Raw genomic sequence first — 288,358 nt, 5'->3', positions numbered from 1 at the left:
TGTTTGTGGTGCAGTGTCGTTTAAGGGCCCGGAGATCACGGGCATCCAGTATGGTTTTACGGCCTTGACCCTTACGCGCAGAGATTGTTCCAGATTCTCTGAATCTTCGGATGATGTTATGCACAGTTGATGATGATAGATGCAAAGTCTTTGCAATTTTTCACTGGGTAACACCTTTCTGATATTGCTCCACTATCTTTCTGCGCAACATTGTGGGAATTGGTGATCCTCTACCCATCTTGGCTTCTGAGAGACACTGCCACTCTGAGAAGCTCTTTTTATACCCAATCATGTTGCCAATTGACCTAATTAGTGTTAATTGGTCTTCCAGCTCTTCGTTATGCTCAAATTTAATTTTTCCAGCCTCTTATTGCTATTTGTCCCAACTTTTTGGGGATTTGTTGACACCGTGAAAATGTGAATCAATTTTTTCCTTTAAAGGGATTCTGTCACCTCCCCTCAGCCAAAAAACTATTTAAAAGCAGCCATGCAGCACAGCTTACCAGGATTAAGCTGTGCTCTTTTATCTTGAAATCCGTCCAGCAGTTAGTGCAAAAAACGACTTTGATCGATATGTAAATGTGTCCTGAAGGTGCCCAGAGGGGCGTTTTTTTCTTCCTAGTGAGCCCAGTACCGCCCCTCTTTCAGTGCCCAGCCCGCCTTCCTTGTACTTTCTAACCGCCGCCCCCAGCCTGCCACAGCCTCTCCTCCCCCTCCCTCACGCCGAACGAAGTCTCGCACAGGCGCAGTACCCACTGAGGGCTGCGCCTGTGCGATCATCAGGAGACTGAGGGCGGCAGCTTCATCTTCGTCACTGGGCATGCGCCGAGCCCAGTGACGTCCGATGTTAGCTCTTTCCCTCAGTCAGCCTGGTAGGAAGCGCAGAGGATTGCCGATCGGCTGCTGCACCCTGCGCTTTCTCCAGTCTGCCTGCCACAGTGAAGACGGCCAGCGATTTCTTTCCCCACCCTCCCTTCAGGAAAGAAATAAGTATTTGTTGGGGCGAATTAGGTATTATTATATTAAGTAAAGGCAGGCAGACTGGAGAATGCGCAGGGTGCAGCAGCCGATCAGCAATCCTCTGCGCTTCCTACCAGGCTGACTGAGGGAAAGAGCTAATATCGGACGTCACTGGGCTCGGCGCATGCCCAGTGACGAAGATGAAGCTGCCGCCCTCAGTCTCCTGATGATCGCACAGGCGCAGCCCTCAGTGGGTACTGCGCCTGTGCGAGACTTCGTTCGGCGTGAGGGAGGGGGAGGAGAGGCAGGAGAGGCTGTGGCAGGCTGGGGGCGGCGGTTAGAAAATACAAGGAAGGCGGGCTGGGCACTGAAAGAGGGGCGGTACTGGGCTCACTAAGAAGAAAAAAACGCCCCTCTGGGCACCTTCAGGACACATTTACATATCGATCAAAGTCGTTTTTTGCAGTAACTGCTGGACGGATTTCAAGATAAAAGAGCACAGCTTAATCCAGGTAAGCTGTGCTGCATGGCTGCTTTTAAATCGTTTTTTGGCTGAGGGGAGGTGACAGAATCCCTTTAAAATGATACATTTACTCGGATTAAATGTTTGATCTGTCATCTACGTTCTATTACAAATAAAATATTGACATTTGCCATCTCCACATCATTGCATTCAGTTTTTATTTCCAATTTGTTTAGTGTCCCAACTTTTTGGAAATCCGGTTTGTAATACAAGACAATTTCATTCTAACAAAGCTAGAGTGGATCCAGAGATCTCCCCAATCCTTGCTCCTCTATTAGATTCTCACCCTATGACTGTCACAGCAATGCAATTATTGACTCAGACCGACAATACAATTACAAAAGTTTTCAGATCCACGTTCATGGGACAGCCCCTTTAAATTAACATGGGAATTCTTAGGTAAAGAATAGCTGCAATATAATCGGACAGTGCCAAGTTAGAGAAACAGTAGGTGTAGAACAATCACTATTCTGTCACTCAAAGCTGAATTTATAAACTAGGCCCACCTTACAATGTACAATATGACATTCTGTGGGAGCTCTATAATAATATATAATAATTTAATCTACATGGCACATACATTTATACAAATACTAAACCTGTGCTTCAAGGGAAGATTACCTCTCAATTTGCCTTCAGATAGATCATTCCACAATTCATATGAAATCCAACAGACTAATCCTATGTATGCATCCTCATGAATTCGGCGAGATACAGAGGGTCTGTATTACAGAGCCATAATAATATTCCTGTGCTTGAGGCCTTTGTAAAATGGACCACTGTTGTGTGATAGGAGAACCTACACTACACTATTAAATAAAGAAGGAAATTAAGCAGGCACACTCTATTTGGGTTCTAATAAATATTTATTTTGCATTAATAATCAAATGTTGGGTAATTTAGTGTTTAGGTATATGTGGTTATAAGAGTACTGTATGGGTAATATCACTCTGTGGTGAGTATGGGTGATATTACTCATACAGTACTCTTATAACCACATATACCTAAACACTAAATTACCCAACATCTGATTATTAATGCAAAATAAATATTTATTAGAACCCAAATAGAGTGTGCCTGCTTAATTTCCTTCTTTCTATGATTACATGCCCCTGACTGGGTGAGTCAGTTCAAGCAGCCTGCACCTCTAGCATTTACCCAAGTAGTAGAGCTGTCTATTCTATTCTAACTATTAAATAAAGGTTTATGCGATTGGGTAAAGTTAGCAAAGCTAAGGCATGCGATTTTTGCATGGTGAATTCTTAACAAGTTCTGTAAAGGTAATTATTACATAATATACATTACAGACCAAAAGTTTGGACACACCTTCTCATTCAAAGAGTTTTCTTTATTTTCATGACTATGAAAATTGTAGATTCACACTGAAGGCATCAAAACTATGAATTAACACATGTGGAATTATATACATAACAAAAAAGTGTGAAACAACTGAAACTATGTCATATTCTAGGTTCTTCAAAGTAGCCACCTTTTGCTTTGATTACTGCTTTGCACACTCTTGGCATTCTCTTGATGAGCTTCAAGAGGTAGTCACCTGAAATGGTTTTCACTTCACAGGTGTGCCCTGTCAGGTTTAATAAGTGGGATTTCTTGCCTTATAAATGGGGTTGGGACCATCAGTTGCGTTGTGGAGAAGTCAGGTGGATACACAGCTGATAGTCCTACTGAATAGACTGTTAGAATTTGTATTATGGCAAGATAAAAGCAGCTAAGTAAAGAAAAACTAGTGGCCATCATTACTTTAAGAAATGAAGGTCAGTCAGTCTGGAAAATTGGGAAAACTTTGAAAGTTTCCCCAAGTGCAGTCACAAAAACCATCAAGCACTACAAAGAAACTGGCTCACATGCGGACCGCCCCAGGAAAGGAAGACCAAGAGTCACCTCTGCTGCGGAGGATAAGTTCATCCGAGTCACCAGCCTCAGAAATCGCAGGTTAACAGCAGCTCAGATTAGAGACCAGGTCAATGCCACACAGAGTTCTAGCAGCAGACACATCTCTAGAACAACTGTCAAGAGGAGACTGTGTGAATCAGGCCTTCATGGTAGAATATCTGCTAGGAAACCACTGCTAAGGACAGGCAACAAGCAGAAGAGACTTGTTTGGGCTAAAGAGCACAAGGAATGGAAATCTGTGCTTTGGTCTGATGAGTCCAAATTTGAGATCTTTGGTTCCAACCACCATGTCTTTGTGCGACGCAGAAAAGGTGAACGGATGGACTCTACATGCCTGGTTCCCACCGTGAAGCATGGAGGAGGAGGTGTGATGGTGTGGGGGTGCTTTGCTGGTGACACTATTGGGGATTTATTCAAAATTGAAGGCATACTGAACCAGCATCGCTACCACAGCATCTTGCAGCGGCATGCTATTCCATCCGGTTTGCGTTTAGTTGGACCATCATTTAATTTTCAACAGGACAATGACCCTAAACACACCTCCAGGCTGTGTAAGGGCTATTTGACCATGAAGGAGAGTGATGGGGTGCTGCGCCAGATGACCTGGTGTCCACAGTCACTGGACCTGAACCCAATCGAGATGGTTTAGGGTGAGCTGGACTGCAGAGTGAAGGCAAAAGGGCCAACAAGTGCTAAGCATCTCTGGGAACTCCTTCAAGACTGTTGGAAGACCATTTCAGGTGACTACCTCTTGAAGCTCATCAAGAGAATGCCAAGAGTGTGCAAAGCAGTAATCAAAGCAAAAGGTGGCTACTTTGAAGAACCTAGAATATGACACCCGGCATTATGAACTTTTTTGAATTTAGAAAGGGAACCCACTGGCTATATATATATATATCTACAGAGGGGGCAAAAAATTCTAATATATACAGAGTGAAAGGGGGCAAAATAAAATATATACAGAGTGAGAGGGGGCAATCATTCAACTACAGAGCTGGCAAAATAAAATATATACAGCATTGAAGAGGCAAAATTCAAACCTATAATGGGGGAGGGGGGCAATCTAAAGTTTGCCCTGGGGCCCATAGAATTCTAGTTACACCACTGCTTCCTACGTCATACATAAGGCTCCAATGCAGGACGTAAACTAAAGCAACTGAAATCAAAATAGATTTGCCCCATGGTGCATTGGTGGGTTAATACCTTTGGAATAAGGCTGTTTTGATAAATGGTGGTATTTGGGGAAAGTCATATAACAGCAATTTCTGTAGGATGGGATATTAGTGGCACAAACCCTTTCACCATTCTACAGTTCTAAGAATTGCTTACAAATGAGTGGGTCTTCTAGACTAGGGATGCGCAACCTGTGGCCCTCCAGCTGTTGTAGGTTTGTAACAGCTGGAGGACTGCAGGTTGAGCATCCCTGGTCTAGGCAGTTACTTATCTTCCCAGGCATGAAACTTTAAAGGGGTTATCCGGGGCTTTAACTAAATTCTATCTTCCAGACAATGGTGGAAATAAGATCGTTTCACCACTACTTGCCATTCCGTTGTGACCGCAATTCTATAATATGAGCTGTGCTCCATGACTGCTGATGTCCCCACTGGATGTGCTCCTGTGTCTTTCTGTTCAGCCACATGTACATTCTGTAAGGAAGCACATCAGGGCGAGACATTAGCTGAAGAGCTTGCAGCCTGTTAGGCAGTCACATGAGTATAGCCCATAAGTAGTGGTGAAACGATCTTCCTTCCACAGGTCGTCTGAAAACTAGAGTTTAGTCACAGCCCTGGAAAAAACCCTTTAAGTATATGGTCAGATCGTTTAACCCGTTACCTACATGTGCTGTACTTTTACATCATAATGGCATCAAGGAAGTATAACTCACTTTACACTCTCCCATTATTTAACCCCTCATGTTACAGTCAACACTGGTCGGGGCTTCTTGGCAGTTAGTTCTCTGACCTCTGATTGGAACCCTCTGATTGGAACCTGATAAATCTGCCTTAAAGGGGTTATCCGAAACAAAAAAATGCCACCCATATGCACGTGCCCCCTCACACTGAATCTACTTACCTGGCTCCCCTAGATTCAGTGTGAGGGGCCTGGGCATATGGGGGCCATTTTTTTGTCTCGGATAACCCTTTAAGGGTTTCTGTATGTAATATAGACAGTCATCATTTCTGTAGTGTGAAAACAAATTAAATGTGTATAGTTCTTGGAAAATGACATATAAAAATGTGTGGATGTGTTTCCTACATGTGTTTCCTTGCCACATTGCAACCAATAAGGCACACTGTGGTTTTCAAAACTGCTGTGTGACTGACCTCTGGGTCCTGGAAAACCTTGTTTAAATCAATCTATTTCACCTGTAAGTTCTGCATAGGCAATCACTATGTTGATTGACCGTAGTTGCAGTAAAAATGAATGCATTTTATGCAATGTGTTTTAAAAATCGGCACACAAGCAACATGTAAACCTGGCCTTAGCATCTTTCATTGAAGACCGACAGCTGCAGTGGGCAGGACTGAATACAAGTCACTTTACTGCTTTGGACCACGTCTGTATCTCAATAGAACTCAAAATCAATTAAAAAGTGCTACAAAAAGTCTAGGTGTAGCCACAGCCATGTACACTGTATTGCCTAGATCACATGACAATTACAGAATTGTATACTGCAATGGGATATGACATGTACTGTTAAAACAATGGATTACAGGATTTTACATACCTGCCTGTCATTATCTGTTTGACCATGGATAAACTGTAAATTATTTCATCTTGCAGATTGGAGAACAATAGTGACTCCTGCGTGAGTAACACAGATCTGAGCCCTCAACTTGACAGGTAGGTCATATCCTATTAATCTGGAAATTTGCATGCCGAAACATGTTCCTAAAGTGGAAGCTCGAACATATATTAGTATTACTGACCTTGTCTTAGGCTACTTTCACACCTGCGTTAGGTGCGGATCCGTCATATTGTGTCAGTGAAAACGGATCCGTCCCTATTGACTTACATTGTGTGTCAGGACAGATCCGTTTGGCTTAGTTTCGGCAGACTGACACCAAAACGCTGCAGACAGCATTTTGGTGTCCACCTCCTGAGCCGAATGGAGGCTGAACGGAGGCAAACTGATGCAGTCTGAGCGGATCCTTATCCATTCAGAATGCATTGGGGCTGAACTGATCCGTTTTGGGCCGCTTGTGAGAGCCCATGACGGATCTCACAAGCGGACCCAGAAACGCCAGTGTGAAAGTAGCCTTAGATGTGTCAGTAGAGGTCAAGTAGTTAAGGGGCGTCTGAAAATAATCTCCTCTTCAAATCAAGTCATCCTGGATTCAGCTTCTTAAATCCACCAAAGAACTGCCAAGTGAAAGACTCCATTAGATGAAGGGGTTGTTATTATGAGACAACCCTCCTTTAAAGGGCATCTGTCAGCATATTTGTACGTATGAAACTGGCTGACCCGTTACATGTGCACTTGGCAGCTGAAGGCGTCTGTGTTGGTCCCATGTTCATACGTGCCCACATTGTTGAGAAAAACAATGTTTTAATATATGCAAATGAGCCTCTAGGAGCAATGGGGGCGTTGCCGTTACACCTAGAAGCTCTGCGGTCTCTGCAACTGCTGTACCCTCTCCACTTTGATTGACAGGTCAAACGTGATCAAGCCTGCCTGGCTCTGTCTATCAAAGTGCGGGCGTTGCAGCAGTTGCACAGAGTGTGGAACCTGTAGGTGTAATGACAACGCCTCCATTGCTCCTAGTGGCTTATTTGCATATATTAAACATAATTTCTCTCAGCAATGCGGGCACATATGAACATGGGACCAACACAGATGCCTTCAGCTGCCAAGTGCACATGTAACAGGTCAGCCATATTCATAGGTACAAATCTGCTGACAGATGCACTTTAAGATGAGTGATACTCCATGTTGATTTTCCAGGAATCAGTAGGGGAAATAATCTTTAAAGACAATACATATTCAGTGTTGATAATTGTATTCTTCTTGCTCTGAGAGTTGTAAGTGGCTGTAATCACTTGATAGGCAGGTATGTCGGGATCTATACAGGTCCATTATGGTTAGCTTTGTTGAGGTTCCTGTTTACGGCTTTACAGATTAATAAATATGAATTAATCAGCTACTAATTAATCATCTGAAAATATAATTAAAGCCTGTGAGCAATGAACACACACAGTTTCTTATGCTGTATGGTTTATGAATCTCATATCTAAGTACAGATGGTTCGTCTAATATGTGATAGATATTTACCGTCTGTGGTGTCTTTCTCTAGATATTACCTTGTGTCAAGGAGGCTGGTAAGAGAGACTAGTACCATGTAGTGTAGATTCTCAAGGTAGCTATGTGCACTGAATGGCGGAATACAATGACACATATTATGTGTGAACTATATTGTCTCTTAGACACATATACTGATGACTTCCTGTAAAGCGTAATGAACTCTGTGAATCCGTAAAATGTACATTTATTAAAATTTTGCTCTATTCAATGTTCAGAATTAGATATGTTAGCTATATCTGTAACCATCCAAACCTCAGTTCTGAAGGAATTTTTTTTACAAGAAAGTGCAGATATATTTATCAGATAGCTTCAAGGAAACAGGTAGGAGTTGGGACTATGCAGTATTTGCAATAAAATAAATAAAAAAAATTGTGGTCAAGTTCTTCTACTTTTCCTTTATGTTCGCTGTATACAATATATTGATTTATCCGAGGCTAAGTTCACTTCAAAGCTAATGGTTTCCTTTTTTCTCTTCCGTTAAAAATCGGAAAAACATAAAAAATAAAAAAAACGTCACCATTGATTTGTGTGGTGTGATATTAGCATCAGTTAGGCTCCGTTTGACTCCGTTCCATCATGTTTCTATGATTTTTTTTAAAGTACTGTCTGCAGGACAATAGAAACATGGTGGAAAGGAGCTTTACATTTTTCTACATTGAAGTCTATGAATGACAGAAACAGAAGGTGTTCCTTTTTGCATCCGTTATTCAGTCCGTTTAATAGATCCGAACAATGGAAAAGGCAACGCAGATGTGAACTTAGCCTTAAACCCACCCACAAATGACAAGATGAAAACTTTCAGGATGCTTCTGCGTTTCGGCCCCGCCACTAACACCTGACCCTCACCGCTGGCTGCTTACTTTTGCACGAAATTACGTGTTCTCCATACTGATGACATTGACAGCATATCATCTCATGTGTCATCCCTAGTCCCATTATCACTGTGGACCACGTTGTCAAGTGATGTGTCATCATGTGTATGGATGGCAATTTTTATTTTTTTTCCCCTTTTTTATTGAACAATAATAATTCCATACAAAATAAAACATCAAGAATATAATAACCATTTTCTTAGACCCCTCTAATTCCCATCTAATAACAACAAGGACAGGTGCACTCTATGATCTTCCTAAACCCTTAAACTGATGTTAAAATTGAGAGATTAGCAAACAAGTCCTATCAGGAGAACATGTCTGAGCCCGAGCACCGCACCAAGGTTTCTCAAGTAGCTCGTTATGCACATATATAAAGGGTAGCAAATCCTGCACTTGTGACCGATTGCTAATGGCAATCCCCAGCAAAAATGCATGCACTGGAGGATGTCTGCAGCGGACCACAAGTACCACAATAAACATCCTACACAAGGTAGCAATTATGTGGATGTGAGAACCAGTATAACAATCTAATAACAACAAGGACAGGTGCACTCTACAATCTTCCTAAGTCCTCAAACTGATGTTAAAATTGAGAGATTAGCAAACATGTCCTATCAGGAGGACATATCTGAGCCTGCGCGCCGCGCTAAGGTTTCTCATGTAGCTCGGGTCCTAACACTCACCTACCTGAGCCATAAGGGCAATTCCAGGGGCCAGTGGGCAAATTACAGGGGTGTGAGGATCGACTCACAGACAACTCACCAGTTAACTCCAGCATCTACCATGCTTCCCTCTAATTCCCAACCAAAATCTCACCCGTGCAATCAGAAGCCTTGCAAAACCATTATTTTAACCAAACGAATCCGTTTGCACTTATGGCACCCGACCTTGTAGAGATCACTCAGAATCCAAGACTCTACTGTGAATGGGATCACCACTTTCAATTTTTTGCTAGTATAATTATATATTGCCCCCCAGTATTCTTTTAGTTCTGTACAGGTCCAAAACATATGTAAATAATCGGCTTCAGGTAAATCACACTGTGGACAATTAGAAGTGTTTCTCAAACCCTGTTTATTAAGCCATGAAGGTATAACATAAATTCTATGTAAGATATTAAATTGAACCAATATATGATTAAAATTATGAGAAACGAATCCCACATTCACCAGTATATTATCCCAATCATACAATTGAATCATTGGGCAGTCCCTTCTCCAGGCCTTTTGCCTAGGAGAATGTCCAATAGTAAATCGTGCTTTAAGTAAATATTTATAACAATGAGAAATCTTAACCCTCTGTGCTGGCTTTACTATTAAATCGTGCAAAAACTTGGAGGTATCTATATGAAAAAGGGATTTTTCTTTTATACTAGAAAGTGCTGAGCATAACTGAAAATACCGAAACCAAGATATATTAGATATATTTTCTTTTTGTGCTAACTCCAAAATAGAAAAATATGCCCATTCCCGACAACCTGTGCAAGATAACAAATATTATTCTTTTGCCAATACTGATCCCCAACTAATTCATCTAAGGTCTTTAAATAATAGTTATGCCAAAAGGGCGTACAGCAAAGGGATCCCTTAATTCCCAACCTATCTCTAATGGTATTCCAGGACATAGTAAGTAACTTCACAGTAGCTCTACACTCACCTAAAGAATTATTAGGAACACCTGTTCTATTTCTCATTAATGCGATTATCTAGTCAACTAATCACACGGCAGTTGCTTCAATGCATGTAGGGTTGTGGTCCTGGTCAAGACAATCTCCTGAACTCCAAACTGAATGTCAAAATGGGAAAGAAAGGTGATTTAAGCAATTTTGAGCGTGGCATGGTTGTTGGTGCCAGACGGGCCGGTCTGAGTATTTCACAATCTGCTCAGTTACTGGGATTTTCACGCACAACCATTTCTAGGGGTTACAAAGAATGGTGTGAAAAGGGAAAAACATCCAGTATGCGGCAGTCCTGTGGGCAAAAATGCCTTGTTGATGCTAGAGGTCAGAGGAGAATGGGCCGACTGATTCAAGCTGATAAAAGAGCATTGTTGACTGAAATAACCACTCGTTACAACCGAGGTATGCAGCAAAGCATTTGTGAAGCCACAACACGCACAACCTTGAGGCGGATGGGCTACAACAGCAGAAGACCCCACCGGGTACCACTCATCTCCACTACAAATAGGAAAAAGAGGCTACAATTTGCACAAGCTCACCAAAATTGGACTGTTGAAGACTGGAAAAATGTTGCCTGGTCTGATGAGTCTCGATTTCTGTTGAGACATTCAAATGGTAGAGTCCGAATTTGGCGTAAACAGAATGAGAACATGTATCCATCATGCCTTGTTACCACTGTGCAGGCTGGTGGTGGTGGTGTAATGGTGTGGGGGATGTTTTCTGGGCACACTTTAGGCCCCTTAGTGCCAATTGGACATCGTTTAAATGCCACAGGCTACCTGAGCAGTTCTGAAGGCAAAAGGGGGTCCAACACCGTATTAGTATGGTGTTCCTAATAATTCTTTAGGTGAGTGTATATTCCTGTTGGGGGTTGATTAATTGGCCATATTCCAATAAGGCAAAGATATTATCATGTGAAGAATTCTTCACCAGAGTTCTACAAAGGGGGCTCTTCTCCCATTCATAATATTGCCATAGCTGTGATGCTATAAAATAGCCCTTGAAGCAAGGAAGATTTAATCCTCCCTGTTCCATCAGCCTAGAAAAATCCAGTTTACGCCTTACTCGCTTTCTCCCTCAAAGTAGATCATTAATAATTCTCTCAGTCAGTTTGAAAAATTTATCTTCAATCCATACTGGGGAGTTCCTGAGATTATACAGTAGTTGGGGCAAAATCACCATCTTCACCAGGGATATTCTATCGGCTCTAGATAACAGGAGACAGGGCCATATCTTTATTTTAGATCTCAATTTAGTTATCAATGGGATCAAATTAAGCTGTAAAAAATCTTCAATATTTTAAGAAATAATAATCCCCAAATATTCAAGTGAATCACAGATCCTCAAATTACTGAACAACTCCTCAGTAAGAGGTTCTAATCTATCTAAGGGCAGGGGAATAGTTTTAGACCAATTAATGTCAAAACCTGAAACTTCACCAAAAAAGTTAACGACTCGAATAACCCTCAAGAGAGTAGTATTAGTATATTGTATGTAAAATAAGACATCGTCGGCATATAAGGAAATGCGATCTTCTGTTCCCAATGTCCTGAACCCTTCAATCCCTCTAACGGCAAGGGGCTCAATATAAATATCAAAATTATAAAGGAGAAAGTGGACATGCTTGGCGAGTACCTCTCTCCAAAAACACCTTGTAAGCATCTTATTAATATTCAACCTCGCCTTGGGGGATTTGTACAAAAGCTTAACCATATTTATGAACTTAAAGGGTTTCTGTCATGAGAAATAACATTATGTAGCTGACTGACTAGCGGTGTGCTAATGTCAGCAGTACATAACAGTGTGCTTTATAACTCCCTGCCTGCCGCCGTTCATTTAAAATAAATACTTTTACAATATGCTAATGAGCCTCTAGGTGCTACTGGGGCATTGCTTCAGCACCTAGAGGCTCGGTCTACCCACCCTTTGGCACGCCCAGGTCCCGTTGATTGACTGTCGAGTTCTCCTTATCGTCACGTAAATCCTGCGCCTGCGCCGTCCCGTTTAGTATTCGGCGCAGGTGCAGTGAGTGAAGGACCAGCTCCTGGTGCCAGCTTCCTTCCTTTGGCGCAGGCCCAGTGAGGAAGCCGGCAGCAGGAGTGGGTCCTTCACTCACTGCACCTGCGCCGAATACTAAACGGGACGGCGCAGGTGCGGGACTTACGTGACGATGAGGAGAACCCGTCAGTCAATCAACGGGACCTGGGAGTGCCAAAGGGTGAGTAGACCGAGCCTCTAGGTGCTGAAGCAATGCCCCAGTAGCACCTAAAGGCTCTTTAGCATATTATACAAGTCTTTATTTTAAGAGAACAGCGGCAGGCAGGGAGTTATAAAGCATACTATTATGTACTGCTGAAATTAGCACATCGCTAATGTTAGTCAGCTACATAACGTTATTTCTGATGACAGAAACCCTTTAATACCAAATCCCATCTTCTCTAATACCCTCCAGAGGAATCTCCACTCCAAACGCCTTAGAGGCATCCAAGGACAGGATGGAGCAAGAGACCCCCCGGGAGGACTGAATATTGGCAAAAAGGCGGCGCAAATTATAATGAATACCCTTGTTAGGAATAAGCCCATATTGGTCAGGATGTATAATAGATTAAATAACTTTAGACAACCTAGTAGTAAGAATCCTTGAGAAGAGCTTAACATCTGTATTTAGCAAAGAGATTGGCCTATATGAACCCATATCTAGAGGATCTTTGCCTTTTTTTTTGTATTAATACTATTACCGCCTCTGTCATGGCTTCCGGAAGACTACCGTCCTCTATTGCCTCAGTAAATACCTTAAGAAGATGGGGAAGAACAACCTGCCTGTATTTACGATAAAACTTATATGGGAATCCATCAGATCCTGGAGAAGAGTTTCCTGCACAAGCTTTCAAAGCGGCCTCTAGCTCTTGCAAGGAGAAGTCCGCATCAAGGGATTCTCTTTGAGTCCAGATATGAATCAATCACTTTATCTGAAACACTATTTTCTGATTTGTACAGTTCTCAAAAATATTTTACAAATGTCTCTTTAATGGATTCCTGTATCTCTATTTTTGGATCCTGATTGGAGATCACCCAAAGAAAGACTTTGCTGGGCCTTATCCAGAAGAAAGTCGGAAAACGCCTGACTTGTCCTCTGTATAGTTTCCCTAGTTTGTTCTGTATTGTTACTGGAAAACTCATCTATACTAGCTGCGGCAGCTTCTTGCAAATCTCACTCTTTCTTGGCATAGCTTTTTCTTAAGTTAGAGATGTTACTAATAAACACTCCCTCATAAAGGCATTAAATGCATCCCATACTAAATGGGTCCTGTCTGAGTTATAATTGGTATTCCAATAAAATTCTATCTCTTGTTTAATCAATTCATGATTGTCCATTATAAAGATCCAATGAGGATTAAGTCTAAATGGAGGTCTAACACTATATCTATCATCCATCATACATAACTCAATGGAAATCTAGCCTCATATTTCATGCATTTTATATATTTCATATAGTTTTTATTTATCAGAGCTAAATCTATCCTAGACATCGACCTCCCGGATTTACTAACACAGGAATATGCTTGTTTCCCCATCCACAGATCCGGATTCCTGGCAAAAACGGGACAGGGGAGACCCTTGACTTGGGATATAAATATTTGTCTCCATAGAAACCCTATCCTTTTCTGTATCAATAACTCAGTTAAAATCCCCTGTCACAATGACAGGACATTCAGGCCACTGATCCATAAAAGTTAGTAAACAATTATGTACATGAAGACAAAATGGGGGGAGGGATATAAATAAAAGCCAAAATGCATAATTTCCCAAATAAATTTCCACAAAGAAAAACAATTCTCCCCTGCTTGTCGGTGGATGAGGCCCCGCAGGAAAAAATCAATCCCTTTATGGATTAATACTGTTACTCCTCTTGAATAACTAGTAAAAGTGGAATGGTAGGTCTGCGAAGCCCATCCCCCACCGAGTCGAGGAATCTCCCCCTCAGTAAACTGGGTCTCCAGTACATTGACAATCGCTGGAAGATGTCTCCGTACCCGATCCCAAACTGCATGTCTTTTAAGGTTATCACCAAGACCCCGAGAATTCCAGGTTAGAATTCTAACCGACATCAATCAACAGAAAAAAAAAAGCAGACAGTTCCTACCTCTTCCTTCCACACCTGGGAGACACATTGCAACCCACCCCCCATACTACATACCCCCCCTCCCCCAACCCACCAACTCTTGATCCGCCACCATCTTAGGACAGATCTCTCAACTAAGACCACCTCTCCTCATCCCCCCCACACACACACACAACACAGTGAAAAAAAGTGAATAAAAAACAGGATCAGATGTTATTCTGATCAAGCCAAGAGGTATAAAAAAAAATAAGTCGAAATATAAAAAATTATCCGCAGTTTATCCGGATAGACAAGTGAGTATTTAATGTTTTTTTTCAAAAAGTTGGTTTACCTCCTGGAACCCGATGGGCCTTTTCCACAAAAAATAATGGAGAAAAATGCTCCCTTCCAAACCTCTCCAAAATTGAGTTCCGTATCCTATCTGCAGGATTGTCTCCTTCCATGTAGGCCCACAATTTTGACATTACATCGCCGAAACCTGTCTTCCAGATCGACCGTATTTTTTTTAAAGATGTTACCTTCCGATCTCAACATGGTGATTTCCGTTTTAAACACTTTAACTTCGTTCTCCAGGAGTTCCACAGTTTATTCTATGGTAGTTACTCTGTCCCGTATTTTAGAGACGTCATCTCAAAACCACTTTGATCTGGATTACCCCAAGTTTTTTTTATCGCACCCAATATTTCATTCAATAGTGAGGATTTGTCTTTAGACAGGACATTTACATGATCTCTCTCCACCCCCACCTCCTGGATGTAATGATCCAGTACTACTTCCATTCTAGATCTGGCTTTTTTTTTCTACATCCAAATCATACGACCCTTTTTGTCCTGCTCTTGTAGCTACAATCTTTGGGGACTTTAAGAATTGTTAAATTTTGGCCGATTCCACCAATTTCTGGCCTGCTTTGGCAGATGTATACTTAGCCGAACGCCTATTTTGCTTTCGATTCATTCAAATACTTTGATGTAAATGCCATTTCTGTACAGCATTAAAATGTATTGGCTGCATGGAGCCAAAGTTCGTTTCGCCTAAAGTCTCACAAGATTTCGGTTACCGTAATTCCTACTGTATTTATATATGCGTATTGAAAATAAATTTAAAATTGAAACTAGGCTTTAGTACAGAGGTACCAGCCAGCACCAAAGCCCAGTTTCGATTGCTATATTTTTTTTCCGTTCAGATACTTTGAATTCTGATAGAATTTTACCAAGCAATAGAGACAATAACTGCTCTTAGAGCACAATCAAATAAGAGGCCAAAATCCCTCTTATAGACCCTCCCAAGCCATTATATATGTGCACCATAGTCCAAAAGTAATAAATGTTCCAACCGCTTGAGGCAATAGTCCCTGCGGGTGACCCATACCTGGAAAAAAGAGAACTACACAGCTAGACTAATACAATAGTGCTAATCCATAGTACATAATACATTACAAATACACCAAATACAGAATAGTCAATGGAACATCCACCATCCCATCTCTAGCTCAGATTGCTATTTAAATTGTTTTCAATACGCAGATTTGAATACAGTAGGAATTAACCAAAGTCTTGGCTCCACAGAGACAATACATTTTAATGCTTTACGGAAACGGCATTAAAATGGAAGTATTTTAACAAATTGACTTCAGATCTATGATCCGAAGGTCGGTTCGCTCAAGCCTAGTTATGGGCATACCAAATATGTATTCATTTTTCACTGTTTTGTGATTTATATTGAATAAAGTTGGGTTTACATTGTGTTCTTATTACAACTTTTAGAATTATAAAAATGGGTCATTCAACTATTTTTCAATGATGACCAATCCTCTGGACAGGTCATCAGTATCTGATGGGTGGGCGTCTGACACCTGGGACCAACACTCCTGTGAGCCTCACAGCCTTCTCATTGCTTACCCTAGGATAGTGACGTCACGACCATAGGTTACGTGGCCTAGGCACAGCTCAGCTGGCTTTGAGCCGTAATTCTAAGGGTGGTCATACACGTTAAAAATTGGTGGATGGCTAGACAGCAGTTGAGCAAACAAATATCTAGTGAATGTTTTGAACATTTTGCAGACATGGTTGTACACATTTTAGTCCATATTGGCCGTTATATTGACCATATATGTTCAGTGAACCCGAGGGGATAGCATAAAGATCTTTCAGTGAAACCGGGGGAATAGGCAAAAGATCTTTCTTTCAAAGGAACATCGTTCTGCCATAAAAGATATTTCATCTGTCAGATGAAAATATTAACACTTCTTTTAATATAATAATGGTCTGTCATCGGTCAGTTAAAACGATTGTACGTTATTCGATATCAACCGACGAACAATTATTTTGTTTGAAATCATCTGTTTTGATCAACTTTGTACTTATGTGTTTGGCCACCTTTAGGCTTTGCTACAATTGAATTTATTCTAGGCAGTCATTTGTAAAATATACAGCTTGCTAATACCTTTACCTACCTTGATACATTGTTATACACCGTCAAGGCTGTAGGATTGCGGGCTTTAGTGTAGGAGCTACAGAAGCTTGCCTGGATACCACTGTAGCAGGAAATATTGCAGGTATGTTAAAATTGGTGGTGGTGGGGTTGAAGCACAAACTACTGTATATTATGGAGTTGTCAAATGTTTAATTGTATATCAGTGACTGAACATTATATAAAACTGCAAACCTATTTAAAACCTATATACTCAGTAAAACAGGTAAAATGAGCAATAGATATCACTGACCTGTAATATGTACTCCATGACTGGAACATATTAGCAGCACAGATTTGTTATGGTCCTGTTTGTTCACTCAAAAAGGCCATAGAAACTGCTTGTGTGTATATATATATATATATATATATATATATATATATATATCATGTGGTTTTTAGGGCATTTTAGTAGGGTATTTTCTCAACAACTTTATGAATCAAGTTTAAAACATTTTCCCCTGTATAACCATGTTAAAGGGAACCAGTCATCAGCTTTATGCAGACCTCACTGAGGGCAGCATAAAATAGTGACAGAAATGCTGATCTCAGCGGTGTGTCACTCATGAGCTAAAAGTAAGTGGTTACTGAGAACCAGCATCATAATCATTGCAGCCCAGGCCTTGAGAAGAGTCAAATCTACCTGAGAAGAGTCCTGGTTATTCATATCTCCTGCTCTCTCACCCATCTGCTGATGGTTGGCAGTTCTCTCCTAGAGAGAAAGGGAGAAAACTAGGTAGAAGCCTGTCAGTCATCAGCAGGTGGCAGGAGAGCAGGGATTCATGAGTAACCAGGACTCTTCTCAGGTGGCCGGGACTCTTTTCCAGGCCCTGTCTGCAATGATCGTGATGTTGGTTCTTGGCAACCACTTACTTTTAACTTATAAATGACAGACCTCTGAAATCAACTCAATTAGTATGGGCAGCATAAAGTTGATGACAGGTTCCCTTTAATTTTGATGACAGGTTCCCCTGTCATTTTCATTGCTACTCTTCCTGTACCTGTCGACACAAGGAAATGGCTGCTTAGCCTATCAGTGAGGTAGGTCACCCCTGTCATTGGTTGTGGTCATTTTCTGTGTTATGACATGGAGCAGGAAGTAGAGACCAGTGGTGGACCGGGAAGGGTCAGAATGATAAGGTACTTAAGTAAGACCTTACCCACTAAATGTTGAGGGGCCCCAATAACCATAATATACCAGTGTAAATGATTGGTGAACATTTCACTGTTGGTCTAGAAAGCCTTCTGTCCCGGTACCTATCTAAGGCCTCTTTCTAATGGTCAGTATTTTTCATAGTTTTTATAAGCCAAAATCAGGAGCAGAATCTACAGAGAAAAGCATAATGGGAATTTTTGGCCCCTCTTCTGATTTTGGCTTACAAATACTGATAAATAATACTGAGCAAGCACTGATCATGTGAAAATGGTCTTAATGTGTGGTCAGTACAAAACCTGAGCAAGATCTTGGGTCTGTAGTTTAGTATGCCTTGTGTGCCAATTCTGGTTTAACCCCCAATGGCACATTCAAACATAAAAACCGAGCCCTATGCTCAGCAGCCGGACAGGGTTGAAATGCGCCGCTCATTTGGCTCTCTAGCCTTTTTTTCTTTTTCACATTTTGATGGATCTCTGGAGCCACATTGTAAATGAAACTGAACATTCACTGCTTGCATCAAGCTTTTTGACCAAACTTAGTGACTTAATAGATGCACATTTCCTCGGCTCCTTTAGATGCAGCAAGGTGCAGCTGACTTTTTATGAAATTAACCATAGTACGGTTTGGTAATGTTCTTTTACAGTCGGTAAAGCCACGTGGCAGGGTTTCCTGATGCAGTTTTGGAAACCAAAACCAGGAGTGAACTCAGAATAGTAGTATCCTTTTTCACCTTTTATGATCCTCTCCTGATTTTGGCTTCCAAATCTGCATCAGGAAACCTGTCCATGTGGCCGTACTAAGTCATAAGTGAAGATGACCTTTTATTCCAATATTGTGTTTTTCAAGAGGGATAACAAATCTGTTGTTACACATTTATATCTTCATTGTAACTGGTAAAAAGATGGGAAAAATGTCAGGTCAGGAATGTTATGCTTTATCAAGTCTACTCAAGGTCAGTGTAAAATGATGGACGTGAAGAAGAGATGATGTAAGCGCAGTTCAAAGAGCATTTGTGTAAAAACATGTAAGATGTCATTATCGATGACATTTTGCTGAGGAACATCAATACATGACCTCCATTATGAAATTCCATGTCCCTGATGAAAGGCGATGTCAGAGGTGTTAGACATCTGTATCTACAGGATTGACTACCATGCATGCGTTATACTAAAACGTCCTCCTCACATAGCAGAAATGCTGCAAATTTTCGAACCTCGTTTGGGGGCAGCTGAGGAGGTTTTAACAAATGTCTGCATGCTATGAAAGAACATCTGCCTGTAAACTGACTTTATATCTGCAGAATGCCAGTTCTTTCTTCCTTGTAATGCATAAAGAGACATCCACAAGGAAATCCAAATGCAAAAGTGGAGGTTGCTGTGGATTCACCACAAAATCTGCAATGGACTTTTTCAGTCCCCTAATACTTGTATCTTTTTTATTTTTATTTTTTGCTTAGTTCACATTAAATACTTTCCTTGCAGAGTGTGCAGCAAAGGATACTGTTTTAATGTTGGCTTACATTATTGGGAGAAATTCACTAAGTGCCTAAGTGTTTAATGGTAATTGACTGCAGTGAAGTGTTACTGTGGTAAGTAGAGATTACCAAGCATACTTGATTTTACAGAGTGTCTAAACACTTCAGGCGTTGGCTATGCTATAAGCAACTTTGGTATTGTGTCTGTTTCTGGAGAGGCTAGACTGACAGCATCAAAAGTGGTTTGGAATGATATGTATATCAGATAGTATCACATAATTATGACCACCAGCTAATATCCAGAGTAACCACCGTGTGCAGCACGGACAGAAGCTAGACGGGTGGTAGACTATCACAGGTATCTAGACAGGGGTCGAGTGGAGGGGGAACGCATGGGAACGGCGTTCCTGCACTTTTTTCATGGCAGGAACGCCGTTCCCTTTCAGCCTCAAGCCAGGAGAACACGGCTGAATCAGATTCACAGGGGGAGACGGAGCGCACTGTGCAGGGCAGGTTAAGGGAGGAGGGGCGGCTTCAGTTGAGAGGAAGCTGTCTGTGCGGTGCCGCTGCCTGCGACTCCTCTCATGGCGCCCCGCCCCCTAATGACATCATCTCCTTCACTACGAGATCTTTTAGAATGTCTTTTAGAAAAGTTTGTCCTGGGATTCGAACTCACGACCTCTACACATCAGAGGAAGGCATTTACCCTCACAGCCATGAAAGCCATCTAGGTAAATGCTTAAAAAAAAAAAAATAAGACTTCTACTTATACCTAGTGTACTGATATCTAGTGTACAACCATACACATGACAGCTGCCCACTGTGTATGGATGTAGCAGAGCTGGGTGTGTTGGGGCAGCTGTCATGTGTATGGTTGTACACTAGATATCAGTACACTAGGTATAAGTAGAAGTCTTATTTTTTTTTTTTTAAACAGCTACCTTGACAGCTTTTATGGCTGTGAGGGTAAATGCCTTGCCTCTGATGTGTAGAGGTCATGAGTTCGAATCCCAGGACAAACTTTTCTAAAAGTGTTTTTTTTTTTTTATAAGACTTCTACTGATACCTAGTTTACTGATACCAAGTGTACAACCATACACATGACAGCTGCCCACTGTGTATGGATGTAGCAGGGCTGGGTGTGTTGGGGCAGCTGTCATGTGTATGGTTGTACACTAGGTATCAGTACACTAGGTATAAGTAGAAGTCTTAGTTTTTTTTTTTTTAAGCAACTACCTCAACAGCTTTTATGGCTGTGAGGGTAAATGCCTTGCCTGTAATGTGTAGAGGTCATGAGTTCGAATCCCAGGACAAACTAAAAGTGTTTTTTTTTCTTTTTCTGATACTTCTACTGATACCTTGTGTACTGATACCTAGTGTACAACCATACACATGACAGCTGCCCCAACACACCCAGCTCTGCTACATCCATACACAGTGGGCAAAGTTACCTACAGTAGAAGTCTTATATATATTTTTTTTTTAAGTAGCAAGCTAGACAGCTTTTTTTCCCAGGACTTGACCCCTGTATCTAGAGCTATGACTACAGTGCATCCAACAGCTGCTGGAGGGTAGGTGGTGGAGGATCCATAGAGTGAACACGGAAGACAGTCAGCATGTATGGGTGTATATGATCTGCAAGGATGGACTCCTACTCAAATCGGTTGAGAGTGCCTTCCACATGGATGAGTGGCTCAGAGAATGCCATGAAAACATTACCCAGACTATAACACTGCCACCACCAGCTTGTGTTCATCCAGCAATGGATGCAGGGTGTTTGTTCTCTGATGTTTCTGACAATTTTAGGGATTGCGCCCCAAGTAGGTACAGGTTCCTGACGGGTTTGCCCCTATCGGGCCAGGTGCTCCGTGTTTGCTAGGCAGGGACTACTAGCCCCCTACCCTCACTTAGGCAAGGTCATCGCTTTAGGGCCTGCTAGTTTTTGTCCCCAGAAGACCAGGTTTATCACGGGCACCCGCTGCCCTGATTCTATAGATACCATACCGAAGGACGGGCACCTGGCAGCTATAAACCACAAATTGTATTCCTGGGTCTGGTATGATCATTCCATTTATTATCCAGGAGTCTTTGTCATCCAGTTGTATACGAGATTATTATGTATATTTTATATATATGTATTTTTTTTTTACCTCATTATTTGAGCACTTTTTTAGTATTTTTTTTGCATTTTTTATTCTTAAGTAAAAGTTACGTTTTATTGTAACATCCAGGTCTTCTTGAGATATTCAGGTATTGATTAGTGGGTTAGACTTTTGTTGTGTTCTGCCTCACAAGCCAACACCTATCAATTCAATGAAGCAGAAAATGTGACTCATCGGAGAAGGCAACCATTTTCAGCAAAGGTCCAACTCTGATACTGCTGCGAAAATTGAAGCCTTTTTTGACAGTGCAACTTTGTTAACAAAGGCGCTGCCTGTGACCATTGTCTACTTCGGAGCCCCCTATTGCAGTAAGGTTTACTGAACTGTTGTTTTAGACACACGTCTGGAAGCCCTTGGTTTATTTTGATGGGGAGCTGCTCCACGGTAGGGTGTCAGTCCGCCCTCTCGTACCTTTGTAGCCGACGTTTACGTCTCACATCAATGGCTCGGGGTGCTCCGCAGTTTCCACATTGATCTACTGTGTAGTAACCTAGTTTTGTAAGGTTGAAAAAAGGCATATGCCTGTCTACTTCAGCCTATTATCCTTCAAAGTTGATCCAGAGGAAGGCAAAATAAAACCCTCATGAGGTAGAAGCCAATTTTCCATCTGATTCCAAACCTTCTTTACTCTAGACATAGAGGATGTCCCCTTGTTGCCTTTAGATATGCATATCGAATGAAGATGTTATTTACCAACTATTGCTAAAATGATCTTGAAGTACTGCATGCTGCTTACCATATGTGGTTTCTAGTAGTCTTTTCTACTTATCCTAACAAGGCCACTGGTAAACCCTCTTTCACATGGTGATGTGTGAGATCAGGTCACTGTTAGAACACTTGAGCAGTAAGGCTCATCTCAGATCACAGGATGTGGCACGCTATAGTCAAGAGAGCTGAAAAGAGGAGGAAACTTTACAGGATTCAAGCATTTTCTTACCCCATCTCCGGAGGTCGCATTAATTAGAATTAAAAAGGAAAGGAAAAAGCCACCGGTAATTATTAATGATTCAATGAGACAAACTGTTTATTTTCATGCTGTAAATCATGCTGTATTTCGCATGATATAGAGAATTGTAGTACGGTATTTCTTTTTCTGAATCTTTTGCAGACACAGGAAATCCAAGCCCTCAATACCTGGTTTTGGAACAGGGCTATGAGAAATTGTACCAGTTGCAAGAGCATTAATAAAGTCAGGAGCTGGTATTGTGCACAGTCCGAATTTTACAATTCATTCTAAAAATATATTCACACGTGGCAGGTTTCTTAAAACTGTTTTTTTTTTTTTTTTTGCAGCTGAGGAATCTGCCCCTTAGGCCTCATGCACATGACCATATGTATTTTGCGGTCCGCAAAAAACGGATCAGCAAAAAATACGGATGACGTCCGTGTGCATTCCGTATTTTGCAGAACGGTACAGCTAGCCCCTAATAGAACAGTACTATCCTTGTCCGTAATGCGGAAATGGAAATGGAATGCACACGAAGTACCTATTGAAATGAATGGTTCCGCATACGGTCCACAAAAAAAATTGAATGGACATGGAAAGAAAATACTTAGGAATGGAGCTCTTTCTGCAGCATGTGTTTGTGATTTTTCCTTTCATATTTATGCAGGAAATCTGCCGCCTGTGAACATGTCTTAAAGGTCTTCAGTGACGTTAAGGCTTTGATAACTCACTCTTCACTCCATTGTCAATGTCCAATGTCAATGTATTTTGTAACATTGAGATTTTTATTCATTTTAGTTAAAGGTCTGTCAGCTATTTTCTTACAATAAACTGCTAGAATCACATTACAATTCACATGGATAGTTCACAAATTGTACTTTTCTCAGTGTTTACGGCTGTGATGTAGAAAAAAAAAAAAAGTTTGAAGAGTAATGCAAATGATCTGCAAGTGCCCAGGAGCGATTCCTATTGCTGTATTTGCACCCCCTTCGAAGTTACTGGTCAACAATTCCTCCCCTGGCTTTCTGTAAGTCAGCCAGTGTCCTCCATTCATCACTCTCTGCTCCCGAAATCCCACCTAAGCAGGACGCTGGCTGGCTTTCAGAATGCCAGTGGACGAATTATTGACCAGTAACTCCGCAGGGGGCCTGGGCAATACAGTAATAGGAACCGGCTCTGGGCACTTGCAGATCATTTGCATATTTCTTCAAACTTTTTTTCCCCCCCACATCACAGCCGCAGACAACCTTTAGAAAAGTACAGTTTGTGAGCTGTCTATGTGAATGTAATATGATTCTAGAAGTCTATTGTGAGGAAAATACTGGACAGACTCCCTTTAAAGGGTTTTCCCTAATGTTAAAGGGTTTTCCTCAGGATACAGTATGCCAGAAATGTTCAATAGGTGGGCATATAATCTTTGAGCCCTCCGCATATCGAGAGAACATGGAACCCCCTGACTCCTATTCAGGGCCGGCGCCACCATAGAGGCAAGGGGGGCAATTGCCCCCGGGCCCCCAACTCCTTAGGGGCCCCCAGCGCCGGCCCGGCCGCAACTACCAATTGAATAATTCTATTGTCAATTTGTGTGCCTGTGTCTGGAGAGACGCCGCGCCGCCGCTGCAGTAATGTAATTAATAAATTAAAACTAACTGGGCTGGTCCGGAGTCTGGAGTCAAGTGGAGGGGCCCCCCCGCCGGGCACTGGCGGCCGCTGACTTACCTGACTGTGCCTGCGCTGCAGCTGCTTGTCTCTTTAAGAGATTAGAGACTGGAGCAGCGGCATGCATGGCACAGGCAGGCACGTCTAGCGTCTGGCTGACGTACATTGCCACAGGCTCCCCCCCCCCCCCACCCGCCCTGGATTGAACTTAAGTAGGCATTGAGGCAAGGAACAAGCAGCTATTAAGCAAGCAAGCGCCATTGGCATTTGGCAGCCAGCCACAGCCCAGAGCCCAGTCTGACTCTGCCAGCAGCGCCAGGGAAGGCCCGCCGCCCACAGACAGAAGGCAGCCAGCCCACAGCCAAGTTCCAAACTTCCACTGACTGTCTGGTAGGTTCATAATTTATTGGTTATATTGTTTTGTTGTTAATTAAACTGGGTCGGATCCATGATCCATCCATCCATTCCCAGTGTCTCCCACTCCGGGCCGCCCCAGTGTACTAGCCCGCCCTTAGGGCTGCGGCCCTGGTTCTGTTTGTGTTTGAAGTCAGTTGGACTGGAGAAATGTGCATTGGGGGGGGGGGCAGTTACTGGTACTACCAGTAACTGCCCCCCCCCCCCCAATGCACATTTCTCCAGTCCAACTGTCCAAACAGAACCAGGGCGGGCTAGTATACTGGCACGGGGACGGATGAGATGGTGCCTGGGATGGATCCGACCCAGTTTAATCAACCAACCTACCAGTAACTGGTTGGTTGATTAAACTGGATCTGGATCCATCCCAGGCACCATCTCACCCGTGCCAGTGTACTAGCCCGCCCTCCCTGGTTCTGTTTGGAGTCAGTTGGACTGGAAAATGTGCATTTGAGGGGGGGGTTGCAGTCAGCAAGTGTCATGTGGGGTGGGGGGGGGGGGATGCTTATTGTTTTCCGCCCCAGGGCCCCATTTCACCTAGAACCGGCCCTGCTCCTATTCTGCCATGGAGGGAGATATTTGATGAGTTGGCCTGTAAGAAATGTCATGATGGTAGTTCATTCTACTGCCAGCTTTATCACGAGCTCCCACTGCCCTGATTCCATGGATACCATACTGAAGGACGGGCACCTGGCAGGTATAAACCACAAATTGTATTCCTGGGTCTGGTATGATCATTCCATTTATTATCCAGGAGTCTTTGTTATCCATCTGTATACGAGATTATTATGTATATTTTATATATATATATATATATATATATATATATGTACCGTATAGATATATATATATATATATGTACAAACCGGATTCCCAAAAAGTTGGGACACTAAACAAATTGTGAATAAAAACTGAATGCAATGATGTGGAGATGGCAAATGTCAATATTTTATTTGTAATAGAACGTAGATGACAGATCAAACGTTTAATCCGAGTAAATGTATAATTTTAAAGGAAAAATACGTTGATTCAAATTTTCACGGTGTCAACAAATCCCCAAAAAGTTGGGACAAGTAGCAATAAGAGGCTGGAAAAAGTAAATCTGAGCATAACGAAGAGCTGGAAGACCAATTAACACTAATTAGGTCAATTGGCAACATGATTGGGTATAAAAAGAGCTTCTCAGAGTGGCAGTGTCTCTCAGAAACCAAGATGGGTAGAGGATCACCAATTCCCACAATGTTGCGCAGAAAGATAGTGGAGCAATATCAGAAAGGTGTTACCCAGCGAAAAATTGCAAAGACTTTGCATCTATCATCATCAACTGTGCATAACATCATCCGAAGATTCAGAGAATCTGGAACAATCTCTGTGCGTAAGGGTCAAGGCCGTAAAACCATACTGGATGCCCGTGATCTTCGGGCCCTTAAACGACATTGCACCACAAACAGGAATGCTACTGTAAAGGAAATCACAGAATGGGCTCAGGAATACTTCCAGAAACCATTGTCAGTGAACACAATCCACCGTGCCATCCGCCGTTGCCAGCTGAAACTCTACAGTGCAAAGAAGAAGCCATTTCTAAGCAAGATCCACAAGCTCAGGCATTTTCACTGGGCCAGGGATCATTTAAAATGGAGTGTGGCAAAATGGAAGACTGTTCTGTGGTCAGACGAGTCACGATTCGAAGTTCTTTTTGGAAATCTGGGACGCCATGTCATCCGGACCAAAGAGGACAAGGACAACCCAAGTTGTTATCAACGCTCAGTTCAGAAGCCTGCATCTCTGATGGTATGGGGTTGCATGAGTGCGTGTGGCATGGGCAGCTTGCATGTCTGAAAAGGCACCATCAATGCAGAAAAATATATTCAGGTTCTAGAACAACATATGCTCCCATCCAGACGTCATCTCTTTCAGGGAAGACCCTGCATTTTTCAACAAGATAATGCCAGACCACATTCTGCATCAATCACAACATCATGGCTGCGTAGGAGAAGGATCCAGGTACTGAAATGGCCAGTCTGCAGTCCAGATCTTTCACCTATAGAGAACATTTGGCGCATCATAAAGAGGAAGGTGCAACAAAGAAGGCCCAAGACGATTGAACTGTTAGAGGCCTGTATTAGACAAGAATGGGAGAGCATTCCTATTTCTAAACTTGAGAAACTGGTCTCCTTGGTCCCCAGACGTCTGTTGAGTGTTGTAAGAAGAAGGGGAGATGCCACACAGTGGTGAAAATGGCCTTGTCCCAACTTTTTGGGGATTTGTTGACACCATGAAATTCAGATTCAACATATTTTTCCCTTAAAATGGTACATTTTCTCAGTTTAAAGGGAGTCTGTCACCACATTTGACCATATTAGACAGATCCTATAGCGTTATATGTGCCACCCAGCAGTTAAAAACGGTACCTTTGTTGCATATAACCGAGTCTTCTTTCTGCCAAAAATGAACTTTGAAGATTGTGTAAACGAGCCCTCTCAAGTGCCCAGGGCGGTGTCTCAATCTTTCGAGCCCAAGACCGGACCTCCCTAACGGCTCATAACCCTGCCCTCCTTGTGCCTGTGCCCGCCCGTTTACTCCCCTCCCCTCGCCTTTTCCATTGCGGCTGCGCGGACAAATTCGTAGCCGGCGCATGCGCAATGCGATGCCCGGTCCTGGCAGGGCATCGCAATACCTACTGCGCATGCGCCGGCTACGAATTTGTCCGCGCAGCCGCAATGGAAAAGGCGAGGGGAGGGGAGTAAACGGGCGGGCACAGGCACAAGGAGGGCAGAGTTATGAGCAGTTAGGGAGGTCCGGTCTTGGGCTCGAAAGATTGAGACACCGCCCTGGGCACTTGAGAGGGCTCGTTTACACAATCTTCAAAGTTCATTTTTGGCAGAAAGAAGACTCGGTTATATGCAACAAAGGTACCGTTTTTAACTGCTGGGTGGCACATATAACGCTATAGGATCTGTCTAATATGGTCAAATGTGGTGACAGACTCCCTTTAAACTTTTGTTCCGTGATTTATGTTCTATTCTGAATAAAATATTAGAAGTTGGCACCTCCACATCATCCGGTTTGTATATATATATATATATATATATCTATATATATATATGTAGATCCAGAAAAACGGGCGGCACTCCAAAGAAAAGAACATAAAGGTTCACTTGTTCTTTTCTTTGGAGTGCCGTCCGTTTTTCTGGATCTATACATTGGGGTAAGAAGCCTATTCCCCTGGAGACGTGCACCCTAGCTTTGTTTGGTTTTGTACCAGTGCCGCCATTTTTTCTTGGTATATATATATATATATATATTACCTCATTATTTGAGCACTTTTTTTGTATTTTTTTTTGCATTTTTATTCTTAAGTAAAAGTTATGTTTTATTGTAACGTCCAGGTCTTCTTGAGATATTCAGGTATTGATTAGTGGGTTAGACTTTTGTTGTGTTCTGCCTCACAAGCCAACACCCATCAATTCAATGAAGCAGAAAATGTGACTCATCGGAGAAGGCAACCATTTTCAGCAAAGGCCCAACTCTGATACTGCTGTGAAAATTGAAGCCTTTAAAGGGTTTTCCCTAATTTTAAAGGGTGATATTTGATGAGTTGGCCTGTTAGAAATGTCATGATGGTAGTTCATTCTTCTGGTAATGGTTACCAATACATTTTTAATGTCTGGATGCCTTTTTATACTTCGGCTAGCAATGGACGTGGCTAAAATGGCCAAATCCTTTAATTTAGAATGACTGTCCACTTACTTGCCATGTACGTAGGTAGGTATGTTGTGCTACTCAGTGTTAGGCTCATAGACTTCTCTGCTACATCTTCTTGGTCTGTAGGAGTTCTAAAACATAGACAAACTATACTTGAGTGTACCTCATTTTAAAGGGTACACTCGATAAAATAGCCATAACCTGTCCTCAGAATATGTCATCAATATCAGATCATGGGAGGTCCAGCTCTCGCTTCTGCAACTTCTTCATAGTATACCAAGCACAGCGCTGTACATTGTATAGCACTTGTGTCACAGGTCCAGGAAGAGGATGCCTAAATGCTATGACCCCCTTCCAACAGCTGATCAGTCATTAATATTTAACTTCTGGACACCTCCACAAAGACATTTTGTACCTTTTCCAGCTATTGTTCAGTTACGAGGCACAGGTAGACATGGCTATCCAGGGGAGGATTGGGCATAGAGCCTACAGGGAAATTTTCTGGTGGGCTGATCCCTAGGAGGGCCACCCAAGTCCTCCTCACGGCTGCCAGCCGGGTACATAATGATCTGATTCTCTCCTGCAGACCTAGCCAGCAGCAATGTGGTATTTGGTTCAGGTGGGGCAGTATATTGCTCTGCACTATGGTATTCCTGGCCCCACCAACTTCTGTTGGCCCTGCCTAATTATGTTGCCCTGCCTTCTGTCAGTTTGGACCTACCTACAACATTGGCCACTTTTACACATTTTTCCCAGGGCCACTTTTAGTTTCCAATCCGCCCATGTGGCTATCCTATGTAATATATGCTGAGTATGCTCTTTAACCTGAACGTTCACCCCATGTCTGCTCTTTCTAAATTTGTTTTAAATTACATAGGTTTTATTGGCCTTTCTAGTCCTCTAATAGACATTTGTGGAAAATATACAGTGCAAGTTTTCTTTTATTCTTTTATGGACGTTGAATGCAATCTTACCCCAGCGTTAGCCGAGAACACAATGCTTTATTTTATTACTGTGTTACAAGAAGATGCATTAACTCATGCTCCAGTATGTATTTTTTTAAAGTGCTTTGCATCATTTTAGCTCTGGACTACTGTAATGGAGTAATGTTTGGGTCCTGCATGTTTTGTGCTATGTATAGAATTATCTCTCGTCTGTGGATTATTTTTACAGGCTTTTCTGTGTGTTATGTCTTCTACCACTTAAGCTAAATATAGATGGACTGATGTCTAATTGCTCGAAATACGTTGTAATTGAGTCTGTCAAGTGAAATACATAGTGCACTGGAATATCATTAAGTAGCTCCGAGCTCCCAGCTTGGCTGCTCCTGTTTGCCGTTTCGTTCTTCAAGGTCTGGGTGCTAAGAACTAGAAACATATCCTTACTCCTAAAAAATTGATGATTATTTCTTCATATTATCCCATCTTTATAACCGTATATGTTGTCAGAAAAAAGGAATACGTTGTCCCCCTAAAGACCTGCACCTATCACTACCTTAGACTTCTGGGTGGTCCCTCAGTGGTGATTACTCTCATCCTTATCATACAAAGTAGGGAATAAAAGTCTGCTCTTAGGGGGTTCCACCACTGTAACCCCTATTGATCAGGAGAACGAGGGTCCCTTTTCTCTTCACTTAGCAGATTTTGAAAGAAGTGGTCAAGCATAGAGATGCTCATCTGCCTCTTCAAGCTCCCCCTTATTGTGGGTGGTGCAGTTTAAAGGAAAGGGGAATATGGGACTTCTTTTCTTGTAATCCGATGGAGATCCCAGTCGTGCGACCTCCCCATGAAAAGACACATATGACCTCTTCTTTTGATAGGTGATAAATGTCGATTCTGGGAATACCTCTAATATTCCTTTATGATGTAAACTAATAAAAGCCAAATAGCATTATTGTCCTTGCAAAAGTTAAAGAGGTTGTCTTGGATCTGAATACATTTGTAATTGAATGTAATAAAAAATGTAGTATATCCACTGAGTTATCTAATAAAATGTATCTGTATAGCGCCACCTGCTGTTTGTGCTTTCACTTGTCTCTCTGCTGAGGTGGACATACATGCTCAGTTCCAACCTCTGACTGCCACCAGCCCTATCTGCTATTAGAAGCTGTGACAATTACAGGGAGAAAGCTGCAACAGAAAGGACACTCCCCCTGAGAAGGGACACGCCCTCTGAGTGCCAGCCTGGAACAAATCTAACAGAGCAATTGCAGCAGTGAATGGGTAGAGCTCTGGATCTACAAGTACAAGACTGTGAGTGATGTGGCGTGGGCGCCACATCACTCACCTAGCTTCTGCCCAGAGCCTGCCACCAAACTCCTGTGCCCCATGCTGCAGAGGTTGCTGCTTATAAAATACACCATTTGAAGACATATTTTTGCAGTCCTGCGCTGGGAATCCTGTATGTCGTGTAATCTCACACCTTTAGTAAGAGTACAGCAGAAAATTCTTACTTCCTGACCTGTAATTTTTAAAGAAACGTGCATGAAGTCTATTTAGGAACCAATTCCCATGATATAGTGGTTTTGCCCAATCTTACCCGAGGCATATAAATATTGAGCAGAGAAGTAGGCAGCAGTCTAATTAATGTGCTAGGGAAGCCCTTCCTCAAAATCCATTTTCTAATCTTGGCAAACATAAAATCAGAAACAAAATGAGAAAAAAAATGTGTGTGTGTGTGTATATATATATTTCTTAATTCTTAATTATAAGAAATTGCAAATGGGATGACAGGCTGAAAATCCATTAAACACAGTGGATGTTGCTGTTCCATTAAATTAAGAACGCCCTGGCCGTTGGTTTTGGCAGTGTCACCAAGGCTATTGATGAAACATGCACTTTCATGCCTGAGTGAAGTCACTAGTGATTTTATAGGCATTTCCCACATAAATGTTTGTTCTGCTCACACAGTAGCTGCCCCCGCTGTGTATAGGTGATGGGTGAAGTCAGACAGTTACTGTGTATGCTAAGGGTGTTTTATTCTTTAGTTTTTTTTTTCTAAAATTGCTACAACAGCAACAAGCTGCATTTGTTACGCTAAAGGAATACCAAATATCCAATCATCAAAATGCGCTTTTATTTTCTCACCTTATGAGCAAATTGAAATCTTCAGTTTTTGGTTTCTTCTCCACAATACCAATGGTCCTGACTAAATTGGTCACAGCTATAAGTACATCATATATATTGTTCACTTTCTGTAATCCCGTTTTCTCATGCACACTGCCGTGTCTTTATCTCACGCTGCAAAATGGGGATAGCTTCCATGTCCATTCTAGATTCTTCTCACTCCCAGGAACAGAAAAGGCTCTTCTGATCTACCAATACAGACAAGTATACAGATGTAGCAATCTTCATTCTTGGCATATTAAAGAGGTTGTGTCATTTCATACATGTGTCATTCCAGACATATGGCTAGGAACGGAGCCTGCAAAGTGAGGGTGCGCCGTGCATATGCCACCGCCCTCTATTTCTATAGCACTAGCGAAAATAGCCAAAGTGGATGAGGCAGTGGCTATGCTAGCGACCAATCAGATTATACCCTTCATTTTCCAGAGCTCCTTCGGAAAATGAAAGGATAAATCAGATTGGTTGCAATGGGCAACTAAGGACGTTTTCCTTTGCAGCTGTTTTAATAAATCTCCCCCATAGTGTCCATATGTATTGACCATGTCGTGGATTCAAGCAATACTGATTATTCAGTATTTTGTACAGATGAAGATTAATATTCCCTCCATGTGGGTGGGTCTATCAGTGATTGACAGCTGACTGACACTAATAGGATGGCCCAGATGACTCCTAACATAGAAATAGCAGAGATTTAAATGAATAAAACACAAGTTTTACTGAATCTTTTCCCAGAAAACTATATATCAATCTGCTCCGCTCCTCCTGCTCTATGACATACTGTTCTACATTTTCATGGTCACAGGTTCCCTTTAAACCCTGTGTATAGGTGCCGATAATTGACTGAATGAGTGGTCATTAGAGTGCTCGCCCTGGATCTTTGGCAGCAGTCAGCCAACAAATGAGAAAAGGCATCTATTATGGGGAGCCTAAAAATCATTAGTCCTACAGACTGTAAGGGATCGTCTCTTTTCAGGTGTCACACTCACAAATATCTCGCCAGACAATGGATTTTCATGCCCAAACTGTGCATTTATTTTGGCTTCTCATACAGGATAGTCCAGTTATACATCACTGGGTGTGGTGAGATTCCCGCACCACCGACACTTAAAACACAAAGAAACTCCTGCCCGTCTAGGCATTACCTAAACAAAATACGTCCCTACCTCACTCATAGAGCACAGTTCACACATGAACATCATGTGCGGCTTCCCTCAGCCAACATCAATCCATCAGCTTCCAGGCAGTGGCAATTCCAGTACCTTTTTGGGGAATTGTGGTCCAGTAGTCCTCTCGACTCTGACCTAGTCACCCTCTTTCCGCAGGCTTCACTGCCCCTCCAAACTTCAGGCTATACCCTAGCCTTGTGGCCCCTCAGCCTTGCTAGCTGAGACCACACACCCAGAGCCTCAGCAAGACTCAGCTTCTCAAACACTCTTTCTCTCCCTCCCCAGACTGAAACACTGGGAGGTGCTTTATATCGACCTGATTACAGCAGCCTCACCTGCGATCAACTCAGGTGAAAGGAAAACATTCCCTGGAATGAGGGGGTGGATTGGGAGGTCCCACTGCCAAACCTACCATCTCAATCCAATAAAATCCAGCCCTGAATAAATAAAGAAAATAGCTTCAGCAACTAGGTTTGCTGAAGCCAGCGCCATCTTCCTGGACTTTACTTATCTCACCTAGATGAGATATACACCCCTTCCAGGGCTTCACCCTACACATCACTATTCACATTGCCATAAGACCAATATGCAAACTGTAAGGGGACCGAACAATGTCATTCGTCCCCATACAGTTTGCATCAGACAACCAGTGCAACAGTCAGGAATAAAGGTCCAGCTGGGTGTAACCAGTTGGGGTGTGTCCCTGCACAGTGTGACACTGATAGCCCTCATGGGTAGTGTCAAACTGCGGAGGGACAGATCCCAAGTGGTAACCCAAGATGGAGATTTTCAGACCGCTGGTAATTCATTCATAAACTTCTAGTAGGAATAATAGAAGAATGGCACAGCATAGTGTGATACGAATACATTCGCCAGAATTATTATTACATGTGGAATACATGTAGTTATTAAAACAGACATGTCAGGAGGAATGACAGGTCCTCTTTAAATGAGAACTGGTGGGTTTGTTATTTAGGCGCACATTACGGCAAGGCATTGATCCATGTATAAAGACCCTTAGAGAATGCATTTTAGATGATGGTATTGATATTGGAGAAGTCCCTTTTACACAGGGACAGTGATCAAACTAATTATTTGGAACAGATATTCATTCAAATGCTCAATCCAATAAATTGGGCTGTGAAAATGTATTGCTGACCACTAGAGATGAGCCAATTCCTTAGAAATTCGATTCGGCCGGTTCGTCGAATTGTTGCAAAAAATTCTGTTAGATCTTAATTTATTTGCGGTGAATCGTGTTAAAAAAAATCGCTATTTCCAGGCTGCAGAGAGCCTTTATAGAGGTGTAGAATACTGTGCCTTGTAGTAACAAGCATAGGGAGTCTGCGTCTCTCTTAGGGCTGTTTAACACGAGCGAGTCCATTGCGGGAATCATGCTCCCTGTGTGAGTGTGATCCTCTGCTCTGGACTCGCAGGAGCGCATGGCATTATCATGATTTATAATGCTATGTGTCTCTGCTTGACCTTATATCTACAGAATCATACTGACAGCTTTATGTCACTATGATTCTGTGGAAAAAAGGCCATGCAGAGACACAGCATTATTAATCATGATAATGCTGTGCGCTCCTGCAAGTCCAGAACAGAGGATCACACTCACACAGGGAGCGTGATTCCCGCAATGGACTCGCTCGTGTGAAACAGCCCTTAGAATCACTGCACACTTCACTTATTTGGGCAGTCACGGGGCCAAAACTGACCAAGTATAAACTCAGCCTTACAGGTCGATGTTAGCGTCAAGAAGAAGCACACTACTTTTACACCGTCGACAGCTGATTCCACATAGATGTCTACAGAACCTGTTCTATTAAACGCTTATACAAGTAGTGCCCTCTGACAGAGTGGAGAGGGTGTCAGCAGTAAGTTTATGTTGACATCCCTGATTATTTTGCCCTTCCTCTGATCAGTCAGAACAATAACTCCCAAAAAACTGATCCTGTCTGTGGAGCATCCGCCTTTACTCGGTCAGCATTTGGTCAGTAATCCATCAGTATTGCTATGCCCAAAAAAAAAAAACAGGAGTGGATCCAAAACAGAGATGACCGAGTCAACCATTCAAGAACCGCTGGGTTGCTGGTGAAGACACGACCGCTAGCTGACACTGGGAGCTCAGGCCTCTCGTAGTGACCCCTGCTGCCACGGAACGACCTCTGCCAGCACCAGAAACATTTAGGCCTCTGCCCCTCCCCTGTGCAGGGCCTGGCACTTCTCTGTCTGACATACTGTTAGATCAAATAAAAAATTAATAAAAAGGATATTAAAACACCCCAAAAAAGTCTGTAATTATCTCGCTTCACCACACAACGGCTAATAAGCCCTCTTCCCCAGTAATACACACAAAAAAGGGCTTTAAAACATATAACTGCACCTCTGACCGGGAAATATATTTTTTCTTTTCCCACTAATACACACCACAAAAGGCTTTCGAACATATAACTGCACCTCTGACCGGGAAATATATTTTTTCTTTTTCAACTAATACACGACAAAAAGGGCTTTAGAACATATAACTGCACTGCTGAACTGCAAATATATTTTACTTTTGCCACTAATACACAACAAAAAGGGCTGTAATTTTAGCACTTCACCACACAACGGCTATTAAGCCCTTTTTTCCCACTAATACAAGCCAAATTAATGCTTTAGAACATATAACTGCACCACACAAAGGCAAATAATATGTGGAAATATTTCCTTGTAATAAACCCTGTTAATGCCTGTTTCAAACAGCACTTGCACCCCAATAAGAACGGTTTGCTGGAATTACAGAGTTGTATAATGGCAATTTGGATCCCCAGTCAGTTCAGCAAGGTGTAATCGGATTGTTCCTTTTTACCCAGGTTGTAGCCTCCTCTACTGAACCCTGTTCGACATAAATGCTGTGGAATGATTCCTCCCTATCTGTCACGAGAGGCAGGCGGCGGACTTCTTGTCCCCTGCGCCGCCACCGGTCCCTGATCTCGCGGCAGCCAGGACATTCGCGACGTCCGGCTGCGCTCTCCTGTCTTCGGCGTGTTGGTTGTCATGGTGATGGGGGACACGGTACGTCCGGCAGCACTCCTCCTGCAGGAGCGGCCGGCGTTCCACGTCACCATAGGGACCAGGTGGGGCTGAGCGCCGAGCTAGGCACTCGGCGCTCGGCTACTGTCAGGGAGGAGGGATCATGTGACGCTGGCCACGTCACATGACCCCTTCCCTCCACTATTTAAACAGGCAACCTGCTGGCCACAGGTTGCCTGTGATTTTCGCCTCTTGGGCTGTGTATTATTATTATCTTATCTTATCTGACCTCTGGTATTGACCCTTGATTTGTTTCCTGACACCCCTTCTGCCTGCTCCTTTGACCTTGATGCTACCTCCCGGATTTTGACCTCGGCTCACGCTCGGATTTGTTTCTGCCTCCTCCCTTGTAGTGACGTGACCTCCTGGACTGACCTCGGCTAGTTGACCCGCCTTGCCCTTCCTATTTGTGGGTATCTTGTTTGTCTACCTCCCTGTCTGCTCTGTTACTACTTCTCGTTTGGCTGTTAGCTTCCCTTGCTGTCTCTATGGTCTCTGCTTGGACTTATTGCAGGTCAGGGACCGTCGCTCAGTTGCGCCCTGTCACCTAGGGCGGGTGGTGCAAGTAGGCAGGGACAGGGGTGAGGGTGGCAGCCCAGGGGGTGCACTTCCTCTCTATCTTCCTACCCGTGACACTATCCTTTTCCTACACCTTGAATAATCTTTCCCTGCACTTGTAAATCGTTTTTTTAGCACAATGACGTTTTTCCTAGCATTGTCCCTAGCTCCTGCTGACGTCTCTCCGTGCAGTAAGTTCACTGGTAAACGGCAGAATCTAAGATGGCTGACGCTGTTTTTAGGGCTGTGACATCACAGGGCTGGCTGCTTATTGGCTGCATGCATGGCATTATGGGTGATCCTGCCTTTCCAGAGTTCCTTTCTCTATGTCCTAACACATGCAGCATCCATTTTAGGAAAAAATGTGATTCGTTACCATGAAGCGTGAGGATATTCGGCTTTGGTGCAAATCGAATTTCTCCTGAAATTCTGATCGAATTCCACTTTGTCAGCTTTGATTCGCTCATCTCTACTGACCACCCGTCGTAGAGTAAATGCTTGACCGTTTATGCAGCACAACATATGTGAATAACGATCATTCATCCCCATATATCACCGATCATTGCTGCACGTAAATGCTGTTAGGGAGTAGGCAGCGATTGGGAATGGATGTTTCTATGAAGGTCCATTGTCTTTCCTTGTCTGCTCTATCAACCCGTGTTGAAGGGGTTGTCCACTTTCTGGTTACTGTTGACTGATGTGTTATGATATGGCATAGACTTTGTTGAAATTCCGTTCCATTTTCTGTATTTCATAAGGGATGCCTCCTTATTGGCCAAGTCTTTTGTGCTGTTGACAGGAAGGTCCTCTCCATAAAATGGCTGCTGATGGAGAGTCATGTGACCAGGCAAATCACCTCCACGCAGGGCCAGCGTTAGGAGGGGCAAACTGGACAATTGCCCAGGGCCCCCATCCCAGAAAAGGCCCCCTGCTCACTCCACAGTCACAACGACACAACTGTGCCATTCAGCTGCTGGCCCAGCTGCCAGATACGGAAGAGAACTGGCGTGCCGCAGCTGAGCAGGGCGCAATGATAGGTAGCGAGTGGAGCGGTGACAGAGCACAGAGTACTGCACCAGCTTGCTGAAGTTTTCTGCTGAGCCTCAGCGTACTCTCAGAGGAGCCAGTAGAGGCACTGCAGGACAGGATACCCTCAACCCAGCCATATCCGTCTGGAACTGCACTCCTGGCAGGGCCGGTGCAAGGATATTTGCCAACACAAGCGAAGCTACATTTTGGCGCCCCCCCTCGCAGCTCACCTGGCCCTGGTCCCGTCTGCAGCAGCTGGCTTCTCGTCTGTGTGGTCCTGGTATCTACTCTCTGCCTCAGACAATCGCTGGTTTGAGGACCGTATTTTTTCCCCTCTAAGACGCACCGGACCATAAGATGCACCCAGGTTTTAGAGGAGGATAATAAGAAATAAATATTTTCCATTACACCTCAGGTCAGACCAGCAATCAGACCCCCAATGTTAATCAGACCTGAGCTCACAGCCCCAATCAGACCCCCAATGTTAATCAGACCTCAGATCAGACCCCCATGTCAGACATCAGCCCCCATCCATCAGCCCCCCATGTCAGCCATCATGCCACCATGTAAGCCATCATGCCACCATGTAAACCATCATGCCCCCCATGTAAGCCATCATGCCCCCCATGTTAGCTATTAGCCCCCCATGTCAGCCATTAGCCTCCCATGTCACATTTCTCCCCCTCCATGTCACATTTTTCCGCCCTCCCCCACGGTGCGCCCTAAGGCAGCCGCTTGGTCTGCCTTATGGTAGCACCGGCCCTGACTCCTGGACACACTCACAGCATCACCTACCTGACCAGGCTGGCAGCATCAGGTCAGGAGCAGTTGAGAAACAGAAGTGAAGTAAGAAGAAGTCAAGTACTGAGCAGCAGTAACGAAAGGGAAAGAATGTGCACTGGAGCACTGTGGGGCAGGTGTTTTTAAATAAATCAATATATACAATGGTCTAACTGCCCTAAGAAGAACATATATATATATATATATATATATATATATATATATATATTTGCCATTAAACCCATATGTACTGTAGTTATGCTGGCCATTCAGGCCACCCTGAAAAGACGGACTGTAAAATCCCACCTCCGACTCATTTAAGCCCCACCCCGATCCAGTGAGGCCACGCCTCTCCCCCCACAGCGGATGGGGTAAAATGAACCTCAGGTCAGCTGCAAAGGTGGGAAGGAGGGGACAACTCAGTGCTGCTGTCTGAGTGTAAGGCCTTATGCACACGACTGTATTTTTGCGGGGCCACTGAACGGCACAACGGATGCGGACAGCACACAGAGTGCTGTCCTCATCTTTTGTGGCCCCATTGAAGTGAATGGGTCTGCACCGGCTCGGATGCGGACCACAACAACGGCCGTGTGCATGAGGCCTAAGGGTGGGTTCACATCTGCATTATGGATTCCGTTATGGCTTTCCGTTCTAACATGGTTATAATGGAATACATAAGACGGAAGGACGTATCCGTTCTGCTGCCTTTAAAAGGCATTCCGTCTTAATTAAAGTCTATGGGAATCATAACAGATCCATCTGGTTCCCGTCTCTACATAATTCTAGAAGATCCACCGCCAGATATAGGAGATATTACGTGATATTGCGTGTAAAGCGCCAGCATTATTAAATTACCCCTATAGTTAATCTCTCATAGGCTACAATGGTAAATTATTGCATTCTATGGGACAAATTGCATGATCAAAAACAGAGGTAAAAATAAATGTAAAAAAAATAAGTTTTTAAAAATATAAACAAGAATACAATAAAAAATAAAGATTATTAGTATCACACGCCCCATAATGCCTGAACTATTAATATTTAAAATAATTTATCCTGTACCATGAATGGCATAATGAAAAAATAAAATAAAATGATCGATTTGCTGTTTTTCGGTCCCTTCACCTCCCCAGAAAATGGAATAAAAAGTGATAATGAGAATATAGATTTAGTGGCTGTTACTGTTACTGAGACATGGTTCAATGTGAGTAATGACTGGGATATAACAATACCAGGGTTCTCTCTATATAGGAAAGACAGAGAAGGCAAGAAAGGGGGAGGGGTGGCCCTGTATGTGAAAGATAGCATAAAATCTAATTTAATACAAGTTAGCGAGACCAATTTAAAGTCAGTTTGGGTTGCCTTGCAGCTTAATAATCATAAGGTAACTAGTGTAGGTGTGATATATAGACCACCTAGCCAAGTCAAAGAATTAGATGATCTACTAGTTGAGGAAATAGCTAAAATGACATTGAAAGGGGAAGTTATCATTATGAGAGACTTTAATCTTCCTGATGTAAACTGGAAAAACAAAATAGCTAGTTCTGCCAGGATTACAGATATTCTAAATTCCCTATTGGGATTATCTCTACAGCAAGTAGTTGCGGAGCCAACCCGGAAGGAGGCCATTTTAGATTTAGTATTCACAAATTGGAATTTGGTATCTGATATTACTGTAGGGGGAAGCTTGGGATCTAGTGATCACCAGTCAGTGTGGTTTACTATATGTACAGTGACTGAGTCACACCACACAAAAACAAAAGTTTTAGATTTTAGAAAAACAGACTTTTCTCAAATTAGATTAGTGGTATATGAGTCCCTATGAGATTGGAACAGTTTCAATGGAGTCCAGGAGAAATGGGACTACCTAAAAGTGGCACTATTGAGGGCAACAGATAATTGCATTAGGCTTGTCAGTAAAAGCAAAAAAAAGGAAGAGAACACTGTGTTACTCAGCAGAAGTGGCCAAAATCATTAAAAACTAAAAGATAGCATTTAGTAATTATTTTAAAAAAAACAAGCATGACAGACAAATTTATAAGATTAGGCAGAGAGAGGCCAAACAATTTATAAGAGCTTCTAGAGCACAGGTCAGTGAAAAAAGGCGACAAGACATTCTTCAGATACATAAATCAAAAAAGGAAACTAAAACAAGGAATTAACAAATTAAAAACAAAAGAAGAAAGGTATATGGAAGAAGATAAAGAACTAGCTGACTGCCTCAATGAATACTTCTGTTTAGTTTTTACAAAGGAAAATGAAGGAAAAGGACCTCAGTTAGGAAAGAAGACTAATGAATCTTTTGATGCATGTGTCTTTACAGAGGAAGAGGTTCTAAGTCAGCTGTCTAAAATTAATACAAATAAGTCATAGGGGCCTGATGGGATACACCCAAAGCTATTAAAAGAGCTTAGCGGTGAACTAGCAAAACCATTAACAGATTTATTTAACCAATCACTGGTAACAGGAGTTGTCCCAGAAGATTGGAAATTAGCAAATGTTTTGCCGATTCACAAGGAAGGTAGTACGGAGGAATCGGGCAACTATGGGCCAGTAAGCCTGACATCAATAGTGGGGAAATAATGGAAACCATACTTAAGTAGAGGATTGTGGAACATCTAAAATCCCATGGATTGAAAGATGAAAAACAGCATGGGTTTACTTCAGGGAGATCATGTCAAACTAATCTTATTGACTTTTTTGATTGGGTGACTAAAATAATAGATTGCGGAGTTGCAGTAGACATCGCTTATCTAGACTTTAGTAAGGCTTTTGATACTGTCCCACATAGAAGGCTTATCAATAAATTAGAGTCTTTGGGCTTGGACTCCAACATTGTTGAATGGATTAGGCAGTGGCTGAGGGACAGACAACAGAGGGTTGTAGTCAATGAAGTATATTCAGAACATGGTCTTGTTACCAGTGGGGTACCTCAGGGATCTGTTATGGGACCCATATAGTTTAATATCTTTATCAGCGAAATTGCAGAAGGTCTCGATGGTAAGGTGTGTCTTTTTGACACAAAGATTTGTAACAGGGTTGATGTTCCTGGAGGGATACACCAAATGGAAAAGGATTTAGGAAAACTAGAGGAATGGTCAAAAATCTGGCAACTAAAATTGAATGTTGATAAGTGCAAGATAATGCACCTGGGACGTAAAAACCCAAGAGCAGAATATAAAATCAGTGATACAGTCCTAACCTCAGGATCTGAGGAAAGGGATTTAGGGGTCATTATTTCAGAAGACTTAAAGGTAGGCAGACAATGTCATAGAGCAGCAGGAAATGCTAGCAGAATGCTTGGGTGTATAGGCAGAGGCATTACCAGTAGAAAGAGGGAGGTGCTCGTGCCGCTCTACAGAGCACTAGTGAGACCTCATTTGGAGTATTGTGCTCAGTACTAGAGACCATATCTCCAGAAGGATATTGATACTTTGGAGAGAGTTCAGAGAAGAGCTACTAAACTGGTACATGGATTGCAGGATAAAACTTACCAGGAAAGATTAAAGGACCTTAACATGTATAGCTTGGAAGAAAGACGAGACGGAGGGGATATGATGGAAACTTATAAATACATAAAGGGAATCAACTCGGTAAAAGAGGAGAGAATATTTAAAAGAAGAAAAACTGCTACAAGAGGACATAGTTTTAAATTAGAGGGGCAAAGGTTTAAAAGGAATATCAGGAAGTATTACTTTACTGAGAGAGTAGTGCATGCATGGAATAGCCTTCCTGCAGAAGTGGTAGCTGCAAATACAGTGAAGGAGTTTAAGCATGCATGGGATAGGCCAGTGATGGCGAACCTTTTACAGACCAAGTGCCCAAACGGCAACATAAACCCACTTATTTATTGCAAAGTGCCAACATAGCAATTTACCTTGAATACTACAGTCGAATATAGTATATCTTCCATGTCCTTTATTATTCATCTATAGTAGCCTGCCTACATTCAGTGCGCTGCCTGTGCTGTTCATGGTGCGCCCTGTGCTAAAGACTGACAGGAGAAGTCTAAGGCATATTGGTACAGACGTTTTCCAGGGTGTGGGTGCCCTCCGAGAGGGCTCTGAGTGCCCCCTCTGGCACCCGTGCCTTAGGTTCGCCATCACTGGGATAGGCATAAGGCCATCCTTCATATAAGATAGGGCCAGGGGCTATCCATAGTACTTAGTATATTGGGCAGAGTAGATGGGCCAAATGGTTCTTATCTGCCGACACATTCTATGTTTCTATAAAAAAAGGGATACACACTCTCAAATGGTATTTAAAAAAAAAATACACATCACTGCACAAAAATTGAGTCCTAAGGCCCCTTTCCAATAAACGATACGGATTGTGTCCAGATCTGTTCAGAAAAAAATCTGATTGTTTTGCACGCAAGTACAGTCAGTTTTGTCTGCAATTGCATTCAGTGGTTCAGTTTTTTTCACATGGATGCAATCAGTTGTGATGAGTTTTTTAGGTGCGTGAAAAAAAAACCCTGAAGAATAACAATCTACATCTCCTAGCAACCATCACATATTTTTCGGAATCGACTGAATGTGATGGATAGTGCAATACTTCAGAAGTTGGGGCCCCACTTGTACTTTTTTCCCAGGGCCACATTTGGTCTAAAACCCCCCCCCCCCCTGCCTCCACGTGATGTCTCCTCCATTCAGATACATAGCACCTGCCATCTGCACTTGCACAATTGGGAGTTTAGTGTAGGTGCAGTGTGTTTGAATGGAGGAGACATCACATGGAGGTTATTTGCCTGGTCACACAACCCTCCATCAGCGGCCATTTTATAGACAGGACCTCTATGCGGACAGCACGGAAAGATCTGCCTTAGGGTCCATTCACACATCCGTAAGTGGTTTGCAGATCCGCAAAACACTGACACCGGCTATGTGCACAAGAATAGGACATATTCTATTATTTTGCGGAGCCGTGGACCGGTTGAACGGAAATGCAATGCGGACAGCACACTGTGCTGTCCGCATCTTTCCCGGCCCCATTGAAGTGAATAATTGCGGAACGGTTCCGGACCATTTATACGGACGTCTGAATGGAGCCTTTATGCGGAACGGGTGCGGACCCATTCATTTTCATTGGGGCCAGAAAAGATGCGGACAGCACACTGTGTGCTGTCCGCATCCGCACTTCTATTCCGCGGCCTCGAACTTCCGGTCCGTGGCTCCGCAAAAAAATAGAACAAGTCCTATTCTTGTTCGCAATAGTGGACAAGAATAGGCATTTTCTATTTCTAGTGCCGGCCATGTGCACATGGACAGTGTCAGTGTTTTAGGGATGCGCAAAACACTTACGGACGTGTGAATGGACCCTAACAATGAGTTATACCTTATGAAATATAGCAAACAGCACAGAATATTAACAACGGCTATATTAGTAAGTGCTATCGAGTCTTCTTACATACACATTGGTCAAGGTCACAGTAGCCAGAAAGTGGACACCCCCTTTAAAGAATAAGAAACTGCTTACTGATAAACTAACATAAGCAGACTTGTAATTACCAAAAAACTGGAAAAACCTCAAATCAAGGAACGGCTGTTCTGTCTTCACAACTCATCTATATATAAGGGGGAAATGTAAAAACATATAAAAAAAATGTGGTCACCATGTTTTGACCTGGCTGTGACTAATGATTATTTTATTATTATTATTTTTATTTTCTTGTTTCTCTCCTTCCACGGTTTGCTGTCCGCATCTTTTGCAGCCCTATTGAAATGAATGGGTTCGCAACCGTTCCGCAAAATTGTGGAACGGATGCGGACCCGTACATGTGGCCGTCTGAATGAGCCCTAAATGAAACAAAGCTGGCTAAACATATACAAACAGCAGATATGACACTATAAAAACTGTCATTGTTGCCCACAGCAGCCAATCACAGCACAGCTTTCATTTTTCAAGAGAAACATACGGAATTAAATCTGTGCTGTGATTGGTTGCTATGGGCAATAAACATGGACCCAGAATCTGTGGCGCAATTTGGCGCATCCAGGCTTCTACAGCTTCATCTGACTTGCTTGAAATGAGAGTAGGACTAAGCAAGATGGGGTGGGGCTTCCCAGGAAAGGGGGCGTGGCCCAATATGCAAAATGTGGTGAAATTGTGATATAATTCTAGCATAAAATTCTGCCTCAAAGTAAACTAACCGTCATACCCGCTGCACGGCTAGCAGGCACACCACTCCTCTGCCGGTCCGGGTTGCAAACCAAAATTTTTCTTTTCTCCTGGACAGTTTATACCAAAATCACGGACAGCCAAACATTTTACAGACAAATTGGAAAACCATAATGAATGATAAAGATTATAAGTAATACCAGTTTATAGCTGAGTATAACGATAAGAGCTCATTACCAGCATTTACTGTGAGCTGCCTATTTATTTTCACGGACACAGGAAGAAAGTTCACCTATGTTTACGGACCGTGCAGAAATTTCTGGACAGTTGGCAAGGTAGCTGGGCTTGGCACTCCCTGTGCAAGAGCACTGGCCAATCAGAAGCTACCAATCAGGAGTTCTTCTTTAAAGAGAACCTGTCATCAACTTTATGCAGACCTCACTCGAGTGTCACTCATGAGCTAAAAGTAAGTGGTTGCTGAGAACTAGCATCATAATCATTGCAGACCAGGCCTTGAAGAGTCAGATCTACCTGAGAAGAGTCCTGGTTATTCATATCTCCTGCTCTCACCCGTCTGCTGATGATTGGCAGTTCTCTCCTAGAGAGAAAGGGAGACAACTAGGTAGAAGACTGTCAGCCATCAGCAGGTGGGCAGGAGAGCAGGAAGTCAGGGATAACCAGGACTCTTCTCAGGTGGCCGTGACTCTTTTCCAGGCCCAGTCTGCAATGATTGTGATGTTGGTTCTCAGCAACCACTTACTTTTAACTTATAAATGACAGAACGCTGAAATCAACTCACCTGTCTCTACTTTATGCTGCCGTTAGTATGGGCAGCATAAAGAATGATGACGGGTTCCCTTTAAGCTGTCACTTGATATAAATGTAGCAGAGCAATTAATGTGGAGATCTCTGGATCCATGTGAGGTACAGGTAAATCGATGTCTTCTTTTGTACAAAATACAGATGTATCACTGCACAGTACAGATGTGTCTGTATAACCTGTCAGGCTTGACATTTAGGATTCCAGAAAAACTGCCAGATGGCCCATGTGGGAGCTGTAATGGCCGCCATTCTGCTTACGCCCGGGGAATCCAGCTCTCATTGATCTTCAGAATGGAGAGGTTGTGGCCCCTTAAAATTGGGGCTGAGTTGCAGAACCTCCACAAGCGCAGGGAAAAATCTGAAGGGACCCCTGTAATTTACCAGTGCTGCTACCCCTTTATTCATTCTGCGACTTCCCACTGACTCAGACAGCGTACCTGTGAAGAGGATTTTCAGAAGTGACAGCGCCTGAAATCGAGATAAAGATCCCCTTTGAAAATAATGAGATATTTATCTTTTGCACGCCGGGGTGTATTTGTTTTAGGACTGTCCTCCGTTTCTTTGCTAGATCTGAAAGCATGCATGGGGAGGCCTGGCTGCCGCGTATGGAAATGTGCAGTATAAGGATGTGTAGTGGAGGATGCAGTGGTTTTCCTACAGACTGTTCTACCGTGTAATAGGTCTCCAGTTCTCCTGAGGTTTCCTGGATAAATATTTCCTGCTCTGAAGATTTTTCATTCCTTCTTTTAACCCCCAACATCTGATCATGTGGTATCTAAGCTCTCGCCAAGCTCATCACAAGGATTGGCCACTTTATTATAAAATGTTATGTTTGGTCACATACGGTAGAGGTGTAAATTCACTTATCCCTTACACCAGCTGGTCACTTGAAGGCTCTCCATGGATGGGTTACAACATATCCAGCAGTCTCCGTGTCCATGTACAGTAGCCGAATGTGTCCAGGTCGGGCACAGGTACAGCAGAACCTTCCGTCATCAATTGCCTACATTTCCCATCCACGGCCAGCAGTGGGTCTTCTATAGAACAGCTATGGTAAGGGACAAACTGATTTACCCTGTTATGTCACACAACATAGCAGTTTATGGCACACTCCCTTTAAACCCCTTTAAGTTTGTTTAACCCCCTTGTTTAGTTTCTATGGCTATACGAGGAAAAAACATACAGAAGCTACCTGAAAAAGTTTGTGCACTCATAGAACATTGTAATCATGAGAAGAGAATATCATTTTCTGTAATATATATGCAAAGCAATTTCTTGGCTGAAAATTTTAATCTATTTTCTGCTGGCGTCAGATGTGCTACAATTATTAAGAGGCACACGTCTCTAAAGTGGCGAGCAGGACACTAACACCCCAAAAAGTAAGTCTTCTTTCACATCTGTGTCAAAATTCTCTGGATCTGGCATTGCAGGATGCAACCAGAGCGCCCACTGCCCCATTAAAGGGGTTATCTAAGATTTATAATGCCCCCTCATATGCCCAGGCTTCTCACAGTGGTTGTACTACCTTGCACCCTGGCACCTGCGTCGCTTCTGCTGCCGGCACGGCCACCACTGCTTCTCCCGGTCGTGCAGATTAAAACATCTAGCAACGGGGTGGCAGCCAATAGCAGGCCGCAACGGGAGCGAGCCTTACTAGCATTGCGATTGATGCTAGGGAGGCTCGTTCCCGTCATGGCCTGCTATTGGCTGCCCCCCCTCATATTTGCATTATAGATCTTGGATAACCCCTTTTAAGTATAATGGGGTCCGGCAGAGATCTGGCTGCATTCCGGCAAACACGCAGAGAATCGTCCGGACACATACTGCTGCACGTTGCAGCTTGTGCTCAGTGGATTCCCGGCATTCTGTGCCAGAACAGGCAGCCGGATAGCAGTGCCGCAGATGTGAAAGTAGCTTAAAAAGTTGCACAAATGGGGGGTGCTCCTAACTTTGTGGCTTTTTGATGCCATTTACTGGCATACAGGGTTGATAAGTGATGGCCTATCCCTGTGATGGCTAACCTCTGGCACTCCAGCTGTGGTAAAACTACTGCTCCCAAGATGCACACTTGCTTGACTGTTCTCAGAACTCCATAGAAATGAACGGAGCATGCTGAGAGTTGTAGTTTCACCACAGCTGGAGTTTCGGAGGTTAGACATCACTGGCCTATCCTCAGGATAGGCCATCACTATCTGATCAGTAGGAGCAGACACCCTTCACCCCCGCTGATGAGCAGTAGACAGAGCTGGTTACTGCTGTACTGTTTCTATTCACTTCACTGGGAGCAGGGCAGCATTAACCAACGTCATCCACGGCACAATGGAAGGGTCCAGAGCTGAAACTACTGCAGAGCTGCTGATCGGCGAGGATGTCGGACCCCCGCCCAAGTGATATCGTATTCTGATGATAGACCTTCCCTTGTAAAGGTCCAGTAGATTTCCATTTTGAGAAACCCTAGTTTGTACTTATTTATTGCGCCTATCTAGATGTGGTGAGCAGCCTGTGCTCTACTTTTATTTCAATGTCAATCACTTGATGCTGGCCTTTGTTTCACAGACAACTAAAATACCACCACATGGTATTTGAGTGGAAAGACTAAATTACAAACCACTTTCCAGAGGTATGGGGGCGTTTTACTGCCTTTTAGTGCATTTGTATATCCAGGCTGACACATATAGTGGACATCCCTTACTGCATTTGGCGGTATATTGATTTGCTTCTCTACAAGGAATCTAAGGGGAGATTTATGAAATTGCCTAAAAACAAAAATCAAAGCACAGCTTTCATTCCATATTCTGCTGAAATGCTGTGATTTTGTTTGTTTTTCTTTGAGAGATTGATAAATCTGCCTCAGTCTTACTTTCACAATGAAGCCAGGAATTGTGGCATCTAGCCAACCTATTATATACTGTATTTTCCGGCATATAAGACGACTGGGTGTATAAGATGACCCCCAACTTTTCCAGTTAAAATATAGGGTTTGGGCTATACTCGCCGTATAAGACTACCCCTCCAACGCTATTTACTTTGGTGCAATTTTCGTCTATTGCCTCAGTACAATATTATGCCTTTCCAAGACTCTAGTACACCAGGATACAGTGGCCTTAAATCTGTTGCTGTGATCTGGGTTAGATTAGGATCACTGAAGTGCAAACAAACGCATTTTATTCCGTGTCACTACATTTTTCCGTTTTGGCGATGCTCATTCACCATGTCTGCTATGTGTTTTTTTCGAGTTCTGGCCAATGTGGGGTGCCTCTTTTTAATGCACACTTACCCCTTAGCATACTCTTTAATGCGTTTTCATTTGCTTTCCAGTCCCGAACCATCTTTTCTGTTACTCCATATTGTCTTGCAGCAGCGCAGTTATTATGTTCCATGGCAAAGTTTACAACTTTAAGTCTGAAACTGGATTCATATTTCTTTCTTCTTGATGGGGTCTTGACCGTTAACCATTTGTATACTGTACTGTATGAACCGGTACAGATACTGGTGTTGTACTGTATTCACCACCACATGTATCTGCTCCCCAGATAGACAGTTTTTTCACCACAGATAAGATGTAACCAAACTTCATTAGAGATCAGTCATTCCAACATTAGAATTGGCTGAAGTGCAGATGCTCCTGCTTCCCCCTGCCTTCCCTCAGAATCGCCAATCCAACCCAGTATACAAACAACCAGCCAATCACTGCAAGCGATGTACTGGTATTTTCTGTGCACACTGCATACAAAGCCTCCTTGGATTGGGTGCTCGCCCTGACTCCCCAGCCCTCCCTGTCTTCAGGACGATCTGAGCGGTAGTACGCAATGTGATACTGCCGGCACGAGAAAACCACTGAGAACAGGGAGAGGGGGCTGCTTCAGGAGCAGCTGGCCGGGATTCCGCGAACGGTGGCTCAGCTAGAGGGCGCCTGTCCCTGAAGCTGAAAAAGGACAGCTTCTCCAGTCTGGCTAGGAAGTAAGTTTCAGCACGCCGTATACCGGCATATAAGACGACACCCGACTTTTGAGAAGAATTTCATGTGTTAAAAAGTAATCTTATACGCAGGAAAATACAGTACCTCTGATATCTGATTTTGACAATATGTGCATCATTGTATTATTTTAATATATTAGTAAAGGAGATATGCTTATTTGGGTTATAGTTGCTGCTTTAAAATTGTAAATTGCCATTTGATACTATTTACTATGACCAAGATTCAGTAATATTAGTAAGAGCTTAGCAAAGACTAAAACTGAAAAGCAAAAGAAAGTATATGTTGAAGGGATTTTCCAGGAGTACAGTATTGATGACATATCCTCAGGATAGGTCATTAGTGTGAGATTGTGTAGTGGATGGAGATGGTTACTGCAGGGTTGTTCCCATTCACATCAGTGAGAGCATTGATGCAGTAACCAGCTCCATCCGCTACACCAGGCATGTCCAAACTGCGGCCCTCCAGCTGTTGCAAAACTACAACTCCCAGCATGCCCTAATAGCTGTAAGCTATCCAGGCATGCTGGGAGTTGTAGTTTTGCAACAGCTGGAGGGCCACACTTTGGACATGCCTGCACTACACGTAATAGACAAATCTGTGTAGTTCTGGTGCTAACTGGTGCCAGAGCTGCTGCAAAACAGCTGATTGGGTGGGGTGGGTATGATTGCATATTGATGGCCTCTTAGGCTGGTTTCACACGGGCGTTGCGGTAAAAGATGCGGGTGCGTTGCGGGAATATGCGTGATTTTTATGCGCGAGTGCAAAACATTGTAATGCGTTTTGCACGAGCTTGAGAAAAATCAGCATGTTTGGTACCCAGACCCGAAACCCGGACTTTTTCACAGAAGTTCGGGTTTGGGTTAGGTGTTCTGTAGATTCTATTATTTTCCCTTATAACATGGTTATAAGGGAAAATAATAGCCTTCTTAATACACAATGCATAGTACAAAAGGGCTGGAGGGGTTAAAAAAAAGATAACATTTTTTAACTCACCTTAATCCACCTGATCATGCAGCCCGGCTTCTCTTCTGTCTTCATCTTTGCTGTGCACAGGAATAGGACCTTTGATGATGTCATCACATGGTCCATCACATGATATTTTACCATGGTGATGGATCGTGTGATGGACCATGTGGTGAGCGCAGTGATGTCACCACAGGTCCTTTTCCTGTGCACAGCAAAGATGAAGACAGAACAGAAGCCGGGCTGCGCGATCAAGCCCTCCAGCCCTATTGTACTATGCATTCTATATTAAGAATGCTATTATTTTCCCTTATAACCATGTTATAAGGGAAAATAATGATCGGGTCCCCATCCCGATCGTCTCCTAGCAACCATGCATGAAAATCGCACCGCATCCGCACTTGCTTGCGGATGCTTGCGATTTTCACGCAGCCCCATTCACTTCTATGGGGCTTGTGTTGCGTGAAAAACACACAATATAGAACATGCTGCGATTTTCACGCAACGACACAAGTGATGCGTGAAAATCACAGCTCATGTGCACAGCCCCATAGAAATGAATGTGTCCGGATTCAGTGCGGGTGCAATGCGTTCACCTCACGCATTGCACTCGCGCGGAAATCTCGCCCATGTGAAAGGGGCCTTAAGGTTAAATATAAAAGGACACAAACACCTTTAACTTCATATAAGAATACATTGGCGTATACATGCATGAAACGTTAAGGGGTTGTCCAGGTTCAGGATCTAACCAGATCAAGCTTCAATGAAGAACAGGTAAGCACTTAACTGCCAGATCCAGCGATGTCACTCTGATTCTCTCGGCTTGGCTCTGTTTACTTGGCTGCAGCAGTGATGTCATGTCGATCAATAATCATTGACCTCAGCAGCACACCCAAAGAGGGCAGTGAATAGCTCCAGCAGTTACGTGCTGTCGACATGACATCGCTGCTGCAGCCAGTAAATACAGCCTGGGTGGTAGAATGGAGCGATGGCTCTGCATCTAACAGGTAAGGCTACTTTCACACTAGAGTCTTTTGTGGATCTGTCATGGATCTGCAAAAACGCTTCCATTACAATAATACAACCGCATGCATCCGCCATGAACGGATCCGTCTTGAGCACCAGTAAGACTCAATGGTGGACGGATCTGTTTTCTGTCAGATTGTTTGTCTCCGCTTCGTCAGGTGGACACAAAACGCTGCAGGCAACGTTTTGGTGTCCGCCTGCAGAGCAGAATGGTGACTGAACAGAGGCAAACTGATGCATTCTGAGCGGATTCTTTTCCATTCAGAATGCATTAGGGCAAAACTGATCAGTTTTGGACCGCTTTAGAGAGCCCATGATGGATCTCACAAACGGAAAGCCAAAACGCTAGTGTGAAAGTAGCCTAAGTACATACCTATTCAACATCGCAGCTTATCCTGAAACTGGACAATCCCTTTAAAGATAAAATAGACCCCTGATCCTCCCTCTGGGCCCAATGTCGTCCAGCCAGGAGAATTCTCGCGCAGGCGCACAGCTCAACTCGGCTTACTTCACTCACTGCCTGCGCAAGATTCAACTAGTGACTTAACAACATCGGGGCCAGAGGGAGGAGCAGGGGACAATTCAGTTCAAAGTGCCTAGGCACCGTTAGCGATTAGACTGCCCCTTTCGTCTCCTTTCAGGTAATTTACATATGAATTATAAGTTGCTTTCAGTGGCACGGAATATCAAAAAAAATATAATAAAAGTAATGTTTGGATACTGTGCATGTGAACTGCAGGGCACCAGGAACAGTTTAATTTGTGAATTTGCGGTGACAGACTCCCTTTAGAGCAGAGCCTTTGAGTATGCTGACCAAGTAAATTTATGAAATGATCTTACTAAATGGGTGTACCTGCACTTCTCAGAACTGTTGAACATGCCACAGTGAGGACAGAAAATTGAAAAACAGATTTGTTCAAGGTTGGCAAAGGAGTTAGACAAGGCTGCATACTATCACCTTATTATTCAGCCTCTACTATGAATATATAATCCGAGAAGCAGGGCTGGCGGAAAATAATCAAAAAGTCAAGATTGATGGAAGAGATAACAACTTCAAAATATATATGGAAATACATTTATGTAGGAAAATGGAGAAAACTAACGATAGCCTATAAGCAAAGGTAAATAACTGATGTGAATAAAACAAAGTTTCTGACAAAGTAAAGTCGGCTAACATGGCTAGGTCTCCTTTGTTATTACTAGGGCAGATTTCTTGCAGAAATGTCTTTGAGTGTCCCATTTATTTGATTGTAGTTTGCAGAAATCCATTAGCTTTCCATCAGAATAAAATCAGATCCCTTTATTTTATTGGGGTCGTCACAGACGTTTCTGCAACAAATCTAGTGAATGTGATTATACCTTTCCCAGGGGTGGAACTACTGCTGTAGCAAACATAGCTGCTGCTACGGGACCTTCAATTTCAAGAGGGCCTGGTCAGGCAGTAATTTTACTTTCGGTAGAAGAGACTATAGCCCACTGAAGGGAGGGGTGGGCTGCTTTAACCTACTCTATCTCAGGCTATATAGCAGCTAGAGATATTAACCTAGCCTTGATTTCAAGCTGACAATGTAAGCTTTAAATCAGCATTTACCGGCATCCAGATCACGGTGTAAAATACATCAGACCAAACAGTTACACCACACTCACAAAAACATCAATGAAGTTTACATTTTTACACTCACCCTATCCTTTCCTTTTTCTTAAAATGTGGTATTATTGTACAAAAGTAGTAAAATATAAAAAAAACACTACACTTATTTGATATCACCATCATTGTACCAACTAGAGTATAACCGATTATTTACACCACTTAGGGAAGCAAGAGTCTATTCAAAAGTTTGCTATGAGTCTCAGATTTTTATAGTATGCCCCCTGTCCCTGACCCTTCCCTTAAGAAGGCAGAAATACTATTGGTTGTACCTCCCCATAGTGTGACAACCTTCATGACATGTTACTTATTGTAGTACGAGCTGTAGCATTTAGTTTGTTTTATGGAATTTGTTTAACAAAGCAGTTCCATAGAATTTTTTAACCATGAGAATATTAATTTACAAAATATGTATTTTTCTGTGTAAGACCACATTCACACTTTATCATATCCGTTGGTCTATTCTGTTGGGGGACCATAGCAGCGAAAATAATAGAAGTGCTGGATCTGGCCCATAACTGAAGTGAACAGAGCCTGAACAGACCTCATTGATAGTGGACTTCGATCTGAATTTCAGGGAAAATTTGATTTGCCGCAAAGCTGTATTTCCTCGTGCTTTGTGTTGGTGAATCGATTTTCCCTGAGTGGCAGTAAAAAAACAAAAAATAAAATCATACTTGCCTTTGATCACGACGAGACAGCCGCCTCCATCTGGATTGAAGATCTCCCGTGAAATTGCGTGTGTCACAATGTTAGGGGAGGGGAGGAATACCAGAAGTACAACAGAAGGAAAATGACCAGGAACTAGGCCTCATGGCTAGGGACAGAGAAATGGTGACCACCTACGGAATCCTAGCCCTGACTCCTGTCTGTATGAATAGACCCTGAAGGTAGGAATATTCATACACCGGAAACCTAGGCCCTAAAAACTTTGAAAATCCCTAGGATTGGTGACAGGGTCTGAGACTACTGGTTCCTTCCCAGATGAACGAACCAACGTCTCCCTGAGGCCTAGTAAGAAGCGAGCAAATGGGAGCAACAGAATACCAAGAGAAGTACACTTATCTTATGTAGAAAATGGATGAGCAGGAACTCTGATAAGGACAACATACCAGCTCTTTTAACTCCAGGCAGAGAATATAAACCGCATGGTAAGAAGTGTGAGTCCAAACAAAATAGAGGAGCAGTGATCACCACAAGCTACACCTGAAACAAGAGGTGTGGTCATACCAACAACAACACTGCAAAGTGAAAGCCAAGAGGCTGTCAGATAACTTCACGTGATGCAAGTCTCTCAGATCTTCTAAACCTCTGTCACGGGAGGGATCGTGACAGCGAGGTAACACATGACGTCGCCACGCCATGTGTTACCTCGGGCTGCACAAGATTTTGCGCTAGATCACGGGCTGCACAAGATTTTGCGCTAGATCTTCAATCAAGATAAGAAAAGTGATTTGATTTTATTTGTTTATTTTACACTCTTATTACTGCCAGATGCCGTGATCGGCTATGAATGTGGCATCTGAGAGGTAAGCAAATTTTTTTGCAAAATTCGGCGAAGCAGCTGAACATTAGCTTTATTTACATTTCCCTCAACTATTTTATATAACATGGACCCAAACAATGGTGATCCCTGATTATTTTTTCGGCACTACAAATTTGAGGGCAGTGCTGAAAAGGTCAAATATTAGAGACTTAGTATGGATGTTAGCTTTTGTTCACATGTTGCAGTGATATAATAGTTTTGCTTAAAATTACGCTGTTTTGCATAAATTGCAACAAAAATTCAATTTGACCACAGTGTGTCAATTCGCCCTAAATGTGTATGTTTCTCTACCAAGCACCGTGACCCTTCTTCTGGTGAGACCATCGGGACTTACATGTATATTGGGATGCCAGAAATATCTTTGCAGGTGCCATAGATTTACAATAAAACGGGTGAAGAAAACCCAATGTCCTGGTCAATTTTCCTGTATGTTTGAGTGTTAAAGATGAGGATAATGAAAAATATTCAATAAAAAAAAATGTTAAAAAAAGTCACAAAAAAAATTAAAATTATTTGAAGTAACAACCATAAAAAATAGTATTAGTTTAAAATGTAATCGATATTGATTAGGTCTAATCAAAAGCTTAAAATTATTTTTGTGCTTAAAGGGAATGGTCCAGTACTAAGTTCCATGCAGCTACGTTCACCATACAATGGCGTTCCAACTACAACTGGAGCTATTGCAGAACAGGAGTGCAGGGTGTACTGATCAGATTTTGATGGCTTATTCTGAGAATTAAGGGGTTAACTAGTAATTTCACTAGTAATTAAAAAATATAATTTTTGAATGGATTGGTGAATTTCTTCTCTTGACCTCTTGTTAAAAATTCAGTTTATCATTTCCTAGTTACAGTACATCTGACTATTACCTCTCAGGTCTCAAAGGAGATGACTGCTAACTATGATATGACCCCATTACAGAGATATTCACCACTGTAGAGGAGAAAACATCTGAAATGAGTCTATAATAAGGCACTCCCGGGTTCACTTAGCCTTACACGGGAGCTGTATTATGGCACCAGACAGTCATAAGTTTATTGAGCTATGTAGAATGCAAGCATCTGCATGAACATCTGCAGTATAGAAGAAAGCTAATAGAAGCACTTCATTGCTTTACCATACAGCTAACCCTAAAGCCATAGTAAAGGGGTTGTACAGATGCCTCAGGTGTAAAGTAATAAACTTCCATATCCTACCTTACCTCTCCCTGCCACACCCATTGTGATGTTTCCAGGGTCCTCAGCTGGTCTCTGTACTGCCCGGTCCATCTCAACATGGATATGTGAGGTACTGCAGCCACTTCAATCTCTTGAAATTCGCTTTGGTCCCGATTCAGTGGATTCGACTGTCACATACGTTTCTGTCCCAATAAATCCGTCCAAAATCTAAAGTGCCCCAATTGCCCTGAAGAGTCATGTCGCCCCTTTCAAGCTCTTTAATGCAACGACAGCATTAGTAATGTCACATTAAGTGACAACATACTGTAAATGGCTGTGAGTAAACGGAGGGTAGCAGCCTGTTTAGCCCCTTAGTGACCAGCCTGTTTTGGGCCTTACTGACCAAGCGTTTTTCTTACTTTTTTTCACTATCGCCTTCTAAGAACTATAGATTTTTTATTTTTCCGTCTATATAGCTTTATGAGGGCTTGTTTTTTGCAGGACAAGTTGTAGTTTTAATGGCGCCATTTTGGGGTACACATAACTTTCTGATTAACTCTTATTAACTCTTTCTGGGAGGGAGATTGGAGTTTTTACATTATAAATTTTCCGGCATTCATTTTTCGGCTTAAATAACATAATATCTTTATTCTCTGGATCAGTACGAGTACAGCGATACCAAATGCATATGTTTTTTCTATGTTTTACTACTTTTGTGCAATAAAAACACGTTTTTTAGAAAGAAGAAAATGTTTTTGTATCGCCGCATCCCAAGACCCATACCTTTTTCTTTTTCTTTCTATGGATTTATGTGAGGGCTTGACTTGTAGTTTTCATTGGTATCATTTTGGGGTAAATAACACTCTTTGATCGCTTGTTATAAAAATTTTCCGGTGGCAAGTGGCAACTAAGAATAAATTAGCAATTCTGGCATTTATTTATTCGATTTTTTTTTTTTACGGCGTTTGCCATAGGGGATAATTTGCATGATATTTGTGTAATGCCATTGCCCGAGGCATGTAAGGGGTTAAACACCCTGGATCAGCATTCCTGCCAGTCCAGGCTGCTAGAGCAGGAGCTCGGCACTTAGACCGGCCCACCGTGAAAAGGCATATTGGCGGTCACTAAAGGGTTAAAAACACACTGCACTGTCAGATTTCTTATGCTTTTTAAAATTAAAACCAGTCCAAAAAAAATACCCCTTTTTGAGGGCATGTCCAGTGTTTATACACACTTGGTGTTATCGGAAGAAGCAATGGCTTGTTTTGAACTAAAAAAAAAAAAAATCTCGTTTTTTTAAGAACAAAATGGTCAACTGTACAGAGTCCACTACTATATACCACAGCTGTAATGCAGACCAGTACGTCAGCTTTGATATAATAGTCTGTAATAAATGGAATTTTTTGGAAGAAACTCTGCAGCTGTTTTTTTTCTTTAAACAAATGGTCAGTTGGACAGAGTCCACTACCGTATACGGCAACAGTGACACAGAGAAATATGTCAGGTTACTTACACTAGTCTGTGATCTACTAAATTATTTAAAGAAACTTTGCAATATTTTACAAAACAAAAGGTCATTTGGCCAGAGTCCAGTAGAATATACGGCAGCTGTGAAACCAGAAAAAGAATCAGCATAGGATTCATATTGTAGAAGGCTTCTGTCTGTGATTATGAGTTACGGTATATAATGTGGACTGAGAGAAATGAATAAAAAAAAAATTGTACTTTAGATTTAAATGTTGCTGTAGCAGTGTAGCACTCACTGCTAATGGCTGGCAGCCTGACTGAGGTCACACACTCACTAAACTGACCCTGTCCTGTCCCTAGCTAAAACCCATCTCTCTCTCTGTCAGTTAAGCTAGCTAACTAGCGATTATATTCATTGACGCTAACATTTCCTCGCTACACTACTCAAGTGAGCAGACGATTGTGTGGAGCAGAGATCGCTAGTGCCACCGCTCATCTCCATACAGAATCATCGTTTGCCGGCAGCAGTGTTGTTTTAGACGGCAGGATCTGCTGCCGGCAAATGATGATTAAGGTGTCCGAACCAACGATCCTATTTGTATCCTAATACAGGGAGATGATCTCTAACGGACGTTCCTTCAAGTGCTTGTTAGCGATGATCTGCCCGATAATCGGTTAGCTGAATTCTAAAGATTAGATTTTTTTTTTCCTTTGTCTCTTTAAGACGTTCCTACCATATCAGCCTATCATACTAGAATACACATGGATTCCCTAGTTGGGATCTTATGTAGTGCCTACGACTCATGTCAGTATCAACCCTCCTGATTGGCTGAGGATAACTGCAAGGTATTATGGGCAAGCCTGCTAGCCAAAGTCCCGCCGAGGGCCATGTGATTCTCCTCCGTCCTCATACCTGCCCTGCAGTTCTGTGTTCTGATCTTACTGATTAATTCATCTGAAAATGCAACAGCTGCTGATATACTGGAATCCAAAGTCTTTGGTTGGTTCAGAATTGATTCGTCCGCTCTATGGCCCCATGCACACAACCATATCCGTTTTCTGGATCTACAAAATACAGATGCGGACCCGTTGACTTCAGTGATCCATGGTCCTCATTTTGTGGACAAGTATAAGACATGTCCTATCTTTTTGGGGAATGGACATACAGATGTGGTAGGCACATGGATCATCCGTGTGCTTTTCGCATCCGTATGCCTGTTTATCAAAAGGATAGACTATCTCAGCAAAATGCAGATCACAGACCTATTGAAAACAGTGGGTCTGCTAATAGAAATGTGGGCATTTAGTGGACCAGAAAACGGATATGATAATTTGCATGGGGCCTAACAGTCAGGCATTAGCTGATAGGTCGCAATTTTGCTTTTAGAGGTACCAGGGAATAGAGAGACAGAAAGGGGACCCAGGAAGCATCCGAACAAGTAGATTGGGGATCGGTAAGGTGAATGTGACATCTTCTATTAATTTACAGTGTTCTGAGACATTTAAAACAAGAGACCAAACCACTCCTTTAACCTCTTCATACATTATCACGTACATATACAATGTGCCCGCTTTATACAGCAGGCACCTCTCTGCACTGACGGGTAACGGCGATCTTTCCGAACCCTGTCATTTAACCCCTCAGATGCTGCAAAAGCGATTGCGTCATCTGTGAGGTAAAGCAGAAGGATGTGGCTCTCTCTGCCTTCCGATCGGAGCCCCCGCAGTGGAATTGCGGTGCTCCCGTCGGTTATCATGACAGCTGGGGTCTGCTGAGAAGTTTAAATCCCGATTTTACACATAAAAATACATGAAAACGGATCTCACAAACGGAAAGCCAAAATGCAAGTGTGAAAGTAGCCTTAGAAGAAGTTGAAGAATTTGGTCAATTGTTGCAGTTTTTTTTTTTCTTTTTCTTTTTCTTTCATTTTGTATACTAAGGGTACTTTCACACTTGCGGCAGAGGATTCCGGCAGGCAGTTCCGTCGCCGGAACTGCATGCCGAATCCGGCAATCCGGACGCAAACGGATGCATTTGTGAGACGGATCCTGATGCGGATACGTCTTTTCAGTTGTCATCCGGAAAAACGGTTTTCCGGAACACTTAGTAACGGATCCGGCATTAATACATTTCAATGGAAATTAATGCCGGATCCGGCATTCCGGCAAGTGTTCAGGATTTTTGTCCGGAGAGAAAACTGCAGCATGTTGCGGTATTTTCTTGGGCCAAAAACGTAAGAGGGACTGAACTGATGCATCCTGAACGGATTGCTCTTCGTTCAGAATACATTCGGATAAAACTGATGAGTTCTTTTTCGGTATTGAGCCCCTGTGACGGAACTCAGTGCCGGAAAAGAAAAACGCTAGTGTGAAAGTACTCTAAGTGATAAATCTATCTATTATATTAACTTCTTGTCTTAATCCTCTAACTATACAGCTCAGAGAATTGTGTCCCCAATCCAAAATATCTGCAATAACTGAGAGGATTATAGTTGATTATAATAATCTTGTAATCAGAAGCAGCTGAAATGCGTGCTAGGTGCAGTTTACACATCGTCTGTGAAATTAAAGGATAGATATTGCAATCACTTTTTTGAAGGAGAGCACCATTTGTACCTGATTCCAAATCATCTCTTTAGAAAAGCAGCAGAGTAGATGTTTTTCTCCAGCACCACGGAGGATTCCCATGTAGCTGATACAGGTGAGCCAGAGATATATTGGGACATTACTCAGTCAGCGCATGAAAACACACAATTTGAACACATAAACTGGAACTGAACTTCAGAATCCTCAGCAGACCACAGTGGGAACTTACTGAACATTGCAGACAATAATTTTTTAAAACTACTCCCCAGTAAGCCACATATATTTATGTATATTATATCACAGACAATGTTTTTGAGTAAAAGTGATGCAGAATATGGCTTTATATGCTATTTATGTTTCCTGCAATACAATTCTCTGTATGCTTCAATTAATACTTTTCAGACAATGGCATATGGCAGAATTCTGCAATGACTGGTAATATGATTAAAGGGGTTGTCCGGTTTCAAGAGGAAATTGGACAACTAAGGGGATTGACCTGTAAAGAACAATAGATCTGTAATAAAGAATGGATTATTACTTACTTGACAGATCCCACACTGGTTCTCCCGGTAGGGATATGGTTTCCTGGCTGCAGTGGTGATGTCATGTCGACAACACATGACCACTGCAACCAATGACTGAAGTTTCCAATGCACCCCTGAGGCCAATGATTGACTTCAGCAGTCACGTGTCAACTTGACATCACCACTCCAGCCAGGAAAACAGAGCCCTACTGGAACGGCGGCATGGGATCTGCCAGGTAAGTAATCATCTATTCTTTATGGCAAGTTAGTCCCCAGAATTTCCTCAAAACTGGATAACCTCTTTCGATGCTAAATTTGTGCACCATTTTACATAGTTACATAGTTAATACGGTTGAAAAAATACATAAGTCCATCAAGTTCAACCAAGGGATATGTGGGGACGCGAATCCCAGAAGGAAATTAAACTAAAGATTTCTACACATTTTCATAAACACAGAGGTCGCAATAACGCCTGTATAAGCGTCATAGACGCTTGTTCAGGCCATTTTACTCCCTGGAAAAAAGTCTAAGGCGCAGCGAGCGCTGTGAATGGCAAGGGAAACAACCAATAACAAGGCTCCTTACAGTGAGAAGCTTTGTGATTGGTCAGTTTGAGCGGTCTGCCGGAGCTTATGGCACACCGCTCTGAAGTAAGGAAGGAGGCGCACGCGATCGTCACTGGCGGGGTAAGTGGCCTTGCTGCAGCGCCTTGTTTTATCTTGTTCAGCCTCACATGCTGTATGAGGCTAATCCGGCTATGAACACGTATGTGAGCTACAGCGGTGCTCGTCCGCGGTGTGCGCCCTGTCAGGGACCAGCCCTCCTAGTAGTAACTTTCGGTCCACAGTTCGCACAGGTTACCCATAAGTGACGGCCGGCAGCATGGTGAGTGTTGTGTCACCGACAACGTTTCAGTTTCCCGCCCTTATCTGTAGTGTACAGCTCCTAATGTGCAGGCAGCGTGCGTCATGAGGACAGAGGAGGATAGTACCGCTGTTACCCATAGCAACCGGAGACAGCCTGTTCTGTAACTAGAGGAAGCAGCCACAGTCTGTTCATAAGTCATAGCCCCAGCAGCCACATTACCCCCAGAACAGTGCCAATCTGCCAGACTACATCACTGTCTGCCAAACATGCCTGATGACTCAAACAATGCTTTGTTAGAAATGCAATTTGCAATTTATTTTCTAGTCCTGTTCTTAAAAAACGTGGGGGTGTGGGGAGGGATTTACTAAGTTAATTTTGCTCCTCAGTAGATGCTTTTGAAAAGTGTCTTGGAATAGGGGCACAATTTAGAAAAATAGATATGAAACTCAAATTTATTTAAAAAATATTGGTCTTAGGAAAGCCCACCAAGAAGTGGTGTAAGTAGGAGAAAAGTGTCTTACAAGTCTAGCAAGATGCACCAAATCTATCTCACACCATTAAAGTGTTGGAAATACTAGCAGTCTTTGAAGAATATAATTACAGTATACCGATATATCCTTTTGGAGTTTAGAGATGCCAACTCCTGTCAGGTGAACCTCGGCTCAGTAAGGGTTGAGACCAAAACAGGATAAATCCCAGCCAGAGGATAAAAATTCCAAGACTTTATTGAATCTTCATAAAAGCTTCAAGGTACACGACAGACGATAGAAAACCACATAGATGCCTTTCAGGATATATTTTTATTGTCTTAGCTGAAGCACTTCCAGCCATACACATTTGTTTTTTGTCAGCTGTTCCTACCAATTTTAGTTGTAGGATGCGAAACGACTCGTTTTTGGGGAAATAAAAGATGGACAGGTTGTATTTTAACCTACCTGACCCTTTCGTTCTTTAGGACATAAGCCTCACCTGAGAGGTGTAGTGCTTAGGCATTTCCTACAACAGTCTACGTAAAAAAAAGTCAGCTGGAGTTTGAAAATGTTTAAATTATTAATAAACTTGCCTCATTTTCCAGCACTCTGTGTGCCTGAAATTCAGTCTTCTTTATAAAAGTGTTGAGGGGCACCAAAAGTCGCAAATTGTGCTGTAAATATTCTATGCTCCATAATTTTCTCCTTTTTTCCTAGCAGAAATGGCATAAAATATGTACTCAAATTGACCCTTTGTCCCATCTGCCCTCCTTTGGATTTTGGCATAAAAAAAAAAAACAAGCAAAAAACACCCCTGAATTGTTTGAACACTCTCAGATATCGGCTCCGGTAGGTGAAAATGTGGTGGAAGTATGTCTCAAAATGTGTGCATTTCCAGAGATAAAAGTCCCAGGCGCAAATGACCAGGTCACCAGGATCTGGATTCAAAGTGACTTATTGCAGCGATACAACGCGTTTCAGGGAATCACTCCCCTTCATCAGGTACACAAGGCTGCACACATGTAAAAGACATACGCTACAAACATTTATACTCAAAAGAACCGCCTGTTTGAGGTCAGGGGGTCAAGGGGAGTGACATCTGGAATGATTGATTTCTCCACAATAGTAGAAAATAATGTATGTGTATGGGGCCACTTTATTAGAAAACTACTGGTGATTAGATCATGCAACAGATAAAAACCTTTTTCTAAAAGTACGAAAAACTATTTACAGAAAAGAGCGATGTTTATTGGGATCACGTGATTGGACATCCAACCATGTGAGGGAGGCTGGCAGTTTGTAATGGTCAGTGGGGAACACCAGATCCTGGTGACCTGTGGTTGGTCATTTGCGCTGTGGGACTTTTATCTCTGGGAATACGCACCTTCTTGGGGACTACAGGCCTCTCCGATAAGAAGACACTTTACCTGTGGCTGCAGACCACCACCCTCTGGGCTCTTAAGTTAGGACCCACTTTGATGAGCTTTCATTAGAGTTGTGCCTATCATTAGCACAACCTAACAAGGTGAGCCTTGTATTTTCTTCTTTACTGTTCTGTCTAATGCGGAATTACCCTATGGTGCGCCCATCTGTTTAATTACAGCACGAACCAAGCCTGTCTACCAAATCAAAATGTGTGCAGTCATCTTTTCGCCTGTTCCTCCGTTTTGACTATAACCATTAACCTCAAACACCAATCACATGTGACTTTTATCTAATGTCTTTGCAGAAATGATGTACATCTGAACAATCATCTTCGTGACCTTTATTGCTTTTATCAAGAGCCATTTCATGTAAGAGGTAAGGTCACCATGTGGCAAATAGAAGTGTAGGCACCCTTCTTGCCAGATTCTTGATATATTGGGTTTAGATGGACTGATCAATATTGAATTTATTTTTTTAATTTCAACTTTGAATTAACAACGCAGTAAAGCTATCCCATTTTTTGTGATATGTGGTCTAGGTGTGGGTCAAAGGGCTACGAGCACATAATCTTTTTTATGTCTGTTTATAAGAGGGAATGTGTAGCAACAGATTACAGAACCATTGTTAACCATGACAGACCAGAAAATCCAGCCCTATGAAATCTCAGAATATTAGTGAAATCAAGACATCTTCAGGATAAAGCCATTAAGATAGTTGTAAAGTCCGTTGACTGTTCATGTTTATGGTATGGCCACCATCATTAATATGGAGCAGCTTGAAAAGTTGCTGTGTTTGACTCGGTACATGGAGACATCCAGGTCTTTATTTGGATAATCTTCATGTTTAGTGTGATGTTTATTGCTAAAAAGTTATATATAGACCAGATTACTAAAGCTGCATTTTAATCCAAAACTCTGGGCAGCTTAAAGAATTTAGCATTATGTCTTAATTCCATGGCTCTTACTTGAGCATTACCGTATTTGTTTCTGAATTAAGACATCATTTGCTTTTCCACGTGCCATGTGGCAAAAGCTTTTATAATATGGCTGTTTGATTCATAATTATTCATTGTATTTGGAATGAGGAGGGGGCACAAGAAAGATGGGTTGAGGAGTAGTAGAATGGGAACTAAAGAGCACATGGGGTAATACTCATGTATTAGGAGGCATCTGAGCTTAAAGGAGTTGTAACTCCAATAAAAATAAATAAATATTAATTGTCAGAATGGCCTAAAAAAATAAAGTCATCCTCACAGATCCCCTGTCGCTCCTGATTCTCAGGTCCTGCACCTGTTGCCTATAGACAGAGCAAAAGTCACTGCTCAGCCAGTTAATACCGGCAACATTGGCGCTCCTCAGCCAGTGATTGAGCTGAGTGCTTCCAAGTTGAGAAGTGGCGTACATAGAGAGGTAAGGGCCCCATAGCAAAGATCAAACCAGGCCCCTGACACAGGGCAGAAGGGTTTCTGACTAAACCATTTTCAAAGACCCTTGGGCCATTTTTCCACTGCCTCATTTGCTAAAAGTTGTTCTTTTACAGCAAGGATGTTCAACCTGTGGCCATAACTCCCAGAATGCCTGGACAGCCTACATATATTAGGGTATGCTGGGAGTTGTAGTTTTGCAACAGCTGGAGGGCCGCAGGTTGAGCATCTCTGCTTTAAAGGGTAGACCCCGACCAAGTTTTTACCTCCAGTAGAAGAGGAGATAATCCCAACTAAGACTGGGCCCCCTCTTACCCTGGGTCCGATAGGGAGGGCCATTTACAAAACTTGTATGCCAGTTTTTTTGTCATACAGAAATTGAAAACTTTTATGTTTCTCAGTGCTCTTGCAATATTATTTTTTTTATGGGTGGAGTTTAGTAGAAGGGGGTGGCACCACAATGAGCTGACACATTTGGGGTCCATTCACACATCAGTGGTGTATTGCGGATCCGCAAATTGCTGATCCTCAATTCACCCGGCCGGCACCCCCCATAGAACTGCCTATTCTTGTCTGCGGACAAGAATAGGACATGTTTTTTTTTTTTTTTTTTTGCCGCTGCCCAAAAGTTCAGGGCCAAAGCCCAGAAGTTCGGGGCCGCACTCCGGAAATGCTGATGCGGAGAGCACATAGTGTGCTTGCCGCATCCATTCCTGCCCCATTGAGAATGAATGTGTCCGCACCTGTTCCCGATATTGCGGAACGGATGAGGACCCATTTGTGGACGTGTAAATGGACCCTTACAGTGAGTAATGCCAGACAACTGGCATAAATTATAACTGAAATCTACGGCAGCTCCTAGCTGGCATAGGTTTCAGTTTATGGCGTAGAGACACCAGGTGCGACAAACTAATTAAATGGCCTACCCCTGTTAATAAATTTACCGTATCTTACTCCTTTTTACTAAGACTAATTTTTGCTAAGACTGATGTATGAAACAGTAAATGAGCCCCAGTGTGTCCATATTTTTCAGAGACCTTTCCCTTATGTACACTTTTATCTGCTTTTCCTTGTTAGTTCTTTGTTATATTTTACCTTCACATCATGTATTATACCTAAAGAATTGCAGTATGTAGAAATGTCTAGGCACCCATGTTCTTGCAGGCCTAGGTCTCCAATTAATCTTTACTTGTTGGACTACGAAAAATCACAGTCTTACTCTTCTAAGTTGGGGAGAATTTGAATTGTAAAAGTAGGCGATCTTCTCTGACCTTCCTTTTATTTTCTTATCTAACTTGTATCTCTCAATTCTACCAACCAATTTCTTCTCACTTCAGGAAGCCCCACATATTTACATTTGACTCTGTAAAATTCATTGTCTGCGAGCCGCTATGTTATATATACTGAAATCTCAAAAGGAATATGATGTTCTGCATGTTAAAGATGTTTTCCCTCTCGGGACATTTATGGCATATTGAACGGTAGGGGTTTGCAGATCTTCATTGAATTTTATCGTAGATATGGGAACAGCCAACTGTAAAGCAAACTAACAAATCAAAAGCATGGGCTTGGAGGTTTAATGTTCTAGGTGTCTTTAGTTATACAAGAATAATATATTATTAAATCTAGTTTCCTTTAGACCAGTTGAGTAGTTGTTATAATTACCATATAAAACCCTTAAAGGAATTGTCTCACGTCAGCAAATGGCATTTATCATGTATTAAAAGCTAATTCAAGGCACTTACTAATGTACTGTGATTGTCCATATTGCCTCCTTTGCTGGCTTGATTCATGTTTCCATCACATTATACACTTCTTGTTTCTAGGGTTTATGACCATCCTGCTATCCAGCAGTGGTGGTCGTGCTTGCACACTAGGAAAAGTGCCAGCCTGTGCGCACAGTCCTGGCTGCCAGAGAGGCCAACGCTTTTTCCTATAGTGTGCAGGCACGGCCATCGCTGCTGGATTGTAGGGTGATAGTAAACCCTAGAAATGAGCAGTGTATAATGCGACTGAAAAATTAATCAAGCCAGCAAAGGAAGCAATATGGATAATCACAATTAGTTAGTGCCTTGTAGTAACTTTCTCTACATGATAAATGCCATTTGCTGAAGTGACACAACTCCTTTAAATGGATTGCCCAACCACAATAATGTATCAGGATAGGTGAAAAGTTTCCAATCAGTGCAGATCATTTGACCACCGATCAAAAGAATCCTGAGTCTCCTGAATGGAGTGACGATCACACATGCGTGCTGTCGCTACCTTCAACGCCGTGGGACTGCGGAAGAGAAGAGGAGTACAGAGCTGCACTATCTTAGGGAGTCACATAGATATTAATGGAGCAGCAGCGAGCATATGTGAATCATCACTCTTGTGATCAGTAGGAGACCCAGCGGCCAGACGCCCACTGATCAGATACGTATCCCTATAGCTTGTTATGGTGGAACAAAGTACTTGGAAATTGTGAGTCTTTGAGGTATCGTGGTGCTGGATTTCTAATGGAAAACATCACTAATTACCACAGTTACATTGTCCTTATGGGACATTACCTTGTGTGAGCAGCAGTTGTGGCTGCATAGTGGTTGCCATCGAGCATCAGTTACCTGTGTGCAGGTATCTCAGGACCAATTTTTACTTTAAAGGAGAAAATGACCTTTAAGGAAATAATTCCAAAGCCGTGCTTCTCCAATTCTTAGGCGCCTCTGGAGGCATCTTAAAGCCCCTGGTTCATTTATGTTTCTTTGTTCCTCATACTATGGCTCATGCCTAACTGGCTGACTGCAGCAGAGTAAATCACGGCTTTGCTCTGGAGGTTCCCTGGTGCTGTCTCTCGCTAGTGAAGAGTGGCAGGACAGGCCAGAACAGACAATGCCAATGGAGCAAGTTTTCTCCTGTAACAGGACAGACACTTGAAATGACAGGATATCTGATTGCCAAGGATGTCATTACTTGATTCAGCAGTCCTTCCAACATGACCCGTACAACCTAGTACAAGATGTTCTGCTCCATGATTCCCACTGAAATTACTAAAGCAGGTGTCCAGCTTGAATTAATTGATTAGAAAACTGTTTTTGAAACATTGTTCAATTTAACAGAGGTAATGGCAAATTAAGTGAGAGTAGCTGGAACAGAAGCATCGGCAGTAGGGTCATGGCGAGGTCTGGACAGCCAAATGTTTACTGTAGATTTAGAGAGAACTATATGCACAATTCTGCCTTTCTTGATTTGTCTTGGGTTGTATGGCCAGTATGTTTTTAACAAAAAAGGCATAGAATGCCCTTATAAAATGAAAATTGTATTTCACCCATCCCCTGCCACTTGCATTCCCACACTTCCCAAGATCTCTCCATTCCCTTTTAAAGGAAACCTGTCACCTGGACACCTGGATTTGGGGTATAGAGCTGAACACATGGGATGCTAGATCGCCCCTAGCACATCTGCAATATCCACTCCCCATAGCTCTCTGTGCCTTTATTGTGTAAAAAAAAAACGATTCTATATATATGTAAATGAACCTTAGATGAGTCCTGTCTCCTCCATGCTTGAGAGATGAGTCCAGCGTTCTCTGACTCTGAGCCCAGACACGCACACTGTGAAGGAGCCCAGCACCGCACGCATCCTCCGTATCTCCTCCTTGCTCCCAGACGTTGCAAAGCTAGAGCGCCCTAATCTTGCGAAACAAAAGCACAGAGAGCCATGGGGACTGGATATTGCGGATGTTCTAGCCACCATCTAGCAGCCCATGTCCTCAGCTCTATACCCAAAATCCAGGTGACAGGTTCCCTTTAAAAAGGGCTTTCTCAGCTTCGAGATTTGACCACTCATCCAGTCAGTGACCTCATCGGTAACCCGCTACAGCAACACTGGACCTACTGTACATGGGCAAATGATCCAGCCAGTTATCGGGAATGAACATTGTACAAATGCACATTTCCAGTAATTGTCCCACACAAATGTGAGGCGATCAGACGATGAACAATCAAAACACTCATTCACCTTCGAAAGCAGATGCTCAGCAATGATTTATCTGCAGCACATACCAACAAACAAGGAAACTGTATGGGGGTCGAACAGTCATAGCTAGCATTCACCCACATGATTGCTCATATAAGGCTGGATTTACACGTTCAGGTTTCTTGGTGCATGGTCACATGACCATGTCCATGCATCCTATGTCCATGGGTGGGCCAGTGATAGGGGAGTGTCTATGTCACTAGATGATGGGAGGAGCGATAAACTAACTGGGGATTAGGAGCGATGCTGGAGCGGTGGCAGAGAAAGAAATGCATCATGGGTTTGGTTGGATAGAGCAACAGGAAGTGCTACATACAGGATGGAAACAAACTAAAGTCATTAGTTTACATGGTGGAAACGGGTTAGGAGAGTCAAAGTGAAGAAGAAAAAGCATGGGGAAGATGTACATGAGGTAAGCATTTACATGAGCATATCTGTTAAAAGACATAGTAGTCCTAGAAAACCCTTTCAGGTCCATTTGGAAAACAAAGATTTCCCGATGGACTATTTAAACCCCAAAGAAGAAGGGGGTTAGTTAGCACATCCCAATGCGCAGGTGGTTGGAAACAAATACAGTGCTCTCTGCATTAGTGCAGAGTGCTGTTGTATTGTATTTTTTTCTTCCTATTTAAACCCCAGTCATGCACCGGTCTGACGCGGCCCTGAGCTACAGTTTATCCCTGGTTTACTCCATTGACTGAGGAGCTTGCAGCATGTTGTGCTGGCTTGCATAGATATCTACATTTACAGTGGTTTCATTAGCTAATTACATATCGGCTGTCTTTAACCGATTCTCAGCAGTGCGACATGTAATGGCCTCTGCTGCATCCATACTGCTTAGATTAGAGTGCTGCTAAATATCATGCATAACAGGTGGAGTGCAAATAGAAAGAAGTATTCAGAAGAATGTCTGTATAAACTGACTGATGTTTCTGTGTGTACTATAATGGGAGAAAGAAGGGTATGTCAAAGACGTGGGGCACAGATAAAAGTAAAATTATCCGCAGCCCCAACAATTATCAAACTGCAAGGTACCAGCGTGAGGCAAAGCATGAAAGTGCTTGAGAGGAAATAGCATGCCATCACAATTCCCAATGAATATACATGGGCTGGATCTGAACATTTATTTGCTTCCTGTACAGTTCAAGAGAATTATGCATAGAGGATGAACTATATGTCACTGTGTTATGATGCTTAATGGGGTATGTTAGGCCATTCACTCTGGAGCTCAGATTGGGAATACATTTTTAAGATTCCCCATCGTAGTTGCCTAGATGATCCAGGAGAGACGAGTTTTTGTTAAACACATGGCAGGAAGCTCTTCAGATTCACTATTGTTAGGGTCATCCGTTTTCTTTGTAACCGGCTTAGGCTTTTAAAAAATGCAGACGAAAATCTCATTCTGTAGGTCTGGCATCTATTATACAGTATCGGATCTCTTGTATAGAGCTCCAGTAATGCCATTACTGCCGAACTACAGGTGCGGCCACTTTCACAAGGTCAGTATTTTACATCCGTATTTGTATTCCAGAACCAGGAGTGGACTACAGCGAAAATTATAATGGAACCATTTTTGACTACATAATGCAGTTGAAAAATACTGACCAAATACTGAATGTGTGAAAGTGACTTAAAGCTGGATTTACATGCACATGCCCTGATTTATCATGCCTTAATTCCAGAATTATTGCTTCTAAAAGTTGCAGAATGGGGCTTTTGCAACTTTTTAGACTTGCACAAAAATTGGGTGACTTTTTGTATTTTAACACCACTCGTGGTTAGCCAAATTAATGAGTTTAACTCCATATTTATCACTGAGACTTCTTAAAAAAAGTCACATTCTCACTCCAGTAGAAGGGTGGAGAAGGAAAATTGGAGTAGCTTTTCCAGGCAAAAGTGTCAAGTTTAAGGATGCGACATATGATATTTGATAAAAGTGGCATAAAGCATTCCAACACAGACTCAAGCAAAATAGACTTCAAATATCCCCCCTCATGATAAATTCTGCCCACAGATTTCTGATCAGTTGGACTGATCTTTTACATGCCTTGATGCAGGACCATAACAAGTGCCAGTTAAACAAGTTGATCATAGCTCATTTGACTGGTTAATAACAGCCTGCCGTAAATATATTGTGGGCAGTGTGAGTCACCATAGCCTGTGCCATTGTATATTTATGATGCGGGCATTTTCTGGCACATGATTGGGCCGTTGAATATTGGGTCCCCTGCTGTAAAAGATAGCTGGGGACCCTAGAAAGCAGACGGAAGCGGTTTATGGGTATTAATACTAAATACAAAGAAGCTTGCTTTATTCCTAAAAAAATATTGTCAATTGGCGCATGTGTACGTTCATTTTCACTGCATAACTATCAACAGTCATCTGAACAAATGATCGTACTTGCGATCATTCATTGAAATCCCTCCTCTGATAGATTACGTTATTTGCTGGCAGAACGTCCTCTGCTTACATGGGGTAACCTGCTGGCAGCAATCATTTTTATGCTTACATAAAGAATGCAATCAACGCTCGTTTGTCGGCTGATCGCTGTTTACACTGGGGACAGATGTTTGTGCTCGTTCCTCTGATCTTTGACCAGTGTAAAAGGGCCTTTAATCATCAGGTATAACGTAATTTGATCAAATCTCTGAGAAGAAACTGATTAGCTAAGCATCTTAAAGTGGTTCATCAGTCTAGGAGCTGACAACCTCAATAGTGGTAATCTGTACTCAAGTACAACAAAACAAATTCACCTGTCTGTGGTCCTGCCTTTTGTGCACCACTGTCTTGTTCCTAGCAACTTAGGTCCCCGCCATATCAGAAGTGGCTCGGTCCTGTGACTACTGCAACCAATTACTCGCCTCAGTGGCACATCACAGGTTGCCACCACAGGCCACCGCTTACCACCATTTGAGGTTTTTGGCTCCTATGCTGGACTATAAGATATCACTGCAGGGCATTAATAGTTCCATCAAGGGCCAGTGGTGGCCTCAGTTTGACTCTGCTTCACATATATGCATAGAAGTAGACATTGCCGAACCTGTATGTTAACACATATGGATCAAAGCTTAGTTGGACATCTTCATCCTCTTACTCTTGATGCAGCCACCTTGGGACTGATCAACACTTAAATATAACCCTTTATTTTCAGTACATAAAGCGCTCAAATTTGTATTTGTCTATGTTGCGTTAAGTTTTTATGATGCGTGTATTTTATCTATTTTTATCCACCATCTTCATAGTACACAGTGTAGCACACTTTCTTGTCTGTTGCATTATGTAGTCGGGAGATTTTTACACCTTTAGGCCAGACACCATTACATAATTTATATTACATTGTAATAACAATTCCATGGTATGATGTAAAGGAAAGTATGGTGTTAAACTGATTTGTTTCACTTGGTATAAGTTTCATTGTGTGCTTTTCATAATAAGGGACTCGGGTATAGCAAAATGTGCTTGATGTCACCTGAATGGCATGTCACAAACATTACCTAAAATAATATTCCCGCAATGAGCATAATTAGGGGAGGAATATCAAAGACAAAACCTATAGACTCATGCATTACTACATACAGCATTTATAAAGTTGACTGCCAGTGCTAGCTGGTAGAAATGTACGTCCTTAATGGTACGGCTCTTCCTGTTCTTCTGAATGTTGATAAGCGCAAGATAATGCACCTGGGGCGTAAAATCCCAAGAGCAGAATATAAGGGATTTAGGGGTCATTATTTCAGAAGACTTAAAGGTAGGCAGACAATGTCATAGAGCAGCAGGAAATACTAGCAGAATGCTTGGGTGTATAGGGAGAGGCATTACCAGTAGAAAGAGAGAGGTGCTCATGCCGCTCTACAGAGCACTAGTGAGACCTCACTTGGAGTATTGTGCGCAGTACTGGAGACCATATCTCCAGAAGGATATTGATACTTTGGAGAGAGTTCAGAGAAGGGCTACTAAACTGGTACATGGATTGCAGGATAAAACTTACCAGGAAAGATTAAAGGACCTTAACATGTATAGCTTGGAAGAAAGACGAGACAGAGGGGATGTGATAGAAACTTTTAAATGCATAAAGGGAATCAACAAGGTAAAAGAGGAGAGAATATTTAAAAGAAGAAAAACTGCTACAAGAGGACATCGTTTTAAATTAGAGGGGCAAAGGTTTAAAAGTAATATCAGGAAGTATTACTTTACTGAGAGAGTAGTGGATGCATGGAATAGCCTTCCTGCAGAAGTGGTAGCTGCAAATTCATACTTGTCACTAGGTCTATTATTTTTTTAAGATTTGCTGTTTAGAGATATGCTTTACAGCGGTCACATGGGACATAGACACAATAGGGCACTCATTGACTTGCTTTGTGACTTGTGCAAGGTGCAAGAGTAAATAAGTTGCAACCATCACCTATTGTAATGATGGATCTGGTGTTATCTATACAAAGCTGTTATCTGCCATTGTACTGCTGCCTGTGATGATAATGAGATGTCTGCTGAAAAATGATGTGTACAGAAGAGAAAGTCTGCGCGTATTATTAGGCTTTAAAACCAGTGAGAAAACTGAAGATTTTTTACATTTTTATATACAGTATATACTATCATGGAAAATTGAAATAAATCACTCAAAAATTGTACACATAAAAATGTGAATTAAACAATAGCTAATTTTCTGACTTTTTCTGACCTTTTCATTTACTTTTATAGGCGTATACATAAAAAACCCCTATCCTGGACACGCATAACTACTGCTACTATAGACTGGACACATTTTGTAGAGGAAATCCACACATATACATAGCAAATACTTAAAAATGCCAAATACACTTCTCAACATTGAAATCACAGCATCGATAAACATGTTAATGATATGAAAATGCTGTAAAATAATATGCATTCGTAACATTCAGAAGAACAGGAAGAGAGTACATTTCTACCAGCTAGCACTGGCACATTAGCTTTATAAATGCTTTATGTAGTTAAGCATGTATCTCTTTAGTCAGATGATACAAGATGGAAACAGAATATGCATCCCGATTTATTCAATATGGAGTATGAGCACCACGTGCAGAAGTACACTCACTGCCACCCTGAATGCACTTGGGTATGCACATCATCACCATCCACTGCTGACAGCTACTTTTGCAATTGGCGACCGATGATGTCCCAGATGTGTTTGATGGGAGACAAATCTGGAGATGCTGCAGGCCATAGTAGTAAGTTAGACCTGCATTCCAGCCTCCATTGCTGTCTTGCTTTGCACTATCATAGCCTTTCAGAGAGGTGGTGTGAGGTCAATGGAGCACCTGTAGCTGGACATCTGGCTCATAGCCCAATGTTATGCAAACACCTTCTGATGGTTTGGGTAGACACTGTTTGCTGCCCTTGGCTTGGTATGTGACGTCTGCAATTTCTCTTGCAGTACAGGGTGGACCACTACGTCTTATTCTTCTAATCCGACAATGCAGCTTTTGCTATCACGCCAGTTTCGTCGTTGTTCTCCCTACCACAGCAACACGCAAAATTGAACAGTGCTGACATCTCAGCTTAGATGTGTAGTGATCTCATAGTCATAAACCCAGGTCTCTCAGTTCAAGGATTCTGTTCCTTTCAGTTTGCAGTAAGTGGCAATAATTGGCACGTCGACAAACGAGATGCATTTTTGAGGTTTTTTTGTGACTAAAAAGCTTACCTTTCAATGTGGCATTTATGCCCCTCCCACATGCCACAGATTGGAGCTAGGTGCTTGAAAATTTAATTATTTGCAGATCTTAGCCACACCTGCTACTTCCTCAATTTGCATAACCTAACAGTTTGTCCCTCTTATTGCAGTGTTGCAGTTTAAATGTGTAAATTATATCTTTATCGTGAGCATACCCATCCCCCAATCTGCGCATTGTTTTCATTGACAGACAGTGGACGTTAGAAAATGAAAGCAACAATGTTTTTTTCTTTTTTCTTTTTTACTAATTGTGTGTAGTTGCGTTTTTATGTAAGATCCAGTGTGTATACTCATAAGGTTGAGAATTGCTACAATAAAGTTGGTCTCTGCAAGGCTGTGCAATGAGAGCTTGTATGATGGATTATGAAAAGTATTTTTTAGGTGATTATGTTGGCCATAGTAACCAGTTAGATACTTTGCATCTTCATAATAGCCTTTTTCCTGTTGTTTTTCTAGGGTTTTTTTTTATACTCTGGCTAGATGGTAGCTGAAAGCCAAAAGAGAAATATGAAATACACTACCAACAGTTTGTTTTCTGTGGCATTTTATTTGAAAATTCAGCAGACTGTAGGTGTGTCTTTTTCATGCGTTATCCCATATTTTTCTCTATAGGTCTGGAAAAATGTGTGAAAAGAACTCATGTAGATATGTCTACCTAAAAAAATGTTTCGAAAAATGCATTAAATACTTGGAATGTTACTTGCTAAAAAAGTCAAATTCAAACTGTGTAAACGAAGCCTGTTATTTGGCCAACGGCTCTGTTACTCCATCTCCCTAGGATACTCCTTCCCTCAGCTCTCCCTAGCAGTGAGAATACACTCCATCTCGCATTCCTCTCGCTGTGTGAGGATATGCATGAATACATATCTTGTATTAGTGGACAAGTGTTTGTCCATTAGGTCATGTGTCCGAAACAGCAAAACACCTAGTTGATTGTCCATAAGGCTTCCAGTCATAAATACAAGCAATGCTGAGTGGAATCATATAGCTGTGACTATGTGAAGGTGGGAGTAGCTGGGCTCCACTCCTACTTGAGTTTCAAGAGAAGCTACTGACACAAACTCTGTGCAGTTTTCACTCAAATATCTGGAAATTACCAATTATTTTTGGCCTCCCAAAATTTTTACCCATGGGCCAACCAGCCTAATGACAGGCCTTGTGTATCTAACATTTTAATATTCTATGCATTTAAGGGACACGTCTCCTATATAGATAGCTAATCCATAGTTCATTTACTTCTTCTGTGAGGTGAAGATATTATCTACAAGGTAATCCGCATTAAATAGTAGGTGAAGAATTGAGATGACAATATGACAGCTTTATTGTTCTGTTTAGAGGAATAGATGAAGATGCCTAGAGAAGAGCATTTCATTGATCAATGTAATGTATGATGACGTAATTGAGTCACTACAGGAGGCTTCTCACTAGGAGCAGTGATGGTCTGACTGAAAAGGCTGTCTGTTAATGAGCCAGGACAGAAAGTAGAATACATGGAGCGACTTCAAAATGTTTGTATTCAGAAAGCCATCTACCCATTTTTTTGTTAAAAAGAATACGTGGAATATTCAGATACAAGTAATTAAATGGTTTATCCTATGATTAAATAAACCAGCCATGTACCTCACATGGATCCAGAGATGTTCCCATTAATCGCTCCATTATTTCAGGCTGGCAGCTCAGGGGGCATGTCCTTCTGAAGAAGTGTGTCCTTTCTGATGCAGTTATCTCCTATCACAGATCAGGTGCTTTCGGACGCAGCTCTCTCCCTTTCACAGCTCAGGCGTTGTGTCCTTGCTACTTCAGCTCTCTCCCAGTAACTATCACAACATCTAATGGTATATATAGCTGGTGCCTTGTCAGCGCTGTTGCTGAGGTGGACAGAGAAATAAGGAAAAGAACAAACAGCAGGTGGCGCTATATACCATATGCAATTACAAAAGTATTCCAATCCCAGTGCTGGTTTGAAAAATGTTGCGTATTTTTCATGGAACAACCCCTTTATATGTGATAAAGAAATGTTGATGGAAGTGTCCCTGTAATGACACATAATGAATGGTACAATACAAACTTGGGTCCTTTTCTGAGATTGTCCAGACCCTGTTTCATGCTCATCAACCCGATCATCTAGCCTGGTCCTTCATCCATCTATAGCAGGCTGAAATTGGACCTTGTCAGTTCTGTATAAGAGAAAATGAAACAATTACCTCAACTGTAGCAGTTGTGTGGGAGGTTACATACAGAATAACATGTGCAAATACATTAGTGACAACCTGATAATGCTTCTATAACTTGCCGTTTTGATCTTGCCTGTTTCTAAGCAGCCATATTTTCCCAGAGAACATGCGGAACAGGCTTTGAATATGTTGCAGAGCTGCTTGTTTGGATCCGGCATGCCTTGTTGTCAAGTACAGTGAATGTGTTATATGTCAAGCCTAATTGCTGCTTTCCATTGCTTGCTGAAGGAGCTGATTGCAGTAAAAATTGCCTGGCCATTCGCAATAACAAAACTTTCCTTAAAGGGTAACTGTCAAGTTTTATCAAAAAATCTATTTTAGCATATGTTACTGCTGCAGCAGCATTATGCATAAAGCAATCTTTAGTTTTTTCACATACCACTGTTTCCCTTGAGTTTTTCCCTTAGTTTCGACTGTTTAAACATTTACAATATGAGGACCCTCTCAAACTGGCCCCTTTGTCAGTTCTCTGAGGCCAAAACTGCTTTCCCTCACTTCCCATACACACTTTATGTAGCCAGCTGCTGCCTGCCAGCCAATCAGATTGGATTACTGAGAGACACGCCTCCTCACACTGAAGCCTAATGCAGGCATGCAGTGTGAAGGACCGCCCCTCCGTCTTCTGTTTATATTAAAGACAGACAAGCCCTGATAAACGGTCTTTTAAGGGAGCAGTGGAAAGGGACAGAGGACATTAATGAAAGCTGTTATTATAAGATTACAGATCTTTTGACAATTATTGACAGACTTACTCAGGTATACAGGCCTAGCTCTAATAAACTAGCAAATAAAAAAAAATGTGACAGTTACACTTTAAAATGTTTCCCATACGATTTACCTAGTAACAAATTTGTTATTGCCTCCTGTATTTTCACAAACTTGCAAAGGAGATATGAAGAATTATGAAAAGGTAATTTAGATGCAAAAAATGTAGTCATTACAGGAACCAACCATTAAATGAATCAAGACCATATGTTTGTGTTTGGGAAATTTCATAATAATATACAGTAGCAATATTGAGATATGTAATTGTTCTAGATGTACGTTATATAATGTTTAACCCCTTAGTGCTATTTGACGTGCATACTCGTCATGGAGCACTGCTACTTGGCGCTCCATTACGAGTATACATGTCATGGCATTAAACTGTCACCATGTCTGCAGACATGGTGACAGCGCTGAGACCCCGGCTGTAATGTAATTTACAAAATGACCGAAACATGAAGTAGACATATGGAAAATGTAAAGTAATAACTACACTGAACAAAAATATAAACGCAACACTTTCGGTTTTGCTCCCATTTTGCATGAGCTGAACTCAAAGATCTGAAACATTTTCTACATACACAAAAGACCCATTACTCTCAAATATTGTTCACAAATCTGTGTTAGTGAGCACTTCTCCTTTGCCGAGATAATCCATCCCACCTCACAGGTGTGGCATATCAAGGTGCTCATTACACACCGTGAATATTGCACAGGTGTGCCTTAGGCCTCATGCACACGACAGTATTTTTTCACGCTCCGCAAAAGGGGGTTCCGTTGGTCCGTGATCCGTGACTGTTTTTTCATCCGTGGGTCTTCCTTGATTTTTGGAGGATCCACGGACATGAAAAAAAAAGTCACTTTGGTGTCCGCCTGGCCGTGCGGAGCCAAACGGATCCGTCCTGAATTACATTGCAAGTCAATGGGGACGGATCCGTTTGACGTTGACACAATATGGTGCAATTGCAAACGGATCCGTCCCCATTGACTTTCAATGTAAAGTCAGGAGTCCCTTTTATACCATCGGATCGGACTTTTCTCCAATCCGATGGTATATTTTAACTTGAAGCGTCCCCATCACCATGGGAACTCCTCTATGTTAGAATATACCATCGGATTTGAGTTACATCGTGAAAACTCATATCCGACAGTATATTCTAACACAGAGGCGTTCCCATGGTGATGGGGACGCTTCTAGTTAGAATATACTACAAACTGTGTACATGACTGCCCCTGCTGCCTGGCAGCACCCGATCTCTTACAGGGGGCTGTGATCAGCACAATTAACCCCTCAGGTGCCGCACCTGAAGGGGTTAATTGTGTGTATCATATACCCCTGTAAGAGATCAGGGGCTGCCAGGCAGTAGGGGGCAACCCCCCTCCCTCCCCAGTTTGAATATCATTGGTGGCCAGTGTGCGCCCCCCCCCCCTCCATCTATTGTATTTATATCATTGGTGGCACAGTGTGCGGCCTCCCCCGGCCCCCCCTCCCTCCCTCTATTGTATTTATAACATTGGTGGCACAGTGTGCGGGCCCCACCCCCAGCCCCCCTCCCTCCCTCTATTGTATTTATAACATTGGTGGCACAGTGTGCGGCCCTCCTCCCTCCCTCTATTGTATTTACAACATTGGTGGCCAGTGTGCACCCCCCCAACCCCCCTCCCTCCCTCTTTTGTATTTATAACATTGGTGGCCAGTGTGCGGACCCCCCTAACCCCCTCCCTCTTTTGTATTTATAACATTGGTGGCCAATGTTCGGCCTCCCCCCGGCCCCCCTCCCTCCCTCTATTGTATTTATAACATTCCTGGCCAGTGTGCGGCCCCCCTCCCTCCCTCTATTGTATTTATAACATTGGTGGCACAGTGTGCGGCCTCCCCCCCCCCCCCCCCCGATCATTGGTGGCAGCGGAGTTCAGATCGGAGTCCCAGTTTAATCGCTGGGGCTCCGATCGGTAACCATGGCAACCAGGACGCTACTGCAGTCCTAGTTGCCATGGTTACTTAGCAATATTAGGAGCATCATACTTACCTGCTGGCTGCTGCGCTGTCTGTGACCGGCCGGGAGCTCCTCCTACTGGTAAGTGACAGGTCTGTGCGGCGCATTGCTTAATGATCTGTCACTTACCAGTAGGAGGAGCTCCCGGCCGGTCACAGACAGCGCAGCAGCCAGCAGGTAAGTATGATGCTTCTAATATTGCTAAGTAACCATGGCAACCAGGACTGCAGTAGCGTCCTGGTTGCCATGGTTACCGATCGGAGCCCCAGCGATTAAACTGGGACTCCGATCGGAACTCCGCTGCCACCAATGATAGAGGGGGAGAGGGGAGGCCGCACACTGTGCCACCAATGTTATAAATACAATAGAGGGAGGGAGGGGGGCCGCACACTGTGCCACCAATGTTATAAATATAATAGAGGGAGGGAGGGGGGGCCGGGGGGGCCGCACACTGGCCACCAATGTTATAAATACAATAGAGGGAGGGAGGGGGGGCGGGGGGGGCGGCCGCACACACGAAGTGAAAACTCAGCTCTGAAAAAGCTTTTATGCAGACGGATCTTCGGATCCATCTGTATGAAAGTAACCTACGGCCACGGATCACGGACACGGATGCCAATCTTGTGTGCATCCGTGTTTTTTCACGGACCCATTGACTTGAATGGGTCCGTGAACTGTTGTCCGTCAAAAAAATAGGACAGGTCTTATTTTTTTGACGGACAGGATACACGGATCACGGAGGCGGATGACAAACGGTGCATTTTCCGAGTTTTCAACGGACCCATTGAAAGTCAATGGATCCGCAGAAAATCACGGACAACGGAACAACGGCCACGGCTGCACACAACGGTTGTGTGCATGAGGCCTTAGACTGCCCACAATAAAGGCCACTCTGAAATGTGCACAGTTTTGCCTTACTGGGGGGGGGGGTCAGAAAACCAGTCAGTAGCTGGTGTGGCCACCAGTTGCCTCACGTATTGCAACACATCTCTGTCGCATGAGTTGATCAAGTTGTTGATTGTGGCTTGTGGAATATTGGTGTGTAAAATATTGGCAGGAACTGGAACGCGCTGTCGTATACCCCAATCCAGAACATCCCAAACATGCTCAATGGGTGACATGTCTGGTGAGTATGCTAGCCAAGAACTGGGATATTTTCAGCTTAAAGGATGTGTGTACAGATCCTTGCAATATGGGGCCGTGCATTATCATGCTGCAACATGAGGTGATGGTCGTGGATTAATGGCACAACAATGGGCCTCAGTATCTCGTCAGAGTATCTCTGTGCATTCAAAATGCCATCAATAAAATGCACCTGTGTTCGTTGTCCATAACATACGCCTGCCCATACCATAACCCCACCGCCACCATGGGCCACTCGATCCACAACATTGACGTCAGCAAACTGCTCACCCACCTCGACGCCACACACGCTATCTGCCATCTGCCCTGAACAGTGAAAACCGGGACTCATCCATGAACAGAACGCCCCCTCCAACGTGCCAGACGCCATCGTATGTGAGCATTTGCTCACTCAAGTTGGTTACGACGACGAACTTCAGTCAGGTCCAGACCCCGATGAGGACGACAAGCATGCAGATGAGCTTCCCTGAGACGGTTTCTGACAGTTTGTGCTGAAATTCTTTGGTTATGCAAACCGATTGCTGCTGCAGCTGTCCGGAAGGGGTTAATTCAGTTTTGTGAGTCCACAAAAGCCTTATGTTTTCATCTTTTCTTCTAATTATGTTTGTTTATGAGTCACCTTTAGTATTTTAGGATTTTGATCACTAGATCTAAGCAGACTATCATGATGATTTATTTATTCTGCCTAAGGGTGTTTTTGAGTAAAATTTGATATGGCATTCAAAGCTCCTGCATCCACAATCTTTGGGAAAAATGTTATGTTCATCTTAAGGGTTCTCCAATTTCTCAAATGATGTTTTTTTTTTTTACAGTACCCCAAACACTGCATATTTTGCCTTCATTGCATCTTGACAGGATGTTTACAAGCAGAACTTCCTGCTAACCAAAGCCAGTATGCTTTGCTATATGATGTTGCTTAGGGTTTGCTCCACCTTGCTAAGGCTACATCTGCATTCGGTAAATGCAGTAGTCTGTTGTGGCAGGGGAGCAGATTCTTGGAATCTGCTCCCCTCCCTATTCTCTATAATGAGATGGTTAGGTGCCAGCTTTCTGCAGTAAAGAAAGCTCCATGCAATGGTATTTTTCTTCCAGAAAGCTGTCATTCATGCCGGAAACTAGGGCTGCACGATATATCGCAAAATTAATCGAATAGCGATAATCGGCAAATGCGATATGGCGATTTGGCCGACCCGAAAATGCCGCGATTATAAATGAAGGGGCCCCGCGCACATAACTGGATTTGTGTGTAAAGTAGTGTTAATAGTGTGTGAAACAATCTCTCTCCTATTGATAACAGGTCCAGCCTCTGTACTCACTGTCACGATGAATGCAGAAGCACAGAGTATTTCAGGAGTGTAGTGTGCTGAGCTGTGTTTTATCATGTGTGATACAGTCTGCTCAGCTGTGTATCTAATCCTTGTAGGTGTGATACTGCCTATGAAGATTTTGTATGTATCTATATAGAGTGTGATAGAGATAAGGAGCTCTGCTTTGTGTACATACACTCCTGAGCGGCCACTGCTGAGGTAAGACAGGTGGGGGAGGTGCTGCTGCATTTCAGTCCCTTCATCCCCCCTTTTCACAGCGGAGTGTTTTCTGTCCGGATGTGATGTGGGTAGTTAATAATAATATTTATTTATATAGTGGCACCATATTCCTCAGAGCTTTACAATTTAGAGGGTTCATGTACAAAACAGAAGATATCACAAAGTTACCAGCTAATATACAACTGAAACACTAGGAGTGAGCACCCTGCTCGCAAGAGCTTACGATCCATGAGGAAGTAGGGGTGACACAAAAAATGTGTGAATGTGTCACCTCCAGACTGACTCCTGACCATTTTTCTTAAAGTTATGTATTCATCAGCTGTCACTCGTCATCTCTGCGTTCAGGAAACTGTCAGCATCGTCTATATTGTGCATGTTTCATGCAGCTCTCACCCCATAGAAGTGAATAGGGCTAGCAAGTAAAATGGATGGCATCTGGATACGCATACTCATCTAATCCTACAATCTGTGATACTGTCTGCTGAGCTATGTATCTAATTCTATCATGTGTGATACCGTCTGCTGAGCTGGGTATCTAATTCTACCATGTGTGATACCGTCTGCCGAGCCATGTATCTAATCCTATCCTGTGTCATATAGTCTGCTGAGCTGTGTATCTAATCCTACCGTGTGTGATACCGTCTGCCGAGCCATGTATCTAATCCTATCCTGTGTCATATAGTCTGCTGAGCTGTGTATCTAATCCTACCATGTGTGATACTGTCTTTTGAGCTATGTTTCTAATCTTGTCATGTATGATACTGTCTGCTAAGCTGGGTATCTAATCCATAATGTGCGAAACTGTCTGCTAAGCTGTGTATCTAATAGGGCTGCAGCTAACGATTATTTGAATAATCGATTAGTTGCCGATTAATTTCTACGATTAATCGGGAAAAACGACAAAATTACAAAACAAAGGCCATATTAAAACAAATTGTGGATGGCACTGTTATGGGGGGGATCTGTGGACGACACTATTATGGGGGATCTGTGGACGACACTATTATGGGGAGATCTGTGGATGGCGCTGTTATGGGGGGATCTGTGGATGGCGCTGTTATGGAGAGGGGGATCTGTGGATGGCGTTGTTATGGAGAGGGGGATCTGTGGGTGGCGCTGTTATGGAGAGGGGGATCTGTGGGTGGCGCTGTTATGGAGAGGGGGATCTGTGGGTAGCGCTGTTATGGAGAGGGGGCTCTGTGGGTGGCGCTGTTATGGAGAGGGGGGTTTGTGGGTGGCACTGTTATGGAGAGGGGGATCTGTGGGTGGCACTGTTATGGGGCGGGGGATCTGTGCACTGTTATGGAGAGGGGGACCTGTGGGTGGCACTGTTATGGAGAGGGGGTTCTGTGCACTGTTATGGAGAGGGGGATCTGTGGGTGGCACTGTTATGGAGAAGGGGATCTGTGCACTGTTATGGAGAGGGGGATCTGTGCACTGTTATGGAGAGGGGGATCTGTGCACTGTTATGGAGAGGGGGATCTGTGCACTGTTATGGAGAGGGGGATCTGTGCACTGTTATGGAGAGGGGGATCTGTGCACTGTTATGGGGAAGGGGATATGTGCACTGTTATGGGGAAGGGGATATGTGCACTGTTATGGGGAAAGGGATATGTGCACTGTTATGGGGAGGGGATATGTGCACTGTTATGGGGAGGGGATATGTGCACTGTTATGGGCATAACAGTGCACAGATCCCTTTCCCTATAACAGTGCACAGATCCCCCCTTCCCATAGCAGTGCCATACACAGACCCCCCTCCCCATAGCAGTGCCATAGACCGATCCCCCTCCCCATAACAGCCCCGGCCCTGCTGCTCACAGCAGACTAATCACTCACTGCATCTTTATTTTACCTTACAATGACGCTCCAGTAACAGGCAGAGCGGACGGCAGCGTAACGTCACTTACTCACGTGACGCACCTGCTCCGCCCACTTTATGAATGAAGGAGGCGGAGCAGGCGCGTCACATGAGTAAGTGATGTTACGCTGCCGTCCGCTCTGCCTGTTACTGGAGCGTCATTGTAAGGTAAAATAAAGATGCAGTGACTTAAAGTAAACCGCCCGGCGCCCGCCCGCATAGCAACGAAACAGCGATTATTAGATAACTGGATTCGTCGGCAACGAATCCAGTTATCGATTATTATCGATTACATTGATTAATCATTGCAGCCCTAGTATCTAATTATTATCCTGTGTCATATGGTCCGCTGAGCTGTGTATCTAATCCTACCATGTGTGATACTGTCTTTTGAGCTATGTATCTAATCCTGTCATGTGTGATACTCAGTACTTTTATATGGTTCTCAGAGATCTGGCCATGCTTCTAAACATTCCTCTCCAAGACGGGAGAGAGCGTGAACCCCGTCCCCTGCTAGTGATAGTACAGACAGGGGAGAGGCAGATGTGTTTCTGGATATCTCTGAGGCTGGGGGTAGTAGTCAGATGTTGGGAGGTGTGAAAACAAGCTGAGGCATTCTCTCCTCCTGGATTTTCTTCAACTGTCCGTATCTTCTTTGCCCCTATAAAATGAATTGGTTTGTATGCAATCCAGAACAAATGCAGATCAAACACTGACCAAAAATAGGGTCATGTGAATGCACCCTAACAGTGTCATGTATCCATTCATCCCCCTGAAGTGTCTGTATATATATTTAATGGTTCCAGTGTATAATGCTCCTCCTGATGTTTCCACCAGTAGTGCCAGTATATAATCCTCCTTCGACCTCCCTCCTCATATTGCGTGCATTGCCAATAAATATATATTGCCCATCCTGTATTGCCAATAGAGAATTCCCATCTGCAAAACAGACAAGAATAGGACAGGTTCTATATTCTTGGTGGGGCCAGGGAGCAGACATTCGGATGCAGGCAGCACATGGTGTTGTCCACATCTTTTTTGCCCCCACTGAAATGAATGGGTCCTCAAATAATGTGGATCGGATGCAGACCAAAAATATGGTCATGTGAATGCACTAAGGCTAAATTCACATGGAGTTTTTTGGATGAGAATTTGAAGCATACCTGCCTACAGGATTTTCAGACAAAGTCAGAATTGAATTGGAAAGGAAATAGAAATATAAAGAAGGATTTGTACTACTCCTTGCTGCTGTATCCACTTCTGGCTTTGGCTGAAAATCGGCTTGTTTTGCCCTGGTATGTCAGCATTCAGCGTTACAGCTTCTCATAACTTTCCTGTGATCTAAGTGTCCAGGCCTCATATTTACTGCTTATGTCAACGTTCCAGTTTCCATTCCCTGTGTCTTTATCACCTGTTTGTTTTCTCTTAATTTTTACTCCTTGTGTCTAGCTGTTCTTTGATTAGTCCCTGATTAACCCCTTAAGGACCGGTCTCATTTTCACCTTCAGGACCAGGCCATTTTTTGCTAATCTGAGCAGTTTCACTTTATGTGGTGATAACTTTAAAACGCTTTGACTTATCCAGGCCATTCTGGGATAGTTTTTTCGTCGCATATTGTACTTCATGACACTGGTAAAATGGAGTAAAAAAACAAACATTTCTATTTATTAAAAAATACCAAATTTGCCAAAATTTTTGAAATATTAGCAAATTTCCAAGTTTCAATTTCTCTACTTCTATAATACATAAAAATACCTTCAAAAACAGTTATTACTTTACATTCCCCATATGTCTACTTCATGTTAGGATCATTTTGGGAATAACATTTTATTTTTGGGGGACGTTACAAGGCTTAGAAGTTTAGAAGTAAATCTTGAAATTTCTCAGACATTTTCAAAAAACAACTTTTTAAGGACCAGTTCAGGTTGGAAGTCACTTAGTGAAGCTTACATAATAGAAACCACCCAAAAATGACCCCATTCCAGAAACTACACCCCTCAAGGTATTCAAAACTGATTTTACAAACGTCGTTAACCATTTAGGTGTTCCACAAGAATTCATGGAAAATAAAGATACCATTTCAAAATTTCACTTTTTTGGCAGATTTTTTTTTCCAGTTACAAAGCAAGGGTTAACAGCCAAATAAAACTCAATATTTATGACCCTGATTCTGTAGTTTACAGAAAGACCCCATATGTGGTCGTAAACTGCTGTACGGGCACACTGCAGGGCGTAGAAGGAAAGGAATGCCATACGGTTTTTGGAAGGCAGATTTTGCTAGACTGTTTTTTTTGACACCATGAAGCCCCCCTGATGCACCCCTAGAGTAGAAACTCCATAAAAGTGACCCCATCTAAGAAACTAAACCCCCTCAAGGTATTCAAAACTTATTTTTACAAACACTGTTAACCCTTTAAGTGTTCCACAAGAATTAATGGAAAATAATGATACAATTTCAAAATTTCACTTTTTTGGCAGATTTCCATTTTGATATTTTTTTTTCCAGTTACAAAGCAAGGGTTAATAGCCAAACAAAACTCAATATTTATGGCCCTGATTCTGTAGTTTACAGAAACACCCCATATGTGGTCTTGAACTGCTGTACGGGCACAAGGCAGGGTGCAGAAGGAAAGGAATGCCATACGGTGTTTGGAAGGCAGATTTTTCTGGACTGTTTTTTTTTGACACCATGTCCCATTTGAAGCCCCCCTGATGCACCTCTAGAGTAGAAACTCCCAAAAAGTGACCCCATTTTAGAAACTACGGGATAGGGTGGAAGTTTTGTTGGTACTAGTTTAGGGTACATATGATTTTTGGTTGCTCTATATTACACTTTTTGTGAGGCAAGGTAAGAAGAAATAGCTGTTTTTGCAGGTTTTTTTTGTTATTTGCAACATTCATCTGACAGGTTAGATCATGTGGTATTTTTATAGAGCATGTTATCACGGACGCGGCGATACCTAAAATGTATACATTTTTTTTATTTATGTAAGTTTCACACAATGATTTTATTTTTGAAACAAAAAAAAATCATGTTTTAGTGTCTCCATAGTCTGAGAGACATAGTTTTTGGGCGATTAACAGGTAGGGTCTCATCTTTTGTGGGATAAGATGACGGTTTGATTAGCACTATTTTGGGGTGCATATGACTTTTTGATCGCTTGCTATTACACCTTTTGTGATGTAAGATGACAAAAATTGCATTTTTTACACAGCTTTTATTTTAATTTTTTTACCGTGTTCACCTGAGGGGTCAGGTCATGTGATATTTTTATAGAGCCAGTCGATACGGACACGGCGATACCTAATATGTATACTTTTTTTATTTATGTAAGCTTTACACAATAATATAATTTTTGGAACAAAAAACATCATGTTTTAGTGTCTCCATATTCTGAGAGCCATAGTTTTTTCAGTTTTTGGGTGATTATCTTAGGTGGGTCTCATTTTTTGCGGGATGAGATGACGGTTTCATTGACACTATTTTGGGGTGCATATGACTTTTTGATCGCTTGCTATTACACTTTTTGTGATGTAAGGTGACAAAAAATTGTTTATTTAGCACAGTTTTTAGTTTTTTACCGGGTTTACCTAAGGTCATGTGATATTTTTATAGAGCTGGTCGATACGGACGCGATGATACCAAATATGTATACTTTTTTTATTTTTGTAAGTTTTACACAATAACAGCTTTTTTAAAGGGAACCTGTCACCGGGATTTTGTGTATAGAGCTGAGGACATGGGTTGCTAGATGGCCGCTAGTACGCCTGCAATACCCAGTACCCATAGCTCTGTGTGCTTTTATTGTGTAAAAAAAAACGATTTGATACATATGCAAATTAACCTGAGATGAGTCCTGTCCCTGACTCATCTCACGTACAGGACTCATCTCAGGTTAATTTGCATATGTATCAAATCGTTTTTTTCCCACAATAAAAGCACACAGAGCTATGGGGACTGGGTATTGCGGATGTACTAGCGTCCATCTAGCAACCCATGTCCTCAGCTCTATACACAAAATCCCGGTGACAGGTTCCCTTTAAAACAAAAAAATTATGTTTTAGTGTCTCCATATTCTGAGCCATAGTTTTTTTTTTTGGGGGGGGCGATTGTCTCAGGTAGGTGCTCATTTTTTGTGGGATGAGGTGATGGTTAGATTGCTACTATTTTGGAAGGCCTTTTTGATCGCTTGCTGTTGTACTTTTTGTCATTTAAGGTGACAAAAAAAATTGTTTATTTAGCACAGTTTTTATTTTTTTACAGTGTTCATATGAGGGGTTAGGTCATGTGATATGTTTATAGAGCTGGTCGATACGGACGCGACGATACCTAATATGTCTATATGTCTTTTCCCTATTAGTTTTTTTTTATTACTTTATTTTTGGAAAAGGACGCTTTTTGCTCCTGCCAAAAATCCTGAAGACTTGCTGCAAGGCCGGATCCGGAATGAATGCCCATTGAAAGGCATTGATCCGGATCCGGCCTTAAGCTAAACGTCGTTTCGGCGCATTGCCGGATCCACCGTTTAGCTTTTCTGAATGGTTACCATGGCTGCCGGGACGCTAAAGTCCTGGCAGCCATGGTAAAGTGTAGTGGGGAGCGGGGGAGCAGCATACTTACCGTCCGTGCGGCTCCCGGGGAGCTTCAGAGTGACGTCAGGGCTCCCCACATGGCACGTCATTCTGGAGCGCCCCGGGAGCCGCACGGACTGTAAGTATACCGCTCCCCCGCTCCCCACTACTACTATTATTACGACTTTAATAGCGTCCTGGCTGCCATAGTAACACTGAACGCATTTTGAAGACGGATCCGTCTTCAAATGCTTTCAGTACACTTGCGTTTTTCCGGATCCGGCGTGTAATACCGGCAAGTGGAGTACACGCCGGATCCGGACAATGCAAGTGTGAAAGAGGCCTAAGTGCACAAAATCAAATTATACCAGAATTGTAACTAATGAAATAGTCACTGCAAACAATGTTTCTGCTTCCCACTATTAACCCTATTTTCCTGCACTGCCTAAAATGCCCTAAAACCCCTGCACTCAGCAATGAACTTCTTATCTCTCCTTCCATCTGACCTCCTGCTCAGATCTGTACCTTAACACAAAACCTTCCTCTCTAGAGGGAATTTTAAAAATGAAAGAGACAGGAAAACCTGGGAATTTAAAATGAGCCACTCCCTCAGTTCCACAGCCAACCCTTAGGATAGATACACAGCTCAGCAGACAGTATTACACATGATAGAATTAGATACATAGCTCAGCAGACAGTATCACACAAGATAGGATTAGATACAAAGATCAGCTGACAATATCACACATGATATGATTAGATACACAACCCAGCAGGCAGTATGACACATAACAGGATTAGATACACAGCTAAGCAGACAGTATCACACATGATAGGATTAGATACGCAGTTCAGCAGACAGTGTCACACAGGATAGGATTAGATACATAGCTCAGCAGACAGTATCACACATGATAGGATTAGATGCATGGATCAGCAGGTAGTATCAGACATGATAGGATTAGATACACAGCTCAGCAGACAGTATCACACAATATAGGATTAGATACACAGCTCAGCAAGCAGTATCACACATGATAGGATTAATTACACAGCTCAGCAGACAGTATCACACATGATAGGATAACATGCTCCGATCCGCAGACAGTATCACACATGATAGGATTAGATACCCAGCTCAGCAGACAGTATCACACATGATAGGATTAGATACCCAGCTCAGCAGACAGTATCACACATTATAGGATTAGATACATGGCTCAGCAGACAGTATCACACATGATAGGATAACATGCTCCGATCCGCAGACAGTATCACACATGATAGGATTAGATACCCAGCTCAGCAGACGGTATCACACATGATAGAATTAGATACACAGCTCAGCAGACAGTATCACACATGATAGAATTAGATACACAGCTCAGCAGACACTATACCACATGATAGGATCAGATTCCTGGTCTGAGCAGACAATATCACACATGATAGAATTAGATACACAGCTCAGCAGACAGTATTATACATGATAGGATTCGATACCCAGTTCAGCAGACAGTATCACACATGATATGATTAGATACACAGCTCAGAGGGCAGTATCACACATAATAGGATTAGATACGCAGCTCAGCAGACAGTATCACACATGATAGAATTAGATACACAGCTCAGCAGACAGTATCACACATGATAGAATTAGATACACAGCTCAGCAGACACTATACCACATGATAGGATCAGATTCCTGGTCTGAGCAGACAATATCACACATGATAGAATTAGATACACAGCTCAGCAGACAGTATTATACATGATAGGATTCGATACCCAGTTCAGCAGACAGTATCACACATGATATGATTAGATACACAGCTCAGAGGGCAGTATCACACATAATAGGATTAGATACGCAGCTCAGCAGACATTATCCCACATAATGTTTGGATTTTAGATTTTGTGTTCCTTTATTCTTATGTGTACGACTTTTGCACACTTAAAGGGTTTCTACCACTTCGGTTTCACATATTTAGCTGTCAGACACTAGCGATCCGCTAGTGTCTGCTCTGCCCAACCATCCTAATATAATTGCTTTTGGGGCAGCCGTTTTGCTAAAAAAAAGAACTTTTATTAATATGCTAATGAGCCTCTAGGTGCTATGGGGGCGTCATTAGCACCTAGAGGCTCCGTCTACCTTCAGAAACTGCCGCCGCCCAGCGCGTCCCTCCAGCCCGCCCATCTCCTCCTGAATGCGATCCTCCTTGTGAGCGTATGTATTCTGCGCATGCGCAGTGAATGTCTGACAGCTTCCCTGCTCAGACATCTCCACTGCGCCTGTTCGGAGCACTATGGCGTCATCGCGCAGGCGCAGTGGAGATGTCTGAGCAAGGAAGCGGTCAGACATTCACTGCGCATGCGCAGAATACATATGCTCACAAGGAGGATCGCATTCAGGAGGAGATGGGCGGGCTGGAGGGACGCGCTGGGCGGTGGCAGTTTCTGAAGGTAGACGGAGCCTCTAGGTGCTAATGACGCCCCCATAGCACCTAGAGGCTCATTAGCATATTAATAAAAGTTCTTTTTTTAGCAAAACGGCTGCCCCAAAAGCAATTATATTAGGATGGTTGGGCAGAGCAGACACTAGCGGATCGCTAGTGTCTGACAGCTAAATATGTGAAACCGAAGTGGTAGAAACCCTTTAACATTCTCAATAGATCTCACCAAATTTAGCTGGATCTGCCGATAAATATCTCATATCGGAGGCAAGCTTCTCTGTTCTATCAACAGAAGAAAAAGCAGCTTGAGCAATAAGCTAAATGTGGAGCCCTCACCACCCAGTGGTTGTGATGGGTATTACAGTCATTTAGAGTTTAGTTACAGTCTCGCGATATGTTGTTTTGCTGTCAGAACAAAATTGATACCACTTCCAGTTTGGAGATCAGGTAAGACTGGACGCATCTGTATATGGGGGCCTTTAGTTATGAGACAGGGTTCCATAATTCTCATGATATTCATTTGGCTAGGACTGTATTTACCATGTTTCAAATTATGTACATGTCAAGGGAAGCATATTTTGTGGGGGAATGCAGAAAAAGCACTCGACAGATTCAGCTTGGTTGTCCCCTTGTTTATTATACAGTTATTAGTAAGTGGAGAATGTACTACCAGTTTGCTAGGTGATGATCTATGTTGGGCGTTGCATCAAGGGAAAATATAAATGGAGATCTGGTTATGCATGTTAACATCTCTCATACAGTTCTGTGGGGATTACGGAAACAGCTGCACCTATCAGAAGTAGGAGGACATAGATGGAACCCTTGTGGATGTGCCATAAGTTATTGTGTTGAGAATAGTACTTTAAGCTCAAATAGCAATTCCTTAACGTAGCTGTGGTAACGGAAAAGGTTCATTCATTACAGTTGCTTTGTGTGTAAATTCATTGGTGGCCATTGGCAAGATACAGGCTGCAAAAAAAGGCAACTGGTACTTTATTAATTGAACTCTGTGCAAGGCTTCATGCACACTACCATATTTTTTATTTGTATTTTTTTGCAGATAGCACACTGACCCATTCATTTCCATGGGGCCATGCACACATCTGTGTGTTTTGTGAATCCATGTGGTCGTTTCACAAGTTATTGAACATGTCCTATTCTGGTCCATATTGCGATGACAGAAGTCCTTTCTATTGTTAGGAGTGAGAAAAATATGGAATGCACACGAGAAATATCCAATTTTGCAAATCTGTTGTTTGCGGACCGAAATATGAACACAGCCACATGCATGAAGCCATATTGTGCATATGTATATTTTAATGTCCCTTCAACTAAGGCTTCATGCCCTCGACCGTATGTTCAGTCCGCATTTTTTGTGGATAACATGCAGACCTATTCATTTCAATGGGTCTCAAAAGATCCGACAGCACATCGTGTATTGTCGACATCCATGTGTTCATTCAGCAGCCCCACAAAAAAGATTGAACATGTCCTATTTTTGTCCATTTTGCGGACAATGATAGGACATTTGTACAGTAGTTTGAAACAAAAATGGTGGCATACGCATGGCCCTGTTTTGTGGAGCGAAAAAAGCATACGGTCGTGCAAGAGGCCTAAAGCAGTAAATCTACTAATAACGTATTTTAAGAAATTGAGAAAATTGGCAAAGATGATCTTCCACTTTTAAGAGACTGTTATGATATGGCTTGCTTGCAAATGAGTTAAGTGAATCATTAGGCCAGTCCTTTTCATTGGAAATGCTTATTGTTTGGTGTTGGAAAGAGTTATTATGCAGAGAGGAAGGCTGAACTCAGAGGTGGCTGTCAATGGGATTATAGCTTGCCAGCAGTCTCCAAATGTCCAAAAAATTGTGAAGATGTACCCCTCGAGAAATACACGGCATTAGAATTACAGGAATACAAACAAAGCCATGTGGAATAGAATGAGAAACACTTGTTTATGAAGCTGAAATATTCTGGTCTATTGAGAAATGGGCACTGGGGCTTTCTGGCTTTTGATAGAGTCTGAGGGCAGTTAAGTTGGCAGGAAATTTAGCATTGGGCAATGGTACTGAGGAAACGCACCTTTTTAAGGCCTCTTTCACACTACAGTATGTTGAATTCAGTGTTTTGCGTTCCGTTTTTCACGGATCCGTTGTTCCGTTTTTTGCTTCCGTTGTGGTTCCGTTTCCGTTCCGTTGTTCCGTTCCGTTTTTCCGTATGGCAAATACAGTATACAGTAATTTCATATTAAAAATTGGGCTGGGCATAACATTTTCAATAGATGGTTCCGCAAAAAACGGAACGGATACGGAAGACATACGGATGCATTTCCGTATGTGTTCCATTTTTTTTGCGGACCCATTGACTTGAATGGAGCCACGGACTGTGATTTGCGGCCAAATATAGGACATGTTCTATCTTTTCAACGGAACGGAAAAACGGAAATACGGAAACGGAATGCATACGGAACACATTCCGTTTTTTTGCGGAACCATTGAAATGAATGGTTCCGTATACGGACCGTATACGGAACGCAAAAAACGGACCGTATACGGAACGCAAAATACTGTAGTGTGAAAGAGGCCTAATTCTGACTTTTCCTGTATTGCTTCACTACATAGAGCAAAATGTTATTTGGTTGATGCCGTAAAGAAAATTATTTGGGAACTGTATATGAAAGGTGGAGCTCACATCAGAACAAGACCACTTTAGTAAAATTAAGGTTCTGTTAAAAAGAGCTTGGCGCGGTTTTCTACCAATTACACTACCCACTTATTAAGTTTAAGCCTTAATAAAGGTTTCAAGTAAAGTGAGCTGCATAAGGTTCCCGATTGATGTCTGCAGAAATGTTTTTTTTTTTCCCAGGGAGACTCATCGCGGTTGAATATTTGTGTCAGTGGGTACCGTTTAAGAAATATTAGAATGAAAAATAATGAACCGAGACGGATTTGTTGAAATCAAAAGAAACTTTCTATGTGTCAATGTATTGATGAAATATATAAGTGATTACAATATTAGAGAGAAAGGATACGTTTAATTAGGGAAAACTGTACAAGTGAAAGGAGGCTCCAATTCCATATTGGTCGCCTCTAGTCTGCATACAAGATGAGACGTGGTTGTGTATGGAGCCATACAGGGTCTGTATGGTATCCTGTGCCACATTTGCCCACAGATGTTGCAGCTAGGCTGTGGATCCTGCATATTTGTAGGTTGCTGAAGCAGGTGTCCCAGCTGGTACCATAAATGTTCAATAAATCTGGTGACCGGGCAGGTCAAGGAAGTGCTGCAATCTTCCGGGTAAATTCATACTGTGTCTTGGCGAGCATCATCATGCTGAAAAATACGAGTTGGAAGCCCTGCAATAAGTGGCAATCCATATTGCCACAGGATATCCCGCATGTATCGCTGAGTTCCTGGTAGCCCTCGTATAACTACTAAGAGTGACCAACAGTCGTCTGCGATGGCTCCCCATAACATCACTCCAGCAGATGGGGCAAAGTATCATTCCACAGAAAAGGCATGATTGAAGTTCTCACCACCAGGCCTCCATACCCAAAACTGACTGTTGTGGGATCCCAACCAAAATCTGGATTTTTTGTTAAAGATTATAGTTCTAGTCCGTAGCATTACAGTTTTCTCATTCACAACACCAGTACATACGAAGGTGACGGTGTCTGGCTGTCAATGGCAGGACATGTGATGGACACCATTACACCAAATTTCCTTCTGCTAGGCACCTGGAAAATGGTCTGGGAAGAGACAGAAGGTGACGTCTGTGTCTGGATGGTGGACAACGAAACTTAATGCTGCTCATGTAGTTTCCATATCTATCATTCCAATGGAGACAAACACTTTCTTTAGGGCCATTTACACAGACTAAGAATCGGCCAGATAATCGCTGACAAATGTTCAAAGGAACGCTCATTAGCTATTATCAGTGCCGCTGATTACCCGGTGAGCGAGCTGGCAGCAGATCTTGCCATGTAGACACACACGTGCGATGGCATTAGCGATCACTCCTCCTCATACTGTGTAGGAGATCACTGCATGTAAATACAGAGGTCTCCTCTGCTGACGAGCAGGTGAATTCCGAGAAAGTACGCTTCCTTCCCGACAATCAAATGCAAAATTGTCCCGTCATGAAAATGAATTAAAGATTGTCATAAATCATTCTCTGCCATTTCCATTACTGAAAAGAACAATGGGACAGTTCATTGTCAGAGTACTGTATGTATCATCTGGTGCTCAGACTACATTGTCAAGGGTGAAATAACCAGTGTAAAGTCCTGAAAGTCTAAAGATTTTGAAATACGGCTCTGAGATGTAATTAGGGCTGTAACCCCAGACTAGAACAATATGCAGTGCAATGTATTTGCACAATTATTCAACGTTTTATTTAGATTGAAGGTCAGATTGGCACATCAGGGTACCCGGGGATCTCCCAGTTAGCCCTGGCCTTGACATAGTAACGCATCCAGTTTGACAGTAGATGACACCCCCATTTGCAGCTGACTTTGCAGCCAATCACTTGTCACTAGGGTCAATTTCATATAAGATAATTCATAAATAACCCATAAGACCTACAATGATAACAATTATAAGCAATTAAAAGTGAATGAAACATGTTCTGTATATATAGAGAGGACCCCTCAGGATCATTTTGATATATACTATGATAGAATAGGCCCAATGAACCAATGTCTTCTGAGACAAAGGAAAATTGCAGAATGGTGTTAAGGTAAACAGTAAACTTTAACACTTTGCCCCATAGAGGCAATTAATAAAGCTATACATTTGCAATCAGAAGAAAAAGGAGAGTGTTAAAGGAGTTGTCTAACTTCCACAGAACTGACGGAAATAGCCGAGCTAACGCTATATTTGGCACTCCCATAGAAATTAATGGAGGGTGGCCGCACATGTACAGTGTACTCTTGTTCTCTTTGGGAGCTGTGTTCTAAAGATGTTGGTCCCAGAGGTGGGATCCACACCTATTTGAAATTGGTGGCATATTCTAGCGATCTGTCGCCAGTATTTCAAGTAAGACAACCCCTTTAACGGGACAAGCCTTCCAATAACCTAAAATAAAACTTGATGGTATATGCACACCTTTCTCCAGCACCATTCTCTTCTGGTCTAGTCCTCCTGTGTCTGCTTATTTACAAACACTGAAGTGACGGTATACGGCAGCCAATCACTGTCACAGTCCTCAGCGGTTTAGTGTGTCGGTGACATGCAGGTGTACAGCACATGATTGCTGCAGCCAATCACTGTCCTGCTTACACACAGGGTACTTTCACATGACAGTATGCAATTTGCGGTTCACAAATTGCGGATCCAAAGTACATGCATACTGTCTGCGTGTGTTGACACACGGCCAGCCCTGTGATAGAAATACCTATTCTTGTCCAGAATTGCTGACAAGAACAGGACATGCTTTATTTTTTTGATTGCTGGGTTTAGTCACTAAGGCTGGGATTTTGTCGCCATCTGTGATGCAGCTACGTGTGGCTCAAACTCCCCCAACCAGTGGCTGCACAATTTTGAAGGTAGCACATCAATATTGCTTGCTAAATCATGCAGGCATTGGCCCCCAGGGTTGGCCCCCAGGCAGCAACAGTGTGTAAACAAAACCTTAAACTTGTTCCTTCAAAGAACCTATCAGAAGCTTTCAAGATAAAGGAACTGGAGTAAGTTATCGTTATAGGTGAAGAGCAGTGGTGTACATGACATGCATTAGATGTGCCCGTAAATATATTGGTAAATAGATTTTTACATTAGAATCTAGAAATATGTAGATAGACGCTTAACATAGGGGGAAACCAGAGTATAGACACTTGTGATGTAACATTGTAAACTCAATTTGTCAACTGAATCGTTGTTAGGTTTCCTTTCCTCTGTTACATGGGGTTTCCCGCATTTATCATTGATGGCATATCCCTATGTTATAATTTCATCAATGTGTAACCGGTAGGGGTCCGACCCCAGGAACCTTAACCGATCCCACATTGATGACATGTCCCAGGGATAAGCCATTATTAGTCGTAAATGTTGGAAAACTGCTTTAATATTGATGAGCTTTTTAAATCCATTTTCTGTAGGTATTAAAGGTGTTGCCCGAGATATGAAGAAAAAAAAATATATATATATCACTGTAAATCTAATAAGGAGCAATATATAACTGAGCTAAGCAAGTTTTAGGTGAAAAAAATATATATATTTCCTGATTTCCCTGGTTCTCGTCTGGCCCTTTGTTTACCTACAATAACAACAATCTCTGCCCCTCCTCCTGCTCTGCAAAGGGAGTGAATACAAGAGCTGCCCTGAGTGACATGTCTGCCTGCTAGGATACTCAGCAGCATGTTTTATGTGTAGGACTACAAGTCCAAGCTGTACAATGACACTGCTGAAGTGCTGATACACACAGGATCTTCCCCCTACCTATGCTTGTGCAATGCTCTGCAGAACTCCTCTAGTTTGTCAGCTCCTGTGCCCAGCATTTGTCTCCTCACTGCAGCCTGCAGCTACTCAGTAAAGCCTTCGGCCCTGTTTCTGTGCTGCTGAAGGGGTTAATATTTCCTGAAGTATCCAGTGGGAGGGAGACACAGGGCAGAGAGCAGCAGCTCAGCCAGTGCAGGGGGCGTGGCCAGCACTATGACCTCTCCTACAGACACACATCTGCTCTCTCAGCTTGTGTAGGAAACATCATCAGAGCAGGGAGAGAAGCTGACATCACAGTGGATTCTGAGAAAGGAGCAACTACAGATGAAGTAAGTGCATGGTAAAGCTGTTACATTTGATTAGTCAGAAACATACAAAGAACATAAAAATTACTCTGACAACTCCTTTTAAGTTTGCTTGGCAACTATAAGCGCCTTTCAGTATTGCCTGCACTTTTCTTTATTAAACACTTTTATTCACGTGAAGTGTCTGCAAAGCACTTCCTGTTACTTCCTAGTATGAAATGTTTAAGTAGCAGGTTCTAATTATTAATTATTCACATTATGTTATTCTGAAACCATGGCAGCATCTCTTTACCATATGCTCTCTTAAACTGCTGGCCATTCATGGGTTGGTTAGTATATAAGCTAACATACAGGACATACAAACCTCTCTATCTGATCACTATAATGGTGGCACTTCTCTGATACACACCATTGTAGTGTATTGAAAAATGAAGTGTGACATCCTTCAAAAACTGTGATTGTATGTTTAATGGTGGGGATAACTGGTCAAGAGGACTGTCTGCTTGTCGTAACATTCAGACTATGGCCATACGGTATGTGCTTAGTGATGGATAGGTATGAGACATTGGTGGATATAGACAGTTGAGGCCTTCATGGAACAACAATATATGGGCCCCTTGCTCTCCAATCATAGGGCCTTCTCGCTATCATAAAGCACTCCCTTATGTATCCCTAACAATTCACCAATAATTATGAGCTATGAAATTCACTAGCTCAGTCCCTTACATTCAGTCTAATAAACAGTAAACTGCTGCTTGTTGGTTTTACGGTAGCAGAGGGCTCCTTTAATTTGCTGGGCTGCTGAGCAGCTACAAAGGGTGCACCTATTGTATGTCTGCCCCTGGTTTGGGGTGGTTCTTGGCTGCTTGTTATGACCTACCATCATACACATGTATGTGTAGCTTCTACCTCATATACCTGATGCATATGTGTTGGTGAAATTTGGTGGAATGGCATGAAGGATATCGGACTGGTAGATTCCAGGAGGTCACCTATAGCTGTGTTGTATTTTCACTGTAAATATCCATATGTGATCTGAAGGACATGTGAGTCTATGTCTTAAATGAATGTGTATGTATGTTATTGTGGCATGTACTGTATACAATTTCATTTATACCTCCTGGGATTATTTAGGGTTGGTCGGGATGCCATTGTACCAATAAGCTTTACATTCTTTGTGGCAATCTAATCATATATGAATGAAGGGCGGATATGGGTAGTACTTGTTTTGTTCCCTATAAGCTTCCTGTGTACGTGTCTCCCCTTTGTTACAATTGTACAATAAGCAATCATTTCACTGGCCTCCAAGTCATTGGTATGTTTCGAGTAAACGTAAAGCTTTATTAAGAAAGCAGCTCATGTTTTCCGTGATTTGGCTGGATAGCTTTTGTGCACAATCTTACAAATAGATGTAATTGCAGATACTTTGCAAATTACGTGCAGTTAATGTTTAGATGTAAAAGGAAATACCATCTCAAGGTGAATTGCCGACCATGGCTACCACAGCAATTAGGTGCTCAATGAATTCTTAATTCCACTAAAATACATTGAATACCCTCTTATGTTCTGGAAACCTTCTGCTATTCCATAAGCAGAGTACAGTGGAGCGTTCCCTAATGAGCTTCAGCTTCTTCCTTTGCTGACTAGGGCTTTTCCCATAAAAAAAAATAAAAAATGGCACAGCAGCGCTAAAAAGATCAGACGGACCAAACACTTACCTGATTTCTGCAATCCTCATAAAAAGTAGAAATAATGGATTTGGTGGGAAGGTTGTAAAGAACAAGTCGTTTGGAAGTGGAAAGCCCCTTTAAAGAGGACTTGTCACCTCTTCTAACATATCTGTATTAGTAACTACTTGCATTTTCCATGTAATAATAATAATTCGGGAACATCTATTCCAATGACTCTATGATTTATTATTCCTGTTATAAGTTTTTAATAAATTAATAGAAGTTTGCTATGAAGGTCCAAGTGGATGTTACCAGTTGGGGTGGTGCCCCTGCCCTGCACAGTCTGATATTATCCGATCAGTGCTTCCAGTGTCAGACAGCTAGTCACACACAGCTTGGATCCTCATCGCAAACTGCTAGTAATTCATAACTTCAAGTAGGAATAATAAAGAAATGGCACAACATAGAGTCATAAGAATAGATGCTCCAGAATTGTTATTACATGGGGAGTGGGAGTAGTTGCTAAAACAGACACAAGTCAGGAGAAGCTACAGGTCCTCTGTAACTCATTAAGGGCACAACCGATGCTAGTTAGTATGGTATAGCATGGACTCATAGCTTTCTATGGTCTCTATATTATCTGTATCTGTATAACACATATCTTTAGAATAGTTGAGTGCTTTGAACACATTTTGTTCTTCTCTTATAGAATATGTTAAAAATATGACCTACAATTTCTCAGTTAAAGGGAACCTGTCAAGAGATTTATGTTGCTCGAATCACAGGCATGAAATCCCGACAGGTTCCCTGGTTACTAACATCTATGTTTTACTGTAGAATGTGCGGCATTTCATAGAAAACACAGCTCTGAACCGGTAGAAGAGTCACCGGGGCAATTCAATTCAACGTTTCAGAGTAAAGCTGTTTGTAACCACCTGTCAAGATTTCACGCTGCCCGTCGTTCTGGCAGCAGCAAGCTCCGGACAGGTTCTCTTTGAAGAGGTTACCTACAATTAACTATCACATTTATCTGATAGTTCATGGAAAATAATAATTTATAAATATTCTCCGGTCTTTAGATTTTTTTTTACAAACATTGGTACATTGTTACATATTTTTCTTATTTAAAGGGGTTGTCCGGGATTGAGGACTTTGTTCCATTAGTACAAGACAGACATACATATAACATACATCCATGTCCTACCTTTTCCACATGTTTCTTGCCCAGTTTTCTTATAGCAAATTCTTCGCCGGAAGTGAACTTTTCTTAGACTTGGTGACGTACCGTGTCCCTTGCAGGAGCGCTGAAGCCTCTTCTTCCGGCTGCTCCGGGAGACATCACTGGTACTGATGGGCGGGCTTTAGTGCTGCTCTAGCCAGTAAAACGGCTAGGGCAGCTCTAAAGCCCGCCTATCAGAGCCGGTGACATCACCGAACACACTGAACCTGGACAACCCCTTTAATTGTGGTTGATGGTCCTCTAGTATTTGCCTGTATGCACTTTCAGACTGCACCTTGGAAATTAAAACTGCACTTGTAATGGAAAAAGGTGAATGTAGAATTTGAGTTGTCCCTAACATCCCGCCACTTTACAATTGCATATTATGAAATAAAAAGTTTTCTCCATTTTATAATATATTAATATGTAGTTTTCATTATTATTTGGGGACATCAGAACTTTTAGTTGTGGGAATGTTTTAGCTGTGCTAAAGCTTTTCTTCATAGGGATAAACAGCTGTAAACAGAATCATGATTATGGACCATGAGAATGGCACAGGGCTGTAAGTTCTGACAAGATGCAAAACGCAGCCCAATTGTTCCATTCACTCAGCACAAAGTAACCTCTTTGTTTTTTTAGACTCTAAAGGGGAGATTTAGGGCTCTTTCACACAAGCCTGTCCCATATGGGAATCACGCACTGTGTGAGAGAGAGATCATACGGTCTGGACTACAGAAGTGCACGGCATTACGATTGATTCCGTTACAGAGAGGATATGAATATTTTCATGTGTCTTTTACTGAGAGGCTTCTTTCTGGCCACTCTGCCATAAAACCCAGTTTGGTAAAGTGCTGCAGTGATGGTTAACCTACTGAAGAGTGACCATTGGGTTCTTATTCGCCTCTCTTACTAAGGCCCTTCTACCATGATTTGGTGGCGCATCCAGCTCTATGAAGAGTCCTGGTTGTTCCAAACTTCTTTAATTTAAGAATTATGGAGGCCACTGTGCTCCTAGGAATTAGCAGTGCGGCAGAAATTTTTTATACCCTTCTCCAGATCTGTACCACCACACAATCCCGTCTCTGAGCTCTACAAGCAGTTCTTTCCCCCTCATGGCTTAGTTTTTGCTCTGATATGCATTGTCAGCTCTGAGACCTTATATAGACAGGAATGTGTTTTTCCAAATCATGTCCAATCAACTGAATTTACCACAGATATACTACAATCAAGGTGTAAAAACATCTCAAAGACGATCAAGAGAAATGGGAGGCCCGAGAGCTAAATTACAAGTGTCGTAGTAAAAGGTCTGAATACTTATACTCATGCAACATTTTAGCTTTTATTTTTAATAAATTAGCAAACATTTCTAAAATTCTCTTTTCACTTTATCATTGGGGGAAAATTTCTTTTTTTTTTTTTTTTTTAGCACGAGGGCGCAACATAACAAAATGTGAAAAAAGGCAGAGTCTAAAGACTTTCTAAATGCCAACTATGAGTTGGACAAAATTTGTTCCATAATTTACAGCTATTTCACACTCCACACCCCTCCCGCCAAATCGTACTCTCTTTTCCCATCAAAGTGGCAAGAAAAGCGTAAAACGTTGAAAAGTTGTACAATTTTTCAAACTTGAAAACTGAACAGAGCCATGGATAAAATCCTTTGAGAGTGAAATATGATGGAGAGGTAACTCATATACTTGTTCTGTAAAATCTGTAAAAATCAAGTCATTTAACTTGATACAGTGTTCATTTTCATTCATTTTTTGTATTTGAAAGGAATCTCAGTTTAACATAAAAAATGGACAGATGCCAACAAACAGAATGTTTTCTTAAATGGCTTGCTGTCATCTGTTAAATTTATCAATTTGTTCACCTGAGTTTGGCTAGCCACTAGCTGTCCCTTCCCCAGAGATAGCGCCAGATTTAGGTAATTGTCTCTGCAAATGTTTTTATGTTTTTTGTATTGATCATCTGCACAAAATCAATTTTTACTGCTTGTATTAAGTTCGGTTCTTATCACCAAGTACCACTCTTTCTCTTTTAAGTTAATATTTATTGAGTAGGTTTATTTCAGTAAAAAAAATTGGTAGAAGAAGAATTAAGAAAATACTGTATTACTGCTCCCTTTGGTGTGGGGAGTTATTGGTATAGTGATATATGCTGGCTTGGACAACACGGTGTACCTGGAAGTTGTTATATAATGTGGCACCTACAGATATAATTAGAAGATTGATTACAAATCCCTTCACCAATAGGCGATCAATGGTAGTCTTGATGCTGAGAACCCTCACAATCAACTATACAGCTTCCATGGTGCCCATTGTTTTCAATGGACACCTAGGTCCTCTCTTGATCAGAACTAATATGAACGTGTTTCTTGGCTCTAGATAATAGAGATAAGACCCCTTCTATTAGCTCAATCCAAAAACCTAAAATGAGCACAATGGCAGTCTTTGGTATGTTTATGTGGCTGACGGCTATTACTCCCATCCTCCCCATACACATGAATTATTATTATTTATTTTAAAGCGCCATTAATTCCAAAGCGCTGTACATCCAGTTGGGGTTACAGAAATATATAAATTCAAGAAACTATTAACAGACTGGTACAGAGGGGTAGAGGACCCTGCCAGCAAGTGCTTACAATCTATAAGGGAAGGGGAGAACACATTAGATGAGGGTATAGGCTACTCATGTGGCTGTGTGGTGGCAGCATGCTCATTGCAGGTGGTAGGCTTTCATGAAAAGGTGGGTTTTCAGGTTACTCTTGAACGTTTGGATGTTGGGGGAGAGTCTGATGTGTTGGGGTAGTGAGTTCCAGAGTATGGGAGAGGCACGTGAGAAATCTTGTAGTCGATTGTGTGAAGAACAGATGAGAAGAGAACTGAGGAAGAGGTCCTGAGAGCATTTGAGGTTACGTTTGGGAATGTATTGAGAAAGCAGGTCAGAGATATAAGGAAGGGACACTTTGTGGACGGCCTTATATATAGTTTTAAGTATTTTAAACTGAATTCGCTGGGCAATGGGGAGCCAGTGAAGGGATTGGCTGAAGGGGGGAGGCAGAGGAGAAACAAGGGAAGAGGTGGATTAACCGGACAGCGGAGTTGGGAATAGATTGGAGGGGAGTGATAGTGCTGGATGGGAGGCCACACAGGAGGATGTTGCAGTAGTCCAGACAGGAGCATGCATTAGTATTTTAGTTGACTCAGGGGTGAGGAAGGCGCAAATACAAGAGATGTTCTTAAATTAAGTTGTGCTGACTGAACCGCCCACATTTTTTTCTTTGTAGTATATATTGGAGGCGTGGCGATCTCCATGCAGTCATGCACACCTGACCAGTTAGTCTGCCCTGGAGGCTGGTTTTAAAGTCAGTATAAAACTGAGTCTGCTTATATAGCACCTACCAGTAGCCATTTGGCTCCAGGAGAAGTATATAGTGGGCTCAGCATGCATGTTGGTACTTGCATCCCTGGATCTGATGAAAGCTGTAATGGCACCGGATGGGGTTAAAAGCAAAGTGTGCTTGGCGTGCATGCTGTACCTGCGCTCCCTGGACTTTGTAGTGGCTGTCATGGCCCATAACAGGTAGGAACTAGTGTTAGGGACCACTCATGGAGGCGACCTTGACGTGGTGAGTGGCTTATTACGCTTTGGCCAAAATGTACACCAATGCCTCATTCAACATCCAGCATAGAGGCAGGGCAGAGTGCTGGTTTGCAGAGTGCGATTGCATTTGTGTTTTTGCATTTGTATCTGTATTTCGCCATAGCAATGTGCACGTACATAGGGTTGTGCTGACTGAACCCCCCAGATTTGTGTTATTACCTGTAATGGACAGGTCAGATGGGGGGGCTGAGTGACATGGGGGAAAGACAATGAATTCTGTTTTCTCCATGTTGAGTTTTAGCAAGCGGGAGGAGAAGAAAGAACATATTGCCTCTGGATAGGAGGGAAGCAACATCTGGGCTAGAGAGGTAGATTTGAGTGCCATCAGCATAGAGGTGGTATTGGAAGCCATGGGACTCTATGAGCTGTCCCAAGCCAGATGTATAATATTTAGGAAAGTAGGGGACCCAGGACAGAGCTTTGAGGGATACCAACAGTGGAAAGGGGGGGGGGGGGTGTTATTAGGAGGTAGTGTATTAATGGGAAAAGCTGAAGGTTCTGTTGGTGAAGTACAAGGAGATCCAGGAGAGGACCAGGTCTTTGATGCTGAGTGAAGCGAGGATTTGTAGGAAGAGAGAGTGGTCAACAGTATCAAAGGCAGAGGAAAGGTTAAGGAGGAGGAGCACAGAGTAGTGACATGTACTGTAGCTTTGGCAGCTAGCAGATCGTTGGCAACTTTATGTAGGGCCGTTTTTATTGCAGTGATTGATTGGGTCTGTAGCCAGATTGCATCCGATCAAAAAGTGAATGGGATGAAAGGTGAGAGGACAATTTAAGATGGACATGTTGTTCGAGGAGTTTGGATCCAAATGGTAGGATAGCTGGATAAAGAGTATGGGTCCAGAATGGGTGTGACGGTTGCATGTTTTAAAGAGGAAGGGAGGACGCCAGTGGTTAGCGATAGGTTGAAAAGGTAGGTTAGGGCAGGGATAACCGTAGTGGTGAGGTTAGGGATGAGGTGGGATGGGATTGGGTCAAGGGCACAGGTGGTGAGGTGTGACTCGAAACTAAGTTGGAAAGCTTTTCTACTGTGACAGTGGTAAACTGGATTATGTGGGTAGAGCATTGGAGTGGCTGTGTAGGGGTGTAGTGGGGGGTCTTTAAAGCTTTCACGGATTTTATCAATTTTATCTCTGAAATACATGGCAAGCATACATGTATTTTCAGTGGGGAGAGTAGAATAAACCACTGCAAGACACCTGGTGGGAGCTTATCTCCCTTGGGAACTAAGTGTTGGGAATGTGGAAATTCAACAAATCTAATCCTTTTTTTCACTGATATAGTGAATGTAGGCCGAATATGTAACATACAGTAGTTGGCTGTCCAGTCCTATTAAAACTGGAGGGTTCAGCCAACCTTAGTGTAAAGCATATGGCCTTAAAGGGGTTGTTTCACTTCAGCAAATGGTATTTATCATGTACAGAAAGTTACTTCAAGGCACTAATGTATTGTGATTGTCCAAATTTCTTCCTTTGCTGGCTGGATTCATTTTTCCATCACATTATACACTGCTCATTTCCATGGTTACGTCCACCCTGCAATCCATCAGCGGTGGCCATGTTTGTGCACAATAGGAAAAAGCACCAGCCTATGAGCACTCCCGTGGCCTCGTCCAACTGAGGGGCCTCCACTTTTCCTTTAGTGTGCAAGCACATCAACCACTGCTGGATTGCAGGATGGTCATAATCATGGAAATGAGCCGTGTATAATGAGGCAATATGGACAATCACAATACATTAGTAAGTGGCTCGTATGGCTGGTGTCACACACAGGTTTTCTTTCTTCGCCCTTTTTTTTAAGACAAAACCACCAGCTACAGATATTGCATCACATTTGTGGGTAATAATAAATGCAGCACAAATAGGCATTTTTTGTACAGAATTTTTTCACCCATGAGGTATATTTTTTGGACCAATAGCCCTTATTTCCCCAAATAACAGCATGCTGTGGGTTTGGTGTTTTTTTACCCTCACTGCCTAGTATTTTTTTCCCCATAGACCTCTATTGTTTTTATTTGCATCTTCCAAATAATGCATGTGCATTTTGTTTTACATTTTGTTAACAAGGTGACATTTAGATTTTTTTTTAAAAAGGCCAAAGCTTTTACGCTTTTTCCCCCTGGCATTTTGATTTCTCCCCTTTCTATACGGAAAAAAAAAAACAAAAAAAAACGCCGGAATAAAAAACGTGTTTCTAACAGTCTTTTAGAAGAAAAATGCTACCAAAAAACACCATAAAAATCCATGCAATATGGAAAGAAACACAAGTGCAAATTCCTATGTGTAGGGGCTCTTAACCTCACCCCCTAAAGTAGCAGCCTGTTGCAGAGACCTGAAAGAATGAAGTATAATGTATATTATTTGTCGCAGTAATTGAACATTTTAAATACATTGCTGGGAATTCCTGATGCTACATTAAGTAGTCTCTCCGTGTAGCCGCTCATTATATAGCATTTACAGATGATGAGATTTAAAGGGTTCACACAATTAGCATTCCTAGGACATTTTCATGTGTGGGCACCTTTAGCTCCTTGTTGAATTTAACAAATACCAGCAGAAGTGTGATAATTATTCTACCAGTTTAAATGTAAAATACTGCAAGAAAAAAAAAATGTACATGCTGTATGGCACAAATTATCCTGCCCATTAGAAGGAAGGAACACAAAGCCATAGGCTGGCTATTAGCAGTGGAATATGGTAGATGTGTATGTATATGTATATATATATATATATATATATATGTATACTGTACATATATATATATATATATATATATATATATAAATATATAGAAAAAAGAGAAAATGATGGCGGCGCTGGAAAAAAGCAGTTCGGGTGCTAAGTCCAGGGATGTAGCTGCTTACCCCAAATAGATAGACGAAAAGCGGACAGCACTCCAAGTAAAAGCAATGGTGTTTTATTCACCCATGTGGAAGGCAACGTTTCAGCTCATACAAGAGCCTTTTTCAAGCCTATATATATATATATATATATATATATATATATATATATATACACAGTGGATATAAAAAGTCTACACACCGCTGTTAAAATGTCAGGTTTCTGTGATGTAAAAAATGAGACAAAGATAAATAATTCAGAACTTTTTCCACCTTTAATGTGACCTATAAACTGCATCACTCAATTTAAAAACAAACTGAAATCTTTTAGGTGGGGGAAGAAAACAAAATAAAATAATGTGGTTGCATAAGTGTGCCTCTTAGAACTGGGGATGTAGCTGTGTTCAGAATTAAGCAATCACATTCAAAATCATGTTAAATAGGAGTCAGCATACACCTGCCATCATTTAAAGTGCCTCTGATTAACCCTAAATAAAGTTTAGCTGCTCTAGTTGGTCTTTCCTGAAATTTTCTTAGTCACATCCCATAGCAAAAGCCATGGTCCACAGAGAGCTTCCAAAGCATCAGAGGGATCTCATTGTTAAAAGGTATCAGCCAGGAGAAGGGTACAAAAGAATTTCCAAGGCGTTAGATATACCATGGAACACAGTGAAGACAGTCATCATCAAGTGGAGAAAATATGGCACAAGCAGTGACATTACCAAGAACTGGACGTCTCTCCAAAATTCATGAAAAGATGAGAAGAAAACTGGTCTGGGAGGCTACCAAGAGGCCTACAGCAACATTAAAGGAGCTGCAGGAATATCTGGCAAGTACTGGCTGTGTGGTACATGTGACAACAATCTCCCGTATTCTTCATATGTCTGGGCTATGGGGTAGAGTGGCAAGACGAAAGCCTTTTCTTACGAAGAAAAACATCCAAGCCAGGCTACATTTTGCTAAAACACATCTGAAGTCTCCCAAAAGCATGTGGGAAAAGGTGTTATGGTGCTGATGAAACCAAGGTTGAACTTTTGGCCATAATTCCAAAAGATATGTTTGGCCCAAAAGCAACACTGCACATCACCAAAAGAACTCCATACCCACAGTGAAGCATGGTGGTGGCAGCATCATGCTTTGGGGCTGTTTTTCTTCAGCTGGAACTGGGGCCTTAGTTAAGCTAGGTATTATGAACAGTTCCAAATACCAGTCAATATTGGCACAAAACCTTCAGGCTTCTGCTAGAAAGCTGAACACGAAGAGGAACTTCATCTTTCAGCATGACAACGACCCAAAGCATACATCCAAATCAACATAGGAATGGCTTCACCAGAAGATAAAAGTTTTGGAATGGCCCAGCCAGAGCCCAGACCTGAATCCGATTGAAAATCTGTGGGGTGATCTGAAGAGGGCTGTGCACAGGAGATGCCCTCGCAATCTGACAGATTTGGAGTGTTTTTGCAAAAAGTGGGCAAATCTTGCCAAGTCAAAATGTGCCATGCTGATAGACTCATACCCAAATTATTTTATTTTTATATTTTTTCTTCCCTCTACCTAAAAGATTTCAGTTTGTTTTTCAATGGAGTTGTACAGTTTATAGGTCACATTGCGTCACAGAAACCTGACATTTTAACAGGGGTGTGTAGACTTTTTATATCCATTGTAGATCTATAAAATCAGTGTGCAGTTTGTAAGCAGTGCTTGCCTCCTATCACTGCACTATAAAGTTGTACAGAATGGGAGGATTTATATGATTGTAGGGATATTGGTTTCTGCTTTGACAGATTAGGGTCCATTCACACATCCGCAAAATGTGTCCTCATCCGTTTCAATGGGGCCGGAATGTGCTATCCGCATCCGCACTTCTGTTGTCAGCAATCGCTGACAAGAAAAGGCATTTTCTATGAGAGCGCCGGCGATGTGCGGTCCGCAAAATGCGGTGTCCGTGTAGTGTGCAAGATTTACATTTTTATTTTTTTTCATCTGTTGGCAGGAAGGAGTTTTTACTCCATGTACAAGGTACAGTCTGAGGTCTGGACGAAGGTAAAAAACATCAGAATACAGCGGATAATATGGATTCTAGTCTGCCCATTCTGGCTGCTTCTCAGGTGACTGGCATGCGGGTTGCCATGGCAACAGTCGGGGGGGGGGGGGAGCATGCAGAGGCACAAGCTTTTTAAGTGATTTGTTCATTTGAAGGGGAATACATCTCATACACTGCATATGAGGCAGACCCGTCCTGTCCAGTGTTCTCATACATATTTGCCAGACTGGATCCATGAGGGTAAAAATGGAGATTAAGATTTATCACTGTTATACCTTAGTCTTATTTTAACTGATAATTTATGATTATTTTTTGATTCAGTTTCATTAGTCTACAACAGGGATGTTTGCTGTTGCAAAACTACTACTCCCAGCATGCCATAATAGCTGGAGGGCCGCAGGTTGGGCATGCCTGGTCTAGAGCTTCATAGCACACGTGTCGCTTGCTGCTACCCTTATGGAGTTGCCCTGGAGAGGATGAGGGGGTAGGAATTATAGGTGGGGGGCAATTTATGCATTAAAAATAAGCAAATCTGTGCCTTAAAATGTCTTTGTCAGTTGTACACTGTCACTGCTTCAATTAGAGCAACAGGGGGCCTTTAAATGAATGATTGTCCACTGGCAATGGTGCTGAACTTCAGAGACTGAGGGGGGTTCTGAAAACCTTTCCTGGGGTATCAGCAGAGCTGGTTCCACCACTGGATCTTAGTAAGAGTGACCCAGGTGACACATATGTCATGAGATAAGACTGGAAGTCCATGGACTTAGTCCATAACTGAACGTTTATGCAGAAAGTATTGCTGTGCAGTGGCATCTCCTTCTATGCCTTCTAACAATTTTACTTGCCAGGTGCGTGACAAGCTGAATTTTGTAAAGTTGTGCCCCCAAGGTATTTGTTACTACAGAAGGAGTGATGGAGCCAGTCAGTTTTCACAGTGTCCACCATCTTCTATAGTCTTTGACAAGCAAAAAATAAGCTCTGGTTTGATACAGAGATGAGTTTGGAAGTTGGCAAAACACATCCCTTACTTAAAAAAGTTTTTTCCCCTAACATAAATATAATTAAAGGGAATCTGTCACCATGAAAATGCAATGCAATTTATAGGCAACATGTTATGTTGCCGCAGCAGCAGGAGCTGAGCAGATTGATATGTAGTTTTATGGGAAAAGATTTAGTAAAACTGAATTTAAATCCCTGCTCATTCTGGGCTTTGAAGTCAAGGAGACGGTCCTATCAGTGACTGACAGCTATCTCTGTATACACAGTCATAGAGGGAAGGCTGTCAGTCACTGATAGGACCACCTTGACTTCATAGTCCAAAATGAGCAAGTTTTACTGAATCTTTTCCTACAAATTTACATATCAATCTGATCAGCTCCTCCTGCTCTATAACATTTTCCTGCAGCTCAGACACCAAGTTCAATGTGAGACGCCGCCTTTAAATTGTCAGATCTACATACAATATTGTGCTTAGTCATATAATTGAGTTATGTTAAGGGCACTTCAGATGTTTTTGCCTTACCTTTCACCCATATGGCTGTTTTATTTATTAGACTAATTGGCATTTATTATGTCCACCAGCTGTACTTGCAGTTGGTGCTCAAGCATGCGCAGTACCCTACCCTTTTCCTTGTCCTGTATCATCACTGCTCTGTGCCTACCTATTCTGGACATGCTCAAGACCTGTATTACTTTCTACTCCTTTTCATACGCACCCACCTTGTAGCTGTATTCTCTGTGACTCTCAGAGCATTGGGCAGGGGAACTGTGGGAGATGCGCAACACAGAGCAAAGCATAGCCTGCCTGCTTGGAAGTATTTTTATCTAATAGGGAGGCCAAAATTGTAAAAAGGTATGATTTGGTAATAAAATGGGGTGATTTATATTTATGATTTAAAAATGTGGTGCCAGTAAGGTTTTAGTTGTGTAAGAAATTTAAAGATTTGCTAAGTTTTTTTTTTTTTTTTATTGCAGGCGAACTTGCTAAATTTGCTTAAAGGTTTTGGCAGTCTTATCATAATGTTCCCAAAATTACTGTGAACTGCACTATAAGCCACTTACAAGATGTTGTAGGGGACGTTATAACTTACTGTACGGTTCCCATTTGGATCATGGAACTTAAAGTCGTCCTGAAAAAAGGTGACCTTGTGCTGTAGGCGGGTCCAGTTTGACAGAAGGCGGCCAACACCACAGTGCAGCAAAAAATACTGTACTCAGCAGAACCAAATAACATGGTGCCACTGGTCAGGTGCAAAATTACCAGATGCTCCATTAATTAATTCTGAGAGCATCAGATCACTACGTACCTGGCCAGCATCCATGAGCAGGGCTTGGGCAGTCCCCTGGGCATCAGCCCCTGGGAAGTTTCCTTTTAGGGTCTATGTCCAATCCACTCCTGGACATGGCGAAACCCAACCAACAGTGGCTTCCATAGAATAATACTACACACGACTGCAGAAATTGCGCATGCACAGTGCCATGCATCGTGTTATTCAGTGGCGGTGCTGATGAACAGGTCTGGTTACGTGTCCCTCAATCAGCGGCGATGTTCCAGGTGGGAATGTGAATAGACTGTACTGAAACAAGGGGACAGAACGTACACGAACAATGGACAGATTCCCTTATAATGTCTTATGAGTGGGCAGCTTATAGTGCTGTTTATAAGCAGACCAACCCACTTAGCTCATTATTTTCAAGATGCACGAACAGATGCAGTTAAAGAGATGTAAAGGGATTTTTGTAAAGACCCATTGGGAGTGTGTACATGCTCAATAAGTTTTTTCCATATACAGCATCTTTCCTTTCCACTGGCTATGCTTGAAAAATCATGTGAACCAGTCCCAGCAGCCAGGCTACCACCAAGAAAGACACGATGGTATATGCTAGTAATATGCCAGGACTTGTTGTTATGGAAATACCCCTTTAAATGGCAAATTCAGCTTGCTACATTGGCAAATATGTGCTACTTTGGGTAGTAAAATGTGTGACAGGTAATTTTAATATGAATGAGAGTTTTTTTTGGTCTGTCGTGTATTTCCATATTACATTCATGACTGATTTGTTCCTGGCGTGTCGTTCATATTTTAGGTCAGTACAAAGTGTCTTTTATTAGCATTTTAGTCTACAGTAACCTTTGATGCTCAGCTGCATAATATATACTCACATATAATTCCATGGATAAATGGACACATAACCATCAACCGTTAGACAGCAAGAAGTTTACAAATGTATGTTTTAGGATTTTTTTTGGGGGGGGGGAGGGGGGGGTTTGTTTGTTTTTTTGTTTCTATTTGTTAATTTGGAGCAGAAATACAATAGTAGAAAGCACAGCATTAAGGAAAATATGATATTTCTTGTAAGGTAAATGTTTGTATTAGGCTTCATGGCAGGGGCGTAACTACCATAGCGGCAGAGCATGTGACTGCTATGGGGCCCAGGGCAAGAGGGGGCCCAGTCTTAGTTTGAATTATCTCCTCTTCTACTGGAGGTGAAAACTTGTTCAGGAACAACTTTTAGCAAATGAGGCAGTGGAAAGGGTTTAGGCCGAAACCCTTCTGTCCTGTGGGGGGCCTGGTTTAATCTTTGCTATGGGGCCCTCACTTCTCTATGTACGCCACTGATTCATGCCAATGACTGTGTCTGTATTTCTGTCTGCAAACTATGGATACTGCCCATGTACATTCCATGTTTTTTCACTCCTCTCAATAAAAAATGGCTAACCTTGTCCGCAATGCAGGCAAGAATACAGGGCTGTAGAGTTGGAATCGGAGTCGGAGGCAATTTTGGGTACCTGGGGAGTCGGAGTCAGAGGCACTTTTGGGTACCTGGAGTCGGAGTCGGCAAAAAATTCACCGACTCCGACTCCTTCTAGATTTAAATTGGAATAAAAAAAAAGCAAGTTTAAATGTCCCAATTCACAAAAAGTTATAATTAATTACCGTATTTTTCACCCTATAAGCCAAGAAGTTTGTAAGATGATTGGAATACTTTAACAATACCCACACGTTAGATATGATTACCGTATACTACAGTGTGCGGGGCCAGGTTTAGTAGAATACAGTGACTGCACCGGGCCCCGCTGCCATTATAGAAACAGATTTCGGCCCCCAGCCCCTCCTTCCTCTCAGCCTATTCACCGGACGGTCGTAGCATTCGCCCCATAAGACGCACTGCTATTTTTCCCCCACTTTTGCGAAAAATACGATACTTCTCTACTGTAAGAATAAAGGCCAGTGCATGCAGTGCGTCACGTTACCGCAAAACGAACACGTTAAGTGACCATGAAGAAGCATGCTTTTCACATGCTTCACTATATGGCACGCAACGCACAGTTAAGGAGCGGCAATACTTTCCATTGTGTTGTGTTCCGCTGTTACAGGGAACGCAGCGCCCATGGTTAACCTAGCCTCTCACTGATAACTGATTAAGTAAATATGTTTTTTGCAGGACTAGACACTTGTATAAGTGAAGGGACTGTATAGTCAATAGTTCAAGACTGAAGCTGTAAACCATTTGAAAAACTGCTGTCATTCAGCTAAGGCTATAAAAACGTGTAAACTTAGATTGTTAGCTTAAACTTTAAACATGACTATGGGATTCTGCTGGGAAATCATGTTTTACAATAAATGCCCCTTCCCCTTCTTGGATCCCCGCACTGCCCAATCTTCAGCAGAAGATCAGCACACAAAGGAGAAGGCAGCAGCTTCCTGGCCAGTAGTTCTGTGGTAATGACATTCGCATATTAACTACAAAGGAGTCGGAGAGTCGGAGTCGAAAGTACCAAAAACTGAGGAGTCGGAGTCGGTTTGGAGTCGGACCATTTATCTACCGACTCCACAGCGAATAGACCATGTTTTTAGAATTTGTGGATTGGCCCCATGGATCCGCAAAAAGTGTGGAGGGAAATCAAATGGTCAATGTTGCCAATGAGTATAGCACACGGATGAAAAATAGAGGGCTATGCAGAAAGCCGAAGAGCAAATATCCTGGCAACTTCTATATGGCCTCATGCACACAACTCTGTTTTTGGTCCACACCCGATCCGCATTTTTGTGGATCGAATGTGGACCGATTCATTTCTATGAGGCCACAAAAAATGCTGCAGATTATAGAACGTTTGCAGAGGGGCCCTTTGCAGCCAACATTTGCCTCTGAACCACATATCCTATTTAATCGTATCCTTCATATACAATGATAACAGAATATTGCTTAAAAGTGGACATGCACATGTCCTCTATACACAGAATAACTTCTGCTGGTGGGCCGACAGCATTCCTCCAATAAGGCATGAAAAAAGGGTATTTTATTTCTCATTCATGTAGGTCAGGAAAAAATCTGTGCAGAATCTATGCGAATGTGCTTTGAAAAAATCCTGAAAGTGTGACCATACACTAATTGTCAGTTGTGGCATCCTAATGAGAGCCAGCAATAGTGCTTCATTAGTGCCAACCACGTTGCCTCCATATGAATGCTCTTTTTGACTGTTATCCACATTGCACTTATGACTGCACCAGTCAGTTACAGTGTGTCAGGCACAGTGGCCACCATACAATTGCCAGCCACAGTGCCCCCATACCAGTGTCAGCCATAGTGCCCCCATGAACACGATGACTGTCATTCTAGATATTAATGGGATTTTCCTATCTTGTTTCAACGCTGGCTCCAGATTTTGAAGTAAATGAGAGCAATGCAAATAGTGTAGCACAGGAAGCTATGCCCTTTTCCGTTAATCGGGAGTTATAAAAGCAGCATAGCTTGTTCTGCTATGCTGTTTACACTGGTCTCATTCACTGCAGTGGGAGCTACAGAACCAGCAGAGCACCGGCCCCAAGTCTGGCCACCTGGAAAGGACAAGATGGGACAACCCCTTTAAATATAGGTGCTGCACACTCCCATGCTGCTTTGCTGCTTAGACAAGCAGGCTTTTCATGTGAGCAGCCAGGGGTAGAGATAAGTATCGGAAAGGTGACAGGTTGTGTCTGTCTAAAATCTAAGTATTTGTTACTTCCTATGCCTCCCATGATTACTATGATCATCCTAGAACAGAGAGGATTAAGCTGCCGTCAAGTGATGGCAATCCGTTCATATTAGATGATTATGAATGTCTTTTGCCCAGCCTTGGCTCTTTTAAAGGGGTTATCGTCTGATTAATGTAAAAAATGAAAATTATTCATAATCTAGTACATGGCAACCTCTAACAAAGCCCAAACCAACCTTGTACCTCACATGGATCCAGAGATCTTCCCATTCATTGTTCTCCTAGATTTATTTCAAGCTGGCAGCCCAGGAGGCTTGTCCTTTCCCAGAGGGTGTGTGCTGCAGCTGGTTCCAGTTGAAGGATGGAGCTGAGCATGTGCTTCCATCTCAGTGAGCAGGACAGAGAGATTAGAAAAAGGGCAAACAGCAGGTGGCGTTGTACAGATAGATTTCACTGAATAATTCAGTAGCTATAATACATTTTAATTACATCCAGTTACAAGAGTATTCAGAACCAGGTTTTGGTTTGAAAACTGTAGAATATTATTCGTAGGAATTTTGTATGGCAGTCGATATACACTGTAAAAGCTTGCATCCCCCTCCCAGGGTCTATATTCATTTCAATTGCGTTTACTGCTTGGTGAGAAATTAGCTATAAAATATAGTAAGGCATGCTATTTTTTGTAATGAAAAAAAATAACGTGTATTAATAGGGTACCCTGAGGCACATCTCGCATACACATTAATTGCAGTGACATTGCAGATCACACTGTCCTTCCATGGAGCTCGAGATGGCAGCTCTGTGGGTGGAATGATTTGTCCACCGCTGCACAAAAAGCTAACTTTTCTGTGAGTGTAAATGGTCTGTGTTAACCCGTAGAGGACCCGTGCCGTAAATGTACAGTGCAGATGTCCTTGACTTAAGGACCAGCGCTGTACATGTACGGCGCTGTGATCGGGCTGGTGCAGGAGACGCAACTGCCCGATCCGCGGCAGGTGTCCGGCAGTCACTGATAGCCGGACACCCTCTGCATGCGCCGGCATCGGTGAAATCTCCGATGCTGGCGCATTAACCCTTTATGTGCCACGGTCAGCGCTTACCGCGGCACGTGCAATGTCCATGCAGGGATCAGAGTTTCCATCGGGTCCCCTGCTGCTGTGACCGGGACCCGATGGCAGGGAAGGCAGCCCAATGCCTTCATTAGGCATCGTGGCTACCTTCTGGGAGTGCCTGTGAGATCCAGCCCCCTGGATCTCATAGGCAAGCAGGCTGTAAGTATATTACAGTCTGTAATACACTTACAGCCAATGCATTGTAAAGGGGATCAGACCCCCAAAAGTTGAAGTCCCAGAGTGGGACAAAAAGTAAAGTGTAAAAAAAAGTAAAAAATATAAAGTTTTACAAAAGATGATTTAAAGTTAAAAAAAGCATCCTTTTGCCAAAATAAAGTAAGAAAAAATTGAAAAAAATAGGGAAAAAATAGAAAAGTAGACATATTATGTATCACCGCGTCCGTATCGACCAGCTCTATAAAAATATCACCCTCAGGTGAACACCGTCAAAAAAAAAAAAATTATGTGCTAAAAAGACTATTTTTTATCACCTTACTTTGCTAAAAGTGCAACACCAATCAATCAAAAAGGCGTATGCCCCCCAAAATCATACCAATCTAACCGTCACCCTATCCCGCAAAAAATTATACCCTACCTAGGACAATCGCCCATAAAATAAAACAATATTCAAGAATGCTTTATTATGTCAAACTGAAACAAACTGTATTTGGTAATGTCGCATCTGTAACAATCTGCTCTATTAAAATAGCACATGATCTAACCTGTCAGATGAACGTTGTAAATAAAAAATAAAAACGGGGCCAAAAGTGCTATTTTTTTGTTACATTGCCTCACAAAAAGTGTAATATAGAGCAACAAAAAATCATATGTACTCTAAAATAGTACCAAAAAAACTGTTACCTTATCCTGTAGTTTTCAAAATGGGGTACTTTTTTGGGGAATTTCTACTCTAGGAAGCATCAGGGGGCTTCAAATGGGGCATTGTGTCAAAAAGCCAGTCCAGCAAAATCTGCCTTCCAAAAACCATATGGCGTTCCTTTCCTTCTGCGCCCTGCCTTGTGCCCATACATCAGTTTATGACCACATATGGGGTGTTTTTGTAAACTACAGAATCAGTGCCATAAATATTGAGTTGTGTTTTTCTGTTAACCCTTGCTTTTTTACTGGAAAAAATGGATTACAATGGAAAATCTGCCCAAAAAATGTGAAATTCTGAAATTTCATCTCCATTTTCCACTAATTCTTGTGGACCACCTAAACGATTAACAAAGTTGGTAAAATAAGTTTTAAATACCTTTAGGGGTGTAGTTTTTTGCAGTTTCAACTCTAGGGGTGCATCAGGGGGTCTTCAAATGTGACATGGCAGCTTAAAATTATCCCAGTGAAATCTGCCTCCAAAAACCATATGGTGTTCTTTTCTTTCTGCGTAATGCCGTGTGCCCGTACAGCAGTTTACGACCACATATGGGGTGTTTCTGTAAACGACAGTATCGGGGCAATAAATATTACGTTTTGTTTGGCTGTTAACCCTTGCTTTGTTACTGGAAAAAAAATGTATTAAAATAGAAAATCTGCCAAAAAAGTGAAATAATTAAATTTCATCTCCATTTTCCATTAATTCTTGTGGAACACCTAAATCATTAACAAAGTTTGTAAAATAAGTTCTGAATACCTTGAGGGGTGTAGTTTCTAAAATGGGGTGGTTTCTATTGTGTAAGCCTCACAAAGTGACTTCAGACCTGGACTGGTCCTTAAAAAGTGGGTTTTGGACATTTTCTGCTTCCAAACTTCTAAGCCTTCTAACGTTCCCAAAAAATAAAACGGAATTCACAAAATGATCCAAACATGAAGTAGACATATGGGGAATGTAAAGTAATAACTATTATGGAGGTATTACTATCTATTATAAAAGTAAAGAAATTGGAAATTTTTCAAAATGTTTGGTAAATTTTTATTTTTTTATAAATAAAAATGAAATATTTTGACTCAAATTTACCACTGTCATGAAGTACAATATGTGACGAGAAAACAATCTCAGAATGGCCTGGATAAGTAGAAGCGTTTTAAAGTTATCGCCACATAAAATGACACATGTAAGATTTGCAAAAAATAGCCTGGTCCTTAAGGTGAAAAATGGCAGGGTCCTGAAGGGGTTAAGTAATAATCAGTGCAATTTTTTATTATTAGCTGATCTGAAGCAGGAAAGTAGGAGGGATAATATTAGTTTATGTTATTGATTTGAAAGCCGCCTGTCTTGGCATCTACAGCACTTCTGTCATGACCTCTGCTGGATTCAAGAAGACCTTTTCCGCTCGCTTCCATTTCTCCTAGGTCCCATTTTGCAGCAGTACATACTGTATGTGGAGAGAGTATTTCTACATACACACTAACTATACTGGTCAGACATGTGGAATTCTCCCGCACCCTTCTTTATAATGTAGTATCTTGCTAAGGCCATCTCATCTGGCTCACCATGTAAACCATATATAACAGGATTTCCACAGTGTCTACAGACCAGCATGTCGGTATAAAACTTGCTGTGTTGTATACACAGATAAGTGTGTGTATGATGGTACTCCATCGTGTTCCTTGTGCGACACTCAAGTGGTTGGGTTTCCCTGCTCTCATCCTCTGAGTGCCTCTCACACTAGACACTGGTTGGCTCAAGAGGCATGTAATCCCCAAGAGGCCTCTGGGAAAGTGCTGCCTAATTGCCGCTCTTCACCCCTACTGATCAGGTACTTAACCATTTCTCTACTGGATGAAGGTCCTATATGCAGTCTGATGTATTTACAAATATTCACCTTTTAGTGTATTGGATATCTCTGTATTATCTATGTACATTATATATTACATATACTATACATGACTCCCCCCATGCCATATACCCATCGGCAGTAGATAAGACCCAGCTCTATACAAAAAGAGCAAAGGCAGATTATGGCAATTTTTACTAGGCATTAGAATTTATAGAAGTAATAAAAATTGCTCTGCGCCTCTCAAGTATTCGCTCTGCTGACCGAAATGCCTTTGGTAAACATGTGAATGTATATTAGCGAATCCTACACGTTACAGAAAAAAAAAAAAGAGCAGAGCAACCGTAAAATGAAATTCCATGAATTTTTCTTGCAAGTCTGACAGCAGAATATAGGCTATTTAACTCAGCTTGTATTCTACTTAAGTTACAGCAGCCCCATGCTGATGCTAAAGAGAATGTGAAAATTAGTAATCGTTTAAATTACGTTTTCAGGTTAAACTTAAAAAAAAAAAAAAATATTTAGAGGCTTTTTTTATTTTCCATGTTACCATCTATATATAAAAAAAAATAATGTGTATATAATGGCCTCATAATAGGTAATGATTTCCTGTTCTGCATAGGTAACTTTTCAGTAGCCATCTCACTATCATTACAAGCAGAGGTCGCAATAACGCCTGTACAAGCGTCATAGATGCCTTTTCAGGCCATTTTACTCCCTGGAAAAAGTCTAAGGTGTGCCAATACGCCTTAGACTTTTCCCTGCCATTCATCAGTGCAGTGAGCGCTGTGAACGGCACGGGCAGCGCAGCGATGTGGCTGCTGCCTGAAACAACCAATGACAAAGCTCCTTACAGTAAGGAGCTTAGTGATTGGTCAGTTTGAGCGGGCTGCCGGAGCTTATGGCACACCGCTCTGAAGTAAGGAAGGAGGTGCACGCGATCGCCACTGGCGGGGTAAGTGGCCTTGCTGCAGCGCCTTGTTTTAACTTGTTCAGCCTCACATGCTGTATGAGGCTAGACGGCTATGAACACATATGGATATATAGAGGTGCTCGTCCGCGGTGTGCGCCCTGTCAGGGACCAGCCCTGCTAGTAGTAACTGTTCGGTAACGCCACATTTCGCACAAGTTACCCATAAGTGACGGCCGGCAGCATGGTGAGTGTTGTGTCACCGACAACGTTTCAGTTTCCCGCCCTTATCTGTAGTGTACAGCTCCTAATGTGCAGGCAGCGTGCGTCATGAGGACTGAGGAGGACAGTACCGCTGTTACCCATAGCAACCGGAGACAGCCTGTTCTGTAATTAGAGGAAGCAGCCACAGTCTGTTCATAAGTCATAACCCCATCAGCCACATTACCCCCAGAACAGGACAAACCCTTTAAACCTCATAAAATCACTGCAACAGTGACCTCAGTGGTGCCGACCCCTCAGCGCAACAGTGACCTCAGTGGTACCGACCCCCTCAACGCAACAGTGACCTCAGTGTTACCGACTCCCTCAGCGCAACAGTGACCATGGCTAAATTTAAAATAGTCTAAATTTGCTATTTATGCATGGAAGACAGTTCTAGAGCACTAGTAATGGTTTCCCTGCATAAATAGCAACCCCTTAATGTTATGTTATGTATGATGCCCCTAGTGTCCAGTGTGAAGACTGCAGAAAAAATATAGTGACATTGAAAATAAAATAAAAATCACCAAAAATGTTAAAAATATATATAACTTAAAAAAGTGATTTAAGCAATAGGTAATTTTCTGAGGACACATTCCCTTTAATCAGCCTTTGCCTGGGGGGCCCTGCTTGGTTTATTATCTTAATGTTCTCACTGAGTACAGTATAGGGTACAGGGAACTCGTACTGTAGGTGTACACAGAAGTAAGTGGGGCCTATTACACAAATCAGTCATTAAAAAATTGCCCAGTCCTAGTGTATGTTACACTGTTATAGCCCTATATGCGAGTGCTTGTTCAGTCCCTAATTTACCTTCCCTTAGAGGAGAGAAGGGTAGCACGGCTAGTGGTTAAGTCCCTCTCCTTTCTTTTGCTAATGTCATGGGACTATAGAGAGTTGGAGTCACGTGAAGGTCTGCACTAAAAATAAGGTAGTGTGGTGGCTTAAAAGGGTTATTATCTATCATATCGTACATGGCTATCTCTTTCTACCAAAGCTACAACCAGCCTTGTACCTCACATGGGTCCAGAGATCTCACCATTCTTTGCTCCAATTGTGCTGTTAGATTTATATAAAGCTGGCAGTTAAAAGGAAGTCTCCTTTCAGCTGCAGCTCAGGTTCAGGGTGTGTGTCCTTTCTGCTGCAACATCTTCTCTATCACAGCTCGGGAGTCAGTTGAAGGATGGAAATGAGCATGTGCGTCCCCCTCAGCGAGGTGGACAGAGAAGTAACAAAAAGCAAACAGCAGAATAACTCGGGCTACATTTTAAATCACATGTAAGTACAAAAGTATTCAGATTCAGGTGCTGGTTTAAAAACGGCAGAATATTTTTCATGGGAATAGGCCTTTAACTGAGTTGGTCCCATGTCCTGGACTACATTGCATGTAAGAAACTGCCACATTTAAAAGCATAGGTTATATCACTAGTCTCCTTAGTTTTTTTATTCCTTTATGAACAGAGAATTTTGTGTGGCATGTCTGTTTGTTACTTTCATCTAACATCACCTACAATTTTCTCTCTTTTTGGTTTACATGGAGATAGGGTTTAGTAGTGCTCTCGATCCCATCATGGCTAAGTTGGGCAGACTTCACCTTTCTAAAAACATCACCGTTGTTGAGTAACTTTGCCCTAGGCTTGAGGTGATATGTGACAGCAGGGAATACGTTCTGATGGTAAGAGGATAGCACAGACTGCGTCCCCTGCAGTATGCACATAAGCTAGAACTGCCGCACAGGATTACAGAAAGCGGTGATCTATCCATTTATAATTCCTGCTTAGACGGTAAAATGCCTTGTCAGCTAATTAGTGATAACAGCAGCCTACTGTTTTCCAGCACAGTGAAAAGTGACAGCCCATTGAAAGTGAAGGAGAAGAGCTGTGGAGATAAGTATTGCAGCTCACCTTAGAAACACTCATTCCCCAGAATAGAAAACATCAGACCGACTTTCATGTTTTTTTATTTATACGAAACAGTAAATTATATGCAATTTTGATGCCAGCTAAAGTACGGCACGTGATGGTAGCTGGTCTCATCCTGCGCTAAGATGTCCTTAGATGCAAACCGTATTTGCATAATGGGAAAATCACCTGCCCCATCATCAGGCAACAGCTTACATGGCAGCAGAACAATATTTAAAGTAAATGGTCTGACAAACAATCAGTCCAGGGATTTTATTTCCTGTTGGTTAGGCTTCACAACAACCGGCTGATTATTTCTCTTGTGCTATAATCTTTTATCTCAGTGCGACCATTTCCATGATTTACATTCCAGGATTCCACACAACCTTGTTGGTCATAGATGTAACTTTTTTTTTAGGTTGGATTGCGTAGATTTCCGAATAAGCCTTCGACAAGTAAATGTCTGCCAGGCTTTGTAGACCTCTGCTGGAATGGAGAATTAGGGCTGATTACCATGTGCACAGAGAAATGAGATGTTATACCTAAACTGTCTTATCTCCATTTCATCTATTGAAGAAGCCATTTTTGGCTGATAAGGGAAGTAATATGATGCTTTTAAAGGGATGGCAGGAAGTTCAGAAAAATGCCAGCTCGTCCCATAATCACCACTAACAGAACACGCTAGACCATTCAATACCACCCAGGGTTCCCTTTACACACTTTAGCGTCCCCTAAGTAAATCTTTGAGATGCATACAAGACAGTGGGGGGAGAGTAAGACTAGTTTTCCCAATAGTGCTAAAATCTTCCAGCAGGCTGTTTTAGCAGAGCAAGATCCTGCCGAAGTTCATAGTATCCAGCATAGTCGCTCAGCGCTGAAGAGCCGCAAGGCCTCATTGACTATGATTAGCATTGGTATCAGTACCAGATTTAAGCTGGACAAATACCGCTGCAAGCAGTGTTTTTGCCCGGTTAAATCCCAGCACTTATGCCGGAAACATGCTGAATCCCTACTGGGTCCTATTATAGTCTGTGGGCTCCGGCGGGGAAAGGTAGTATACGACTATGCTAGGTACAATGAACTTCAACAGGCTGTTCCTCTGACAGAACAGTATGCCAGGAGATTTTAGCGCTAGTGTGAAACTAGCCTCAAGCCAGTGTATAACTGAAATTTGTTCAAGTAAAATGACTAAATATCTTACAAATAGCTCACCTATTAATAAATTTGGTGCATACTTAACTGTCCTATAGACAGAAAATGAGAAGGTTTATTCTGTGATGAATGTAAATAATAAAATCATATAACATATAGTACATGCCAATCTCTTTCTAACAAAGCTGGAACCAGCCCTGCACCTATTGCTTCAATGGCTTGGTCAGTTCTTCTTCAGGGTGGCAGCTCAGGAGGTGTGTCCACTCAGCTGCAGCTCTCTCCCTATCACAGCTCAGGAGGTGTGTCCACTCAGCTGCAGCTCTCTCCCTATCACAGCTCAGGAGGTGTGTCCACTCAGCTGCAGCTCTCTCCCTATCACAGCTCAGAGGTGGATATGGCTGGTGGTAGCTGAAGGATGGAACTAATGTTACTGAGGTGGACAGAGAAATAAAGAAAATAACAAACAGCAGGTGGCGCTATAGAAATACTTTTTATTGAATAACTCACTGGCTATATCAAATGTTTAAATACATGCAATTACCAAAATATTCAGATCAGGTGCTGTTTCAAAACTGTTGAATATTTTTCTTGGGACAGCCTCTTTATTTGTGCTGTTATTTCCACCATGCTGCCTTTAGGAATAATAGGTCTGTCAGTAAGTTGCTGGTGACACACCATTTTGAACAATGTGTATAGTTTGTGCATACTGACAGACCTTTTTTACTACACACAACTAACTACACTTCTGTATAAATAGATTCTGGCATGTGTTGCTTGCATCAAGATCAGTAGGCTTATATGTCCTGATTTTCTTATGCCTGTCTTTTATGGCATCATTAAGCTGAAGACACAGCCACCTCTAAATCTTTAAGCCTTAGTTCTCCTCATTTGTTCTTATCACCTTAACAATCAAAATATGTTATGACAAGCGGACAGTATATGTGTGAGTATCTAATCCATTATTTCCTGCACAGCATGTTCATGGATGCATTAGGTGTATATTTAAGAGAAATATCTGCCAGTGCTTTCATCTAGTCTGGTTTGGTGGCTTATGTTTGAAGAACATGTGCCAAGTTTCGTATATATATACATATATATATATATATATATATATATATATATAGTGCAGTGTTAAATCTCCATGACTCTAGTACACTTGCCAATCTACTGAAAGTCAAAAACAAGCACCATTGACTAGACTCTTGGACAGTGAGGGAAAAAACAAATTCACAACAAGGTAGTATGTTACGGCTGAAGACCACAGTTGGCTTAGAATGAGAATGTGTACAATTACATTAGATTAACATTTTCTTGGAATTATAAAGCCATGCATTTAGGAAAGCTTGACTTGCAGTTGTAGACTAGCGCGAGGCCAAGATTCATTGTGCAGTAAAATTATCTCCATGTGTTAGGCATAATAATGAGGAACATTCAAAGCCTCACTAATATTAAATGATAAAAGAGAGCAAGATAGCAACTACACGTCCGTCACTTCTGCCCTTTTCCATTCTTAATTTGAAGCTTTGTATTCTGAGATTTAAACACTTTATCATGTAAAAAGGCTTGTTTTAGAGACGACAGTTACTGTGGAACATATTTTTACCCACGACTGGAAAATTCCCAGGCATTGGTCATCTAATCTAACTAAAGAAATGGACATTCATCCATTTCTTTCAATATCAATAGGGCTACTAACCAGTTAAATGAATGTTTTCCTACTCAAATAAAGCTGAAGCCTCTTAGGCATTGCGTGTGAGGGCCAGATAAGATGCGGGTGCGTCGCAGGAAAATGCATGTTTGGTACCCAGACACGAACCCGGACTTCTTCACAGAAGTTCGGGTTTGGGTTAGGTGTACTGTAGATTTGATTATTTTCCCTTTCAACATGGTTATAAGGGAAAATAATAGCATTCTTAATACAGAATGCTTAGTAAAATAGGGTTGGAGGAGTTAAAATTATTATTTAACTCACCTCATCCACTTGTTTGCGCAGCCGGCTTCTCTTCTGTCTTGTTCGTTGATGACCAGGAGGAAAAGGAACTGTGGTGATGTCACTGTGCTCATCACATCCGTCACATGATCCACCACCATGGTGATGGACCATGTGATGAGCACAGTGACGTCACCACAGGTCCTTTTCCTCCTGGTCATCAACGAACAAGACAGAAGAGAAGCCGGGCTGCGCAAACAAGTGGATGAGGTGAGTTAAATAAAATAAAAAAATTTAACCCCTCAATCCCTATTTTACTAAGCATTCTGTATTAAGAATGCTATTATTTTCCCTTATAACCATATTATAAGGGGAAATAATAATGATCGGGTCCCCATCCCGATCATCTCCTAGCAACCATGCTTGAAAATCGCACCGCATCTGCACTTGCGTGCGGATGCTTGCGATTTTCACGCAGCTCCATTTACTTCTATGGGGCCTGCATTGTGTGAAAAACGCACACTATAGAGCGTGCTGTGATTATTATGCAACGCACAAGTGATGTGTAAAAATCACCGCTCATGTACACAGCCCCATAGAAATGAATAGGTCCGGATTCAGTGCGGGTGCAATGATTTCACCTCACGCAATTGCACCCGCATGGAAATCTCGCGTGAAAGAGGCCTTAACCTGGCCATAGACATAAGGATAAAACCAGTCGGATGAGAATCTTTCCATCAGAAAGTTCTTTTTCTCCAGTAGCATTACAAGCCTCTACAACCATGGACAAACATCGGATGAGATTGGTCATAAACCGGCGAAGAAACTTCAGGTGAAACAGACTGCCAAACAGCAGATCCATCATGTCTGTACTTGGTCTGTTCATGGTGGCAACTGTAAAATAGTTGGAACTGACAATTATCTCATATTCAGTGGTCACACTAAATTTTTTCCTGAAGACTAAAAATACAACTTTGCAGGACGAGTATGAAAGTTGCAGTAATTCAAATACATAATATGTAGGCCTACATAATGTTATGGGCTTGTTCACATTACAATACACATTTTCGGCTTAATAAGGTATATAAATGGAAATCCAAAGGAGTAATAGAGAAGGGTTCACATGATGAGGAATCAAAGAGAGAGAAAATGGCATTAAATAACGAGAATACTCAAACTCACAGCAAGATGCATTATGAGGTTCTTTTAGAGCAGGAGTCTTATACTGTAATTCTAAAGAGTCTGACCACCATAGAAATACACCACAGAGATATACGGTAGTTATGATTTTAAACCTCAATAACCCCCTGGTCACCGTTATCCCTCTTATCAACAAAAGATATATCCAACAGCAAGGTATAGACCGAATACATATGGTATGCAGACCAAACAACCACCAAGAAGACCACAGTATTATAGATACAGGGATTATAGATCCCAATATAATGACCAACATTTCCCATATGGAGAGGAGAGTGCATCTAGGCCTATGAATAACGATAATAGGGCTCAAGATTATGAATCTTGAAATTTTCCCCACCAAAAAATAAAGGGGATTCAAATGGAAGGAGTAATAGAAACAAGGATACAAACAGAAAAATTAAGGACACCTCAGAAAAGAAACCTTATAGAGGATGCAGAGGAGGGAAGAAAAGAAAAGAACAGCCTCAGGAACAAGAGAGTAAAGGAGAATTAAATGGAATTTATAACCTTAGTTCACACACTCTAAGCGAAAATGAAAAAGCAGTACTAATTAAGGGGTTGAAATATGCGCCCATAAAACCACTTAAGTTTGAGACCTTTTTAGATATTCATCGGTTTATAAGAAAATTAAATATAGTAAAATATGTCACCTCTAACCCCAGAATAAACAACATACGAACTTCTGGGATAGATCTCAATCTTTTCAACAGCCAAAAAATAATGAATGTATTGAAGATTTCAAGAGATGGCTTTTAAAGGAATTAGATAAAATAGATCCTCAACCTGTTTATTATAATTTAACCCATTAAGAGAAAAAAGTGTTAAAACAGTTGGAGAAAAATGCACATATTGTGGTGAAACCGGCTGACAAAGGGGGAGGGTGGTGATCCCTAATAGAAAAAGATATGAAGAAGTTATGGTCGAATTACTGGAAGATGATACTACATATATGAAATTGAAAAAAGATCCAACCCCAGAGTATAAAAAACAAATGGATGTATTATTGGAGAGGGGCAAGAAAAATGGAGATCCTTAATATTAGGGAATTGTAATTTCTACAGATGAAACATCCAGTGATTCCAGTTATATCTTCTACCCAAGGTTCATAAAAGTATTATTTACCCCCCTCCCAGACCAATTGTAGTCGTCTTACTGAATATGTGGACTTTTTTCAGCAAAAATAGCAAGACCCTTTCTTATTTGAAAGACACAGGGGTGGTTTTGAAGTTGATAAAGAGTTTTGATCAATACACGGAAGATATGATATTAGCCACAGTTGATGTTGCATCTCTGTACACCATCATCCCCAAAGATAAAGGGACGAATGCAATTAAGGATTGTCTGTTTTGTTTGATGGTCATTTTTATATACAGTGCACTGGGACCGCGATGGGGGTGAAATTCACCCCCAGTTTTGCTAATTTTCTTATGGCCTCATGTGAAGATAAATACATAAGGCCTATATTGGGAAGAACAAATAAAAACGGGGAATTGATTGTGTGGAAAAGGTATATTGACGACTGTTTGTTAATATGGAAGGGAGAACATGAAGGTTTGCAGGCTTTTCCATGTTACATAAATGCAAATGATTGGAACTTCCGGTTTACAGGGAATGTAAGCCATGATTCTGTGCTTAAGAATGATCCTATACTAGGAGACATAATTCCCAAGAATCCCTCTGTTATGTTCAAAAGAGCACCTAGTATAAAAAATAAGCTTGTACACAGCTTTATACCTACAGAACCCACTGAAGGTATGAAACACTGGTTCACGTGGTGCGGTTTTTGTCTACTGTGCAAGAACCGTCTGAAAGTTAACAGTGTAGGAAAGAAACAGTGGTGTCTAGGAGCGACTGGACCGTACACAAAGTAATGGGAGAGCTTTCTTGTGAACACGTATGGAGTGTCCATGTGGCCTCCAGTATATAGGACAGACCACTAGAAAACAAAAGGTAAGAATTCAGGAACATATGCGAAATATAGAAGGGTTTAGACACACATAGTGTCTCTGCATACACATAAAAAAAAAAATACATAGTAAAAATCCAGGAGGTTTGATTTTCATAGGGCTGGAGCAAGTTCGTAATAACTGGAGAGGTGGCGTACCATTGACTAGAATCAACAGAAGATCTGTAGAATGGATCTACAAACTCGGCACTTTACAGCCTGAGGGCTTAAATGTCGAATTCAACATAAAACCTTGTATAGTTAACATTTAAGGTATCGAGATGTCAGTTGCATCCTATTTTTTTCAGCGTTTTTCTTACAAAAGTTATTTTCCTAGATGTGGACATTGGGATGTCAGTGCAGTGGTTTATTATTGAGGTCTATGGGAGGTAGAAAGAGACTGGCTCTTCCAGAAAGAGGGGGATTAGCCGATCTTTTTGTAGTGAGGGGAGGAACTAATGGAAGACAAATAGAGAAAGCTATTCGTGTGATATTGAAGGGAGGAGAAAGAGAAAGTTTTATGAAATCAGAATTAGACTAAAGAGATGTTTTAACTTGGATTTTATGTGATATTGTGAGTTGATGGTTTTGTATTTAAAGAGCTTGAATGTTACTTGAAATGAATGTTGTAAACATGAAAATTAGGGCTGTAGTAACGCCCATAGTGTCTTAAAAAGGAGCAATCTAGACGAGTCCACAGGTGCCCCTGACGAAGCGGAGGTGAAATCCAGGTCGGGGGTTTCATGAGAGGACGTGCACATTTTATATGCGTGTTGTTTTATGGATCTTGTGCGTACAATAAATCACGTTATTTCAACTCAGTTGGCAGTATTTCACTATGTTGGGAGGTCTCTTCTTTGACTTTTAGAAGATTTGAGCATTGACCTTAGTGGGAACCAAAACTGAGGAATCCCACCGATAGATAGCTTTCGTCTCCCTCAGTGTGAACTGCACTCAAGTTGAAGCAGCGCGGTTTTCTATATCATATACGTTGTTCACATCTGGGCTGGAGGCTCCATTCAAGACCTCTGTCACAGATTCTGTCAAAAAGACTGGACAGAAAAGCCTTGCTTACAGGATCTGTTCGGGTCAGTTATGTACACTATCCTACCATCATTTTCATTGTTCTGCTCATCTAACTGAGTAGAACAATAGAAATAAATAATTGTGGTGTGAACGTGCCCTAAGAGGTGGGTATTTATGCAGGGGAATCATTACTGGTCTAAATACCATCTCTCCCGTCCTTACAGCCTCCTCCAACATACAGTCTCATGTACAGTGCTGCCCATAATTACCCATACCCCTGGCAAATTTTGACTTAAAGTTTCTTTTATTCAACCAGCAAGTAATTTTTTGACGGGAAATGACATAGATGTCTCCCAAAAGATAATAAGACGATGTACAAGAGGCATTATTGTGGGGGAAAAAAAACATTTCTCAGCTTTTATTTACATTTGAGCAAAAAATATGTTGCGCACTGTGGAAAGTCTCAGAGGATGTGGTCGGAAGCCAAAAGTGACACTACAGACATCACACACTGCACTACATACATCACACACTGCGCTACATACATCACACACTGCACTACATACATCACACACTGCACTACATACATCACACACTGCGCTACATACATCACACACTGTGCTACATACATCACACACTGCACTACATACATCACACACTGCACTACATACATCACACACTGCACTACATACATCACACACTGCGCTACATACATCACACACTGCGCTACATACATCACACACTGCACTACATACATCACACACTGTGCTACATACATCACACACTACGCTACATACATCACACATTGCTCTACACATATCACACACTGCACTACATACATCACACACTGCACTACATACATCACACACTGCACTACATACATCATACACTGTGCTACATATATCACACACTGCACTGCATACAGCACACACTGCACTACAGACATCACACACTGCACTACAGACATCACACACTGTGCTACATACATCACACACTGTGCTACATACATCACACACTGCACTACATACATCACACACTACGCTACATACATCACACACTGCTACATACATCACACACTGTGCTACATACATCACACACTGTGCTACATACATCACACACTGCACTACATACATCACACACTACGCTACACACATCACACACTGTGCTACATACATCGCACACTACGCTACATACATCACACACTGCGCTACACACATCACACACTGCACTACATACATCACACACTGCACTACATACATCACACACTGCACTACATACATCACACACTACATACATCACACACTGTGCTACATACATCACACACTGCACTACATACATCACACACTACGCTACATACATCACACACTACGCTACATACATCACACACTGCGCTACATACATCACACACTGCACTACATACATCACACACTACGCTACATACATCACACACTGCGCTACATACATCACACACTGCACTACATACATCACACACTGCGCTACATACATCACACACTGTGCTACATACATCACACACTACGCTACATACATCACACACTGCACTACATACATCACACACTGCACTACATACATCACACACTGCGCTACATACATCACACACTGCGCTACATACATCACACACTGCACTACATACATCACACACTGTGCTACATACATCGCACACTACGCTACATACATCACACACTGCGCTACACACATCACACACTGCACTACATACATCACACACTGCACTACATACATCACACACTGCACTACATACATCACACACTACATACATCACACACTGCACTACATACATCACACACTACGCTACATACATCACACACTGCGCTACATACATCACACACTGCGCTACACACATCACACACTGCACTACATACATCACACACTGCACTACATACATCACACACTGCACTACAGACATCACATACAGTACTTACAGACATTACACACAGCACTAGATACATCACACAGTTCAGTGGAATACATATAGCTGGATGTCTGACTTGTAGACCATTAGCATGCAAACATCTTGTGACGGTTTGTATAGAAACTGTTAGCCGCCCTAGGCTTGGGATGTGACGTCCAATTTCACGATCAGTACAGAGTGGATCACTACGTGCCATTCTTCTAATCAGACAATCTGTCCATGCAGAAGGTCACCTCTGTAGATCTATTGCTGTCATTCCAATTCAATCTGATGGACTGATAAACCAAGGTCTCTCAGTTCAAGCATTCTGTCCCTCTCAATTTGTGACAAGTGTCGACAACTGGCATGTCGATAAATGGGAGGTATTGCACAATCATCCCACATGACATGATCTGATTTTTGAGGTTTTTATGTGGCAAAATTTTCTTTGCTTTTAATCTGGTTTTTATGCAAAATGCCTCAGATTGGAGCTAGGTGCTTGAAAATTTGATCATTTGCAGATCCAGGTGACACCTGCTACTTCCTTGTTTGCACAACCTTATGGCTTGTCTTGGTGTTGCAAATTCAGTGTTGAGGTGTGTATATCGAACAGTGGTGCTTTTCAATACAAGTGTATATGTAAAAAACTGTCAATGGCAGACGTGTCCAATGAATCCTGTGACATAACAGCAATAGAACTTCAAGGTGATCTCTAGGTAGGAAAAGAAGGATTTTTTTTCACACTATGGAACAACAATTAGTATTTTCCAGGGAAATGGAAAATTACCTTGAGTGATTCTTTAAGAATGACTATGGGAATTAAAGATTTTGTAGTTTTACTTTTGCACTGAGATCTGTGGAACGGGCATATTGCTGATACCACGTAGGACGTTAATATGTGACCCCTTTGCTATATGTACGCTGCACAGTAACGCATGCAGCCATTCATTAATATTGCATGAATATTTATCCTTCGGCAGAACTTTGCCAGGAGATATGTACACTGGGGCGCCTAAATGTCCATTCCTGTGCAGATAGCCAGGGGCCATTTCATAGTTGGAAACCTGGAGATTTCAGCAGTTATTACATTTGTAGGATGAAGACAAGGGCAAGGGCTAACATTAAAGTAATTAATATTACCCAGATGAATGGTGAATTCTCATGAAGAGCCTTCTGTGCATGCATTGTGCAAACTAGTCTCCATCATTAGGTGTAATACCTTGCAAACCATCTGCTGGCACATTTCAGGCTTTGAGGTTGCTGCAGGGACTTAGGAGTATCCTTGATTCCTGTTGAGCTATGGAAAGATGCACAAAGAAGGAAAGAGAAGATAATTTCTCTGCACTTTTCTTCCACAAGTAAACGAGTACAGAACAGAGGGCAGCCCGTTGTTCCACTTTCCCCACACAGCTTGCTTTTTAAACTCTCATGTCCAAATGTTTTCTAGTATTAATAACTGTCCTTCGTAGAAATGAGCGAATCGATTCTAAACAAATCAAGTTTCGTCCAAATTTTAATTTTTTTGGGGTTAAATCCGAATATCAGGGCAAATTTCACAAAATGGCATCAGCCAGTTGTTAAGATCAGAAGACAGTAAAGATGAAAAAGAAGGATTGTATGACCCCAGGCAGTGTTTGTGTATACTCAGTGGCAGGCATTTTGACTATTTTTTGGACTATATTTTTTTAAACCTAATAGAGTTTAACATTACAGTATCTGTTTAACCCTTTCCTGACGCAGCGATTTTCCGTTTTTGCTTTTGTATTTTTCCCATTCACATGGCCGTATGAGGGTTTTCTTTGTACTTTCTAATACCACCATTTAATATGGCATACAATGTAGAGAGAAGCTGGAGTTTTTTTTTAGATCGGGTGGAATTCCACCACAGTTTTATGTTTTTTTTGTTGTTGTTTTTTTTTACGGCGTTCACTATGTGGGGGGTCAGTGTGATTACGGCGATACTACAGCGATAAAAATAAAAACTTTTGAAAAAAGAATTTCTTGTCATCACCATATTCTGACCCCCATAACTTTTTTTTATAGTTATGTCTATGGAGATGTGTGAAGGTACATTTTTTTTTTTTGCGAAGTGATCTGTAGTTTTTGTTAATACCTTTTTTGGGTTGTATATGACTTTTTAATCAGGCCGAATTGAATTTCAAGAAATTTGCTTATCTCTAGTTCTTCGAACATAAGGCCGCGTGTAAACTGTGGCAAAAAAGAAGTCACACTTCGCAACTATTTTTTTTGTAGTCCTAAGGTTGATTGTAGTTTTTTTCCCATGCAGAGCCATTGACATTTTAACTCTGATTGTGCCCCAATTCAATTCCATGTTTCGTAGCGTGAACCTAAAACTATTATGGCCATGACCCAGCCTTAACCATCCAGAAATATTAGACATACTACAGGAATGGAACACTTGGGATTATGTATGTCCTGGAGCTATGGCATATATGAGTAGAGGTAGCATAAAATGCTCGCAGTATGTTAAATAGGAGGTTTCTTCGAATGTGTCCATCTACTGCAGTAAAATGAGTGTAGTTTTATTACAGTATGAGTTAGGGTAGGGGTCTGCTGGTAATGAGGTGGAAGCCAGAGCTCATAGCATGCCTGTTATTTCAGGCCCGCTTGTAAAGGAGATTCACACATTAACTGTAAATGTACATTATTATTTTTGTAGTAAAGTACTTTACTACTGAATTTCAATGAACTGCATGGGTTCTGCGTATTCTCGAATTGTCTGATATACTCCTGATTGCGAATTTTTGCATACTTTGTTAAAAAATAGGCTGATCTGGCAACTCCGCTGCTAGCATTGCAACAGACGTCTGTAGAAACAAAATATATAGGGACGCAGAAAAGCAAGAACCATACTGAAGACGTCTACAAGCTAATAACAGATAGCCTTGTCCTAAGGTTAAGCCCCAGGGTTCGAGCATCTGCCCAGCACACATCAACAGCTGAGGCAGTAGGACGAGTACACTGTAGCATGATGGATAAAGAAACTACTGCCGGAGACATGAAGGGAAGTCCGAGAGCAGAAAGATATCTGACAAAAACATCAGAAGCAGTAAAAGGCACCCTGGAAGTAAGGGCTCAAGCACACAAACATATTTTCTTTCCGTGTCCGTTCGTTGTTTTTTTTTTGCGGATCGTATGCGGAACCATTCCCTTCAATGGATCCGCAAAAAAAAGCATAAGTTACTCCGTATGCATTCCGTTTCTGTATGCCCGTATTTCCTTTCCACAAAAAAATAGAACATGTTCCTATTATTGTCCGCATTACAGACAGGGATAGTACTGTTCTATTAGGGGCCAGCTGTCCCGTTCCGCAAAATACAGAATGCACACGGATGTCATCAGTATTTTTTGCAGATCCGTTTTTTGCGGACCGCAAAATACATGCGGTCGTGTGCATGAGCCCTAAGGCTGTTTTCGAACTGATCGATATAAAGTATAGCTAAATCACTATATGCTAATAGTCAATGTGATCAGATCCATTGGGTCTGCACATTGTCTCACCCACATAATCGTTCCTCAATTACCATTAAAGGCTTTTTCCTCTTTGGATTGTTCCATATGCTATTAGAAAAAGAAAATATGGACATATAATGTCTATTAGAGTACTCTCACTGTAGAGGTGTGTTTCACCTGCTAAGCCGTTTGACTGGTGAGAGAATCTATAAGGAGTTGTTAAAAAGGGGCAAAACCTCTTAAAGGAAATGTGTCAGCAGAATTTTTTTTCTGCCGTTTAAAACCAAATAGTAAAACATATCACCTTATTCTGATCTCTTTTTGTTTTTTGAGTATTTATAAATACTGGTTAATACCGATTTATTTATTCTATTCCCTGAACATGATTATGGGGGCGTCCATCTTGTATGATCTGTTCTTAACAGCATTTATAAAGCATTAACAAAATTGCTTTACGGCAGCCCCATGGGCCATAAGCCATAGACACAATGGTCAGTAGGGGACCTCATTGAGGGGAAACCCCCTTTAAATATATATGTAACATACAAATATGATTTAAACAGTAGGTCATTATCTGATGACACATTTCCTTTAAGGCTTCATACACACGACCGTGTCCATATTCCAGTTTGAAAACCATGGTTTCACAAAATATGGATATCTTCTGGGTGCATTCCACATTTTTCTTCCTCTCATCAATACTATTCTCATCTGCAATATGGACAAGAATAGAATTTGCAGAACGCCCACACGCATGGGTAAAAAATATGGATGCATGCATGGCCCGATAGAAATGAATGGATCACATGGAAAGCAGATGGAACATGGAAGAAAAATACAATCATCTGCATTAGGCCTAAAAAGAACTGTGTCAAAAAGCAACTAAGCGGCACACTTCTGATACAAGCGGAGTGCCAGCTTCTTTAGGGGTCTCCGGCGATGCACGTGGAGCATGTTACCTGTACATCTTGTCTGCCTGGACCCTTTCATTATGGGTATTGTTATTTGACTGTTTGATGTCATGTATATCATATGTTGCATATTGGATGTCCATTGGTAGCATGGATGTGCACATGGTTATGCATTGGATCTATTTTTTTGTCCTGCACAAAGCCCTTATTGTATGCAATATTTTAACTCTCTTGTGTGTTGTGTAATAAAAGAAATAGCGCTTTTACTTGGTGATGTACAGCCTTTTATATGGTTTTCTTTTGGTTTTTGTTTTCCTAAAAAGAACTGTGTTATGCCTAGGACTGGGCCCAAGGGAGTAATTTATGGCAAATGCATTTAAAGTGTAACTGTCAATTTTTTTTGTTTGTTTGCTAATGTGTAGGGACAGAAATAGGGAACATTTTTGTAATGTACTTTATTTAGGGAAAACCTTTATTGATACTAGAAAACAAGGGCTGAAATGTCCCTTAGCAGCGATCTTTTTCAGAGCCGCTGCTAAGGGACATCCGTCTTCTTAACAGCGCCATGCTGGGGGGCAGGCAGGGGTAAGCTCTTCTACTGTACATAGGGACATGTAATGTACTATCTGTCCCTATATACAGTAGAGGAGCTTTCCTTGCCTCCCTGCATTGCCAGTAGCCAATGCTTACCGCTCACAGAGGCAGCGCTCGCGGGAGCTGCTTAATCACAAAGCGCACCAGGAGTCCAGGGTTAGCGCTCACTGACCGCGCTGGCCACGCTGGTCAGTGAGCAGGACAACATTTATATATTATTATATATGTCATGTATTATTACTTTATTTGCCCCACTATATGGGGGAACAGTGCGGGCAGACACACGACAGCTCCCAGCCCGTTTTTCTAGCCAGCCCAGCACTGCGCTGTTAGGGCTTGTTAACACAAACGTATTTTGGGTTCCGTTTTCTGCGTTCTGCATATGGTCCATATACGGAACCTTCCATTTCAATGGGACTGCAAAAGATGCGGACAGCACTCCGTGTGCTGTCCGCATCTGTTGCTCCGTTCCGTGGCCCCGCAAAAATGATGAGTCCTGTCCTATTCTTGTCCGTTTTGCGGACAAGAATAAGCATTTCTATAATAGGCCTCCTATTCCGTTCCGCAAATCGCGGAAGGCACACGGGCTCCATACGTGTTTTGCGGATCCGCAAAAAACGGCACGGTCGTGTGAACAAGCCCTTAGGAAAACGGATGTCCTTTAGAAGCGTTCTCTGAAAAGATCGCCGCTAAGGGACATTTCAGCCCTTGTTTTCTAGTATAAATAAAGGTTTTCCCCTAAATAACGTATATTACAAAAATATTCCCTAGCTCTGTCCCTACACATTAGCAAAAATAAATAAAGACGACAGGACACTAGCCCCAGGCCCTGACAAGGCATGGCAGGGTATATGAGTTATGTCATATGAGTCTTCCTTTAATGACACAGTGTAAATGGTCAGAAAACTCAATTATGGATAATAGCAGGAATTTATTGTGCTTTGGTGGAAACATTATTCTAGCACAATATGCCAGGATGTAAATGGTCAGCTCATCTGTGCATAGCCCCTGCCCAAGACTTCTGCTGCCAAGAAAAACAATTAGGCGGCACAAGGTAGATCTTCCACATTAATAGAAGATGCTGCTCCTTGCTGGTAATTTCATTTCAGACACCAGCTCGTGGCTGGGAAAGTGAGCTCTTTTATGATGAGATGATTACTCCGTTTTGAGGTCCTTTCTTCCGTTCATCATGTTATTTGTCAAACATGTTTCTTGCTTGTTCATGTCATCATGATCCATGAAGTGTATTGTTGTCTACGTTATTTTGTGGCCTAAACCAAGGAACAGCATCATTTTTCTAGAAACTTGTGTAATCCTTAAGGCTTGACAAAGACAGTAAGTATTGTCTTATTGACATCCCTGATTCCTGGTGATGAATAGAACTGCATTTTCTTCGATGATACGGCATTACCTGTGTCTAGATGGCACAATAATTGCATTCTTTGGTATATGGTATATTAACCTGGCACTGTACTATTTCCTCTGTTAAAGAAGCACCTCCACAAAATGTTTTATTCTCTGTTCCATTAGAAAGATACATTGTAAATGTGGTTGTGAGTTATCCACTCCATTGTGGTCCTCAGCTCTTACTGACACTGACTCTCCTACTGATACTGGAGAAAAAAACTTTGTGGCACTCTGTTGTTTGTACGCTACTGGAAGTCGGGTTCCCATGTGCAGTGCAATAGATTTCATTTAATAAGCAATGCGGCATGTCATGTACATGACGTTTCGGCCACAATCCGGCCTTCATCAGACTGGTGCCGCTGGAAAGACTACTCAGGTGGCGGGCGTATGTGAGAATCTCAGAGACGTCTGCTGGTGAGTAAGGTTACCTTCTGCATAACCTTACTCACCAGCAGACGTCTCTGCGATTCCCACATATGCCCGCCATCTGATCAGTCTTTCTAGCGGCACCAGTCTGATGAAGGCCGGATTTTGGCCAAAACGTCAAGTATATGACATGCCGCACTGCTAATTAAATTAAATCTATTGCACCGCGCAAACTGGGGTTTATATTCTCTCCTACTGATACGCCTTATATATGGACAGGAAGTCACTTTCTCTATTCATTCCTATGACATCCTTCATGTGAGTTTCATAAGAATAAACAGAGGAACTGTAAGATAAGATGCTGTGTCAGTTGGAGAGCCAGAGTGTTGGTCTCATGACACAGCTGAGGACCAGAAGTAAGCGGATAACTTTCAAATACAGCCACCGATGTTATAGGGAGTGGGTCCGGACCCACTATACCGACAAACCAGGTTGACTTAGGGCCAACTCTTAGGGAATTATCCTGACATTCCACTGATATTCACCCTTAAACCTCTATACAAGGATCTGGGCTTTGTAGTGGAAGAGCCACCATTCCACTACCTCTTGAGAGTTCTGGTGTGGTTGGTGGCTAACCGGTGGGATCAGAGACACCATTGTAGCGAAGCAGCAAAAGATCAGGCAATATGCGTATTCTGGAGACGGGCCAAAGTAAGGGTAGGCAGCGTACTAGCCTATCCAAAAGTTAAGTCTGAGGTCAAAACAGTGGCAGTAGGCCAATCTGAGAACCAACCTAAGGTCAGGGCAGGTGGCTAGTTGTCAGAGTCAGTATTTAGGCAAGAGTTCGGTACACAGATAGCCAGATGGAAAATAACACCTTTGCTGGTTATAAAGACTAGAAAACCTAAAGCTCAGGCACCCTCCTACTGGGGAAGGTGCCTTAAATACCCAGGGACAGTCAGCCATTGGCTAGCGAAACAGTTGACTGTGCTTGCTGGCCTTTTAAGAGGCTGAGAGTGAGCATGCTCCATAGAGAAGGCCAGGAGGCCTAACAGATGATGCTGCTGCCTGTATAGCACACACCATCAAATATGCTGGGAGCGCTGCCAGCAGGGTAGCAGGACAGCGGTGGGCAGAGCGAGTAGCACAGCATTCGTGCCTGCACGGGAGAGCAGGTTAGTGGCCAACACAGACTGCTAGCGCAGCAACTGGTTAGATTACCTTTGCTGTAATTTACATCATGTAACTTTCTAACAGGCAAGAGCATCAACATTTAAAAAAAAATTGGTGGGATTACTTCTTTAAACACAGCACTAAGCATGGTCCAGCAGCTCATTGAGGAGGCAGAGTGGTGTAGCCAGTGGTGAAAGCTGGCACTTTGAACTTAACGGAGGAAGTATCCACGTTAATAGCAGCGAGCTCTTGCCCTTAGGTTGAGCAGCTGCACAGCTTACAGGAACAGCTAGCTTATCTGGAGCTAAAACGAAGGCGGGCATGGGTCAACAAGCAGGCGTCAAGTATTTGGAAGCTATTAGCTAGAAGGCTATGTCGGGAATAAAGAAACAATAACACAAGAGCTGTTGGATGATGGATAAATACTAATAAAAGCAGTATGTACTGTAGGTTCCAGTCTTCATAGCTGGAGAATGAATAGTCCCATATGTCTGTGTAACTGCCAGTGACGACATCCATCATACATGACCATAAGGCCTCGTGCACACAAACGGTATTATGTTTCCGTGTTGTTTTTTTTGCGGATAGGATGCAAACCCATTCATTTCAATGGGTCCGCAAAAAATGCGGACAGCACGCCATGTGCTATCCACATACGTATGTCCATTCCGTAGCCCCGCAAAAAAAAATAAAACATTTTAGGCATTGTTACAATGGATCCGCAATTTGCGGACTGCAAAACACATACGGTCTTGTGCATGTAGCCTAATCCTGTCTTTTTTTTATTTTTATTTTTTACCCTGGTGAAGTGCTTCCGAAGCATGAGAAGCAGACATAACTACGGCTATTAAGTATTTATTACAAGTAGTCACTGCTTTAACAACAACCACTCGCAAAACCAATGTTGGCATTATAACACAAGTATAATGTAAAGAAACATTCCATTTATACTCCTTAATTTAGTGGAGCTGAAGGATCAATATTCATTTAAACAGAGCTTTTATCCTGACTGGTACAGTTGACATAATGCAGAATTCACTGTAACGCAACATCACATACAATGTCCTTAAATGTCCACCGCTATCATGGCGATTATTGCTGCAAGCTGTTCTGAACGCCCCAAGCATTTTCCTCTGTACTGATGGATGCTTCATGTAAATAGGTAGCCAGTAAAGATGGCAGATTATACCAGTCCCACCGTGATATAGCTAACCTTCATTTGCATTGGGATAATCCCATTCTCTGGAACTGCTGAAAATTGGTCCAATTTGTCGGACCTACCTAAAAAGAATTCTTGCCCACTAACCGATTGCCTGCCTATATAGTTAAAGAGAATGTATCACCATTTTTTTTACATATTATAACCAGAGACCGATAAATATACCCTTTTTCTAATCTGTTAATTACTTTCTGATGGTAAAAAAAAAAAATCCGCACATGATGAGGGGGCAACCATCTTGTGGCATTTAGAAATATGCTTTCAGTGGTCACGTGGACCATAGGAACCTGAAGACTGAAAATGATATATGTGATAATGTTCTGGGCATGCTGTGTGCAGGGAAGGAGAGGAGGTGAGCTGTGACCATCACTTGTTGTGAGTGGTGGATCCTGTGTCATCACTGTATAGGTGATATATTTTGTTGATGATAATGAGATGACTGCTGAAAAGACGCACTGGTATTACACCAAATCGTGACATGACATCATCATAGGTCCTGTCACTGTGGGTATCTAGGACATGGAGCCAGTGCCACTGAAAAAATGTGTTCCTGTGTATTGAGTTAATAAATATTGTGGTAATTTGTATGACTGGAAGAAATGCATAGCGGTGCGATTTTCACACATGGTTGCTAGGAGACGATCGGGACCCGATCATTATTATTTTCCCTTATAACATGGTTAAAAGGGAAAATAATAGCATTCTTAATACAGAATGCATAGTACAATAGGGCTGGAGGGGTTAAAAAAATAATTTAACTCACCTTAATCCACTTGATTGCGCAGCCCGGCTTCTCTTCTGTCTTCTGCTTTGCTGTGCACAGGAAAAAGGACCTTTGATGACGTCACTGCGCTCATCACATGGTCCGTCACATAAAAGATCATGTGACGGACCATGTAATGAGTGCAGTGACGTCATCAAAATGTCCTATTCCTCAAAGAAGAAGACAGAAGAGAAGCCGGGCTGCTGCGCGAACAAGTGGATTAAGGTGAGTTAAATTATTTTTTATTTTTTTTAACCCCTCAAGCCCTATTGTACTATGAATTCTGTATTAAGAATGCTATTATTTTCCCTTATAACCATGTTATAAGGGAAAATAATAAAATCTACACAACACCTAACCCAAACCCGAACTTCTGTGAAGAAATCCGGGTCTTGGTACCAAACATGACGATTTTTCTCATGCGCGTGCAAAACGCATTACAATGTTTTGCACCCGCGCAGAAAAAACGCAAACATGGAACGCAATCGCAATAAAAAAAATGACTTGTTTTAGTGTTAAAATCGCACCATTTTCCCTGAACGCATCCGGCCCCAATCCGCAACGCCCGTGTGAAAGAGCCTAAGTCATCCAAGCCGAGATTGCTTAGGCACACATGTGGTAAGTGGCCAAGTGTTAATCCTTCCTTGCCTCCAGCACGAAGAGGAGTCAGTATTAGAATTCAATTGTTTGATGTAATTATGTTACATATCCTTCTTGGAAGGGAAGGCAGTCATGCGACTTTATGATGGTATTTAAGGAGTGGTAAAAGTGACTATTGGATTAGCATAGAAACTGTGAGCAGCAAATTGAATGGGGCTGCTGCAAATGTGCGTGTCAGTATTTCTGTCATGCTGTCAGTGTGTGGGAGCGGTGGAACTTTCAGATCGCCAGCTAGAAGCATTTATCATTGAAGATAGATCATCTCGCTGTTTGCTCTCCATAAACATTTGCTAAAGTTGCCAGCCCCGCACTTCGTGAACATCACATACATCCCCATTCTGGATATAGAACTTGAAGGATGAATGAGCCTGGCTTTACTATAATTGCCACTGCCCCTTTCTTCTCGCTCCTACACTGTCTGTTAACACAATGGAGTATTAGTGATGCAGTCTGTTGGGGAATTATATAGTACATGATCAGCCTCTCTTGTAGATATAAAATATGTACATTTGAATTTTACATTGCTCTAGAATGCTTCATATTGTAAGCCATTGCACATTTTTATAGCGTTACCTGCTGGGACCATGGTAGCAGACTAACATCTCTAAATGGATTTATTTTTTCTGCAGTTTCTGACTGTATGCAAATGGGGCATATTTAATTCAAAACTGGTGCATGGTGGCAGTGAGGAACTTTCTCGTCACGGCATGTGCAAACAATATGGATGTGTGTCCTTCATTTGATATTGAATATCTAACGGACCATTTAACAAGAAATATTTTTTGTTAAATAATGCACATATGTGTAAAGACAAATGTACAGGGGAACATAAATAACAATTATGGGAAATGCTTCCTTTAGCCCTATAGAGCTGGGTTGTCCTGTTTCAAAATACTTTTGAGGCTTTTGTCTAGAATACAGCCTGTAGTCTGCTTCCATGTTGGCAAAGAAGCTGAGGCCTTGCATTCCGCTAACTGCCCCTTGTATGATTGCATTATATATAGTATTAGGCCTCATGCGCAAAACCGTTTTTCGGGTCCGCACCCGAGCCACAGTTTTTGCGGCTCGGGTGCGGACCCATTCACCTCAATGGGGCCGCAAAAGATGCGGACAGCACTCCATGCTCTGTCCGCATCCTTTGCTCTGTTCCGTGGTCCCGAAAAAAAATATAGAATGTCTTATTCTTGTCCATTTTGCGGACAAGAATAGGCATTTGTGCAATGGGCCTTCCGTTTTGCAAATCGCAGAAGGCATGTGGACGGCTTTCGTTTTTTGCGGATCCGCGGTTTGCAAAAAACGGAACGGTCGTGTGCATGAGGCCTTACAATGAGCATCAGCTAAAATATGTGTCTGTAACAGGCAATGGGCGTGGACCCACAGTAGCAACTAACCGGTCTTGCTTTGGGTTATTTCTAAGGGCGTTATCCTGGCAGTCCCATGTTTTTCACATTTTAACCCTTGCACAGGGATCAGATCTTCGCTGCAGATGAGACACCTTTTAAGATAGTCCCTGTGTACTTGGCAGCTGACCCACAGGGGCCAGAGACACCTGTGCAAAGCACCGAGGGATCAGGCAGTATTTGTAGTCAGAAACAGGCCGAGGTCAGGGAAGGCAAAGCTAGTGCATATCTGTGAAGCCAGGCTATAGACAGGGCAGGTAGCAGATAATCTGAGTCAATGAGCAAGCAGAGGTACAGTATATGGGCAGATAATCATACCTTCACTATAGGGAAGGTGCCTTTTATACCCAGGGACAGCCAGCCATAGGCTCGGGAAGGAGTTGTACGTGCACACACTGGCCCTTTAAGAGGCTGAGAGCAAGCACACTCACCCTAAGGTACAGGCCAGTAAGAAGAGCACAGGCTGTGGCCTGCAACAGGGGAGTGAGGTAGAACAAGGCACCTGGAATGCCGGAAGCCGAATCCACTGCAGGTGGCAAGTGAGAGCACGATGCAGGACAGGGTAAGAGGTGCGGCACCCATGCCACTCATGGAAGTGGACAGCAGTGGGCACAGCCTGCAATCGTAACTGACTGCATACAGCTACACATACAACCTGATTATTAGGGTGCATTCACACGACCTTGCCCTGTTTTGTGGTCCACAAATTGCTTATTCGCAAAACATGGATACCGACCTTGTGCTGTCCGCATTTTGTGGAACTCACAGGGCTGGTGCTATGCGGTATAGAAAATGTCCGTGATTGTGGACATGATTAGGACATGCTCTATACTTTTTGTGGTGTCGTAGAACAGAACAATGGATTAAATGAATCAGTCCACACCCAGTTCCGCAAAATTGAGGAACGTATGCGGATCGATTCATACAGTCGTGTGAGTGAGCCCTTAGGAGCAAGAGAACAACTAAACAACTGATAGGGATGCAGTCCAGTTTGTGTTGATTTGGGACTTTGCCAAATCAACAGATTGTACTACTAAAACACCTCATCATGTAAACACTCAGCGTACAGTATATACATATACAGGGCTGTATTTAGAGTTCATGCTGCTCTAGGCACTTTAACGCCCCCCCTCCCATTGATGTCCATACAATTTATATAGCATAGCTGACTGCCAAACTCTCCCTGGGCGATCAGCTATCCCCATATGCACATTAACTGAAAGCCACTGTGCAAAACAAATCTACAAAACAGCATGGGCAGATTATACTAAGGGCTCATGCACAGGACCGTATGTAATTTGCGGTCTGCAAAACACCGATCGGCACAAAATACGGATGACGTCAATATACATTTTGTATTTTGCAGAACGGAACAGCCGGCCTTTAATAGAACTGTCCTATCCTTGTCCGTAATGCGAACAATATTAGGACATGTTCTATTTTTATTTTTTTTGCAGAACGAACATACGGAAACAGAATTCACACGGGGCAACTTCTTGTTTTTGCAGAACCATTGAAATAAATGGTTCTGTATATGGTACGCAAAAAAAAAACAGAACAGACACAGAAAGAAAATTTCCTACGACGCCCACTGTTAGGTGCACTTAAAGGGGTTGTGTTATTTCAGCAAATAACATTTTTAATGTGGAGAAAGTTAATACAGGGCACTTACTAATGTACTGTGATTGTCCATGTTGCCTCCTCTGCTGGCTGGATTCATTTTTCCATCACATTATACACTGCTCGTTTTCATGGTTATGACCACCCTGTAATCCAGCAGTAGTGGCCATGCCTGCACACTATAGGTGGCTTCCGCTCCGTGAAAGAGTGCCAAGACCCGATGCAGACTGCAGAGGCACGGAGCATTAACATGATTGTTAATGCTCCGTGCCTCTCTGTGATCTCTTTACTACGAAATCACAGTGACAAAAATGACAGACGGATCCGTCCCAGGCTACTTTCACACTTAGAATTTTTTTTACAATATAATGCAGACGGATCCGTTCTGAACGGATACACCGCCTGCATTATATGAGCGGATCCGTCTCAGACTGATCCGCTCTGAACGCAAGTGTGAAAGTAGCCTTACCCTTCTTGCCTCATAACGATTTTTATTCAGTATTTTTTGCTGATTGGATGTAGACCTATTTGTTTTAGTGGGGCCGCAAAAATACGGACAGCACATATTGTCGTGTGAATGAGGCCTTTCACTGTGATTTTTCCACATGAAAATACAATAACATAAGTCATTTATGGAAATTTCCAACCCAACTGACCACCAGTGAGTAATAATGTCATATATACCGTTGAAGCTTGAGAAATTCACTGGGGTAATTTACAAAGACCTTAAACTTAAAGGGGTATTCCCATGTCAGACAATGGGGGCATATCGCTAGGATATGGCCCTTTTGTCTGATAGGTGCGGGTCCCAGAGGTGAAGGAGAACGGAGCGAGGAAAGTGGTGGTTGGAGGACCCCTGGTTTCTGCGGTTCCGGCCAACACCAAGCGCTTTCCCTATAAGATTAAATGGGAGTACACCGCTCCTATTCATTTCTATGGATCCGACAGAAATAGCTGAGCCAGCACGTGGCTATTTTTGGCGGCCCCATACAAATAAATGGAGGCTGGCTGCGCATGGGCAGTGCACCCTCCACAATCCGTTCTCGATGTAGTTGCGGGTCCCACAGACAATGGTGGCATAGCCTAGTAATCTTGCAATCTCTGCAGGTAGCCTAAGAGGGTTTTGTTATATTCTGATGTTAACAATAAAACAAATAAATACAAAACTCTCTGGTGCTGCCTCCCCCGCTGGTGCCCCTAGCCACATCCCTTCGGGTGCCTAATTGTAAATACTGATATATATATATATATATATACAGTACAGACCAAAAGTTTGGACACACCTTCTCATTCAAAGAGTTTTCTTTATTTTCATGACTATGAAAATTGTAGATTCACACTGAAGGCATCAAAACTATGAATTAACACATGTGGAATTATATACATAACAAAAAAGTGTGAAACAACTGAAAATATGTCATATTCTAGGTTCTTCAAAGTAGCCACCTTTTGCTTTGATTACTGCTTTGCACACTCTCTGCATTCTCTTGATGAGCTTCAAGAGGTAGTCACCTGAAATGGTTTTCACTTCACAGGTGTGCCCTGTCAGGTTTAATAAGTGGGATTTCTTGCCTTATAAATGGGGTTGGGACCATCAGTTGCGTTGGAGAAGTCAGGTGGATACACAGCTGATAGTCCTACTGAATAGACTGTTAGAATTTGTATTATGGCAAGAAAAAAGCAGCTAAGTAAAGAAAAACGAGTGGCTATCATTACTTTAAGAAATTAAGGTCAGTCAGTCCGAAAAATTTGGAAAACGTTGAAAGTGTCCCCAAGTGCAGTCACAAAACCCATCAGCGCTACAAAGAAAATGGCTCACATGCGGACCGCCCCAGGAAAGGAAGACCAAGAGTCACCTCTGCTGTGGAGGATAAGTTCATCCGAGTCACCAGCCTCAGAAATCGCAGGTTAACAGCAGCTCAGATTAGAGACCAGGTTAATGCCACACAGAGTGTGGTTAATGCCACACAGAGTTCTAGCAGCAGACAAATCTCTAGAACAACTGTTAAGAGGAGAATGTGTGAATCAGGCCTTCATGGTAGAATATCTGCTAGGAAACCACTGCTAAGGACAGGCAACAAGCAGACGAGACTTGTTTGGGCTAAAGAGCACAAGGAATGGACATTAGACCAGTGGAAATCTGTGCTTTGGTTTGATGAGTCCAAATTTGAGATCTTTGGTTCCAGCCACCATGTCTTTGTGAGATGCAGAAAAGGTGAACAGATGGACTCTACATGCCTGGTTCCCACCGTGAAGCATGGAGGAGGAGGTGTGATGGTGTGGGGGGTGCTTTGCTGGTGACACTGTTGGGGATTTATTCAAAATTGAAGGCATACTGAACCAGCATGGCTACCACAGCATCTTGCAGCGGCATGCTATTCCATCCGGTTTGCGTTTAGTTGGACCATCATTTATTTTTCAACAGGACAATGACCCCAAACACACCTCCAGGCTGTGAAAGGGCTATTTGACCATGAAGGAGAGTGACGGGGTGCTGCGCCAGATGACCTGGCCTCCACAGTCACCGGACCTGAACCTAATCGAGATGGTTTGGGGTGAGCTGGACCGCAGAGTGAAGGCAAAAGGGCCAACAAGTGCTAAGCATCTCTGGGAACTCCTTCAAGACTGTTGGAAGACCATTTCAGGTGACTACGTCTTGAAGCTCATCAAGAGAATGCCAAGAGTGTGCAAAGCAGTAATCAAAGCAAAAGGTGGCTACTTTGAAGAACCTAGAATATGACATATTTTCAGTTGTTTCACACTTTTTTGTTATGTATATAATTCCACATGTGTTAATTCATAGTTTTGATGCCTTCAGTGTGAATCTACAATTTTCATAGTCATGAAAATAAAGAAAACTCTTTGAATGAGAAGGTGTGCCCAAACTTTTGGTCTGTACTGTATATACATATATACATATAGTTTTATAAATGTATACAATATGTGTTCAGAGCAAGAGATGCTGTAGTAATTTAATCACGTCATTACTAATGTACATAAATGATCATCGCATAGTGTAAAGTGTATTGTAACTATTAAGAATAAGATGAGTAATGAAAACCAATATCGGGCTCCGAGGGCAATATGTAAAGCTGTATAACACTTTGCTAAAAAGATTTCCGTTTAATGATGGATTCTGTGTAGGTAGCTGAAGGTGGTAATGGTGATAAATATATTGTGATAATGCTTCCCCCTGGTATAAAGTGTGAAGTCTTGAAGAATCCAAAGACAGGATAAACAGAAAATTCACAAGGGCCAATTGGCGTATAATGGTAGACAGAAGCAGAATCATCAAGCGCATGGGTGCCAGGAAAAGGCTTTTATAGAAAAATAGCAAGAAAGCTGTGAGGGATTGAGATTAGAAATCCTAAAAGGTAAAACATTCAGAATGGATTTGGAGAGTACCTGCCCTGCAGTCCTGAAAACCCATTCAACGACAAGTATGACCTGTGTACGATTTCAGTTACAAGCTTAAATTGCGGCCTGTGCTTGCATCTTCACTGACTGGGTTTCCTGACCTCTTCACAATGAAATGCGCTATCTTTGCTTCTCTAGGATGACAGAACATTTACACTTCCTTAACACAGTATGCTTGTCTGTCCCTTGTGCTATCCAAAAAGAATTTGATCAGGGATCAGCAACATTTGGCACTCCAGCAGTGGTGAAACTACAACTCCCAGCATGCACACTTGCTTGGTTGTTCTCAGAACTCCTATAGAATTGAATGAGGCATGCTGTTTCACCCCAGATGGAGTGTCAGAGGTTGATGATCCCTGTACTAAATATTGTTACCTCAGTTACACCTAAATATTAAAGTGACCAAGAAAAAAAAAAAATTTACATTACTGAGGAACGAACAAAACATGTGGTGCCCTTCTGTTCTTTTTAGTTGTAGATCCGCTAATCCTTGACCAACTTTTCTGTCATCCAAGATGACCACACCACTTCTCAGACTACTTGGTGCACACTGTGTTTTTGGTAGCCCAGGACTCTTCCTACTTGTCCATCCCTGCTCTTGGATTGGTCAGTACTGTTCACATGGGCAGTGCTGGCCAATCCTTGGGCTACCAAATGCCCCGTGTGCATCAGGTAGTCTGAGAAGTGGTAGGGCCATCTTGGATGGCGGAACAAGAACCCAGGAATTGGTGGCTATGTAGATGAAAAAAGTAAAATAAGGGCACCATGTAAATGTTCTGTTTGTTCCCAAATTAACGTGATTTTTTTTCTTGAACGGGAGGGTTGCTTTAAAGGTCAAAGGATTGTCCAGTTCAAAAAAACCTGTCAGCCTTGGTAAAATTACCAAAAAGCCAATAATTAGCTGTGTTTCCTGGCACTCTGTTTACATGCCAGCAATAATGGCATGCTGCTTCGGTGAAGATGCTTCAATTGGTAAGTCAGTAGATATTCATCGCTGCTACAAGGTGAGGAACTACAGGATCATTGGTGGGGAAGCAGTAGAGGTTTTAGCGTAGTGAATGTTAATTTTTTAAAATTATTTTCCCACATAAACAGCTGCACATTTATATTAGAGTGAAGCTGTCAGGTGATTCCTGCTGCCCTACCTAAGAGCAAGATCTGATGGAGAGAAGCTGAATGCTGTGATATAGGAGTATACGATTCGGAATCAAGATTTGGAGTGAAAAATAAGAATAAATCCTGACAGGACTCTTAGGAGGGTCAGTGAGAGTCCCGATTACCCCACTCACTTGGCATAATTGACTTCTATGTACACAACCTGATATAAGATGAGCAGTTGCTCACTGTTTGTGGGCGGGGTAATCAGGACTCCTGCTGTCTTCTAGGAGTCCTGTCAGGATCTATGCTTTTTGCTCAGAAATTCCTCTTTATATTATATAGACCTATATATCACAGAGCTTAGCTTCTCTCCTTCTACCATATCCTGCTGTTAGAAACAGGTCAGCATAAGGGTCCATTCACACGTCCGTAGTGTATTGCGCATCCACAATACACCCGGCCGGAACCCCCATAGAACTGCCTATTCTTGTCTGCAATTGCAGACAAGAATAGGGCATGTTCTATTTTTTTCCGGAGCCGCGGACCAGAAGTTCGGGGCCGTGCTCTGGAAATGCGGATGCGGATATTGTCCGCATCCATTCCTGCCCCATAAAGAATAAATGGTCCACACCCATTCCGGTTAATTGCGGAACGGGTGCGGACACATTCTACGGATGTGTGAATGGACCCTAAGTCACATGACAGGTTTTCTTTAAAGGGGTTGTCGGGGCTTTTAATGTTGCTGACCTTTTTTCAGGATAGGTCATCAATATCAGATTCAGACTCCCGCCGAATCTGATATTGCTGACCTAATCTGAGGATATGTCATTAATATTAAAATCCCAGAAAACCCCTTTAAGTCTAAGAGTCCTGTTTCAATGGGCAGACGACATACCTTCACTAACAGAGTATATACTTTGTCAGATATAGAGGAGGGTTAAGTCAAGTGCTCACTACTTCTCCATTGCTGGTGACGGTATCTTCCTACTTTGCAGGATGAGCATATGTTTTTAGATGGGAACAGACTTGGAGATAATAGCGTTCATTATGGAATGCAGGTTAGCTGGGATAGTTTATTGGTTGTGCTGGATTCCTCCGGATTAGATTTATCTGCAGCTCATGATATTATAAAAGAGAGGGGGGAAGGTGCTGCATATTTTAAGTCATTGTTGATGTTAAAATTTGTTCTGCGCTTTTATGTGCTCATTAAGGGAATCTGTCACCTCCTTTCAGCCTATTAAACTAATTCCAGTGCCTGGTAGTGGATTAAAACAGTTTTACAAGCATACTCTTAGTTTCTGGGGACAGAGGTCCAGTCGAACAAAATTTCTCCGATTGAGTATGCAGGTGCCCAGTGGGCAGTCGTGAGCCCACCAGGAGCTCAGGGTCTCCTGGTGTCCTAACTAAACCCGGCCCAGAGCCTCCCACATGGTCCCGATGCAGGAGAATGTGACATAAAAAAGTGCTTACACTTTTAATCTTGACCAAGATGAAGGCACCTGGAAGTGAGAAGAGTCTGGGCACTTGTCATGCTCTGGGCCATCCACTGGGCAATTTCAAACTCATTTCCACTGTTGGATCAACCTGTGTCCAGGAACACAAAAGTATGCTTCTAAAGCTGTTTTAATCCACCACCCGACACTAAAATTAGTTTAATAGGAAAACAGATTCTGGCAGGCTTCCTTTAACCCAATCATTTGAACCACTTTGGGGTGTATTTAACTTTTCTTAATCCATTTTTTTTTTAGATTGTTTGTTTCCTGTTTACTTATGCCAGAAACTTTGCAGTAGTTTTTCTGGAAAATATTCTGAACTGCCAAGGTCCCCCGATAACATTGACTTCCACAGCCCTCTCCACCATAGCCACAGAACCATAGAAATAACTACCAGTGTGAGGGCTCATGCACACAAACCTCTTTCCGCGTGCGTTCCGTTTTCTTTGCAGACCGTATGCAGAACCATTCATTTCAATGGGTCTGTAAAAAACTGAAGTTACTGTGTGCATTCCGTTTCCTTATGTCTGTTCAGAAAAAAAAAAAATAGAACATGTCCTATTATTGTCCGCTTTACGGAAAGGATAGTACTGCTCTATTAGAGACCAGCTGTTCCCTTCCACAAAATGCGGAATGCACACGGACATCATCAATATTTCTTGTGGATCATTTTTTTTTTTTTGCAGTCCTCAAAATACATACGGTCATGTGCATGAGCCCTAACAAACATAAACCAAGGTGGATCACCTTCTTGGATATGTGAAATGCAGTTAGTTACCACTGTGGATACCAGAATGGAATAGGGAAAGAAGAAAAGATATGGCAGATGAAGTGGACACCAAAAACATTTTGCATAAAGTGGTCATAGTGGAGTAGGGCCCTGTTTCAGGTTTAGCTATTGAGCCCCCTTGGTATGTCCCTGCATCGTATCATACCAGTGACAGATACAGACCTCCAGTAACTGTCACAGACACCCAGTTACAGGAACAGGACCTCCATTAAAAGGGATGGACACTGGTGGGCAGGTCAAAGGCCACCTTCACATGGTCAGCAATTTTCATGAGTATTTGAAAACTGAAACCAGGAGCAGGTCCAAAGCAAAGAGATGCATATCTTTCCATTATACTTTTTCTCTGGTTTTGCCACACAGAGTGAATAGGCCAAGTTGAATCATCAATACATCGTTTAATAATCACGAGGCAAGCATCTCACAGTTGTCTTTCTCTCATGGATTCCGTAAGAATCAAATCTTTATATGTTCCATCTCCTAGCAGATTACAAAAGTTTTCTCTCCTAGAAGGATTGTTCACACAGCGGCACCGCATGGCGGAGTGCCCACAGGTCTGTGCACACGGGATTGCCATGTGCATGAGCACTTAGTCTGGAACTGTAAAAATTCAATGCAATATTAAATCCAGGTCAAGTCATATATTATAAATTAAACATGATTCTTAAATAATAATGGAAGCTCAGTGTCTCCTTTATTTTTATGAAATAGCATAGGAACTAATTAAATGAGCATTTTGTTCAATGAAGAAGGAAACGATCACTGTAAAACAATGTCTAATGGAAAATTGTCTGTGACGTGACGTTTTGTACTTCTGCTGAACCTGGGCTTTTCGCCACAATGCAAGTCTGCAATTACTACATAACTGATGATATTGTACGGCATTCATTCCTGGTAACTTTCACCCGTGTGGCACAGACAAATAACATAATGCAGAGTAAAAAGTCACTGGGATCATTCAATAATACAATAGCCACATTCATTAAGTCCGGGACTGGTTCTTCCTGTTCAGAAGTGAAAGGATGCAGAATGTCTTGATCCATAATGGATTTCTTCACTAAAATGTTTTTGAGGAAATCTAGATAGGACATGTCATAAAACACTGACCATTTTTGATCACCTGGATCTCAACCCATCCTGAAGTAGCTGGTGGAGAGTAGACCATGCTGGGTGGGAATTACAGAAAGTGAAATATCATAGTAGGGAGCAGTAAGCTCTGCCTAGTACTGTCCCTATGTAATTGCACCATCTGCCGTAAATGGCGGCACACAACTGGATGGCAGTCCCTTCCTATATAAGTGTTGGGCCTGAATCAGGAAAGGGAACACATGAGACAAAATAACAAACGACCAGTAGCACAAACCAGATTATGTCAAATCCAATGAGTCAAACACAAGTCAGAGTCAGGGTACAAGCAGAGGTCAGGAATACAGTAGCAACTTCACAGAAAATACAACTAAGTGTGGTAATCCAAAGCATAAGACCAATCACAGGCAACCTGTGGACAGCAGGTTGCCTGTTTAACTAAGCCGTACTTCTGGGTCGCGTAACGTAGCCGGCATCACATGACTCGTGATGTCAGTTGGGCAGCGAGCGAGAACTGCCTCTGATTGGTCGGTGCTTCCTCTCCTGGATATCCAACCCGTCCCCTAACAACCAGATGCCGGTGGTGCTGCGGGGAAGCGCCGTTCCTGCATAGGGACATGACATGACAGGAAGCAGCATCAGTGTTTTATGACGTGTCCTATTTACAATGTTAGGCCTCATGCACACAACCGTTTTCTTTTAAGGTCCGCAAAAACGGGGTCCATGATCCGTGACCTTTTTTTTGTCCGTGGGTCTTCCTTGATTTTTGGAGGATCCACAGGACATGAAAAAAATGCGCCGCACAGACCTTTCACTTACCAGTAGGAGGCGTTCCCGGCCGGTCACAGACATCGCAGCTCGCAAGTAAGTATAATGCTTCTAAAAATTGCTAAGTAACCATGGCAACCAGGACTGCAGTAGCTTCCTGGTTGCCATGGTTACCGACCGGAGCCCCAGCGATTAAACTGGGACTCCGATCGGTACTCTCTGCTGCCACCAATGATAGGGGGGGAGATTTTTATTAGGGGGGGGGGGGGCACTGGCCACCAATGAATCTACAGTACTACAGGGGAGGGAGGGGGGGCCGGCCACACTGGCCACCAATGTGTTAACTACAGGGGAGGGAGGGAGGGGGGGCCGGCCGCACTGGCCACCAATGTGTTAACTACAGGGGAGGGAGGGGGGGCCAGCCGCACTGGCCACCAATGTGTTAACTACAGGGGAGGGAGCGGGGGACGGGCGCACTGGCCACCAATGTGTTAAATACAAGGGAAGGAGGGGGGCCCACTGGCCACCAATGAATTTAAAACTGGGGAGGGAGGGGGGGCGCCCCCTCCTGCCTGGCAGCACATGATCTCAGTCATGTACACAGTTCTCAGTATATTCTAACTAGAAGCGTCCCCATCACTATGGGAACACCTGTGTTAGAATACACTTTCGGATCTGAGTTTTCACAAAGTGAAAACTCAGCTCTGAAAAAGCTTTTATGCAGACGGCTCTGCGGATCCGTCTGTGTGAAAGTAGCCTACGGGCACGGACCACGGACGCGGATGCCAATCTTGTGTGCATCCGTGTTTTTTCACGGACCCATTGACTTGAATGGGTCCGTGAACCGTTCTCAGTCAAAAAAATGCAAAACGGTGCATTTTCCGATTTTTTCCATGGACCCAAAAAAAAACGGAAACGGCACATCGGCCACGGATGCCCACAACGGTCGTGTGCATGAGGCCTTAGTGGAACTCTTCTTGGATATCTTCTCATCATTTTTTTTTTATTAGGGTCTCTTTCTTATTATGTCAGCTAGTGCTTACAAGTATCTTAGTGGTGTGTGCTGATGATACATTCTCAATATATCCTGACATATGCAAAGTAGATTTGTGTACAGTCCATTTTGACCTGGCAACATTGTGATTCAGTGACTTCGGTTAGTGTCCAGTCTCTAACTAGCTCAACATTATATTATCCACTAGCTTGTCCCTAGTTTTCAGTTAGATACTTGCTGGTGGCGCAGTGCTCAGTCCCTGTTGAGGCAGTGATAATATGTCTAGTACCTGGTGACTTATTAGCATTATGTCGTACTCCCAGGGATCCAGATGTTTGACCATGTAATGTAATTCTTTCCCTAATGATCCATTAGTTGTCACTGCCTGCCCTGTGAGAGATCTGAGAAGATTGAATAGACTTGCAGCACTTAAGTCTATCTGACAAGTCTTTCTGTGTTTCCTTTCTGTTTGTTGTTGTGGGCTGGATCCCACCTCTCCACAGGTTCTGTTCGTTAGCTATTTAAGAGGCTCTATTTAAGTCTGCCTCTTACTTTGCAGTTGATATTTTCCTTCTGGAGTTCTATACTGGTTGTTTGTGAATCTTCTACTTCCCGCTCGTCCCAAGCTAAGTCCTCCTGTTTTCTCCTTTGTGCGTGTGTTGCTTCTAGGTCTCAGGGAGGCGCTGGTCCCTTCATGGTGGAAGATACCGGCTGTCTCATTCCCCACTCCCTAAGTTAGGGTTTGCTACAGTGTCAGCAGGGCTTAGGTTCCAGCGTATGAGTTCATTCACCATCAGGACTTGCTCATACTGTCAGCAGTCAGGGATTGTCAGGAGGTTTCCATTCCCTCCTCCCTAGCTTTGGGGCCTAGTCTGTTTACCTGTTGCTGTTTGCTTACTTGGTGTTCCTCTTATACCCACTTGCCGTGACATTAGTTTAATGGACAGTTGATAGTAACTTGGCCAAACCTACCACATGCTAATCAAGAATTTTGTACCTGGAGGACCATTTGCTGTATCTGTCTTCTTTGCTGTTTTTAACATTGAGTAGCTTGCAATAATATGGACAATTGGTTTCAGTAGCAATGAAAAAATAATTCAACTTTATTTTTTTTTCCTTTTTTAAAATATTTTCTAATTGGAAAATGGATTAAACTGTTTAAAGTAGTTCAGGGTGATATTAGCTCTCCTTGAAGACACTCACCAGTGTTCGTAGACTTATTTTAAGGTAGTGAGTCATGGGGAAAAAACTATGCAAATTAGCTCATATCAGCCAAATAAATACCTTACTCACCACCATCATCTCAGAAATGTCTGTGGAACAACTTGCAATGTATACAGTGTAATATTATGATGCAGCCAGGGATTTATGAACCATTTACTGTAAGGTGAGAATCAGAAACCGTACCTTAATTAGAGACAGAAGTTATATCGCACAGGCAGCTAATTCTTACAGATGACCAGCCAGAAATATACCTATTTCATCACATATACGTAGCCCCATCACATTCACCATGTATACAGAATAAGGAGGGTGCTATTATGCAGGGCTTGCAGCATTACGCCTAAATGCAACCAGACTGGCAGACCGCGTGTGCGCTGAAGTAATGGAAGAAATGGCATGCTTGTATTTATTAGGCAGCCGTTTCATCATGTACCATTTTCCTCCTTCAGGGTGGTAAATCTGAGGGGATTCGTATTTCCAGAGTGTCCTGCTAACAAAATGTCTACAAAATGATGCGATTAGGTTTTATTAAACATTATGAATTATTAATGGGAATCAAATATTAAGCAGAGTCAAATCCAGATGCATTTTTCCTTATATTCAAGACAGCTTTTATCAGCTTGATGTGAACCAGATGTCAAAGTGAGGCAATGTAAGTATGACACATAATGGCAGGAATGACTGGTAGGAGGTCGGGGAGATAACTACCCCACATGATTAAAGAGGCACAATTATTACCGTAAATTAGAAAAAAAAATCAATTCAGCACATAATCTTACATTGATGACCTCCACATACACATAGCAGTCTCATGGTAAAATGCGCAGACAATCTGTCATACCCTGGCTGGACTGTGCGGAAGCAGAGATATTTGTGGATTACAGTGACGACGTGGATAGATGGTGGAGCTTGAAACCTTTATTGTCACAGTATAGAAAGTATACTGTACCAGAATATTGGACGATGCATAACAGGGGACAGCGGGTATACACATATCTATAGATAGTGAAGGTGACACTCTGACCCATTACTGTTGGTATGTCCTTTATTTCTCTATTGCTGCACATTCTCCTCTTCCCAGAGTAATGTGCATTATTTCGCCGCTCATCTTGTGTTACTGGAGAATACTTTATTATCTATGGTTACAAAATGCCTGGTTTTATAGGGTCAGTCATGCCGGCAGATGGTCTTTAAGATTTCTGGCTTCCAAGTGCCACTTTTGGTGGCCACCCTTTCAGACTTTGCTGGAATCCTGTCTCCATGGTGTGTGTGTGACAGATGTGAGATTTTCTTTCCTCCATGTGCACTGTTCTGCATCACTTCCAGTCACTCATCTGCTTCATCCTTTTTCCCTAGGGATCCTTGCGGGCCTTATTCTCTCCCAGGCTGTTTATGACACTTGTAATATCTATGACCACATCTAACATCTGTGTCAGCTTCTCAATGATTGAGGTCACTGTTTTTGAGTAGAAAACCTTTTGCCTTCTGTATTGATTTGAAGTCACTTTGGAAGTCATGTATTATTGCCACATCGGCGTCGGCCTCTCTGTTTGCTTCACCAGTGGGCTTAGACATCATTTACGTAGTACCGGTGTGTGCCTTTATGGATGAGTTAAGGTTACAGTAATTGAGCAGGGTAATTGAGCAGACGGTGGGCATCTCTAGCCGTTTAGTGTAGCAGCAGAAGCCGTAAGCATCTGTAGAGCAGAGCATTTTTATATGCATTGTGACTATTATGTACACACAAGTAATGTCATAGATATAGGTATTTCATGTTCCAATACATTTCGGTGTTTAAACTATTTTCCTTTTGTCAAGACATTATATATACAGTATGTATAGGCAACAGAAGACTGTGGTATCAGACTACAGAGAGTTTGTTTGTAGTCTGTAACCATGGGGACACATAAATATGTTGAGTAGCTGTAGAATCAAAGCAGTGTATTTAAGACTAAAAAAGTTACCTTATTTTGTATTTTAGTTACTTAGATGAGACAGGTGGTCCTGGATAGTCTCACACTATTGTTATAATTACACTATAACCAATCATATTGCCTTTGATTTAATTAGCCTATAAATAGACACCGTAATTGATATAACAGCAGCGGCAAAACTGCTTGATGATGATTTCCAGAGAGCTGCAACATTGGGGGGAGATTTATAAATCTGAAAGGAAAACTGTGTTTGTGGCTCTTAGCAACCAATCACCAGTGATGGTCAGTTAGCAGTGTTCGCCAGCAAACACATGCGGGCTGCCATCTTTAGTAAGGTAGACTCACCCGTCCGGCGATGCACAGGTAAGCCCTTACCTGTGCCGGGAGCCGGTCTGAAATCAAATGCAGTCACCAGGAGCAGGCAGTTCTGAGAACAGCCGCCGGGGGCCTTCATCGGGCTGTTATCGGAACTGCCTGCTCCCGGTGACCGCATTTGATTTCAGACCGGCTCCCGGCACAGGTAAGGGCTTTCCTGTGCATCGCCAGACGGGTGAGTCTACCTTACTAAAGATGGCAGCCCGCATGTGTTCGCTGGCTGACGATCACTGCCAGTCACATCCCAGCTTTCATTTCCAAGTGTGCATTTTAAAAAGACAGCCGTGCTGTGATTGGTTGCTGTGAGCAACAGAGTTAGTTTTTTTTATTTTATTTAGACAGCTTCTTAAATGTTCCTAAATATTTCTGTATATTGCAAAATGTAAAAACTACGGTAAGTAGATATAACCAAAAACACTAGAGATTCTACATTTGTCTTTGCTGATTGTATAGCTAGTCAAATGTACATTGCTTTGAAGGTCATAATTTAAGGGGTTCTTTCTGACTCCCAAATACTCATGCGCCCTTGGCTCGCTCGGTGTGTTCACAGTAGGAATAGAGGGATAAGCTGCTGCCACATACAAAAGGATTGGTCATGTTGAAATCCAACATGCTGGACCCTTCTCCCCTGATTATGAGGCTTGGAGGTAGTCAGGACCTTCCAATACACATTAGGTGGTCTGCTGGATCCTCGGAAATGGCCGACCTTCATTTGATATATTTAGAATTTCCTGGATCCTTGGAAATGTCCATTATACCAGGCGTCCTTTTGTTGTCCAGTATATAACCTGAATCGACTGTAGTCCATACAATTGTTTCTGGCGCGTCCTTCTATCATGTGACAAGGTATTCAATCAAACAATTTCGCCGGACTATGGAAAAGGCAGAAGCCTTACAGAAAGACCTATGCAAATCAATAAATGGCTGTTACCTCGAGATAGAAAAAAGACTTTAATACATGTTTCCTATTACATACAGTATGTGGTTTGCAGAAATACAGATGACCCAGGTCAGGCCTCTACTTTCTTCACTATTACAGAAAGTCATATCTAAAACCACCCTTAGCTTGTTTAAGAATTAAAAAATGTGAAACTCATGTAAAGGTTAATAATGTATGGAGCTTGGGGGTGGGGGGGGGGGCAGTGGAGAAGGTGACTGGTAAGGAACATTCAGGGACTGATACGTCTGATGCTGCTGTCCTTGGTTCTGAAAGGGTTCAACAGAAGAGAATGTTCACAAGCTGGAAAACTGGATTAAGCTCTGTTCACACTAGCGTCATGGCTTCCATTTATAACAGAGACATAACAGCTGTTTGCAAACAGATGCTGCCAAATTCTGATGGACCCCATTGACTCTCTTGGGATCTGTCAAATCTCCAACAGGTTTTCTGGTAATTTTGACAACCAAAAAAAAGCGCTGCAGACTGCCACTAAATTACCGGACAGCACAATAAAACCCGGAGGATCGCTATAAACACTAATGTGAACAGAACATTTGGGTTTAGTAAGCTTTCTGTGACTATGCATGTACATTATCGGTTAGATTTACTATTTCAACTGCGTCAGAATTCTAATGCAAAGGCCGAGCGGGACATTTATGAGACGTGACTTTAGATGTGCTAAAATTCAGGTGCACGATTCTGGCACAAAGTAAGCCACTTACTATGTGATATAAATTTGGACTAGACAGTTTAAGGCCTCATGCACACGACCATATGTATTTTGCGGTCCGCAAAAAATACGGGTGACGTCCGTGTGCATTCCGTATTCTGCGGAACGGAACAGCTGGCCCCTAATAGATCAGTACTATCCTTGTCTGTGTGCATTCCGTATTCTGCGGAACGGAACAGCTGGCCCCTAATAGAACAGTACTATCCTTGTCCGTGTGCATTCCGTATTCTGCGGAACGGAACAGCTGGCCCCTAATAGAACAGTACTATCCTTGTCCGTTATGCGGACAATAATAGGACATGTCCTATTTTTTTTTTTTTGCGGAACGGAAATACGGACATATGGAAACGGAATGCAGATGGAGTAACTTCCGTGTTATTTTTTTTTTTTTTTTTTTTTTGCGGACCCATTGAAATGAATGGTTCCGTATACGATATGCAAAAAAAAAAACGGAACGGACACGGAAAGAAAATACGTTCGTGTGCATGAGGCATAAGGCTGTAACAGATTTAGGCCTCTTGCACACAAACGTATTTTCTTTCTGTGTCTGTTCGTTTTTTTTTTTTTTTTTTAGGACCGTATACGGAACCATTCATTTCAATGGGTCCGCCAAAAATCCCCGAAGGTACTCTGTTTGCATTCTGTTTGCTTATTTTCGTTCCGCAAAAACATGTCCTATTGTCCGCATTACGGACGAGGATAGTACTGTTATGTTAGGGGCCAGCTGTTCCGTTCCGCAAATTGCGGAATGCACGCGGATGTCATCCGTATTTTTTACGGATCCGTTTTTTGCGGACCGCAAAATACATACGGTCGTGTGCAAGAGGCTTTACCCACTGTGATAAATCATTTTTACTCTACATTTGCACTTAGAGGGCAGATTTAACTTTTTTGGCATAAAAAGTCACAAATTATGAGGTGCATCACATGTAGGCCTAATGCATACCACCATATCCGTTTTGCGGTCCGCAAATTGCAGATTCGCAAAACATGGATCCCGTGGGCATGCCACAATTTTTTGCAGACTTCTGTTGAAATGACCTATCCTTGTCCGCAATACAGATTGGATGCAACACCATTGAAATGAGGGGAACAAGAAACAGCATCTCACTCCAGCACACAGGGCATCAAGATTGGCGTATGGAATGCCTGTCTTCATAAATCTCCCCCAGACAGTATTAGTAAATTTGCCCCTAGAGTCTTATGTTTTCTCTATTTCCAGCCATATCTTATATGTCAACAGATATACCACATCAGCAGTAATTTTCATATATTTTAAATAATCACCAAAGTAACTTCTTTAGGTACTATATACTGTATATATATATATATCTTTTTTTTTTCTGGCAACACTTGGTGATCAGAAGGGTTTACCCTTATGAAGTGATGCAGCCGGTTTTCATTGATTTGGGAAGCTAGGTGACCGTCCCTGTGGAAGCTATAATGGTAGCCTTATTGATTGTCATCTTCCGAGAAACAGAATTGGTGAAAGCGTGGCAGAAGGGGACACATCAAGGACACATATTCACTGGTGATTTTTTTTTTATGTTAGTTAAAAGTGCTGCCTAATTGGTTTTACAGCCCTTTGTCCACCTAAAATAATTTCCATGTTACATAAGGTAGAGGAACAAGGTGACATTGTCAGTGTAATGCTTTCTGTGTAACATCTTTGCTTTTCAGTGGATTAGTTAGGCTGATCAATGTACACATAGTACTGCCTATGCCCCAGTTCACCGCCTAACACCATTACTGATCTATCCTGGAATCCAGGTGTTTGCTGTACTCCAGAATTGATCAGATTAGCTGATCACATTGCACCATGCGTAGCTTAAGGCCCCTTTCACACGGGCGAGATTTCCGCGCGGGTGCGATGCGTGAGTTGAACGCATTGCACCCGCACTGAATCCTGACCCATTCATTTCTATGGGGCTGTTCACATGAGCGGTGATTTTCACGCATCACTTATGCGTTGCGTGAAAATCGCAGCATGCTCTATATTCAGCGTTTTTCACGTAACGCAGGCCCCATAGAAATGAATGGGGTTGCGTGAAAATCGCAAGCATCCGCAAGCAAGTGCGGATGCGGTGCGATTTCCACACATGGGTTCTAGGTGACAGTCTATTCACTGTATTATTTTCCCTTATAACATGGTTATAAGGGAAAATAATAGCATTCTGACTACAGAATGCTTAGTATAATAGTGCTGGGAGGCTTAAAAAAAATAAAAAAAGTTAACTCACCTTATCCCCATGATCGCCTAGTTCCCGGTCAGTCTGTTCTTTAGCTGTGGCTAAAGGACCTTTGGTGATGGACCATGTGATTGGAGCATGTGATCTGACATCACCAAAGGTCATTCAGCCCACAGCTAAAGAACAGACCGGGATCTACACGATCATGGGGATAAGGTGAGTTAACTTTTTTATTTTTTTTAACCCTTCCAGCGCTATTGTACTCTGCATTCTGTATGCAGAATGCTATTATTTTCCCTTATAACCATGTTATAAGGGAAAATAATACAATCTTCAGAACATCAATCCCAAGCCCGAACTTCTGTGAAGAAGTTCGGGTTTGGGTACCAAACATGCGCGATTTTTCTCACGCGAGTGCAAAACGCATTACAATGTTTTGCACTCGCGCGGAAAAATCGCGGGTGTTTCCGCAACGCACCCGCACATTTTTCCGCAACGCCCGTGTGAAACCAGCCTAAGGCTGGTTTCACACGGGCGTTGCGGAAAAATGTGCGGGTGCGTTGCGGAAACACCCGCGATTTTTCCGCGCGAGTGCAAAACATTGTAATGCGTTTTGTACTCGCGTGAGAAAAATCGCGCATGTTTGGTACCCAAACCCGAACTTCTTCACAGAAGTTCGGGCTTGGGATTGATGTTCTGAAGATTCTATTATTTTCCCTTATAACATGGTTATAAGGGAAAATAATAGCATTCTGAATACAGAATGCTTAGTATAATAGCGCTGGAAGGGTTAAAAAAAAATAAAAACGTTAACTCACCTTATCCCCATGATCGTGTAGTTCCCGGTCGGTCTCTTCTTTAGCTGTGGGCTTGGGCTGAATGACCTTTGGTGATGTCAGATCACATGCTCCAATCACATGGTCCATCACCATGGTGATGGAGCATGTGATCTGACATCACCACAGGTCCTTTAGTCACAGCTAAAGAAGAGACCGACCGGGAACTAGGCGATCATGGGGATAAGGTGAGTTAACTTTTTTTTTTTTTTTAACCCTCCCAGCACTATTATACTAAGCATTCTGTAGTCAGAATGCTATTATTTTCCCTTATAACCATGTTATAAGGGAAAATAATACAGTGAATAGACTGTCACCTAGAACCCATGCGTGGAAATCGCACCGCATCCGCACTTGCTTGCGGATGCTTGCGATTTTCACGCAACCCCATTCATTTCTATGGGACCTGCGTTACGTGAAAAACGCAGAATATAGAACATGCTGCGATTTTCACGCAACGCATAAGTGTTGCGTGAAAATCACCGCTCATGTGAACAGCCCCATAGAAATGAATGGGTCAGGATTCAGTGCGGGTGCAATGCGTTCAACTCACGCATCGCACCCGCACGGAAATCTCGCCCGTGTGAAAGGGGCCTTACTCTTTAAGTATCTCATGGACAGACTTCTCAATTATCTAAGAGACAAGGTAATTCTTGGGTCGAGCAACTGTAGACTTGTTCAGTCATTCTATAATCAACTAACTGTTGGAAACTGAATGAAGGGAAATTAAAAATGAGGGAAATCAGTGTTAGCAACGAAAAATCAATGTCGACATACAGTCTGCAGGCATACAGCGTGCGAAAAAGGCTGAAAACAAGAGTAACATAGGATAGGCTGAAAGAAAGAAAATAATAAAGGATCTGTGTCAAATGTGAAAGATATCCCCTATCCACATTAACTGATTGGCAGTGGTCTGACCACTGGGACCATCACCAATCTCAAGAACTGGGTTCCCTTATCTCAGATTTCTGGCAGTCCCGTAGAGAATGAATGGAGTGCTAAAGTTTATGCTCAGCCTACCGCTCCATCTGGATGGGAACATTTTCGGGATCTAGCCACTCATCCTTCTGACAATTAACACTTGTGTTTATATAATATGGACAGGCATTCTACTCCGATTAAGGCATCATTTTTGGACACTTGTGCAGAACAAGCTACTGTTTCACATGACAATGTATGTGTATAAAAGACTAATTTTGGGAAGCTCACCAAAATATAGCACGGCCTGCTACCACCCAATAGCCAAACAATAAATATACAAAAGGATGGCCAGCTCACAAGAAGTTAATTACATGCAATTTAATCCCAACCTATAAAATTAAGCCAAGTGTTGGCTAATCATACATATACGTTCTTATGCTGACCTAGATATACCATATGGCAGCATGCAATTAAATGTATTATTAGATCCATGACTTGACAATAAAAGTTAATACATAAAAATAAAAAAAATAACAATTAATAAATGATTACGGTCCCTCCTTTATACTAAGCTGCGGAGCTCTCGCAGCTTACTGTATAATGTATGGACTGCAGCCCTATGTTTTTTTCTCTTATTTAATTTTCCTTTTGGTGTATGTTCCTTGAATTGATAGAGTATCCGTGGAGTGGCTGACATCTGAACCGTATTCTATTAGACTCCACCATGCAGACACCTCCTGTATTGGGTAAGAAGCGCATAAGCGCTGCAAAAGAAATCAAAAGGCGGCGAACTGTCCGGATATGTATGTGGACTCGCACATCACCACTGTTAACTATCTAACGCACTCATTAGTGTGAATTGAGACATTGAACACTCGCATATGTTCTATAGAATACTCTATCAATTCAAGGAACATACACCAAAAGGAAAATTAAATAAGAGAAAAAAACATAGGGCTGCAGTCCATAAATTATAGAGTAAGCTGCTTTTAGAGTATAAAGGAGGGACCGTGATCATTTATTAATTGTTATTTTTTATATTTTTATGTATTAACTTTTATTGTCAAGTCTTGGATCTAATAATACATTTAATTGCATGCTGCCATATAGTATATCTAGGTCAGCATAAGAACGTATATGTATGATTAGCCAACACTTGGCTTAATTTTATAGGTTGGGATTAAATTGCATGTAATTAACTTCTTATGAGCTGGCCATCCTTTTGTAAATGTATGTGTATAAACAGGGGCAGGCATCTGCCTCCATTAAGGCATAATTTATGGACACTTGATCAAAACAAGCCACTGTTTTTTCCCTCAAAAGCCATGTGTTCTTTTAACACCATCTACCTCCAATAAGGAACTATTTTTGGAAACACATAAACATGCTATTTGTTAACACTGTCAACCATGCCTTTACCCATAACTAGAAATGTCAGTGTCACTCTCACATTATTTGCTATTGCTGTCCTTGCGTATAAGATCCTCGGGGGAGGGGTGGGGGCAACAATTCATTAAAAAAATATACATAGATAAAAAGATTTTAAAAAATCTGAGTCCTAGGAGACCTCAGAGTGTAATGTACAAATTTTCAGGCCAATTATATAAGCATATTTGATTAGTGTAGAATTGATTCAGATACAAATACAATTCTTAGAAAATCAGAAAAATCTGGTTCTCTGGGATTTACATACTGTAGTATGTACATATAGGTCATCAATATAAGATTTCCAGGGGTCTGACTCCTGTACCCCAGACCTTTAGCTGTTTTAAGAGGACGTGAGCGCAGCAGCCTCCTCACAGCTTATCAAGCACAGAGCCATTGTACAGTGGCTGTGGATGGAATTACAGCTCAGTCCCATTCACTTGAATGGGGCTAAGCTACATCTAGGCCATGTGCCCAGTGAATGTGATGTCACATGACTCACAGAGCGCTGAGGCCTCTTCACACAGCTGATCGGTGGAGGTCCTGTGATTCGGAACCTTGCCAGTCTCATACTGATGACCTATCCGGAGAATAGGTCATCATTATGTAAATCCCAGAGACCCCTTGTCGTGGCCACATAACAACCTTGACCATGATGAAAGATCGCTGTATTGCAGTACAGCCATTGAACTGAATGGGATCACAGCATGACTCGCAACTTCCACAACCCCAAAATTGCCAAAAATCTAGCAATCTTGGATATCTTGCAATTCTGGTGTGACAACTTGCAAGTCATGCTGGTACCCTATTCAGTTCAGTGGCTGCAGTGTTACACAGAGATCTTTGGTTGTACAACGGGTATTGCAAGCAAGATCACTGTGTAGCCCCCCGCCTTAAAGGGAACCTGTCACCGGGATTTTGTGTATAGAGCTGAGGACATGGGTTGCTAGATGGCCGCTAGCACATCGCAATACCCAGTCCCCATAGCTCTGTGTGCTTTTATTGTGTAAAAAAATTATTTGATACGTATGCAAATTAACCTGAGATGAGTCCTGTCCCTGAGATGAGTCAGGGACAGGACTCTTTGTAGATTAATTTGTATATGTATCAAATCGAGTTTTTTGCACAATAAAAGCACACAGAGCTATGGGGACTGGGTATTGTGGATGTGCTAGCGGCCATCTAGCAACCCATGTCCTCAGCTCTATACACAAAATCCTGGTGACAGGTTCCCTTTAAGTGTGTTGTAGTATCAGCATTGATGGCCTACGGTCACACTGCTGATTTGATGGCAAGGATAGCGCATCATGCAGAGATTGAAACCCACAAACCCAGATATAAGTCACAGAGCTCTACTGGGCGCCTATGGCATGCATCTTATATGCACTGAACGCTGTGCCATTCCTCTGAATGGAAGCCACAATGCATATGTGAACAAAACCATAATTATGCATTTAATTACTTTTATTTACTAAATGGAAGAAATGTAGATCACTTTGTAAAAGCTTGGGTTTCAGCCTAATTAAGCCCAGTGTGATTCATTTTTATTGCGCAATAAAACATGAATAAGTCCAAGCTGGGTGGAAGGGGGTGTGATATTTATTATGGGAAATATATTTCCTTTTTACCTCTGTTACAATTACTTTTATCATGGATCCTACAACTTTAATAAGCCTGGGTTGTAATGCACAGGAGGCACATTAGAGAGATTCCCTTTTACTCAAATGCTGAGAGAAGTGCTATTAATTTTAACTTTTTATTAGATGATTACCTTTTTACGACCATTTGTCTGAAAAAAAAAAATATCATTTAAACATTATTTTAAAGGACATCTGTCGGCAGATTTGTCCCTTTGAAACTGGCTGACCTGTTACATGTGCGCTTTTCAGCAGGAGACATCTGTGTTGGTCCCATGTTCATATGTACCCGCATTGCTAAGAAAAAGGAAGTTTTAATATATGCAAATGAGCCACTAGGAGCAATGGGGGCGTTGCCATTACTCCTATAGGCTCAGCTCTTTCTGCAACTGCCACACCCTCTTTACTCTGACAGGGCCAGTCATGATGTTTTCACTGCCTGGCTCTGTCAATCAAAGTACAGAGCAGAGAGACAGCAGAGCCTCTAGGAGTAATGGCTACGCCCCCGTTGCTCTTAGAGGTTTACTTGCATATATTTAAACTTTTTCTCAGCAATGTGGGCACATATGAACATGGGACCAACACAGATGCTTTCCCCTGCCAAGTGTACAAGCAAGAGGTGCCCCTTAATCTTCAGAGTTTTCCCTAGTTTATGTGAGCAGATGAGGGGTACATTTCTTAGGATATTTTCCAAGCAAAATAACAAATCAAAAATGAATTAGGGTTTCTATACTGGGAGCACTGTGTCCCCTTAAAACAGCTTATTTGTGGGAGCGCCAAGAGTCAGACCCCCCACCAATCTGATATTTTTGATGGCCTGTCCTGAGCATAGGCCAACAGTATTCTGGTTCCAGAAAATCCCTTAAATATGCAAGGGGACAGTGACAGTCACACATCACCACGTTTGGCAGAGCTAAACAGAAATGAAACCGGGAGATGGAAAAGAAAACTTAACAAATGTCCCCATTAATGTAAGTTAAGAATGTTTGAAATATAAAAATAAAATGAGAGCCATTACAATATTCTCACTGGTTGAACTGCTTTTACGACCTGTTTATTAATATGTTTGGGGTGGTTGCAATGCAACTGAATTGCAGCGGATCCATTTGCTGTGGTCAGCTGATCTCTGATGCAGGCCAAGCTCATTTGGGAAACAGTTCCTGATTTGATCGCTTTCCTTTAAATATTTTTAGTCTCTGCTGTTCTCATGCTGGTGATAGCGTAGGCTCTGCACGTGTATCCGGTATAGCTCTTGTGCAGCTGTTTCCTCTGAGTATCCTTTTTGGGTCCTGTTTCTGAGTCTTGTCTTTGCAGTTAGCTTTTTCTTGTTTGCCTCTTGTCACCGGGTCCTGGAGTTCCTCAGTTGTTGTCTTAGGGCTCATTCAGGCGGATCCGCCAAACACGGATACCGGCCAGCCCTATGATAGAAATGCCTATTCTTGTCCGCCATTGCAGACAAGAATAGGAAATGTTCTAGCTTTTTTGCAGGGCCACGGGATAGAAGTATGGATGCGGACAGCACACAGTGTCCTGTTTGCATCTTGTGTGGCCCCATTGAAGTGAATGGGTCAACTTCTGAGTCCCTTAGGGTCAGTATTGCAGAGTAGGGTTTCAGTGGTTAGATATGATGGTCAGTGATGTTAATGTTAGGACTTGTGTTCAGGGACAGATCTAGGGAAAGATTCAAGAGGAGTTAGTTAGGGTCAAATGCGTCTGTTCATTTGTCTCTGTTCTTCATAATTCACCTGATCTGTTACCTGACCGCCATCATCATCTGTTTGGACCATCTTTTGTTATCATCACTATTTGGGTCCTGTCATCTATTGATGAGTAAGTTATCTTGTATTCATGTTAGGGCTGGTTCACATTGTGGTTTTTTTTTTGTGTCCGTTTGACGTATACGTTAGAATAAAAATGATACAAAAACACAGAAAACCACGTTTTTGTATCCTGCAGAGACCAGTAAATACATATACGTTTTTCATTTTTTTTTTCACAGGGGAACTCTATGGTGAATGGATGCCTCTGTATGGTATCTGTCTAAGGCATCTGTTTAACGTATACCTTTTTTGTGTACCTTACATGGATGGGAAAAATGCAATGTGAACCCACCCTTACCTGCCAGGGTTGATACGTGCTTCATCATATTATACTTGCGAACATCCAGTTGTTATACAATTCAGCCCTGCTGAAAGTCTTGTTGATGTCTGAGTACTGGAAGACACCCGGAAAAGGCGACTGCTATAGGTGAAGTCCAATTCTGCAGTTACACCTGCCAATACATGAAACGTGGGTACAATCAGGAACATTTGCAAGAGTAAGGTAATGTTCACATTTTAGATCCTTCATTGCACATTCTGTTATTGTTGACAGATAAAATAGTACTGGAAGCAAAACTAGTGATGCCTCCACAGATCGCCTTCAGCCCCCTATAAATCAATGCAATCCATCGGGATCTGCTGGTGTCCGTCATGCAGAGGATCTGATACAGCATTGTGGCCTTCATTTATAGTGAAGATGCCTTAAACTAATGGCCATTAAATACATCCAGAAAAAGGAATGCTTCAACCAGACAACCATTTTATAGTCTATCTCTGCCTAACATACTTACTGTCTGAAATGTTTAAGCTCATTCTGTTGTGTGTTGCGTGTTTCTTAGCCCCAAAGGGGTTGTCTGACTTCAGCAAATGGAATTTATCATGTAGAGAAAGTTACTACAAGGCACTTACTAATATATTGTGATTGTCCATATTGTCTCCTTTGCTGGCTTCATTAAATTTTCCATCACATTATACACTGCTCGTTTCCATGGTTATGACCATCCTACAATCTAGTAGTGGTGGCCGTGCCTGCACGTTATCGGAAAAAGCTCTGGCCTCCCTGGTGGCCAGGACCCCGCGAGTGTGCCTATGCTTTTTTCTATAGTGTGCAAGCACGGCCACCGCTGCTGGATTTCAGGGTTGTCGTAACCATGGAAATGAGACGTGGATAATGAGATGGAAAAATGAATCCAGCCAGCAAAGGAGACAATATGGATAATCACAATACATTAGTAAGTACCTTGTGTTAACTTTCTCTACATGATGAGCACCATTTAAGCTACAATATGTGACTTTTTGTGCAAGTTTTTTTTATGGTCCTTATTAATTGTCAAGGACCTATTATAGAGTTGAACATGCAAATGACGGTTCTCCTCCAGAAAGAAGAAAACTGTCTTTCTAGTGCCTGATGCACACGACCGTTGTTGTGTCCCGTGTCCGTTGTTTCGTTTTCCGTGATTTTCTGCAGACCCATTGACTCTCAATGGGTCCGTGGAAAACTCGACTAATGCACTGTTTGTCATCCGCGTCCGTGATCCGTGTTTCCAGTCCGTGAAAAAAATATGACCTGTCCTATTTTTTTCACGGACAACGGTTCGTGGACCCATTCAAGTCAATGGGTCCGTGAAAAAACACGGAGGCACACAAGATTGTCATCCGCGTCTGTTTTTTTCCTATCATTTGCATGGCAAACTTGACTTTTTTTTAGAAATTTCCTTCATGTCTGGAGAGCCTCCATAAATAAAGGAAGACACATGGAAACAAAAACGGACACGGAACAACGGAACACCTTTTTGCGGACCGATCAGGATTGCGTGCAGATTTGCGTGTGGAAAATCCGCACTGTAGGTCGCGTACATTGTATTCTATGAGAATTTAAAATTCTCATGCACACAATGTGGATTTTTTTTCGCGCTGATTTTGATCTATGGTGCGGATTTTAAAATTCGCAGCATGTCAATTTATTTTATTTTTTCTGTCCGGATTTTTTCCATTCACTTCAATAGGGAAAGTAAAATCCACATGGGGAAAATGCACATTCAAATCCTCACCAATTGATGCAGATTGACCACACAAATTTCTCTGCGAACACCTGTAGATTTCAGTGTGAATTGTCCACATATAATTCCTGAACGTGTGCATTTACCCCTAAAGAGACTCAAAAAATAACCAAGGGATATTACATGACATATCAGCCAGACTAGAGACCTAGTTCTTGTTTCTTGTCAGTACAGAGGAGGGTGCTGGTTGGTTGAGTGTGTTGCCTACTCTTTACTGGTGAGAAGCAAGAACCCTGAAGAAGCTGCCTGCAGATGGGTTACTCTGTTTAGCCGATATCCTTTAGTATGTTTTAAAGGGGTTGTTCAAGTTAAATAAAAAAAATGGACAGCCCTATAAATGTGGTTAAATAGCAAATGAATGGGCATTATTATTTATTTGAAAGGGCCATTAATTCCATGGCGTTTTGTACATCAAGAGAAGGTTACACATACATGATATAAAAAATACAAATACAATAAACATGTGACAATTAACAAAGTGATACAGAAGCGGAGAGGGCCCTGGCCACAAGAGCTTGCAATCTACAAGGGAGAGGGGAGAACACAGTAGGTGAGGGTAAAAGCTTTCTCATCTGGCAGTGTGCTGGCAGCATGCTTATTGCAGGTGGTAGGATTTCCTGGGTTTTAAGGTTACTTTTGAAGGTTTTGATGTTGGGGGAGAGTCTGATGTGCCAGGGTGGTGAGTTCCAGAGTAAGGGAGAGGCACATGAGAAATCTTTTAGTCTATAGTGTGAAGAACAGGTTGAGAGGAGAACAAGAAGACGGTCCTGTGAGGATCAGAGATTACGTGTGTGGATTTATCGGGAAAGCACTTCAGAGATGTAAGGATGGGACAGATCAGATCATAGACGGCCATATATGTAGTTGTTAGTATTTTAAACTGAATTTGCTGGTCAATGGGGAGCCAGTGAAGGGATTGGCAGAGGGGAGAGGAAAAGGAGAATCGAGGGAAGAGGGGGTTAACTGGGTAGCAGAGTTGAGGATAGATTGGAGAGGAGCAAGAGTTCTAGATGGGAGGCCACAGAGGAGAATGTTGCAGTAGTCCAGGCAGGAGACGATGAGGGCATGCACTAGCATTTTTGTTGACTCGGGTGAGGAAGGAGATCATACGAGGGATGTTCTTGATTTGAAAGAGCAAGTTGGAGGTGAGGGTTTGGATGTGTGTGTCTTGAAGGACAAGCAGAATCAAATATTATCTCCAGGCATCAGACCTATGAGACTGGGGAAAGCATGCTGCTGTTAACTGTAAATGATCACCCCTTTTCTCCCCTACTTCTTCAACTGCTGTGCTTGGGTCCTCCTGGCTGCTGTTTGTTTTCCTGGCTGCAGCAGTGACGTTCCATGCACAGAGAAACCAACATTAGTCAGCATATCCTAATGGACAGATGAGTATCGCCATGGCTTAAAATGCAAAATCAAATAGGGTGCAACAGCACCCTGCACACACAATGATACATGATCACAAAATGTATAAACTAATGGTATACGCCATATATAAATTAATGTGAGGAACCTTTTTAGTACTGTACATTTTGATCAAAATCATTTGTGCCCATCCACGACAGCAAGGAGACCTCTTTTGGACGGGAACTTACTAAATGCTAACTCTTAGGCCCCTTTCACATGGGCGAGTATTCCGCGCGGATGCCGAGCCTTAGTTGAACGCATTGCACCCGCACTGAATACCGACCCATTCATTTCTATGGGGCTGTTCACATGAGCGCTGATTTTCACGCATCACCCATGCTCCTCTTTGTGCGTTGCGGTGCGATAATCCACGGAACGCAGGCCCCATAGAAGTGAATGGGGTTGCGTGAAAATCGCAAGCATCCGCAAGTAAGTGCGGATGCGGTGCGATTTTCACGCACGGTTGCTAGGAGACGATCGGGATGGAGACCCGATCATTATTATTTTGCCTTATAACATGGTTATAAGGGAAAATAATAGCATTCTGAATACAGAATGCATAGTAAAATAGCGCTGGAGGGGTTAAAATAAATAAATAAATTATTTAACTCACCTTAGTCCACTTGTTCGCGTAGCCCGGCATCTCCTTCTGTCTCCTTTGCTGAACAGGACCCGGGGTGAGCATTAATTTAATTACATGAACAGGACCTGTGATGACATCACTCCAGTCATCACATGATCCATCACATGATCTTTTACCATGGTGATGGATCATGTGATGACTGTGACGTCACCAAAGGTCCTTGTTGCTACAAAAAGCTAAGATGAAGACAGAAGGAGATGCCGGTGACGCGTTACACTGCCCTACCTCGTGAGATTTCCCTACCCTCTGACTTCCTGTCGCATGAGCGATGACGTCGGGGGGCGTGTCTCACTTTTCTCCATCTGCGCATGCCCAAAAGGACACTCTAGTGAAAATCTTAAGGCTGAACTTAGCAGCACGCCGGGAACCTGCGCATGCGTCTGGGAGCCGAGACGCGCCTGCGCAATGTGATGGTAGGGAAAAATTACGTCCCAGTGCGCAAGCGCCGAGGGTAAACATGAATATCCATGCCAAAAGCACTTTTAACCCTTTGCAGGAGCTATTCTCATATTGGTTCTTGACTGATTGTCCTCCTATATATAGGTTCTATTATATAGGGGGTCTGTCTGCACAGTATATGGGGGGGTCTGTCTGCACAGTATATTTGGGGGGCTGTCTGCACAGTATATTTGGGAGTCTGTCTGCGCAGTATATAGGGGGCTGTCTGCACATTAAATGGGGGGGCTGTCTGCGCAGTATATGGGGGGCTGTGTGCGCAGTATATGGGGGGGCTGTGTGCGCAGTATATGGGGGGGCTGTGTGCGCAGTATATGGGGGGGGCTGTGTGCGCAGTATATGGGGGGGCTGTCTGCGCAGTGTATGGGGGGGCTGTCTGCGCAGTGTATTGGGGGGCTGTCGCACAGTATATGGGGGGGCTGTCGCACAGTATATGGGGGGGCTGTCTGCGCAGTATATGGGGGGGCTGTCTGCGCAGTATATGGGGGGGGCTGTCTGCGCATTAAATGGGGGGCTGTCGTGCGCAGTATATGGGGGGGCTGTGTGCGCAGTATATGGGGGGCTGTCTGTGCAGTATATGGGGGGGTGTCTGCTCATTATATAGGGAGGTCTGTGCAGTATATGGGGGGGGCTGTCTGTGCAGTATATGGGGGGACTGTCTGTGCGGTACGGTATATTGGGGGATGTATGTGCAGCATATTTGGGGGGGGGGCAGTGTATTATATTTGTGGCCTGTGTGTTAGATGTGTACAACCCTATTTTAACAAAAAAAATAAAAAATTCCCTATATCTCCTATGCCATGGCATGTTTTTTGCTACGAAACTGCAGTCATCTCGTCACTTGGAGAAGGATAAGAAGCGGCCCCCATCCAGAAGGACACACCTGCCACCAAATCCGTCTCTCACTGGATTCTGTAATCCCCGTCTGCTGTGTATATGTGCACCGTCCGTCTGCTGCACTGCGTCTGTTCTGCCATTTGCTCTAACTATTTTAATAAAAAAAATTGTGTCACAACTCTGACCAGCATGTTCTCCTATGGAACACAAAGTACCTGAAGTGGTAAGAAGAAGCCCATGTGTGAGGCCCGCGCCCTGGCGGGAGCATTGAAGGGGCATCTGACAGGTGACGAGCTGCTCCTGTGTACTGTGATCACCGCGAGTTCAGAGGTCGGCACCCATAGGCTGTCCACATGCTGTGAATTACATCTCCCATCATGCTGGTAAAGTATTATGGGAGGTGTAGTCCAAAACATCTGGAATACCAAATGCGTATGAATGAAAAGCATGGTGTGTGACTGGTCAGTAACAAGGGTTGAAGCCTTGACGTGGCGTTACTGCTCACATGTGTATCCATGTGCCAATTCAACCAATGTGAGTGACTGTAATTAATACTGATTAGGTAACTATAAATACTGTGACAATGGAGAATTAAACGACTGTATCTCCTACACACTGCTTACACCGTGACCGTATCTCCTACACACCGCTTACACTGTGACCGTATCTCCTACACACCGCTTACACCGTGACCGTATCTCCTACACACTGCTTACACTGTGACCGTATCTCCTACACACCGCTTACACCGTGACTGTATCTCCTACACACCGCTTACACCGTGACCGTATCTCCTACACACCGCTTACACTGTGACCGTATCTCCTACACACCGCTTACACCGTGACCGTATCTCCTACACACTGCTTACACTGTGACCGTATCTCCTACACACCGCTTACACCGTGACTGTATCTCCTACACACCGCTTACACTGTGACCGTATCTCCTACACACCGCTTACACTGTGACCGTATCTCCTACACACTGCTTACACCGTGACCGTATCTCCTACACACCGCTTACACCGTGACCGTATCTCCTACACACCGCTTACACCGTGACCGTATCTCCTACACACCGCTTACACTGTGACTGTATCACCTACACACCGCTTACACTGTGACTGTATCACCTACACACTGCTTACACCGTGACCGTATCTCACCTTTTGGACTCTTGTACACGACTATATGCACTAAAACATGTATAGTGATAGTTAACGGGCGATATTGATCGTGCGTACAGGAGCACATGGCATCTTGATGTTGTTCATGTTGTGCCTCACAATGGGCTATTGTCCCGCATTCATATGATCGATTCTCTATTCGTGCTAAACAATAGCCCCACCTGAAGCTCGACTTGCGCAGCATCATTGTAATCTAGGATTGTGTGTACTCCTGTTGGCATGATCAATGCCAGTGTGGGACATATGGCCCTCTTGTAGGGAATACAGTCGTGTGAAAGAGGCCTTAAAATGAGTTTTCTCATCTCAGACAATAGGGGCATATCGCTTGGATATGCCCCCATTGTCTTATAGCTGCTGTTCCCCGCACCTATATTGAGAACTGGTCCCCGAAATTGGAGTATGGCGCAATGCGCATGCTCTGCCGCCCTCCATTCTTCTCTATGTTAGAGTTGTGGATTAGCAAACAGTGGTCGACGGACCCCATTAAATCTGGTGTCCTCCAGCCACAGCGCTACCTGCTCCGTTCTCAATATAGGTGCGTGTCCCATCGGTGGTACCCACACCTATCAGACAATGGTTGCATATTCAAGTGATATGCCACCATTGATTGGGATACCCCTTTAACAGCAGTTAGTCCCTTGTGTGTCCATTGTGGTAATCACACTAGTTATGTCATAGCGTCATAGGGAAATCATTAATCAAACTGTTAAATTACAATTTATTAATGAATTCCTGATGATGCTGATGGACCGTGACTCCCACAAGGGCTCAAATGAAAAGGGGCAAGATTGAACAACGAACAAGCCTTTGCTGTTCATGTGCCAATCATAGGGTCTACGATCAATAAAGAGCCAAAAGATCGCTCATTACTGATTGTATTGTTCATGGTTCACCTTTGGCAATAATGTAGTTTAGGGGGAAAAAAAATACCAAGGGCTTTTCAATAAACGTACAGTAGTGACCCTATGGTGGTTTTAATGTCACCACAGCGGTAGTGCCAAAGGGTACTGTTACCCTGTACCGGCCAATGAAAACACAAATACATCGAAGTTAACTATACATTTTTTTATTTTTGTATAAATTACAATATATCCATAAAAAAAAAATATATATATATACATACTATACAAAAAATAAATGTTTTTAGTGGAGTAGGACTGTCGTGTAGGTGGTTTGAGGTTGGCAATGGTAGCCCCCCTGTCCTCTTTATTCTCTGAGCTAAAAATACAGTCCACAAGAAAGGATGCAGGTTGAAATTGTGGGTTGTATAAGGGTCTGAGGAGGAGGGTACCCGAGCATGTGTAGAGGTGGTGGGGAAAATGGTGGGACGGAGAAGTAGAAAAGAGACAGAAGGGAACACATGCCCGGGGGCTGGGAATGGGAAGGTTGTCGGTAATGGTCACTGGTGTGGGATGAGGTTGTGGGGGCCGTGGCCAATTTCTGTGACACATTCTCTAAGCATGATATTAAACTCATGCAACTGCTCGGGCGTCATTGAGTCCACCAAATTGATTATGCTTACCCCATAATGGTAGTTAGGGCTGCATTGGATCGCCGACTCTGCTCCCTCCCAGCGGCGAATCAAGGCAGCACTAAACTCCTTCTGATGTTCGTCCAAACCTTCTACAGTGTTGGAAACAACCTCTACACGGTCCACATAATCATTTTGCTTTGGCCTACCGGATCTCTGCATGCTCAGCAGGGCTCTTAAATTTGGATGTCAACCTAAGAGCCTCTGTTGAGCAGAGGGATCCGGTAGGGGACCCGGATTCTCCCAAGCAGATGCATGAGGGACAGGAGGTCTGGCGTTGGCGATCCATTCATTTTCCGCATCAGGAGGTTGTTCAGTCTCCAGAGTGCTGCTCTTAGTTCTGTATGAAAAAAATTAAATAAAAATTTACCTTTAAAAACACCATCCATGTCCGATGCTACGTCTACATTACACCATAAGTTGGCTGTCCAAAACAGGGTAGCCAAACGCTCTGCTGTTACAGACAGTCCCTTAAAGGGAACCTGTCACTGGGATTTTGTGTATAGAGCTGAGGGCATGGGCTGTTAGATGGCCGCTAGCACATCCTCAATACCCAGTCCCCATAGCTCTGTGTGCTCTTATTGTGTAAGAAAACAGATTTGATACATATGCAAATTAACCTGAGATGAGTCCTGTCCCTGACTCCTCTCACATACAGGACTCATCTCAGGTTAATTTGCATATGTATCAAATTGATTTTTTTAAGCAATAAAAGCACACAGAGCTATGGGGACTGGGTATTGCGGATGTGCTAGAGGCCATCTAGCAACCCATGTCCTCAGCGCTATACCCCAAATCCCGGTGACAGGTTCCCTTTAAATTACATTTCTTTTTACATTTCATTTACATTTCTTTAAAAAATATATATAATTTACCTTCTTTGTGCCATTGTGCGTCGTCGTAAACCAAGGCCGCTATATATGTACTCCCTGAGGTTGCGCCGGACCCAATCGGGACTGAACCTCCTTCTTATAGTCCATCCTGAAGCCGTCCTGGATAGATCAGCGTTGTGTAACCTGTTTAAATGTTGGGAAAAAAAAACATAACATGATGTAAGGTTAAGAACAATATGAATGTTTAAAAAAAAAAATTGCTGTTCTTACAACATATCTTCTGAGACACCGCATTTAAATCCCCCCAGGTCTCAGAAAGGTCAGAACATATGTCCCTCTATGGCCGTGTAAGCAGTGTGTAGGTGATACGGTCACAGTGTAAGCAGTGTGTAGGAGATACGGTCACAGTGTAAGCTGTGTGTAGGAGATACGGTCACAGTGTAAGCAGTGTGTAGGAGATACGGTCACGGTGTAAGCGGTGTGTAGGAGATACGGTCACAGTGTAAGCGGTGTGTAGGAGATACGGTCACGGTGTAAGCAGTGTGTAGGAGATACAGTCGTTTAATTCTCCATTGTCACAGTATTTATAGTTACCTAATCAGTATTAATTACAGTCACTCACATTGGTTGAATTGGCACATGGATACACATGTGAGCAGTAACGCCACGTCAAGGCTTCAACCCTTGTTACTGACCAGTCACACACCATGCTTTTCATTCATACGCATTTGGTATTCCAGATGTTTTGGACTACACCTCCCATAATACTTTACCAGCATGATGGGAGATGTAATTCACAGCATGTGGACAGCCTATGGGTGCCGACCTCTGAACTCGCGGTGATCACAGTACACAGGAGCAGCTCGTCACCTGTCAGATGCCCCTTCAATGCTCCCGCCAGGGCGCGGGCCTCACACATGGGCTTCTTCTTACCACTTCAGGTACTTTGTGTTCCATAGGAGAACATGCTGGTCAGAGTTGTGACACAATTTTTTTTTATTAAAATAGTTAGAGCAAATGGCAGAACAGACGCAGTGCAGCAGACGGACGGTGCACATATACACAGCAGACGGGGATTACAGAATCCAGTGAGAGACGGATTTGGTGGCAGGTGTGTCCTTCTGGATGGGGGCCGCTTCTTATCCTTCTCCAAGTGACGAGATGACTGCAGTTTCGTAGCAAAAAACATGCCATGGCATAGGAGATATAGGGAATTTTTATTTTTTTTGTTAAAATAGGGTTGTACACATCTAACACACAGGCCACAAATATAATACACTGCCCCCCCCCCCCAAATATGCTGCACATACATCCCCCAATATACCGTACCGCACAGACAGTCCCCCCATATACTGCACAGACAGCCCCCCCATATACTGCACAGACCTCCCTATATAAATGAGCAGACACCCCCCCATATACTGCACAGACAGCCCCCCATATACTGCGCACACAGCCCCCCCATATACTGCGCACACAGCCCCCCATTTAATGCGCAGACAGCCCCCCCCATATACTGCGCAGACAGCCCCCCCCATATACTGCGCAGACAGCCCCCCCATATACTGTGCGACAGCCCCCCCCATATACTGTGCGACAGCCCCCCAATACACTGCGCAGACAGCCCCCCCATACACTGCGCAGACAGCCCCCCCATATACTGCGCACACAGCCCCCCCCATATACTGCGCACACAGCCCCCCCATATACTGCGCACACAGCCCCCCCATATACTGCGCACACAGCCCCCCATATACTGCGCAGACAGCCCCCCCATTTAATGTGCAGACAGCCCCCTATATACTGCGCAGACAGACTCCCAAATATACTGTGCAGACAGCCCCCCAAATATACTGTGCAGACAGACCCCCTATATAATAGAACCTATATATAGGAGGACAATCAGTCAAGAACCAATATGAGAATAGCTCCTGCAAAGGGTTAAAAGTGCTTTTGGCATGGATATTCATGTTTACCCTCGGCGCTTGCGCACTGGGACGTAATTTTTCCCTACCATCACATTGCGCAGGCGCGTCTCGGCTCCCAGACGCATGCGCAGGTTCCCGGCGTGCTGCTAAGTTCAGCCTTAAGATTTTCACTAGAGTGTCCTTTTGGGCATGCGCAGATGGAGAAAAGTGAGACACGCCCCCCGACGTCATCGCTCATGCGACAGGAAGTCAGAGGGTAGGGAAATCTCACGAGGTAGGGCAGTGTAACGCGTCACCGGCTACGCGAGCAAGTGGACTAAGGTGAGTTAATTTTTTTTATTTTTTTTTTTAACCCTTCCAGCGCAATTTTACTATGCATTCTGTATTCAGAATGCTATTATTTTCCCTTATAACCATGTTATAAGGGAAAATAATACAATCTACAGAACATCGATCCCAAGCCCGAACTTTTGTGAAGATGTTCGGGTTTGGGTACCAAACACGCGCGATTTTTCTCACACGAGTGAAAAAAGCATTACAATGTTTTGCACTCGCGCGGAAAAATCGCGGGTGTTCCCGCAACGCACCCGCACATTTTCCCGCAACGCCTGTGTGAAAGGGGCCTTAAGGTGCCACCCGCCATCCAAGGAATTTAGGGAAGGCAAGTTCCATATATAAACTGAACCAACTCTGTATGCTACCTTTCCTGGTGCCAGTGGACCTCCAATTAATACAGGGAGAGAAGCCTTCAGCTTTATACTACATTAAATAAAAGCAGCTTTTCAGAAAGATGGGTTAGTGTAACAATACAGCCTGGACCGCAGCGGCTCCCTGTGACGATACGCTGGCTTGCGCTCCAGCGTGGAACGCACCGGCCGTCTGCGATGATACGCTGGCTTGCGTTCCAGCGTGGAACGCAGCGACCGCCTGTGTTGTTACGCTGGCTTGCGCTCCAGCGTGGAACGCAGTGGCCGCCGGGCCTTCTGTGACTCCGCCCACTTACCATTCAGCCCTTAAATTGAAGACAGGTGCTAAGCAGGGTGTTCCACTAATGGAGTGCGCACCCTGCTAGCTCCATGGTATCTGAGGACTCTGTCCACATATCCAAACCTGGATGCCTAACTACATCGTGAAGGACTGTCTACCTTCTTGCCACTGGCTTTCTAGCCAGGACCAACTAACCGCAAGTATATGCCTGTTACCTGCTCTGATTAATGTCCTGGAACTCAGAGTGAACCTACTGCATAGTGTATACTAAACTGTGGACATGCTATACTAACTCTGAACCTATGGCATACTATATACTAGGGCACTATATATACTGATGCTATATACTAACCTTGAACCTATGGCATACTATATGCTAAACTGAGGACATGCTATATACTAACTCTGAAGCTATTGCATGCTAGATGCTAACTCTGAACGTTGCACAAGCTTATACTAACTCGTGACTTCTGTAATTCTGAGAGTCCCTCCTTACCATCAGTAAAACTAATTAGATGGATAGCGGTAAATGATTTTGTTACCCCAAACTCTCCGCCTAAGACTGAGAGTGACGCCTGGGGTACATACTGAGTAACCGCGAATCCCACAGCCAAACACAAGGGTGGTGGGATAATAGTGGATGTCCATTGCTTCCGCAGTTGAGATCCTAACTGATCAACTAGGTGCGTTACAGTTAGTCAGGAGTGCATGACCAAAATTGAGACAGCCAGCAGTGATGTTCTGTGCACACAGGTCACTACTGCAGCCAATCACTGGCCTCAGTAGCAACGTCTTGTATACTGTTGAGGCCAGTAATTGGTAACAAAGGTAACTTGTGTGCGCAGAACATCACTGCTGCAGCCAGGAAGATGACATCAGCAGCAGGAAGGACTGGAGACAATGGAGAGAAAAGCGGCAAGTATTAGTTCTCTTGTTGTTTTACCATATATGAGGCTGGTTGAGTTTTTGTTTTACTTGGACAACCCCTTCAAGGCCCTCAAATGGGCTAGATACTGACTTACAGGGTTAGGCCTCATGCACATGATCGTCTGTATACGGAACCATTCATTTCAATGGGTCTGCAAAAAAACGGAATGTACTCCGTATGCATTCCGTTTCCGTATTTCCGTTTTTCCGTTCCGTTAAAAAATAGAACATGTCCTATTATTGCCCGCAAATCACGTTTCGTGGCTCCATTCAAGTCAATGGGTCCGCAAAAAAAAACGGGACACATATGGAAATGCATCCGTTCCGTTTTTGCGGAACCATCTATTAAAAATTTTATGCCCAGCCCAATTTTTTCGATGTAATTACTGTATATGCCATACCGGAAAAATGGAACGGAAAAACGAAACGGAAACACAACAGAAACAAAAAACGGAACAACGGATCCATAAAAACCAGACCGCAAAACACTGAAAAAGCCATACGGTCGTGTGCAATAGGCCTTACATATAGGTGTTACTAGAGAGACATTTTTCCTCTTTCTAAAGGAGAAATAATTTGCATACATTTGCCAAGGGAGCATAGCCTATAAAAGTCCCTACACTAGCTGCATATCTGCAAGGAGAATCAGTAACTCCCGGGAGCTGCACTTTATGGTACTATTGTATTGTTCTGTGAGCACATCAGTAATGGTGGCTACATTTACTTCACGGAAATGTATCACCTACATTTATTTGCTAATTAAAAAAACTAATACTAAGACATACTCTTTGTCTAATATGTTTTTATTTTCTGATTATAGATTTTCATCTTATTCTTTTTTTTTTTTTCTCTGTAAATGACTGAGGAGCAATCCATCTTGCCTGAGCTGCTATTAACAGCATTTAGAGATTTGCTTTATAGCAGCCACATGGCGCATAGGAACCTGTACTCTGGAGATGACTCATTGGCTCATGTGGGAGAGCTTTTTAGACATGTTTTGTGACCTGTGCAGAGGTCATTGCGTAGGAAGGGAGAGGAGTTCAGCTGTGACCATCTCCTATTGTGAATATTGTGATCTTGTGTTAGATATACACAGGTGTAGATACTGTGAATGGTGGATCCTGTGCTACGTAATATACAGTAAATATATATATATATATATATATATATATATATATATTATACCTTTCCTTGTACTCCTGCCTGCAATGCTAATGAGATGACTACTAAAATGGGATCTTTAAAGAACAGGAAGTTTGATCCTATTATGAGGCTCAGTGGCCAGCCATGAATATTGCAAGATTTTAGAGTTTTTTTAATAGCTAGGAACAAGAAACTATATAAAACTATATAAAATACGGGTACAATGCGTGACGTGAACACATAGCACCCGCACTGAATCCTGACCCATTCATTTCTATGGGTCTGTGTACATGAGCGTTGTTTGTCGTGCATCACTTCTGCGTTGCGTGAAAATCGCAGCATGTTCTATATTCTGTGTTTTTCACGCAGCCCTGGCCCCATAGAAGTGAATAGGGCTGCATGAAAAACGCATTGCATCCGCAAGTAAGTGCAGGTGCGATGCGTTTTCACTGATGGTTGTTAATAGATGTTATTTCTAAACGCATCAAAACGCATTGTACCCGCGCTGAAAAAACTGAACAACGCAATTGCAGACAAAACTGAACTTGTTTGCAAAATGGTGCGAGTTTCCCTGAATGCACCCTGAACGCATCTGGACCTAATTCGTCACGCTCATGTGAAAGTGGCCTTAGGCCTCTTTCACACGGGCGTCAGTTTTTTTGCCCGGATAAGAGCCGGGTGCGTTGCGGGAAAATGCACGATTTTTCCGCGCGAGTGCAAAACATTGTCATGCGCAACGCATGACAATGTTTTGCACTCGCGCGGAAAAATCGCGCATGTTTGGTACCCAAACCCGAACTTCTTCACAGAAGTTCGGGCTTGGGATTGATGTTTTGAAGATTGTATTATTTTCCCTTATAACATGGTTATAAGGGAAAATAAAAGCATTCTGAATACAGAATGCATAGTAAAACAGCGCTAGAGGGGTTAAAAAAAATAAAATAAAAAATAACTCCCCTTAGTCCACTTGATCGCGAAGCCGGCATCTCCTTGTGTCTCCTCTGCGCTGAACAGGACCTGGGGTGAGCTGCTGCATTAAATACCGGTTAAGGACCTTTGATGACATCACTCCGGTCATCACATGGTACGTCACATGATCTTTTACCATGGTGATTCACCATGGTAAAAGACCATGTGATGACCGGAGTGACGTCATCAAAGGTCCTTAACCGGTATTTAATGCAGCAGCTCACCCCAGGTCCTGTTCATCGCAGAGGAGACACAAGGAGATGCCGGCTTCGCGATCAAGTGGACTAAGGTGAGTTAAATTTTTTTATTTTTTTTTAACCCCTCTAGCGCTGTTTTACTATGCATTCTGTATTCAGAATGCTATTATTTTCCCTTATAACCATGTTATAAGGGAAAATAATAATGATCGGGTCTCCATCCCGATCGTCTCCTAGCAATCGTGCGTGAAAATCGCACCGCATCCGTACTTGCTTGCGGATGCTATGCGATTTTCACGCTTCCCATTCACTTCTATGGGGCCTGCGTCGCGTGAAAATCGGACAATATAGAGCATGCTGCGATTTTCACTCAACGCATAAGTGAGGCGTGAAAATCACCGCTCATGTGCACAGCCCCATAGAAATGAATGGGTCAGGATTCAGTGCGGGTGCAATACGTTCACCGCACGCATCGCACCCGCACGGAAAACTTGCCCGTGTGAAAGGGGCCTTACAGTTCACCCTATGTTTCTGCCTTTCAACCCCTTCTGTAAAAGTGGACAATTTAGGCTGAGTTCACACGAGCGTGACAGATTTGGTCCGGATGCGTTCAGGGTGCGTTCAGTTAAACTCGCACCATTTTGCAAGCAAGTTCAGTCAGTTTTGGCTGCAATTGCGTTTAGTTGTTCAGTTTTTTCCGCACGGGTGCAATGCGTTTTGATGCGTTTTTCACGCGCGTGATAAAAAACTGAATGTTTACAAACAACATCTCCTAGCAACCATCAGTGAAAAACGCATTGCATCCGCACTTGCTTGCAGATGCAATGCGTTATTAACGCAGCCCCATTCACTTCTATGGAGCCAGGGCTGCGTGAAAAACGCAGAATATAGAACATGCTGCGATTTTAAAGCATTGCAGAAGTGATGCATGAAAAAAAATGCTCATGTGCACAGCCCCATTGAAATGAATGGGTCAGGATTCAGTGCAGGTGCAATGCGTTCACCTACTGTGAACGCAGCCTTAGGCCTCTTTTACACGAGCGTGACAGATTGGCTCCGGATGCGTTTAGTAAAACTCGCACCATTTTGCAGGCAAGTTCAGTCAGTTTTGTCTGCAATTGCGTTCAGTTGTTCAGATTTTTTCGTGTGGGTGCAATGCGTTTTGATGCATTTTTCACGCGCGTGATAAAAAACTGGAGGTTTGCAAACAACATCTCTTAGCAACCATCAGTGAAAAACGCATTGTATCTGGACTTGCTTCCGGATGCAATGCGTTTTTCACTGAAGCCCCATTCACTTCTATGGGGCCAGGGCTGCATGAAAAACGCAGAATATAGAACAGGCTGCGTTTTTCACGCAACGCAGAACTGATGCGTGAAAAACAACGCTCATGTACACAGACCCATTTAACCGAATGGGTCAGGATTCGGTGCGGGTGCTATGCGTTCACATCACGCATTGCACTCGTGCGGAAAACTCACTCGTGTGAAAGGGGCCTAATAGTTTTCTCTTTCCATGCCAGCAAGATCTCAACTAACCGCATCATTGTCTTCAGTAAACCCTAATGACTCGTGTGAAAGGGGCCTTAAAGCGTGATGTAATTAGCAATGCAGCAAAAGGGAAAACCATAGTGAAACAGAATAAAATATAAAACTTTCTGACCAATTGAATTTTTTTCAACAGTAATATTGTGGAGGAGTATTATGACCACTTTTGCTTATTACCCACAAAGCAGTAGTAATGAAAATATGCGGCTAATTACTGTTCTGGTTGTACTTTCCTAGCTTTCATAATGCTGTGATTTCTTATGGTGTGGTTTTATTACAGCATGTTACAGTCTGAATGCAAATTCCTGACCCTTACAGCTTTTAGTATATACAAATGGAATGGCTAATAAAAAGTATACAAAACGGGTCCACAAAACCAACAATTCCAAGATCTAGATGCTTAGATCTCGGAAATGAAGTTCTTCTTTCTATAGTGTTTATACTGTACTTTTATTAGAATTGTATGTCTCAAAAGGGGTTGTCAATTTATTTTTATTTTTTTAAATCTATCTCCCCCCAGCTAGGGGGAACTGTGGAGAAATCCAAACCCACCTGGTCCCTGCCGCTTGGTTCCAGCTCTGTGGCTGTCTTTACTGGACTTTTTGGTCCCTGTCTGTCAACTTCCTGCACAGAGGAGGTCATGTCCCCCACTGCAGCCATTGATTGGTCTCAGCTGTGACATGTCCATAGTGGACACAGGGACACATCACTGCTGAGGCCATTCATTGACTGCAGCGGCGCACCTGACCTTCTCCATCTTGAAATTTACCAACGGGGACTGAAAGTCCAGTGCAGCCAGCCCTGGAGCTGGGACCGAGCATTGGGGACTAAGTAAGTATGGATTTACTGCTGGAAAACCCCTTTAATTGTTTAGTTTTATCCAGAATTGCGTTCTCTTCTGCTCTCAGATGTAAAACATGAGAATAAAAAAAGTGATAACCATTCCCCATAAGCTTTCCAGCATGGTCACCCGCTGGCTCGCACACAGAGAGCTTGCAAAAATGATTTATTATGGAGTCAAATGACTCTCTAATGAGTAATTACAATGGGAGACTCTGGGATTTCCTCTATAATCTTTCAACCTATGTACCTGTTTTGGGAATGCTTTCTGTGAACAAAGTGATTTCCTTTATAGGATATCATTCAGATATAGTCATATAATATGTAACACTCAAAGTAAATTCACTGGTAATATAAACCAACTGCACATCATATAACAAACAGTAGAGGTAATACTTGCATATACAGTGCTGTTAGAACTGGCGGAGCGAGCAGCTGCTGCCATACTGTAAGACACTTTTCTGTACCTCTTGGTTACTTTACTTTAGTATTTTACTCTAAAATTGCACACATGAATACATTGACACATTTTATGGCTTCCATTAGCTATGCCCCCTTTTCTAGTCCCCAAAACATCAGAACATCGGCATACACACCCGTTTGTTAGCGCAATTTGCGAATGGAACATTTGCTATTGTAAACCTGCCCCTAACGTCAGTACTCTGAATGGTTCATATCACCCCGGATCTCCCCTGTAACTTGGCATTTCCAGTCTATGCTGTAAATTATTGGTAGTAAGAAATTATTTAATGACGGTTTCAGTGGAAGCCAGCAAATTGTTTTCATGCAGAATAATAACTCAGTTCCAAATATTATTCTGAATGTGTCCACTGACCTCATAACCTACTTTAATTGAGACACGTTAAATAGTATGAATGCACATAAAGTCATGACAGTTATTATCCGCTATGTGATCAACCCGTATTTTAAATATGTGTGTATTGCCCTCTCAGTGACCTTCTCCTGTCTCTACTCTAATCGCCTCCCCACACTCTTAGATACAGGACTTCTCTTACAGTGGTATGCACTGGTCAAAATTACTGTTACTCTGAACAGTTAAGCAAGTTGAATATTAAATGATCTCCAAAAGGCAAGATAAAGGGGTTCTGCAGTTTGTTTTAACTGATCTATCCTCTGGATAGATCATCAGCATCTGATCGGCGGGGGTCCGACACCTGGGACCCCCGCCGATCAGCTGTTTGAGAAGGCAGCGGCGCTCAAGCAGCGCCGCGGCCTTCTCACTGTTTATTGCCGGCCCAGTGACGTCACGACTAGTATCAACTAGCGTGGACGGGGCTAAGCTCCATTCAAGTGAACAGGTGTCAGAACCCCGCTAATCAGATGCTGATCTATCCAGAGGATAGATCATCAGCTAAAATAAACTGCAGAACCCCTTTAACCTCTTCAGGACACATGACGTACCGGTACGTCCTGTTGTCCTGGTACTTAAGGACACATGACGTACCGGTACGTCATGTATGGTTCCAATCACTGCCGTCCAGCGGGCGGTGATCGGAACCGGTGCCTGCTCAAATCATTGAGAAAGCACCTTGGCTAGATGCGCTGGGGGTCCTGTGACCCCCCCATGTCGGCGATCGCAGCAAACCGCAGGTCAATTCAGACCTGCGGTTTGCTGCGCTTTCTGCAGTTTCTGATCCCCACGGTCCCTGACCGCGGGGATCAGAAACTTTAAAATGGCGAAAATAGTGATTTTTCACCCCCCCTGCACCCCTGAATGATTATTATGCCGGCGTGTGGTGCAGAGGGGGTGTTGCAGGCAGTGCGGGAGGTGGGCGGTGCAGCAGGCGGGATCACGATCACCCGCCTCCTCTTGAATATTCATTGGTGTCCAGTGGTTATACCAGAGTGTCAGCACATTGCTGACACTCTGGTATAAACGGCTGACATCTGTGCTGCGATGTCAGCCGTTTAACCCTTTCATACCGTGGTCCGTACGGACCGCTGTATGGAAAGGGTTAACAGTCAGGGAGATCCCTCCCTCCCCATCAGGGGGCTGCTGTGCCTTTGCAGCCCCCAGACAGAAAGGGGTAACTCCCCTCCTTCCCCTTGCCCTTCTGCTCAGTTGTGGCAGACAGGGAAGGTTCCCATGGCAACAGGACACCTTCTCAGGCATCCTGCTGTCCATGGTGCTGAACAGATCTGTGCTAAAGGCATAGATCTGTTCAGACAAAGTGTAAGTAAAATACAGTACAATACACTATATAGTGTACTGTACTGTATTATACAGACATCAGACCCACTGGATCTTCAAGAACCAAGTGGGTCTGGGTAAAAAAAAAGTTTAAAAAAAAAGTAAAAATCAAAAAACACTGATTAAAAATGAAAAAAAAAAAATTCCCTACACATGTTTGATATCACCGCGTCCGTAATGACCTGCTCTATAAAACGGTCATGTTACTTTATCCGAACAGTGAACGCCATAAAAATAAAAAACTACGATGAAATTGAAATTTTGCCCACCTTACTTACTTCCCAAAAAAGGTAATAAAAGTGATCAAAAAAGTCGTATGTATGCCAAAATAGTACCAATAAAACCTTTGAAGGCTTGTTCACAATCACCATTAGGAAAGGCAAGGGTGATGCAAATTTCAAAGCTTTATAAATACCCAGACTTCCATAACCTTGTCCCCAAAAAACAGCAGCAACTGCCTAACACTGAAAAAATATTAATTTAGACAGGCTGCCTAGACCTGTACCAGGATTATCACAGGGTCTCAGGCTGGATGACATATCTGGTGCAGGAATAGACACTGTTATATAACTGTTAATCCCCTATTGGTTGGCTGACGTAGAGACAGAATTTTATGCCGGAACTGTGGCGCAATTTTTTACCAAAAGGTTATATCATAGGCTTTCCACTAAACCCCACCCACTTTCCAAGTGATTCCGAAAATTGGAAAAAGCATAGTTCACCAATTTGCGCCAGAATTGTGCCAATTTGTGCCACTTTTTAGACAGAGTCTAGGGACAATAGTAAGTCTGGATCACTGTGCAACAGTATCATAGATCATAATGTATTACATTACAACAGTATGCTAATACTTAGATGTTTTAAATAAATATGTCTAATAGTATCATTTAATCAGATAATGTAATAAAAATATAATAAAACAATAACAAAAAAGGAACAACATTTTTTTGTGCTTCTATAAAAAACTGATGGTGGCCCACGAAAAAGTAGCCCCGCCTCCAATATCTCCAAATCAAGCTGCTTTAGTTGTCCATAGCAACCAATCAGAGCTCAGCTTACATTTTTTCAGAGCCCTGTAGTAACTGAAAGCTGAGCTCTCATCTGGTTGCTATAGGCAACTAAGACTGATTTATTATTCAGTTTGATAAAAGGGGCCCATTTGTGTCAAAAAGATGGTGTTCTCCCTGGAAATGGCATCAAATCGGCTCTGTTGCAAACATGAAGAAACCGAGGCCTCCATCGGTCAGGACAGCTGAAGTTGTGCATGAAATTCAACAACGGATTGCAAGTAGCCCCCAAAAATCAACTTGAAGACCGTCTCAGCAAGTTTGGTGTATCACGATTGACGTGTCAGCGAGGGCTGAAATCTCTGAACCTGAAACCGTACCGAATAACGTGTGCGCAGGAAATTACTGGACTTGGTTGCTGACTATGATTGCTGACAGACATTTGGACCCGTTGCTGTACTTCATGATGGACATTTATCAGGCCCCAGAATATGAGGTACTGGTTGGCTGAAAATCCTCATTTGACTCCTGAAACACCACTTAGCCATACCCACAGCTGTCCATGTGAATTCCCATGTTCTTATTTTGTAGTACTCTTTGTCCTAGAGCTCATGCACATGAACATATGTTTTTTTTTTTTTTCCACATCCAATACGCATTTTGTGCAGGTCGGATGCAGACCCATTAACTTCAGAGGGGCCGTAAAACATGCAGATAGCACACCGTCAGCATCTGTATGTCCACTTCATGGCACCCACAAAAAGGTGGAACATGTCCTATTCTTGTCTGTTTTACAGGACGTTCTGTTCCGCAAAATGTGGACCGCAAAACACAGTACGGACGTGTGCATGAGCCCTTAGCTGTAAACAACCTGAGCTCTCCTTTTAAAGGTCGCTGGATAAGCTCAGGCACACAATCCCTGTCTGCTACCGCAATCCTGTGAGCTGTTCTTTGCTAGATTACCTTATGCACTGGATCATGAATTTTATTTCAATAAAGAGATTGGGGGACATTTATCATTTACCTACGCCAGCTTTTTGGCCTCAAAGTCAAATTATGGCACACAATACACTTGCGCAAAACGTAAGCTTTTGCACTTTTCCAAAAAGTGCCCAAAGGGGTGAGGAGAGTAGGTGGTGTGGGGCTAGGCATAGCTGACCGGGCATGTTTATTATAATTTACAGTTTCTTTGTAGCATGGATGTCAAACTCATGGTCCTTCAGCTGTTGCAAAACTACAACTTCCAGACAGCACATGTACTTGCTTGACTTTAATGTGTATATTCACATATCCATGGTGACACCACGGAAGCATGACAGATGACAGATCCTTCACACATGATATAGTCTATGGGTCTGTGAAAATCATAGACACAACATAGATGCCATCCGTGTTAACTTTGATCCGTGGTTTTCATGGATTGTTGCTAGGAGATGCTCTGTAAATTCACTTTCAGCCTAGCAGTGTCCGTGGAGTACAGATGACACTTGGAGGGCAAAAAATGGATACATCGACCAGGGATTCTTCACAGGCATCTCCACAAATGAACTACTGACCATCTCGTCACAAATGTCATTTTGGACATGGACGTGTGAATGAGGCCTAAGTGTGTCATATCCACTTAGGAATAACATGAATTGCAATTCTCCAGATGTCCAAAAATGTTCTCTTTTGTCTTACAAACTTTCCACATAGTCTTTCCAGGCGACTCGGTCTTCTCTTAATTGTCACATGTCCAAATCATGTCCAAGACAATTATTCTTGTCAAGCTACCAAGTCATTGCTTTCCTTGACATTCATGTTTTTCTTAATCGGCATCCCCAAGGCCTGCATGATTATTCAGAGACTTCATTGTGTTTTCTTTCCCACTTCTTTTTTGTCTTTTAATAAAGAGCCAGTAAAACAGCCTACCCCAGTTCTGTGGTTTAATTCTTAGGATACTTTTTTGGGGTTTTTTTGCGTTTTAATTTCTCTTCCCTATCTTCCTTGAGCCATAACTTTTTTATATTTCCATTCACATAGCTGTATGAGGGCTTATTTTTTACGGGAGAAGTTATACTTTCTAATGCCATCATTAATTATGGCATACAATGTAGTCGGAAGCAGTAAAAATTCCAAATGGGGTGGAATGGGAAAAAAACACAATTCCTCCACCGTTTTACGGGTTTTATTCCCACAGCGTTCCGTTTACGGCGAAACTGACCCATGCCCTTCATTCTCTTGGTCAGTACAATTACAATGATACCCCATATGTATAGGTTTTTTATGTCTAAATAGTGTAAAAATTTATTTTAACCCCCCCATCACCATATTCTGACCACCATAACTTTTTATAGTTCTATCTCCTGAGGTGTGTGGGGGGCTAATTTTTTTGTGGGACAATCTGTAGTTTTTATTGATACCATTTTGGGTATCTGGTGAGTTTTTCATTACATTTTTGGGGGGTAAGTAATGGAAAAATGGCAAATTGGCCATTTGGACACGGTATCTAAAGGCTTTAATTAGGCGCGGGTCTCTGCTGTTTGAAACAGCACAGACCTGCCGGTCATGCGAGCGGGCGCCATGTTTGCCTATCGCTCGGCACTGGTAGCGAAAGGGTTAAGGCCGAGAATTGCACAGATTATGGTTAATGAGCGTTCATAGTAACACTTGTTACCGGTAATCGGGCAGTGTAAATGTTCCACCGATTACCCAATGAACGAGGGTTCGTCGTCCGGTAGCCTGTTCGCATGCAAAAACGATCGGTTACTAGCAGAAGATCGTTCTGTGTAAACACGAACTGCTGCCGGCAAACAACGTGTCAGTATAGAGAAGAGCAATGGCATTAGCAATTGCTCTTCCCCATACTCTGGAGGAGATCGCTGCATGTAAATACAGCAGTCTCCTCCACCAGTGAGCAGCAGATTGTCGACTATCGGCTGAAATATCGTCCTGTGTAAAGGGACCTTTAGACATCTTTACATGTGAAGTCCCTGTTTCTCGGTCACTGGAGCCTTTATTGTTCGTACCTAACATTGATTTAAATGCATAGAGATGTTATTAATGGCTGCAGTCTGTGGGCCAGAATGCTGAATGCTACAGGATACTGTCCGCCAGCTCTAGTATGATGCTGTGTGGCATAGCAAGCATTTAACTATCGCTCAGCATGTAGTCTGTTTTCTGCCCGTCACGCCTCCTGTAATGTCTTGCTCCTGCAGACTATACACTTTGCCTGCTCTCTCCCTTCTTTGTGACTAATTAAAGGTGAGAAGTTGTCGCTTCTCAGTTTTCAATGTCTTTCTCACATTAGTATTACCTTGAGTAACACTTTGCGGGCCAGGCACAGCGTCTCTCGTGGCGGTTTGCTTCATCTCTTCCTGCTTGCCATCTCCCTCCTCCGTTATTACTTTTTACTCTAATCATATTCTTATCATTAAACATGACTTGCCCGCAGCTTTCATCTCACGTCCACTTTGTTTTTCTCTTCTCACCTTGTCTCCCGCTTACCCCTGAGCCTGTTCCTTGTGTTTCCTGCCTTCCTTAATATATGTGCGGTATCACCAAATCTTTGTTATGTTGCTGTACTCCTTGCCTGTCCCTCCTGTCATTTTCTTTCTCTCCTCTGTTCTCACACACTGTACTTTGTCCTTGTCATCTCTGTGTAAGTGGCATATGGCAGCTCAGATTAGGGACACAGTGCCATTGCCCTGGGCTTTGCTACCGAACCAGACAGTGCTGGTGACATGTGGCCTGAATCGTCTGCTGGGTCACCCTGTGGGGAAAACACCCTTCCATTATCCCTGGAGATTATTCTGTTGCCTATGTTGTCTCGTACCTGTTTATGACAGCAGAATATGACTTTCTGCTATTGCAGTGGATTCTAACACGCCCTTTTATGATTTAAGAGTGCGCCCTAAGCTTGTAGCCCACCATTCCTACGCTGGAAAATGGCAAAACTGGCTAGCTAGCTGTTTTCACACCTAAATACCGGCAAATTTTAGGAATATCAGGTTCGGGAGTTTGCTTTTCACACATGTAACTATCAGCCCAGAGATGTTCCATGTCAGGAACGTTCCGGGTGCCTAGGCATGGGGCGAGTACTTCAACACACTCACTGTGATTCTGTGGAACATTTACTGCTGCCCAGACTTACCGTAGTACTAGGGTTGTGGAGAGAGAAGATCTGGGTAAAGTCCAGGACAGATATTGTAGATGAGCGCATTCACACACAGCTCATCTGGATAAACTACAAAAAATGTCTGTATCACCCTAAAAGTGTGAATGGAGCTTTGAAAAGTTGGGTGATAGCCCTATTTGGAACGTTCATGACAGCCATATTGTTCTTCACCCAATTTTATAGAAAACAAAAGTATTCAGCCATGTTTTGAGAAAGCTGGATGATAACAAATATGGATGCTATTACATGTCCTATGAGGCTTTCAAGCATTTTAGACAAGGTTGTGAATACTAAATGTGGCCTTTTGTGTTGCGTTCAGTAATACACCCATCATCCCTGCATCAGTGCATAACAAGGCAGATTCGACATTCCTGGGTCGGGGAAAGCCTGGCAAGAACCATTTCCTGTTGTTTTGCACCTCTGTTTTGGTTTATATCTACTCTCATTTATCCCTCTCTCATCGTACATATCTTCTCACAGGCCTGGCACCTTTCCCTCTTCTGCTTCATTCTGTTTTCACAATCCCCCCCCCTCCTCCTTCCTACCTTCTCCCTCTTCTCCCTCCTCCACTCATCATGCTGTAATTACACAGATCAGTCAGTAATCTGTGATACGCTGTGATTACACATTAGACTGTGTGACTATCAAGACATTTCTTCGCATTGCCAGTCCAAGAGGTCTCTGCACTCCTCCTCTGTCTGCAACTTGAGCGTATCTCCTGCCTTCCCTGCAAATAAGAAGATTAGTTCTGTTAACTATCTGAATTATGTATCACGCGCTGAATCACCAGTCTTAAAACTATTTCAGGTCTTTGTGCTAAATGGAAACTCATCCATGAGAGACATTACTGTCTTTTCTGCAATAGGTGGTTTTAGTTTAATTTTGTAAGACAAACTGGAAAACTCAGCTGAGCTTTTTACTATATTTTAAAGTACTTTATATATTGTGTTGTAATGTGTGTGTTTTATATAAGTGTGGGTTTTATATCTGTCAATGGTGATTCACTAAAAGAGTTGTGATGGAAAACCACCATTCTGTTTGGTGCAACGGAGAATTGCAGCATTCATCTTTTCCACAGATTAGCTCACAACTGAGTGATTACAGTCTGTCCGACCTGCATGGTCATTTTCTACTGGCGCTTCGGCAGAGAAGAACATGTTAAAGGGTTGCCCAGTGGGAAATAACTTATAGGAAAGGGCTCAGAGAGGCTTAAAACAGTAATACCTCACCAACACGTAGGGTCTCTACATGCATGAAATTGGCCTGGCTTTTTTCCACTGTTAAAAAAAAGACTTGAAAACCACTTACATTTTTTTTCATGCCACATGCACTTTTATGGCTTTTTTTAGCTGCATTTTCTTTCTAAACAACTGTGTGAACCATGTTGTTTCCCTATAGAGATGTCAAAATGCCCAAAAAAAAAAAGGGTATTCCCATCACAGACAATGGTGGCATATCGATAGGCTATGCCCCCATTGTCTGATTGGTGCGGGTCCTACCTCTGGCATCCACACCTACACTGAGAACGGAGCAGGGGAAGGTGGTGAAGCTGCACTCCATTCATTTCTATGAATGAGCACTGCCTTGGGTATTTTCGTCAGCCCCATAGAAACGAATGGGAGAGGTGGCTGCGCAAGCATGGTGCGCTCCAATTCACTTGTATTGAGAGAGCACTTAGCGGTGGCCAGACCCCAGGTTTCCAGCCACCATTCTCCCTGCTCCATTCTCATGTAGCTGCAGGTCTCAGAGGTGGGACCTGCACCTATCAGACAATGGGGGCATATCCTAGCTATATGCCCCCCATTGTCTGTGATGGGCATACCCCTTTAAGTTTCATCACGCTGTATTTTTCAAACATCATCAGAAACCCTAAGAAGTCACTAAACAAAAACACCAGTAGCATAAAAATGCTTGTGTGGCCTGCATTTCATATTTCCCATATACTTTCGGCTAACATCTGGAGATGGAGTCTTGATTCAAGAAATGCACAGTAAGGCCGAATGCACACGGCTGTTTTTCATGGCCGTGAGCGGTCCGTGGAACCACAGGCTGGATTCCTGCTGAGAGCAGGAGCGCACGGCGTCATTGGTTGCTATGACGCTGTGCGCTCCCTGCTACCGCCGCAATACAGTAATACACTGGTATAGATCATACCAGTGTATTACTGTCCTGCGGCGGCAGCAGGGAGCGCACGGCGTCATAGCAACCAATGACGCCATGCTCTCCTGCTCTCAGCAGGAATCCAGCCCGTGGTTCCACGGACCGCTCACGGCCGTGTGCATTCGGCCTAATTAATATCATTCTCTGCGTGTGTATACAGAGATAGGTGTCAGTCACTGGTAGTTATACACGTGGGAGTTGTTATTAGTGATTCTCTGTGTAAATGTGTATACAGAAATAGTTATCAGTCAATGATAGCTGTACACAGGTGAAGTGTTATCAGTGATTGATAGCATTCTCTCTTGTAAGTGTATATATTGAAAGAGCTCTGTAAGTGTTCTCTGTGTATGTGTGTATAGAAAGATGGGTGTCAGTCACTGATATTTGTAGACGGAAAGGTGTTATCAGTTGTTCCCTGTATAAGTGTTGTGGTGATGTGTACAGTATAAGTGCTGGGAGGCGTGTATATCCCACCCAGATACCTCAGCTGGGTGAGATAACTGAAATCCAGAAAGCTGCAGTGGTTTCAGCAAAGTGTAGTTTGCTGAGACAGTTTTCTCTAGATGTTGTTCTGGGCTGGATTTCATGTGTACTGGGGGATAGGTTTGGTAGTGGGATCTGCCAGTCCACACCCTTCCACTACATGTATTGTCTTTTGCCGGATATGATCGCAGGTGAGGCCTGCTGCTGTAATCAAGGAGGGATAAAACAACCCTCTGTGTATGACTTGGGGGAGAAAGGCTGAAGAAGCCTGAGAGGCTCTGTGTGGTCTCAGCCATGAGGGCTGAGGGGCCACGAGGCTTTGTAAAGCCTGAAGTTTGGGGGGCCCAGCGATGCCTACGGAAAGAGGGTCGCACGGTCAGAGTCGGGAGGACTTCTGGACCATCTCCCCCCAAGGGTGCTGGTGTGGTCACAGCCTGGAGGCTGCTGGACGGTATATGGCTGAGGAAGCCGGATCTAATCCCGTGTGTGAACGGCGCTCTATAGGTGAGGTAGAGACAACACGTGTATTAGGTAGAGCCCAGACGGGCAGGTGTTTATTTTCAATGTTTATGTGTGTGATGTTGCTGAAGTGCCAAAATAAAGCACCTTTTGGACTTGAAACCCCGTTGTCAGAGGAGAAGTCTGTGATTGCGACCCCCTAAGAGAGAGCGATCCCTTACAGTGTGTATACAGAAAAAGTTGTCAGTCACTGATAACTCTGCAAGGTGGAAGTGTTATCAGTGATTGATAGCAATCTATGTGTAAGTGTGTACAGTATACAGAAGAGCTGTCAGTCAGCTACACAGGGGAAGTGTTATCAGTGATTGATAGCATTCTCTGTGTAAGTAAGTATACAGAGATAGCTGTCAGTCACTGATAACTGTACACGGGGGTGGTGTTTTCAGTGAATGATAGCATTCTCTGTGGAAGTGTGAATACAGAGTGTGGGGATTCGCTCTGGTAGTTAGGATTAGCGGGTGCACACCCTGTTGGAAGTTCTGCCTTGTCAAATCCACAGGCAGGCGTTAGGCGGCCTGTTCGCCCTTACAGGGGTCTGAGCCCTCCAGCCCGGCTCAAGCTGCAGATCCCAACACAGCCCTCAGATCACAGCACACAGACTTCCTGAGCTCCACTGTCTACAGAGAACTTAAAGTTTTGTAAGGACAGGAACCACCTGGTGACTCGGGCATTTCTCTCCTTGGCATGGCTCATCTGCTTGAGAGGGAAGTGGTCAGTAACCAGAAGGAATGTTTTCCCCAACATATAATAGCGGAGAGACTCGAGTATCCACTTGATAGCCAGGCATTCTCTCCACTCCACTATACTGTACCTGATCTCGGCTGGGGGGAGCTTGCAGCTTAGGAATTCCCGGTTGAAGTCAGGTGTCACCAAAACCGGGGGCCAACAGAGGGCTGACTTCAAAGCGGAGAAAGCCTCTTCTGCCCGGTCATTCCAGTGAACCATCACTGACTTGCGTCCCTTCAATAACCCTGTCAATGGCACGGCTACAGTAGCAAAGTGGGGAATAAATCTCATGTAATAGCCTATCATTCCTAGGAATGACTTTACATGTTTGGTGGTGACAGGTCGGGGCCAATTTCTTATCGCCTCTATTTTGTTTACTTGGGGTTTGATCACTCCGCGCCCAATGACATACCCCAGGAATTTTGTCTCCTCTAACCTTATCCGGCATTTTTTGGGGTTAGCGGTTAGTCCAGCTTTCTGAAGGGAGTCTACTACAGCCTGCACTTTGGGCAGGTTACTTTTCCAGTCGGTACTGTGGACGACAATATCGTCCAGGTAAGCTGAAGCGTACTGACGATGTGGATGAAGCACAATGTCCATTAGTCGTTGAAAAGTGACGTGGGCGCCATGCAGACCAAAGGGTAAGACCATATATTGATACAGCCCCTCAGGCGTGATGAAGGCAGTTTTCTCTTTGGCAGCCTCCATTAAGGGTACTTGCCAGTACCCTTTGGTGAGGTCCAAAACAGAAAAGTATCGGGCTTGTCCTAACCTCTCAATCAGCTCGTCTACCCGGGGCATGGGATATGCATTGAACTTGGAGATTTCATTTAGTTTCCGGAAATGGTTACAGAATCGTAACGACCCGTCCGGCTTTGGTATTAAGACTATTGGACTGGCCCACTCACTTTTGGACTCCTCAATGACGTCTAGTTGCAGCATTAGCTGCACTTCCTCAGAGATGGCTTGTCGCCGAGCCTCAGGTACCTGGTATGGTTTCCACTGGATTTTGGCCTGAGGCTCAGTGACAATGTCATGCTGGATTATGGAAATGCGTCCAGGGAGGTCTGAGAACACGTCCGTGTTCCTGCTGACAAACTCCCAGGCCTCCTGAGTTTGCTAAGAGGAGAGGCTGTCAGCAATCTTCACTGTGGCAACCGCTTCCCTTACATCAGACTGAGGGGCCGGCACCTCTCCTCCTAGAAAACTCTGCCGCGGGCTATCGTCAGTAATGGTCTCCCTATCTTTCCAAGGTTTGAGAAAATTCACATTGTACACCTGCTCTGGCTTCCGTCGCCCTGGCTAGTGTACCTTGTAGTTTACTTTTCCAACCTTTTTGAGTACCTCGTAGGGTCCCTGCCACCTAGCCAGTAACCTACTGACCACTGTCGGTACCAGAAACAAAACCCGATCTCCAGGGTTAAAAATCCGGACCCGAGCCTGCCAATTATACACCCGACTTTGAGCTCGCTGAGCTTCCTCCATATGTTTCTTTACCAGCAGGCAACACTTTTTCCATACGTTCCTGCATCTGGGTAACATATTTAATGACGCTTTTATATGGTGTGGGTTGTTGCTCCCGCGCCTCTTTGGCTATATCTAACAGACCACGTGGATGTCTGCCATATAGCTGTTTGAAGGGCAAGAACCCTAGAGGCCTAGGGCACTTCTCGCACTGCAAACATAAGGGCAGAAGGAGGTCCCAGTCCTTCCAATCCTTAGACACTACTCGTTTTAACATGGTTTTTAACGTTTTATTAAACCTTTCTTGACCTTGGACATAAAAGGGGTCACCTGGTCAGTCAGAACCTCTTTGGGTAGCCCCACTCTGGAGAACATCTCCATTAACTCCTTTGCTATGAGTTTGGCCGATGTATGTCGCAGTGGCACAGCCACCGTGTACAGAGTGGTGTAGTCTAGGACTACCAAGATATGTTGGTGCCCTCTAGCGGACTTTGGTACTGGGCCTACGAGAGCTCTAGCGATTCTTTCAAATGGAGTCTCGATAATCGGGAGCGACACTAAGGGACTGCGGAACAGGTGCAAGTTGTTTGGCAGGTCGGGCAAGACTTACAAAAGTCATCCACCTATCTAAACACACTGGGCCAGTAAAACCGATGTAATATCTGGTCCTCTGTCTTTTGCAGTCCCAGATGACCCCCGAGAACATGTTGGTGGGCTAACTCTAACACGAGTTTTCGATAAGCCCAGGGCACCACTAACTGTTCAATGGGTTCACCCCGCAGCTGGTTTACCCGATATAGCATATTCTGGTTGACCACAAAACGGGGAAACATCGACTCGGCCCCAGGTTGTTGGGGTACCCCATAAACTATTACCATATTCTCCCAAGCCCAGGATAGGTTTGGGTCTCGGCTTTGGGCGGTACCGAAATTCTCCCCGGAGACGTTGAGGTCTGCTAACTCAGGTCCCAGTAGCAATTCCCCCACGTCCCCCACCATTACCCTACGCAGGGTTGTCTACCCCTCTTCCACCGAGGTAGCGGTCTCAGGTTCTGGCAGTCCTCCTGAACAAGGCCAATCTCCTGGGCTCACCCCTGACTCAGGGGTACCAGTCACTTTCACAACCGGCCATAGGGCCGGGAATCCCGGAAGGTCTCTCCCTATTATGAGTTCGAAGTGCAAGTATGCGGCAACTGCCACTTTGTGGGTCCACCTGCCTGCTACCGTGGTTAGTCACCTCACTAGCGCTGTGGGGTAGTCTTTTAAGTCTACGTGAATGCACATCACCCCAACTTTCCGGCCAGTATACTCAGTGGACTAGGGTAGCACTTACTAGGGACACTAAGCTCCCTGAGTCCAGCAGCGCCTCAGTTTGAGTGTCTCCCACTTCCACCTGGCACAAGTGGTCTAGAGCCTCCGGGGTACCTGTGGCACACCGTTTCATAGCATACAGTGACTGACGGTAACCACAATTAGTGTCCATGGGCTCAACCCGATGGGGACACTCAGCCCTTATATGGCCAGGTTCCTGATACCGCCAGCAGATTACCTGGGTCCGGCCCATAGTGGGAACCTCCCTTCACCGGCTCATACCGTTGGGCCTGGGGTGGAGAGTTCCGGGGTTTACCTGCCCCTATCCCAAAATAACACCCCTTAAGACTCTTAGTGTCCTCATAGTGTTCCACCAGGTCCACCATTTCCAGGCCATTTCCAGAAGACACCTGGCCGATCCAGAGCTGGAGAGGGGGTGGCAGCCTTCTCCAGAATATGTCAGCCAATAGTCTATCCAGTATAGAGTATTTTGATTGTTCAGTTATCCCCTATCCACAGAATTTTTTTCCACAAAAAAAGCTACATGTGAATCTGTTCAACTCTTCCTGCTGTATAACATGTCGTGAACAGATAGCGCAGCATTTTATTAGTGACAGGTTCTCTTTAACAAGTATACAAAAAAGTGTTAAACCAGAATATGTTTTATTCAGAATAGCCCCCTTTTTTTTTATCAAAGCTCTGCACATTCTGGGCATTCCCTCAGTCAGCTTCATGAGGTAGTCACCTGGAATTTATTTCCAACAGTCTTGAAGGAGTTCCAAGAGGTGCTGAGAATTTGTAAGCTGTTTTTCCTTCACTCTGCAGTTCAACTAATACCATCTCAATTTAGTTAAGGTCAGGTAATTGTGGAAGCCATGTCATCTGGCGCAGCACCCAATCACTTTCCTTCTTGGTCAGATAGCCCTTATATAGAGTGGAGGTGTGTTGGGGGTCATTTTCATGTTTAAAAACAAATGATGTTCCAACTAATCTCAACTCAGTTGGGATGGCATGTTGCTGCAGAATGCCATGGTAGACATGCTCCTTAAGCGTGCCTTGAATTTTGAATAAATCACCAACAGTGTTACCTCCATGTTTGACTTTGGGAACCATACATGTAGAAACCGTCTGCTCACCTTTTTTTGCAGTTGGAACCCAAAAAATCTAAAATTTTGACTCATCAGACCAAAATGCAGATTTCCATTGGTCTAATTATGTTTTCTTGACCCAAGCAATTCTCTTCCTTTTTGTTGTTATTCCTTATTAGTGGCGTCTTTGCAGCAATTCAACTATAAAGGCCTCAGACTTGTAATCTCCTGTAAATAGTAGTTTTTGAAATGTGTCTCATACTTGATCTTTGTAAAGCATTTATGTAGTTTCTTATTTGAGGTGCTGTTAATTTATGGTTTCTGAGGCTTGTAACTGTGATGGACTTAGGCTAGTTTCACACTAGCGGCAAGGAACTCCGGCAGGCTGTTCTGGCGCGTGAACAGCCTGTCGGATCCGTGCTGCCGCTAGTGCACGCGTGCCCCCGGACTACCGCTCCGGCCCCATTGACTATAATGGGGGCGGGACGAAGTTCTGGCGGCAGCACGGCAAACATGCCGAGAGGCGTCCGGAATAAAACTACGACCGGATCCGACAGGATGTTCACCCGCTGGAACAGCCTGCCGGAGTTCCTTGCCGCTAGTGTGAACGTAGCCTTACCTACTGCAGCAGAGGTAACTCTTGGTTTTCCTTTCCTAGGGCAGTCCTCATGAGAGACAGTTTCATCGTAGTGCTTAATGGCTTTCATGACTGTATTTAAGGATACCTTCAAAGTTCTGAAAATCTCCTGGATTGACTGACCATGTCTTAAACTGATGATGGACTGCCGTTTCACTTTAATTAGTTGAGTGATTCTGGCCATAATGTTGATTAGAACAGTAGTAGAATATAGCTAAACACTGAACTGTGTACCAATCCTACTTTTGCAAAACACAACTGATGTTCTGAAAAACATTATGGAGGAGAGAAATTTCACAACATAACTCTTGACAAGGCATATTTGCTAATTATGCTAAAGCTCCCAGAGGAGGAGAGCATGAAAACACTGTTTTTCCATGCAGCCCAGTACTGGAGGGAGCTAACAGCAAATAGCTATTGCAACTTCCATTGCAGTCTATGATAACTGTTGAAATTACCGCTAGTGGTGGCTGCAGGCAGCCAGTTTTTAATATATTTTCTGAAGCGAAGCAGGGATTTAGAGCTGTATGGGGGAAATTGATCAATATATTTATGCCAGTTCTCTAATGTAGATACATTGAGAAATATTCTTAAAGTTGTGAAAATTGTTTGAGGCTAAAGGTTACTTTTTTAATTACAATTTTTAAAATTAAATTTTCTTCCACTTAATAACAAAAACGTAGATTCATCAGAAATCTAAATCTGGCTGGTTTTGCTGTGGGCCCTATGAGATCTGTCTACACCCCTGGTCATGAAGCTGGTTAAGAATGCCAAGTGTGCAAAGCTGTCATCAAAGCCAAAGGGGGGCAACTTTGAAGAATCTAAAATATAAATCATATTCTGGTTTAAAGTGTAACTGTCATGTTTTATTTAAAAAAAATTTTAGCATATGTTACTGCTGCAGCAGCATTATGCATAAAGCAATCTTTAGTTTCTTCACATACCACTGTTTTCCTTGAGTTTTTCCCTTAGTTACGGCTGTTTAAACATTTACAATATGAGGACCTTCTCTAGATGGCACCTCTGCCAGTTCTCTGAGGCCCAAATTGCTTTCCCTCACTTCCCATACACACTTGCTGTAGCCAACAGCTCCCTGCCAGCCAATCAGATTGGATTACTGAGAGACACACCTCCTCACTCTGAAGCCTAATGCAGACATGAAGTGTGAAGGACCGGCCCTCCGTCTTCCTGTCTTCTTAGCTGGAGACAGACAAGCCATAGCAACTGTCTTTTAACCTCTTCAGGACCATGCCATTTTTCACCTTAAGGACCAGGCAATTTTTTGAAAATCTGACATGTCGCTTTATGTGGTGATAACTTTAAAACGCTTTTACCTATCCAGGCAATTCTGAGATGATTTTCTCGTCACATATTGTACTTTATGACAGCGGTAAAATTGAGTCAAAAATATTTTTTTATTTATAAAAAAATGCCAAATTTACCAAACATTTGGAAAAATTAGCTAATTTCAATTTCTCTACTTTTATAATAGATAGTAGAACCTCCAAAAATAGTTATTACTTTACATTCCCCATATGTGTACCTCATGTTTAGATCATTTTGTGAATGGCATTTTTTGGGGATGTTAGAAGGCTTAGAAGTTTAGAAGCAGATCTTAAAAATTTTATAGAATCACCCAAAAATGACCCCATTTTAGAAACTACACCCCTCAAGGTATTAAAACCGATTTTACTAACTTTGTTAACCCTTTAGGTGTTCCACAGGAATTAATGGAAAATAGAAATAACATTTCACTTTTTTGGCAGTGTTTCCATTTTAATCCATTTTTTCCAGTTACAAAGCAAGGGTTAACAGCCAAACAAAACTCTATATGTATAACCCTGATTCTGTAGTTTATAGAAACACCCCATATGTGGTTGTAAACTGCTGTACGGGCACATGGCAGGGGGCAGAAGGAAAGGAACGCCATATGGTTTTTGGAAAGCAGATTTCACTGGGATAATTTTAAGCTGCCATGTTACATTTGAAGACCCCCTGATGCACCCCTAGAGTAGAAACTCCCAAAAAGTGACCCCATTTTAGAAACTACACCCCTTAAGGTATACAAAACTGATTTTACAAACTTTGTTAACCCTTTAGGTGTTCCACAAGAATTGATGGAAAATAGAGATGACATTTCAGAATTTAACTTTTTGGGCAGATTTTCCATTTTAATACATTTTTTCCAGTTACAAAGCAAGGGCTAACAGCCAAATAAAACTTTGTATTTATGGCCCTGATGCTGTAGTTTACTGAAACACCCCATATGTGGTCGTAAACTGCTGTACGGGCACATGGCATTGCGCAGAAGGAAAAGAGCACCATATGACAGTTTTTTGACCCCATGTCCCATTTGAAGCCCCACTGATGCACTCCTAGAGTAGAAACTCCCAAAAAGTGACCCCATTTTGGAAGGGACAGGGGACATTAATGAAAGCTGTTATTATAAGGTAATTATTACAGATCTTTTGACAATCATTGACAGACTTAATCAGGTATACATGCCTAGCTCTAATAAACTAGCAAATCAAAAAAATTATAAGAGTTACACTTCAACACTTTTTTGTTCGCTACTTAATTCCATATGTGTTCCTTCATCGGTTTCATGCCTTCAATATGAATCTACAATGTAGGGGGAAAAAGCATGGAATAAAATGGTGTGTTCAAACTTTTTACTTGTACTGAAAATAATCCATATATTTAGTGTTTGCATGTATCTTAGCACTTGCAGAGCTGCAGCCTCTTTTGTGTTTGTGTCTCACCACTGGCAAAATAAATTTTTTATCTAAACTTCTCTTTTATTTTGTTACTCACCTCACTAGGCTCCTGTGGCGATTTCCAAGTGTGGGCATAGCTCCTGTGTACAGGCGCATCCGGTTGCTAGGCAACCTTACCCAGAATCTGACTGGGAAACTCCATACCTCCTTGAGAGAGTTAAGAGTTAAAGGGGTATTCCCATCATAATGATCACTGTTAAATCTGTTAATGATTTGACAGTGATAATTTTTGTAAATATATTTGATTAACCAATTCCCACCGTTTAGGAGAAAATTCATCCCCACTTACCTCATTGTTGTCATTCGGTCTCCCCTGGTTGCGGCCACCGCTCTTCTTTCTCCCGGTCTGGCCGCTCGCTGTCCTGAGCGCATAGCCATAAGAATATATGCACCACAATTTTTATTACATGGAGAATGCAGGTTGTTACTAAAACAGACATGTAACTAAGGACAGGTCCTCGCACGTGCAGCGGGTGCCATAGCCAGCGGGTCTCTGCGTTTCAAACAGCAGAGGCCCACGGCTATTGACTGCAATCGGCAATAATGCAGATCGCGGTCATTGCAGTCCTTTAGATGCCGTGATCAAGTATGATCACAGCATCTAAAGTCTGAAAAACCCTGGTGCGCGCTTCCGGGTTATTACCTGCATACCCGTGCGGAGATTGGGGATGCCAGTAATGAATTCTAATAGGCTGGGTCTCTCTGAACAGATCCAGCGTATTAGAAATGCAGTTCCTATGTTGGCCAGCAGACCAACACAGGAAATCAGTAATTTATATATTACTATTTGATACATATTTGATACATATGCAAATGAACATAAGAGTCATATCTTACTTGTGTGACGAGAGAAGAGTCATATTTTCAAGCTCTAACTCATTTCAGGTTCATTTGCACATGTATCAAATCTGTATTTTTACACAATAAAAGCACACAGAGCTATGGGGACTGGGTATTGCGGATGTGCTAGCGGCCATCTAGCAACCCAAGTCCTCAGCTTTATACCCAAAATCCTGGTGACAGGTTCCCTTTAATTTATTTTTAAAGCATTTAGACATATAAAACCTATACATATGTGGTATTGTTGTAACCGTACTGACCCAGAGAATGAAGGGCACAGTTTTGCCACAAAGGGAACGCCGTAGGACAAAACCCCGTAAAACTGTGGAGGAATTGCATATTTTTTCCAATTGCACCCCATTTTTTCCCCACTGAAATACAGAGATACAGTACCATAACTCAGCACACAAAGTGCCTACAGCGCTGTGGTTTGGTTACTTCTTTTCTCTGGAAAAGCTGACTCTACCATGTGCATTACGCCATTGTGCTTAAAGTAGTTCTTGACTCTATTGGAAAGAGATTGAAGCGTTGATTCAAAAACTAGCAACTTCAAACTTTAAGCTCACTCTAGAAATTGTGGTACTGGCACTGCCAACACCCCAGTATTCACCCTCAAAAAAGAATCTTATCTCACATATCATAGCTTCGGCCAAAGCATTAATCCCTCTGCATTGGCTAGATGTCCACCCCTTCCAACTGTACAGGAGATGAAAGCTAAGATGACTCAAATCTTCAGGTTTGAGGAAATGACCAGCTGGATCGACAGAACGCATGACCAATTCATTAAGGTCTGGAACCCTTGGAGAGACCTGACGTAGATGGATCCTAGCCAAACGGTGGCGATGTCGCCTATATCTATGACGTAGCTGCCTAGTAGCATCCCCCCCTCCCCCTCTGTCTTTCTCCCTCTCCCCCCTCTACTTATCTCTCTTTCTACCTTCTTCTTTTATTTTTACCTCTCTTTTTCTGCTTCTTCTCCTATTAAGTGTTACCATGATACTGTAAAGTATATGAGACCAGTTTAGAGAATGCTGGAGGTGACTCTACTTTGCACTCAATTAGCACTGACTGGTACTATTTGCACTTGAATGCTGACATTTCCATGTATTGTTTCCTTTTGCTCTCATTTATGTATCATCCTAATGCTTCTTTGTTACATGATTATACAAAGAAAATAGAAAAATAAAGAATTTATAAAAAAAAAAAAAAAAAAGTAGTTCTTGACAGAGAAAAGAACATTCGACTCACATTGCATTTTCCCTGCCGGATCCACCACCACTGGACACTGCCAGAATTCCATCCGGCCCCGTCACTATAATGGGGACTGGCGGAGATCCGGCTGGTCAGGTAACATCCAGCAAACATCTCCGGCAGGCTGTTACGTCAGGGAGTGTGAAACTAGCCCTAGGTAGCAGTCAGGTTTGGAGCACAGTTTATAGCCTCTGCTTCTGAGCAGCATACTGTCTATATGGGTTTAGCCAAGGGACCGTAAGCTAACATTTTTAATGACAATTGGCCAGAAATAATAGGAGTTCATTTATGTTTTACCACATTTACATGCATTTATTTTATTTAATAGTTTACATATTATTCCAGTGGGGATGAGAAATGCATAGACCACTAAAAATGCTGTAAAACATTGCTGAAATGTGAATGTTTCAATGTATAAATTTAACCTAAATCTATATCAAAGACCTTCAGCCTCATCCATAATGACTGTGTTTATGCAGTCTTATATTAGTAACATTATTAATATCATTACTAAGATGGCATAAGCTTAATGAAGTCTCTGCAGCTTATTTGCATTTGACTTTTCCCTTCCCAACATTTCTAACAAAAGAAGATGCCGCAGACAGGGCGAGGACGCTGCCGAACACCTTGGTGCCCATTGCCTCAGTATTATATAAATAGAATCCATAAAAATGAAAGGCATGCTGGTTAGTACAGCACGCACAGATGGCTGTGCATCAGTTCTTCAGCAAGTTAACTGTGCAAAAAAAAGGTGTTTCCGCTTCACAGGAGAAGGCTTTTGACATGATAATCTACATACTGACAGTCTCTACACATTTTACTTGTCCGTAGAGTGCAGGAATTAGCAAGGTGCTCTCCATATCTTCATTGTCAGTTGGTTAAGCAGAAAATGCCCCAACCCCCATGCCCGCCGATTCGCCGTACCAGGGCCAAGTACTGCTTCCTATTTCACCGCAATCTACACAGCGACCTGAAGACTGGGTAACCTATATAGAAAAGCAATGCATTATTACCATTCCCTGTGATTTCAACCCATTACGTTCAAGAATAGATGACTTCCATAGTTAGCCATTGTAAGGGGGATGCTGCGGTGCTATTATTCATACATTTATAGGTTTTGCACCGTATATATTGTGCCCCCCACCACCATGTAGCAAAAATTTGTCATCAGTCTTTTCATCCATTTGGCAGCCGACTGTCTAGTCCTAGAGGTTCCCTTCCATTTTACAGTTAATTATGGCTCCATTGTGCGTAATGAGATAAGTAAAAAGGTCAGTAATAAAAGAGCGATTGTGAGGGACGGGAGGAGAGAAAATGGGATGGGGGGGGGGGTTGATAATAGACAGAATATGAGCAAAATAAAATTCAGTGCATGGAGATTTAGAGAGGATGATATGGATGGAGGGGGTAAAGGAGAGGCATGTATCACAGAAAAAAACAAAAAAGCGTAAGAATTTGCGTGACATGCGATTTCCGTGTTTTTGTGACGTTTTCTAATCTGCTTGCCCCTCAGAAAGGACATGTAATTAAATGGATGGGTAGTATAGCAAGGGTCTCAGTATAACAGGCTGTGTGTGGGTTGAGAACAGGGTGCGTGAATTTGGCAGACATGTTAAAGTGTTATTTATTCATTGTCCTGTAATGAGTAAACATTTAATTAAGTTCTTGTAGTCAGCTCCATCAAGAAACATTCATCTCTATTTAGAAAAATGCAAGGATATTGCATTTATTGTATTACGAGTGCTAAGTATGCATGCCATCCAGAATGTGATGGATTCTGTTATGCAACCATTTACTGCTCTAACATCCTATTACTCCTTTATATGAATGTTCTCTTTTAACTTCATGTCTTCAGCTTAATACTCCAAATTGAATCATTATTTATTCATTTCAATTATTGTCATTTGTGTTAATAATATTTAAGATCTATGGATTTTTACTATATTTTAACCCAGCTAGTTATTTTTGATTTCCAGGCAAAATGTAAAAATGACCATAGCTGGTGTTTCCTGATTATGTGACAGTTAAGCATCAATTACTAAGCAACTAATTGTGGATTTAGATGGGACGATTCTGCAGCCGATTGTCGGGAACAGTCGGCTCCTCGCTCAGTGAAGGAGAACTCTACATTTACATGCAGCGATCCCCTTCACTGTATGAGGACGGGGGTCCCTCTTCTTCATACACAGTCATGGTTTCTGAGCAGCAGATGGCTGTTTAGACCACACGATCTGCCCAGAAACTATGATTGGTGGTGTCTGCATGAACGACAGGATTACCTGTTGCACGAGCGTTTTGCTCGTTCATCAGGTGATCGGCGGCACATTTACATGGGTAGATTGTCTAGAACGACCATTCGCAGGAATGGTCGTTCCCGATAATCCAGACGATTATTGCTCATCTTAAGGAATCAACAAGGGTGTAAAAAGTAGCCATAAGTAGTGTTGAGTGAACTTGTGTTTTAAGTTCGGCGTACAAAGTTTTGGTTCTGGTTATCTAAGAATTCTTTTTGCATTCCGTTACCACGGACCATAACTTATTGTCCGTCGTAGCGGAATCCATAACGGAATTCTTAGATAACCAGAACTTTGTACGCTGAATTTGAAGCACAAGTTCGCTCAACACTAGTCATAAGGGGTTTTACTGCAAGATTTGAAATGGGGCCCCACTTAACCAGCAGTAAATGTGACACATTCTGGAAGACAATAGTGAAAGTGTCTAAATGAGACTGAAATTTACTATAAGGGGAATTTTTAAAGGGATTCTGTCACGTCGCTTTAGCTTATAGAGCTGCGGACATGCACGGCTAGCATGTCCGCAATATACCTGTCCCATAAAGCTGTGTCCTTTTATTGTCTTTAAAAAAATGATTTTATAGATATGTTAATGACCCTGGTAAGGAGCTCATGGGGCTGTACTAACCTTCTTGGAGCCCAGCACAGCCTGCGTCCTCTGAATCTCCTCCTTGCTCACAGTTAGATTGCCGTAATCTCGCAATGCGCAGTGCCAGTATAGTGTTTCTTCCCTGTGCTGGCATCAGCCTCAGGGAAGGAACTGCACATGCGCGAGATTACGGCAATCTAACTGTGAGCAAGGAGGAGATTCGGAGGACGCAGGCGGTGCTGGGCTCCTTCACAGGGAGGCGTGGCTGGGCACCAGGAAGGTTAGTACAGCCCCTTGGGCTCCTTACCAGGGTCATTTACATATCTATAAAATAATTTTTTAAACACCATAAAAGGACACAGCTTTATAGTACAGGTATATTGCGGACATGCTAGCGGCGATCTAGCCGTGCATGTTCGCAGCTCTATAAGCTAAAACGAGGTGACAGAATCCCTTTAAAGAGGACTTTTCATTAGTCCAAACATTGTGAACTAAGTATCATGATACAGCGGCGCCCAGGGATCTCACTGCACTTACTATTATCCCTGGGCGCTGCTCCGTTCTCCCGTTGTGTCCTCCGGTATGTTCGGGGACTTGGTTATAGTAGGCGGAGACATAGGGGACTTGGTTTTAGTAGGCGGAGTCTGCCCTTGTTCTGCTGGGCTTCTCCTTCTCCTAGGCTGTAGTGCTGGCCAATTGCAGCGCAGAGCTCACAGCCTGGGAGGTTTTTTCTCCCAGGCTGTGAGCTCTGCGATGAGATTGGCCAGCGCTACAGTCTAGGAGAAGGAGACGCCTATCAGAACAACGGCAGTCTCCTCCTACTAAAACCAAGTCCCCTATGTCTCCGCCTACTAAAACCAAGTCCCCGAACATACCGGAGGACACAACGGGAGAACGGAGCGGCCAGAGGGATAATAGTAAGTGCAGTGAGATCCCTGGGTGCCGCTGTATATGTCATGATACTTAGTTCACAATGTTTGGACCGATGAAAGGTCCTCTTTAAAGTCCTTTTTGCAGGAGTCTGTGTTGCTGTAATTTGCATCAGATTTGTCAAATGTCATATGATGTTCGATAAGGGTCCATTAACGCGTCCGTGGAATGGGCCCCCATCCGTTCCACAATATCTGGAATGGGTGCGGACCGATTAATTCCCAATGGGTCAAGAATGAATGCGGAGAGCACACTATGCGCTCTCCGCATCCGCATTTCCGGAGCACAGCCCCGTTCTTCCAGTCCGCAGCTCCGGAAAAAAATAGAACATGTTCTATTCTTGTGCACAATTGCGGACAAGAATAGTCAGTTTTATGGGGGTGCCAGCCGGGTGAATTGCGTATCCGCAATACACTACGGACGTGTGAATGGACCCTAAATTTGGTGTATCTTTAAAGGAGCTGTGCAGTGTCATGATACTAATGACCTGTCCTCAGGATAGGTCATCAGTGCCACATCGGCGAGAGTCCGACTACCGGTTCCCCCAGCGATCAGCTTTTTGAAGGGGTTCACAGGTTCACTTGAATGGGACAAGTCGTTGTGATTACACTGCACCGCCACTATAAACTCCCATAGGAGGATTCTGGCAGTTTCACTTTCAGAACAGCTGGAGTGCCAGAGGTTGCTGATCCCTGTTGTAGGCCATCAATACCGATTATGGGGATCTGAACATCAGGTCCCCCACCAGTCTTCAGTTAAAGGAGCTCCACATTCCAGCAAGTCATGCACCCAGTTTTTCTTTACACAGACACAATGTAACCATTAGACGGCTGTGCCAAACACTGCATCATGTCCTGTTTAAGTGAAAAAGCACAGAAACAGCCATATGTACATCGATAAATGGAATGCAGAACTCGCAGGAATGCCATGTTCCCTTTGAAGTGATGATTGGCGGGGCACTGGACCCCTACTAATCAGACATTTATGGCCTAAGTTCCAGCGGGAATTGATATGCTGCAGAGAAAACAAGATGATAAATACAGATAATGTAGTAGATGTTACCTGCAGTCCTATGTAACACCACAGATGACACAGTGATAACTCCCTAAATACAGATAATGTAGTAGATGTCACATGCAGTCCTATGTAACACGAGAGATAACCGTGATAACTGTGACTGCAGATAATGTAGTAGATGTCACCTGCAGTCCTATGTAACACCTCAGGTAACACAGAGATAACTCTTGGAGTACAGATACTGTAGTGGAGGTCATCTGCAGTCCTTTGTAACACCATAGATAACAATGTGATAACTCTCGGAGAACAGATAATGTGGTAGATGTCACCTGCAGTGCAGATCTATGATGGGTATACAGCTATTGTGTGTGTGTGTGTGCAGGGGCATTGGCTAGTATTAGGGATGAGTGAATCAACTTCGGATGAAACTTTGTTCTAATACTGTACGGAGCTCCTATCCTTACTGTGTCTCTCTATCCTTCTGTCTCTTCCATTCCATCTGCAGCCTTTCTCCACATGACTTCCGTGCAGTCTTGTCCTCTGTGTCTCTCTGTTGCTCCACCCCTTTCTTTCTGGTCCTACAATCTTCTCCTTCTCACTTCCTGCAGCAGAAGAGCCAAGGTTCCTCTTTGGCAGCCACTTCCTCCTCTGGCGCCAGCAAGCGGGCAGGGCCAGCGGGAATTCCTTCCTTTGACATGACACGCTCTAGTATTATAGCCAAAAATGTAGCCTGCACATCTTAGGAGGAGAAAATCAAGGGCTCTCCACTCTTGTATGCTTTTCACACAAAGTCCTTTATTGATGAGTAATACTTATCCAAGCATAAATCTCCAGCATGATCCAGATAATGAGGCTTATGTAAGGTAGAAGCTTGATACCATAGAGCAATTGAACATTTTAGGTTTATAGTACTGCATTAAAGTAGGGCAGTGCTGGACAGAGGAGTCAAATGCCATGCCATGCCTGGTCATGCTGCTGTGCTGGTGGTGGGCCCTGTATGTATATAAGCAATAATGCTGGCTACTGTGCAGGCCCCGTAGCAGACACTGTCTGCTACTGGGGTAGTTACACCCCTGATAGAAATGTTCATACAAAACAGTTATATACATTGTTAGCTATATATCCAGCAGGACCCAACCATGTGCTGTGTCATCATGAAGGTGTCATAATAAACCTCTTCCAAATCTCAGCACAGAGACCTCATTGGCTCCTTAGAAGCATTTAGAAGAGATGGAAGGAAGCACATCATGACTCTTGCCTCTTGTGTTGAATGTCTAAGAAAGCTCTCCCTTTTCTCTAAGTAGTTAGGGCAGAGCTCTAGGACCCTAATTGTTCTTAAGCGGATGTCAATGTACCCATAATTGCCTAATTTAGTTGGCTATTGCTGACCATCGTCAAGACAACCCCTTTCCATGCCTGGTTAGTGCATATGAACATCATAGAGTCCTGCTTGAGACCCTCCTCTGTTAGCCAGAGTGGACAGCTGTTAGCAAGGAGCATCCCTCGCTCTGGCAGATCCAGCCTGTCTAGGTATTACAAAAAAAAAACGGATCCTGCAGGGAAAATAGATGGATGGCCACAACTTCGTGGTCACAGTGATGGAGCTGGTCATCAAGCTTTCTGAGGCTTAAATTAAAATCATGTTACAAATGTGTAGACAATCAGGATCATAATTTAGATTATTGCCTTGATGTCACGTTCTCAATCATTTCAGTGCAGATTGGCTTTATAAGGATTGGGTTCATGGGTTCGGATTTGCAACACAAATTTAGATAGGAAAGCACAAAAAATTATTGCAGCGTTTTAGCGATGGGTTATTCCTTTAACTCGCAGGTTTCTATTGCCCTTGGCTCTTGGTCCGAGCTTATTTCCATTTTCCATCTTATAGTGAGATAAAGTGCTGTTTTGTCCAATTAACCATGTCATTTAGACTATCACCTCTTCCTAAACATGGGACTAGCACTTTAACCCATTAAACATATCACTGTCATTTAGTCTCTCTTACTGCCCCTCTGGCGGAGAAGTTATTATTTTTTCCCTCAGGTGACAGGAAGAAATATATAGGGCAGAATAAAATTTTCCACAGCGAGAAGGGGACTGTAGACTTCTGGGAGTTTGGATGGATTCAGAAAGTCAGGCACGATTGAAGACGCGAACAATCGCCTTTCTAGAGTCTTTGTTTCATCTTCCAGTGCTTGGTTGCATATAAACTATGATTATAATATATGTATGGATGTCAAATTCTAGACATTTATTCGGCATCAAAATGTCTCCCATCTCCATAGCCTTGTTAAAACACTGCTCCACATGTTTACCATTCATCCTGACTCCTGACCCATCTCAAACATTTACTCTGCGGTGAAATTGGTTGGAATTTCGATGTGCCAATATCATATACTTTCTTAGCCTCACAGTTATGTGACCGGCATGTTTTCCATACATCTGTGGTTTTCAGGCCTTGTCAGTGCAGTGTAAATCCAGGCCTACATCTATTTTCATCTTTTTACTAATCTCTCCCTTTCATCGCTGGCCTTTATTCCCTCCTCCCCTCCCGATATATCTGTCATCACATTTTTATCCCTGACTTTCTCATTAATTAATTTTTTAATTAGAAGTATCACATATGGCAGTGGGGGTTTGTTAGGATGCCAGCCAAGTCCTTCAATACTACTCCTGCACTGTATTCTCTACTACCCCTCATGTCGATTCCTGTATTTTGGGGCCGCATGCAACCTCAGACTAAGTGGCATATAACAAGAGATGTTGTGGTAGTTGAAGGAGAGGTTGGCAAGTGGAGAATACAGCAGCAGAGGTGAATTCAGAGGCATAGAAATGAGGGAAATATGAATAGAGGAGAGAAGAAAGTGGAGGGGGAGGGAGGTGAGAGAAGGAGAGACGGATCGATTAAAACAGCAGCTTGAAACCCTGGCAGTTCCTGCCTCTTACATGGCTTCATGACCTGGATTATAGGCATATACATTGCCTTTGTGTGAGGAGCCCTATAGAATCGAGTTGAATTGCCTTCCAGTAAAGAGAATTGTGCTGATGTGTAAAGATATCATGGCACTACTATTAATAATGAATTCCTGTATTTTATAGAATCCCGTATATTGTTTCAGTTCTACACCATTGCTGTGGATGCTAGTCCTGTAAAAAGATGATGGAAAATGTGCCTGTGTTGGCTGTCACAGTTCAGGACTGCAGACAGCAGCATCTTTCATGTCTTTTGTCGCTCCCTTGCCACTAACTTTCTTAAATGTGTAATGTTTCCTTTGTCTTCCTTTCCATATCTAATCTCTTTCATATCTCATCATCCCCCTTCCATATGATCTTGTCTTATCATTATTTTATAATCCTCATTCTCTCATTACTTACTTTGCCTGATCCACAAAAATGCATCATAGCTACCAGTATCGCTTGCACCTCTCTTCCCTGGCTCTTAGCCTGCTCCCTCTCTCTCCATCTTCCCCCTCCTTCCATCTCCCCAGTGCTCTGTATTTAACAGGACAGCCCAAGCGGATGGCTGGATGCTCTCAGTGCTTCGTTGAATCCTATTATGTGTGCAAAAACAAACCCCCCAAACCCTCCTCCCATCGAGAATCCTTCTTCTGTCCTTCCCCCCCCCTTCTCCTATCTTCATCTGATTCTTCTCTTATTCCTTTGCTTTTCTTTTTAAGACATTAACTTCCCTCTTTCAGAAGATGCTGCTTCCGTTGCCTTTGCATCTTCCAGAGACGTAACACATTCACTGCCAGATAAAATGGCGATAGAACCCAGCACTATAAAGGAGAGACTCTATCGTTGGGTTGTTTTCTACTTTAGCTTTTCAACCATCATATCATTCATGGTAGTTCATGGCCATCCATCAGATTGTATATTGAATATTTGAAAAGCTATAGAAGAGAACATTATGGGATTGCTAATACAGACTGCCAAATGTGCTTTACCATCTGTAAATGTGTTTTTGTTTTTTATGGCTTATGTTGAGGTTGGGGGTGATGTGCTTAATAAAATTATCCGTTTGTGGTGAAGGAGAGCTTAAGCTCCTTGGCAGTGTAGTGTTAATTCCACGTGTTATGACTGCAGCTGTTTGGTACATAGCCACTTAATCATCAGTGTCTCAGCCACCTTAAAGGTCAAGGACGGTTTCTCCATAATTCTGTTGAGGTGCGTGTCGTAGTGCCACACAAGATACCTTCCAGTTTGCAGTCAATCGAACATGAAGCTAATACAAAAGCTGTTTTTGCCAGAATTGAGAGTAGTGTGTCTTTCTGGAGATGACATTGGAATATTGAAGCCCGGCTTAGTGTGTTATGGTGAGCCATGAGGATCTAACATGTTTCATGTGTGTTCCATCATACACCCATCAACTGTTAGACTGACATTAAATACATCCATGGCATCCTTCTCTTACTGTATGCCAGGGCCTTATTTTAGACCTGACAATGGTTCTCACTAAAAGAGTCTTTAACTATCTATACTAGGTGGTATCTTCTCATGGTTGACCCTTTGTGGACCACCTTTAAACATTGAGAGTACTTTCCACGCCAGACACTCTGGCACTGCAGAAAACGTATGTAGCCAAAGATATAGTTATATTTATAGAAAGTGCTAATTGCCATGCCACTTCCTCTCTTTCAGAGTACATGATTGGGCATTGGAAGGAAAAAGCACTCCGAATCTGTTTGCAGCGGCCTGTCAGTGTCCTTCTGTACGACTCATCAAGGTAAGCAATGTAATATCTATTGATGTATGGCTTGCTTACGTAAATATATTGCAGTCTTACTATATATATACCATTTTTAACATTCTTTTTAACTTCTTACTCACCTTCAAGGAGTTGGAAAGCGAGTGGAGAGGGTGCTTGTTTTAATATGACAAAAATATATAGCTCTGGTAGTTGTGCGTTCTGTTATTGTGCCGCCTCTTTACCCAGAGCTGCCAAGGAATTTGATTGTAGACTATGGCAGTTTTCTTTTGATCTATGATGCCACAAAGAAACATTTTTTTTCTTTATTTGACTAAAGATCAAACGGCATAAGAACTGTTCACTAGCTGGACAGATGTAGAGCGACTCTCCAGGTTCCCTCTTACGGGGGCTTATCTGCCTCATTGTGTTTGTCTTTTGCACGCCAGTGATTTAGTTGCCTGCACTTTATAATTATTCCCTTGCTGTAAAAGAAGTCATCTCTCCACACAATGACTTCCTGGTGAGCCTGTGATGGGCTTGCGTATAACATAGCAGCCAATCTGAAGAAGCAGAGCTGCAGCCTGGACCAGTGATGAGACAATAGGCAGATTTTAGACTACCTCTGACTAGCATGTAAGTATCAACTATAGGTAATGCATTATAGAGCATGTTTAAGCTCAAAACGGTACATCTGCTTTAAGAGGACATATAAAATAAGGTATTTTATGGTCAGGGTGATTTTAAATTAGACCTGCTCCCATCTCCAGAACATGCCCTCCAACATAAGGGAGAGTGCACCAAGCATGTACGGTCTGCTCTCCATTCACTGCTATGGGAGTTTTGAAAATAGCCGAGCTGTGTCCACCAGTCCCATAGCAGTGAAGGTGATAGGAGCAGGTCCGAGAGGTGGAACCTACCTGATATTGATAGCATATCCTAACAATATGTCATCAGTGTCTGAGATGGGTATAACCATGGGCATCACTAGCTCAAGACATCCAGTTTGGGCCAAGATGTTTTGTCCAGGGCCCCATACGTTCTGGCCGCAGACTAGGATGGCGATTCAATTGAATTACTGCAGCAGGACATGTGAGACAATGGCCTGCTGCTCACTCTCATAGGTCACTAGGCCTGAGGCCTATGAGAGAGTTTAATGGCGATGTGCAGTTGTGATGTGATGATGTAATCGTGACTTCCTACGCCTGAGTCTCAGGCGGCATGATGATGTCATTGTGCATGGCTGTGTCAAGCTGAAGGTGACACGTTGATTCCAGACGGCAGTGGGGAGTGAGGTGTTTTTTTTCTAATTGACATTAGAGGAAAGATGCTACGGGGGGCACGTTTAAACTGCAAGGGGGGCTCTATAGATGCTGGGGACATTATACCTAATGGGGGTACTATGTAGGGGGGTGTATTATAAATGCAAGTGGGCCCTGTAAGTGTTAAAGGCATTATACCTACTGGGGCGCTATGTAGGAGGTTGCATTATAACTGCAAGCGGCCTCGTTAAGAGCTGGGACGTTATACCTGTAAGAGGCAGTAACTAAAGGGGAGCACTTTTGAGTACTGCGGACACTACAGTGGGGTACTATAAGTACTGGGGGCACTATAGGGGACTTTTTACCTACTGAGGGCACTACAGAGAGCAATATACCTACTGGGGGCACTACAGGGTGGGGGGCATTATACCTTTTGGGCAATACAGGGGACATTATAGCTACTGGGGGGTTCTATAAGGGAGCATGATAACTACTGAGGGCACTTTAGAGGATGCTTTGGGAAGCTTTATCATTACTGGGGGCACTGTGGGACATTATTACTACTAGGGGCTCTGTAGTGGCATTATTATTATTAGGAACAATATGGGGGGTACTACTACAAACAGGTGCACTTTTGGGGAGCATTAACTCTTGTAAGTGCATTAATACTAATGTGGAAGCACGGTTATCTAAAAATTATAGTAGTTTGGGGCATTAGGGAGCACAGCTGGCACAGTATTGGGGGTAGCAGCAGGATAACACTGTTGGGGCGCCAGGAGGGGGAGGATGATTAAAAAGTGAGGAATCTAAGATGTCTGTGTGGCAATCTCTGCAGATATGAGACATGGCTGAAAGATATTGTCATGTGTTGTCTGGGCTGATTGAGAAGATGAGGAAAGAGAACATCTACATAGTAGTAGACGTCACTGCATGTAAAAGGTACTGAATTGTCCTGTCCAAATATGCCTTTAGTACTGGGCTTTGGGACTTGGGTCCTGAATCTTTTGAGACTCCCCTGGACATAACCTTTAAGGCGACCGTAATTTTTTGGCGGATCCATAGTAACAATGCATATCCTTGTCCACAAAATGGACTAGAATAGGGCATGTTCTATTTTTTTTGCGGGGCTACTGAACGGACGGACGGATGCGGATAGCACACGGTGTGCTGTCCGCATTTTTTTCAGACACATTGAAATGAATGGGTGCTCATCCAATCCACCCAAAAAACGGAACGGACACTGAAACAAAATATGTTCATGTGAATGTAGCCTTACTGGTAACCTCCAAATGATTTACCTCCTCATGGGTAGGTAACAGGTTTTTCTGACCAAAATATTATGCGTAGAAACTGAATGACACTATGTATCAGGCTGCCTGTAAGAGGGTCTGCGTGAGTCAACCGTACCAGGATCTTTATGGCCAGTGGGTGTGTACATGGCCCTCCCACTCAAGAATGATGGAAGGAATCCGAGGGACAGAGCTGTAACTTGGAATATTTGTACTCAACTCACTTGCGGTAACAAACTTGATGGTAACAAGAGTCTCATGAGAGGCAACAGGTTTAGTGGCTACTCCCCTCTGCTGCGGGTGTTGTTATTTCAACCTCTATTTAGCTCCCTGTGATAGTGTGGCAGCATTCTTAGTGTACTGGGATCTTCCATTTGCATTCTGCATATAGGCCCTCATGGGTACCTATATTTAACAACTTGAAGAACATGTTGCACAATATGGGGACCCTGATTCAACCCAGTCTTGGGATTTGCATGCCAGTTTAGTCACATGCCAATATACAGTGCAGTTTAAGGGGAACCTGTCACCGGGATTTTGTGTATAGAGCTGAGGGCATGGGTTGCTAGATGGCCGCTAGCACATCCGCAATACCCAGTCCCCATAGCTCTGTGTGCTTTTATTGTGTAAAAAAAAACGATTTGATGCATATGCAAATTAATCTGAGATGAGTCCTCGATTTTTTTTTTTTTTACACAATAAAAGCACACAGAGCTATGGGGACTGGGTATTGCGGATGTGCTAGCGGCCATCTAGCAACCCATGTACTCAGCTCTATACACAAAATCCAGGTGACAGGTTCCCTCTAATCAAATACAGTGCGGTTTGTACCTATCTGCAGTGGCCATCAGCAGCCTTCCTGGAGATACAGTATATGGCTCACATAGTTTCACAGGCCACCTGTGACTTCACTACTCACAGTAGTGGTGCCCATTTATTTAGGAATTAACTCAAAAGGTTGTCTAAAATAAATGTCATCCATTCTCCTTTTAAAGTGGTTTATTGATATAATCTTCCTAGGGATTACAGCTCGAAAATCTCCATAGTGTTTGTTGTTTTAGTGACTTTATATGTATGTGGCATATTCTTCTTTGACGTGACTATTCAAGATACAACATAGCACTGGCTCGAACACTAAGTTTTTATGGAAAAGGTTGCCATGCAAATGACGTTTTAGACTATGGGGGTCATTTACAAAAAGATATACCCCACTATTGTGGCATACGTCTGGCACAGATTCTGTCGTTAGCCATGTTGTGACAGTATCTGCAATTTCTTCGCCGCTAACGCCCGGTCTAAAAGGGGTCGTGTCGAGGAAGGGGACGGGTCAGCCGGCCTGTCTCATTCATCCATTTCCATGCCTGGTTTAGGAGTAGAAAATGGTCTAAATGTAAGATGGCAAGGAAGCTGTCTTACTATTAGAACCTCTATCTAACTTAAGAAACCTACAAACAACTACCAGACCGCCTATGAATGAATGTCATTTTATTGCATAACTGCAAATAGCTATCTCACAAACATGATTAAAAGAACATAGGTGCAGGGAAAAAGCGACATCCTCTGGAGGATGAACACAACGGATACTACGTTCATTAGTCTGTCCATCTACATAAACATGATTAACAATAAAGTGCAAGTGCAAGAAACATGTTACATGATAATCACAAGGACACCGAATGGTTACCCATGCTGTGCTCCCTCCAGGATGGCGCCAACCCCGACGCACGTTTCAGCGAACCTTCGTCTGGGGGTGGCGTCATCACTGGGGGACACAGATTAAATACACCAGCCAACCAATCACCATGAATAAAATAAGTGGACCTTCAAACCTATATGTTTATGAAAGATGAAATGCGGCCGCGCCAAACGGCGCTCGGGAGTCATGTGACCATGATTTTTTTCTCTCTACATAACTTAGTTTATCCACCGCCAGCGCAGAGGCTAAAACGCCGGTCTTAATACACAGATACATAGTGAAAAAACCATGCTGTGCCAAGGTCTAACATTTTTCCATTTGTTGCTTTCCATTAGTTTTACCTCTGCTAGCGCATAATGTAATAACATCTGTAGTTTACATTACGCCGGTGTCCCCAGTGGTTACAATTATGACAGATGAGATATTGTGTATTTTATTCTATTATGTGTTGCTGAAATACAGCCATGGAGATGTTATAACTTTATTTAATGAAAGAGGTTAATCAAACATATATATCATCTTCCCTGGATAATTTCCATGTGATTTCAAGGGTTATACAGTCATTTAACTTTTTTTTTCTGTTTGCTCTCAGTATACTCACATTTTAGTTTTTCAAGCTTTCTGCCACATTGTCTGTTCATTGGCTGCACCATAAGTTGTGTTCATTACCATTGGACAATGGTTATATGGCTGCACATCACAAATGAATAACTGAGAGCTTTAAAGATGCAAAAGTAATAGATAAACATGTGCTAAATATATTGGAAGTAGTACTTATCTGATAGAGTAGGGTACTAAGACCTCATATACATTAGTCTATGGTTGGCATAACCGTCTGAGAATGTTGGGTTCAGCCGACAATCTGATATGTATGGGGAGCTCCTGCCTCTCCCCGTTATATTGGAGAGAAGAATGGAAGTGAAGTTAATACTTTTGCCCAATCCTTTGGTTCTCCCTGGAGATGTCCACCGGAGTTCTCCTCCCTCATGTTCGGCTGAACCTAATGTGTATGTTTATGGGGAAGTCGAAAAGATAGCATTTGACGAATGATTGTTTGGATGGCAACTAATGAATGTGTATGGCCAGCTTTAGCCAGAACCCCAACCACTGGGCAGATAATGTACATCTACTCATTCTTTATGGCCAAGACATTCTCAGTCCTTTGGGCAGAATGAAATACTCACAGGCTATCAGTCGCTATATACAGCTGGTCCTGGGGAGAAGTGCCCACTAGGTGGCTCCCCTCCAGCTTCTGGAGTCACATCTCATCCAACAGAAAACATCAATAGCTTGTGGTCAAAAATAATGTTAGCTTATTTACAGGCATTATTCTGGCATTCACCTCTTTAGGATCCTTGAAGGGTGAGCCATTATCTTCTACCCAGGCGTATAACTTGAAGCTCCTCTGCCCCGATACAAAGTGTGTACAAAGGATCCCCACGTATCATATACCATTTATGATACTGGTATCTTCTTAGGGACTCGTCATGCGCTATGTCCTGGGTTATGTTGCACCTAATATTTGCACAATAATTTCAGCTTTTTCCTTTTCCACTTTAAAAATATATTGGGAAAAGTGGACAGGGTCAAAAAACGCTCAACAAATTTTTTAGATCAAAGGCGTACTTTTCATTTGCCAACTTAATACAGCCCAAGAGGTTTGCCTCCACTCAATATATTTGGCTAATTGTACTCCAGCACACTTCAGTTTAAGACTGGCATATGAGTTTCCTCTAAAATGCTGCCGCTGTTCATGTGCCAGTCATAAACAATAGTTTGTTGGCGTAAATTATGCCAAATTTGTTAAGAGGCCCATGCCTCTTAAATTTTTCCTTTTGGAGTGCCTGAAAGTCAGACAATTTAGACTACACCTCCCATAAATGCGCCATTTTTTTACCTTTCAGTGTAATAAATTTGTCAGAAAGCCGGAGACCAAGCCTCCTTCAAAGTGACCACATCCACTCTTTCTGCTGTTGCCTATCTTGGTGTAAACTGTGTAATATTAGTGTAAATTTGCAATGTATGCACAATGATTTCCAACAATTTTAGGCATCATTTATGCCAAAAAGCTATGAAAATACATTAATAAATGTGAGTTATAATTCTTTGTAAAGTGGGAGTCCCAGTCACTATTTCATGCTGAGCACGAATTGTACTGACAGGCTCCCTTTAGTCCTTTCGCTGCCAGGATTGTTTGGACATTTTGCACCTCTGGTAGCCAGGACAATTTTTGCAGTTTTGCCATATACAAATAAAACCTAGATTAAGAAAAAAAATGAGCATTCGAAACCCCCATATCCATATACTTTCTGAAAGTAGACACTCGGCACATTGTCAAAATGCCACTCAGCAGTTAACACACAGAGACCCCTTCATGCAAGTTTGCGTCAAAGTGTAATTTTCCTAAAAATTGCAAAGCAGTTCATGTTAGTGGGTAAAAGTGTAACCCAAGTAGAAAGCTATACGGACAACATATCTTAAAAATGCTCAACATGCATTCTATTGAATGCTGAATACGACTTACTGTAAGATGCAGATGCGGTGCTGTCCCTGATTAGTTAGTAGTACATATCTTCATAAAATCACCAGAACTGGAAAAAACAAAAATCAGGTTTTAAGCTTTTAAATACAGGGATTACAGCTCTTGAAAAGTAAGTGGACCTTCAAAGCATAGATTTCCAGAAAGCAGACAACCTGATGATTGCAGTTGCCTTGACGGACTGTTGAAAACCATGTCCACCCTCATGTAACTTTGTGACAAACAGGATTTTTTTTATTTTTTTTATGTACTAAAACAAATATTGGGAGCTATGCAGGCTTGTACATAAAAAAACTGTAAAAATAACATTGGTATATAAATCTGATATATATCCCAGCCGTATAAATAAACAAGAGCTTGTTCTTTTACCCCTTCATGACCTCCGCCGTATATGTATGGCAGAAGTCGCATCTTTAAACATGGCGCCCGCTTGCACATCCAGCGGGTGCAATAGCCGTCGGATTTCTGCTGTTTCAAACAGCAGAGACCCACAGCGGATGTATGCGATCAGCCATAAGGTTAAAAGCATACATTTCCATCATCAGATGCCGTGGTCTAATGTGACTACTGCATCTGAGCAGTCGTGCTCCCGCTCCCGTAACAGCGTTTTCTCGTTCATATCTGGGAACCTGTTATTCTGCACTAATAGCCCAGAGCCTCAAGCAGACTTCGGCAGATATTAGTGGAACATACCAATACAGGCAACTAGGTGGCAGCACTGTGTTGTTTTATTGATTGCCAGTTATGGTCACCCAGAAAAGTAAAAAAATAAATCAAAATACTTAATCAATAAAAAATACACATCATGGGCATTGCCATATGCAAAAACACTCCTACTATTAAAATATCCCAATATTAATCCCGCACGGCGAAGGGTGTAATGGAAAAAAATAAAAACAGCCAATTCACAATTTTTTGACTCTTCAATTCCTCCACAAAATGTATAAAAAGTGATCAAAAAGTCACACATACTTCATAATGGTATCGAGCATAGCTACAAAGAAGTTATAGGTGTCAGTATTAAAATGCAAGAAAAACTATACAAGTGTGGTATCGCTGTAATAACACTGACCTGGAAAATTAAGGTAACAGGTCATAGTGAATGCCGTAAACAAAAAAAAAAAAACTGTGGCAGAATTGCATTTTTTTCCCAATTTTGCCCCATTTTGAATTTTTTTCCCATTGCATTGTATGCAATGGTAATTTGTGCCATTAGAAAATACAACTTATCCTCCAAAAAATAAGCCATAATAGGGCTATGTGAACGGAAAAATGACTCTGGGAAAGGCAGGGAGTTAAAAACGAAAATGCAAAAACTTAAAAAATTGCCTGGTCCCCTAAGGTTTAAAGGGCATCTGTCAGCAGATTTGTACCTATGATACTGGCTGACCTGTTGTATATGCTCTTGGCAGCTGAAGACATCTGTGTTGGTCCAACGTTGATATGTGGTCATGTTGTTGAGAAAAATGAAGTTTTAATATCTGCAAATGAGCCTCTAGGTGCAACATGGGAGATACCATTACACCTCAGCTCTCTCTGCAACTGCCGCACCCTCTGCACTTTGATTGGCAGGGCCGGGCATTATGATAGTTTTCATTGTCTGGTCCTGTCAATCACAGTGCAGAAGGCACGGCAGTTGCAGAGAGAGCAGAGCCTCTAGGTGTAAAGGCAACACCCCAGTGTTTCCTAGAGGCTCATTTACATATATTGGACCAGCACAGATGCTTTCAGCTGCCAAGTGCACATGTAACAGGATCTGAGTACTTTTGCAATTGCATGTAATTAAAAATGTAGTATAACAGCTGAGTTATTCAACAGTATCTGTCTATATAGCGTCACCTGCTGTTTATTCTTTTCCTCCTCTCACTGTCCACCTCGCTGAGCTGGACGCACATGCTCAGTTCCATCCATCAACTTCCACTATCTTCAGTTACAGGATCTGCTCTCTGAGACAGGAAACACTCCCTAAGATGGCAGCTTGAACTAAATCTAGCAGAATAATTGCGGCAATGAATGGGGAGATCTCTGGATCCATGTGGTTCTAGCTTTGTTAGAAAGAGCTTGTCATGTACTATATGATGTCTCGTTTTCATTGTTTTACATTATTCATGGGATAACCACGTAAATGTCAGAAAGCAGAAAACACATATAGAAAGACAAAAAGGAGAGCGCTCAAGTGAGATGAGAGATAAGGTGACTGTAAAATCAAGGGGCCAGAAACACTAATATAGCATTAGGAGGTAGACCGCAGTCACATCTTATCCAACAGAAAACATCTATAGCTTGTGGTCAAAAATAACCTTAGCTTATATACAGGCATTATTCTGGCATTCACCTCCTTAGGATCCTTGAAGGGTGAGCCATTATCTTCTACCCAGGCGTATAACTTGAAGCTCCTCTGCCCCGATACAAAGTGTGTAAGAAGGATCCCCACGTATCATATACCATTTATGATACCGGTATCTTCTTAGGGACTCGTCATGCGCCATGTCCTGGGTTCACCTCTACCTCTGTCCCCTATAGCTACCTCCCTGCTCATACCCACTAATGCGAATACAGTAATTGTATTTCTCATCTTACTGGAGCATTCTCCTGTTTGCATTTCTTTTCTACACGTATCATCGGCTGCACAATATGTTCCCTTGCTCAAAGTATTCTTCCTCTTGCCACCTCTTAGGCAACGTTACCTGCTTGATTCTTACAATGTATTACAATTTATTGTTGGCTTCTGTTTGACATGGGCCGAGCAACTAAGAGGGACACTGTGATAGAGGGAATGTATCCAGGAAGATCTGCAGGAGGTGTGCTGCAGACCGGGAAGGAAAATGTGAAAGGAAACTCCAACATTTAGCAATAAGGTTATGTATGACTTGAGTCAATACAGAAAAAACAAAAAACAAAAACAAAGAATGCACTTTTATATTCAGGGATTTTGGCACAACACGATTGATGAGGTGCCTTTGATTTCAAGGGACATCACAGTTATCAAGCCGCTTACTTTTCTATATAGATTTTTTTCCGTGCCTCCCTATTTGCTGAGAGCCCTGTGTTCCTACATTCTCATGCAGTACCTCATTCCTGATGCACCCTCTCCAGCTCTCTTCGTCTCCTTGCCCTCTGGCTGAGTGTTACATACTGTGACAGCTCTGGCTGGACGCAGTCATATAATTTACATCACTCCGCTGATCTCTCTCTCCCCTTTCCTACATTCTTTATAGGCCAGATGGGATGGTCAGTCTGTCTGCTTCCTTCTACCCGATCACATGTATCACTGTCTTCTAGCCTGTCCATCATAATATATAGTGATGTCTCATCTGCTCCAACCAGTTCTCATCCAAGTCCCCTCTTTCTTTTGAAAATGCATCGGCACAAGTCAATCACCCAAAAACTAGCAGGCAGGTTTTCTCATCAGTTCTATCACTGTCATAATAACGTACATCATAGCTTACAAGAAAAAAACTGAAATAGCTCTGCTCAGAGCAAGACATAAAATATATTCTTATGAGACTTGTCATTTGAATAACATTACAAAACTTTCCAGCATTTAAAAAAGGGGTCTGAGAACGTTGTATACAGGGGGGTAGCTACCATAGCGGCAGACCATGCAACTGCTATGGGGCCCAGGGCAAGAGGGGGCCCAGTCTTAGTTGGGATTATCTCCCCTTCTACTGGAGGTGAAAACTTGGTCAGGACTCCACCCTCTAAGGGAACAACATTTAGGGTAGGGCTACACGACGACATGTGCCGCGCGACAATAAGGGCACAGCTACACGGCAACATGTGTCGCGCGACATTGATGATGCACCAATGATGCGCCAATTTTTATAATAGTCTATAGTGTCGCACTGCAACATGCTGCGACGAGACAGTCGCCGCAAAATCCATTTCGAATGGATTTCTTGCGACTGTCGTGTCGTAGTCGCAGCATGTCGCAGTGCGACACCATAGGCTATCATTATAAAAATTGTTGTGCATCATTGGTGCGACAAAATGTCACGTGACAAATGTCGTTGTGTAGCCCTAGCCTTAGTAAATGAGGCAGTGGAAAAATGGCCAAAGGGTCATTGAAGAGAGTTTAGGCAGAAACCCTTCTGTCCTGTGTGGGGTCCTGGTTTGATCCTAGCTATGGGGCCCTTACTTCTCTATGTACGCCACTGGTTGTATAGATAGGGGAACAAGATGGGGTGACCTATATTAAATAAAAGAGCCTCCATCACCGTTTCTGTTTTTTACCAGACACAAAAAACAAACAAAAAAATACTTGCTCAAAAATATGTAACTTTTTGATGTCTAGAAACTGGTGCACAGGGTTTGATAAATTCTCCCGTGTCTTTATAGGATTCTGAGGTTAGTTGTTGCTATAGATCTGCAGCTCTCCTGCTTCCCTTTACACAACCCCAATAGTCCTAGTGGCAGCGACAGAGCTTGATTTTTATTATTTAAAACAGAAGTCCACCATTAAAACTAAACAAGCAAAACACACACATGCACTATTCATGAAGGTAGTAGATGCTCTAATATAGTGAACACAATAATATTCAATGATGAAAGCAGGTTCTGTCTTGGTAGTATTGATGGCCACATCAGAGTTTGCAGGAGGGCTGGAGAGCGCCTACTGCCATCATGCATAGTGTGGCCTCCCTACCTGATGGTAGTTTGGGGGCGCCCATGGTGTTAATGTCTATGTGAGTGCTAGACAAGGCACGTGTAGGAAATGCAATGTCCAGCATTTGGTGTTGAGAGAGTCAGAAACCAGGCCAGATTAAACTTGACAGAAGTCTGTTTACTGTACGCAGGATTGAAGTTGTAGTACATCGAGCAGTAGTTTGTACACAGTTCAAAGTCCACCCAGATGTCCCAGCATGGGCTAATCAGATGATGTCTTCTATAGGGATCTCTGGCTAATAGCTATGCTCTGACAACCATGGCTGCTGTATCCACTATTTTGGGGTGCATAGGGTGTTCTAACTTATTATAAGGTATCCAGCTGCTTCCCTGGCCAGCTCAATCACCAGATCTATTTCCCATTGAGAATGTCTTGAACTGGATGGGTTGACAGATCTCCCATGGACAGCAGCCAACCACCTTCTTGGCTGCACTATAGGTCAAAGGTGAAAGAACTTGGAATTACATACCATAGCAGGATATCCTGCATCTGTATGACTATTACTAGGCAGCCTGTATCACACCAAGGGGAGATACCACCAAGTATCAATTTGGCCCTGCCTCAACATATACCCTGCCACAGAACCCAAAATAAAGTCTGCACCACCTTGGTTGTGTGATCATTGACCAAGCACCACTAGCAGTTTATACTTTGTCAATCTCAGTTCAATCTCATGGGTGGTGGGTTCTTTTTTATTTTCCGCTAGTGTCTTATTCAGCACAGCATTTTTGACTTCTTTAAAGAAAGAAGATTAACATTTCAAAGTGTAATTGTCATTTCAGGTATTTTTATTTTTTTTAGAATAAACTGGCATGTGTGTGTACATAAGGAATTATTCTATTTCTGGCTATTGTATAACTTGTATCTGGCATTTTTTTTAGCAGTTTTTTCCCTCTGCAATCTGTCAGCAATTCTCTTTTTTTTCAGAGCTAGTGGGTGGAGGCTAGCTGGAATTATGTTTGCCCATACACAAGACATGGGATAACAGGGTTTCCTGCTCCCTGTCTGTAGCACATCCAAAGAACCAGCAGCAGTAATGGAGGACACTATACAATACACCTGAGCAGTTAAAATTCAACAGAAAAGTGAGACAGTTTATTGCCTTCAAACCAACAGCAGTCTTGTCAGGCTCTTTGTCTCTAGTAGCCCCTCCCTTCTCCTCCCCCTTCTCCCCTCTTCATAGACTCCTATGTAATCTGAGCAGTTTAGAATTCAGCAGTGACATGAGACCTTACAGACCAGCAGCATTTCCTGTGTCAGTCTTTCAGTCTCAGGCTGTCTCCAGCAACCCCTCACATCTCCTCCCCGTGTTATAGACTTCGGTGTAATCTGAACCTTCAGAGAGCAGGCAGCCAGTCTTGACTGTAGATGGATTTGAGAAGTGAATTGAGATTTAGTGACGAACAGAAGGAAGCAGGGAGGCAAGTCTGGTAAGAAGAGAAGGAAGTATCTTTCTCCGATCAGATATATTACAAAGTTATTTGTATTCGCTTGTACTATTCATTTATGGGGATAAAAATGTAAATGAAAGTTACTCTTGAAAGGGGTTGTCTATTTTAGATGATTCCTTTTTATTAGCTCTTGCTGCAGAGTGTCACCGCCAGATATCTGAGAAGCTCTGACGTTCTTCAGAACCTCCTACTTGAGGTTCTTTTGTTTTGCTTTCGTTTTGTCATCTCGTTTCCGTCTCTCAGCTGTCATCTAGTTGCACTGATTGCATCCCTTTAAATCCCTTCCCATACTGCATCACTTCCTGGAGTGTCCTCATGCTGGTTGCTGCAACCGATGCTTCTACAGATAAGTCTGTTCCTTTATTTGTGTTTTCCTGTTTGCTTGATCCTAGGTGACCCTGACTCCCTCCGTATTAAGTGTAGGGAGCCAGTGGCCGTGTCCCCTCACTATTATAGGGTGTTCAGGTGTCATACAGTCGAGGCACGAGGGCATGCAATTATCTATCATAGAGATCTTTGCATGGGCTGAGAAGTCAGGGAGAGTGCTAGAGCTTTTACAGGGCTCACCCTTAAGTTCCTTAGTTTGGGATCAAGTCAGTCGGATCTTCATTTGTTGTCTTCTAGTTTTCTGCAACACCATTCGTGACACAGAGAGGACCAGCAGCAAGTGTTTAATTTTTCTGCAGTACCACAGAAGCGTACTGTATAGCATTGCACAGTATTAATGGATTATTGTTTAATGCACAAACATGCTGGGTCCTCTGCAGTGTGAGATACCCCTTGTGTTATGGTGTAATACATTTTTGTACCATATATAATTTCACCCTTTCATTTTTGTTATTGTTGTCAGTGAACATAAAGTGAATGTGAACTGGTACATACCTAAAACATCTCCCAGTTAAGAGTCTGCAACTGGTGCAGTCAGTCTAGGCAAAGTCTTGTGAGCTAAATTATCTTTTATCTCCTATCCATTAGGGTATATCCTTTAGGCCAACAACCCCATTATAGTCAGTGGGGTATGTTTGTCTCCGTTCCTGGCAGTTATGTGCCGAACCCGGCACTTCTGTCATTTTTGTTGTTCTCCTATAATGGAGTAGTAGAACAATGGAAGTAATAGTCTGCTGTAAAGGTGCTCTTACATATACTTGGACACCAGTGCTAACCTTAGCATTTTCCTTCTTGAGAGAAATTTGTGTACCATCACTAATGTCATCCTTTTCATATGCCATGCTACATTCTTATTTTTTTTCTATCTGTCAGCATATTGGATAATTGTGCACAATCACTGATCTGTAATGCACCAAGCCCTGTAACCCAGTGTATCTTATAATCTACAGTATTTTCTTCTGTTTGCACAGGGGCATTATAAGGGTCCATTCACATTTCCGTAGAATGGGTCCACATCCGTTCCGCAATTCTGCGGAACGGGTGCAGACCCATACATTCTCTATGGTGCAGGAATGTGCTGTCCGCATCCGCATTTCCGGAGCACGCCCCTGATCTCCCTGTCCGCGGCTCCGGAAAAAAGTTGAACATGTCCTATTCTTGTGCAGTTCTATTGGGGTGCTGGCCAGGTGTATTGCGGATCCTAATATGTACATGGTAAGAAAATGGAACTTAGCGAAACCCACATCAGAGTAGGGAGAGGACTCAGATTCCTTCCCATTGCACACTGGAATAAAAAAGGGGGTTCTCCAGGCTGCAGATATTGATGACCAATCTATAGGATAGGTCATCAATTTCAGTGGGCAATATAAGATCGTTGGACCTTGCACCCCCGCTGTTTTGAGCAGCTGAGGCACTAGAAACGGTAGCAGAAGCCTCTGCACACTGTGTAGTTTCCGGTGCCAACATACATTCACTTGAATGGCAGCTGAGCTGCAATACCCAGATGTGGCACCTGTATCCCGACAACCTCTTTTTAAACGTCAAGCCCCACTCTGGAAGCACGATGACCATTATTGTATTGCCTCTCAGCTGTTAAAGGGGTTGTGTCATCTCATACATTTGGGGACATATATTTAGGAAATGGTAGTGAAGGTCACGGGGCTAGTGGCCTTGCTCATGCCATATGTATATACTGGAAAAATAGATATCATACAAGCAGATCACTTACTTTACAAAGTCCAGTAGTAAACATTGACAGTCCGTCGCCAACATAAACTGAAGAATATCAGTGTTCACTGGAATGCAGCGAGTGCTTGTAATTACATTATGCCGCTGCTCCACAGGAGACAACACGTAGCGTAATGACCAGCTGATCAGCGGAAGTGCTGGGCGCCAGGCTCCGACGATCAGATATTGATGACCTATCCTGAGCATAGGTCATCAATATAAATCACTGAAAACCCCTTTGTGGAGAATTTTCTAACACTAAAAAATTAGGAAATTGCTATATAAGCAGCTTCCTAATATTTTTAAAGGTAAAGCTTCATCGTAGAACTAAACTCTAATTATAAAGGGGTTTTCTAAGATTTTAATACTGATGATCTATCCTGTGGATGACTGATCAGTTGGGGTCCGACGGCCAGGACCCCCGCTGATTAGCTGTTTGAGAAGACATTGGTGCTCCTGTGAGCGCCACGGCCCTCTCGCAGCTTTTCCTAGGCCAGTGACGACATGTTCATTGGTCACATGGCCCAGGTGCAGCTCAGCCCCATAGAAGTGAATCGGGCTGAGCGAGATACCAATTACAGCCGCTATACAATGTCCGTCAGCGTGCTTGGAAAGCTATGAGAAGGCGATCAGATACTGATGAAAATCTTGGAAAGCCCTTTTAAATGAACCTGTCACACTGAACATGGCTTCTGATTTGCAGGCAGCTTGTTACATAGCAGGAGGAGCTAAGCAGATTGATATATTGATATATATATATATATATATATATATATATATTGTAGGAAGGCGCAAGCGGCCGTCATTGATGGAAGGTATGTGTCACCGAGATTTCTGGCCTCGGTGAGGTAAGAGCCGGTAGTTTTTAGTGTCAGCGGCAGCTAGTGCTGGTTGACACTGTTGTTAGTATGGCTGTAAAGCCAATCCGGGCCGGCTCTTACTGGGAGTAGCCAAAGTGCTGGGTGGGTGGCTTCTCCCCACGCTCCAGGCCGGGTCTTTATTGGCCTATATAAAACCCAGCCAGCAGTCTCAGCTGGGTGTGGATTATCCTCCATCTGACAGTGGAGTTCTGTCAGTCTCTAGGTGTTTTGGAACTGAGAACTTGTGCCGTGCAAAAGGGCTGAGAGATGCCTGCTGGGAAACAGGCCCTAAAGCCTGCTGTGGACAGCGGGTGGAAAAACTGCTGACCAGGTCAATGCTTTTCTTCTGTGGACTTTTTATGGTGTGAACAAACACCAAGACTGAAAACCGTTACTTTTTGTTTTTCCTTATGTGTGAATAAAACACTGAACTGTTTAAGTTAAAGGGGTTGTCCCACTTCATAAAATAGGTTTTATCTAATCTATTTACCCCCACACAACATATCTTCCTATCCATGTTATTATCCAAAAGCTACCTTTCATTCAAAAAATCATGTAAAGCGATTCCTTTGTTGTTTTCTGTATCCCATGGATACGGCCTCTTTCGTCCGGCCGCATCGCTGTGCCGCGCCTGCGCACAACAGCTGAACAAGTACTCGGGCCGCCTCTCCATTCTTACAAGTACGCGCACGCCCGCGCATGCGCAAATACAGCAGGCGGGTGCCGGAATCAAATAGCCGGCACCCGACCTCTATGACAGGGAGCGGGACCTTAGGGGTTAACTGCCGCTGATCGCAGCCCCCTATCATAGAGGTCGCGTGCCGGCTATTTCACTCCGGCACCCACCTCCTGCATTTGTATTAACATTGGTGGCGCAGTGCGCTCCCCCCCCCCCCCCCCCAGTATACTATACATTGAGTGAGGCCACCCCCCCCCCCCCAGTATAATAAACATTGAGTGAGGCCCCCCCCCAGTATAATATACATTGAGTGCGGCCCCCCCCCAGTATAATATACATTGAGTGCGGCCACCCCCCCAGTATAATATACATTGAGTGCAGCCCCCTCCCAGTATAATAAACATTGGTGGCGCAGTGGGAAGTGCCAATGAGGGTTAAAAAAATAAATAAAAAATTAACTCACCTCCACCAATTGATCGCACAGCTGCCGGTCTCCTGTTCTATCTTCAGGACCTGTGGTGACGTCACTGAGCTAATCACATGGTCCATTACCATGGTGATGGATCATATGATGTACCATGTGATGACCACAGTGATGTCACCAAAGGTCCTTTCACAGGTCCTAAAGAAAGAACAGGAGACTGGCAGCTGCGCAATCAATTGGAGGAGGTGAGTTAATTTTTTATTTATTTTTTTAATCCTCATTGGCACTTCCCACTGCGCCACCAATGTTTATTATACTGGGAGGGAGCCGCACTGAATGTATATTATACTGGGGGGGGGGGGGCCGCACTGAATGTATATTATACTGGGGGGGGGGGGTGGCCGCACTGAATGTATATTATACTGGGGGGGGGGGAGGGGCGCACTCAATGTATATTATACTGGGGGGGGTGGCCGCACTGAATGTATATTATACTGGGGGGGGGGGGGGTGGCCGCACTGAATGTATATTATACTGGGGGGGGGGGAGGGGCGCACTCAATGTATATTATACTGGGGGGGGTGGCCGCACTGAATGTATATTATACTGGGGGGGAGGGGCGCACTCAATGTATATTATACTGGGGGGGGGGTGGCCGCACTCAATGTATATTATACTGGGGGGGTGGCCGCACTGAATGTATATTATACTGGGGGGGGCGCACTAAATGTATATTATACTGGGGGGGGCGCACTAAATGTATATTATACTGGGGGGGGCCGCACTCAATGTTTATTATACTGGGGGGGGGGGCGGGACCTCACATACGGCTCCATGTGGATGACTCATACACATGAACGAGCACGCAGGGTGAGTCATGAGGAGGCGTGACCTTCACTCAACTGCCTGAGAACCAGGAAGTTATCAGGACATCTACTGCTGGTAAGATTAAAAAAGCAAAGTGGGACAACCCCTTTAAAGTCTTTGTGGTTGCCTCTGCACTGCGTCCGCTAGCCTGTCTACCAGAGCAAATCCCCACACTATATATACTATCTTCTACTTTATAATATTTTCATATGTTGCTTAGTGACTAGGTTGAATTTTCAGTATGACAGGTTCCCTTTAATAAGTGTGCCAGGTTCCTTAGAATAGATGCTTGTGTAAAATGAATATGCTTTTATCAATATGATTATGGTTTTATTATTATATTCAAACAGATTGATTTTAAAAATCTTTTGAATTTATCCAACCTTGGGGGAGATTTATTAATTCTGGCGCACCATGCAAGCCGTATGACCAGCATCTTTCCCCCACAGTGTGCGTCAAATTGTCAACTGGGCATGCGCCAAAAATAACGACAATTCGGATATGTTAGGGAATGCGTTGCAATCAGTGTACTTATACCGGTAAATACCTCTCCGACTCTGTGTAATATATCTGAGAATTCTGCATTTATTCTCCTCAGAGCATAATTTTTCACCACTCATTTCTTCCATTTAACGCTGCTTTCTTCTATCTTCAGTGTCAATACCAGTAGACATAAGATCCTCTCAGACTGATCCATCCTCTATTAATCCCCTGATCAATAGTAGCATCAAGCACATTCCATTTCCCAGTGTTTCCAGGACCTTCAGACTTGAATGCAGGTAATAGATCATGGCTGCATTTTAATCGTTGCCTGCAGCCAGTGTCACATAAACAGTAGATGGCAATTATTGTTACACCTATCAAATTCGAGACCAGCCAGCCACACCAATGGTTGCCAGGTCATATACAGTAATTGGACAGTATTCCATTTTACGCCTGGTCTTACATGCCAAGGTATGAACTGAATCCAAAGTTAGGAATTTGCTTAACTGATGTCATTTATATCTGACCTTGTAGCTATATTTTATGCATGAAAACTATACCGTGTGCATGTTTATAGAGCAGCATCAGTTGTATGGAGTAGGGGGAATTGTGTGACATCTTCTGTGGTAGCCAAGGTGGTGACCATATTGGTTGTCTCACCCACAAACATATTTGAATAAGAAATGGCTTACCGGTAATCGAAGAAGACCAATGAAAACATTTTTGATCAGAAAATTCTTAGTCTTAGTTACCAAGAAAGCTCAGACTCACAAATACAAGTCTTGAGATGTAGAGAAGGAAGATGATTCCATAAGGTAGCAAGTAGAGAAGGAAAGTATGGGAATGGGTCTGTGTCTCCTGTGCTGTCCAGACCTTACAATAAAAGGGGTTGTCTGGTTCCTCTGTTCAGGACCCTCATCTGACAGAATGGAAAGTAGCCACTAAAGCCATCCCTCATCCTGGAGAATACATTAAATAGACCCCCACAATGCTTGCAGTGGGCACTGTGTAATTCTTTACATCCCCCGAGGAGGGATGGGGGGCCGCAAGGAGACATTACTGTATGGGGCAGCTGGCAGCAGCCACAAAAGGAGACATTACATACAGTATGGGGCTTGTGGGGGGCAGCAGTCTTATGGACACCTGTGTGACTGACGTGTTACTATGCCACCACCATAATTCCTTCTTGTTCATCATGTCATGGGGGAGGTACTGGAGGGACTCATGAAGGCTCACTGCAGAGCATGCAGCTAGTGGCAGGCATGAAGGACTGAGTGGGCCAAGACATATAACTGGGGTAATGATAATCTGATAAAGATAGGCTGAGTGGAGAGACATTACACCTTTTAATAGCTGCCCGTCCGGAAGCTGTGATATATAGGGTCTCTTCTATCCGCAGGGGGTGGGGGTCGGTCTGAATCGGACAGAGTGTGGGTTCTTCTGAGTTCTTCTCTAACTGACTTTCCCGCCACTCGCTGCTGTACTGCTCAACTCAGCCTGGGGGCGTCACCTGATTCCGACGTAAGACGTCGGTCGGTGGGCGGAGACAGCACATTCGGAGCAAGCAGGAGGAGCCGCTGCTGGAAGAAATTGGTAGATAATGATGGGGGGGCAGCCGCGGACTCAGTTTTTAAAGCGATGATGTTACGAAATATACTGCAGTATTTAGGAAACAGCGATATTGCCATATCGCCGTTTTTTTTATACCGCGGTATATCGTGATACCGGTATATCACCCAACCCTAAACCACCCTAATGTTGGTCATTTGGAATCATTGTAGGCCTCATGCATATTTTGTATCAATGTCTGATCCGCATTTTTTATGGGTTTCATTCATTTCTTTGGATTTGCAAAAAAAAGAAAACTGACGGCATACATTTGTCATCTGTGTGCTGTCCACATCTGTGTGTCCATTCTGCAAAATGATAGAACATGTCCTATCTTTGGCCGCAAAATGCGGATCACAGATCTATTGAAGTCAATGTGTTGGCAAAAATAAACGGACGTCACGCAGACATCTTCCGTATTTTGCAGATCCGTGTTTTGTGGGCCACAAAATGGATACCGTCGTGTGCATGAGGCATTTACAGTACAAAGCAGAGGTAAACTGCTGGCTGCCTGCTGGTGGAATTGCTAAGCTTTTATTTGGGAAAATAGAGCGTCTAGTGTGTGTCAAAGGGGCACCGGTGCGCTTTGCTTTGATTAAACTTGCATCTGGGGGTTCTAAGAACCTTTCATTGCCTTCCCCGGGTAACTGCAAGCGTCAGTGAAAAAATAATGGATTTTTTTAGGCTGTAAACCAAGCACAGAAGTATACACAAAAGCTTAATGGAATCGAGCATGTCACATTACATCAGTATATCGTGTATAATTCTCTAAATCTGTTAATATTGCATTTAAAAACCAAGAGAAAAAAATATTAGAAATTGGGTACTCATCATTTAACCATATTGGCGACAAAATGGTTAACGATGGTCAGGGCAGTAGATTTGGTTTCCATAGATATTTGCAAGATGGGAACAAAATGTTGCGCGGCGGGCTGCAGAGGCAGGTTAAGGGTTAATCTTGGTAAATTGTTTTACTGAAGCTGCTCAGTGAAGCAAAATATTACAGAGGAAATCAATATCTCAGTGTGTGAGTGGTATATAGATATGTCTGTGTGGTCTATAGATATATCTGGATGGGGAATATAGAACTAGACCTCTGTGACAAGCCGCCGTGTATTTTTACAATTTCTACAAAAAGCAAAACCTGCGACATCACCTGCAGCGTAGGGCTCATGCACAGCACCATATGTATTTTACGGTGCGCAAAAAACGGATCCACAAAAAATATGGATGACGTCTGTGTGCATTCCGTATTTTGTGGAACAGAATAGAACAGTAGTATCCTTGTCCATAATGCGGACAATAATAGGACACGTTCTATTTTTTTATTGCAGAACGGAAATACGGACATAACTTCATTTTTTTTTGCGGGCCTATTGAAATGAATGGTTCCGCATACGGTCCGCAAAAAAAATGGAGCGGACACGGAAAGAAAATACGTTCGTGTGCATGAGGCCTTGTAGGCAATGGGACATGCGTAAGTGTGATGATGTCATACACCATTTTATTAATGACATCATGGGTTGTGCAATGTGTTGAATGTAAGTTTTCTCCTTTTGACACCATTTCACGTCCCTACCGACGTTTCTCTTTGAAAATGCCCTGAAACGTAAGCTTACAAAGGCTCGGCTCGGCTCTAGCGATTTCCTAGAGTGGCCAGCTAAATTCAGACAATACATGTCATTCCTTGTCTTGTACAATTTATGATCACTACAGTACTTTGTAAAGACCCCAGTGCCACCATCTGCGAGGTCTCCTTTGCATTCCTTCCCTCTTCTTTCAGGACTGACCTCTCATAATATAGTCATGTCTACCCTGCCATAATCACACAACAGGACAGATGGTACCTAACACGAGATCACAGCACATCTCCTGCCGTGGATTGTCTGATGATCTGATTGGCTCATAAAGCAGATCCAAACGGACTGGCAGGAGATGAAGACCGAACAGCATTTTTGCTGCAAGCCTATTCACAAATATTAAATCACGGAGTCACTGATGATTTTTTGATGTGTTGGTAAAACTGTAGTTTAGCAAATAATTTGACACATAAAAGTACTAAATGCCTTAGTCTCCTTACGCGTGTTCTTATTAACAAGAGTAACATGGTAGAGTCACTCTAATTCTCTTGTATATACACCAAAAGGATAGAAAATCATCAAAGAAAACTTTAAAGGGAACCAATGACCTTGAAAATGCAGAATGTTATAGAGGAGGAGAAGCTGAGCAGATTGATATATAGTTTTATGGGAAATGATTCAGTAAAATTTAGAATGTATTCATTTAAAGGGGTTGTGTCACTTTGCACATTGGTTCCATATCACTAGGATATGCCACCAATGTCAGATATGTAGGGGGGGGTCCCATCTAGCTCTCGAACAGCGCCCCCCAACGTAAACGAGAGCACGCCACACATGCACGGCGCTCTCTCTATTCACTGCTATGGGAGTTCCAAAAATGCAGAACTTCCATAGAAATGGGCCATGCATGTGCGGTTTGCCCTTGTTCATTTTGAGACTCCGTTCTAGCGATATACCACCAATGTGCAAGGTGAGACAACCCCTTCAAATCTCTGGGCTTAGGAGTCATGTGGGCGGTCTTATTCTGTGATTGACAGCTATAACTATATCCACACTCGTACAAGACAAGGCTGTGTATCTGTAAAACCGCCCACATGACTCTCAGATTGAATTACAAGTTTTGCAGAATTTTTTCCCATACGACTATCGGCTCAGCTTCTCCTGCTGTACGGCATGCTGCCTGCAGATTGCATTCCGTTTTTATGGTGCCAGTTCTCTTTAATGATGTTTTATTATATTTGATCTATGTTAAATCAATCATAACCCCATTTATCTGAATAGCATTGTCTCTTTTTTTGTATTTTTTTTCTGAGGAACATGGATTTGCAGTTTCTACAGGTCATTCTATAGCAGCAGTCCATGTAGAAACAAGATGACTACCATCTCTGTGCTCAGGTTTCAGTGTAATCTAGTAGTCACCGGGGAAGTAGTACTTGGGATTCATTTTGCATGTCTTTCCTTCAACTAAAGAGAGACTGCAGCATGTGCCAAGTATTAAAAGAGTTGACCACTCCTTTCCAAGTGATGGCCTATCCTTAGAATAGGCCATCAGTATCGGGTCGGTGGGAGTCCAGCACCCTGCACCCTCTCCAATCAGATGTTCTGCAGTAGTTCCAGCACTAGAAGTCACTGCCCGAACAACACAGCAGGGGTGTGGGATGCTGGACCCCTTCCGATAGGCCATCACTTATAAAGGAGTGGGCAAACCCTTTAAAGAAATAACTAACTGATCGGTAAGGGTCAAAACACTGGGACACGCAGAAGTCCTGAAAATGGGAGTCCCTTTCCCCCATTCCTCATGGAACGGCAGTTTCAGCATGCGTTCTTCCACTCCATTCATTCCCTATGAGACTGTAGCCGAGTGCTGTACTTTACAATGTATTAATTGCTGCAGAATATGTTGGCTCTATATAGGGAACAGTAGAATAACTCAATTTACAATCTCTGATGAAACAGCAGTATAAATGATTGCAATCATTCCCTGCCTGAATTTGATTATGTAGGTCCCCTCCCCCTCTTCCAAAGTCAAGACTAGGGGTGAGCGAACTTGTGTTTTATGGTACGTGGTAGCGGAATCCAAAACTGAATTCTTAGATAACCCAAACCTTGTACGCTGAACTTGAAATACAAGTTCGCTCATCCTTAGTGAAGACATTTTCAGATAGGTACGCAGGTGTCCTATATAGCATGGAATTTGTGGCTATTCACAATCATTTTTGGCAGGTGAAGGTTGCTGTTCTCTTCTTAACCACAACTTGAACATGCAAATTAGACTCCAAAATTGCAGATACATTTTGGTGAGCCAGCAAATCTGTAGAGAGTGACACGAGAAGTCTGAATCCCTACTTGTAGACACTTGGAGACTACAATATAAGCGTACACGCCGTGTGCTCATTCACAGTTGATGATCTCTTATAGCATAGAATTCACACTGCAATTTCAATACCCTTGGATATTAGTCAGGCTGCAGATCTAGCTTACAGCTGAGCACGGGGGGAGATTTATCAAACCGGTGTAAAGTAGAACTGGCTTAGTTGCCCACAGCAACCAATTAGATTCCTCCTTTCATTTTAGACAGCTACTTTGGAAAATGAAAGGTGGAATCTGATTGGTTGCTATGGGCAATGAAGCCAGTTCTACTTTACACCAGTGTTAATAAATCTACCCCATGGAGTTCTGAATGTGAAGTTAGCGATGTCTTCACACATAAGGCTACTTTCACACTAGCGTTTTTCTTTTCCGGCATAGAGTTACGTCGGATCCATAACTCTATGCCGGTAAAAATGTAAAACCGGCAGACCGGTAAAAATGTAAAACAAAATCAAAACGGATCAGTTTATCCGTATGACAAACGGACAGATGGATCCATTCTTGCAATGCATTTGTAAGCCGGATCCGGCAGGCAGTTCCAGCGACCGACGGAACTGCCTGCCAGATTCCTCTGCCGCAAGTGTGAAAGTAGCCTAAGTCCACTGTTAGGCCACATGCATGTGTAGATTTGTATGCAGAACATTCTGGAGCATACTACGGTACTAGCTACATAGATGACTGAAATTCTAAAAAAATCTCATCTGCACTGTAACGGATCTCCTGGCACCCCGACCGGTTACCTCCGTTGATGGATCCTCCTTGTGCTTCCCGAGGACTCCAAGCACTCCACTCGACACCGTAACCACCACAGGGAACAGGAACAGCTCTTACAAGAGCTAGTAGTTATAGCCAGGGGAGTATAGCAAATCTTCAGCGTATAGCAATCCCCAGTGTCGATCAGTTACCCAAACATCAGCCTCAACATGATGAAGGGTAAAACAGGGACTCTTTATTGAACACCAAGCATTGACTTATATACACATTTTCCAACAAGGGTACCACCCCCGTGGACCTGGTTGGGAACTGAGGACATAACATAGCAGCCAATCCTTTACAGTTTACAGTTAAAACACAAACTATACATTCAACAAACACAATGGCATTGCCTGTTACGCAATTAACAAACACACTGGCATTGACTGTGATGCAATTAACAACCACAATGGCATTGCCTGTGACGCACTCAATAACAGAACAGGCATTGCCTTTGACACAATCAACAAAATACAATTACCAGAACACAATGGGCTCTGCCTGTGATACAATTACCAAACATGATGGGCTAACTTAATCACTCACAGGCAGAAAACACGCATTTTTCCCCAAAACACAGAAACCACCTCAAAACCCCCCATATCCCCATAATTTAGCTCTGATCTGGATGAACAACATATCCAAAAATCACCCAGATCCGAGCAGGGGTTCCCGAATTCTACGGAAGTCACATTTCGCCGACCGCAAGCATGGCTTTCCTGCCCAAAACAGATTCTACAGATTTAGGCTGTGCGGTCGGTCTGTCTTCTCCTTCAAAGTTAGTATATGGGCCATAATCCTGAGGCAAGAGGCTGGCAAACAGGGCCCCTCCAAAACCCAGTGGCGAGGTTATTTTCGCCACATGCACGTTGCAGACATTTTCTGTGCCTGTAAATTACATAATATTTAGCACGTCATTTGTTTCAGATTTTAAGCATGCCAGTTGTTTCAGCAGAATTTTTATTGTGGATTTCACCCTTTGGAGTGCATAGGGTGAAGTCTGTGGCAAAGCCGCAACAAAATCGGCATGTAAGGGTGCTGTCACACACAGCAGATATGGGTGCAGAAATTTTCATCAGTATGGGGCTTGTAGAAATCCACTTGCATGCCGCCAAAAAGCTCATTCAGATGAATAGAATTGATTTTCAGTTGCCGAAATTTCTGCTGCAAATTCCCCCGCATGTGAAGGCATCCTTACAAATGCAATCTAGATAAAAAGAAGAAAAAATTGCTTAACATTGTGATTGTGCAATAAAACGTGTAATTTTAATATAACCCAATGGGGCAAAAAATTGTAAGCAATTTGAGATCATCACAAATGAATCCTGAATAGCATGGTAACGTGAAATCTTATGTGCAGATCTCTTAGTCTACTGCACATACACACCAGAGCCCTTGCATTAGGGTAGCATGGTGATGTCCTTATTTAAAAAGTGTAATCTCACTATAGTCATGTGACGAGAATCTGGGAATTTGGAGATTAGTGACGGTCAATTCACTCCCTTACTTTTCGAAGAAGGTTTTGAGGCAGATTTTCCTTTAGTTTTTTTTAGTCAAAGCCTAATTTGGACTCACTTAGGCTACATGCACAGTGAAAAATGGATATGTACTGGACATTTTTTTAATGGCCATCACACCTTTTTAAGACCAATGGTAGTCTATGAGGTTATTCACACTGCATGTTCTATATTGTCCATTTTTCACTAACCGACTGCCCCCATACAATTGAATGGGTCAATTTTTAACGTCCATTTCTCAGAAAGGCATCACTGAAGAAAAGTCTGCTAAAAATGGACAGTTTATCCGTTTTCTACTGAAGTGTTTTTTTTCCACTGTCGGGTGAATGTAGCCTTAGATTAAGAGAACACTGGGTAGCTTTTAATGTGGGGAGTTAGATAGCAAAGGTGCCTAGAAATTTTCTGCTGGTACTTAACTTTTTGGGCTATTTTCTTTGACTTCCTCTAGAAGTTTTTGTTGCTTGCTGGCTACTATAATAAAGAGGTTGAACTGGCTCCCAAGGTCTAAATTAGTGAGTGCTTACCTTTTATTACAATACACTTCCAGATCACTTCTGATTATCGCTCATATGAATTGCGCACAGAAAAGCTTCACTGGGTGGACTTCTTGACAGTGAACATGAAAAAATAAAGTGTGTTGCATTGAAAGACCATTCTGTGCTTCTGCTGCAGAATATCTGTCAAGAATAATTTTCCACATCCTCTAAAAGTCACAGAGGAGGTGGCAGAGAATGAAACTCGCATTTTAATATTAAAATGGTGTCCTATCTGTGACATGTTTAATGGGGATCTTGGAGGAGGCTAATGAGACTTGCTGCTCCAGAACACAACACACAAGCTACCAGCATTCCACCTCCTCCTGGTCTCCTGGGTCCACACTGCAGTTGCTGGAATAGGAACTAACTGGGGTAATGTGCTGGCTAATAAGTAAATGATATATTATAGATAAGTAATGAGTTGTGTTGCAGGAATGACTTATGGGAGTATTTTTGTGATGGTGGTGGTGGGGGGCGGATAAAGTGACTCTCTACATTGCACTTGTGGATTGCTCAGTGGCTAGCACTGTTGTCTTAAATAAATCTGCAAAATGGCAGGCACCATTAAACATTAAAAATGTGTGCGCAGCAAACATACTTGAAACCGCTAGAGACTTCAAAAAAAATAGTCAGCACTACAATTTGAAAAAAAAATCAAACACTGCTCAATCCTTTATTCATATCCAATAGCAGCAAAGTAAAAAATAAATAATTGAAAACAGATAATAAATCTGACCCAAATTTGCCATCATAAGCCCCCAAATATCAAACTCTCTCCCTCATGCATGTGACCGTGTGCCGGTCGTGCCCGTGATGCGGAATGCAGATTGCACAGGCACCGACCGTGTGCCTGCCGTCTGCGGACACAGACCCATTCACTTGAACAGGGGTCGCATCCAAAGGTCCGCACCGGACGGATAACCCGCTCCCACTCTGTAGTGTTTCCTTGGGCTTCCGATCCGTGCTTCTGTTCTGCACCGTATCTCCCAGATGGCGCACTGATTCAATTAAATATGGCTGTTTGCAGGCCGCAATACAGGCACGGACCTGCTACGGTCATGTGCATGAGGCCTAAAGGACAAATCCAATTACAACATACTATATACTAAAAAAACACACCTATGTATAAAGATACAAAAAAAATAATGTGTTACATAGCAATAATAACAAAAACTAATAATAAGAATGAAACAAATATAGTGGCTCATAGCTGGGATCAGACCAATAGGGGGTAGGGACAAAATCCCCATGCGCATCGCCACTTCACTGTGGCTACCTCAGTGGTCAAGTCTGTAGCACTGTTGCCTTACTACACTTGTGTTCTGGGTCTGAAACTGACAAAAAGCAACATTTGCATGTTCTTACCATGTTCGCATGGGTTTCCTCTGGGTACTCCAGTTTCCTCCTATGCTCCAAAAATGTATTAATAGGGAACTTAGATTGTGAGCGCCACTGGGGACAGTGAGCGATGTCTGTAAATTGTGTGGAATATATTGACGTTATATAAGCAAGAGAAATAAATCTAAGTAAACCAGCTTGATGGTAGTGACAGGAGGGGACAATAACTCATGATCATAAAATAGGTTTTCAGAGACTTTAATATGGATGATCTATTCTTAGGATAGGTACATCCTCCCAACTTCCAATATCACCACCAGAAGTTAGCAGGAGTCGCGTTGTGCCTGCGCCAGCAGACAGTTGATAATTGGAGGTGCCAAGAGTCTGATATTGATGATATCTTAGCAGGATTGTCTCACTTCAGCAAGTGGCATTTATCATGTCAAGAATGTTAACACGAGGCACTTACTAATGTATTGTGATTGTCAATATTGTTTCCTTAGCTGGCTTGATCCATTTTTCCATCACATTATACACTGCTTTTTTCCAGGGGTTATGACCACTCATCAGCAGTGGCCGTGTTTGCACACTATAGGAAAAGGTTCCGGCCTCTCTGGTGGCCGAGACCGCTGGAGTGCACATAGGCTGGCGCCTTTTCCTGTAGTGTACAAGCATGGCCAAAACTGCTGGATTGCAGGGTGGTCATAACCCCTGGAAATGAACAGTGTATAATATAAAATAAACCAAACCAGAAAAGGAAGCAATATAGACAATCTCAATACATTAGTGAGACAACCCCTTTTAAGTCCCGGAATACCCTTTTAACAAGCCAAACATCAACCTGATGACCCATCAGATGAGATACATAAGATGAGAATAATCTTTTCATACAAAAGTATTACAGTTCTGTGTAAGATCGGTATATTTAGTGCCATGGATGATCAGTACCCATATTGTAAGGTCAGGAAAGCCGTTCCAGACTACACTCCTCACTTTATAGCTCAACTCTTAAAGGGTATCTGTCATCATGAAAAAGCACCCAGAGCTACTATAATGTGAACACACTACTAATCACACTGGATCTATAATTATAACTAAAAGCTTAAAAAAAAAAAAATGTATGCTGAGGTGGTGATGCAGGGATGCACTATGACATGTGTTAAGCTCCGATAAGCCCCAAGTATGGTAAAAGAATGAAATTGTGAAAAACCCACAAAATATAAAACACCTTATCACAAGAAATATTCAGTGCAATAGGGAACAAAGATGAAACTGGTAAGAATACCAACCCGGATGAGACATGGTGAACTGTACAGGATAACGCATATTACCTCTGTTACCCCAACATGTGTTTCGCCATCAGCTTTCTTAAGCGTTACAATCATTTATTAATGATTCACTAACTGGTAAAGACTTAGGGTATGAGTTTGGAGTGTTGGATCGGGAATGGTATAGATATGCTAAACTTTAAAATGCTTAGAATTCTACAGAGAATAAAGGGGTGATTACGGTGTTATCACTGCCAACGCTAGATTATTTGCTTTCACATGGGAGTAAAAAAGGTCTGATTTCTGGAATTTATAGGCTCCTGAGTCCTGATTCATTGGGGAAGCCCAAGTAAGCTCTTCTTTCACAGGCAAAATGGGAAAAGGACCTGGAAGTTGTGACAAAAAAGTTAAGATAATAGAAAACTTTTTACACCACTCACTCTAGGTTTGAAATTTAGGGGGGCCAGATGGCTCAGACAGATCACCAGTGGGAGGATTGTTTGATCCACGACAAGCAGAAGCATCTCACTGAATTTTGCTGTCCATCATGCAGGCACAGGTGGCACCTTCATTACACATCTCTGTCCCTGCCCAGACCATTTTCAGGTGGCTAGCAGAAGGGAATTTGGTGTCATGGCACCCATTTCCTGTCCAGCCATTGACAGTTAGCCGCCGTTGCCTTCATTTGTACCTTTCAACTGGCATTTTTCAGTAGAATACTGACATACAGTCACAATTGTTATCACCAATCGAGTATTTATGGGACCAGCTGGTATGCAAGCTTTGGCAACCTATGAGTATGCTGGATCTACAGCCCCAGCTGCAGGGAAAATGTGCCAGAGTATACTATACAGAACTTGTATGCCTCCATGTCCAACCATATCTCAGCTTGTATCCAAGCTAGAGCCCGTATCTCATCTTGTATCCAGGCTAGAGGCGACCCAACAGAGCAATAGAGATCCTTTTAATTGTACAGTTTTCACCAATAAATATATAATGTTTCTCTAATATGTAATCACTTACAGATATCATCATTATTTTCTTAGTGGTTAACCAAAGCCTCTCCGGATAAAAGGGAAGGGCAGAAATAGAGTAATCTTATATGAAAATAGTTAATATTATATTAAGGATATGTAGCACAGATTAAAAAATGGATATCTAAGTTGCCTCCCTGATGTACAGTGTAAAAAATTACATGGTATATTATTTTCTTTCCCTTTCCCTGGTTATTGGGTGGGGAGGGTAGCTTGGGGGCATTATTATTTAGATTTTTCTGATGGCTTTAATTCATTGATCAGTTTTTAGTCTTTTGTTTTTATTTATTTCACCATTGAATGATAGATGTAATAGCCAATGCAGGACTGGGGCTGGTTATAATTACTAAGGAACCAACAAGACGAGCTTCATGTAGTAACATTGGCATTCCTCTATGCTATCCTATGTACATTGTGTATATCCCCAGTAGAACATGTGCTTGACATTTCAGCTCCTGAGGACAATATGGAAAAAATGACTTGAATTAAAAAAACAAAAAACATGAGCTCTGTATAGCCATAGTTTTCCTGCTTGAAAAGATTGTAGAAATGATTAAAGTGCAATGTTCTCTCCGGTAAAGGTCACCATTAATTAGAAGATCCACAGGAAATTGCATGGTTGGTTAATTTAATGGAACAAATATTGATAATGTAGTTACACCAAATCATCTGTAGTTCACCTCCATGATATTGTTGTAGTAAACAGGCTCGGCAGTTTTTGTTAGGGAACATTGCCATCATTCAACCATTTGGTGCAGACATGTAAAATAGTTTGGTATAAACAGAGCCTTAATGCGAGTTATTGAGGTAGGATTATAAAGTGGGAAGGAAATACTGATTTTCAGATAAATGTCATTACTGTTATTCCCTAGTTATTGGATTACTTCCAGAATTTATAGCATTTGGACTACTCTTCTGATTTCGGGCCTACTGCTCATTTTCTAATTGAAGAGGAGTTAATCTTGTGTATTAACTCTGAAGTCACATCATCAATATACTGTCTTACTGACATCATCAATCACAGATATTAGTATGGGTGATTTACCAAGGCATTTCATCCAATTTTATTTCAAATCATGGAACAAACTGTTACCTTTAAGCGAGGTTTAGCTGTTTCCATAATGAGTCTTTGCATAGCGGGAAATATAATAGGATGAATCTGCCAAATACTGTAATTAAAGGGGTTGTCCGGCTGGTAAACATATATTTTAGTTAGAATGTCTTAAAGTTGCACTCACTTTACCAATCTCCAGCTGCTCTTCTTCTCACACATCCTGGGTCCCCGACAATCTCTATTTCCAGGTCTCTCATCACCTAAATTATATACAGAGAAGTGGCAGATGAGGTCTAACACTGACGAAAGGTTATGCACATGGGAAGGAATAATGCAAGTCACCCATACATACTAAATTGTAAAACACTCGGTAACACTGACATGGAAAAGGGCCTAGGAATTTTAGTGAACATCAAACTAAGCTGTAGAAACCAGTGTCCGGCAGCTGCTGCCAAGGCCAATAAGATAATGGGTTGCATCAAAATGGGCATAGACCACACATGGAGTACTGTGTACAGTTCTGGTCTCCTGAGAACAAGGCAGACATAGCAGAGCTGGAGAGGGTACAGAGGAGGACAACTAAAGTAATAACTGGAATGGGTGGACTACAGTACCCTGAATTATCAAAATTAGGGTTATTCACTTTAGAAAAATAGACGACTGAGGGAAGTTCTAATAACTATGTATAAATATATCAGGGGTCAGTGCAGAGATCTCTCCAGTCATCTATTTATCCCCCAAACTGTGACTGTGACGAGGGGACATCCTCTGCGTCTGGAGGAAAGAAGGTTTGTACACAAACATAGAAGAGGATTCTTTACGGTAAGAGCAGTAAGATTATGGAACTCTCTGCCTGAGGAGGTGGTGATGGTGAGTACAATAAAGGAATTCAAGAGGGGCCTGGATGTATTTCTGGAGTGTAATAATATTACAGGCTATAGCTACTAGAGAGGGGTCGTTGATCCAGGGATTTATTCTGATTGCCTGATTGGAGTCAGGAAGGATTTTTTTCCCCTTAAGTGAGGAAAATTGGCTTCTACCTCACAGTTTTTTTTTTGCCTTGCTCTGAATCAACTTGCAGGATGACAGGCCGAACTGGATGGAGAGGTGTCTTTTTTTGGCCTTATAAACTATTTTCTGCATCTGCCTTGATATTCACTGCCCTGCCGGAGGATGCACTTAATTTATGATCATGCGCACACCTCATAATAAATTAGCCACGGCTTCCAGCAGTCCATGCACCTAAACAGAAATGTATGTCTGCTCAGAGCTGCCATAGATTCTGTCTTCATTTGCACCAGAAAACTGGGGAAAATGAAGATACATTTGTCGTGGCTGTTGGACATGCCGCCTATCTGCCCTCACCTTGCTTATTTTGGAAAAATAGCAACGATATCTTGTCACAGCGGTGTCTGAAAAGTCGCAAACACACGGTTTGCAACTTTTTTATGCCAGGAATTAGGTGTGGGGCGATGATAAATCTCCGCCTAATTGATCCTGATGGATGTTAACAGCCAGTGAGTGCTTGTTGCTTACAGTTTGCTAGATGGCAACAAATACCCTATGTAAACCAGTAGTTCACATCTCACCCCACTTGTGTTTTAAATTTGTGGAATTTTATCTAATGTGTTAAAAATACAAACGTACATGTAGTATAAAAGAGTTCACGGCAGCCGCCTGTCTAGTCACTGTATACACTTTACATATGCATTTATATTACAAATTGTGAACAGCAGTGACTTTAGTATCTGAAGGGACTATTAGTATTTATTGTGACTCCATTCTGGGGGTGGATTAATCAGAGCAGAACTCATTTAGTTTAGATTACTGTATATTGAGTTCATTTTTGTGGTCTTTATGTTTTTATAATAAATTATATTTATATCAATTAAATTATATTTTTATTAGGGGGTGGGAATATGTATTAGGCAGGGCATTTGTTGTCATCTTTGGCCACTGGCTGAGGCAGGTCACTATAGGTAGATCAACATAGGTTGGTAATACTTATCTAGTATTTATTTGCACATAACAGAGCACTGGCACTTCTGTTAAAGGGGTTGTCCCACTTCTACAGTTTTCAAACCAGCACCTGGATCTGAATACTTTTGTAATTGCCTGCATTAGCTGTGATAGGGAGAGCTGAGACACACCCCCTGAGCTGTGATAGGGAGAGCTGAGACACGCCCCCTTAGCTCTAACAGGAAAGACCCTCCCCTTGAGCTGCCAGCTTGTTATAAATCTAGCAGAGCAATGAATGTGGAGATCTCTGGATCCATGTGAGGTACAGGGCTGGTTCTAGCTTTGTTAGAAAGAGATTGTCATGTACTATATGATGTCTGATTTTAATTTTTTACATAAGTCATGGGATAACCCTTTAAACGGGTAATCCTACCTGGGACATTGATGGCATATGTCTAGGATATACTATCAATGTCAGATGGGTACTCTCCAGAGCAGGACCCCTAAAGTGAACAGAGAGCAACTGCACATTCATGGCCACCAACTGTTCACCACTATGTGAATGCCGAAATAGCCGAGTAATCACTCAATTACTTCCAGCAGTCCTATAGCAGTGAATGGTGAAGCTCTCCATTCATTGTTATGGGACTTCCCAAAATAGCTGAATGAGCTCCCTTGGTTGTTTTCTGAACTCCCATAGCAATGAGTGGAAAGACCGCTTCCCATGTCAGGTGTGCTCTCTTTCACTTTAGGGGCCCTGTTCTCTAGATAGAATGGGATCCAGGGCTCCAGATGGCGACCAAAATGGTCGCCGATGCGACTTAGAATTGCTAAATGGCGACAAGACCTTTTAGTCTTGTCGCCATTTGCTCCTAGACCCTCCGCTGCTCTGGCGCTCACATTAAACTGACATGGCATGCGCTGCTGTCAGCGCGTGCCATGTTCTTCTTAACAGCACAGGGGAAAAGGAGGCAGTCCCTCCCCCCTGCACCGCTGCTGCCGCTGCCACCAATGGGCTGATAGAAGCGAGGAGGAGGGGAGGGGCTGTGGCCACTGCAGCACCAATGAATATAGTTTATGCTTAATACAAACGCAGGCTGCGCTGCGGGTGCCGGCCATATCCCATACCCTGCACCCAGCCTCTATGACTGCGCGCTGCGATCTGCCGCTATTAACCCCTCAGCCTCTATGACAGCGCGGAGTCATAGCGGCTAGGTGCCGGGTATGGGATATGGCCTGCGTTTGTATTAAGCATAAACTATATTCCATTGGCGGCACAGTGCACTGACCCCCCCCCCCCCCCCAACCCCAGTATTATAAAGTAGAGTCATTGGTGGCGCAGTGCGCCCCCCCCCCCCCCCCCTCCAAGTGTTATTATTGGTGGCATTGGCAGTACCGATCGGAACCCCAGCAGTGTAAGCCTGGAGCTCCGATGGGTTACCATGGCAGCCAGGAAGCTACTGAAGCCCTGGCTGCCATAGTCGGCTCCCTGATGCTGTGTGCACAAAGCACTGAGCAGCAGGGACAGTGTGAAGTCCTATTCACCCTGGTAGAGCTCTATTAGGGTGAATAGGACAAGGTATGAAAAGATCCCAGGTTCTAGCCCCAAGGGGGGAAATCGTTATTAAATAAAAAGTAAAAAAATTATTTAAAAATATCTCCTATGCGGTGTACAACACAGGAGTGGCTTAGGGACAAATATGTGAATGTCCTTGAATGGCCAGCCGGAGCCCTGACTTGAACCTAATCGAATATCTCTGGTGAAACCTGAAAATGGCTATCCACTGATGGTCCCCATCCAACCTGACAGAGTCTAAGAGATATGGCAGAAAATTCCCAAATACAGGTGTGAAAACCTTGTGGCAGCATACCCAAGAAGACTGGAGGCTGTAATCCCAGCTAAAGGTGCTTCAGCTAAGTACTGAGTAAAGGGTCTGAATTCTTATGTCCTTATGCCTTTTCTCACTATGGGGTATTGAGTGCAGAATGATGGGGAAAAGGTGAATTTTATTGTATTTTAGCACACGGCCACAACATAACAATATGCACCCCGAATGCACTTTATCTGGCGAAGATTCCATTTGATTTATGCAAGCTGAATTTGTGTCTGAACAGTGGACACTGAGAAGAACTCTTTACATCTGATGGAAGTATTATTTGGGTAAAACTTTGCTCTCTGCAGTTTATAGTATTCTCTATTCCCTTTCAAACTTGCATCCCTTCATTCTTCAACTCGCAGTTTGTAAGAAGAGGATAAAGCTTTGATATCCATAGCAGAATTTCTGGAATTATGTTTGGGTAGCTGGCTATTGCATTATGTATGTTTCTTTTGGAGGAATAGCAGCACAAAATCACAGGGTAATTGTGGACCGAGGTAAAAATTGGATTTATTGTGCGCCATTCTCAGTCAGCAATGTCAAGGCTAAAGCTAACCATAGATATAGGTTACCCGAAAATTGTCAGTAACAACATGTGAAGTACAGACACGTTTGGTAACTATCTCTGGTGGAACTATAAGATTGAATAGGAAAATGCATTCTAGAGGATCCTCGTTTTATGTCTAATCATCCAAGGGGTCTTCCAGGACTCCTATATTGTCGACCTGTACTCAGTATAGATCATCAATTTCTGATTATACCTGGAGCCTTATGAAGAGGACACGGCGCTCTGGTGAGTGCTGGGACGTCCTGGCAGCTTACCACTTGGATAGTGGCTGTGCTTGGTATTGCAGCCGATGCCCATTCACTTGAATGTGACTAAGCTGCAAGTAGGCCATGGGACTGATGAATGTGATGTCGCTGGCCTAGGGCTCACCAGAGCGACGCAGCTTCTTAAAGGGGTTGTCCCATGACTAATGTAAAAAAATGAAAATCAGACATCATATAGTCCATGACAAGCTCTTTCTAACAAAGCCAGAACCAGCCGTGTCTCTCACATGGGTCCAGAGATCTCTACATTCATTGCTCTGCTAGATTTATATCAAGCTGACAGCTCAAGGGGAGGGTCTTTTCTGCTGCAGCTAAAAGGGTATGTTCTTTCTCCTGCAGCTCTCTCCCGATCACAATTAGGCCTCATGCACACGGCCGTTGCCCAGCCGTGGCCATATTGCAGCCCGCAAACAGTCCGCACTTGAATGGGTCCGCAATCCAGAGCTGCGGTGTGGAACGGAGACACGGAACCCCACAAAAGCACTACAGCACTGCTGCCGTGGTGTTTCTGTCCGTGCCTCCGCACTGTAAAAAGATAGAACATGTTGCGGACGCATCACAGACCCATTCAAGTTGAGTGGGTCTCGATCCATTCCGTCCCCAATGCACGGAACTGCAGCACAACGGCCGTGTGCATGAGGCCTTAAGGAGGCAGTTGAAGGATGTGCGGTTATCTCAGTGAGCCGAACAAAGAAATAAGAAAAAAACAAAAACGGGTGGCGCTATGCAGTAGGGTTGTCACAATACCCAAATTTTGATTAGATTTCGATACCATAAAAAAGTATTGCAATGCTCAATACCATTCGATACTGCACGAAAGAAACAGACAGAGTGCTGACCAAAATGTGGATTGGATGCAGAAAAAAAATACGGCCATGTACATGAGCCCTAAATGTTGTGGTACTAAACTCGTTTTAAGGCTTTGGACATCCATGTGCCCCATTATTAGTAAGTGACCCCATCTGCATTCTGTAACTCGCATTAACCCCATTTTGCCCACTATTTGAGGAGGTACTTGGGGGTCACTTACTATTAATTAAGGCCTCATGCACACGGCCGTTGTTTTGGTCAGCATCCGAAGTTTTGGCTTCAGTGGGGCCACAAAATATGTGCTGTCCGCATCCGTTGCTCCGTTCCGTGGTCTGCAAAAAAATATATAACCTGTCCTATTCTTGTCTGCATTTTGCGGACAAGAATAGGCAGTTATATTAATGGCTGTCCGTGCTGTTCTGCAAATTGAGGAGCGCAAATGTCCATGAGGCCTAACAATAAGTGACCACCACTGTGAGGTGCATTTATGGGGTGATGTGTGAGGTGCATTTATGGGGTGATGTGTGAGGTGCATTTATGGGGTGATGTGTGAGGTGCATTTATGGGGTGATGTGTGAGGTGCATTTATGGGGTGATGTGTGAGGTGCATTTATGGGGTGATGTGTGAGGTGCATTTATGGGGTGATGTGTGAGGTGCATTTATGGGGTGATGTGTGAGGTGCATTTATGGGGTGATGTGTGAGGTGCATTTATGGGGTGATGTGTGAGGTGCGTTTATGGGGTGATGTGTGAGGTGCGTTTATGGGGTGATGTGTGAGGTGCGTTTATGGTGTGTTGTGTGGTGCATTTATGGGGTGATGTGTGAGGTGCGTTTATGGGGTGATGTGTCAGGTGCGTTTATGGTGTGTTGTGTGGTGCATTTATGGGGTGATGTGTGAGGTGCGTTTATGGGGTGATGTGTGAGGTGCGTTTATGGGGTGATGTGTGAGGTGCGTTTATGGTGTGTTGTGTGGTGCATTTATGGGGTGATGTGTGAGGTGCGTTTATGGTGTGTTGTGTGGTGCATTTATGGGGTGATGTGTGAGGTGCGTTTATGGGGTGATGTGTGAGGTGCGTTTATGGTGTGTTGTGTGGTGCATTTATGGGGTGATGTGTGAGGTGCGTTTATGGTGTGTTGTGTGGTGCATTTATGGGGTGATGTGTGAGGTGCGTTTATGGGGTGATGTGTGAGGTGCGTTTATGGGGTGATGTGTCAGGTGCGTTTATGGTGTGTTGTGTGGTGCATTTATGGGGTGATGTGTGAGGTGCGTTTATGGGGTGCGCTATAAGGTGTATTTATGGGGTAATATATGAGGTGCATTTATGGGGTATGCTATAAGGTGTATTTATGGGGCATGCTATAAGGTGCATTTATGGGGTGATATGTGAGGTGCGTTTATGGGGTGATGTATGAGGGGTGATGTGTGAGGTGCGTTTATGGGGTGATGTATGAGGTGCATTTATGAGGTGATGTGTGAGGTGCGTTTATGGTGTGTTGTGTGGTGCATTTATGGGGTGATGTGTGAGGTGCGTTTATGGGGTGATGTATGAGGGGTGATGTGTGAGGTGTGTTTATGGGGTGATGTATGAGGTGCGTTTATGGGGGGGATGTGTGAGGTGCGTTTATAGTGTGTTGTGTGGTGCATTAATGGGGTGATATGCGAGGTGCGTTTATGGGGTGATGTATGAGGTGCGTTTATGAGGGGGATGTGTGAGGTGCGTTTATAGTGTGTTGTGTGGTGCATTAATGGGGTGATATGCGAGGTGCGTTTATGGGGTATGCTATAAGGTGTATTTATGGGGTGATATGTGAGGTGCGTTTATGGGGTGATGTATGAGGTGCAATTTTAGGGTGATGTGTGAGGTCACTGCATTTATGGGGTGATGTGTGAGATGCGTTTATGGGGTGATGTATGAGGGGTGATGTGTGAGGTGCGTTTATGGGGTGATGTATGAGGTGCAATTTTAGGGTGATGTGTGAGGTCACTGCATTTATGGGGTGATGTGTGAGATGCGTTTATGGGGTGATGTGTGAGGTGCGTTTATGGGGTGATGTATGAGGTGCAATTTTAGGGTCATGTGTGAGGTCACTGCTTTTTTGGGGTGAGCTGTAGGTACATGTGGAGTTCAGTTTTCCAGATTGTAGATGGAGTTATCCTAATAATGTGTAGAACGGGATGCTACAAACTGAAGATGTTATCTGCCCCCAGGGACATATTATATCTAGATCATATAAATATTGTCCTTTTCAGCATTGTGCTGTCTGAGCGTGAGCTGCAGGCAGAAAGTGACCTTCCCTCCCTCCTGCCCCTGCTCACCTGAAGTTCTTCCTTTCATCTTTTCAATCTTTGTGAGCTGCGGGGTGTGTAGCCTAACAGAGTCAGAGGTGTGGCGTAGCGGAGTGGTCAGCAGCTTCAGAGTTCCTTCCTTAGTGTTTTCATTGGTGGCAGGGGTGGACGCACACTGTGGGGCGGGACTCCCTCCTTCTTTCTCCACTGTGTGGCCGCTGATTGCGCCATGTTGAAAAAGATACAAAGCTGTGCAGTAGCACGGCCTAGTATAAAAAAATGTAATAAAAAAAACACAGCAAATCCCGGTATCGTATTGATCCAGCTGAAAAGTTATCGATTGGGTAAAGTTCGATACCCAGAGCAACACTACTATACAGATACATTTTATTGAATAACTGCATTTCTAATTACAGGCAATTACAAAAGTATTCAGATCCAGGTGCTGTCTTGAAAACTGTGGAATATTTTTTGTGGGACAACCCTAAAAACAGCTAATTGTTGTGGGTGCTGAGAGTTGGAGCATCAATGAGATATTGATGATCTATCCTGAAGATAGTTCATCGATATATGAAGCCCGGAAAATTCCTTTACAGCCAGGAAGAAGGAGATGCCCACTGAGAAACCCTGACGTCTCCTCCTCCCTGTTCCGATGCTCAGTATTAGCATACTAAGCGGGAGAAATCTGGCGGGGCATAGGAGGTATATTTTAAAAAAAATCAAGGAGGTTTCCAGCATCAGCGGTACAGGTATGTATCTCCCTTAATAAAATCTCATGAAAGGTACTCTTTAAGTTTCTAGTCTGCCCCTGGGGGTAAGTATATGCCCTGTGAGGGGCCCGGCATAAAGGGGGTGGGGGGCAGTTTATAGTATTGGATAACCCCTTTAACTTTTTAATTGTCAAGGAAATCTTGGAAAATTTGCAAAAAAATAAAGGATTTTTACTTTTAGACTAGTTAAGTGCAAAATATCTTTGGATCATATATAAAAAAAAATATATATATATATATATATATATATATATATATATATATATATATATATATATATATATGTATAGAAAAATAAAATCCAAGGCAGCACACAAATAATGGTGAAAAAATAGAGTGTTTATTCCCCCATGTGTAGACAGCAACGTTTCAGCTCTCTCAATGGAGCCTTTGTCAAGCCATACCAGTCAGTGCAAACTCAGGTGTTTAAATAGCATACATAATTACTGTGTGAATTATGTATGCTATTTAAACACCTGAGTTTGCACTGACTGGTATGGCTTGACAAAGGCTCCATTGAGAGAGCTGAAACGTTGCTGTCTACACATGGGGGAATAAACACTCTATTTTTTCACCATTATTTGTGTGCTGCCTTGGATTTTTCTATACATATACAAAATTGGATCAAGTCCGTGGTCTGCTTCAAGGAATTGCACCCCTGTATTTGTGTGCTGCTCATCTTTCTTCTTTTTCTATATATATATATATATATATATATATATATATATGTATGTATATATATATATATATATATATATATATATATATATATATATATATATATATGAAATTGGACAGCACTCCAAGACTTGAAAAGACATGATGTATTAATTCACCCATGTGGAACAATTGCAACGTTTCAGCTCACAACCAATTCCCGTGGACCTTGCACCTGAGCCCGTTTACTGGTGCCGCCGAATTTCTTTATCATATATATATATATATATATATATATATATATATATATATATATATATATATATATATATATACATATAGCAAGATGAAGGCAACCAGATGTGACAGAACATTACAATAGCTATGGGGGAAGTTGTGCATTATTTTGGTCGTATGTTAGCCTTCTGAGTGCACACATGCAGATTTTTGCCACATTCTCCCTGAAAATGGCTAATAAGAATTGGCATTTGTCAGTGACAAATTGACTTTACCTGTGGTTCAGAATTCATAGTCGTTATCGTTATGATCATAACATCACCGAGCTGTTACAAACGACCCCATCATAAGGAATTACTAGGGCTTTATCTTGCTATTATGATAATAGTATAGGAATAATTTGCCCTGTAAATTGCTCCCATCCTAGCAAATATCTCTGTGTATAAATGACCAGCTCAGCCTGCCCGATGATGAATTATCCTGATATCTGTGCGGTTGGGGACTAAATCACCTAAACTGAACATCACAACTGACATCTCCATACAGTGCAGTCATTCATGTGACAAAAATGCCACCAGTACCCATTCCACACAAAAAGTTAAGGTTAAGCAGTGTAATAAAATAATGTGGCAGTCACTAGGGTAAAAATGTTGAATGTTTTTTTTTTTTTTTTTTTCAAGTTGCAAACATTGAACGCGGCAATAAGAGTTTAGCGCTACATCACACTTCCTCAGTCGGATTTCAGCCCCGATTAAGCTCCAATCGATGATCAAGGTCATCGGTGATTGTTTAAAGGGCAGATGCAAACGGTATGCCCTGTTTACATGGGGAGATGTGCGCACTGACATTTATAAATGTGCACTCCTATTTACATGGGCCAATTATTGGGAACAAGTGTTCGGATGATTATTGGCCTATGTAAAAGTGCCCAACCTGAGGCACTGGGGACAATTGAGGCCTTCAGGGATGGGTATTCACTCATGGTGCATCATGTGAACCCACGTGTATTGTCTGAATTAAGATCTCCTGACCCCTGTGTGGCACTCCAGAGAGGAGTAGATATTGTGTGGGAGGTGGTCATGAATGTGTGCATTTACTTTATGATATTTTATGGGAGTAGTGAACATTTCTTTGCTTTAGCAGTTCACGTATGATTGGTGGGAATCCTGGAAGTGACACCAGCACCCATGAGACATTTATGGCATATTATTCTGATATGCCATACAGTTCTCAGATGTTAATATCCCTTGAAGTTTTACTGCAGCCCTTAGGATCTAAAAACGTGGGCCTTGGACCAGAAACGTTTGTACATTTTTGCTTAAGGGCCCTGTTGCACTGGCTGAGGAACATTCGTCCCATAGGGCCCTCTTACACTGGCTGAGGAACATTCGTCCCATAGGGCCCTGTTACAAACTGGCTGAGGAACATTTAATCCAGATTGTTTTACTTTCCATTGAGCCTTGTGAAAAGCATTTTAAACGAATGCTGATAGACTTATTGTTGATCAGCACTCGTTTACTGCCTGGAATGAGCCCGTTAAAAGGACCCTGAGGGTACAGCTACACTGCAGTGTTGGGCGTGACACTTGTCACATGCCCAGGGTAGCAGGGCAACCATAGGAGTAAATGGGGTCTCAGCAGGACTCTCACGTTTACCGCGACCCTGGAATCCAGACGTTTTGGATTTTGTACGATTCTGGGGTTGCAGTCTCTGTAAACGTGTGAGCCCCACTGGACTAATGAATAGATTTTCTGTGGAGGAAATATGTTACTATGTAGGTTCTCAGAAATAGGATGGAACTTCATTTTCTGAAAAAGTCTAGTTTCCACTATTGATTAATGAATTCATCATGGGCCTATAATCAATCTCATAAATACCTCATCGAATTGTGAGATGCCTGACAAGCAAAAGAGTAAATTATTTATCATGACTTCTAGTACTGCTGTATAATTGCAGCATTATATATGTAAATCGTGAAAGCTCGTCTCATGCGTCTTAAGATGCTTTCATTCTCCTGGCATATTTTTTCCATCTTTCCTTTCCTCTCCCCCCCCCCCCCCCCTTCTCCTGTTTCCTTGATTCCCCCTCCTCCTTCTGCGTCTCCCTCCTCTCCGTTGGTTCCTCGCACAATTCCTTTCACATTATCGATTGATTATTTTATCGGGCCTCCCTGACTTCGTCCTCAGGGTGCGAGAGAGAGAAGGGGTTTTGCCTATGATAGCGATCTGCAGGATTTTCTCACAGTGTCACCACACATATCACATATGAGAGCTGTTTGTGTCACCTAAGGCTATGAATTTTTTTTTTTTATAGAATACTCGGATTTTCTTTTTGTCATAAAATTTCTTTATTCTGTGAACACCACGCCATGCGTCTTTTTTATGTGGAATAAAGATAGTATATGAATCTTTTCCCAGTAAATGTCTAAATTTTGTGCTTTTCTAGATTGGATTTCTGAAAAGCAGATATTTAAATGACAGGAAGATGTAAGGGCTTGACTTTTATGGGGCATTTTACAGCTTTAACGTCTACATTTTTAAAACGCAGTCCACATAGGATGTGTGACAGTCCTAGAACCTTCACTAGGTCATAGCACAGCTCATGCATGTATGTCTTGCTGCTGGACCAAGCATTAATTCCTCACATTTTCCATGCACTATTTTTACCATGTAGGTGAAAATTTGCAAAGCCAAGTGAGAAGCCAACACATATATCCTTATCGTCTAGCACTCTTTGACAAATTACTGTCATTTAACCGCTCATTTGCCTCTCATATTGCGACCAACCAGCTCATAGGAGTGAGGGACATAGGGGGCTGTTTGTTATTCATGTAGCTTGTCTTACAGTTCCAAGCATTTAATTATGTTTTTTCCTGTAGCATTTAATTATAATTCTCCTTTCTTTTGTCTGAGGCTCCAAGTAGGCCATCTCCCAGTGAAAAATCCCAGCAGCTGTAAACATTGCTCTAATAAGGTTTATACTTTCTAATTCTCAAATTGGTTAATAAGGAAAACAAATAGAAAGTTCAAAGAAAATACATTTTTAATAACTTTGATTTCCAGGAAAAAATAAAACTAAGTCCCCCCCCTCCTCCTTATATCCAGAAGGCCATTATATACATATATATATTTTATATCGTTGTATTTTTCTCCTTCTAGATTTTGTCTTTTGAACATAGCACTTCTTATTCCATTCTACCAACTTAATTGAAAGATATTTTCACTCTTCATATTATTCTTATCCCTTGCTTTCGACTATCGTTATTATTATGGGTTTTATCAAACCCTCGCTTTTAATACCTACAAATAATTCCCCCCCCCCTTTGAGTACAAATTGTACATGTATATACTTTTTTGTTATTATTTATGTTTCTTGTAGACTTGATAAAGGGGTCATGCGCACCCCGAAACGCGTTGTCTCTCAATAAACCGGTACTTGTCAAATACGGTTGTGATTTGCGCCTCACGTCCACCAGCTCGCCAGACCACAAAGGTTGTGACGGGTACTGTCAGTATTTCTAGTAATTAACGAAGTGGCGACTTGGCCCTTGCCCTTGGTTCCTTTGGACGCGGCAGCTCCAACCTGATACCTAGTTAATCCAGCGGACCGTCATCACGGTTGCACCCAATCGGTGCAACCTAAACAGGTGATCAGCACATATTCACCTTAAATTGAAGAACGCTGTTTCATCTTTACCTATTTACCCTATGAGCGCCTTTCTCATCCTCTGCCCACATATTTCCTCCTTATATCGTCAGCTCAAAAAGTATATGGATCGGATATGTTCATGTGCCTTATAGAGGCTTTTTTTCCCTAAAATCCTCTATAAGGCACATGACCATATCCGTTTTGTGGTCCCCAATCGTGAATCTGCAAAATACGGATGCTGTCACGGGACCCACTGTAAAAAAGCCTATTCTTGTCCACAAATGGACAAGAATAGGAAAGGTTCTATAATTTGCGGCCTGGTCGAACGGATTCAGGAAACGTGCAAATGACGTGTGCTGTCCATTTTTTTTAGGACCCATAGAAATTAATGGGTTTGTGTGTGATCTGCAAAAAATGCGGATCAAAAATACAGCTGTTTGCATGAGGCCTAAAGGTAGGGTCAGACACCGCTTTTTCTGGTAGTATTGATGCAGTTTTCTGAGCCAAAGCCAGGAGTGTATCCATAAGTAAGGAGCAGTATAAGATATTCCTTTATATTTCTTTTTAATTCACTGCTGGTTTGGGCTCAAAAGACTGCAAAAAAAATTGCCACAAGCTGTTTTTTTTCCTTTAAAAAAATCCCATGCGTGAAATCACCCTAAAGGCCCAGCATATTAGTTTAGCCAAACCTACCAATGACCCTGTGTGATTGAAGCCTGTAGTACCACCAAAGACATTTAAGGCCTGTGGTACCTCCACAGTATTAAATCAATCGAATAATATCCTGTTCCATCTCTCATTACAAACCTCCCATTTCTGTATACTCTCTGATTTGGTCAATGTAATGTGTTCTTTGTCTTTTTCTCTGCCTTCTGCATCTTTTCCATTTCTAATCCTCCCATCTCTTGCCGTCCTTTAGTGACAGCCGTTAGAATACAGGAAATCTACCTAATCCTATAATAGTATTAGCAGCCTGAGGGGGCAGAGAGGACCATGTAGTCGAGGTTAACCCCAGATACACTAGGAATTAACAGGACACAGCACAGAACCTCAAGGATGTACTGGCTTCCAAAATCAATGGTGGCTCCCTTGTGTTTTAAGTAACATGGCAGTAGATGCTTTATTGTTATGGTATAGTATTACTGTGAATTATCCGGATATTGTTCTGTGTGTTCTACTGTGTCATGCCGCCCAGAAGTACTGAGGATTACGAAGTACAATTTAATCACTGCTTCTCCTTCATTTCGAATAAAGATTCTGTCTGAATTCATCACACCTTGCCCTGCACTCCAGAATTCTAGCTTTATAAAGGTCCAAAATAGGGCTTTGTGACTTTTTGTGGTCACTTGCACAAAAATCCAGTTCTGAAATATGGGCACAGTTAGATATGTTAATGAGTTTCATAGAAACATAGAAGATTAACAGCAAAAAAGACCACCTGGTCCATCTAGTCTGCCATAATATTATTTCTCATTTATCTTAGGATAGACATTTGTGATCCCAGGCAGGTCTAAATTCACTTACTGTAGATTACCCAACCACATCTGCTGGTAGTTTGTTCCAAGCTTCAACCACCCTTAGGTAAAATAAAATTTCCTGACATTGCTCCTGATCTTACCCACAGCTAATTTCAGATTGTGTCCCCCTGTTCTTCTGTTTAGCGTCTTATTAAGAACACTTCCCTCCTGAACCTTATTTAAACCTTTAACGTATTTAAAGGTTTTGATAATGTCCCCTCATTACTCTTCTTTTCTGAAGGATACACAGATTAAAGGGGTTATCCAAGAGTGAATATCCCCCCCTACCATGCCCAGACCCGCCATCTTTACAATACTTACCTGGACCCCAACGCTGGTTTCCTCCTGTATTGCTCCACACCATCTTCACATCTCCCCTGCCTGCAAAAATCAACATCCTTCCACCTGCCCCCTTGTGTCGTGTGGATAACCCCTCTTGGATAATTCACTCTTGGATAACCCCATTATGTTTTTTAAGTCTTTTAAGACCCTCCACCATTTTTGTTTGCCTATCTTAGCACCTGTTCCATTTTATCTTGTCTTTTTTGTCGGTGGGGTCTCCAAAACTGGACGCAGTATTCCAGCTGTGGTCTCACTAGCGCTGTATACAGTAGGATCACAATCTCGTTCTTACCAGTGGTTATACTTCTAGCTATACAGCCAAGCATCCTACTTGCTTTCCCTATTGTCTGTCTACTCAATCCAGTAAGAGGTAGCGTAGGAAAACTGGAGTGGCTTTTCTAGACAAAAGTGTTAGGTTTAAAGATACACCAGATTTTACGAACAGAGAGTGAGACATTTAATACATTTGGTGGAAAGTATGCCAACGCAGACTACTGCAAAACTTCAATATCACCCTCATGATACATAGCCATACCCACATGATAGATTCCACCCTATGTTTTTCCAGTGTATTCCTTCCTATATGGCCACTGACCATGTCCACACTAAATATTTCCCTCATCTTATGTGTTGCCCACTGAAAGCATCTGCAGTGAACACACGCTTGGACACTCTCTCACATTTCTTGCAGCCGTGTCACAGATACATATAGATACATTGCTGTAAAATCATCTTAATGTGTTTGTGCAATCCACTTAAATCACACAACTAAAATTTCCCATTCCAAATCCAGCTGTTCTCCAAAGATCTGGCAAGGGGGCGCAGTATGTGCCATGATACCCTGTAGTGATATTAGTCTCTCTTTGATGTTTACTCGTCGAAGCCATTAATTATTAATGAGCCACTGCTGTAATTACCTGCCCCGGTAGCGACACTACTTTTCCTGAGTAAATGCTACCCTCTAGAAGAATGAGGCTGCACAGCTATAACTCAGGATCTAGTGCGCGGCAGCACCGTCATCTTACCACCCACCTCTGGGCAGCACAGTTGTTTCTTATTATGTAGCAGAGGGGACCAGACTCTGCTTATACTGAACCATGAGCTCCACTGTGAAGCTTATTTTCAACAGTTATATCTCTTCATGAATTCCTCGATAGAATAAGGACTTTCCTTCTGTATCAATGGACAGCGGGCTTCCTCATCTTACCTGCTGGACACTATTGTTACCTTTCCTTCTGTACTACTGGACAGCATAGCTACCTTTCCTTCTGTACTACCGGACAGCATAGCTACCTCTCCTTCTGTACTACCGGACAGCATAGCTACCTCTCCTTCTGTACTACCGGACAGCATAGCTACCTCTCCTTCTGTACTACCGGACAGCATAGCTACCTCTCCTTCTGTACTACCGGACAGCATAGCTACCTCTCCTTCTGTACTACCAGACTCCATAGTTACCTCCCCTTCTGTACTACCGGACTCCATAGCTACCTCTCCTTCTGTACTACCGGACTCCATAGTTACCTCTCCTTCTGTACTACTGAACAGCATAGTTACCTCATCTCTTTTTGCACTAATGGACATCATAGTTCCATCTCCTTTTGTACTACTGGACAGCATGATTTCATTTCATTTTTTGCAGTCAGGATATAGCAGTGAGCTCTAAAGAGTCCTGCCATGCTCTATTTTTACTCATCCAAACTGTCCTATCAGTGCCCAGTTCCTGCAGAGGGCTGCAAGTGCCACAGACCAGTTAACATGTCTCTCCAGGGTCACATGAACGGAAAGCTGGTTTTATTGTTGAGTTGCAGTTATCAGACCTGGGCAGGGGTGCACATGCTGCAGGAGGCCATTGGAAGACCAATGAATGGAAGAGTCTCCCACTTCTCCACTCCCGACCCCTTTCGAGCAACTGAGTGGATGTAGACAGATAGTACGGTGTCAGAAAAGTGACATTACATTACGATACACCATGGACCCGTGCTACTAGTGCACCTGCTGGGCTCACCTGTGCCTCAGATCCACCCACACTACAAGTCCTGCACTGTTTTGTACCCTCTGGATATGGGGCTGGTGATAATTGGCATGTGTTATTATTTCACACATTAAATGCTTTTCATTTTAATTGTACTGTATTACATTGTAATTGTACTTACTTTGGAGGTGGACAATGAGGACATGTGTATGCCCTGCATGGTTCTACAGATTTTACAAACTCCATAATGCCAGACTTCCTTACCAGAATCTCTGGGGAAACTCCCAGAAAGAAAAAAAAATCTCCAATAAGGTCCAGCAACACTCCTGAGATTCACCCCTCTCAGTTTTTGCACCAATGCAGAAAATATCCTGGTGGTACCACCTATGCTGCCAGCTCTGCCTATGCTGCTTCAGATTCTATAGTGAAGGGCACTTATATTATTCGGGGTGGGGGGCTACCTTCTGGGCATTTACATGTTTATTAGCGATACAAGGAGGTATTTAGCTATGAATGAGAAAGTTGCAGCATAGAGGCACATATTTCAAATCAACAGCAACTGTCTGTATATATTACATTGGTATCTCACGCAGTTATCTTTCACTGTACACTGTGACTCTGCATTGCAATACTTCCATGTGATGGCACGGTATAATTACAGTGCTTTTCACTGTAGTCATTCATCACTGCCATTATTTCTCAGTTTACATACAGCTCTAAGCAGATGCTTTTTTGCAATGCAGCCCAGTAGAGTTGGCCCCCTCGATAAAGTCTGACCACAGTGGATTCCTCTCATTTTGTATGGCCCAACAGCACATTTATTTTTATTGTAACTCATTGGGCAGCATAATTATCACTTGCTGTAGTTGTAGGAGCTGAATTGCCTCTCATTGTACAGTGCTGGTCAATACAGTAATCTCTTATTGTGCAGCAATGGAGAGCGTAATTATTTCTTTTTACAGTGCTGGCAGCGGTGGTTTGTCTAACTGCATAGGCCTGGCAAGCAGAGCTACAGTGGTGGGTAGCACAGTTATCTGTCATTGTCCATTTCTGGCCTGCACAGGAGCGCCTCACAGTACAGTATTGTGCAGCATCAGTATATCTCATGGTGCAGCCTTGTCACTATGCAGATCTGGGAGAAAAACTGCTTTATGTCTTACTGAACATTGCAGGTCTTCTCCGTAGTCTCTCAAACATGCAGGTTTCTGAATAAGATTACGGTGCAGTGTTGGAAGGTAGCATTGCCGTGGCAGTGGCATTAGCTTTTGCTATGTATTGATAGACATTCTATAATACAGTCTTGTTAGGACAATTTAACTGGTGCAAAAACACTGGGAATGTGTACCAGGTTTATTAGTATGTACCAATATGAAAGAGGACCTGTCAACATGAAAATGCAGTGTAAGCTGCAAGCAGCAACTTATAGAGCAGGAGGAGCTGAGCAGACTGATTTAGTATAACTTATTCATCTAAATCTCTGCTCTTTTTATGCTTAGGAGTCCAGTGGGTCCTATCAGTGATTTGCAGTCTTAGCGTATGACTGTGTGTTCAGAGATAGCTGTCAGTCACTGATAGGACAACCCACTGGACTCCTAAGCATAGAAAGAGCTGAGATTTAAGTGAACAAGTGACAGGTTTTGCTGAATCATTTCCCACAAAGCTATACATCAGTCTGCTCAGCTCCTTCTGCGTTATACCATGTCGTCCACAAATAGGACAGCAAGTGCATCATGACAGATTTCCCTTTAAGGGGATGTACCGCTAATAACACTTATCCCCTTTCACCAGATCAAGAGTTAAGTGTCTGATCGCTGGAGTGTACTGACCACTAGGACCCCCAGCAATCACGAGAAGGGTGGACCGAAAGTGCCGCTGAACAGTCCCATGAGAATAAGGCAGTGGTGCGCCTGCGTGTCCACCGCTCCATTCACATCTATAGGAGTACAGTGCTTGCAGCAGTGCCATAGAACTGATTGAAGCAGAGGACGCACATGCACACCACTGCTCCATTCACATGGGGCTGTTTGGCAGCACTTGTGGAACCCCATTCATGTGATCGCTGGGGGTCCCAGCAGTCGAACCACCAGTAATCAAACACCCCCGTCCTCTGGAAAGAGCATAAAGATTATTAGTGGCACAACCCCTTTAAAGGGAATCTGTCACTCTGATTTTGGACTACCCAGAGTTGTGTTACCACTCCTGCACCCTGCTACTATCTCAAATGGTCTTAACATAGATGTCATCTATGTATTCTGTTCCAGGTTCATCACAATGTGCATCTATAATATTGTTTGCAACTGTTATGTTCGTGTAATATGCCTGGTTCACCAGCAGGTGGCAGAAAATATGGCAGAGCTAACTTGGATATAATGGAATTTTCCATTCTATTCGAACTCCCCTCTGGAGAGAAGTGGGCCAGCCCTACTTCCTGCAGGAAGGGTGGGGACCAGTTAGTTCCAGTGTAGTTTACCCCCATCAAGGGGAAGGGTGTGCAGGGGCATGTCTCTGCTGGACATGCCCATGCCACCCAGAGCACCTTAAGCCCATAAGTTCTGCTGGCCATGGAGGCCAAAGCTTAAAGCCTCAGGAGCCAGAAGGAAAGTTCCTTGGTATAACCTAGAATCAAACTACAAAGTAAAGTGAAGTATACAGAAGAAGCTGAGTTATATAGCTAGCCTGTCAGAACAGCAGAGTCAGAGAGAAACAGATAAAGCAGAGTAGAGTTTGCCTGCCAGTCTTAATGCTAAAGCCTGCTGGAACCAAGACAAAGCCTGTAAACCATTTTGGAGAAACGTTTTTTCAAGTAAAGCTGCCATTGAAATTAATCTCAGGGTCTGGACTCAAGTTCTTCTTTTATTCCTCAATTATTCCCCCTATTTATTGCTTCGGAGCCAAAGCCTGGGGCCCAGCCGTATCCAGGCAGGAGCATTGTGACACACATAAAGAGACATTTTAGGCCGCAACATACCACTCGTCATTTCCTATACCTGGGACGCGTTATATAGAGGGCCCTATGGGAAGGCTCCCCTTGCACATGCACAGCAGTCCTGACAATGTATTTTAGTGCAGCTTTGAGTGCTAACAGCGGGGGAACCGGGGCAGTAGGAAAATAAAAACTTGTGATCTGGGCTCGAATCTACAGTACAATTCAAGTATCAGAAAATAGTAGATAATAGTCCAAAATCGGGGTGACCTATTCCCTTTAAGCTTCAAATGCTGATGTTCAGGTAATGGTGAGCACTTCACAACCCACATCCAAAAACATAGTGATAGGTAAATTGTGTCAGATGGGGGAAATTAGATGGTGAGCCCCATAGGGAACAGGGACTGAGCAGCTCTACAGAATATGTTGGTGCTACATAAGTGATGAGAAATAAATGATATGTTTGACAGCATGACAGGAAAAGGAAATGTAACATACTGTACACTGATATATGATGCTGTATATCTCCATTTATCAGGGAGAATCTGTGCGTCATAGCACTCACTGTACAGTATAGATGGAGCGACAACATTTACGTATATTATAATGTCCGTGTACAGACCTGTTATTAAATCTCTCCATTACTGTGGAGCCTGTAGATCCTGACTACATAATGCACCAGATACAGAAAATAAGAGGTCATGACATCCTGAATGCTTGTGGATTAATAGATTATTAATCGTGATTATTTTTTGCAGGTGTATACATTATTATATGTAACAGTCATGTACAGTGAAGGACAACAGTGAACCAATTAGAGAAAAATATGCATTCATCATGAAGGGAAGCACTTAGTAAAGCATGTCATTACTGGAAATCAATTGAAACCTTCTCATAAAATTGGCCACTTTCAGTTTATTGAGGTTCAGCAGATATATTCAGGATATGTATCATGGTGCAGTGGACTTTATAGGTTTTCTTCACACCGTTTTAGGCTTTATGTCTGATCCGTACATTTGTGCGCTAGAAATAGTATATACACAAGTATGGCATCTAAGCCTAAAAACTCAAATATCTGTGTGAATTTTTGGGGTCTGTAAATGTTTAAAAAGCATGTACTGTATGCCTGAACAGTATAGCCCGATGTGAAGAGAGCTTTTTAAATAGTGTAAAGTAGAACTTGCATAGTTGCCCAGAGCAACTAATCAGAGTCCATCTTACACTTTCCAAAGGTGCTCTGAAAAATGAAAGGTGGAATCTGATTGGTTGCTATGGACAACTAAGCCAGCTTCCCTTTACACCAGTTTTGATAAATCTCTGCCAAAATACATGTCTCAGAGCCAAGGGATGACCCTTTGCTCTGAAAGCTGCCTGAATTCTTCATGGCATGGACGTTGCAAGATGATGGAACATTCCTTAGAGATTCTGGTCCATGGTGACATGATAAAATCACACACTTCCTGTGATAACTCTTATAAGGGTGCCCTAATGGGTTGAGATCCAACAGCTATGCAGGCCATTACAGTAAACGGAACTATTTGGAGTTGAGTGCTTTGTGGCATGCCTCAGAAAATAGGCATTAAAAGATGTGTAAACTGTAGTAATCATCCATGATTTCTAGGTAGGATGTAACACGTAAAGTTATTCAGTTGGTACTAAGGGGGTCATTTACTAATCTAAATTTGGCGTATTTCAGGCGTAGATGGCAGCGCAACGGTCCGTTTGCGCCACTGTCTGTGACTTCTCTCAGATCACTCTAGATGTGCAATTGTGGGCAGGGAAGGTCCGTCTCATTTACCATCTTCTACTCCTGTTTTAGGCGTAGAAAATGGTCTAAATGTAAGACAGCAAGGAAGCTTGCTTACATTTAGAACTGGCGCTGGATGCGCCGAAGTTATGGAGAGGCCGACGCCAGCCAGCTATGGACTTTAATGATAATCTTTATGATATACACTTAGGGTCATATTTATTAAGACCGGCGGTTTAGACGCCTGTATCAATAAATGTTACCCTAAGTGTATATCATAAAGACTTCCTACACCAGGAATCAGTAACCTTCGTCACTTCAGCTGCCGTAAAACTACAACTCCCAGCATGCACATTTTCTTGGCTGTTCCTGTAACTCCCACAAAAGTGAAAGGAGGATTCTGGGAGTTGTAGTTTCAGAACATCTGGAGTGTCAGCTGTTGCTGATCCCAGTCCTACACCATTATACCATCAGCCTGAACCCTTGACACAAGCTAAAATGCATCCATGTATTCACTGTGTTCACATCAGATCCTAAATCTACCGCTTATGGTGCAGCAGAAATCAAGCAGTGCTTTTCCGTGCTTCAGCTGCCTAGCTGTGGGAGCCTGTGCCCACCACATCTCCATCTCCTGTTCTTAACTGATGGAAGTGGTATACAAAATGGTTTCCTAGCACTCACTGTAGCCCATACCTCTGGTGTCACCTATGTGAGAGTAATTACCATATGTTGCTTAAGATATATCTCTGGTATATTAAAGAGGACCTTTCACTCGTATACAAACTAAAAACTAACTATACCTGTGGGCAGAGCGGCACCCAGGGGTCCCCCTGCACTTACTAGTATGCCTGGGCGCCGCTCCGTTAGCCCGGTATAGGCTCCGGTGTCTCAGATCCGTCTGTTGTATTGGACTGATTTTTTGTAGGAGGCGTGTCCCTTGCTGCAGTGCTGGCCAATCGCAGCACACAGCTCATAGACTGGCTATGAGCTGTGCGCTGCGATTGGCCAGTGCTGCAGCAAGGGACACGCCTCCTACAAAAAAATCAGTCCAATACAACAGACGGAGCTGAGACACCGGAGCCTATACCGGGCGAACGGAGCGGCGCCCAGGCATACTAGTAAGTGGAGGGGGACCCCTGGGCGCCGCTCTGCCCACAGGTATAGTTAGTTTTTAGTTTGTATACGAGTGAAAGGTCCTCTTTAAGTGTATGTATATTTTTATAATATGTTAGCCTCAGTAATTCTAGAAGAGCGTAACCGTTATCATATATTCCACTGTAACACAACATCTGAGAATAGATGGAGACAGCAGTCTGTAAGGAGAAGGAGGAGTATGGCATCCAAATAGGACACAGGAAAAAGGGAGTTTTAGGGAGATTTTGTGTTATTGTGCAAAACTGTTTTTCTGGTAATTATCAAGTGTGTCTTGTGATCTTGTGCTCTTGAAATTCCAAGAACTGTGGACATGGGCCAGATGTGAGATGTGTCCAAGCCAACTGTGGGAATATGACCTTTGAATTTTTAGTCTTGTCAGTTTGATCTATTACCCAGTTATGTAAGGTTCTTTATTACCAATATGTACCAAGTGAGATTATATAACTTGCATTATCCAATCATAATGCTGTAACCATCTTAATTATCTTGTAAACTCCAATAATGAGATGTGTATAAAATAAAGACCTTAGGGGCGGTCTAATCAGATCTCCTCAGACATATCTTTCTGAATCTGTCTGTGATTTCTCGGCCGATATAATTGATCAATCTCTGCCTAAAGAGAACCACTCTGACAATTTGGAGGGGGCACCAGGATACCTAGCCCGTTCATGTGTCTGGACTGAATAAAAAAGGAGCACCCATGGTCCAGGAACGCAAGTCCTAGGGTAAGTGTGAGCCGTTGACTCACAATCTTTCCAGAACTGTGGGGGCCTTCATATTCAGTCCAGCGTAAGGGGTTCGGGTATCATCAGGTAGATTTTGAGTAATTGCTGCATGTACTATGATTGGCTCTGCTACTAACATGCTTCAAACTTAGAAGGCGTGGGTATGGAGATATGAGTTTTGTCTTGTCATCTTGTCTCCTGTGAAGAGAAATCTGACCATAAATGCACATGTCGGGACATTTTGGCAGATCTAGTTTAGAAACATCCAGGGCACCTAGTTCACCATGGGACATGGCTTGAGCAAACTGGGCTGTGGTTCACTGTGCAACATATTCACCAAAATTGTGCCATTTTACCATAAAATTCTGTCAGAAAAGAAACCAAATAATAGATGGAATATGTCTAGCCAGACACCAAATGTATCATCCCACATGAGCAGCCATGATAAATTCAGTGTAGCTTTAGACTGGTTCAATTTACACTGTCGACAGAATTAGTAAATCTGCCCCAAGCTGGTTCCATGGATCAGTAGATATTTGCATTATATAGGGGATCTGTCACCTCCCGGCCCTACTAGATACAGTACTACTTCTGCATAGTACTGTTCCTGCTGACCTCGGGACACTAATTTGTATGTCTATACTCACCACCATTCCCCTTCTTCTTCGCCCGCAAACCGGCCGTGAAATGCATTAAGAGAATGAGTGCTCTTATCTGTATTCCAGGCCCACAGTGGGAAAATGGGGGCAAATGCGGGCATACTAACTAGTGATTTGAGGTCAGCGGCAGCAGTACTATTCATGTAGTACCATAGTTAATAGCACTTGAGGGACTTGATATATTCCTGACATACTGAACAGTGCAAGCTATAGCCCACTTACCTACAGTTCTGTAACATGCACACGGATCAGCCATAATATTAAAACCACTAACAGGTGAAGTGAATAACATTTCTTGTCTTTTTCAAGGGGTGGGATGTACTGTATTAGATAAACAGTCAGCTTCTTAAGTTGATGGTTTGAAAGGAGTACAAATGAGCAGACGTGAGGATCTGAGTAACTTCGATAAGGTCCAAATAGTGATAGCTAGACAACTGGGTCAGAGAATCTCCAAAATAGCAAGTCCAAGTCCAACTAGTCCAAGGGTAGACAAATGAAGGCAAGGTCATGGGCACCCAAGGCTCATCGATGTGAATAGGAAGCAAAGGCTAACCCATCTGATCTGATCCCAGAAAAGGCCTATTGCTGAAGATGTTAATGCTGGCTATGGTGGAAAGGTGCCAGAACACACAGTACTTTGCAGCTTGCTGTATATGGGGCTGTGTAGCTGCAGACTGGTCACAGTGCCTGTACTGACGCCTGTCAAACGTCAAAAATGCATGTAAGCGTCAGAACTGTGCCCTAGAGAAATGGAAGAAGGCGGACTCGTCTGATGAATCACAATTTCATGTTTATCATGTAAACGGCTGGATGACTGTGTGTCCCTTACCTGGGGAAGAGATTGTACCAAGGTGCAGTATGGGAAAAAAAGCGAGCCAGCGAAGACAGTGTAATGTTCTGGGCAGTGTTCTGCTGGGAACTTTGACACTGACCTTAATGTTTTTGTAGACCAAGTACACCCCTAATGCCAGTGGCCTGTAATGGTTTGGGGACATTGACTTGGCTGGTAAAATCCAGTTGAACATCTGTGTGATTTCCAATCCATGGAGGCCCACTGCACAACTTACATTTAAATACTGTGAGCTCTGCAGCCTTCTCGCAGCTCACCAAGCACAGTGCCATACATTGTACAGTGTCTGTGCTTGGTATTGCACTCAGCCCCAATCACTTCAATCAGGCTGAGCTGCGCCCCTAGGCTATGTGACTGATGAACGCGTCGTCACGGCCTAAGGAAAGCGCCGCTGCCTTCTCAAACAGCTGGGGGTCCTGGGTGTCAGACCCCCACCAAGGTCATCAGTAATTATGCCTCAGAAAAAGGCATACTGCAAATGTCTTGGTTCCAGGTACCACCGGACACCATCAGCAATCTTGTGGGGTTCATACCTGGACAGGTCAGAGCTGTTTTGGTGGCATGAGGGGTGCCTACACAGTGTTGGGCAACCGTTAATGTTATGGCTGATCAGTATGTATAGGAATTATAAGCAGATCATAATATAAGATGGACTTTTATAAACTACAGATCTTAGTGGCACATTTATTAAGACTGGTGTTTTAGACGCCGTTTCCTAATAAAGCCCTAGACTGGTTGTGGATCCGCCAAAGTTATGAAGAGATGCAGGCCTCTCCATAACTTTGGCGCCTCCAGCGCCAGTTCTAGATGTTAGACCGCTTCCAGACTGTCTTACATTTAGATCATTTTCTAGAAAATGGCGAATGAGACAGGCCTGCTCGGTCATCTCCTTCCCCGCCCATGCCACGCCCACAATTTTAGACCTTGCATGAGAGGGGCGAAGTCACAGATCGCAGCGCAACTAACCACTGCCCCTGAAATACGCGTAATTTAGGCGTATTTCAGCATAGTAAATGACCCCCTTAGGTTTTAAATGTATCGCCTGATGATGAACAGTTGATCATAGAACCTATTTTACGAATAAGACTGATCACATCTCGCTTTGTCCGGTACAGGAAATCATCTGCCACTATACGGTGCGTTTATTTCTCACGCTATCAGGCCGGGCAGTGGCGTTATCTGGTAGTATATTATGTTGGATAGCATGGCTGTTTCTGTATAGCTCATAAAGTAGTGCAGATATTTCCCAGCATAAATGATTCTCCTATCCTTCAGTGCAGCGCTCGGCCAGTCCACTTATCTGGTAGCAGCCAGATGTACAGTATGTCAGCATACAGAGGTGAGAAGAGTAATTATCTCTTTATATGTAGTTCTGGGCACCATAGTTATCTCACAGAGTCCAGCAGTGGGCAGGGAAGCCAGCTATCCGTGCTGAGCTGTGGACATTAGAATTCTATCAGCACGCCAGGCTTGCGTTGTCTGTATAGTGCACACTGCTGCGTAGTACTTGTATATAGGAATAAGGAGCAGAGTCATTGCTCACAGCTGTTCCTTCTCTCCAGCTCATTGTCATAGTTCCTCCTCTGCTCTCCTCTCCCCACTTTCCTCTCCTCCCTGCTTCCCTCCGCTTCTGTATCTGTATGTCCCTCCTCTTTGCTTGCTTCTTCTCCCTTGCCCTGTGTGTTTTCCCTGCGATCCTATCCTTTTCTGTCTAATATGTGCCACATTTTGGCCACCTCTGCTATATAGCTGACGTGGGTCTACACCATGACATGCACGGTGTGTGCTGCAGCTTCCCATCAGCCATCAACCTCTGGATTTTTCTTTTTCCTGAGTGGCAGTGGATGCTTGTCCTTGTGCGTCGCTGTCTCTGTGTAAGCGTCCTTGTGTGTATGTGAACCTCGGTGGCTTCTTCATTATATGTGTGTGGTGTCATTGTCTGTATGATTAGAAGTGAGCCTGTGCTTAATTGTGTGAGCGCTTCTGTCACTGCAGATCAGTCTGTGATTCTGCATGTTATGCTCTGAATGCAAGGAAGAGGTCCTTCAGTGTTGTTCTTTCCCTGGCGATGGAAAAGAGAGAAGGCGTCTCGCAGCTGCGAAAAATGAAGGCCAGGTACAGATATCATCTGTCTATATATTTGATATGGATGTCTCCGTCTATGTAACATACCAGACTATCACGGGCTGTCTGCAAAAATACATGTATATTCCAAAATGAACGGGTATCTTTGCACACATCCACATTCTGCTCTTCATAGTCTTCAGTACATATAGTTTGGTGTAACATGTCTCAGAAGAGACATTTCTGAAAAATATATGTGCATTTATATCATTGTGTTCATATACTTCCATTGTAGTCCTCTCTGGTTTTCTGTATTTTTAGTTTTGTTCATTTCTGGACCACACTGCTCTACTACATATTCATCACCCAACCTATCTCTTCAGCAACCCATCCTCATCCTCTCTGTTTTTCTTTTTTCCCCTTCCGAGTATCCTGTACCATTCCCAAGCATGTTAATATTCAGCTAGTATGGTGAGAACATATGTGCATCTGGCCTGCTCTCTGTATGCTTCTCATGTACATGTACTTCAGCAGCATTATTGACCCCATGTTCTGCTAGCTAGCCCAGGAGACCTGTGTGCAAAATGAAGGAGGGAGAATGGTTTGGAGAGAGTGTTTAGTAGCATGTAGAAAAATGGAGATGGAGGACATTGGCCACAGCTTTGCTATTCCTTTGGGTGGAAATACCTATATAAAAGAAGATTAAGCTTTGAGAGTAAATCTCGTTTATGTGGGCACTGTGAATTTTACAGAACAAAGGGCAGAACCTGAAGGTGTCCGTAGATATGACTGAGGTAGAAGGAGGAATATGGACCCAGTACAAAGGAAGAACAGTAGAGGGAGACTGCACTATACAGTCTACAGATAGACATGGAGACAGATGACTGTACAGTTTATAGATAAGCAGGAATAGATGGTTATATCAATACCATGATATAGCCGCACATTAAAAGGATTATGGGGTTTGTCACAAGAGAATCTGCCTAGAAACCCACCAGAGCAAAAACGACATCTGAGCTCCTCACTGATTTCACAAGATCACAGCAGCTTCTCACATCTCTCGCTGGAGGATTAGCTCTTTGAATGGTTTAAATGCGAATAAGCCCACTATAGAGCAGCCCCCCCCTTCCCAGGTTCTGTATGCTGGGGTTGTGCATTACAGTGTGCTTCATCAGCCTTAGGTGGCCCTCGTACAAAGCAGTGTCCCTGCTGGAGGTGGTTACTTTTTTATTTCTTCTTTCCATGACATGTTTTACCCTCTTTATACTCCACCCATTATACCACCAGCCTGGTACGTTATTTCACCAACCATTATATAAGCTTTATTATATCTTGACCTCTTTAGAATCACCACCTTTGCTGTGATTCTAGTTTAATCTGTTCTCTTGGTTGTCAATGAAAGGATTCAATCTATTCTTCCACTGTTTTACTGTTATGACGTACCAAATGGTTGATGTTTTTTATTTGTGTTTGTTAGGAGGATTGTGACAGTTCCAGATGTACATTATATATTCAGCATATGCTTTTGAGTGTTAGTCATAACACCATTGTATGTAGTGGCTAAACAAGCCATTTTACAAGGAGAATTTGGCAATTTGTGTCCTGCTCCTCCAACAAATAATACATATTTAATACAGATGAGCTAATTTCTTCAAACTCAATTTGGTTCTGATTCGGCCAAATCAACTGTCAAAATCAATTCAGGTCAAATGCTTTGATTGCCTGGAAGAGTCTGTCTCTCTCACCTTGAATCTCCTAAATGGAATGACACAAAATTTGGGTTTGGTAGAATCAGAACCTTTAGAAAAATGTGGGTCAAACTTCAGAATTTTGAAAAAATGCATTTCACATAGAAGTTCTTTTTAACAAGGATCTCCACTGCTGATATGGCTTGCTTTAATTGGGATTTAATTATTAATAAGATTCTACTCTTATGACGAGCGTTCACTACACTCTTGTAGACATTGTGTAATTTAGAGACCACTACCTATTGTACACTGCTGATTTCAGTGGCATAATGATTTTAAGTGCTTCAATTACCATTGGCCACTCTTGTGCCCTAGCTATGTTTGTTTTCCTGTTTTGAGGACCTGGAGAATGGTTGATATCAGTGTGGCCTTCACTGATCGTGACGTGATGGCATATCCTAGTGATATTGTATTTCCTCTAATGGACTGAAAACCCCTTAAATTTTAGCTTTACAGAGATCAAATCTTTCTGTCGTAACACCACGTCACTGTTTTCCTGAACTATAAACAGTAACAGTCACCAAGAAGTCTATGACATTGTTTAAAGGGGTTGACTCACCATAACAACACCTTCTGAAAATGAAGCCGGGCCAGCAATCAGCTAATTACTGCAGTTTCAGCTGTAGTAGTAGTAGGAATTCACAGCAATATCAAGTCTCGTGTATTGTAGCCTATAGAAACCACTCAGTTTGTATATATTAAAAATGGAGACAAACCGTAAAGTTGTCTTTTCTTTTCTTCTTTGACTCTAACTATACTACTATATATAGCATTAATAAGAGAAACACTATGGGGAGATTTATCATTCAGTTTGCACTAGAAAAGTGGTGTAACTAAGTTGCAAACTGTGTATCTGCAATTTTTTTTTAACAAGTTTTAAAAAAAACTTGTCTTAAGTGGCATTTTTTACATTACTCTTGCCACTTTTCTCAAAGGGGACAGGTAAGGGCAGGAAGGGGGCATGACCAGCTGTCGCATTTACACCAGTTTTCTGGTGCAAATGAAGCCAGAAATCTACCACAGCTCAGAGCGGTCGTAGATTTCTGTTTAAGCGCATGGACTGCCTGAGGATGCACCTTACTTATGATTAGGCAGCGCAGGGGATATCAAGACGGGCAGAGAAAGCACCAGTCTTGATAAATCTCCCCCTAAATGTAGAAAACAAATCTAAGAAATTCCTCCCAGATAATATATATATATTTTTTTTTACTGTTTTATTAACAGAAGAACAAGTCAAAGGTACAGTACATTGACACATACAATCTTGTTATACAAGAAGTTATAACAAATCCAGTAAACTTCAGTTAACTTCGGTTCTACAAACATGTCAGTTGTCCACTGCACTGCTGCTGTCTCCAATTTCCTAAATGACATTCCTTGCATACATGAATCAGGTATTCCCACTAAGTCTGTTATGCCATGAAGCCCCAAGCCTCCAAAATGTCTCATCTTAGGCTCAATGATGAGTACTGTGTGTGACGGGATGCACACCACAAGCCCCAAACTTTATCAAATATTTGGGGTTTATTACAGTGCTTGAACACAAGTACAATATATGGAAGGATTTGGTTTATTTGATGTTTCCACATGGCCAAGGTCGGTGTACTGGGATTATACCATCTCAGAGCAATGCATGTACGTGCCAAAAAAGGGACTCTATCTTAAAAATGTTGTCATGTAGTGGTCCTAATTGTCTTCTTCCATAATTCCCATCAGGCAAACCTCAGGGCTGCATGCTACTCGTGTCAGCAGTATATTCGACAAAAAGGAAGTCGCTTCCTCCCAAAACGCAGCAATCGGTCTGCATCTCCAGATTATGTCCCAGATAATATTTTACTATAAAGATATTTGTGTGTATATATATATATATATATATATATATATATATACATACACACTCACCTAAAGAATTATTAGGAACACCTGTTCTATTTCTCATTAATGCGATTATCTAGTCAACCAATCACATTGCAGTTGCTTCAATGCATGTAGGGTTGTGGTCCTGGTCAAGACAATCTCCTGAACTCCAAACTGAATGTCAGAATGGAGAAAAAAAAGGTGGGCTACAACAGCAGAAGACCCCACTGGGTACCACTCATCTCCACTACAAATAGGAAAAAGAGGCTACAGTTTGCATGAGCTCATCAAAACTGGACTGTTGAAGACTGGAAAAATGTTGCCTGGTCTGATGAGTCTCGATTTCTGTTGAGACATTCAAATGGTAGAGTCCGAATTTGGCTTAAACAGAATGAGAACATGTATTCATCATGCCTTGTTACCACTGTGCAGGCTGGTGGTGGTGGTGTAATGGTGTGGTGGATGTTTTCTGGGCACACTTTAGGCCCCTTAATGCCAATTGGCCATCGTTTAAATGCCACGGCTACCTGAGCATTGTTTCTGACCATGTCCATCCCTTCATGACCACCATGTACCCATCCTCTGATGGCTACTTCCAGCAGGATAATGCACCATGTCACAAAGCTTGAATCATTTCAAATTGGTTTCTTGAACATGACAATGAGTTCACTGTACTAAAATGGCCCCCACAGTCACCAGATCTCAACCCAATAGAGCATCTTTGGGATGTGGTGGAACGGGAGCTTCATGCCCTGGATGTGCATCCCTCAAATCTCCATCAACTGCAAGATGCTAGCCTATCAATATGGGCCAACATTTCTAAAGAATGCTATCAGCACCTTGTTGAATCAATGCCACATAGAATTAAGGCAGTTCTGAAGGCAAAAGGGGGTCCAACACCGTATTAGTATGGTGTTCCTAATAATTCTTTAGGTGAGTGTATATGATCAACCATTCTCCTCCCCCCATTTATTTTCACAAACCTCAGATCAGACCTGGCTGTAAGACAACTGGCTGCAGTAATAGCCCTTCTTCGCAGAAATAGAAGACCAGGTGCCATCTTTAACAAAGCCATGCCTCCTTCATAACCCCTTTTTTCTGCCAGATCTCTACAAGTCTGTTTGTTTAGGATACATGCAGACAATTTTGCAGACGGACAAGCAGTGGGGGTAAAATGATCTCCTGTCTTCTTCTGGCATTCACTCCTGGTATAGTGCTGATTTATAAAACACATTTATTACACGCCAACTCAGCTGGTGTATCTTACTTTACTCCCTCTTTTATCATTCCCCCTCCCTGCACTTAGCACCTGGTTTATTTTTTGCAGAAACATACATTAAAATCCATTAAAGCTATTACGTTTCACCTTTTTCATAATGGCACCGTCATTGTACTGCGGCATTTATCCGTGTTTTAAAATACCTGTATCAAAAGGGGGCTTTGTTTTTTATGATCGAGCAACGTTTGGTATACAATGTAGCGTATTGTGGTAAACAAATTTACATATTTATTTGCTAAATTCTTAGGAGCAATACAATGGAAATTAATGGATTGCTATAATCATTAGAGGAAGAAAGCAGAAGCAGAGAGCTGCACACTCCCATACATCCGGCTCCACTAATGTATTGTTACCCCTACCCACACACCTCCCTCCAGCCCCCACAAAGAAAATGTCCTCTCTCATCACCTGGGTACACTCTGTACCAGCACTCCTCAGCATTTTTTTTTTGCTGGGCCTCACCAGCTAGACTTTGCTCCCAGTATAGCGCTAAAAGAAGTGCAATGGGATCTATTTTTTGATACTAAACCAGAGTATGGTGCAGCCAGAGAACAGCCTGTCCTGCATATGATCACATCTGTCAAAATTGACCATCCAAATATGTGTCGCCAACAGTTGGGGGGTCGTCCACCTTTAAAGTTTGAAAAGTGCTTTTCTGTACATTAGCTTTGCCTGGTCATTGCCACCTAATACAGCAATATTGTCTTCTGCACATGACATTGAAGACTTATGTGCTAGAGCATTCTCTTGTGTCAGCCAAGTTTTGACATCAGAGGCACAGAATTAGAGGTTGCAGCTGTCACCAGGATACTATTTTATGCTACTATTGTTTTCTTAATGGAGTAATAAGACCATAGCCAAACAATACATCCTAAATGTCCATGGAGGAGCCTGGGCTTAGTGACCTTCTACTTACAGATCCAGATTGACCAAGCACCATACAAGCAGAGGAGAAAGCAGGCTGCGCATACATGCTTCCCTCTCTGCTTTAGGTTATGGGAGTTACGAGACCAGTCAAGCTGCAGAAGATGCAGTATACACGTGGGAATGCCTCCATTTATGACATGCTTACCCTGATCCTAGTGTCTTGAATACAGCTTACAGTCTTGCAATAGTATTACAGTGAGTTTACACGGCCTGCGGAGCAGCCGATGATTGGGAAGGAAGCGTTCCTTCCTGACAACTGGCTGCTCATTCAGTGGGGGATCACCTCCACAGTATGAGAGCGAGCAATTGCTATTGCGATCACTTGTTCTCATAGAGCTGCAATGTTTCTGGGCAGCAGATCACTGTTTAGACCGCACAATCTGCTGCCCAGAAAGGATAATTTAGGTGCCTGCACGAACTACAGTTTCACCCAAGGAACGAGAGTTTTGCTCGTTCACCGGATAATTGGCTGCACCTTTAGACAGGCAGATTGCCGGGAACGAGCGTTCATAGAAACATTTGTCCTCGATAATCTGCCCGACTATTGGGCCGTGTAAAACTGCCATAATAGTTACTCAGCACCTCATAACAAGGTGAAAGACATCGGAAGACCTGTTGTGACTGCAGTACAAATCAAGCAAACACGAAGATGCAGCAGCACTCCACGTGGGGTGGCGGGCGCTAAGATTTAGGCGAGTCTGCAATCTTTTATTATGTTGAATTCTGTTACTACTAAAACTTATAATTAAAAATCGGAGGATCTTAGCGCACATTTTGATCAAATTTTGTGGGCCCAACTGCCACAGCAAGGCAATATAACTCAGATGGGTCCCTACAATAAACAACCTGTGCAATTGGTGACTTACCTCTTTCTCTTTTGGGCCTAGGCCTACAAAGTTAACTTAGGATAGGAGGAAGGTCTGCGGATCCATTCAGTTCTATGGGCCCTCAATAGATGCGGACAGCACACTGTGCACATGGCCGCAACCATAATAGAAAATGCCTATTCTTGTCTGCGGACAACAATCGGACATGTTCTATCTTTTCTGCGAAGCCGGCTTTTATAGGCATTTTCTATTATGGTTGCGGCCATGTGCGGTCCGCAAATTGCGGAACGCACATGTGCGGTATCCTTGTTTTGCTGATCCGCAAAACACTACGGCCGTCTGAATGGGCCCTTAGGCCTCCTGCATGTGCGGGCCGCAATGCACGAACACTGACCGCGGGGCAGCCGCAGCGGATCACTGACCCATTCACTTTAATGGGTCCACGATCCGCCCGTTCCGCAATAAGATAGGACATGTTTTATCGGCGCCCGTGTATTGCTGATCCGCAAATGCGGTCAGCAATACGGCAACGGGCAGCACACGTTCGTGTGCAGGAGGCCTTAGGCTGAGACGAAAACCCATTTTCTGTTCTGGCATAGGAGCAGAAAACGGGAATCGCCAGCTCCGCCATATGCTAGACATGCTGACGCCTGAAGGAACACCTTGACTATTATAAGGTCCGATGGGTTTCTGGCATTGCCGACATTTAGCCAGAATCTGAGATGGAAACTACTGCTGGAACCTCCACTGCAGATATGATCCTAGCCTACTAATTCTTTTTCTTCTAAGAAGACTTGGAGGATGCCTTTTTGCCTTTTTAAATAAACATTTGTTTGGCAGTTTATAAAATAAGAAATCCACAGTTATAAAATATGTATATTCCCTGTTTGCTAGACAAAGGAAGAATAGAAGACCGTGGTGCATCACATGATTTATTCACAAAGATAACTTTATTTTTTGCACTTGCAGTGTGCATTAAAACTGCATGAGAAGATTGCCTCAGCTTCCATCTTATAATTGATATATTGGGTCATTTACTAAGAGCTTATTGGTTTATGAAACACTTACTTGTATTATGGAGGTGATTCCAGTATATGGCTGACGGTCAGATCCTGCCTGTGCAATGCATTCTTGACACTATTTACGACTGGAGAAAAGGGTTCTCTACAAATGATCAGAAAGTGTATCCGTTAGCAGACAAGCCTGTCTTCTAACTACTCTACAGATCTCTCTAATGAGTTCAAACAGAGTACGCTAAGTGTGACCGATACACATCTCTCTAATTTGCCAAGTGGGGTTTGCACTCCATTGGACTGCAGATGTAAGCTCCATAATTACACAGTGCAGCTCCTGGTGAACAGCACACACTTCATGGAAATATGGGGGCCCTTTATTTCAGGAAGCTATTTTCAGACTTCACCTATTTCAGCTGAGCAAATCTGCATTTTAAATCCACCTATAAATCAGCATGCATAATGGGTTTCCAATGAGGGAAACCTGAGGATGTCTAGTGGAATATTTTTGCAGAAATCAGCACCATGTGAATATACAGTAAGGTTCATTACATGATTGTCCATCTTATTTTTCTGTATTACATTTTTTCCCGTTGATCAGTGTATATCATTTGATTTATGATAAAAAGAAATTATCTGTTTACTCCTAGCTCATATTAATCTCACAGTCCGAAATGGGAAAGGACATGGTATTCCCTTCATCAAGAATCATGGTACAAGATAGGCATAAATGCCTAACCGGCTCCACCTCTGAGATGCTTATGTTTTGGTAGAAATGTTTGCACTTAAGTAGTGCTCGGCCCATTCTGCATTGCCACTTTTCCATAAAATTCTAGGAATTTACAAGTTTTGGACTGGGGTTCTTTGGGCCCACCAGGGGAAATTATTCTTAAGACAACCCCGATGTCATCTTTTGAATAAACAAAATAGACCCTAGCGATAAGTGATTGGCTCCAAAGTCCCCCAAAGGTTATTTCTTCTCCTGGATCTCTGGGGCCTATTGTAGTATCAGAGCCTGAACCCAGCAGAGGATCCTTTGGTAATCAGGTGGGGCAAGCCCAACCCTGATTGATAGGAACCCCCAGAGGTGGAAAGTGTATTGAAATCCTGACATTCTGTTATGTGAAAATGCTAAAGGAATCAAGTAAGTCTTTATAGAAAGGATGCGGAGCAGTAATTGTGAACAAGAATAGGTTGGTATTGCATGTGGAATATCTGAGTATAGTAAGCAGAAGCTTGAGGGATCACTATACGTGTTATATGTCATAATGTTTATATATATATATATATATATATTATATATATATACAGTACATGTATAATGAACCTACAAAATGAAAAGTAGCTGTAAGTGCTCGCATTCTCTATATACCAAACACTGTGCTTACCATCACGTCATGTGTTAATTCATCCTCTTTTTTTCCCAGACTAAAGTTCCTTGTCTGTAATTAGCGTTAATCGTCTAATTGCCCTGTCTGCAATGAAATAGCAGAGGAGGTGGGGGCCATGTCTTTGTTTACATCTCCAATGTGCAGAAAAGGTGGAGCAAAACGTTTAGAAAGGGCTCCTGGTGGCCGCGCTGCAGCTCTCTCTTACTGGCGATGTTCAGTGCTGTATACTATCATTGTATGCTCTGTCTTCTATGTTTATGCCTATGGGAGCCAGTGTATACGTCCAACATGTATATTCCACGTACTGCTGGGCAAACTGCTACGCAGCTCACATAAGTCACAGTATTGCAGACTGTTTTAGGATTGTCTGCCGTTAGTTATGCAATTGTCAGCGAGATCACGCAAAAGAAATATATGTGAAGGTGCATTTACACCTGGTGAGGAGACGCCAATTGTCGGCAAGAAAGTGTTCTTTCCCGATAGTCGGCTGCTCGATAAGTGGAGGTAAAGCGATGCATTTACATGCAGCGATCACCTCCACAGTATAAAGATGAGTGATCGCTATTGCTGTCACTCATCCCCATACAAAATATTTGCTCTTGGGCAGCACAATCCGCTACCTGGGAAAGGTGATTAAGGTGTCCATGCCAAGATCGCCAACGATCATTTCATCCAATGAACAAGCGTTTTACTTGTTCACCGGGTGATCTGCGGCACCTTTACACTGGCAGATTATTGGGAACAAGCTAATGTAGGAATGTTTGTGCCTGATAGTTGCCCAGTGTAAATCCCGCTTTACTGAAAGCTGGTCAGATAACCCTTAGTCCACATTCAGATGACCCTATTAAAAACTACCCTGTTTTGGTCACAACACGCAGATGATTTTTAATACAGAAGTAGGTTTGTACAACCATGTGTGAAGATGACCTGGTGAAAATGGCCTCCAGGTCTGTGAACCTCAGACCAGAATAGTTCATGTCCTGCCTGGAGGTATTACTGCACATACTGCAGAAACAAGGCTACTCACATGTATTGAATCAATTTTCAGTTGCTGAAATTTCTGAACCCAACTGGACTGTCACCTTACCTGAACCGCAGGGCAAACGATGGAAAGAATTAAGGCTGCCTAGCTGATAGGATATGAAATCTGGATTTGTAGTGGACTGGATTGGCCTCGACTGCCCACACATGATGGGCTTAGATGCACCTGCCAGCCAACAGACACCCTGCCAGTAGATTAATGTGTAACCAGTTTATTTCTTGTCCTCCTTATTTTATACATCGTTTTTTAGCCTTTTTTTTCATACAAAATAATAAACTAATACTATGACTTAGTCCTACCTGTTAGGATCACCTCAGTGATATGCAGTTTGCCATATATTGTCATATTGTCCTCATGATCTGATTTATCACTATTGGTCCTCATAACATTTTAGCATGGTGGCTTGCAAGTGACATAGCAATAATCCTGTATTGTGTCTACAGAGGACCAAATCTTTTGAACTGTAGCGCTGATAATGTCCAGGCAGTCGCCGGGTATCAGGGCGACAGCCTGTCCATTTACAGTTATGCGCTTTTATATACATATATACATTGTATTAAAAACCATGTTAAACCTAGCAGATTTATGAATGGATGTATCTTATGGCTTATTCACATATCCGTGTCCATTTTGTGGAGGCAATATCTTGGATCGCTTTGCATCCACAAAAGATCTGAGTTCAGAATGTGTCTTTGTGTTTTTTTTTTTACCATCGGTTGATCCATTTTTTTTGTGGTTGCAAAAACAGCAACCTTTATTTCCAGTGGATCAATGAAAAACCGGTCCATTAAATAGTATGGGTGAATTGTGTTGCAATATGGACCAGTCCACTGACAAACACGAAGGTCTCATTACACATACAAAATTCATTGGATCTGTATGGAGTTCATGTAGAACACAGATGTGAATCACTGACATGTAAATAAGCCTTTATACAAAATAATGTAACATCTTCAGTATTTATTATAAGTAAAATTAAAGGATTTGTAAAGGATTAGAAAAATGTTTGCCTTCTTCCAAAATACAGCACCACACCTGTCCACCTGTGCCTGATATTGCAGTTGAGCTCCATTCAAGTGAATAGGACTGAGCTGCAATACCACACACAACCTGTGGACAGGTGTGGCACTGTGTTTAGAAGAAGGCAGACATATTTTTCTCATCCTGTACAATCCTTTAATCTCTATGAAATGGGTGGCAATAATATTTCAGTTATTTTAATGCAAGTACTAATAATATGTCTTATTTTTTCTAGGTGAGTCCACGGTCCAGTATGATTCTCCCGCTGCCACCCTGCCTGTGTCCCATCCTCTTGCTTGTATTGGGCTCCTACCTGTCTGGCGCAGCCTCAGGTTGTCCCCAACGCTGCGAATGCTCCGCTCAGGATCGTTCTGTTCTCTGCCATCGAAAGCGGCATCTCAATATTCCTGAAGGCATCCCTACTGACACGCGTCTGCTGGACCTAAGCAAAAATCGCATCAAAACACTTAACCAGGACGAGTTTTCTGCATTTCCTTATTTGGAGGAATTGGAACTTAATGAGAACATTGTGTCCATCATTGAACCAGGCGCCTTCAGTGGTCTCTTCAATCTACGTTTTCTAGGGCTCCGAAATAATCGTCTAAAACTCATTCCGCTAGGTGTATTCACAGGACTTAGTAACCTTACACAGCTTGACATTAGTGAGAACAAAATTGTTATTCTTCTGGATGATATGTTCCAGGACCTGTACAATCTCAAATCTCTGGAAGTTGGAGATAATGATTTGGTATACATCTCTCACCGTGCCTTCCGTGGACTCAACAGTCTGGAAGAGCTGACACTGGAAAAGTGCAACCTCACTTTGGTGCCCACAGAGGCTTTGTCCCACCTTCATGGTCTTATCTCGCTACGGCTAAGGTACCTCAATATTAATGTCATTCGTGACTACTCTTTCAAAAGGCTGTTTCGGCTGAAAAACTTAGAGGTAGCACATTGGCCATATATGGACACGATGACATCCAATAGTCTCTACGGTTTGAATTTAACTTCTTTAACTGTCACTCATTGCAATTTGAGCAGTATACCGTATGTGGCAATCAGACATCTTGTTTATCTTCGATTTCTTAATCTTTCATATAACCCCATCACATCTGTCGAGGGATCTACGTTGCATGAGTTGCTCAGACTTCAGGAGTTTCACCTGGTGGGTGGACAACTGACTGTGGTGGAACCCTATGCCTTCCGAGGTCTTAACCATTTGCGAGTATTGAATGTCTCCTCCAATCTTCTCAGTACACTGGAGGAATCTTCCTTCCATTCTGTGGGTAATCTGGAGACACTCATTTTAGACCACAACCCACTGGCTTGCGACTGTCGCCTACTATGGATCTTCCGGCGACGTTGGCGTCTCAACTTCAATCGACAACAACCATCCTGTTCCAGTCCAGAGTATGTGCAGGGGAAAGAATTTAAAGATTTTCCTGATGTCCTGCAGCCTAATTACTTCACTTGCCGGCGTGCGCGAATCCAGGATCGAAGTCCACAAGTGGTACATGTAGATGAAGGTCATACCGTACACTTTTTCTGCCGGGCTGATGGTGATCCACCACCAACAATACTTTGGCAGTCCCCACGAAAGACTTTCATCACCAGCAAAAGCAATGGGCGTCTGACTGTATTTCCAGATGGAACGTTGGAGGTACGTTATGCCCAGATACAAGACAATGGGACTTACCACTGTGTGGCAAGTAATGCAGGTGGTAATGATACTTCATTAGCTCATCTCCATGTACGCAGTTATTCTCCGGATTGGCCTCACCAACCCAACAAGACCTTTGCCTTCATTTCAAACCAGCCGAATGAAAGTGATGTCAATAGCACTCGTGCAAGTGTCCCGTTCCCATTTGATATCAAGACTTTAATTATTGCAACCACAATGGGCTTTATATCCTTCTTGGGGGTGGTTTTGTTTTGCTTGGTTCTTCTTTTTCTTTGGAGCAGGGGCAAAGGAAACACCAAACACAATATTGAGATTGAGTATGTGCCACGAAAGTCTGATGCTGGGCTCTCCTCTGCAGATGCTCCTCGCAAGTTTAATATGAAGATGATCTGATACAGGTTAAGCACTGGGGAAGGTGAGAGATGTGGTTATATGGGCAATTAGTGGAATGCACAAAGCCTGTTCTCATCCTACCTTCCCTATGCAACTGTTTAAAAACAAGCAACATGACTTTTTTAAGGGAAGCAATGACAACAGGGATTCCTTATCCTGTTGTTTTCGAACCATGGACTTTGTATCTTTGGGGAATGATCTCTGCACTTTTAACCTTGTGAGTTTGCTCCCCAAAACTTCCCCAGATTTAAAAAAATGCCCTTGGTCCATACCAACAAACAATTTGTTGATATGGCCTTCATGAGGCTAGGCTGTGTTGAAAGAATATAATTAAAAAAATAAAAGAATTGGTAAATTTACAGAGTAAAGAACAAGGTGTTGAGAGTGTGGGAGGCTAAGAGACTAAAACTGAACTTTGTCCTCTGTATCTTCTCCTGATTTCAATACCTGTGATTTTTATGAAAAAAATAAATAACAATATTATGGAAAAAAAATTAAAGAAAAACTGTAAAACTCCAAAAAGTTATCTTATTTTTAAAAAATATTACTGCGTTGTCTGTTTTGTGGCATTTGAGGTTCATCGATTAAATGCTGCCGTCTCATCATGGACAATGGGGGCATATCGCTAGGATATACCCCCCTTGTCTTATAGGTGTGGGCACCGCAAGTGAAGGAGGCTCTACTATTTCTGCCAGCCCCTTAGAAATGAATGGAAGCGGGGGCCGCGCATGCGCAGTACGCTCCCATTCACTTCTGTGGGGAGCCGGCTTGGTGGTGGCCGGACCAGAGTCTTTCAGCCACTACCTTGCGGGGCTCCATTCTCGATATAGGTGCGAGTCCCAGCGGTAGGTCCCGCGCTCCTAGCGATATGCCCCCATTGTCTATGATGGGACAACCCCTTTAAGTAAAGCAATATAAGAAAGTCAAGGTTTTATGAAGTGTAAATGTTAATAACAGTATTTACATTGTTCCAGGAATTACTAGAATGACTGCTTTCCACTCACACTGATCCTCAGAAATTCCCAATTCTATATGAGACCCCACAACAGCCTGTCCTAAAATAACTCATACATTGAGTCATTTTGTATTCCTGCTAAAATCCTTGATCCATGATCATTTGTTGCATCTGCACAACCATGACTTGTTTCACCTGATTTGAACAGTCAGCTGTGTCCATTTCACC

The 288,358-nt window shown here is 42.7% G+C and overlaps 1 protein-coding gene and 1 long non-coding RNA gene across 5 annotated transcripts; one reads left to right on the top strand and one right to left on the bottom strand.

Annotated features, from left to right (window-relative positions):
* Positions 1-166,711: 166,711 nt before the first annotated feature.
* LOC122927725 lies at positions 166,712-225,511 on the bottom strand. Its single transcript, XR_006387817.1, has 4 exons — positions 225,432-225,511; positions 222,346-222,412; positions 168,232-168,385; positions 166,712-167,784 (listed from the first exon to the last, which is right to left on the bottom strand). It is a non-coding gene; the product is annotated as an uncharacterized LOC122927725 (long non-coding RNA).
* Positions 215,546-287,697, top strand: LINGO1 (leucine rich repeat and Ig domain containing 1). Of its 4 annotated transcripts, none has more exons than XM_044279854.1 (2): positions 215,546-215,613; positions 285,337-287,697. In XM_044279854.1, exon 2 carries the CDS (start codon positions 285,355-285,357, stop codon positions 287,173-287,175), a length of 1,821 nt encoding a protein of 606 aa, XP_044135789.1. In that variant the 5' UTR covers positions 215,546-215,613; positions 285,337-285,354; the 3' UTR covers positions 287,176-287,697. The 4 variants fall into 4 exon arrangements, with proteins under 4 accessions (XP_044135789.1, XP_044135788.1, XP_044135787.1 ...); XM_044279853.1 differs by lacking the exon at positions 215,546-215,613 and adding an exon at positions 270,256-270,424; XM_044279852.1 differs by lacking the exon at positions 215,546-215,613 and adding an exon at positions 273,494-274,048.
* The last annotated feature ends 661 nt before the right edge of the window (positions 287,698-288,358 follow it).

The sequence above is a fragment of the Bufo gargarizans genome, chromosome 2 (genome assembly GCF_014858855.1).
Source record: "Bufo gargarizans isolate SCDJY-AF-19 chromosome 2, ASM1485885v1, whole genome shotgun sequence".
Lineage (NCBI taxonomy): Eukaryota > Metazoa > Chordata > Amphibia > Anura > Bufonidae > Bufo > Bufo gargarizans.
This window is presented reverse-complemented; position numbering and strand designations above follow the sequence as displayed.

What these genes read in the sequence shown, in the direction of transcription:
- LINGO1 (XM_044279852.1), top strand. Translation starts at nt 273,947, where the DNA reads ATGTTATGCTCTGAATGCAAGGAAGAGGTCCTTCAGTGTTGTTCTTTC. An exon ending in CTGCGAAAAATGAAGGCCAG is followed by an intron (nt 274,049 to 285,336) that starts GTACAGATATCA and finishes TATTTTTTCTAG; the next exon opens with GTGAGTCCACGGTCCAGTAT.